General features: G+C 39.5%; 1 protein-coding gene, 1 long non-coding RNA gene and 2 pseudogenes across 7 annotated transcripts, besides 16 other annotated features; 3 read left to right on the plus strand and 1 right to left on the minus strand.

Moving 5' to 3' along the window:
- Nucleotides 992-1,517: an enhancer, noted in NCBI's record as "NANOG hESC enhancer chr5:33299775-33300300 (GRCh37/hg19 assembly coordinates)". NCBI's record gives its function as "activates a minimal SCP1, AML or CMV promoter by ChIP-STARR-seq in naive H9 embryonic stem cells {active_cell/tissue: H9 hESC(naive)}" and the evidence as "EXISTENCE:reporter gene assay evidence [ECO:0000049][PMID:30033119]".
- Nucleotides 13,197-14,396: an enhancer, noted in NCBI's record as "MED14-independent group 3 enhancer chr5:33311980-33313179 (GRCh37/hg19 assembly coordinates)". NCBI's record gives its function as "activates an origin of replication core promoter dependent on BRD2, BRD4, P300/CBP and CDK7 cofactors, and independent of MED14, by STARR-seq in HCT116 cells {active_cell/tissue: HCT116}" and the evidence as "EXISTENCE:reporter gene assay evidence [ECO:0000049][PMID:35650434]".
- Nucleotides 64,076-64,739: an enhancer, noted in NCBI's record as "NANOG hESC enhancer chr5:33362859-33363522 (GRCh37/hg19 assembly coordinates)". NCBI's record gives its function as "activates a minimal SCP1, AML or CMV promoter by ChIP-STARR-seq in primed H9 embryonic stem cells {active_cell/tissue: H9 hESC(primed)}" and the evidence as "EXISTENCE:reporter gene assay evidence [ECO:0000049][PMID:30033119]".
- LOC112267948 (translation machinery-associated protein 7-like) lies at nucleotides 82,568-83,085 on the plus strand (annotated as a pseudogene).
- Nucleotides 102,766-103,060: a silencer, noted in NCBI's record as "tiled region #14601; K562 Repressive non-DNase unmatched - State 24:Quies". NCBI's record gives its function as "represses a minimal TATA promoter and a strong SV40 promoter by Sharpr-MPRA in K562 cells {active_cell/tissue: K562}" and the evidence as "EXISTENCE:reporter gene assay evidence [ECO:0000049][PMID:27701403]".
- TARS1-DT (TARS1 divergent transcript) lies at nucleotides 109,245-141,957 on the minus strand. The gene is made up of 3 exons (XR_001742630.2): nucleotides 141,528-141,957; nucleotides 125,301-125,469; nucleotides 109,245-112,368 (listed from the first exon to the last, which is right to left on the minus strand). It is a non-coding gene; the product is annotated as a TARS1 divergent transcript (long non-coding RNA).
- Nucleotides 137,300-137,349: a silencer, noted in NCBI's record as "silent region_15962". NCBI's record gives its function as "represses an Ori minimal core promoter by ATAC-STARR-seq in GM12878 lymphoblastoid cells {active_cell/tissue: GM12878}" and the evidence as "EXISTENCE:reporter gene assay evidence [ECO:0000049][PMID:35858748]".
- Nucleotides 141,634-142,221: an enhancer, noted in NCBI's record as "H3K27ac hESC enhancer chr5:33440417-33441004 (GRCh37/hg19 assembly coordinates)". NCBI's record gives its function as "activates a minimal SCP1, AML or CMV promoter by ChIP-STARR-seq in naive H9 embryonic stem cells {active_cell/tissue: H9 hESC(naive)}" and the evidence as "EXISTENCE:reporter gene assay evidence [ECO:0000049][PMID:30033119]".
- Nucleotides 141,876-142,185: an enhancer, noted in NCBI's record as "active region_22453". NCBI's record gives its function as "activates an Ori minimal core promoter by ATAC-STARR-seq in GM12878 lymphoblastoid cells {active_cell/tissue: GM12878}" and the evidence as "EXISTENCE:reporter gene assay evidence [ECO:0000049][PMID:35858748]".
- Nucleotides 142,019-169,414, plus strand: TARS1 (threonyl-tRNA synthetase 1). 6 transcript variants are annotated; one of them, NM_001258437.1, is made up of 20 exons: nucleotides 142,019-142,114; nucleotides 142,369-142,466; nucleotides 146,647-146,727; nucleotides 149,864-150,054; nucleotides 154,612-154,735; nucleotides 156,268-156,389; nucleotides 156,910-157,027; nucleotides 157,325-157,389; nucleotides 157,472-157,550; nucleotides 158,580-158,726; nucleotides 159,889-159,987; nucleotides 161,018-161,184; nucleotides 162,225-162,387; nucleotides 162,481-162,618; nucleotides 162,990-163,067; nucleotides 163,229-163,329; nucleotides 163,422-163,526; nucleotides 165,076-165,148; nucleotides 168,194-168,308; nucleotides 168,883-169,414. In NM_001258437.1, the coding sequence occupies exons 2-20, from the start codon at nucleotides 142,410-142,412 to the stop codon at nucleotides 169,029-169,031; spliced, it is 2,172 nt and encodes a 723-aa protein (NP_001245366.1). In that variant the 5' UTR covers nucleotides 142,019-142,114; nucleotides 142,369-142,409; the 3' UTR covers nucleotides 169,032-169,414. The 6 variants fall into 6 exon arrangements, 3 of the variants coding, with proteins under 3 accessions (NP_001245366.1, NP_001245367.1, NP_689508.3); NR_047676.2 differs by lacking the exon at nucleotides 142,019-142,114 and adding an exon at nucleotides 147,967-148,087 and having other exon boundaries at nucleotides 142,288-142,466; nucleotides 168,883-169,409; NM_001258438.2 differs by lacking the exon at nucleotides 142,019-142,114 and adding an exon at nucleotides 153,664-153,762 and having other exon boundaries at nucleotides 142,288-142,466; nucleotides 168,883-169,409.
- Nucleotides 142,286-142,475: an enhancer, noted in NCBI's record as "active region_22454". NCBI's record gives its function as "activates an Ori minimal core promoter by ATAC-STARR-seq in GM12878 lymphoblastoid cells {active_cell/tissue: GM12878}" and the evidence as "EXISTENCE:reporter gene assay evidence [ECO:0000049][PMID:35858748]".
- Nucleotides 142,736-142,795: an enhancer, noted in NCBI's record as "active region_22455". NCBI's record gives its function as "activates an Ori minimal core promoter by ATAC-STARR-seq in GM12878 lymphoblastoid cells {active_cell/tissue: GM12878}" and the evidence as "EXISTENCE:reporter gene assay evidence [ECO:0000049][PMID:35858748]".
- Nucleotides 142,810-143,396: an enhancer, noted in NCBI's record as "NANOG-H3K27ac-H3K4me1 hESC enhancer chr5:33441593-33442179 (GRCh37/hg19 assembly coordinates)". NCBI's record gives its function as "activates a minimal SCP1, AML or CMV promoter by ChIP-STARR-seq in naive H9 embryonic stem cells {active_cell/tissue: H9 hESC(naive)}" and the evidence as "EXISTENCE:reporter gene assay evidence [ECO:0000049][PMID:30033119]".
- Nucleotides 149,094-149,607: an enhancer, noted in NCBI's record as "OCT4-NANOG hESC enhancer chr5:33447877-33448390 (GRCh37/hg19 assembly coordinates)". NCBI's record gives its function as "activates a minimal SCP1, AML or CMV promoter by ChIP-STARR-seq in naive H9 embryonic stem cells {active_cell/tissue: H9 hESC(naive)}" and the evidence as "EXISTENCE:reporter gene assay evidence [ECO:0000049][PMID:30033119]".
- Nucleotides 149,608-150,121: an enhancer, noted in NCBI's record as "OCT4-NANOG hESC enhancer chr5:33448391-33448904 (GRCh37/hg19 assembly coordinates)". NCBI's record gives its function as "activates a minimal SCP1, AML or CMV promoter by ChIP-STARR-seq in naive and primed H9 embryonic stem cells {active_cell/tissue: H9 hESC(naive and primed)}" and the evidence as "EXISTENCE:reporter gene assay evidence [ECO:0000049][PMID:30033119]".
- Nucleotides 161,744-162,943: an enhancer, noted in NCBI's record as "BRD4-independent group 4 enhancer chr5:33460526-33461725 (GRCh37/hg19 assembly coordinates)". NCBI's record gives its function as "activates an origin of replication core promoter dependent on BRD2, P300/CBP, MED14 and CDK7 cofactors, and independent of BRD4, by STARR-seq in HCT116 cells {active_cell/tissue: HCT116}" and the evidence as "EXISTENCE:reporter gene assay evidence [ECO:0000049][PMID:35650434]".
- Nucleotides 183,552-184,242: an enhancer, noted in NCBI's record as "NANOG hESC enhancer chr5:33482334-33483024 (GRCh37/hg19 assembly coordinates)". NCBI's record gives its function as "activates a minimal SCP1, AML or CMV promoter by ChIP-STARR-seq in naive and primed H9 embryonic stem cells {active_cell/tissue: H9 hESC(naive and primed)}" and the evidence as "EXISTENCE:reporter gene assay evidence [ECO:0000049][PMID:30033119]".
- Nucleotides 189,709-190,210: an enhancer, noted in NCBI's record as "H3K4me1 hESC enhancer chr5:33488491-33488992 (GRCh37/hg19 assembly coordinates)". NCBI's record gives its function as "activates a minimal SCP1, AML or CMV promoter by ChIP-STARR-seq in naive H9 embryonic stem cells {active_cell/tissue: H9 hESC(naive)}" and the evidence as "EXISTENCE:reporter gene assay evidence [ECO:0000049][PMID:30033119]".
- Nucleotides 190,211-190,710: an enhancer, noted in NCBI's record as "H3K4me1 hESC enhancer chr5:33488993-33489492 (GRCh37/hg19 assembly coordinates)". NCBI's record gives its function as "activates a minimal SCP1, AML or CMV promoter by ChIP-STARR-seq in naive H9 embryonic stem cells {active_cell/tissue: H9 hESC(naive)}" and the evidence as "EXISTENCE:reporter gene assay evidence [ECO:0000049][PMID:30033119]".
- Nucleotides 203,267-204,650, plus strand: TOMM40P3 (TOMM40 pseudogene 3; annotated as a pseudogene).
- Nucleotides 204,651-206,890: the final 2,240 nt, after the last annotated feature.

Below are 206,890 nucleotides of genomic sequence, written 5' to 3' on the forward strand. Positions count from 1 at the left end.
GTTCACCATGCTCATCTCAGAGTTCTGGGTAAAGTGATTTCTAGTTGCAACACAGTACATATGGACTTAAAAAGTTTGTAAATAAAACCATAAAAGAAAAAATATAAACTAATGATTATTTTTTAGTGAAAGGAATAGACTTGATGAATGTAAAGGAAAAAATATGACTATGCTACCCAGTAAAATGCCAATAGTCTTTCAAGCAGGTTTCTAAAATCCTAGCAACTCCCTGGAATTCACAATTCAGTAACCCAATATTTGAAGAAAGAAAAAACAAGAAAATGAACAACATGCTAGCATATCACTCCTTCCATAATTGTTGCTCATGCACACCAGAGCATGGATGAAGCTGAATGCACAACTTTTATGTTTAAATTGATAAAGGTAAAACTAAAGAGGGAAAGGGCTAATTAAGCATGTTCTTCAGCATCTTGCAAACTGAAAAAAAAAAATTACAAATAAGAAGTAAATTTTGAAAAATGAAAACTAACTTCTTTGGCAGAGAAATAATTAAATATTGAGCTGTTCCTAAAGGATTATTTTAGAAAACTCCAAATTTTTACTCTTAATTTTTACTCTCAATTCTCACATAATTTTTCGGTACAATATTGTAAGACACGCAAAATATTACTTAAACGTGTTTATAAGAAATAGAAAACTTTCATCGCAGAGGGTTTGATCACATGATTCCCCAGTTGCCCAAATCATCCTTTCTTTGAAGCGCATTGGTGATAAGGGAGATAAAAATAGTTTAAAATTCCACCCTGCTTATGGGATTTTTTTTAATATTAAGCGATCCCTCAAATTCCCATTTAGCTGTAACCCCCAAGGCAGTCTATTTAAGTTAAAAACACACACATACACAAAAAACAGGCAGAAGCAGTCAAGTGGAAAAACAAGAAATAAGAGTATTGAGACTAGTATATACTATTTTTTTAGCAAATCACTTCAACTCTCTGGGTCTCATGTACCTAGTTGTAAAATGCAGAAGTAGGATTGCTAAAAATCTATGATTCTACAGTCAACAAAGCATAGGAGGTCTCTTTCCTTGTAGCTAGAGATGTGGTAAGGACAGAGTCTCCCTAACCGCAACACTGCCCAGCTCACATAATTTCACTCCCTCAGGCTAAGCCTGTCAGCATGTCTTCTGGGGAACAAAGAGAGAACTCTGATGAAATTAGGGCAACTAATACCCAAGGGACAATTACAATACAGTGATTATCTTCTACAATTACTGGCTTTTAGTTTTCTCAAAGACTTCAGGTTTATCTATGCTGAATCTCCTTTGGAGAGATCCATGATGTCTCGAAGCAACATAGCTAAATTCCTTTTCATCTAAAAGTCATAGCTTTTGACAGATGCTATCATGGAAGGAAAGAAAGCACATTCTGTACCAGCTGCAATTACAGTTGAAGCATTAAAAAAGAAATGTTAGAGGTGGTGGTGCCATCTAGCTGCTGTAACGGTGAGACGTAACCTATTTTTATAAACTCCTGTAGGAAAGCACATATTCTGATCGTTTTCTATAGGCAATGAAAGGCATAATCTTTCTTTCTGTGTAATATCTCCTTGTAGAAAAGTAAACAGAGGCTCAGAGAGGTCAGTCAGCTAGTCAGCTAGTCAGTAGTAGAACCAGGATCAGAGCCTGGTTCTTTTGATTCCTCTTTCCACTTCCTCACCACTAATGAAAGACAGGTCCCTAATCTTCAAAGCAAGTTCTGCTTTCACATCGCCTCTCCACACAGCAAATAAATCACTACATTACAGAAGTATTCTCCCCTTCTTCCACGTGAAGGAAAATGATTTACTAGTCACCCTCTGAAAACCTATTTCTAAGAAGATCCCCTAAAAAGGAGTCAAAGGTATCTGAAAACTTCCAAAATTAGTAACTAGACAGTTTTGTTTTCCACTTGGAAATCCCTATAACCAGGTTCCAAAACCACCACAAAGCTTGGCCCTGTCATACCAGTATTGAAGATTTCCTCCCTGCTAACACGTAGGAGGACTGACTACACTAAAGCAGAAACATAATCTTTCTCTTTTTCTTCTAGTCACACTTGTATTGCTGTTCCCCAACAAAGGCATTGTCAGAAATGGAAGAAAACGGATTCAATGTCACTAGCCCCTGAGGCCCTCTCCCCAACCTTGCGCCCACAAAGAAACCACTCTCCTTGAACAGAGCAGCACTTCTAAGAAAGTTCCCCAATAAATATATACCTGCATTCATACACGCATATCACCACCACTTTGCTTGAAACCCAGGATATTTTTTTAGTTACAAAAGTAATTTTTTTGTGACTTTTTTGTAATAGTTTAATGAATATAGAAGAGTTTAAAGAAAAAAACAGTTTCTAGCTTCCCTACTCAATCCCATTTTCTTGACAAAATCACCATTAATAATTTGGTGTATAGATTCTTTATATTTTTTATGTTTTATGTTTGTGTAAATATATGTAAAGTATACATATTTATACTGTTTTCTTTCTTCTTCTTCTTTTTTTTTTTTTTTTTTTTTGAGATGGAATCTTGGGTCTGTTTCCCAGGCTGGAATACAGTGGCATGGTCTCAGCTCACTGCAACCTCTGCCTCCTGGGTTCAAGTCATTCTCCTGCCTCCGCCTCCAGAGTAGCTGGAACTATAGGTCCACGCCACCATCCCCAGCTAATTTTTATATTTTTGTAGAGATGAGGTTTCACCATGTTGGCCAGGCTGGTCTCAAACTCCTGACATCAAGTGATCCACCCACCTTGGCCTCCCAAAGCCCTGGGATTACAGGCATGAGCCACTGCGCCCAGCCTATAGAGGTTGTTTGTTTGTTTGTTTGTTTTCCGTGAAATTAGACTAAGCATTTTACTCCAAAATTTGCTTTTTATTCCGTTTATCTTTCTGGATATCCTTCCATGTTGATATGTATAGCCTTAACTCATATGGTTTAATAGCCAAATATGGCCAGGCACGGTGGCTTGCCCTTGTAATCCCAACACTTTGGGAGGCCAACGCGGGAAGATTGCTTGAGCCTAGGAGTTTGCAACCTGCCTGGGCAACATGGGGAGAACCCGTCTCTATAAAAAAAAGAAAATTTAATTATCTGAGCATAGTGGCATGTGCCTGTGGTCCCAGCTGCTGGGGAGGCTGAGGTGGGCTTGAGCCCAGGAGGTTGAAGCTACAGTGAGCCTTATTCATGCCACTGCACTTCAGTCTGGGCAACAGAGTGAGATCCTGTCTCAAAAATAAACAAAAAAATAGCCAAATATAGTCCACAATGGAGCTATGCAATACTTTTTAACCATAATGTACAGAATGGACATTCAAGTTGTTTCTAGTTTATTTTTTCTTTCTTTTTTTTAAATCATGAAGGACATTGTTATAAACATTCCCATATACGTCCATTCTTGTTTTCTGGAGTTCTTATTTCTATAAGATAGAGTCATAAAAAGTGGCATTCCAGTTATTAATTGTTAGATAACAAACCACACCAAAAAAAGCTTATGAATTTAAAATTGGGGCAATGCTTAGCACAACAACTCATGCAGCTTTGGCTGGGGTAGCTCAAATGCGGATAGAGGATTCATTTCCAAGAGCAACCACAAGTTGTTGCTGGCTATTGGTGGGAGCTGTTAACAAAGGACTTCAATTCCTTTCCACCTAGGCCTCTCCATGGACTGCTTAGGCTTCCTCACAGCATGGCAGCTGGTTCTAGAAGCAAATGTTCAAGAGAGAGAAAATGGAAACTGCTAATCTCCTAAGGCCTGGTCCTGGAAACTGGCAGTGTCCTTTCAACCATATTTTATTGGTCAGTCAGTCATAGAGCCCACCTAGATTCAAGAGGATTGGACATAAACCTATCCATAGGAGGAGTAGCAAATTCATATGCAGCCAACTTTAATCTATAAGTAAGATTGCTGAGTAAAATTATCGTGCACATTTTTAGTATGAATAAATATCGCCAGATCCTTTTCCAAAAAGGGTTAATTTATACATTCAGCAAATATTTGAGGGATATTAATTGTTTGGCAATGTTCCAGATATAGAATAGAGCAATGATCAAAACAAACAAAAACTTTTGCTCTGATATAGCTTAAATTTAGAGTTTGTAGATAGATAATCAATCAATCAATCATATGTCAGGTGGTGATAAATGCCATGAGAGAAACAGAGCAGAGAGGGGATGAGGGAGTATCTGGGAGGAGAGGGTGAAATTTTAAATAGAATAGGTAGGGAAGGTTTCACTTTCAATGTAACAAAAAAAAAGTAAGTGCAAGCCCTGAAGGGGTGCATGCTTGAGATGTTGAAAGCAAGGTGACAGGAGGAGAGTGAGCATGGGAGAGCAAGATTGAGAGGTAAAAACGTGTGGGCCAGATTGTGTTGGGGTAATTCATCCTCCCATAACCCTGTCTACTAGTGATATATCCTACACGCATATATTTATTGGACATCTGTATATTCTCTTCTGTGAATTACCCTCAGGATAAAGTAAAATAATAAGACATATGCCCTCAAGGTGAACCCTTTATTGGAAACTAATGAAATGGTTTGTATGAGGATGCCGAAAGAAAAAGATTCAATGCAGGCTACAAAGAAGAGAGCCTGAAGGATGCTGTCCAAAGGCTTAGGTTTGACATGTTAATTGTAGTGCTGTAGAGGGTGGGAGGACAGCCCTGGTCGCAGTATGTAAGGGCATGAGACATTCTGGGGTAAGGCATATCAGAAGGCAAAAGGGACCAAAAAAACAGAACAGTGACAGCCAGACCAGAAAAGAAACTTCATCTTCTTTAGCACTTTTTTTATTAGGAACAGCCTAATAAAAACTTCAACTATCAAAATTAAAGATGACTATTTTAATTGGTTTTCTAATTCTGCAATAGTTTTATAATTGTTTTCCAAAGAAGCCTTCAGCATTGCCGCATGCCTTCTTTACTCATAGTAAAAATCCTGTTCAACTTGCTATGATTAAAAATGTCTATTATTTCTTAGCATTCAGAAAATGCTTTAAAAAAATGTCTTTGGGTTTTTCACAACAATCCTCTTTTGCTAAAGTCTGTAACTCAGAAAAGATTCATTTTGGGAGGAAAGTCTACAGTAAATGCCCTTGGGTCAAAGGCCTCTGTCTAGTAGAGTTCTTCTAAATGAAATCCAGTGAAAGCATATTAGCAAGTTTCACAGTTTATCTATGGCTTTCCATCAATTGTTAGAAAATGGCATTTACATTCCTTAGTCAGTTTAACAAGTGCTTTATTGTTTAGTGATATTTGGACTTCTGACATCTTTAGACCCTTGAGGTTAAAGTCAAAATACTTTAAACAAAACAGCATTTATTCAAGTCATTCAGGGCTTAAAAAGCATTTTTCTCCAAAGAAAGGGATATTAGTGGTCATTTCCCAACCTTTATCCTTAGCATATTATAAATTATAGCTTGTAGAAAACCTCTTGACCAAATATCTTTCAATGGACTATCAGGCCCTTATCAGGAGACTTCTTTGAGAATTTTTGTAAATCAGGAGCTTAAGAATTCTCATACTATTTCTAGTGGTGATAAGGTGGTGAGAAATACATAAGATTTTTCTGGAGTAAAGGACACTTCCTGAGAATATTACAGGAGCTCACAGAAGCAGAATTCACCCAACTAGACCTCCCAGGAACTTTTAATAAAATATTTCATCTGAGCTCTAAATGTGAGCCTACAAGCTTTAAAGCTGGGAAAGTAGGTTTTGTAACCCCCAACCCTGAAGCTTGTGTGAACCCATACCCATAAACACCCATACACACCCACACACATAAACGACTAGCAGAGTATTCTGTACTCTATTAAAACTCAAAAATTATTGTCCTTGTCCTATTTAATATATTTTATTAATTACCTGTTTGAGGACTTAGAAGGCATGTCTATATCTATGATAACAAGGATAAGAGAGTTTAAATAAAGAATCAAGATTTAGTGAACCATGCGCTAAACCTGATATGATAACATTAAACATGGTTGAATGTAAAAGCCTGTAATTAGGTCTGAAATATCAACTGCAAATGTGGGGACTAGAGGAGACCTTGTTTAACATAATTCCTATGACAGAGGCATGTAGGTTAGTTAATTATAAACTTACTGTATGAAACAATGTGATATGACTGCCAAAATAGGAAACAAATTCCAAGTTAGGCTTCATTAATAAAGAAGAATAGTGTCTTGATCCAAGAAGGTAATTTTCCTACTTAATGAGAACACATCTAGAGCATTTTGTCTACTTCTTGGTGACATATAAATAGGATATTGAAAACTAGTACCTATTCAGTTCCTGAAATGTACAGATCAGTTGTTTTCAAACTTTGCTGTACAATTAAAATCTCTTCGGGAGCCTTTCAAAATCCTGATGCGGAGGCTTCACCCTATACCAATTAACCAGAATCTCACAGGGCAGGCCCCAGGCAACAGTTTTGTTTTTTTTTTTAACTTCCAGCAAAGTTTGAAAATCAGGACATTAGATACAAATCTCCATTTTTTTTTTTTTTTTTTTTTTTTGGAGACAGAGTATCGCTCTTGTTGTCCAGGCTGGAGTGCAGTGGCGCGATCTCGGCTCACCGCAACATCCACCTCCTGGCTTCAAGAGATTCTCCTGCTTCAGCCTCCCGAGTAGCTGGGATTACAGGCATGTGCCACCATGCCTCGCTAATTTTGTATTTTTAGTGGAGACAGGGTTTCTCCATGTTGATCAGGCTGGTCTTGAACTCCCGACTTCAGGTGATCAACCCACCTCAGCCTCCTAAAGTGCTGGGGTTACAGGCATGAGCCACCATGCCCGGCCATAAACCTCTATTATCTATCTCCTCTGGCCATTGTCTTTGTCTCTCCTTCTTCCCCACTGCCTCAAATTCCCTCAAATTCGCAACCCTCAAAGTTTTTCCAGAACAACCTCAGTAGCCTACTTAGGCTCCCAGATTCCAGATTGCTTTACTTTAACCCACTTTCCCTTTACCTGCTGCCAAGGTGATCAGACTAGCATGCAAATATTATCAAGTCACTCCCATACTCATAATACTTCGATGGCTACCCACAGTACTCAGCATAAAGCTCAAATTCCATGAAGTGTGTAAGACTCTTTATGATCTGGGCCTTATCTATAACCTATAAATCCTTCTCAAGCCTTCTCTTCTATCACTGCACCGTACACTGTTTTCACTCTTGCCATGCTTCACATGAATATGACGCACTATTTCATATTTTGGTGCCTTTGTTATTACTCAGTCCATATATCTCTTTTCCTTCAAGTCTCAATTTAGTTAACTCTTTAAGAAAACAAAATGTCTTTGATGCCTCTACTATGTGTTCTATAGAATTTAGTATATACTTCTAATTAGCGTCAATCACATTAAATTCTTATGTTTCATTTATCTTTCTCATTATACTCTAAACTTTCTCATTTAGTGTCTAATTCTTATCAGTCTCTGTAATCTCAGTGGGTAGCACAATGCCCAGCCCAATATGACTCTCAAAAAAATTCTTGTAGATGGAAAAAAATAAATGAACAATGATAGACCTGAAAGCCATGTTGTATGAACTGACCATGGACATCTGGTCTATGAGAAAAAGGATGTTACCATTTTAAACATGTAAAACAATGAGACATTCCAGTTGATTACAGAAAATCATCTAGAAGAAACAAGTAGATACTATGGGAGACATATTTTTGCTCACTGTATAATTAGAACTTTTACAAATGAGATGATTCCCGTGAGGTAGGATACTGAATTCAATAGAGCTGTTCAAGCAGTCTGAATGCATTTCTTCACTGAATGGGGAATAGAGGGATGGATAAAGAATTTCTAAAATTCCTTCCAACTCTAAGACTCTTCTTCCATTTTAAAATGAACATTTAGTAAACAAATCAACTGACTTTCAGAAAACATTGGTCTTAGTTAGAGAAACTAGTGTCCAAGAAGAATGAAGACCAGAGCACAAAGAAGTTGGCTGTTTTTAAAAAGGCACCCTTATCATCTATCTGGAATTAAAATAAGGGCATAAACATACTTAGAAAAAGATACACTGCTATTTCAAGCTGTCACTAAATTTCCATAAATCAGGTAAAATTCTTAGAGGAAGTGGATCAGAGAAAACAAATAACTGCTATTTATACCAACCTCCTACCCTAAGCCCTAAAAACTCATGCAAAGATAATGACTAAGAGAATGAAAATAACAAATCAGATCAATTATATTACAACTCTTTTACTGTCCAAGAATAGCCCTCTCTTCCAGTGAAGGAAAACTCAATAAATTACATGTAGAAAGAGCAACTCAATCACCCATGTAGCTTCTGGCTGCCACCAGAAAGATCAGAGGAAGTTATTATTAGAAACTTGGGAAACACACATTAGAAACCACAGCAAAGGCCTTGGATATTTAAAAACTCAAATAGTTTCCATCTGTGTGTCAAGCCATAACCAAATTTGCCCAAACATTGGATATACTGGGGAAAAAGATAAATCAACATGCAAGATTAGTAAATAAGAGATACATGGAAATGGAGACCCCTAGCAAATGTAGTGGTAGATACTGAGGAATTAAAAGTGGGAGGTAAGAAGAATATTTTTACTAGAAAAAAATTGCACAGTTCATCTCTTTCTAAGCTAAAATGTCTGCATTTTACACAGAAATTGAAGAATTTTCCTGGCAAATAAAGCAAAGGAGGAGCTAAAATTAAAGAAGGACATTTCAAATAAAATTGTGGAAACATCCCAAAAGACCCATGGAACATTTGTCAGAGGCCTCCAGATGAGCCTGTATCTCTCCGCATGAGAACTTCATCTTACCCTCACTTACATGGGCTTGTTACCAAGACCTAGAAGCTCTCTTTCAGGAAAGTTTCTTCCCTAAATGTCAAAACCCCCACCTTCTTCTGAGAAGTGTTGCATTCTTACAATTCACCAAACAGTGCTTATTGCAAAGCCTATCACATAGTCTATTCTCAGGTAAGGTTTATAGAATGAATGAATGAACAAACTCATCTAAGGTAAATGGATGTCACCAGATCCCAGTGGCCTTTCTTCTTAAACAAATTTAAAATTATTTAGGTACAAATATTTTGGAGTTAAAATTAGTGTCCTTTAGCACACTACAGTTATGATACAGACCCTGGAATTATCTCTGTTGGCACATCTTTGTAAGTTACTTTCTGGGCAGGGCACAGCGGCTGACGAATATAATCCCAGCACTTTGGGAGGTCAAGGGTGGATCACTTGAGATCAGGAGTTCAAGACCAACCTGGCCAACATGGGAAAACCTCCTCTCTACCCAAAGAAAACCACAAAAATTAGCCAGGTGTGGTGGTGCGCACCTGTAATCCCAGCTACTCAGGAGGCTGAGGTGGGAGAATCACTTGAACCAGTGAGGTGGAGGTTGCAGTGACCCGAGATCACACCACTGCACTCCAGCCTGGGTGATACAGTGAGACTCTATCTCAAAAAAAAAGAAATTACCTTCTGATATAATTCAAAATAGAAGTCTTCCAAATAAAAAATTCTACTCTGTCTTCAAAATTGTTCCTGAATTTTGTTAAAAATGCTCGTCTCAGCCTCCAAGCAAATTCCCTTTAACTTGAGATCATGCTAGTGAACCTGTGCATGCATGTTTTGTCAAATTATTTTTCCCTTGTTGAGATGATGAGTTTTCCTAATCCTTCCAAATGTGTTCACCTGGGCTCTTCCTAGGCTTAGTAACAAGCCCTTTTAATTTATCTGGCCTTAAATTCAGGTCATAGTCTATGGCCATAAATGTACCTTTCCTCTAACGAATAAAACTAACCTTTACAGGGTGTCTAATATTTTTATTAAATGAACAAATAGATTCTCAAAACCCAAGCCCCACCACCCACCCCTCATAGTAGCAGCGTATCACTAGACAGAATGCTACCTTTTCATATACTAACTCTCCTTTTTCTGCAATCACAACCAAAGCTAGATCAAGGACGTGGAATTCTTTTTAGGCTTACCAGCCTGGTTTCCATTATCTTCACATGTATTTCCTTTAGGGCCTGACTGTTTTAAAATCTTTTGTTATGGGGTTTGGAGTGCATCTTGAAATATAAATATTTATGGTGAATAAAAGCAAAGGCAAGTCATACAATTTTACAGCCAAAACTCCTCCCTGGACATTATAAGCTCATTTACTGCAAAGGAAGTTCTCCTTATTGGGGAGAAAGAAGCAAGGGGATGAAGCATATCACTAAAATATTTAAGGATAAGCAGCCCAGCTCTGTATTATTCACAGCCAACTTGTGTTGCTGCTCAGAGACACCTAACTCCCCACAGGTAGTTTGCTAATGCCCTTCTTATCTTACCTTTTTCAGAGCTCTATAAGCCCCCAAACTACAAGAGGATCCTAAGTTCATTGAAAATAAAATGGAAATTGTGAGCAACTGAACTTCAGAGCAGCAGCCCCTTTACTCTGTCCCACTCTAAGACATGCTTTAACCTCCACCTTCAGCCACTGCCAAAGCCATTAAGTTAAACTTACACCATCCAGACAACCTTGCTCCCCAAGCAACTAGTCTGGACAACTGTTCTGCCTCAGCAACCTCAGCTCCCAACATAACTCGTTAACCATTAAACTGTTCCTCTAATATCTCTTCAGGGGCCAAGTCCAGGCTGCAAGCAATGTAAATCCGTTCTACTGGAAAGAGTTGTATACAACAGAATGAAAACTGGCTCAAGGTCAAGAAAAAAAGAACAGAAAACAAGGCTACAAAAGACAGAGTGATTACATTCATACATCATTTTTGCAGTTCTTTTCTGACTTTCCTCTCAAAATTACAAAGAAGCATACTTTAAAACCATCCAAGTCCATGGTTTCCTTTATTCTTTCATTTAGAATCCTAGCTCTACACATTCAGAAACTATGACATGATTTTAAAATGCTACATGAATATATATATATGCATATATATGAGTATGTGTATATTTATATATTTTTTTTAATTCCAAACACATTTTAAGAGATCCCAGAGGCAAAAGACACACTGTATCATGTTTATTAAGACAGAAAGAAAAGTCTTCACGATTGCATATGTCAAATAAGTAAGTATTGACTTATGCTTAGCCAAAGCTAAAGACAAGCCAAGATACACTGGGAAACTGCAGAGGATTTTCCTCTTATCAAGCAGATACAGATACAATCCTATCCAGATACAGAATGAAACTTCAAATATGTAATTATGTTTGAAGAACTGAGAGAACAAAATGCCCCAGATACCTAAAAGAACCATCTATGCTTATTATCTGAGTTTCCCATCTGATTCTTCCCTCTAATTCGATCCATTTTTGCCCATCACCATTAAACTGTGACTCTGACCAGACAGGAGATAGGGTATAAAGACCATGCCCTCTCTCATTTTCCACCCTCTGATCTCCAGCTTATGCTTCCCGTTGGCAAAGGAATCTGGCTAATGAGATGCAGAAAGGTTAGCCTCCCAGAGCAAAGAAGGTGAAGCAGTGTGCAGAGTAGACTTTGTGGGCAAATAGAGAAGAGCTAACACATATCCCTGCCAATGCTTCATAGAATTGTGGAGCTGATAAAATAAGATGATACACATGAAGGTGTCCAGCATAATGCCTGCTACACAGAAAGCACTCAGTATACATGAGTTTCCATTCCCCCTAGCCTTGCAGGGCTTTCATGCCACCAAGCGTAAATTGAGGGAGTGGAATTCACAGGGAGCTATATGGTTCCTTCAAACTCTGATTTCTACAACTATGTCCCAACTCCTCTTTTATAAAATAAAACCCTCATCTTGAGAAACTTTATCCGGTAGCTCATCAAGAGTCTTCATTTTGCTGTTTAAGAGCATTGAGAAACCATCCTCCAAATACGGTTTTTCTCCAGACTTAACAGAAAGCATATCTTTAGAAACCAAGAGGGAAAAATTAGGATTGTGGTAGATATACAGATAATTCAGCAAAAATATCCAGATGAAAAGTATTGCTCAAAAAATCTTTCCCCATTCCACCTAAGCCTCCCTTGCCCTTAGCAATGTGTCTTAACTTTAATGCACTAACATAAGCTAAATAACACAATGACTGAATCACAATGATTCATCCTAAGTGCATGGACATGTATCTAGAATAGCATGATTACATTTATTCTAGTCAAATAATTTGAGATCAGAAAACTAAAAGGGAGAGCAAGTTCAAATGCTGATGAGTAGGATGAAAAGCAGAAGACACAAAAAGAAAAGGTTTTTTTTTTTTTTGAGACTGAGTCTTGCTCTGTTGCCCAGGCTGGAGTGCAGTGGCGCCATCTTGGCTCACTGCAAGCTCCGCCTCCCGGGTTCACGACATTCTCCTGCCTCAGCCTCCCTAGTAGCTGGGACTATAGGCGCCCGCCACGACACCTGGCTAATTTTTTGTATTTTTAGTAGAGACGGAGTTTCACCGTGTTAGCCAGGATGGTCTCGATCTCCTGACCTCATGATCCACCGGCCTCGGCCTCTCAAAGTGCTGGGATTACAGGTGTGAGTCATCGCACCCGGCCGAGAAAAGTTTTTATCCTGAGCTTTGATTGAGAGATATTTTTTCCCAAATCAGATTTTTCCTCCTCTGTATATTTGTGCTTCATTCTTAAACTGTCCTGAATGGTCTTTTGAGACATGTTTGTTCTCATAGTTCACAATGTTAACCAAGCATACTTCTTTGCAAATGCTGTTCCTTCTGGAAAATGCTCACTCTCTTCAACACCCCACTCCTGCCACTCCCCCAAATACCCACAAATCTAGCTGTCTTACTTGTTCAAAGCTCTGCTGAAACATCGTCTTATCAGATAGGTCTTTCCTGACCAGTTTATCCAAATAATAGTTCCACCCCATCACTCTCTTTCTCTCTGACCTTAATTTTTCCCAGAAGCATTTATTACCCATGACATATTATGTATTTTTATTTGTCTGTTTCTAACTAATTAAGTCCCCATGAAATCAGAGACTATGGCTATTTAGTTCCTAATAGCCTATACCAGTTTCGATAAATGACGAATATGCAAAAAGCATTCGTTCTTGGCTGAAGATAGGCAACGGATACAATGGACAAAGGATTCTGTACTTTGGGTTGCAAAGTAACTACAAGACATGTGATTTATTTTATCTTTAACACATTCACACCTAAATCTACATATCCAAATTTGTATTGTCCTGTTGAAGGTCTTCCTCTTTGGTATCTATTCACTTACTCTCGTTAAGCTGCCATTACTTACAATTTCTTGGAGTTCCATTTCATTATTGACATCAGCTCAAATTATTTTGAGTAGCCTCAGCTGTAGCAAATATAGATGAATCTAATTTTCTTAAATAACCCCAAATCACTCAGAATAAGGAATGGCAAGTGGAGTGAATAAGCAGGCTGAGTGATACCAGTTGTGGTCAAATATTAAGGATGACTATAAGGTAGTAAGAGCTCAGTTATTCAGAAACTGGACTAAAGAGAATCACCCACACAAAATGAGTCACCAGTGTTTTTGCACAGGGGCCAAATCATCACAATAAATGCACCATCTTCAAGTCAGCACTCTGAGAGAAAACTGCCATTTTGATGCAAAAATTCTAATCATAGCTTTAAAACTCAGGTCATTACCTCCAGTTCATATAGGAGTCTCAGATTTTTTTCTCTAAAGAGTTCAATGGGAGTTTAAAATAAATAGTTTACACAAATTTCAAATCCTTGAACTCTTAGAGGACATATTTTTAAATGTACATCCTCACATTGTGTTTTCAATTTATAAGACATTATTTTCCTTTTCCTAGAAGCCTAAAGCCATGTCAGGAGACTCATGATTAGGTACTGCAGTGAGAACTATCAGAGGAGAACATGTCCAACAAAATGATCTCTCGTGTTTATAGAAATTCACAGTTTACACAGGAACTAATAAAATGAACAAAAAGGAAGGTTTCCTGACCCAATAAGGTTTCTGGGAAATATCAGCACTTTGTATGAACCAAGCCAAAATGAGGCATTTCAGCCAGTCACAAATGCACACCATGTTTACCACAAATCTGAGACAAAGCTTAGAATAGCTTGAAACTTGAAAAGTACATTAGGTAATATATATAAAATTCTTGGCTGGGTTGTTAAATACATCATGGAAACATGAAGATCCAGTAATGTTTCTAGGAAGTAGACTCATGGGATTAAGAGATCACCTGGTCTTTCTTCCTCAAATTTACCACCAAACATAAACATGCCCCTTGCGGGTAGACAGGCCCCCTTGAAGTTAACTCCCATCAAAGAGATACTTTATAAAACAGGCCTTTTGGAGCTTGAGGTAGGCCAGATAATGCCCCAACAAAGATATCAAATTGTAATTTCTAGAACCTGTAAATGTTATCTGTTAAGTGTTAAATTAAATAAGCAGGAGGCCATTAGCCAGAGGCTCTCTCCATACTTTGAGTTCCTACATAACAAACTATAACCTAACTCAGTAGTAAACAAACCAGAACCTAATTCAGAGTATATTTTGTAACAAATAGCCATTTTATCCAATCACAAACAGCGAAGCTTCAGCCAATCACAGGTAGCCAACAAATTAGACCATATCCGTTAACGCAAATGCCTCATCACACCATGCCCAAATAAGGCAAACATCTAGCTAAAGCCAATCAGGTGATTTCTTCACTTTGGTCCCATGTTAAGCCTATAAAAGCTTCCTGCTCACACAGATGGGTGGAGCTCTTTGAACCTCTGCCAATTCTGAGAAGTGCCCAATTCATGAATCACTATTTGCTCAAATAAACTGCATTACATTTGTCTGAAGATTTTCTTTTAACATGAAGCAAAAGGGATTTTGCAGGTGTGGTTATGTTGAGGATCTTCAGATGGTAAGATTATCTAGGTGGGCCTTAAATGCAATCACATGTATCCTTACAAGAGTGAGCAGAAGGAGATTTAACAAAGAGACACACAGAAGGGAACATATGTTTTCATTCCTCTTCAGTACATACATAGGAGGAGATTCCTGATTGTTTAACATTTTTTGGAACTGCCAAACTGTATTCCAAAGTGACTGTACTATTTTACATTCCCATCAACAGTATATGAAAGTTCTAATTTCTCTAAATTCTCACCAACACTTATTATGATGTGTCATTTTTTCATTATAACCATCTACTGAGTATGTATTATGGTTTTTATTTGCATTTCCCTGCTGGCTAATCATGTTGACCATCTTTTCATGAGCTCATTGGCATTTCTCTATCTTTGGAGAAATGTCTATTCAGATCCTTTGCCCATTTTTATTTGAATTATTTGTCTTTTTATTATTGAGTTGTAAGAATCCTTTATATATTCTACATTCAAGTCCCTTAGCAGATACATAGTTTGCAAATATCTCCTTCCTTTCTGTGTGTCATCATTTCACTTTTTTAAAGAACAAAAGCTTTTAATTACGATGAAGTTGAATTTATTTTCTTCTAAGAGTTTTATAGCTCTTATATTTAGGTTTATTATCTACTTTGAGTTAATTTTTGTGTGTGGTATAAGGTATTAAGAGTATGAAAAGACAAGCAACAGATGGGGAAACAATATTTCTGAATAAAATTTCTAAAAAAAAAAAAACTTGTATCTAGAATATACAAAAAACTCACAAAACTCAGGTATAAGAAAATAATCTAAGTTTTAAAAATAGCAAAAAAAAAATTTGAACAGACACTTCACCAAAAAAGTAATAGGGATGGCAAATATGAATATGAAAAAAAGTTCACCATCAATGATCATTGAGGAAATGTAAAAAAAAGGCTGCAATAAGTGTCATTATTTACTTATTATAATAACTACAATTTAAAAAATCTGGCAATACCAACTGTTGGCAAGAATAAGAAACAAAAACAATATTCCCATTGGTAATGCAAGATGGTAGAGTCACTCTGGAGAAGAGTTTGACGGGTTCTTACAAACTGAAATGCACATTTACCATGTGACCAAGCAGTCTCACTCCTAAATATTTATCCTGAAATGAAAACCCATGTTCACATACATGAATTTTTGTACATTCACATACATGAATTGCTATAATTGCCAAAACTTGGAAACAACCCAAATGTCTCTCAATTGGAGACAAATTATTGATACACACAGTAGCATGGATGAATCTCAAATGCATTTTGCTAAGTGAAATAAGCCAGCCTGAAAAGGTTATATACTGCACGATTCTATTTATATGATATTCAGGAAAAGGCACAATGAGAGGGATGGAGAACAGATAAGTGGTTGTCAAGAGTTAAGGTTGAGGGGATCACCATGAGGGAACTTCAGGGGAGGATGATCAAACTGTTTTGTATCCTTTGGTTACACAATTTTATGCATTTGTCAAAACTCACAGAACTGTACACATACCCAAAAGTGAATTTTGCTGTATATAAATAAAAAACAAATCTTAAAAAGTGTGGGGGGCACAGAAGATTTGTGAAAATGTTTAAGAACACAAAGGAATCAGCAGCAGCTCTGAATGTTTTTTTGTGAATCCAGTAGTAACCTATGGATCTCTTCAGTTTAGCTCCTTATAATTTTTATGTTGCTTTAAAAGAACTAGTTAATAACAATGTTATAGCTCTAGTTTTCATTTTATCCATGAATATAAACAGGCATTGTGAAAAAAGCATGTGTTCTTTTGCTTTATCTCAAACAAAGCCTGATGCAACAAAGCAATTTCCATGGTAATGACACTTTTTATTCAACATAAAGACAAATAACTGGATAAAAGTACATAGTTAGATGATGCAGAATGTGTGTATGCCTGGACTAAACCAGGCCTCTAGCCAGATGATTAGCCACATCGAAAAATTTCTTTATTTTTCTAAGAGCAAACTCAGTCTCTCCCTTTTGTGCTCATCTTCCCCAGTGAAAAATGGCAACCTAAAGGCCTTTCTCTGGCTGTCATTTGTTACTGAAAATACAATGAAGAGAGAAATAGTCATCCAAAATGTCTAGTGTTGAGGAAGTCCCACCACTACCCCCTGTCTGAGCACTGAATGTGTATATGTGGGTGGTTTTTTAGGGTGGAGGATAATTAAAGATGAATAGCTAATGAATTAAGTACCACTCCGTTTATCTCTAAGAAATTGCAAATGACCTTATCATTGAACAGAATCTCAGAAACTATTTAATTCAGCTCCTTGTTTAAGAGATGAAAAAGAAATGGGTTAGTAAGTGATCAGACAACTGGATTGCGGCAAAACCAGAACTGGAACTGCAATATTCTGACTCCTGATACTCTACTCAGGGCCAGCTTCAGGGGCATGTGACTTGTGAAATCTCACAGGGCCTGGTTTTCAGAAGGGCCCCTCTCTTGGTTTAATGCTCGGCTGTACCTGTCTTGAAATTCTTGGTAATATTTGAAAAAAGGACCCCGTATTTTCATTTTGCACTGGTCCCGCAAATTACACAGCTGATTCTGACTCTACCCTCTCAAAGATTGTTTCATAGAAAGAAAACTTCATACTCCAGCCAATGGCATGAAGACAAATTCAAGAGATAAGGAAATTAAAAACAAACAAACAAACAAAACAGGAAAAAATTATAGAAGAAAAAAATACTTCTTGTGCATCCTATAGAACATCAGTCACCATGTGACTGAAAAATGGCTTCATGGGAAATAATACAGATAGAACCCCAACAAATTTCACCAGAGGCCAGCCCAAGCTCCCAAGAAACCACTAGTAAGCAGTGATTGAGTGGGAAGAGGATGGGGTACATCCAATCTAGCTGTACAATTTACCTGAACATCCTCTGACCAAAAAGGCCTTAATAGATCTGATTGGTCTTCTCATGCAGGAATCACACTAAACATCTCATCATATGGAAAAAAATAATCTCCAGATAAGAGGCCCTCAAAAGGTGTTTATATGCTGAAGTATACACAGATTTGCCAGTGGGGAATTTGGAGGTGTCTAATTGTAAGAAATGTTACACCAGGCAATAATACCAATGAGGACATTAGGGAAACCTAATCCTTTTGTCCATTAGTGGTGCATTTGACAGGAGGTGGAGAGTCCCTGATCATGAATTACTTTCTTTCAACAAAAATTATATTTTTAGTGAAGCAATATTGAGAAAGATTAAAAACACCAATCCAAGTCTAAGTTTTACCACTCACAGTGCTATGACTGCCAAGTTATATAAGCCTTCTCAGTCTCTATTACTTTATCTGTAAAATAAGGACCATAAATTGACCCTAATTTGTTAGCTTGCAAGGACCTATTTTCCCCAAAGTTTGTTCCACAGAAGACAAGGTCTGGAGAATAGCAAAAGTAATCTGTGAGTCAAACAAGTTTTGAAAACAATTGGTAATACGGTTTGGCTGTGTCCCCATCTGAATCATATCACATACCACAAAGGAAAAGATTATTAATTTGATTGTATTGAAAAGAGCATAAAACAGGTACAAGGTGGGAGAATGTATTAGCAACATAGGACTTTTTATATTTAGGAACTCCAAATCAATTAAAAAAAAGAAACACTAATAGAATAGAAAAAAGGGCAAGAGGCTTGAACAGGAAAATCATGAAAGGGGAAATCCAAGTGATCAATAAATCTATGTGGATGTATTCAATCTCATTTCTAATCAGACAAATACTGTCTTTAACTTAAGACAGAATGAGATTCCTACTTTACTCCAAACTAATTAAGAAAATTAGAAAGTCTGAAAATACAATGTGTTGGGTAAGGAAATTGAGCAAATGGAAACTCTGGTACTGTGCTGCAAGTAGTACAGATTGGTAGAAACACAATGGAAAAAGGAAGTGGGCATTATTTACTATAATTGAGTGTTTGCATATTCTATGATTCATCAAGTCTACTCCAGGGTACATTCCCTTGAGAAATTCTTACGTATTTGCATCAAGATACATACACAAGAACGGTCCTAAAACTCTTGTCCCTAGCTATCCCAAACTGGAATTTTGGAAACAACAAAGTGTCCATCAACAGTAGGATGAATACATTTTGGTATGTATCTCCAAAGTAATACTACACAGCAATAAAAATAATTAAACTACATAGAACAAGATGGTCAGCTCTTAAACTACATAGAACAAGACGGTCAGCTCTTAAAAACAAACTATTCAGTGAAATAAGAAAAGATGACAAAATAAATATAAATCCATTTCATATGGTTCAAAAATGAGCCCTATGCACTAGAATACAGAGTTTAGTAATGCTTACCATTAAAGTAAACTTCTCAGACTATTTACTTATAAGCAGGTAGCAAATATTAAAAAAAATTTTGAACACAAGGGAAAGGTAGAGATCTATTCAAACACTTATTCCTCATATGTACATTTTATAGGAAAGGAGACAGATGAGGTAGTTATTTTTAGTCTAGATATATAAAGAATGAAAGTTTAGTTAAAGATATTAATAGTAGATTTTTGACTGATAGTCAACTGAGAGCAAAACTGATGAGTGAGTAGTTTCCAAAACAAATCTATATCTCATTAAAGTTTACTGGAAAATTGTTCAGGCACTGTATGAGGGATGCTAATCTTCTCCCCAAAAGTGTTTGTAAATTAAATCACAGAGACGAGCTCTATTCCAGACCAGGCTCGGGCAACTCTTACAGTATGTAGTGCACAAAACTAAAAAGCAAGCTGAGGAAATCATTGCCATAAAGCTCAGGACAGTGGTTATCTGGCCAAGACAGAGAGAGGAGATGGGGATTGGGAAGAGACACACAGGGTTTCTAGAGCCCCATCCATGTTTTCTCATGTAGTTACAGTTATACATGTGGCTTTATTTTCTTTATTCATTAAACTGTACATTTATTTCTGAGGTGCTTTTCTGTGTATGTGTTATATTTCTTGACTTGAAAGTTAATAAAGGGCAGATGAAAATCTGAGGCACAGAGTGATTAAGTGATTTATATTTTTCACACTTGCATGACATATGTTACATGAGTGTAAAATTTATAGGGTGGAACCCTAGGATATAGTGAGCTTCTCTGGTACTTCAGAAAGCCTCACATTCTTCCCCCACCTCACAGTGACTGCTTCCTCCTCTATTCTCACAGAGCTCATTGTTTAGACCTCTTACTGGCAATTGACGATGGACTGCCTCACAACCATTCATGTACTATTATTGAACCTTTCTCATTCATATGCTTTGTCTTCCAGCTCACGGCTTGGCTCACAGTATCCTTCTGATACGCATTTATTACTAAAAAGCAATACAAAGTCTAAGTGTGAATCCCACATCAGAGCAGGTCATGTTAAGGCAATCTTCCAGTATTTACCATCATTTCTAAAACACGTTTCTCTAGTCCAGGTCTGAGGGTTAGACATGAAGGCTCATGTCTCTCGCATTGGTCAGAAAACTCTCCTACTCTCTCTACAAACCAGTACACTCTTGGTGACATGAAAGCATTTGTTATCTAATTAGGTGTCAGCTTCTTTAGAGACTCATAAGGACCTTGAGGCTTAGAGCTTGCTGACCAACTCCTGTGCTGAAAAAAAAAAAAAAAAGCAATAGCATGGGCAGTAATCTGATATAGAATGAGAACACAATTACCTTATTTGCTCTATCTTTGTGAGGGATGGACTTAATTCTGATCGTGAACTGCTTTCCTAATATGAATTCACTTTGCAGTTTCCATTCAAACCACAAAATTCAATCATTCTTTCAACAAATATTGTTAAGTATCTACTACATGCATATTGCCATGCCAAGACACAATGATATAAGACATCCTGAATTTTCTTTTTAGAAACTCTCTGCCAAACACATTCTCATTTATTGATAGCTATTATCAAGTCAGAAATACATAAGTCATTAATTAGCAAAGAACCCTTCCCTTTGTAATAGGATGTTGTAACCAAGGTACCAAAATATAATAGCTATGACATTACAAGATAGAATGCTAGACCAAGATGCAAATTTCAAAAGGGGTAGTTGGAAGAAATAATTGCAAAACTCTCTAATCCGTTACATTCATCCAGAGGATAAAAAATGGGAGAATAATACAGCTTGAGAAGAAAGATTTCCTCAGAGAATGTTATGCTATCTTTTTTCCTCCAAGAAAACGGCACAGAAGTAGTACTAGCTCCTAAAATAAAGTCTAATGAAAGAGACTTTGAGGACATTACTTAGAGAATCTCTAACGGGTATTTCAGTGGAGAAAATTATTGGTGTTTTATGAGTCTTTTCCTTCCCAAAGGGGAATAGAGGGCTTCCTTCTTGACCCCAGCCAAGAGAAATTAGGCTACAAAGAGAGCACTCAGATAGCTTTTCATTAATCTTCTTCTGTTAGAGGGGAACTCACTGAAATGGTGTCTGATCCTGCCTGAAAACTCTGAAAAGCAAGAGATAGGTTGGCTTGTGGCTTTGGCAGCCAGAAAGAAGTTGCTGCATTTCCTGTATTTTGCTGAGGCGAAGATGAAGAAGGGATTCCCATGAGATGGGTATGGAACAGTACACACAAGAGCCAGTAATTTAGGTCTTGTCAAAAGAGCTCCCTGGAAGAAACTGAAGACAAGGCCTCAGATTCCCAGGTAGCTTACCTATTTGTCTCCCTTTTTCTGCCCTTGTGTGTTTCACTACAGAAGTCAAATATTTCTGCTAAAATGTAAGTCAAGCTCAGATTCTGCTTAAAACCCTCCAATGGCTTTCTGTGTCACAGGAGTAGAAAGCCAAGTCCCTACTATAACCCACGATGCTACCATGCCCTCATCTCGTCTTCTCTCTTCTGTGCACTGCAGCTATGCTGGCCTGCTGCTGTTTCTCACACTTCTCAGAGCTACTGCACCTGAGATTCCCTCCATCTGGAAAGATTCAATGCCTTGGAGGCTTTAGTCACCTTCTTCATGAGGCCTTCCCTCTGAACCCCATTTGAAATTTCAACCCTTCTCCTTCCCCCAAACTCTCCATTTCACCTTTCCTGGTTTTTGTTCTCTTTAGCTCTCATCACTGTTTAATTTGCTATATATACACATGTATATTTGTATATGTATGTATGTATTTATATTATATATGTACATGTATTATATATGTGTATATATTATGTACATATAATAAATATCTATAGTATAACTGTATGTATGTGTGTATGTAAAATCTTCCCACTAGAAACACAATTTCCATAAAAGAATTTTTGTCTGTTTTGTTGACTGCTGCGTGTACTCAGGGCCTAAACCAGTGCCTGAAACAGAGTAGTTGCTCAACAAATATATGTTGACTGAATAAATGCACTTTAATAAAATGTTTGTGAATGACAATATTTCCTAGGTTGTTGTTCCAAAGAGGAAGCCAAAGGGGAAGAAACAGAAAACCCCAGGGGAAGAAACCAGTAAATCCACACACAAGTTTGCTCGACATGGTAAGATTTGAGCCTCTCGTTGCTTTGTTTTTCACATGCCCAGTGCAAAGATTTCAGGCAGTAATAGTTATGATCTATGTTTTTCCCTTTTGTTTCCCTTCTGTTCTTGGTATTTAATAAAAAAAATCTGCAACTCCATCATTAGTGCATCATAAATCACCCATGTTACGCAGTCTGTTCAGGCAGCTCTGATAGGAACCTCCTGGGCTGGATGAGAACTCAAGCAAGCCAGGAAATGTTTCAGTGGACATGAAAGCCAAGGGAAAAATCCTAGGGCATGAATCATGTGGGATTTCAATTTCCCTGATGCCAAGTATGATAACTATCATGGATTCCAAACAGTGTTGACAATACATGTTTTCTTTGACTGCAAAATTTCATAGAAATGTGTTCCTACCCTTAAAAATCCTGGGTCCAGAATTCAATTGTTATAGGAAGTAAAAGTTGCCAGGTGGCAGAGGAATGAAGAGCAGGAACACTGCAATGTTAGAGATGCCTTCTTACCTCCCCTTCTGTGTGACTTCTACAGTTTCTTTCAAGATAGCCAAGAAACTCCAACAATTTAAGAAAAAAAGAAGAAAAAATATTAAAATTAGGTGAAAAATGTGTAAAAAACATCTCAGATCCAAATAAACTGGTTAAAACACAAACACTTGTGCATACACATGAACATGCATGCACACACATGACCACATGTGGCATACATGTTCACATGCACATTCATAGGCACCTTCTGAGGACCTCTCATTCCAATAGGTCACAAGAGAATCACAGCCCTAAACCTCTTAGGCTTTTTCAAATGTCATAGTCTATTATACATAAGAGTTCATTCATTCTACCATACATGCCTCTCAACCCACTTCTGCATGATGAGGAAGGTTGAAGTTACAAATGAAGATGGTGGAGGCTTTCTCAAAGCCTTCTGTTCATGTTTTTATCCAGATTAACCGTTTAATCCAAAAATCTCTCCACTCATCATCAGCTATGAAAACTCTATCCATTCTGCAGATTCTAGTTTTTTTTATTGTTTTGATTTTTTGTTGTTGTTGTTTTGTTTTGTTTTTTGAGACAGAGTCTCGCTCTGTCACCCAGGCTGGAGTGCAGTGGCACAAACTCAGCTCACTGCAACCTCCGCCTCCCAGGCTCAAGTGATCCTCCTGCCTCAGCCTCTCAAGTAGCTGGGACCACAAGTGCGCACCATCATACCCAGCTAATTTTTTGTATTTTTGGTAGAGACAGGGTTTCACTATATTGCCCAGGTTGGTCTCAAACTCCTGAGCTCAAGCAGTCCACCTGCCTCGGCCTCCCAAAATGCTGGGATTACAGGAGTGAGTCACCATGCCCAGCCCCAGGTTCTAGTTTTGATTTTCCTCCTTCAATATAATTGGAGATATACCTCCACCCAGTTATTTTCACAGAAAGCCTCTGAAATCAAAGAACACATCCCTTTTGCACAACTGCAGAGTCAAATGTTAACCAGCTCAATGTTTCACACTGTGCTCCAAAGAAAAATGTTTTGTGATACTTTAAAAAACCGAAACCAAACCAAACAAACAAAAACAAAATAGACTTCCTGGCCAAACAGTGTTAGAAAACCCTATATACTCTGTCCTTTTCTTGGAGATTCACAATCTATATTAGCATAGTAAAGGCCCCGAAAATCCTGCAATGAAGAAATGTGATTAACTTGGTTTAACCCAGTATTTTCCAAAGTTGTTTGACCAAATTTTCCAGTTTTCGTATATCAATAAACCTTTCTCGGAAAGCTAGTTTTACATGGAACACAGTGTAGGAAACACTGATCTAATATAACTCCCTCAAGGGAAGAGATGATGAAATTGAGGTCTGGAGAAGTAAAATAACTGAATAAAGACCACAAGCTACTTTGTCAAGGAGCCAGTAGTACACCTCAGGTCTCTTGTCTTCCAATCCAATGCTCCTTCATGATACCACCATGATAAAATTATATTATGGTATGAAATTATAGGCTTATAACTTTTATTTTACGTCTCACCAAACTTCTTGGACATTGAAATCTTTTTGGTGGTATTTTCCTTTGGGAGAAAATGTCTTATAAGCACAAAATAGAGAAAGCCATTTTTTAGTTCAATAAAACATTTTGATATATACCAAAAAAAGTAGTTAGCAAATCTAATCTGTATAGTCCTAAGAATCAGAATTCATATTAACAAGCTGAATTTACAGAAATCCAGAATTCTTGAATACCCTGTAAACAAGGTGGTTAAAAAAAAAACGCAAGTTTAGCCTCATACTACACAGCAGGCACAAGCATTAAAAATAAATAAATAAATCCCTTCCGGAACTTGCTCTATAGTATTTGTTCCTTTATCAAAATCCTTTGAATAAAAACCAAAAAAAAAAGAGGATATATTTGTTGAATGAGATCGCGGAGTTATTTATGGCAGATATTGTTGACTGCCTATCAACAGCTTCCCCTCCCATTTTCCCTTCGTGATTTGGGTCAGAGCAGGCAGCCAAGTGCTCAGGAAAGGTGAGCCTCTCTCCTATTTCGAAAATATAAGCCATGATTGGTGCATGCCATGATTATTCTAGCTGCATTTGGCAGTGGACTTAAATGTGGAAATATAACTAATATATAAGGAAAGTATATCAGGGTTTCTGGAGAAGACTTTTACCCCCAAAGTCTTCTTGGAGGTAGTAGGTTAGGCCCACTTTGTATACCTTCCTATATTTATATAAAACTGTAGTGAAATAGTGATGTCTGGAACCACTGAAACCATCTTGACACTGTAAGCATTTCATCTGAGAACAAAAGCTAATATGTTGAGGCTGGCAAAACAGAGGGGTGGAAAGGGCTGACCTGGGCCCTTGATCACATCACTGAGGCACTGAATTATCTGTAGTACCTCTAACTCCAAGCTAATGTAGGATAATAAAAAGCCCATTTTGAGTGCTGACATTTATGATCATCCTCCCTTATTCCTTCCTTCTAGTTCAAGACTGAGCTTCATCTTCCTTTCAGTTATGGAACAGCCAAGTTTGTCCTGCTAGGCCACAGATCTGTCCAATTTCTTTATCTTTTGATTGAAACCTCTGTGCTAGAGCTCGCTGCCTTGCAGACTCCCTGGGCTATGCCAAGTGTGTCTTTTAATCTTCCCTTAGTTGCAAACACCCCCTTAGTTCCTCTATGCTTAGTTACTAACCTGCATCAGCTATTCGCAGGGTGCTATCCTCTCACTCACTTCTCCCTATTTTCTCCCTTCTTTTCCCTTCGCTCTTCCAGACTACAGCTTCTCTTGTTTCTGCCTTCACTTCCAGAAAGCAAGAGTTCTCTGCAAGTCCACACTGTCACCTCAGTGCAAATATTTAAAAACTGAAGATCACACATTTTCTACATACACCAAAATCAACCACTCTTTTCCAATCTCCCAGGCTTTAGTTCCCTCTTCTTCCAGCAAATGAACACCTTTTGTAAAGAATATTTTAATGAAAACAACAATGACAAATTCAGTTTTGCCCAAGGCCACCCTGCCTTCATAAGAGAGACTCCGTGGTGACAGTGTCCAAGATTTCCTTGTATCCACTGAAGTGCTTAACAGTACATTTATCAGTGCTCAATAACCATTTCCTGAGTGATTTGTGAAAATGTAGCCCCAATTAATTTATTTCAATAAAAGAAAAAATGACCATGAAAAAAACATTTGGTTAGTTGGAAGATATTTGGTTATTTTGCCTAAATAAAATTATGGATCCAAGGGTATTTCAACAATGATTTCAAACTGACATGTTGAAACTATGAGGACCTTAATTACAACATCTCATACTTGTACAGTGTTTAATGACTTACAAACAGGCTTTGCTTTGATTACCTCATCCAACCATCCATTATGTGATACGTTACTTTTAGATATATCGTTTGTACAATGATATTAGTAAACAATTTGAGAGACAGCATATGATCAGAGGTCTCCCATAAGCACATATTTCAAGTAGAAGTTGATCTGAAGCTTAAAAAAAGAAAATAAAAATGTAAAATAAACTCTCCAGGACAGAATCCAATGTGTTAGTAAAGCCAGATCTAGGACACTGTGTTTATTTCTCAATGCTATGTTGTAAAAGAAACACTGTCAAAACAATGTATCCAGACAAAGGCAACCAAGATACTGTCTGGAAATTATCTCAAATGATGAAGGAGAGAACTGAGAACATTTAACCTATAAGAGGACAAATTGCAGGGATGACACAGACATCTTTACCTCCAAAGGTTGTCAAGTGCAAAGGCAGCAGGATTCTTTCCACCATGCTTTTGAGGGCCAATAAGTGGAAGTTAAAGAGGAAAGGAATCAACGTAAGAATATCAAGAATTTTCTAATACCCATCTCTACCACTGCTCGCCAACCTTCTAGGGCAGAGGTCCCTAATCCCCGAGCCATAGACTAGTACCAGTCCATGGACTATTAGGAACCAGGCCGTACAGCAGGAGGCAAGTGGCAGGCCAGCAAACATTGAGACCAGAGCTCCGCTTCCTGCCAGATCAGCAGAGGCATTAGAGCCTCATAGGAGTATGAACCCTGTCATGAACTGAGCATGCAGGGATCTAGGTTGTGTGCTCCTTATGAGAATCAAATGATAAATGTAACGGACTTGAATCATCCCAAAACCAACCCCACCACCACCACTCGTGCGTGGAAAAATTGTCTTCCAAAAAGCAAGTCACTGGTGCCAAAAAGGTTGTGGACCACTGTTCTAGGCTGTTCAATGTAAAGAAATTTTCTAAAAACTAAACTAATGATATGCTGGCTTGCATGGGGATTAAAAATCTCTGAAGAGTTTCCAGTGCTCTGCCTCTGGAATTCTGTGAGAGGGAGTCCTATATTGGCAAGATGAACCAGATAACCTCTAGAAATCCTTCCAGCGTGCTCTGAGAGCAATCCAGGAATCATTGATGAATCCCACTCAATTTATTTTTGTGACTAATCTTTTCTTTCCAAGTAGCAAGATAACTAAATGTATAGATTGCTAAAAATAAAGGTAAACAAATGAAATCTAACCTAGAATGATTGGCATTGAGCATTCCCAGCACCTAGAACACTACCAGGCACAGAGTAGGAGCCCCATAAATATGTGTGGTCTAATAAATGATATAACGATCTAAAAGTTAGGTGATTCCTACAGGTTTTCAAACAGTTTCACACACATTAGTTCTTTAGAGCTTTCAGCAACAACCTTGTAAAGCAGGCTAGACAAATTGGTAGACCCATTTTATATACCCTGTTTTGTTTCCCTCCCTCAGGAATGCTTTTTAATGCTTTAGGTTTCGTCACAGGTTGTTATAAGAAAATTCCATCATAAGGATATCTTATGTAAAACCAGAGTTAAAACCATAACTGTCCATCATGCCCCTCATATAAGAAATATGATAAATTCCTCCTCAATTAATCCCAGGAGAAAGTCGGCCTTGCCATACTGATTTGCTTGTTCTGTCCTTGCTCTGCCTGCTCTCTCTTCTTTCTATCCTTCCTTCCTTCCTCCCTTTCATTTTGCTTTTTAATTTAAATTCTTTTATTTTATATTTTAAGTTCCAGAATACATGTGCAGGATGTGCACATTTGTTACATAGGTAAACATGTGCCATGGTGGTTTGCTGCACCTGTCAACCCATCACCTAGGTATTAAGCCCAGCATGCATTAGCTATTTGTCATGATGCTCTCCCCCCAGTCTCCCACCACCACAGGCCCCATTGTGTGTTGTTCCCCTCCCTAGATCCATGTGTTCTCACTGTTCATCTCCCACTTGTAAGTGAGAACATGTGGTGTTTGGTTTTCTGCTCCTGCATTAGTTTGCTGAGGATAATGGCTTCCAGCTCCCTCCATGTCCCTGCAAAGGACATTCTCTCATTCCTTTTTATGGCTGCATAGTATTCCATGGTGTATATGTACCACATTGTCTTTATTCAGTCTATCATTGACGGGGATTTGTGATGATTCCATGTCTTTGCTATTGTGAATAGTGCTTCAGTGAATATATGTGTGCATGTATCTTTATAATAGAATGATTTGTATTCCTTTTGGTGTATATCCGGTAATGGGATTGCTGGGTCAAATGGTATTTCTGGTTCTAGATCTTTGAGGAATCGCCATACTGTCTTCCACAGTGGTTGAACTAATTTACATTTCTCACCAACGGTGTAAAAGCGTTCCTATTTCTCTGCAACCTCGCCAGCATCTGTTGTTTCTTGACATTTTAGTAATTGCCATTCTGACTGGCATGACTTCCTCCCTTTCTTTGTTCTTCCCTTCATTTCTTTCTTCTTTCCTTCCTTCTGTTTCTTTTCTACAGAAGGTAATAGGGGCTGTATAAACAAACATAGTTCCTTCTTTGCCCTAGAAGTTGCTAAGAAATTCAATCAACCTTTTGCTTCTAACTTTGACATCCCAAGTTCCTTACACAAACCTCTGCAACTCTGTAACTAATCAAGACTTAAAAATTTGTTTTTGATAAGCAATGTACCTTTGGCTTGATACATGAAACAGTTAAAAGTACAGCTGTTGAGAGCAGAGCTACAAGCACTCCCAACAAATCTCCCTAAAAAATCCCCCACTGCAAGCTTAAAAAGTTGATATAATAAAGGTAGAGAGTAGAATAATAAATACTAGAGACTGGAAAGGGAGAGGGGCTGAAGAGAGGTAAGTTAATCAATACAAACACAGTCAGATAAAAGGTATAAGTTCTATGGTTTGACAACAAAGTGTTGTCTGTGACTATAGTAAACAGTAGAGTAGCTATAGTAAACAACAGTGTATTATAGATATACAATGTATTATGTATTTCAAAGTATCTAGAAGAGAGGACTAGAACTGTTCCCAACATGTAGAAATAATACTCAAAGTGATGGATACCTCAGATACTCTGACTATTCTACACATGTAGCAAGATATCACCTGTACCCCATAAATATGGAAAACATCATGTATCATTTAAAAAATGAAAAGAAAAGAAAATTAAGCAAAGAAAAAAAACCAATCCCCTACCCCCCGATGGCGCTAGATCCCCTATTATTCCAGTGATTGTCATTTGAAAACCACTGCTCTATAACATTTTTTAAAATTTTAGCTGCCTCATTTTGTGTTTTTATTATAAACCATATGAAAATGTTTTTGATATTAGGCACATGAAAAGTGTATCCATTTCCATACATTTTACACATAAGAAAATGGAAACAGTGAGACAGTAACAGTAGGTAGCAAGTAGGTAGAGTCAAGATTAGAACCCAAAATCGATTTTAGACTCAAGTAGTATCTAGGTTAACCTTTCTGAGCTACGATTTACACACATATGAAAATGATTACCATAATTATCTATCTTGCCACAGTGCTTTGAGGATTAAATGAAATAAAGTGTGTAAATAATGCTACATAGTACTTGACACATAATAGGTACTTACTCTTATCTCCATTACTTTTTTTTGACTCCTACCACTCTGGTCTGGTCAACATGTTACGTTAACAAAAAATTTTAGAAAAAAAAAAGAAGGAGATGCTAAGTCTGGACCCCAGGAAACTTGGGGACAGCTGACAGTACTGACAAGCAACTGCAGGATGAGACTGGCCGAAAAGAGTTGGTTAGCCTGAGACTCATCAGTGATGTTGAAACAAAGGTAAGATTGTCAAACTTTGCTAGCAAAAGAAAATGGGTCCTCATAAAAGGCTGAAAATGAGACACAGACTCAGACCAAAACAAGGATTTAAAGATTTTGTCACTAACCCCATCACCATCAAATCCAATAGATGGGGCAGGTTTTGACTTTCCGAGCCCGTCCCAGACATTTCACTTTCAAGGAAACACATTAAATTGCATGAATGTGAAGAATTACAACTTCAACAAAGCCACTGGAAAATAATGTTAAAGAGCATTTATTAGCCCAGCCCAGCAAATCTGTCCTCCAGCTCCTCTGTCAGACCCCTCCAACAGGAAAGCTTTTAAAGTAATATTTTAGCTCTACCACTGACATCTCCCTATAAACTAATGTGATGTTTGGCACAGAAGGGTGTTTATTTAGGTGTGTGATGGTTCTGGCTGTTAGCGTGGAGAAAAAAGTTATTTCTCTCCTTCCCTTCAGAGACCATCCAAGTACTTGTTTGACAAAGTGAACACCCATTACACACAAAAGAGGGGCTGGGCCAGACTTCTGCAAAACTAAGTAGGTGAATTTGTTCCTGACTCTTCCCTCCCACCCCTTCTGGCTGTGAGTCCCATCCCCTACCCCCAGTTGTCCCCCTGTAAAATCCAGGTTACCTACCCCGGACTCTTTTTGCCAAGATTTTACTGTTATCTAATTATCAGTGGATGCCCTTTCTTTCTTTCTCCCATCCTTTCGAACAAGTTTTAGCTGATAAGTATTCTCAAGAAAATTTAAATTTTAATTGATGCTTAGTTAAGAATGTTGAAAGGTCTTCAGAACTTAAAGGAATGAAACCCAACTGACAGAATTTGAGGTTCTATGATGGCTGCGAGGGAGATGTTTTTGAGCTCACACAAGTTAATCCGTCGTCCCATAAAAGTGACTATCTACTATCCCTATATTCAAGGCTAACCTGGGAGGAGATGGCCATTTCCCTAGAGGCACCTAGGAGAAGGAAATTATATAACAAATTAATATATATTATCTATCGAACTATCTCTCTATAGTAGTATATAGTATAAATAGATTGATGATAGACTGTGTGTATGTGTATATATATATATATATATATATACACACACACATTCATATATATATAATATATATATAATATATATATAATATATATAATATATATATTATATATATAATATATATATATAATATATAATATATATATAATATATAATATATATATATATATAAAGTTTCATGCATATCCAGGCCTGATAAGTTTTCTTTAAAAATTCAGGGGATTTCTTTTGAAGTCATACAACCTTTGCAAATGTTTCCATAATTATATTTTGGCTGACTGCAGAATTATTCTGCACTAGCAGGCTGCTCTCTGCACTAACAGCTCATTTCTAACAGGAATCTTCTAGGGTAGTATAGTTGGACAGCCAAGTGACCTCCAGAGAGCAGCTACTTAAATTGCCATAAATCCAATTCACACAGATGAGTTTCTAGAAATAGCAAGTCACTGACTCCATGCTGGCCACCCTTCTCTTTATCATGAAAAGTGTAGGATACCCTAGAAGTCACAGACACAGGCAAAATACATCAGGGATAATTTCAACATTTAATATAAGTTCGTATTTTTTAAGTCCAGCAAAGTATATGCCTTGGTGTAGAAAGACAGTGAGATAATAGGGAGAATTGGAAGGAATGAAAGCAAAGACAGAATATGAAGAGGAAAGTATATCAGGCCCTTAGATGAATAACAAAAAATAAAAAAGAAAGAAAGATGGAATCCGAACTCTTCATCTGTAACTATCAGAAGTTTGTGGTGGAATATTTTCTTTAAGCCTTAAAGTGAAGGCTCTCAGGCCAGAACATCTGTGGAATTGGACAAAAGGCTAATAATTCAGAGCCTTATGATTGCCAACTTCTCCCCTCCCCTCCCTTCCGTCCTCAGCACCAGCAAAGAGCAATACATTAAGAAAGTGTTTAGACTGTCAGGAAATATGATTAATTTTTTTTTTACTCTGCTGTAAAAGCCTACTACACACTGGAACATAAGCAAATGCTTTCCTTGCAACCGAGTCTGGGTGGAACCTTTGCATTAGTTTAACGCCCATCAAGGGATAGCCTTGTCTCTCCATGGATACAGGGAACACAATCCATGTTACAAGAAAGATTTTGACCTTTCTATATTCCCCTTTCCCTTCAGAACCCCTTGGAATCTCACTCAAAACTAGAAAGCCTCACAATGGAAAATTAACACAAATAAATAGTCCATGTACTTACAGGACCAAAATGGGATAAAGAAATATGAAATCCTGGAGGTATATATACACCCATGAAGTTGTATATATACATCCATGAAGTTGTATACATTGAATACACACAGCTTTTTGTATGCCAGTCATACCACAATAAAGTGATTTAATAAAAAAGAAAAGAAACCTGAAAGCCTGGATTATCTAAGAACTGAGCTTTGTGGGATGGAAACAAAGCTGGATGTAGTAATCAGCTCAGAATAAATGAGGCTACATTTCATGCTCTGTTTTTCCATCCATCAAACTGATTGAGTCCAACAGTCACCAGGATACAAATGATCATTAATGAACTAAGAAAAGAAAGGTAGGGCTTGGAGCTACATGCCAGAAATGAGAATCAGATGTCTGTTAATTTAGTGTGAAGTGTAGACAGTAAAGTGATTATTACTAAGTAGTGATATAATTGTTTACTTAAGGTGAAAGGTCACACCTCAGTTTGTAATTTTACCAGGAATAGAACTGTCAAGAAAATGCTATTTTTCTTATGAAGGACAAAAGACAGAGAGTAGTATAAATCATTGCATAATGTAAATTCTGAACTGATATTCCACATTATATTATTTGGATCTTCTGAATTCACCAAACAACTGATAATGTTTGAAAAACTGAAATACAATATAAATGGATTGGTAATTAAATCTAAGCAGCATCTCCCAACGGCTTTTGCAAACCTTAAAGTTCTTATTTCCAGTTCATATGGTAGAGTTTGCAGTTAGTTCAATGATAATTTTCTTATTGTTTTCCTGTGAGGTCAAATTGCATGGGATACAAATGATGTAGGAGTTGTGTTTTCTTGCTGTGATTTGGTTTATTACTTTATTCTTGGAATGGAAATTGGATATAGGAGGCTCTTACCTGAAGGTTTTCTAAGGCAGGCAAAATTTATGGTAGTGTTACCTTTGTAGTGGCTGTTTTGTAATTTTTGAGAACAAGGAACATCTGGAAGAAATGTGAGTCCTTGGGGGTGAGGACCCTTCACTGTCAACTGCAGTGCCCTGAACACAGGAAATGGATGGATATGTGTGCCCTGTGATCTGAGTGATTATTAGGATGTAGGTTTGTTTCTAAAATACAATGGCTGGAACTTGTTCTATTAGGGGCTATTGTTGCTCTTCTGTAATGCCTATTAGATGGATGGCAATTGATCAAGACTCCTGACACCTCAGTTACTTTTGGAGGAAGAAAAAAAGAAAATTACTAACCATCAGATCTGAAGTAGTTTAATAACCGAAAGAAGAAAATAGCACCCCAAGGGTCAAGAAAAAAAGTGTGTTTGCTCCATCCATTCTCTAGTCAACAATAAGGAGATATTTTATCATATATTTGGGCAAAAAAAAGAAACCAAGACTATTACTGATCAGATTCTGGGGATAATAAACATCTTATTCATCCTAACTGGCTAATATAATATCCTGTTACCCATACTGAAGTTATTAAGATAGGAAAATACTTAATTTTTCTCCAACAAACCCAGGCCACAATAACAGTTCTTTCTTCTTAACTTCTGTAATATCTACCATACTGCAAGAGTCATTTGGCATATATACAGGACACCATCTGTGTGTGTGTGTGTGTATGTGTGTGTGTGTGTGTGTGTGTGTATATATATATACACAGTCATATATATATATATACACACACACATATATATATGTATATATATGGTCCTCTCACCTGTTAAAAGATAGCACAAGACACCTATGTAAACCTACTACTTTCAAAGTTTCCAAAAGTGAAGATACAGCAGAAGTCTCCCCTACTCTTGAAATCCTGAGAACCTCAAGGGGAATTTTCTTGTGTCCTCTGCCCAACCCCAACCCCACTGGGAGGCTAAAAGCCATGCACGTGACTATGTCTAATTCTACTCGTCCTCTTCAAATGCTCCTTTCTTGTGCCAGTTCAAAGAGTCTTTTACCTAGTCTGGAAACAGGATAAGAAACTTGCTCAGTCTGCTGGCATTCTCTTCTCAAATCATCTGTCTTAGTCTTTGAAGCTAGAAGTTGCAAATTTGGCATGTGGGGTTTGCAACACAAAAGCAACAGGTGTCCAAGGTATAACTGCCAAATGGGCAGTTAACTCACTTGGGTTACTAAACTCGGAGGATGAAAAGAACCCATTAATTAAACTTCACATTTCATCACACCACAGATATTTGTGTATTCACTGTCAACTGCAGTGCCCTGAACACAGTGAATGCCCAAGAAAAGTCTGTGATTCATGATTAATGGAAATATTTTAGACATATTTTATATTAAACTTGATAATGGAGAGTTCTGATTATCAATCTTTCCCACTAAAATACTGCTACCTGAAGAGGGGCATGAATGGTTTTCACAGCAAGGGAGACAGTCCTTTAAAGCCTTCTGTTTTATGTTTTAAATATCCAGTTTGACCTTTATGATAACCAGAAATATGAGTGGCCCACGGTAGCTTTTCTATCAACTATTCTAGCAGAGATTTGACTACATTTCCAAATTGAACCTCCATGTATCTATCTCCACACGCAAAAACAAACAGGCCTCCTAGGGTCTGAAAGGGGAATTCTGTCCCTCTATTAGCACCAAATCAAGACAAGCAATCTCCTGGTACCTTTGGTATACCAATTTCTGATTCTTTAACCCCAACCTCATCACTATCCCCAACAATCTAACAAAAACATTGAACCACATGTATAATCGTTCAGTTCTTCATACATGGGCAGAAAAAAATTTACCAGCTCCAAAAATATACAAATCAACTTTTCCTTCACAAATATAAAAAATGAATGAAAACAACAGTGCCTTTATAGCTATCCAATAAAATATCTATCAAAGACGAATCTATTTTTATAAAACCTGGGTCAATTTTCTAAACTGAAATACAGCTCACCAATATAAAAATTCCTTTCTGCATCCATAGAAACAGACATTCAGTACTCATCTATGGCCAACAGATAACATGTGGTAAATGCATGAGAGAAACCACTAATTTCTTGCCAGCTGCCTGGTAGACCCTCATAAATACTTTTTTGTTGTTGTTAAAAGATTGTTTTATTCTGAGGTAATCTCCATAGAGCGATATATGCCATAGAGGGCAATTTTTTAAATGTTAAATTAAAGAAGACTCATGAATCAGGAAATTTTGGTACTCTATATAGAGAAAAGTATGTATATACACAAGTTTGTGTAGAGATAACTTTTTGAGATTATAGACCCTTTGCTGTTATTTACATACATTATTTGATTTAACCATAGGCAACATGGGCTGAGGCTCAGAACTTCGCATGAAGCACCCACAGGGATTATGCTTCATCATCAAGGTGATTGCTGTGTTCTTGCAGAACCCTTCCTATGGGCTATAGCTATGTAGAGTGAACAAAATTAAATGTATATCAATCTTTGTTATTTTTGTTTTTAATTAGCTCCAAAAATATGCACAATGTTTTAAGGATTTTTATAGGTAAAACACCCCAATTTTCTCACTAAATGACTTGGAATGAGAACTTGTACAAATACAGTACCTTCATTTTCTAGATAAAAAACTTTGACCTATCACTACTACTTTTTAGATGTATGAAGATGTTATATTTAATAAAATACACTTCTACTATAAAGCTTTACTACACTCATAACAGTTGTTTTCCACAATAAATATTCTTAGATACTAAAAGTAAAACTAGTATTGTGTATATGTGTGAAAGGAGGTCAGGTGATCGGGGCTGGGGTGATGGCATGACATTTTGTCATTTAACAATGGTCCTCATACTCAAAGAGATTTCAGATCATTGCTGTGTGATTCATGGACACTCAGCATTTTTGGTGGCCCATCTTCTATAGTATACAATAGCATCAGATATAATATCAGCAATCTGCATCATGAGTAACAACTGGTGCACGAATAAGACAGCCAGCAGAATATGAAAAGGATTCAACCTGAGCAATAACAAAATAAACATTTACACTTAAACAATGCTTACTTCTCTTTTTAAGCATCATATGAATTGTAAGACACTGAAATAGACTAGTGAAGGAGACTCTGACACAATCTCTTCCACTGGAGATTTAATAAGAGATGTAATAAGAGAACAAATGAGAGGCTAGGTTGGGTGGGGCACTGGGCAGTCATGCCTGGTGAATTTGAATGTGTTAGATGGTATTTTAAGGTTGCTTACAGCTGACGGTTAATAAAAAATACAAGCCAATCATTCCTTATTCTTAATGGACTATTGGTTTCATATTAACTCAGAAACTTTATTAAATTGTGAATTTCAAGTAAAGATTTTAATGAGAAATCTTTGATTTCTGAAAAAATGATGTGCTGTGTTCACTCAAGTACTTCCAAAGTGGAGAAAATATTGGCACAGAAATATAAGGGCTTCTTTCCACTGGATATTCGAAGCAAGAAGAGCCAGCAAAGACCTTCTGAAGAGAAGGTTCAATTTCTGTGGAGTAAAATTTATTTCACTAACACAATAGCTTCACAGGGAATAGTCTTTAGTAGTTAAAAATCAATAACAAAACAAAACAAAATAGATTCTTCTTTTTCATACCACTTGTATAAAGGTCTACAAATGCTGAGGCTTGGAGAAGGTACTAGAATTAGAAAATTCCCCAGCTTTTCCTGTTTGAATCTATGTATTTCACGTGATCAATCCCTTCTTGTTTACAAAGCCCCTCAACAAGAGCCCATTCTGTAATAGACACTATAGTTAATGTTACCCTCTAAATTTTCACTGTCTCTTATCCTCTTTATGGTGAGGCATGAGTCCAGCCCTCCTTGGTTAAAGACAGAAGCCATGTTAAAAAAGAGATCAGTACCCACTGGTCAACTTTCTCTCCTAACACAACTAGGAACAATCTTTTTCTATAAACTGGGCAGGAATAACACATGGCTATAATCAAAAGACGTACATGGAGCTCTTAAAAGACTTAAGTGGACTTTTTTTTTTTTTTTTTGGAGATGGAGTCTCACTCTGTTGCTTAGGCTGAAGTGCAGTGGTGCGATAGCTCACTGCAACCTCCACCTCCTGAATTCAAGCAATTCTCCTGCCTCAGCCTCCCAAGTAGCTGGGATTATAGGTGCACGCCACCATGCCCAGCTAATTTTTGTATTTTTAGTAGAGACGGGGTTTCACCATGGTTGCCAAGCTGGTCTTGAACTCCTGACCTCAGGTGATCCACCCGCTTCGGCCTCCCAAAGTGCTGGGATTACAGGCATGAGCCACCATGCCCGGCCCCTTAAATGGACTTTAAATGTGAAACACAGATCATTATGTTTCTCTAGCAGTGTCTAGAGAAGAGGTTACTCAAACTAGCCAGATAGTTGACATCTTTGTCAGTGCAAAATCGAAGTAATGGTTAACAACACTCTATAGCTGTTCCTAGGTATCTGTCGGGGTTGGCTGCAGGACTCCCTGGAGATATCAAAATCTGCAAATGCTCAAGTCCCTTATACAAAATGGCACAGTATTTGCATATAACCTGTGCACATCCTCCTGTGTACTTTAAATAATTTCTAGACTACTTATAACACCTAACACAATGTAAATGCTATGTAAATGTTGTTATGCTGTATTGGTTTTTAAAATTTGTATTATTTGTATTGTTGTATTTTTTTTTATTGTTTTGAAAAAATATTTTCTATCCATGACTGGTTGAATCAATGGATGCTATACTGAATAGCTCCGCTACTTCCAAAGCCAGTGCATTTAAGCATTACTCAGAACTGCTTTTACAGGATAGGTGGCTTGTTGAAACTTCTGCTGGCCACATTACACTGGCTTAAACAGCATTTTCAGGCACAGTTCATGACTATGATCAGTTTTAAGGACACAGAATATAAAATGCATAGCCAAATAATGAGAATGAGAAAATGAGTCTATGAGAAAAAATTAAGTACACAATCAGCAATCTTCCCTTAGTTTTCCTTATCTCTACATGAAGGTCAAGGAAACATTAGTTTTTGCATTTCTTTGCCGTGTATTTTTTTTGTAGGAAAGACTCTGTCATCTATAATCCCTGCTATCATTATTCTGATTTCATCACTTAGAGGGGCATGTTGAATGAGTGACTGTTCATCCATCTGCTTGAACTGAATCCAAGCCCTGTCCTACATACACTTGGAAGCTTTTTGAATGATATCCACCATGTATTACTATATGTTCTTAGTGCAAAGCCAGTCATTATCAAAGTAACCCTTGCACAATACTGCCTCTTTCCCACATTTGCCATCTAATACATGTTTTAACAGGACAGGGTTCACATCTTGAGAGAACAGGAATAATTCCTCTTTTCAACTATCCAGTTTCCTTCTTAAGTAAAACAGGGAAAAACCCACGGATGAGTTGCCTCTCTAACTCTCATTTTTACATTTCTCTGATGTGAAGTTGATATTTAATATCTCAAACACCTGGGAAGTAAATATTGTTTGCCATTGAACTAAAGAGTGTTCCACGATTTTGTTATGCCTATGACAAGGCTCTGATACTAATGCTAATGTACATTAAGCAATGGTTTAACTTTCTGGTTACTTGCATCATAACCCAGGTTTATTATTTTTGGCCCTAGTTAAAAAGAAGGGGGAAAAATCCTTAGAACACATAATCTGGGAAGTTTCATGTCATTTGAAGACTGGAGGCCAGGATACAAGAGTGACTTGATTGTGAAAAATAAAGTTTAAACAAACGAATTCATCCACATGTGACCAAAAAAAAAAAACCACAGGGGAAATGCAGAGTACCCATGCACCTATTATGAACTGCCCATGCCTGTGAGGGTGAGCAGGAGTGAGAAGGAGTGGTAGAAATACTAAAAGTACGTGTTCCTACTAATGTAAATAGTGTTTATGACCCTATTCATAATCCTTTAAAGACAGTTGTTAGCACTAGGCACCAAGTCAGGTTCTAGCCAGGGCCTGGCAGTAGAATAACTCTAACAGTTAATAAAATACATAGTGAGAACAGGATGTGAATTTATGCCTCCTGAGAATTACTGTATTCACAAATGACCATTTCAGCACAGCCGTTTTTGGCCACCTCTTGGGAAAGAAAGCACTTTGAGACTAGTTGGAAACACGAAGAAGGGCAATATGCCACCTTCCAGGTAACTGGCAAACTGTCTCGGGAAAGCAGAAAAACTTTGAAAAAACAGATTTCCTAGGGCCAGAAGGTAATGTGAAATGGAAGGCAAAAAAGAAGAGAAAAAAAAAACCAACTGGGAGTTTTAGGTTGTAACATAAAGTATATAAACTAAGCAGACCCAAAAGAACAATATGGATGAGAAAATGTTATTCATGAATGAGCAAAATCATAAACTCTTTCCTGTCTCCTTTAAAGGCCCTGGAGGTGAAAGAAAGGGAAGAACCATGAGTCTTTACATTTCCTTGCAGTGTATATACTTCTGGGTGGATTCTTTCAGGTATAATTCCTAAGAACTCATACAGTCCAGAGCTGTTTAGTAAAAAGGTAAAAACAGCAAATGTTTCTGATAAAAATTAAGGCTACAAAAAAACAGAACTGCTCCTACCCTCTATCTTGGAAGGTAAAATGCAGATCTCCTCACAAACATCTCCTAACTTCCAAAGTGATCTATTGCCCAATCAACTGATAAGCACAGATTGAATGCCAGCTGGAACTCAATGTTATTCTGGGCACCCTGATAACTAGAGAAGCAATTACATGCAGTCTATGTGGTCTCTGTCCTCAGAGTTTACAATAGATGGAGACACAAAACTACTGCACACAAAATAATTTGGTAGCAAAACAAGGAAGTGAATAATTAAGTCCCAAAATAAGCAGTGCAGAATAAGGACTGAAATTTCAGAGGAAGTTGATTAAGGCCTGGGACCAGGGAAAATAGGTGGAACTTATCAAACATTTATTAGATGTCAGGCCCTATTGTAAGCACATTTGTATTAATTCCCTTAATCGTCACACCACCACCATAGGGATACAGTTGTTCCTATTCTGCATTTGAGGAAACTGAGACACACAGAGGTTAAGGACTGAACTGCAGTATCACTCTTATCATAAGTCAGTCTGTTTTGGAGTCTATTCTGTTCTGTTGGTGCATTCGTCTATGCTTGCACCAGTATCACGCTGTCACAGTTATTATGATGGTGTTCGAGTTTATATACCTAAAAATCATCAAAGCTGGGCTTCAAAAAAAGTCTAGCTCTAGAACTTCCTCTCCGAACCACTTTTTTATCTGAAATTTGAGGAAAGGGAGAATCTGAAAAGATAAAAGAACAAAGAGAAGGTCCATGAGCAGAGCATATTTCTCCCAAAGAAATTTAGGATGAATCGGGTCTACCTCCTTTCACTTCTAAAGCCATCACATAACTTTTGACCAATTTCTTCCTACTCTGGCCCCACGAACAATAAAATATTATCTGACAAGTTTACCACTAATCTTAGTTTTCAGTTTTTTTTAAATTGCTAGTAAGCACAAAAGTAGGTGGAAAAAAAGAAAAAACTCCCTCCTGTATCTTCTTTCCTTTCTTTTTACTTAGGTCCTAAGGGAAAAACCAAGACAGTCTAAGGTCCCTCTGGGTTTATAAAAGGAAGACATCCACTTAAAAAAGGTCCTTAAGGTTTTCAAACAGGACTGAGCTTTTGGGATTGAGGTGTGATTGTTGGACAGGGCAGGAATGTGGCTGACAGCCCTAGGACTGGTGGGGTATGTTTGGGGCTTCTCACTTTGTTCTTTGCAATCACAATCCCTGTTGCTGGCAACAGGTCAGCAGAAGAGTAAAGACATCAGTAGATGAAGGAAGATCCTGGGAGGCAGATTAGAATGAGAAAGAAAAAAAGGGAAAAAAAGAAGAAAGCTCCATGCCCTTCCCTCTTGCAGCCATCACATCCTCACATTTCCAGTTGTAACCCAGACTGCAATTGCCATGAACAAAAGAACAAATATCTAAATAGGGACAGAAGAGCCTAGCAAGCAGCATGTTCACTACAATAGCAGTAAAGAGATGGAGAAGAAGACAAAAGATGCCCGTAGGGAGATGATGGACAGGATAAAGCCACAAAGGATAACATATACCTAACAACAGTTACAAATATGCAGAAGTTAAGTGCTACAAAAGGCAGACTAAAAGGATATCACATCCGAAGAGATAGAGTTAGTAGAGTTACCTGAAAATAAATATATGTTAAGTTCTTCAAAATAACAAATAAAATGGTAGGGTTAAACGTGGTGGATTGAACACATGATTTTAGATTTCCTCCATCTCCAAAAAAAAACCCTGTAAAAACAGTAAAATTATTTAATTTTCAAAAACTCATAAACCCACAAGGATCAAAAAACAAGAGAAACAAGAGAAAAGATAACAAATGATCCGCGTCAAAATTTTTGGAACCTGGAAAGTAAATAAAGAGTAGAAACTGAAACATCCTTTAAGACAGAAAGCTAACTACCTACAAGTGGCAGGCTGGAGGTGGAGGGGCAGTGGTAACAAAGAAGCAGATTCACAGTGGGAAACACCAGAAAGAACAGGAAACTGGAGGCACCAAGTGGCTTTGAATATGGTAAGGGACTGGAAAAGGACCCGTAGAAAGAGCACTTCCTCTCCTACCAGGCAAAGCCAGGAGACTGTCTCTCCCCAACCCCAGCAGAAGACTGGACATATTGATTTTTGTGAAGATACTGAAACTAAAGTTCTATGGACTCAGAAACATCAGGCACAGTTGAAGGCAGCAATACTATACTAAAAACAGCAGATTAAGTAAAAGTCTCCTGCGCCAGGGCTTTTGCTCATAATGCTAAAACTGAGTTATATCTCTGGGGCAGGAGAGTAACAGATTTTTCTTTGGGGCAATATACTACCCCAAGAGAAAGGACCTACTAAGGTACTCTTAATACTAAGAGTCAAAGAAAAAGTACTTAAAAAAATGGGATTAAGTTCGAGCAATCTACCTGATTAATTCCCCCTGGAACTTCTTATAGTGAAAAAGCACTGAGCTATAAGTTAGAGATCTCAGACTAAAATCACTCTCATGAGCAAGTCCCTGTTAATCCTCTGGAGCTTTAGTTTTCTCACCTGTAAAGTGCAGATAACAATATACCTCCTATGTCACGGGCTTACAAGGATCAGATCCTCACTCACAATGCCATAGACACTGGGTTAGCTGCTATGCACAATCTCCTTGGAATTTCATAACAACGTTATGAGATAGTACTATTAGCAGTCCTGTTTTATAAATGAAGAACTAGAGGCCTAATGCCTTCCCAACAACTTTTATATGAAAGCTACTCATATTAATTTACCTGAATCTCTCTCTCTAGTAACTCATTCCTGCTTATGAGAATGCCTATACATAGCGAGCAATTCAAATATTTTAAATTTTCCCCCATTATAAAAATTAGAGTAATCCAGTTACGAATACTAGCCCAGTAATCTAAAGTTTGTTAAGAAAAGTTAAGATTAGCCTACAGAAATCCATCTGCAAAAAAACCATGAATTCCTCCTTTAAAAAACTCGAAAACATGCCCCCATCATCACTTTAACACCAATTAGTCAAGGGAGTGCTGCTGAATGTGTGAGTAAGTGGGGAGGCCATGAGCAATAAAAAGCAGAAAAACTTTGAAAAAACAGTCCCCTTTCGGGACTGTTCTAAAGAAAAAAACCATGAACATTTATGGGAATGTTTTGCTTAGTTTGGTAATAAATGTCTGTAACACTGAAGTGTTTGCCAGCATAACTCTCCTCATAGAATGGCTGCGTGAACAGTTTTTTTAAAATTTTTATTTATTTATTTTTATTGCTTTTTATTATTGTACTTTAAGTTCTGGGATACATGTGCAGAACGTGCAGGTTTGTTACACAGGTATACATGTGCCATGGTGGTTTGCTGCACCCATCAACCCTCATCTACATTAGGTATTTCTCCTAATGCTATCCCTCTCCTAACCCCCCAGCCCCTGACAGGCCCCGGTGTGTGTTGTTCCCCTCCCTGTGTCCATGTGTTCTCATTGTTCAGCTCCCACTTATGAGTGAGAACATTTGGTGTTTGGTTTTCTGTTCCTGTGTTAGTTTGCTGAGAATGATGTTTTCCAGCTTCATCCATGTCCCTGCAAAGGACATGAACTCATCCTTTTTTATGCCTGCATAGTATTCCATAGTGTATATGTGCCACATTTTCTTTATCCAGTCTATCATTGATGGGCATTTGGGTTGGTTCCAAGTCTTTGCTACTGTGATTAGTGCTGCAATAGACATACATGTGCATCTGTCTTTTTAGTAGAATGATTTATAATCTTTTGGGTATATACCCAGTAATGGGATTGCTGGGTCAAATGGTATTTCTCGTTCTAGATCCTTGAGGAACTGCCACACTGTCTTCCACAATGGTTGAACTAACCCTTCAAAAAAATAAATGAATCCAGGAGCTAGTTTTTTTTAAAAGATTAACAATATAGATAGACCGCTAGCCAGACTAACAAAGAAAAAAAGAGAGAAGAATCAAATAGACACAATAAAAAATGATAAAGAAGATATTACCACTGATCCCACAGAAATACAAACTACCATCAGAGAATACTATAAACACCTTTATGCAAATAAACTAGGAAATCTAGAAGAAATGGATAAATTCCTGGACACATACACACTCCCAAGACTAAACCAGGATGAAGTTGAATCCCCGAATAGACCAGTAACAAGTTCTGAAATTGAGGCAGTAATTAATAGCCTACCAACCAAAAAAAGCCCAGGACCAGATGGATTCGCAGCCTAATTCTACCAGAGTTACAAAAAGGGGCTGGTACCATTCCTTATAAAACTATCCCATACAATAGAAAAAAAAGGGACCCCTCCCTAACTCATTTTATGAGGCCGGTGTCATCCTGATACCAAAACCTGGCAGAGACACAACAAAAAAAGAAAATTTCAGGCCAATATCCCTGATGAACATCGATGTGAAAATCCTCAGTAAAATACTGACAAACCGAATCCAGCAGCACATGAAAAAGCTTGTCCACCACGATCAAGTTGGCTTCATCCCTGGGATGCAAGGCTGGTTCAACATACACAAATCAATAAACATAATCCATCACATAAACAGAACCAATGACAAAAACCACGTGATTATCTTAATAGATGCAGAAAAGGCCTTCGATAGAATTAAACACCACTTCATGCTAAAAACTCTCAATAAACTAGGTATTAATGGAACATATCTCAAAATAATAAGAGCTATTTATGACAAAGCCACAGCCAATATCATACTGAATGGGCAAAAGCTGGAAGCATTCCCTTTGAAAACCGGCACAAGACAAGGATGCCATCTCTCACCACTCCTATTCAACATAGGGTTGGAAGTTCTGGCTAGGGCAATCAGGCAAGAGAAAGAAATAAAGGGTATTCAAATAGGAAGAGAGGAAGTCAAATTGTTTCTGTTTGCAGATGACATGATTGTATATTTAGAAAACCCCATCATCCCAGCCCAAAATCTCCTTAAGCTGATAAACAACTTCAGCAAAATCTCAGGATACAAAATCAATGTGCAAAAATCATAAGCATTCCTATACATCAATAATAGACAAACAGAGAGCCAAATCATGAGTGAACTCCCACTCACAATTGCTACAAAGAGAACAAAATACCTAGGAATCCAACTTACAAGGGATGCAAAGGACCTCTTTAAGGAGAACTACAAACCACTGCTCAAGGAAATAAAAGAGGACACAAACAAATGGAAAAACATTCCAAGCTCATAGATTGGAAGAATCAATATCGTGAAAACAGACATATTGCCCAAAGTAATTTATAGGTTTAATCCTATCTCCATTAAGCTACCATTGACTTTCTTCACAGAATTAGAACAGTTTTTAAACTAACTTACAAACTGGCACTAGGGAAAAGCTATAACCGTGAATGGAATGCTCAATAATATGCTTCCAGGCAAAGGGCTACATGACTAGTTCCAGATTTTAGTGCTATGATTCATAAATTCCAAAGGCCTCATGCTTCTCCATATCACAACATAGTTAGGTTTCACTGGTCCCTATGGAGAGGTAAAGAATTAATTCCTTACAAACCTTAGGAATAAAGCCAACAGGTTGGACACTCAAAAGGAAATAAAGACAAGTTGGCATCTGAGCAGAACAGGTGAGAAAGAGCTAGAAGGAATCATCCCATCCACGGGCAAAAACGTCCTTTTTAGTGATTTTTCAGTAAAGTATTGCAAAACAGGACCTACATACAATGTGATTATTCACATTCTCATCTAATATGAGATTTTAAAAGTCTGCTGCTTCCAACAGATTTTGAGATATCAATTATTTTGGTCAACTCCAAGGAAAAAATGAGGCAATAAAAAATAAAAAATTTCAATGCTTGCAAATGTTATTGTTTCTAAAGCTTATTTTCCCTAAAAGAGATTTAGATGAGATTTCTTTGAATTTTCTCTGGTTTAATGGAAAGGTCAAGTTAATGATACTATCTAAGTCTCACACTCTAGATAATTGTCAAAGAAAAACTAAAAAGCCTTTGACTGTGAGGAAAAAATTAAGGAAGATAATATACACATGAGTTGGCCTATGGCCCCAAAATCTAAACTGTGCATGGAGCCAGAGAAGACTGGTTCAAAGACAAGTGAGACAGTTGGATGCTGTAGTACGATGTGTTTTACTACTTAAATAATCAGTGATTGCAGCTGCAGAGGTTATCAAAAAACCCTGATTCTAGAGCATTTGAGTGTAAAGAAAGTAAATGAATAGAAGAGTCATTAAAATTCATGATATTCTTGACTTAACCCTGAAACCTAAGTAACTCAAGGACAATAGTGAAAAGAAGCTGGGACTAAGATCTAAAAGCCTTTACTAAGCACCATGTTAGCTTTAGCAAAACAAAGGTCAAGGAAAGGATTAATAACAGTGGTAGCCTCATGTTCTGGGTGTCTACTCTGTGCCAAGCACCATAAAAGCTTTTTATGTGCATTAGCTCATTTGATTTAACCCTCTCAGCAATACTAGTAGTAGTAGTAGTAGTAATAGTAGTAGTAGTAGTGGTAGCAGTAGTAGTAGTAGTTAGGCTCAGAGACTAAGTAACTAAACTGCCAAGGTGAGAAAGCTTGTAAGGGATGAGCTAACATATGAACACAAGTCAGTCTGACTCCAACATATGTGATTTAATAATTCCTAAAAGGGAGTTTCAAAATTTCATTATTTTATTTATCAAAAAGTTTTTAAAGACCTTTGACAGTTTCAAAAATCCCAAATAAGATTAAAATAGCCTCCTAACTGCACAAAACAAAAATGTAGCTAACTAAATAAGAATCAAAGTCTATCAGAGACAACAATGGAATCACATCGTGTAACAAACCTTGTTCAATTAGAACCTCTCACAGAGACAGACCTTTCACCCTATAGTCCATGCTACTGTTGGACAGTTCTAATTACTACTAAGTTCTCTATACTGAGTTGAAGTCCTCCTTCCTTTAACTTCCATGCATGGGTCCCCTCCTACCATCTGTATACATAGATATAGAGTGAATTTCCATCTCCATATATTAGAGGCAGCCAAGATACCCCATCTCTATCTTTTTTTTTTTTTTTTTTTTGAAATGGAGTCTTGCTCTGTCGCCCAGCTGGAGTGCAGTGGCGCAGTCTCGGCTCACTGCAGCTTCCTCCTCCCGAGCTCAAGCAGTTCTCCTGCCTTAGCCTCCTGAGTAGCTGGGTTACAAGCACGCGCCACCACACCTGGCTAATTTTTGTAGTTTTAGTAGAGATGGGGTTTCACCATGTTGGTCAGGCTGGTCTCAAACTACTGACCTCGTGATCCACCTGCCTCGGCCTCCCAAAGTGCTGGGATTACAGGCGTGAGCCACCATGCCCAGTCTATCTTCTTTTAAGTGAAATAGCTGTTTCTTCAACCATTCCTCACATTAGAGTTTCCTGACTCTTCGACCTCCTGTTTATTTGCATCTAAACTCATTTTTACCTTATGAATCTCTCTCTTCACATATAATATCTAATCTGAGTAGATCCTTCTAGAATCTAGATCCTTCTAGAATCTAGAATGTTAGGGAGTATAGCAGGACTGTTATAGACCATTATCTCTTTTGCTTTGGATGTTATTATTGTAACCTGAAATCAATTAACTTCCTTTTTTTGTCTTCATATAACACTGTTGACCTACTCATATTGAGCCCTCAGTCTTTTTTGTACACATGCTCATCCCTGGCATGTGAATTAGAGGTCTCAAATGTAAGACTTTGTATTTACCTCAGTGGAGTTTTATCTTATGAAACTTGAATAAATCCTAAACTGTCAAGATTGACTTGTCCAATGGCTCCTAAGGAAAGAGTGAGTGAAGTAATTGTGAAGGAGCCCACTCTTGTCACGGACCTCTGGGATCTTAACAGCAGGAGCTCCTATGACCCCATTCCCATTCACAATAACCACAAGTAGAATAAAATAACTAGGAAAACAGCTAACCAGGGAGGTGAAAGATCTCTATAATGAGAATTACAAAACACTGCTGAAAGAAATGAGATGACACAAACAAATGGAAAAACATTCCACGCTCAGGGATAGGAAGAATGAATATTGCTAAAATGGCCATAATGCCCAAAACAGTTTACAGATTCAATGTTATTCCTACAAAACTACCAACATCATTTTTCAAAGAATTAGAAAAATCTATGCTAAAATTCATGGAACCAAAAAAAGAGCCTGAATAGCAAAAGTATTGTAAGTAAAAAGAACAAAGCCAAAAGCATCACACTGCCCAGCTATAAGGCTACAGTAACCACAAAAGCACAGTACTGGTACAAAAACAGATTTATACACCAATGTAACAGGATCAAGAACCCAGAAACAAACCCACACACCTGCAACCATCTGGTCTTCAACAAAGTTGACCTAACAAGCAACGGGGAAAGTACTCTCTATTCAATATGAAACTGGACCCCTTACTTTCACAATATACAAAAATTAACTCTAGATGGATTAAAGACTTACATGTGAAACTTAAAATTGAAAACATCCTAGGAGAAAACCTAGGAAATACTATTCTGGATATTAGCCTTGGCACAGAATTTCTTCTCCAAGAGCAATTGCAACAAAAACAAAAATTAGCAAGCAGGACCTAATTAAACTAAAGAGTTTCTGCACAACAAAATAAACTATCAATGGAATGAACAGACAGCCTACAGAATGGGAGAAAATATTTGCAAACTAAGCATCTGACAAAGGTCTAATACCCAGAATCTTTAAGAACTGACATATTTCAACAAGAATAAACAACTTAATTTAAAAATGGGCAAAGTACATGAACAGATACTTCTCAAAACAAGAAATGCATGTGGTCAATAAATATATGAAAAAATGCTTAACATCACTAATCATTAGAGAAATGTAAATTAAAACCTTAATAAGATACCATCTCACACCAGTCAGAATGGCTATTATTAAAAAGTCCCCCCCCACAAAAAAAAAGTTGTTGGCAAGGTTATGGAGAAAAGGGAATGCTTACCTACTGTTGGTGCAAATGTACATTTGTTCAGTCATTGTGGAAAGCAGTTTGGATATTTCTCAAAGAACTTAAAACAGAATTATCATTCAACCCAGCAATCTCATTACTGAGTGTATACTCAAAGGAAAATAAATCATTCTACCAAAAAGACACACACACTCATATATGTTCATTGCAGTGTCATTCACAATAGCAAAGACATGAAATCCAATTAGATGCCCATCAATGGTGGACTGGATCATAAAAATATGGCATATATACACCATGGAATACTACCCAACCATCAAACACAACAAAATAATGTCATTTGAGGCAACATGGATGCAGCTAGAGCCCATCAACCTAAGCGATTAACACAGAAACAGAAATCCAAATGCCACATATTCTTACTTATAAGTGAGAGCCAAACAGCGAGTGCACATGGACACAAAGATGGGAACAACAGCCACTGAAAAATACTGGCGGGGGGAGTGCGGGAGGGAGGTAAGGATTAAAAAACTATGCAATTCTATGCTCACTACCTGGGTGACAGAAGCATTCATACACCAAATCCCAGCAAAACGCAATTTACCCGTGTAACAAACCTGCATGCGTACCCCCTGAACCTAAAACAAAAACTACAATAAATTATAAAATATCACTGAGATAGGTTTTTATAATTTTTCCTTATTTGTAATGATTTATTAAAGTGAAAATGTATTTAATAAAAACAAACATACATTAAAAATGTAAAAAGATTGATTTGTGTTATTTTCTATTTTATTTTATTTTTTAAATTATACTTTAAGTTCTAGTGTACATGTGCACAACATGCAGGTTTGTTATATATGCATACATGGGCCATGTTGGTGTGCTGCACCCATTAACTCGTCATTTACATTAGGTATTTCTCCTACTGTTATCCCTTCCCCTTCCCCCCACCCTACAACAGGTCCCGGTGTGTGATGTTCCCCACCCTCTGTCCAAGTGTTCTCATTGTTCAGTTCCCACCTATGAGTGAGAACATGCGTGTTTGGTTTTCTGTCCTTGCAATAGTTTGCTCAGAATGATGTTTCCAGCTTCATCCATGTCCCTACAAAGGACATGAACTCATCATTTGTATGGCTGCACAGTATTCCATGGTGTATATGTGCTACAGTTTCTTAATCCAGTCTATCATTGATGGACATTTGGGTTGGTTCCAAGTCTTTGCTATTGTGAATAGTGCCGCAATAAACATACATGTGCATGTGTCTTTATAGTAGCATGATTTATAATTCTTTGGGAATATACTCAGTAATGGGATTGCTGGGTCAAATGGTATTTCTAGTTCTAGATCCTTGAGGACTCACCACACTGTCTTCCACAATGGTTGAACTAATTTACACTCCCACCAACAGTGTAAAAGCATTCCTATTTCTCCACATGGTCTCCAGCATCTGTTGTTTCTTGACTTTTTAATGATCACCATTTTAACTGGCATGAGATGGTATCTCATTGTGGTTTCGATTTGCATTTCTCTGATGACCAGTGATGATGAGCATTTTTTCATGTGTCTGTTGGCTGCATAAATGTCTTCTTTTGAAAAGTGTCTGTTCATATTCTTTGCCCAGTTTTTGATGGGGTTGTTTGTTTGTTTTCTTGGAAATGTCTTTAAGTTCTTTGCAGATTCTGGATATTAGCCCTTTGTCAGATGGGTAGATTGCAAAAATTTTCGCCCAATCTGCAGGTTGCCTGTTCACTCTGATGGTAGTTTCTTTTGCTGTGCAGAAGCTCTTTAGTTTAATTAGATCCCATTTGTCAATTTTGGCTTTTGCTGCCATTGCTTTTGGTGTTTTAGACATGAAGTCCTTGCCCATGCCTATGTCCTGAATGGAATTGCCTAGGTTTTCTTCTAGGGTTTTTATGGTTTTAGGTCTAACATTTAAGTCTTTAACCCATCTTGAATTAATTTTTGTGTGAGGTGTACGGAAGGGATCCAGTTTCAGCTTTCTACATATGGCTAGCCAGTTTTCCCAGCACCATTTATTAAATAGGGAATCCTTTCCCCATTTCTTGCTTTTGTCAGTTTTGTCAAAGATCAGATGTTTGTAGATGTGTGGTATTAATTCTGAGGGCTCTGTTCTGTTCCATTGGTCTATATCTCTGTTTTGGTACTAGTACCATGCTGTTTTGGTTACTGTAGCCTTGTAGTATAGTTTGAAGTCAGGTAGCAGGATGCCTCCAGCTTTGTTCTTTTTGCTTAGGATTGTCTTGGCAATGCCAGCTCTTTTTTGGTTCCATATGAACTTTAAAGTAGTTTTTTCCAATTCTGTGAAGAAAGTCATTGGTAGCTTGATGGGGATGGCATTGAATCTATAAATTACCTTGGGCAGTATGGCCATTTTCACAATATTGATTCTTCCTATCCATTAGCATGCAATGTTCTTCCATTTGTTTGTGTCTCTTTTATTTCATTGAGCAGTGGTTTGTAGCTCTCCTTGAAGAGGTCCTTCACATCCTTTGTAAGTTGGATTCCTAGGTATTTTATTCTCTTTAAAGCAATTGTGAATGGGAGTTCACTCATGATTTGGTTCTCTGTTTGTTATTGGTGTATAGGAATGCTTGTGAGTTTTGCACATTGATTTTGCATCCTGAGACTTTGCTGAAGTTGTTTATCAGCTTAAGGAGATTTTGGGCTGGGATGATGGGGTTTTCTAAATATACAATCATGTCATCTGCAAACAGAGACAATTTGACTTCCTCTTTTCCTAATTGAATACATTTTATTTCTTTCTCCTGCCTGATTGCCCTGGCTAGAACTTCCAACCCTATGTTGAATAGGAGTGGTGAGAGAGGGCATCCCTGTCTTGTGCCAGTTTTCAAAAGGAATTCTTCCAATTTTTGCCCATTCAGTATGATATTGGCTGTGGCTTTGTCATAAATAGCTCTTATTATTTTGAGATACATCCCATCAATATCTAGTTTCTTGAGAGTTTGTAGCATGAAGCACTGTTGAATTTTGTCCAAGGCCTTTTCTGCATCTATTGAGATAATCATGTGGTTTTTGTCTTTGGTTCTGTTTATATGATGGATTACATTTATTGATTTGCCTATGTTGAACCAGCCTTGCATCCCAGGGATGAAGCCAACTTGATCGTGGTGGATAAGCTTTTTGATGTGCAGCTGGATTCGGTTTGCCAGTATTTTATTGAGGATATTTGCATCAATGTTCATCAGGGATATTGGTCTAAAATTCTCTTTTTTTGTTGTGTCTCTGCCAGGCTTTGGTATCAAGATGATGCTGGCCTCATAAAATGAGTTAGGGAGGTTTCCCTCTTTTTCTATTGATTGGAATAGTTTCAGAAGGAATGGTATCAACTCCTCTTTGTACCTCTGGTAGAATTCAGCTGTGAATCTGTCTGGTCCTGAACTTTTTTTGGTTGGTAGGCTATTAATTATTGCCTCAATTTCAGAACCTGTTATTGGTCTATTCAGAGATTAAACTTCTCCCTGGTTTAGTCTTGGAAGGGTGGATGTGTTGAGTAATTTATGCATTTCTTCTAGATTTTCTAGTTTATATCCGTAGAGTTGTTTATAGTATTCTCTGATGGTAATTTGTATTTTTGTGGGATCGGTGGTGATATCCCCTTTATCATTTTTATTGCATCTATTTGATTGTTCTCTCTTTTCTTCTTTATTAGTCTTACTAGCAGTCTATCAATTTTGTTGATCTTTTCAAAAAACCAGCTCCTGGATTCATTGATTTTTTTAAGGGTTTTTTGTCTCTATTTCCTTCAGTTCTGCTCTGATCTTAGTTATTTCTTGCCTTCTGCTAGCTTTTGAATGTGTTTGCTCTTGCTTCTGTAGTTCTTTTAATTGTGATGTTAGGGTGTCAATTTTTTATCTTTCCTGCTTTCTCTTGTGGCCATTTAGTGCTATAAATTTCCCTCTACACACTGCTTTAAATGTGTCCCAGAGATTCTGGTATGTTGTGTCTTTGTTCTCATTGGTTTCAAAGAACATCTTTATTTCTGCCTTCATTTCATTATGTACCCAGTAGTCATTCAGAAGCAAGTTGTTCAGTTTCCATGTAGTTGTGCAGTTTTGAGTGAGTTTCTTAATCCTGAGTTCTAATTTGATTGCACTGTGGTCTGAGAGACAGTTTGTTATAATTTCTGTTTTTTTACATTTGCTGAGGAGAGCTTTACTTCCAACTATGTGGTCAATTTTGGAATAAGTGCAATGTGGTGCTGAGAAGAATGTATCCTCTGTTGATTTGGGGTGGAGAGTTCTGTAGATGTCTATTAGCTCTGCTTGGTGCAGAGCTGAGTTCAAGTCCTGGATATGCTTTTTAACTTTCTATCTCATTGATCCATCTAATGTTGACAGTGGGGTGTTAAATTCTCCCATTATTATTGTGTGGGAGTCTGAGTCTCTTTGTAGGTCTTTAAGGACTTGCTTTATGAATCTGGGTGCTCCTGTATTGGGTGCATATATATTTAGGATAGTTAGCTCTTCTTGTTGAATTGATCCCTTTACCATTATGTAATGGCCTTCTTTGTCTCTTTTGATCTTTGTTGGTTTAAAGTCTGTTTTATCAGAGACTAGGATTGCAACCCTTGCTTTTTTTATTTTTCCATTCGCTTAGTAGATCTTCCTCCATCCCTTTATTTTGAGCCTATGTGTGTCCCTGCTCATGGGATGGGTCTCCTGAATACAGCACACTGATGAGTCTTGACTCTTTAGCCAATTTGCCAGTCTGTGTCTTTTAATTGGAGCATTTAGCCCATTTACATTGAAGGTTAGTATTGTTATGTGTGAATTTGATCCTGTCATTAAGATGTTAGCACGTTATTTTGCTCGTTAGTTTGTGCAGTTTCTTCCTAGCATCAATGGTCTTTACAATTCGGCATGTTTTTGCAATGGCTGGTACCAGTTGTTTCTTTCCATGTTTAGTGCTTCCTTCAGAGCTCTTGTAAGGCAGGCCTGGTGGTGACAAAATCTCTCTGCATTTGCTTGTCTGTAAAGTATTTTATTTCTCCTTCACTTATGAAGCTTAGTTTGGCTAGATATGAGATCCTGGGTTGAAAATTCTTTTCCTTAAGAATGTCGAATATTGGCCCCCACTCTCTTCTGGCTTGTAGAGTTTCTGCTGAGAGATTCGCTGTTAGTCTGATGGGCTTCCTTTTGTGGGTAACTCGGCCTTTGTCTCTGGCTGCCCTTAACACTTTTTCCTTCATTTCAACCTTGGTCAATCTGATAATTACGTGTCTTGAGGCTGCTCTTCTTGAGGAGTATCTTTGTGGTGTTCTCTGTATTTCCTGAATTTGAATGTTGGCCTGCCTTGCGAGGTTGGGGAAGTTCTCCCGGATAATATCCTGAAGAGTGGTTTCCAACTTGATTCCATTCTCCCCATCACTTTCAGGTACACCAGTCAGATGTAGATTTGGTCTTTTCACATAGTCCCATAATTCTTGGAGGATTTGTTCATTTCTTTCTACTCCTTTTTCTCTAAACTTCTCCTCTCGCTTCATTTCATTCATTTGATCTTCAATCACTGATACCCTTTCTTCCACTTGATCAAATCAGCTACTGAAGCTTGTGCAGGCGTCACGTAGTTCTCGTGCCATGGTTTTCAGCTCCATCAGGTCATTTAAGGTCTTCTCTATGCTGTTTATTCTAGTTAGCCATTCGTCTCATCTTTTTTCAAGGTTTTAACTTCTGTGGGATGGGTTCGAACATCCTCCTTTAGCTCGGAGAACTTTGTTATTACTGATCTTCTGAGGCCTACTTCTGTCAACGTGTCAAAGTCACTCTCTGTCCAGCTTTGTTCCATTGCTATCAAGGAGCTGCATTCCTTTGGAGGAGAAGAGGGGCTCTGATTTTTGAAATTTTCAGCTTTTCTGCTCTGGTTTCTCCCCACCTTTGTGGTTTTATCTACCTTTGGTCTTTGATAATGGTGACCTAGAGATGGGGTTTTGGTGTGGATGTCCTTCAAGTTTGTTAATTTTCCTTCTAATAGTCAGGACCCTCAGCTGCAGGTCTGTTGGAGCTTGCTGGAGGTGCACTCCAGACCCTGTTTGCCTGGGTATCACCAGTGGACGCAGCAAAACAGCAAATATTGCAGAACAGCAAATGTTGCCGCCTGATCCTCTGGAAGCTTCATCTCAGAGGGGCACCTGGCTGTATGAGGTGTCAGTTGGCCCCTACAGGGAGGTGTCTCCCAGTTAGGCTACTCGGGGGTCAGGGACACACTTGAGGTGGCAGTCTGTCCATTCTCTTATCTCAAACTCCATGCTGGGAGAACCGCTACTCTCTTCAAAGCTGTCAGACAGGGATGTTTAAGTCTGCAGAAGTTTCTGCTGCCTTTTGTTCAGCTATGCCCTGCCCCCAGAGGTGGAGTCTACAGAGGCAGGCAGGCCTCCTTGAGCTGTGGTGGGCTACACCCAGTTTGAGCTTCTCAGCCACTTTGTTTACCCACTCAAACCTCAGCAATGGCAGACGCCCCTCTCCTAGCCTTGCTGCCCCCTTGCAGTTTGACCTCTTACTGCTATGCTAGCAGTGAGCAAGGCTCCATGGGCATTGAACCCTCTGAGCCAGGTGCGGGATATAATCTCCTGGTGTGCCATTTGCTAAGACCATTGGAAAATCGCAGTATGAGGGTGGGCGTGCCCTGATTTTCCAGGTACCATCTGCCACGGCTTCCCTTGGCTAGGAAAGGGAATTTGCTGACCCCTTGCACTTCCCAGGTGAGGTGATGCCCTGCCCTGCTTTGGCTCACATTCCATGGGCTGCACCCACTGTCCAACAAGCCCCAGTGAGATGAACCCAGTACCTCAGTTGGAAATGCAGAAATCACCCGTCTTCTGCATTGCTCACGCTGGGATCTGTAGACTGGAGCTCTTCCTATTTGGCTGTCTTTGTACCCTCCCCCATGATTTGTGTTATATTCAAGTTAGAGACTGATGCAGATACAAGACCCTAGAGAGGTTTTTTTGTTTTGTTTTCCCTTCTGCCACTTTGACTGGTAATGTTCCAGATGGTGGCTGCTTTGTCAACCTTGGTCCCAGAGTAGGGACAATAGTGTAGTGCAACAAAATCCTCTGCTGGGTCACAGTGGACATGAGTGGGATCAAGGAACATGGCTTTGTTGTTTCAAGCCATTCAGATTTTGGTATGGCTTGTTACTACAGCCTGACCTAGCATGGTGAATAGAAGCACTTAAGTTTGTACATAGCAGCTGACTCACCTGGTACCAGATGCTAGTTTCAGCAGTTCATCCCTCTTACATAATTTGAAAGCTGAAAGACAGAGCTCCTCCCTCACTCAATATTGTTAGGAAATAATTCAGAACTGTTGCTATTTCCTTATCTGTGAAATTTGCCATTATTGCCACTATACATACACACACACACACACACACACACACACACACACACACACCATTCTCGGTTATTTTTTCCCTTCAAAAACAGAATTCTGCCCAGGGGCTGGTTTTAAAGTCCAAGGTTTCTTCACTTCTGCCCTGGTACAGTGACTCCCAAGATAGATGCATGTAATTCTTGTCCAAAGGACTACATTACAGCATCATGCAGACATCCAGATACTCAGTTGAATCACATGTGTCATGTTCTTTTGTTCACAAAATGCCATCACCACACAAAAGAATCCTGTGTTGTTTTCTCTGGTGGGTGGTTAGGGTGGGAATACATTATTGAAAAAGGTAGGGAAATGTTCAAATAAAAATTACAGACGGAATTTCTGATATGTAGCAGAAGGAATTTGACCTTTAACCAAATGGTTAGGTCCAAGAAGATACTGGAATAGTAATTTAATTTTAGAAACTCTATCAGGAACCACAAGACAAACTACCTCAGCTCATACCAATCAATTATTTATCCAAGTAGTGATTGTAAGACACAGTATGTCACTTAATCGCCACTGACTCTTTTTTCATAATTTCATGTGTTTTCTCTCGTTTACCTAAGAAGGCTATAAATAACTAAAGGCAAAAATATCTTATATTTCAGTTAAACCAAATACATCTCCTGGCAACACTGAGACTACAGAGTGCTCAATCAATAATATCTTTTTAACACATTTTTTTTCTTTTTCTTTTTTTTTTTTTTTTTTTTGAGACGGAGTCTCGCTCTGTCGCCCAGGCCGGACTGCGGACTGCAGTGGCGCAATCTCGGCTCACTGCAAGCTCCGCCTCCCGGGTTCACGCCATTCTCCTGCCTCAGCCTCCCGAGTAGCTGGGACTACAGGCGCCCGCCACCGCGCCCGGCTAATTTTTTGTATTTTTAGTAGAGACGGGGTTTCACCTTGTTAGCCAGGATGGTCTCGATCTCCTGACCTCATGATCCACCCGCCTCGGCCTCCCAAAGTGCTGGGATTACAGGCGTGAGCCACCGCGCCCGGCCTTAACACATTTTAATGATACTTTTGACACCACCAATTAATTTAAAACATAATTTGCTAATAACAAAACCTAAATTAAGGATAAAGTTTACATTTAGACAGCAAAAACTAATTTTAATAAGAAAGCCCTAAAGATGATTTTATTGTTTTCTTTGTAATTTTTTCATAGTAGCTGTAAATACCCTTGCTTTGTATTTTTTATTAGCTATAATTCAGTTTAAAATCCCTTTATGAAGTCATCCATGACTGTCATATATTTAATTGCATGGTTAATTTTCCATTATTAGGAAAAATGAAAGTTGTGATATATTCAAAATGTTTACATATGTCCAGAGAATATTCAAGAATACATCCACTGAACCTTTTGATGTCATCAGAATTATAGTATGTGGCATCTCTTACAGCTATAATAGTAGAATGAATACAACAGAGATGTTATTTTCTCTTTGTAGACCAAGTAACATCAGTGCTCCTATTTTCATTTTCTCAAATATCTAGCTAGAACTCATTTCAAGAAATGTCAAAATATAAAAGCCAAAACTTATAAAACAAGTAATTAAAAGGTTATAATTTACTTGAGGAAAAAAGGAATATTTCTTTGCATGGTGAGCCCCTCTAAAGAATTTTAAATAATTTGATATATTAAAAATCAAATTACTAAAGTAACAGAGGAGTCACTATCTAGGAATCAAACTGGCTGTGTTCTTTCCTAGTTTACACCAATTATTATTATCATTATTATTATTGTTGCTGTTGTTGTTATTTATTTCTTTTTAAAAGAAAGGATCTCAGTCTGGTCAACGTGGTGAAACCCCATCTCTACTAAAAATAACAAAAATTAACTGGGTGTGGTGGCGGGCACCTGTAATTCCAGCTACTTGGGAGGCTGAGGCAGTAAAATTGCTTGAACCCAGGAGGTGGAGGTTGCAGTGAGCTGGGATCACGCCATTGCACTCCAGCCTGGGCAACAAGAGCAAAACTCCATCTCAAAAAAGTTAAAAAATGAAAATAAAAGAAAGGATCTCACCCTGACCCCCAGGCCAGAGTGCAGTGGCACAATCATGACTCACTACAACCTTGACATCCCAGGTTCAAGTGATCCTCCCACCTCAGCCTCCTGAGTAACTGGGACCACATGCGTGCACCACCACACCGGCCTAATTTTTTGAAAACACTTTTGTAGGGACAGGGTTTCCTTATGTTGCCCAGGGTGATCTCAAACTCCTGAGCTCAGGCAATCCTCTTGCCTCAGCTTCCCATAGTGCTAGGATTACAGGAATGCGCCATCATGCCCAGCCAAAACTGCCCTTTTAATCTCTGGTGATGGCTCTATCTACAAAATTAAAGATTTTTTTTAATAATAATATAACAAATCTCAGACCTAGGATTGAACACCCTTTCTACTTTGAGTCTGGATAAAACATAATCTTCACAGCCACCAAAGCTAAATATCTCTCTAAATCAGCCTTCTTCTTAACTTAGATCTATAGGATCCTGTCTCTCTCAGGGTTTTGGTCTCTGACTGTTTCAATGATTCCCTCTCCACTGATCTCATGTTCTCCCCTCCTTCCAACCGCAAGAGAGGTAAAATGCTTTCCTCATCCCCTCTGTTGTCCAGTCTCATGGGGAAGACAAAGTCATTGGGGTTGAGAATAGCCAATGAATAGGTCAAAGGCAAAGACTGAGACCTGGAGAACAGGAAAGCCTCACCAGACAGCATCAGTGATAACTGGTGGGGTTGGAGAGAGGGAGTGCAGACATAAAAGGACTCTTCCTGCTGAGAAAAATACTTAATATTAGGTATTTAAATGTAAGAACTGTCTTGCTATAATAAACGTCAGTTGGCCCCAACTTTACATTTTAGGAGTAAACTTCCCAAACTATTTTTATTTTAAAAAGACAAATGGAAATAAGCCTTGAAATAAAGATGCATAAGTTAACTAAAATGTCAAATTTCTTTGCTTTATGCTGAACTGATGAGAAATCAGCATGTTAATTTTAGTTATCTCATGATTAAGAGTTATAGACATCTCATTTAATACATAAGAAAGTGACTTCTTTATGATAAATGCAGTCTGAATTGTTTTTCTGTCTAAATTTTGAGTTTTTAGAAAACTCTTTTAAAAAGTTAGGAAAGAGAAACTGTAATTAATTAAAAGAGATTTATGAGATATAGCAACCAAATAAAATGTGTAGGCTTTGTTTGAATCCAGATTCAAACAAACTGTTAAAAAATATTTTTGAGGGGCCAGGACCAGTGGCTCATGCCTGCAGTCTCAGCTGCTTGGGAGGCCAAGACAAGAGGATTGCTTGAGCCTAGCAGTTTGAGGTTACAGTGAGCTGTGATCATGCCACCATATTCCAGCCTGGGCAACAGAGTGAGGCCCCATCTCTAAAAATATATATACATATTTTTGAGGCAATAAGAGAAATTTCAATATTAATTGCGTGTTAAATGATAAAAAGGAATTATCACTAATTTTGTTAAAAATGATGATGGCCTTGCAGTTATAAGAAAAAAAATCCTTATCAATTGGACATACATACTGAACTATTAACATATAAAATTGCGGGATGTCTGGGGATTTGCTTTTAAAATACTCTGGGCAAAATAAAAGGAGAGCAGAGAATTTAAAAGAAACAAGATTGACAAAAAGTTGATAACTGTTGAAGTTGGGCAATAGATACATGGAGACAATTACACTTTTTTAATGATTTTTATGTATAAGATTTCCATAATAAAAAAATTAGCTTTCAAAATATGTTTGCAACAACGGCATTCACAGGGAAAATAATACAAGGAAAAATGTTAGAAACTGCTCTTCATCATTTGGCACAGGGAATGTGTAAATCGAGAGATTAAAGGAGAAAGAGATCAATGACATAGAATGGTGAAAGAAGATTTCAACAAGGAGGAGCAAATGGAATTAGAACTTAAGGAATCATAATGGGAAACAATTTAAAATCAGATAAATAGATTTTGATTAGGAGAGAGATTTTCTTTAATGAAAGACAGGAATAATGACCCAAACCCCAGATCATGGTATAAGAGATCTAAATTAAGTTTATGGGAAAAATAATAATAAAGAAGTCAATAATAATAACACAACTGGCAGCAACTGAGTGCTTATCACGTGCCAGGCACTATGCAAAACACTTTACATTAGTTCATTTTCATGTTGCTGATAAAGACATAACCAAGACTGGGCAATTTACAAAAGAAAGAGGTTTAATCATCTACAGTTCCACATGGCTGGGGAGGCCTCACAATCATGGCAGGAGGCAAGGAGGAGCAAGTCACATCTTACGTGGATGACGGCAGGCAAAGAGAGAGATTGGGCAGGGAAACGCCCCCTTGTAATGCCATCAGATCTCATGAGACGTATTCACTATCATGAGAACAACACAGTAAATACTTGCCCCTATGATTCAATTACCTCCCACTGGGTCCCTCCCACAACATGCGGGAATTTAAGATGAGATCTGGTTGGGGACACAGCCAAACAGTATCATTCCACCCCTGGCCCCTCCCAAAGCTCATATCCTTACATTTCAAAGCCAATCATGCCTTCCCAACAATCCTCCAAAGTCTTAACTCATTTCAGCAGGCCAGGTGAAATGGGATTCAGGCCTGTAATCCCAACACTTTGGGAGGCCAAGGCAGGCAGATCACCTGAAGTCAGGAGTTCAAGACCAGCCTGACCAACATGGTGAAACCCTGTCTCTATTAAAAATACAAAAATTAGCCACGCATGGTGGCACATGCCTATAATCCCAGCTACTCAGGAGGCTGAGGCAGGAGAATTGCTTGGACCCAGGAGGCAGAGGATGCAGTGAGCTGAGATTGTGCCACTGCACTCCAGCCCAGGTGACAGAGTGAGACTCTGTCTCAAAAAAAAAAAAAAAAAAAATCTTAACGCATTTCAGCATTAACTCAAAAGTCCACAGTCAATCCAACATCTCATCTGAGACAAGGTAAGTCCCTTCCACCTATAAGCCTGTAAAATCAAAAGCAAGTTAGTTACTTCCTAGATACAATGAGCTACAGGCATTGGGTAAATACAGTCATTCCAAATGAAAGAAATTGGCCAAAACAAAGGGGATACAGGCCCCATGCAAGTCCAAAATCCAGCAGGGCAGTCAAACCTTAATGCTCCAAAATAATCTCCTTTGATTCCATGTCTCACATCAAGGTTACACTGAAGCAAAGGGTGGGTTCCCATGTTCTTGGGCAGCTCCACCCCTGTGGCTTTGCAGGGTACAGCCTCCCTCCCAGCTGTTTTCACAGGCTGGTGTTGAGTGTCTGCAGCTTTTCCAGGTTCATGGTGCAAGCTGTCAGTGGATCTACCATTCTGGGGTCTGGAGGATGATGGCCCTTTTCTCACAGCTCCACTAGGCAGTGCCTCAGTAGGGACTCTGTGTGGGGGCTCTCCGACCCCACATTTCCCTTCTGCACTGCCCTAGTAGAGATTCTCCATGAGAGCCCCACCCCTGCAGCAAACTTCTGCCTGGACATCCAGGAGTTTCCATATATCTTCTGAAATCTAGGCAGAAGTTCCCAAACCTCAATTCTTGACTTCTGTGCACCTGTAGGCTCGACACCACGTGGAAGTTGCCACGGCTTGGGGCTTGCACACTCTGAAGCCACAGCTCAAGCTCTATGTTGGCCTCTTTCAGCCATGGCTGGAGCAGCTGGGACACAGGACACCAAGTCTCTGCCACACACAGCACAGGAACCCTGGGCCTGGCCCACTAAACCATTTTCTCCTAGAATTGAGAATTCTGACATGTCCTGGAGACATTTTCTCCATTGTCTTGGCGATTAACGTTCAGTTCCTCGTTACTTATGCAAATTTCTGTAGCTGCTTGAATTTCTCCTCAGAAAATGGGTTTTTCTTTTCTATCACATTGTCAGGCTGCAAACTTTCCAAATTTTTATGCTCTGCTTCCTTTATAAAACTGAATGACTTTAACAGCAGCCAAGTCACCTCTTGAATGCTTTGCTGCTTAGAAATTTCTTCTGCCAGATATCCTAAATCATCTCTCTCAAGTTCAAAGTTCCACAAGGCAAGAGCAAAAATGCCACCAGTCTCTTTGCTAAAACATAACAAGAGTCACCTTTGCTCCAGTTCCCAATAAGTTCGTCATCTCCACCTGGGACCACCTCAGCCTGGACCTTATTGCTGATATTGCTATCAGGCTTTTGGTCAAAGCCATCCAACAAGTCTCTAGGAGGTTCCAAACTTTCCCACATTTTCCTGTCTTCTTCTGAGCCCTCCAAACTGTTCCAACGTCTGCCTGTTACCCAGTTCCAAAGTCACTTCCACATTTTCAGGTATCTTTCCAGCAGCGCCCTACTCTACACTCTACTGGTACCAATTTACTGTATTAGTCCATTTTCACACTGTTGATAAAGACATACCCAGGACTGGGCAATTTACAAAAGAAAGAAGTTTAATGACTTACAGTTCCACATGGCTGGGAAGGCCTCACAATCATGGCAGAAGGCAAAGAGAAGCAACTCACATCTTATGTGGATGATGGCAGGCAAAGAGAGAGATTGGGTGAGGAAACTCCCTTTATAATACTGTCAGGTCTGGTGAGACTTATTTGCTATCATAAGAACAGCATGGAAAAGACTTGCCTCCACGATTACCTCCCACCGGGTCCCTCCCACAAGATGTGGGAATTCAAGATGAGATTTGGGTCAGGACACAGCCAAGCCATATCACACTTCATACACATTTCTCATTTAAGCCTCACAACAATCCTATGAAGAATGGGCTATTACTAGCTCCCAATCCACCTCTTTCATATTTGAAGAAACTGAGCTCAGAGAGATAAAAATAACTTACTGAAAGTCACATGTTAAGAAAAGTCAAAGCTAGACTTAAATCCAGGTCTGTTTGAATCCAAACCCCGAGTCCTTAAACATCTCATTATTCTGTTCCTTGTGACATGGCACATTTTTCTACATACAAGGAAAGCATAAGGGACATTTGGGGCTATAGTTCCTAGCATTTGTGATTCCCTATTGTTGCCTGAAGTGTTTGAGGAACAATATAATAAAGAACTATGGAGAATCCCTCAGGGAAAGGTTTACAAATAATACAAGTACATGACACAAGAGAGAAAGTGAAGTACCTAGTCTCACATTTCAGCAAAGAAGCAGGAAAGAGAAAAGAGAATTCCACATTTGTCTCACACCCAGAGGTGATGAAATACCATAAAAAGGACTAGCTTAAGAAAAACTGAGAAGTATGTATGCCATGGTCACATTCCCCTGCTCTTGGAATCCATTTCTACCCTAAAGACAATCCACCTAAGTGTTCCAACTGTAGAGTCCAAGATTGTTCTACGCTCTCCTCCATGAAACATTTTTCTCAGGCAACAAATTCATATCTATTTACTTATTCTATGAGTGTGGAATAGAATGGTTGTCTAGCTTCTCCCAGGTATTTACATTTTATGCCTTAACACATTCCTACTCCGCACTTCTCTCCCAGTAGCAATCAAAACAATCCCCAACCCTCCTTGATCACGAATAAAGGGCGTGTGAACTGGAGAGCCAAGGAGTTCTTGCCTGAGCCTTGAAACGTGCATAATCCGACTAGTAAATTCCTCATGTAATGGTGTTAAGGACTTGGGACATTATCTCTCATAGTCTTGAATAAAAATTACCATGTGGAAGTTGGAGGAACTGGGCTTTTATTTTCCCACTTTTTGCTGCTAATCTGCTGTACTATCTTTGGCAAGTCGCTTAGCCTCTCTGGGCTTCAGATTCCTTATTTGTAATGGGCCAGGGCCATAATTAAGAATTGGTTTTATAGCTTATTTCTAGCTGCAGAATCCTTTCATCAAATGATCATCTTTCAGGAGAACCTACAGTGTATAACAGACAAAAAGTGAAACTACTAAGGGAGGAGGGGTGAGGGGACCCCTTCCCATGCTCCTTTATCACGTTAAGGTGCTTCACAGCTTAAACATCCCATGATTATTAGTTAACTCCCTGCAGTCTGAGAAGGAGGCAGGGTCCCAAGTGGGCCACTGCACCAGAGGACTCCCTGGCCCCCAGATGGCTGCCTTCTTTTATCAATGAGCCTCTTCCTAAAGCAAATAAGCAAAGAGAAATCCCACAGAAACCAAGTCTGACGTGAGGACTCAGGGAGTCGATGGAATACTCAACTCCATCCAGGCAAACTAAAACACACTCCAAGGAAGAGATAAGGTTTACGAAAAGGAAACTAACACAATCACTTAAAAGAATTTCAACACTAAACCACTTGAGCCAGGCCACCGGGAGGCTGCAAAACATCAAGGTCAGCCCTGAAAGAAAAGATTTCACAGGGACCCATGACTTGATTTTCCTCTTTTGTTTCTCATTGCCCTGGGGTCAACCTCTTTGAGGTCACTAAGTGCAGGAAGTGTCAGTGGCAGAGTACATAGGAATTTCTCCTGGCTCTGAGTCTTGCAGGACCTCAGCACACTGGAAAGACAGTTACAGGAGGAATGACTATAAATGAATAAATCTGGAATTCTGAATATACCAGACAAAAGCAGCTAACTCAAGAGGGTCACCAGATGAAAAACAAAACAACTTATTTTTGAATTTCAGAAAAACAACAAGTTTCAGCTATATTTGAATTTCAGATAAACGACAAATGTTTTTAGCATATGTCCCAAATATGATGTACTTTTAAAAAATCATTTATTTGTCTGAAATTCAAATTTAATTGAGCATCCCATATTTTAATTTACTAAACTTGGCAACTTTATCCTCATTTTTTTTTAAGAGACAGGGTCTCACCCTGTCACCCAGGCTGGAGCGCAGTGGTGAAATCATAGCTCACTGAACCTCAAACTCCTGGCCTCAAACCTCCCAGATTGCTGGGATTAGAGGCGTAAGCCACAGTTCCTGGCCCAAATTATTTCTTTTAAACTGTTCCTTGGAAATGGTTTTTACAAGATGAGGAACATTCCTTCCACTAGCCTCTATGGAGTTAAAGCTTCAGCCTTGATTTAATGACTTACTGCACACACACACACACGCACACACTCCAAAAACAAAAACCAAAACCCTAACTTGCACAACTCCTATTCTGTGAAGACATTGTCTCACTCCAGAATGGGTCTTCCCAGGCTTCAAGATCCACCAAAGAGAATGGACTTCCAAAAAATTATTTTACTAAGGTACATAAGAAGAAAGCACCTTTTCAAAAATTCATTTTGGCATCAAGAATGTATGCTTTTTCCATGGTGGTTTGGGAATCATTACTTTAGAGATTTCATGACAAAGAGATGAGGCTAATTTATTATTAGTGTTGGTAAAGTTTAGTGAAAACTGAATTCTAAGAGAAAGATTGGAAAAGAAAACCAAAATAAGGACTAGTACTAAAATAAAGAATTGACCACATTTTTTAAGGAAGTTCAAAGAAAATATTTGCAGAATACTTAAAGTGCCTCCATGGATGGAGCCTTGTGGGAACAGCATTTGAAAACACTTGCTGGCTATTCTTTAGGCCTTTGCTAGCAGTGCATTTCTGCGATTCTAGTTACTCTTTAGTAGAATGTCTCCATATTTAACCCAGGCTATGGAGAGAAAGGACATGGTTCTCTGGATGCCTACTCAATCTCAGAAAGCACAGGCCAGTAAGCCTCAACCAGGCTGAGTTCACTAGAGCCCCTTCTGACCTTGAAGAGTTCCTCCCTACAATGTAAATAACCCCATGTTTTCTCTTCTTGCATAAAAAAAAAGTATACACAGACAAATCTTCAAGCACCAATTTCCTCACTGAGATCATGCCCCTATTACAACGGAAGTGTTTTGCTGAGAGCTATTCATAGTAATTTCCGTTGGTAGTGATATACCCTCTGTTTCTGGTAAGTGCAAGGAAATCCACCAGCCTCTTCCTAGCAACCCCTTACTACTCACATAAGAAAGTGACCTACAGAAATAGGGATGGCCACCCATAAGGTAAGAAGGTGGGTCAAGAGTCCAAGAAATAGGAAGAAGCTGGGGTGATTTTGCTTTATTCTCCTGTAACCTCATCACCACATTTTTGTGTATGAGAAGCGAAGTAGAAAGGCACCCCATGGTCTCCTTCTGCCTTCACAACAATCTAAATCCTCCCTCTTCAGGCAGAGGGGATTTTAAATTAAAAGAGGCTTAAGGGTCACAACAACCAAATAAAACGAGTAGACCATTTTTGGCTCTAATTTAGCATAACACCAAAAAAGAAACGTTAAGACAGTCAGAGAAATATGAACTTGGTATTAAATAAGTAATATTCAAGAATTATTATTAGTTTTGTTAGGTGTGACTGTTATAAAATTGTCCTTTTTTTAGATGCATGCTAGAGTATTTAAGGGTGAGAAACGCCATTCGTCTACTTCAAAGAGTATGTTAGAAATTTTTTGTAGTTTTTATTTTATAAAAAAGAAGAGAGGTAGAAAATGAGTATGGCAAAATGTTGAAAGTCACTGAAGCTCATCTCTAAAATGGAAATACAGTTCACTCTTGAACAACGTGGGTTTGAACTGCACAGGTCCACTTACACACGGAGTTTCTTCTGCCTCTGCCATTCCCGATATGGCAAGACCAACCCCTACTCTTCTTCCTCCTCAGCCTACTCAACATGAAGACAACAAGGGTGAAGACCTGTATGATGATCCACTTCCACTTAATAAATAGTAGATATATTTCCTCTTCCTTGTGATTTTCTTAATAACATTTTCTTTTCTCTGGCTTACTATATTGTAATATTACAGTATATAATACATATAATATACAAAATATGTGTTAATCAACTGTTTATGTTAAATCGGTAAGGCTTCCAGTCAATAGTAGGCTATTAGTAGTTAAGTTTTTGAGGTGTCAAAATTTATATATGGATTTCAACCACACAGGTCAGCGGCCCCAACCCCTGTGTTGTTCAGCGGTCAACTGTAGTAAGATTTACCTTGTTGGACCGTTATTAAGATTAATGAGTTCATAAATGTATTTAGAGTAGTGCCTGACATATAGTAATCATTCAATAAATGTTAGCCATTATCATCGTTAAATAATTTCTGAAAGCATGAAGGTACTCTACAACATCATCTAGTCCAACTCCTTTATTTAGTAGAAGAAACACTTAAGGTAAAAAATGTTTTGTTTTGTTTTAAATGTCACAATGTTAGGTAAGTCAGAGCAGGTTCGAATTCAGCTTTCCCAGAACCCAGGCCAAAGGCCCTTTCCCTACACTTTACTCACTTTAAGATATATTCAATATTGAATTGAGTCAGTGTCTACCATGCTTTCTGCTCAGTACTAAGTAAAATACTAGGTCTTTTAAATAATGTAACATCTAGTTGAGATATAGTAATAATACTGGATTTTGTATAGTGGCTTTCACTTTTCAAAGTGCTTCTAACAAGTTCAAGGACAGGAAAAACATCTGTGGTGATGGAATAGTTGTTGCCTCAGGGTGGGAAGGATTGATTGAAAGGGGATATGAAATGGACATGTGGGAAGTTTCTGGGATGATATCTTAATTGGAGTGTTGGTTACATAGATGTACAGGCATACCTTGGAGATACTGCAAGTTCAGTTCCAGATCAGTGGAATAAAATGAATGTTGTAGTAAAGTGAGTCACATAAATTTTTTTGTTTCCTAGTATATATAAAAGTTATCTGTCGGGTGCAGTGGCTCACATCTGTAATCCCAGCACTTGGGGAGGCCAAGGTGAGCAGACCACCTGAGGTCGGGAGCTCGAGACCAGCCTGACCAACATGGAGAAACCCCATCTCAACTAAAAATACAAAAATTAGCTGGGCGTGGTGGCATATACCTGTAATCCCAGCTACTCAGGAGGCTGAGGCAGGAGAATCGCTTGAACCCAGAAGGCGGAGGTTGTGGTGAGCCAAGATCGTGCCACTGCACTCCAGCCTGGGCAACAAGAGTGAAATTCCATCTCAAAAAAAAAAAAAAAAAGTTATGTTTACACTACACTGTAGTCCATTAAGTGTGCAATGGCATTATGTCTAAAAAACAATCTGCATGCCTTAATCTTAAAATGCTGAATTGGTCAGGCACGGTGGCTCACGCCTGTAATCCCAGCACTTTGGGAGGCCAAGGCGGGCAGATCATCTGAGGTCAGGAGTTTAAGAACAGCCTGGTCAACATGGTGAAACTCCATCTCTACTAAAAATATAAAAATTAGCCAGGCTTGGTGGTGCATACCTGTAGTCCCAGCTATTTGGGAGGCTGTGGCAGGAGACTCGCTTGAACACGGGAGGCAGAGGTTGCACTGAGCCGAGATTGTGCCATTGCACTCCAGCCTGGGCGACAAGAGCAGACTCCATCTCAAAAAAAAAAAAAAATGCTGTATTGCTTAAAAAATGCTAATGATCATCTGAGTTGTACTCTTTTGGCTGTTAGAAGGTCTTGCCTTGATGTTGGTGACTGCTAACTGATCAGGTTGCTGATCAGCTGGGTGGCTTTGGCAATTTTTTAAAATAGGATGACAATGAAGTGTGCCATATGAGTTGACTCTTGAGAGAATCTCTGGAGCATGTGATGCTGTTTGATAGCATTTTACTCACAGTAGAATTTCTTTCAAAATTGGAGACGGTCCTCTCAAACCCTGCCACTCTTTCACTAAGTTTATGTAACACCCTAAATCCTATGTTGTCATTTCAACAATGTTCATAGCGTCTTCACCAGGAGTAGTTTCCATCTCAGAAACCACTTCCTTTGCTCATCCATAACAAGCAACTTCCTCCCCTGAAGTTGTAAATCCCTCAAGTCATCTACAAGGGTTGGAACCAACTTCTTCCAAATGCCTATTAACGTTGTTATTTAGGCCTTCTCCCATGAGTCACTAATGTTCTTGATGGCAGCTAGAACGGTGACTCCCTTCCAGAAGGTTTTCAATTTACCTTGTCTAGATCCATCAGATAAATCACTATCTATGACAGCTATAGCCTTATGAAATGTGTTTCTTAAATAATGAGTCTTGAGAATCAAAACTACTCCTTGATCCATGGTTGCAGAATGAATGTTGAGTTACCAAGTATGAAGACAACATTAATCTCCTTGTGTATCTTCATCAGAGCTCTTGGGTGACCAGGTGCATTGTCAATGAGAAGTAATATTTTGAAAGAAATGTTTTCTTCTGAGCAGTAACTTTCAGCAGTGGGCTTAAAATATTCAGTAACCATGCTGTAAACAGATGTGCTGTCATCTAGGCTTTGTTGTTCTATTCATAGAGCACAGGCAAAATAGATTTAGCCTTAGGATTTTCAGAATGGTAAATGAGCATTGGCTTCAACTTCAAGTCACCAGCTGTATTAGCCCCTAACAAGAGAGTTAGCCTGTCCTTTGAAACTTTGCAGCCAGGCGGTGACTTCTCTCTAGCTATGAAAGTCCTAGATGGCACCTTCTTCCAATATGAGGCTGTTTCACCTACATTGAAAATGTAGTTTAGCCACCCTCAACAATGATCTTAGCTAGATCTTCTGGATAACTTGCTGAAGCACGTACATTAGCACTTGCTGCTTCAACTTGCATTTCTATTTTATAAAAAATGGCTTCTTAAACCTCTGAATCAACCTCTGCTACCTTCCAACTTTCCTTCTGAAGCTTCTTTACTTCTCTCAAATTTCATAGACTTGAAGAGAGTTAGGGATTTGCTCTGGATTAGGCTTTGGCTTAAGGAAATGTGTGGCTGGTTTCATCTTCTATCCAGACCACTCAACCTTTCTCCATATCAGCAAGAAGGTTATTTTGCTTTCTTATCATTCATGCGTTCACCGGAGTAGCACTTTAAATTTCCTTCAAGAACTTTTCCTTTGCATTCACAACTTGGCTAACTGTTTGGTGCAAGAAGCCTGGCTTTTAACCTGTTTCAGCTTTCAATATGCCTTCCTCACAAAGCTTAGTAATTTCTAGTTTTTTATTTAAAGTTAGAGACATGCAATTCTTCCTTTCATGTGAACACTTAGAGGCCATTGTAGGGTTATTAATTGGCCTAATTTCAACATTGCTGTCTCTCAAGGAATAGGGAGGCCTGAGGAGAGGGAGAGAGAAAGGAAACAGTCAGTCAGTGGGGCAGTCAGAACCCACACATTTATTAAGTTTGCTATTTTATAGGGGCATGGTTTGTGGCACCCCAAAACAATTACAATAATAATATCAATGATCACTGATTATGGATCGCCATGACAGACATAATAATCATTAAAAAGTTTAAAATATTGCAAGAATTACCAAAATGTGATACAGAGACATGAAGTGAGCACATGCTATTGGAAAAGTGGCACCACAGACTTCCTTGATGCAGGGTTGTCACAAACCCTCAATTTGTAAAAAACACAGTATCTTCAATGCACAATAAAATGAGGTATTCCTATGTACATTCTCTAAAATTCATCAAATTGTACACTTAAGATCTATGCATTCAATCGTTTGTAAATATTACCTCAAATTTAAAAAAAGCTACTTCTACATACATATATTTCTCTGGTTTCTCAACACTGTTAACTACAGCACATAGATATTTCTTAAGAGTTGAGAAAATTGAAAGTTCTAAGAGGGCATGTTCACTGATACATGGCAAAGCTAATGCTAGAAGTAGGTCTCTTGATTTCTCGTCCAACATGACTTCAAATACAAGAGTAAACTGAGACAACATAAAGCACAAATATTACTGAAAAAAGAGAGGAGGCAACAGAAGAATTGCTAGCCTTGTTTGAAGAAAATATGGAGGAGATAGAGAGCATCACAGGACAGAAGGCTATGTGGGTGAAGTGGGAGTTATCCAAGTCCATTGCTAATATGCTCTGACTTACTTAATGCAGGTGGCATCTGCTCCTCTCTGCCAAAATGTCTCAAGCTATTGAGAGCAAGAACCATATTGTTCTGACTCTTTAATCAGGTCCCATAGCAACGGCATGCAGTAAACTCCAGGCATAAATACTGTCACTTCAGCTTTTCCTCTGGGTCATCAAATTCTGCTTCTTTATCACTTCTCTCAACCCCTTCCCAATGAGGAAGGGACACTGTTAAGTCTCCCTTGGATAAAATCTGAGCCACTTGACTCTACTTTTCCTAATGGCAGATGCCTTGAAACCAGGAGAAGCATAAAAAACTTTGGGCTTTCTGTGGGATAGGGTGAGTGTTTAGTGATTAAAATAAAAGTCCATTGTGCTTTATTCTTCCCTCCAGATCTTATCAACATGGAAAATAATGCCCTTTACACAATGGCAAGGAAAAGTACAATGTGGTCTTTAATCTGTCCTTCATGTAAACACATGAGCCATTCGGCACCAAGTAAGCAAAGAGCAGTTTTATTAAGTGGGCAAGGGGGTGGGGGGTGCGGGGGGGATCCTGTCACTTTCACACAATGCATCAGAGCTGGGCTGTGTAATGTCACTATAGTCTTAAGGTAGAACTACCCACTAAGGAGTTCTAAACTGCTCCTGTTTTTATTGGCTTGGATAGCCTGTGGTTTAACTGCACGTAGCTGAGTGACTCAGTAGAGTTCATTGACGTACACTACCCTCATTATCTACAATGCACTAGCTTTTAGGACTGGAAGGTTCCTTAAAGATCCAGGGTGTGGGGAGTGGCAGATGGAGTGGGGAAGGGTCAAAGGTGAGGAGTGGTCCAGTTTCACTACAGATCTGTCAGAGCTTGTGACCTGCATCTTTCCTGTGGATCTTAATATACCATTGAGTCTTTGATTATTTCCTGTTCTGTTAGTCTCTAATTGCTCCATCCGTGGTGGCTTTGCTTGCCTAACTACATCAAAAGCTCCCAGGAGGAGATCTTATTATAGTGCTAGGCCACAGCAGACAGTAACTACATGCCTTTCTCACAATTCTCATGTCTGGCACCTACTATGTGCCAGACAATGGATTCTTACAATTACCCTATGAGAGAGGCACTATAATCCTCACCTTACAAATAAGAAAGCCAAGGCTAACAAACTAGGACATGGCAGAGCTAAGATTCTATCTCACGTCTAACTTAAAATCCCATGGACTTTTCATTAATCCATTTCATTAATCATGACATTTCCATTATAAGAAAACTTTTTGTAGCTACCATTACCTATGTAACTCTCAAACTTTAGTAACTGCTTCCTATTACATTAAATTAAAACTTTCCAAGCTACCTTTTTGCATTATTTATCTTAGCCATTCTTTAAAAATTAGGAATTGTCGGCCGAGTGTGGTGGTTCATGCTTGTAATCCCAGCACTTTGGGAGGCCGAGGCTGGTGGATCACCAAGTCAGGAGTTTGAGACCAGCCTGGCCAACACAGTGAAATCCCGTCTCTACTAAAAATACAAAAATTAGCTGGGCGTGGTGGCAGGCACCTATAATCCCAGCTACTTAGGAGGCTGAGGAAGGAGAATTATTTGAACCCAGGAGGTGGAGGTTGCAGTGAGCCGAGATGGCGCCACTGCACTCCAGCCTGGGTGACAGAGCTAGACTCCATTTCAAAAAAAAAAAAAAAAAGGGAATTGTCCCAATGACCAATGGTTGGGATTTTTTACTTGTCCTGCTGGATCCATTTTCTCCATTTTTCACCCAGCTCTGTCCCCTGAAAGTCCAGGCCTTTATGAACATCATTCAGTTCTCTTCCCTCTGGATTTCACTTGGGTTTAGCCAATGGGAGGCACTGGATGGAGGTCAAGGAAGGGAAGAGAGTGATGATGATGACAATGTTTTTTCTTGATTTTATAATTCTGACATGACTAGACACTGCAGAGCTTCATTGGCTTGGCTGGGATCCTCTACAATGGCCACAGCACCTATCCTGTGGTTGTCTTCTAGAACCATGGCTATTCTCTTTAAGGCCAAACTTCTCCCTTCAGTTGCCCATTCAGTTTTAGGGGTACCAACTTCTAACTCACTGTTGCAAACCCCAGGGTGCTTCACCATTCCTTGTTACTTTCCCTTATAACCAAGTTACAACTATGTAAATAGTCCCTAGGTTGAACTTTCCTTGTTCAAAGTGGAAATTGTTCCATTTGATGATCTCACTTATTTCCCGCAGGGACTCAGATTGCTACAACCTGAGCTCTGAAATCTGTTTTAAATCACTGATGAAATGTAAAATGTCTTTTCTGTATACATTTACACATTAATTCCACAAATATGTATTGAGCAACTATTGTGTGCCACATACTGGGGAGCAGATGTGGCCACTGCTCTCCTAGAGCACATAATATAGTAGGGTAGATAGATATAAATGGGTAATCATACACACTAATGAAAAACTACAATTGTGCCATGCGCTTTGAAGGAAATGCACATGGCCCATTGAGAGCTTATGATGGGAGTCAATCTAGTCAGGGAGATCAGAAAAGGCTGGTATGAAAAAGAAAAACTTGAACAGATATCAAAAGGACAAACAGTTGTTTATTGGGCATAGAAGGAAAGAAAGATCATTCCAGGCAGAAACGAATGGTTGATAAAAGCCAGTACACAGGAACAGAGAAAGCAGGAGGGCACTTGAGGAAAAATGAAGCTGAAGAGGCTTTGTAGACCATATTAAAAATCTGTCTTTTTTTTTTTAGATGGACTTCCGCTCTTTTGCCCAGGCTGGAGTGAAGAGGCACAATCTTGGCTCACTGCAACCTCTGCCTCCCAGGTTCAAGCAATTCTCCTGCCTCAGCCTCCCAAGTAGCTGAGATTACAGGCACCCGCCACCATGCCTGACTAATTTTGTATTTTTAGTAGAAACGGGGTTTTGCCGTGTTGGCCAGGTTGGTCTAGAACTCTTGACCTCAGGTAATACACCCTCCTCGGCCTCCCAAAGTTTTATGATTACAGGCGTGAGCCACCACGCCTGGCCTAAAAATCTGTCTTTATCTTCTAGTTGCAATGTGAAGATTGAATTGGAAGGCCAGAGTGAATAAACATAGACCAGATGGGAATTTATTACTGGAGTAGACAAAGTGAAAAGTGATCAGATGATTGTGGAGAAGATGGAAAGAAACTGACAGTTTTGTCCCTCCCTGGGCGATGTGCCTCTCCCTTATTCTTTATGTGTATTATACAATTGTCTTAGGACAATGAATGCCCAACAAATGGGAAAATGCTGTCTTCTCATAGTGGGATGGGAGTCAAGAAACACTACTCGGCCAAGTGTGGTGATTCATGTCTGTAGTCCCAGCACTTCGGGAGGCCAAGGCCAGCGGATCACTTGAGGTCACAAGTTCAAGACCAGCCTGGCCAACATGGTGAAACTCCATCTCTACTAAAAATACAAAAATTAGCCATGGCACATACCTGTAATCTGAGCTACTCAGGAGGCTGACACAGGAGAACTGCTTGAGCCCAGGAGGTGGAGGTTGCTGTGCCACTGCACTCCAGCCTAGGCAACAGAGCAAGACTGTGTCTCAAAAAAAAAAAAATAAAAATGAAAGAAAGAAACATTACTCTAGATCTAAAAAAGAGGAAGAAACTCAATGACACAGTCATATACACAGGCTCAGGACATGAAAAACTGTCTCCGTATTGGCTTTCTGCCTTTCCCTCTAACAATTCTCACTGCTTAGAAATTCTGTAAGAGGGAGATATTGAACTCGAGTCAGAGAGACCTGAGTTCTCATCTTGGTTATGTTACATAATATGTTGACTGTGTAAATAATTAATTTCTCTGATCTTAAGATTCTTCCTCTGCAAAATGGAATAATAAATATTTCATAGGGTTGTCATAAGGATTAAATTAGGCAACACATGCGTATACATTACCTTTAGTTAATTTCGGTAACAGAAAAGTGATTTAAAAGGACTTAAACAATAAAGAAAATTATTATCTAATATACTGGAAAGTCCTAAGATACGGCAGAATTCAAGGTTGATTGACTCAGTAGCTTAATTAATTCATTCTCAACTTTCTTCTCTGTCACCCTTAATGGGCAGGGTCTTTCTTGAGCTGGTTCCCCTTACAATTATAAGTTAGAACTACCACATTTAAAGAGAGAAATATCTAAACATAAAAAGGAAATATCCTTTGCAATATTGCATACTTAAGTGTGAGAAGCTTTAAGCAAACAGTAACAGATTTATATCTTATTAAGTAGAATGAATTAGAATGTAAGATACACAAGAATACGATTTTGTGTCTGTTTTGTTTACTGCTGTGCCCCTAACATTCAAATAGTGGTTATGACTCAATGACTATTTGTTTGAATGGACCACATGTCTAAACCTATTCCAGCCATTAGAAAACAAGGTGGGATTATCATGTATTGACACTTTTTCTATAAATGGCAAAATGATAACATAGGTTTTGTGGGCCACATACAGTCTCTGTAACACACCAGTCTTCTTCTTGGAACCTTGTAAAAACATTTTTAAAAATTGTTATCTCATGGATCTTACGATCACAGGCCTAGGATTGAATATCCCACGGGCCATAGTCTACTACCCCTTGGCTTACACTGATCATTTGAAATGCAACAGAGTTAAGCACCATAACCAGCATAATATGTACAGCACTCAGCTGAGTCCTCAATATATCAAAAGCACTCAATCAATACTAGCTGCCACTGTTGTTGATAATGCTATTGTTTTTTCTTGTTCCTGTCATTCTAGGATAGCTGAACTCTAGAATAACCTGCAATAAACCTACCGTAAGAAGTTGACTGTCTCTACCCTGGACTAAACAGCATCTGGGTTACAAACTATGTGAACCACCACATAAAAAGATGTACTGTAAGAGAATAAGTAGACATAGAAAATAATAAGCTCAAGGTCAAAAGCTAAGATTCACAAAATTAGCAGAGAATATGATAGGTGATAATGGGGAAAAATGAATTATATTCTCAAATATTAGAAAAAATCAAAGTTAAAAATGTAAAATAAGTTCCTTTATAACAGGCCATCTCAGAGTCTTGAATAGGCTAATGTACAGTAAGTCTTTCCTAGGTAAAATTCTATGTAGGTTTTCTACACAACAGAATTATTTTTCCAGAGGGCATTTCCATGACATTTTAGAAAATAGTGCTTTAAGGTTTATGGCTGACCCTCTCATGTTTGTAGCTATTATTCCTAATCATTGAAGTAAAGTGGGTCCTTAATGTCCCCTGCTAAGCCATAGCCCTGGAGTGAAGTGGGTCCTTAATATTCCTGCTAAGCCTATCAACCCTTTTGTTGCTAAAGTGTGAGGAGGTGGGAGGGGACCTCAAATGAGGGGATCAGTTGGAATGGGTATTCACTAAATAGTATGGAAGGATTTCAGTATTTTAATAAGCAATATGACCGTACCATTATATACCACATGACTATCAGCCCTGTCTACATTTGCCAAACAGAAAAAGAAAGATGAAGTGGCTTTTAAAGGACTACAAACGAGTATTTGGAAAAGCTGGAATGCAAATCTGGTCTTCAAGGATCCAAATCCTCTACTGCTTTCTCTCTGCCTCCCGCTTTCTTTACTTGTGCATTCCTTTTCACATCCTATGGACCACCCTAGTTAAAGACTCAGACAAGGGAAAGAATACCAGATTTGGAGACAGGGACTTATATTCAAGTCCTACTTCTGTTATTTATTAATTGTGAGACTTTAGGCAACTGACCTAATCCTACAAGACTTAGTTTCTTCAATGGGGAAATCATGGTGATCACGCCTACATAGCAGGGCAGTTGAAAAACTTCTTAAAGCCTGGGCGTGGTGGCTCACGCCTATAATCCCAGCATTTTGGGAGGCCGAGGCGGGTGGATCACGAGGACAGGAGATCGAGACCATCCTGGCTAACACGGTGAAACCCCATCTCTACTAAAAATACAAAAAAAATTAGCTGGGCGTGGTGGCGGGTGCCTGTAGTCCCAGCTACTCGGGAGGCTGAGGCAGGAGAATGGTGTGAACCCGGGAGTTGGAACTTGCCATGAGCAGAGATCACGCCACTGCACTCCAGCCTGGGCAACAGAGGGAGACTCCGTCTCAAAAAAAAAAAAAAAAAAAAAAACTGTGTAAAGTATTAAGCACTATTTAGATGTTAGCCTTTCACATTATTTGCAGATTGGCATTTTCATTTAAAAAATGTGAATGTTGGAACGGTCATTCTTTTTTCAGATAAGTAAACTCACACTTCACAGAGATTAAATTATTTACCCCAGGTCACACAGCTAATGATGACACAGCCAGGACTGATTTCAAACCTCTTGACTTCTGATTCAGGGCTATTTTCTGGGCAGCCTCCTCTAAACTCCTAACATGGGCTTCCTATAAAGAGAGAAATGTGAATGACCCTAAACTACAGTCACGGCGCTGTTGACAGGCCACTGTCATCAGCTCCATTCAAGTTTCCAAGAAAAAGTCCTGCTTTTGGCCCAGCACATATCTTCTATAGTTCAGGATGTACCTAGCCAATTGCTAGGTCACTCCAGCTGCTCTGGTACTAGAAGTCACTCTAGTGCCTCTGGGACTGGAAGAGCAGAAAGTGGTTTGATCCTGCTTCTGCATAGATATAGAGGCAGAAGATAGCAGGAACAGGGACAAGTACCATACCCCATCAGGGTCTAATTTTCAAGCCCTCATCTGCCTTAGGCCAAAGGGGTCAGGCTTTCTGGTATGACAATTGAGAGGGAAGGGTTATTCTCAGCCTATAAAGATTTAGGGTTGAGACAATCCTGACTGAAAAGCAACAGGAAGTCAAAAGGTATGGATCTACCCCAGACCCAGAACTCTAGGCAAGTTGAGTAAAGCCATGTGGTTTTGTGAAATAAACCTGGCTTTGGAGTCAAATACTTTTGGATTCAGAAACCAAGTCTCTGACTTACTTGCCCTGGTAGTCATTTGCATCACCTCCAAAATGTCTGGCTTTATCCTCCAGACACATGGCAGAGCTATACTTCCTGGCCCACCTGTAAATAGGTGGTGTCATACGACTAATCCTAGTCAAAGTATGATGAAAAGAAGGGATGGATGTCACTTCTAAGTAAAGCATTTGTTGCTGATATGACACTCTCCAGAGATGCCTTTCCCTCTGGTGTAGGGATATTTGTGATGGTTGCTGCTCTGCAGCCTGTATCCCTAAGTATAATAAGCAGAGCCTTCCTGCTGGCTCCCAGTGAATATGTATTACAAGCAAAAAATAAACCATTATATTTTAAGTTACTGAGTGTATTAGGGTTCTCTTAGAGGGACAGAACTAATAGCATAGATATATTTAGAAAAGGTGGTTTATTAAGTGTTAACTCACATGATTACAAGGTCCCACAATAGGCCTTCTACAAGATGAGGGGCAAGGAGACTCAGTCTGCGTCCCAAAACTAAAGAGCTTGGAGTCCGATATTCTAGGGCAGGAAGCATCCAGCATGGGAGAAAGATGTAGGCTGGGAGGCTAGGCCAGTCTCGTCTTTTTACATTTTTCTGCCCGCTTTATATTCTAGCCATGCTGGCAGATGATTAGATTGTGCCCACCCAGATTAATGGTGGGTCTGCCTTTCCCAGCCCACTGACTCAAATGTTAATCTCTTTTGACAACACCCTCACAGACACACCCAAGATCAATACTTTGCATCCTTCAATCCAATCAAGTTGACACTCAGTATTAACCACCACACTGAGATTTAGAGATTGTTTGTTATTACAGCATAATCTAACATATCCAAACTGATACATTAGCTATACCATTTTTAGTAAGTTATTTAGCCTCTCTGAGCATAAGTTCCTGATATTTAAAATAGGAATAAACACTTTTTCAGGGTTGTGGGGATTACCAATGGTTTATGTAAAGAAGTAGCACATATTTGGTCCTCAAGCAATGTTAACTATTACTGCTATCAAAACAAGGAGAAAAGCAGGTGGAAGCAAGATATCCTTAAAATATACACAGTTTGGAGACTTCACTCAGCCAGTCACCTAGATAGAGAGCTTTGGCAGCCAGGTAAGCCAGCTAGCAGAAGGCTCCTAAATGCCTCCAGTCAATCATTCATCCCTTCACTTTACCAACATATAGCGAGTATGTGAACAGTGTCAGTATACTTGCACTGTTCACATACTCACTATATGTTGGTAAAGTGAACTGAACATATAATGCAAAACAAAGTCCTGACTCTCCTGAACTTCACCTGTACCATCTAACACATTTGCATACCTATATTTTTCATTTTTCTTAATTGTACCTTCACAGAGAACTAAAGGGTCGGAATTTGATCCTTTGCATTTTAAGGTGTTTTTATTTCTTGGAAAAATGTTTGCCTATATTAACATGTAATTTCCACTGTACACCTAAAAATAAGAAAAATTATTACTATATAAATTCACAGGTGGGAAAACCAGGGTGGAGAAGCTTTTGTTTTTGTTGTTCTTATTAGCATCAAGTGGCACTGCTAGGTCTAGGATCTGTACTCTCAGATTCTTGATTAAGGATTTTTTTTCCGAATCCCAGGTTGACAATAAAGATACGAATCACCACTTTAGGAGGCTGTGGCAGGCGAATCACTTGAGGCCACGAGTTTGAGACCAGCCTGGCCAACATGGTGAAACCCCGTCTCCACTAAAAATACAAAAATTAGCCAGGCGTGCTGGTGCATGCCTGTAATCCCAGTTACTGGGGTGACTGAGGCACTAGAATAGCTTGAATTTGGGAGGCAGAGTTTGCAGTGAGCCAAGATCACGCCACTGCACTCCAGTCTGGGCAACAGAGTGAGACTCCGTCTCAAAAAAAGAAAGATCTCAATCACCATTTTGCCTAAGAGCTGTCTGGATAACTCCTATGTGAAAATGCTCTAGGTGAAAGATATAGGAATGTAGTCACTCTTTGATTATAATACAACATGAACAGTATACTAGACAGAAGTGCCCCTGTATCAAATTCTGCCTACTAGTGGATCAAATTTCAGGAAGTTCCTACTTCAGAACTCTATGTGTTGAAAGACACCTAAGTACACATCTAATGGAGACACTTTCACCAGACTGGCATAGAATATAATAAGAAAAGACCAAAACGAATAGTCCCTGGCTTCCTGGTGACTTTTATTGGAATAAATTTCCTAGAAGGCTGGGCCACATCTAAGTTCTCACCAATAGCTCGATATTTCACTCTAAACCCATACCTTGAAATCCAACAAATCAGGAACCAGTTCAAATGTCATCTCCTTCCGAAAACCTCCTTGATTGCCCTATTAAAAGTGATCACCAATCATCTTTTGTGTCTCAGTCTGGCACATGCTATATCCTGAAGTCATATTCAGATGGCAGAGAAGCAGATGGACCGTGCTGAGACTCCACATAAGGACATCATAAAAAAATAAAATAAGAAATATAGATTGAGGTAAATTGTGAAGGTCCCTAAATGCCAGATTTAAAAAATCAGATTTTCCTCTACAGGCAAGAGTACCTGCTGGGAAAACTGGAGTATTTACAAAATAGAAATATAGTGATGTGATCATTTGTGCTTCTGAAGGAAAGGAAGAAGCTGGAGTAGAAATCAGGGTTTAAATAATGTGAATGATTGAGAATCTAAACAGTTATTTTTGTCTTGGAGATGTTTTTAGATTTACATTTCACTAGCCAGATTTGCTTCTAATCCAATAAACAAGCTGGTAGTATACAATTGCAACTGAACACCTGAATGGTCAAGGCGGAAAATCGTCTCTGCAGCACCATCATCTGTGAAATCCTGGAGGAATTCTCCTAAATCGCTACTTTCATGGACGATAGCTCCTACTTTCCAACAACCCAGGAGACTCTGAAATACAAAGTACTCTTTCTAAAAAGTTCAGTAGTTGATTTAACCAAATACTGATTGCCTTTGGAAAGTAAATTTTTGCTTACACAGGTATCATTACAGTCACCAAGAGAGTCTGGGTGTCTTCAGTAAGCAAACCCATTATTCATTTACAACCAACACTGCATTCCTCTTCCTAAGTGGCATGGGAAATCCTGAGGTGCTCTCACTTCTATGTGTAAGACACACAGACTGCTTTGCATGAGTCGAACCATGAGTGGTCAGGATGGACTTATAGCATCCCCCAGGTGAAATCTTCATGGTTCCTCTCCATCCGCACTGACTCCAACTCACCAACTGTGCTTGGAACAGCTTCGCGTTCCAACTCCCTGGAAATCTGTTGTCCCAAGCCAACTTGCGGTCACGAATCCAATCATATCCTTGTGCAGCTGAACATCTTTGACGAATCTTCGCCATTTTGTTTCACCCTTGCTTGCCCCAAGAGCCACTTCCCTTCCAGCTGGGTCAGCCAAAGACCTCTCTGTCCCTCAGTCTTCTAGCGCCCCTCTATGGTACTTCTGTTGTACTGCAAATAACGTATGCTAATCCTCCTTTCATTGTTCCTCATTTCTTCCCAACTACTCTTTGCTACCCGCAGTAAGTAAAGCACCAACTTTACCTAAATTGCACTTTTCATTTTCTCTGTAACAATGATCTTCCCACTTTTGGTTTGCTTACTTACCAAAACATGGAAAGCTAAGTACCCATTCACATATTTTGTAAATGTTCTCTCAAATTTTTCATCATAAATTTAAATAATTGCAAAAGGTGATGTTTCCGGTGTATTGTAAATAACAACATTTAAAAACAAAACTGCTGCATGTTTTTATAAATTCGTCCAATGAAAGTTAAATACCCTAGCAACTTGGTTTGCAACTATTTAAAAACACATAAATGAACATTTAACATACATGCTACATCGTTGCTTTTTTTAGGCATCAAAAAGAATGCCCCTCACATAATTTACCATAATAAAATATATCTTTATGCTATTTTAATCACCCTGTAATACTCTCCGCAACTGACATATGTATGTTATTTGAAATATGAATTTACTTTTAATTGCTTGTATCCATAATCCTCTCATCCATATAATTTCTTCTAGATTGAAGTAGCCATTGAAATTATTGGTAGTATACAATTGTTCCAAACAACATATATATTACAAAGTTCAATAAATAACTAAATTGAACATAAAAAGTAAAATTTTATTGGACATATGTCTTTTAATAAAATGAGAATTTTTTCAATTAGTTCACTAAATAATAATAATTATTTTAATGAGACACAGCTCAGTATCAATTTTACTCATGTTTTTTATTTTTTATAAATGTAAGTACTGAAAAAACCTAGTCCTATAAATATGTATAGAAGGAATTTTATTATAGCAATATAATTTAATGATTTGAACTCTTTTTAAGTTACATAGCAAAAATTCCACAAGGAACCATCTTCAAGAGTCATTTTTAGTAATTTGCCAACTGGCTACTTTTATTGGAAACAAGGAATTGGAAGCCACTTGAGTTGCAAAAGGTCTATAATCTGACAAAATCGTCCACTTTCTGAAATCTGGAAAATACAACAAAAAGGCTTTATCCAAAGTTGTCAAGTGATTGATATGTCTTGTTCACTTTCAGGAAACTTGTTTAACCCAATATATACAGAAAGGTTTGAAAAACTCGAAATAATATTGACTTGAAATGTGGAAGGGATAGCAGGCACCATGTCCAGCCATGAAGGTGGCAAGAAGCCCCTGAAACAGCCCAGAAAGCAGACCAAGGAGATAGAAAAGGAAAATAAAGGTTTTTCAAGCAGAAGCCAAAAGTGGAGCAAAAGAAACTCAAGAAGCTAAAAGCAAAGGCTACGAGGAAGGGCCCCAGGCCACAGGTGGAATTAAGAAATCTGGGAAACCATGAACTGTTCCTTATGCCTGAGGCAATGGTGCCCCTTGATTCCATTCATATTTAAAGATCTGCCATAACATGTCTTGCCACCTGGCTAGAATGAAATGTTGTCTTGGAGCCTGCTGTACATTTAAGAATAAACTATTGTAAAAAAATTACACTGTCATACATTTTTCAATAAAATTATTTTATCTTCATTTGTGTTTTAAATGCACTTGCAGGTTTTACTCATTCAACAAGTGGAGAATCCTTGTCAAATTAAGTCAGACAGCCAAGTCAAGTATTGTTGAAGAAAAAGTCTGAAATTAAATAAGTATTGAATTAAATTTAAGATTATTACATGTGAATTCTAAATACAAAATAGGAAAGAGAAGAAAGGAAGGACATATAGGGATTTTTTTCTTTTAAGAGAGAGAGTCTCTGTTGCCCAGGGTGGAGTGCAGTGGGTGCTATCCACTAGTGGTTCTAGTAATCTTCTTGTTTCAGCCTCCCAAGTAGCTGAGACTACAGGTGTGCACCACCACACCCAGCTGACTTTTCTTTTGTACAGATGTGGTCTGACCTTGAAATTTTAGCCTCAAGCAATCCTCCCACCTTGGTATCCCAAAATCCTAGGATTACAAGCATGAGCCACCACACCTGGCCTCAGAAATAGAACTTTGTTATGAGTGTGTTACCTGGATGCAATAAAGTGCTATAGTCGTGTGTATGTGTGTGTGTGTGTGTGTGTGTCCAGGTCTTATTCTGTTGCCCAGGCTGAGGGCAGTGACACAATCACATGTAACTGCAGCCTTGACCTCCTAGGCTCAAGCGATCCTCTTACCTCAGCCTCTCAAGTAGCTAGGACTACAGGCATGCACCACTACACCTGGCTAATTTTTGATTTATAGAGACAAGGTCATGCTATGTTGCCTAGGCCAGTCTAAAACTCCTGGACACAAGCAGTCCTCCCACTTTGGCTTTCCAAAGTGCTGGGATTACAGGTGTTAGCCATTGCACCTAGTCCAGTGCTATAATCATTAATATTCATTCAGCAAGTATGTGTTGAATGAATGTACCAGAGCCTAGTTCCTAGGGATATAGCAGTAATCAAAAATAGATGAAAGTCTTTGATATAATAGCATTACCATGAAAAGAGATGGAGATTACAGGTGAAGTAGGTATTAGGGAAAAGATAGTTCTCTTTTAAATATTTTGTTTGAGATGATTATTAGACATTCAAGTGGAGCAATCAAATATGCAATTTGAGTCTGGAGTTCAAAGAAAAATTCAAGGTAGCATCATAGATTTGGGAATTTTCTTCATACAGATGAAACTGGATGACATTATGGAATGAGTGTAGATAGAAAGGACTAGAGACCCAATGTTAAGATAAATAGGAGAAGAGGATAAAAAGGAGACTAAAAAACTGTAGCCAATTAGGTAAAGAAAAACATGAAAAAAGTGTTATCCTGGAAGCCAAGGGATGAAATGACTTCCAGGAAAGTAGTGGTGATCAACAATGTCATATGGCATTTAAGTTCAAGTAAGACAATGACTTTAGGCTTTGGACTTGGCAAAATGAAGGTCATTGGTGACCTTGACAAGAAAGGTTTTAGAAGATGATGCAGTAGATGGAGTTTAGGACACAACACCCCAAAATATGGTACCTTGACACTTGAAGAAACAGCAGAAACAAGAAGGTCATTGTCTTCTTGACAGTTGAAGAAACAGCAGAAAAAAGGTCATTGTCTTCTTACATTTTGTGCTGCTACAGCAGAATACTACAGACTGGATAATTTATAAAAAGTAGAAGTTTACTTGGCTCATGGTTCTGGAGGCTGGGAAGTCCAAGATTGAGAAGCTGCGTCTTGTAAGGGCCTTCTCACTCCATCATAACATGGTGGAAGACATCACATGGTGAGAGAGAGCAAGAAATGTCCTAACTAGATTCTATACAAACCTACTCTTGGAATAATGAGCCAATTTCTGTGAAAATGACATAAATTCATTCATGAGGGCAGAGCCTCAAGACTTAGTTATCTCTTAAAGGTTTCACTTCTCAACACTGTTGCACGTGGGATTAAATTTCCAATACATGTTTTTTGGAGGACACATTCAAACCATAGCAGTCAGGCTCACTTTTCCCTCCCTCTTCTCCCTTGAAGTAGGTAAAAAAAGAATTCTCTGACTTTCTAATGTAAGTTTAGGTCATAAAAACTTTATCCTGAGGTGTCCACCCTGTACCTTGAGGAAAGAAATAACTTTATCCTTGAAGATACAGAGATGCCAAGAAGAATCTGAATAAACAGGTCTTGCTAAGTTCCCATCAGTTTTTTACCATTAGATCATGTCTTTTTGTCCTCCAATCATATTTCTGCATGACTTTTCACAAAAAAACACAGGTTTCCTGCTTTCTTTTAGTCTTCATTTCAAAGGCTCTCAGCTAATGTAAAATGTATATTAAACAAATTTGTATGGTTTTCTTTTGACAATCTTTCCTTTGTTATAGGGGCCTCAGCCATGAATCTTGGGATGGGTGAGAGGTAATATTACTTTTCTCCCCCATGCAGGAAAAGATTCAGTTGAGTGAGTTTAAGACAGAATGCAAGGAAAAGAACTGGAGACAGTGAGTTGAGACACTCTCCTGAGGAGTTTTGCTGTAAAGGGGAGCAGAGAAATGGGACAATACACACCCAGTAGGAGAAGTGATATTGAGAGGTTTGTTTTGTTTTTATGATAACAGAAATAGCAGTTTGTTTATATATTAATTAGGAATGGCCTAATAGATGGCAGAAAATTAATAATCTGGGAAAGAGGGGAGAATGCTTGGAATATTATCTATGCATAAGCTAGGGAATGGAGTCTATCATGCAAGTGGAAGCATTGGTCTTTTGCCTGTACCTGAAGAGTTTAACAGAAAGAAGGTAGAGTATGCAGATATAAATTGTCAGTAGATACATTGACAATAATGATGGTGAGAGCCTGTGAAAATTCTCTTGTGATTGCCTCAGTATTTTCATTGAGACTAGGAATCCAAAGGGAGATGTTGGTGACTTGAGGACTAGGAAAATTTATAAAACAGTCATCTACAAGAATGGCTGTATTAATCCATTCTCATATCGCTACAAAGAAATATCTGATACTGGAAGCATGATGCTGGCATCTGCTTGGCTTCTAGGGAGACCTCAGGAAACTTAAACACAGCAGAAGGCAAAGGGGAAGCAGGCATGTCTTACATGGCTGGAGAAGAAGCAAGGCGGGGGAAGGTGCCACACACTTTTAAATGGCCAGAACTCCCAAGAACTCACTCACTATACAGTGCCAAGGAGGGATGGTGATAAACCATTCATGAAGGATCACCTCCATGATCCAGTCACCTCCCACTAGGCTCCACTTCCAGCACTGGGGATTACAATTTGACATAAGATTTGTTGGGAACACAGAACCAAACCATATCATTCCACTCCTAGCCCTCCAAATTTCATGTCTTTCTCACATTGCAAAATACAATCATGCCTTCTTAACAGTACCCCAAAGTCTTAACTTCTTCCAGCATTAACTCAAAATTCCACATTCTTATCTGAAACAAGGCAAGTTCCTTCCACCTATGAGCCTGTAAAATCAAACACAAGTTGGTACCTCCAAGATACAATGAGTGTACAGGCACTGGGTAAATACTCCCATTCCAAAAGTGAGAAATCAGCCAAAAGATTTCATGCAAGTCTGACCAAAAACCAGCAAGGCAGTCATTAAACCTTAAACCTCCAAAATACTATCCTTTGACTTCATGTTTCCCATCCAGGGCACACTGGTGCAAAGGATGGGCTTCCAAAGTGTTGGGCAGCTCTGACCCATGGCTTTGTAGGGTTCAGCCCCTGCAGCTGCTCTCATGGGCTGGAGTTGAGTGCTTGTGGCTTTTCCAGGCACACAGTGCAGGCTGTTGGTGGCTGTACTGTTCCAAGGTTTGGAGTATGGTGGCCCCCTTCTCACAGCTCCACTAGGTAGTGTCCCAGTGGGGACTTTGTGTGTGGGCTTCAACCCCATGTTTTCCCTCTTAATTGCCTTAGTAGAAGTTCTCTATGAGGGCTCCATCCTTGCAGCAGACTTCTTCCTGGACAGCCAGGCTTTTCCATACATCCTCTGCCATCTAGTTGAAGTCTTCCAAGCCTTCATTCCTTTCTTCACACATATGAGCATAGGCTGGTTGAAGCAGCAAGGCCAGATCTTGACTGCTTTGCAGTTTAGAAGTTTCTTTCACTAGATACCCTAAATCATCACTCTCAAGTTCAAAGTTCCACAGATCCTTAGGGAAAGGGCACAATCCAATCAAGTTATTTATTAAAGCATAGCAAAAGTGACCTTTACTCCAGTTCCTAATACATTCCTCATTTCCATCTGAGACCTCTCAGCCTGGACTTCATTGTCCCTATCACGATCAGCATGTTGGTCACAACAATTTAACAAGTCTCTAGGAAGTTCAAAATTTCCCCTTATCTTCCTGTCTTCTTCTGAGCCCTCACCCTTCCAAACTCTGCCTATTACCCAGTTCCAAAGTTGCTTCCACATTTTCAGGTATCTTTATAGCAATGTTCCACTCCTTGGTACCAATTTTCTATATTAGTCCAGTCTCACATTGCTATAAAGAAATACCTGAGACTAGGTAATTTTTAAAGAGGTTTAATTGGCTTACAGTTCCACAGGCTGTATAGGAAGCATGATGCTGGCATCTTCTTGGCTTCTAGGGAGGCCTAAGGAAACTTACAAACATGGCAGAAGGCAAAGGGCAGCAGGGATATCTTACACGGCTAGAGAAGGAGCAAGGGAGCAGGGAGGTGCCACACACTTTAAACAACCAGATCTCATGAGAACTCACTCACTATAGAGTACCAAGTGGGGATGGTGCTAAACCATTCATGAAGAACCACCTCCATGGTCCAGTCACCTCCCACCAGGCCCCACCTTCAACACTGGGGCTTACAATTTGACATGAGATATGGTGGGGACATAGAACAAAACCATATTAATGGGACATTAAACTCAGACTAGGAAAATGTAAACTATTTGTCAGGAAGCCTTAAGAGAACACTTAGGATTTGTGAACTTTAAAGTGGTGCTAATCAGCAGTGCTGGCACAGAATCCTTCTGCTGTGTTAAGCCACATTGACATAGGCATAGAGTAGAGGAGAAGTTGGATTTAACAATTGTTAAATAGACAGTAAAGGATAGGAGAGTCAATGGATTAGGGTCAATATTTTCTTATGGATTCTCTATTTGCTTTGCTCTCATATGATAGTAATTCAAGAACGATGCAAAAATTATTTTATTCCCACTCACTCTGTACTATGTTTGAACCCACAGCATCCAAAAGTGGGTCAAAATCTTTAGTTCCAAAGTCATACTTTGTTGGTCTATTGGATATAAGACACAGAAAGAAATAAGATACAAACTGTAGATATATAAATCAGATCCATGATTGACAGGGTCTGGGAGAGAAAGAGGTCAGGCTGCAAAGGAGAAAGAGAGAACTTTTTGATATATTGGATGTGTTAGTCTGTTCTTGCATTGCTAGAAAGAAATACCTGAGACTAGAAAATTCATGAAGAAAAGAGGTTTATTTCAGCTCATGGTTCTTCAGGCTGTACGGGAAGCATAGTGCCAGCATCTGCTTCTGGTGAAGGCCTCAGGAAGCTTCTACTCATGATGGAAGGCAAAGAGGGAGTAGGCACATCACATAGTGAGAGAAAGAACAAGACAAAGGGAGGAGGCAAATGCCATACTCTTTTAAAAAAAAAACATATTTCCCCAGAACTCACTCATTACTGTGAGAAGGGCATGAAGACATTCATGAGGGATCTGTCCCCATGAACAAACACTTCCCATTAGGCCCCCCACTTCAACAATGTGGATTACATTTCAACATGAGATTTAGAGGGGACAAATATCCAAACCATATGAGTGGAAATGTTCTATAACTTGATAAGGGTTATTATTGTTTGACAACATGGATTTGTTAATATTCATTGAACTGTACATAAAATGTAGTAATATTTGCTGTATATATGTTAGAACTCAATAACCCTGAAATGAAACTAACCCTGCATGAAAATAAACATATAAGTATCACATATGTGAGTATGTATATATACATGTGTGTATATATATATATATATATATATATATATATATATATATATATATATATACACTCAATAATAAAATAAGAAAGAAGACATAAGACAGGCCTGGCAGCTCACGCCTGTAATCCCAGCACTTTGGGAGGCCAAGGTGGGTAGATCATGAGGTCAGGAGTTCGATACCAGCCTGGCCAATATGGTGAAACCCTGTCTCTACTAAAAATACAAAAATTAGCCGGGCATGGTGGTGCACACCTGTAGTCCAAGCTACTCAGGAGGCTGAGGCAGAAGAATCTCTTGAACCCAGGAGGCAGAGGTTGCAGTGAGCCAAGATGGCACCACTGCACTCCAGCCTGGGCAACAAGAGTGAGACTCTGTCTCAAAAAAAAGAAAGAAAAGGAAAGGAAAGGAAGGAAGGAAGGAAGGAAAGAAAGAAAGAAAGAAAGAAAGAAAGAAAGAAAGAAAGAAAGAAAGAAAGAAAGACAAACATAAAAACATGTGAAGACCTCCCATGATTCTTTGTTTAAAGAAGGCTGTACAGACTCCAATATTTCAAACTGTCTCTTTGATCACCAAACAAACTTAGTTTTACAGCCTGAGGCAATGAAATATAGTAAGATCAGGAATGAATGGGAGATATGCCTTTCTTTCTTTTTTTCTTAATCATTATTTTTAGTTGACAAATAATAATGGTATCTATTTATGGTATACGGTGTGATATTTTGATACTGTTAATTAGCATGTCCATCACCTCAAACATTTATCATTTCTTTGTGTTAAGAATATTCAAAATCTTCTCTTCTAACTATTTGAAAAATATACAATAAATTGGCCAAGCGCAGTGGTTCCCACCTGTAATCCCAGCCTTCAGGAGGCTCAGTTGGGTGGATCACTTGAGGTCAGGAGTTTGAGACCAGCCTGGCCAACATGGTGAAACCCTGTCTCTACGAAAAATACAACAAATTATCTGGATATGGTGGCAGGCACCTGTAATCCCAGCTACTCGGGGAGCTGAAGCAGAAGAATCACTTAAAGCTGGAAGGCAGAAGTTGCAGTGAGCCGAGGTCACATCATTGCACTCCAACCTCAGCAACAAGAGTGAAACTCTGTCTCAAAAAAAATAAATAAATAAAATAAATAAAAAAGGAGTTCCAAGATGGCCAAATAAGAACAGCTCTGGTCTGCAGCTCCCAGCATGATCGACGCAGAAGACGGGTGATTTCTGCATTTCCAACTGAGGTACCTGGTTCATCTCATTGGGACTGGTTGGACAGTGGGTGCAGCCCACAGAGGGTGAGATAAAGCAGGGTGAGGCATTGCCTCACCTGGGAAGCACAAGAGGTCTGGGGATTTCCCTTTCCTAGTCAAGGGAAGCCATGACAGACTACCTGCAAAACGGGACACTCCTGTGCAAATACTGCACTTTTCTCAAGGTCTTAGCAACCAGCAGAAAAGGTGACTCTCTCCCATGCCTGGCTCAGCAGCTCCCATGCCCACAGAGCCTTGCTCACTGCTAGCACAGCAGTCTGAGATCAAACTGCGAGATGGCAGCCTGGCTGGGGGAGGGGCGTCCACCATTGCTGAGGCATGAGTAGGTAAACAAAGCAGCTGGGAAGCTCAAACTGGGCAGAGCCCACCCCATATCAACAAGGCCTACTGCCTCTAGACTCCATCTCTGTAGGCAGGGCTTAGCTGAACAAAAGGCAGTAGACAAATTTTGCAGACTTAAACGTCCTTGTCTGACAGCTCTGAAGAGAACAGTGGTTCTCCCAGCACAGTGTTTGACCTCTGAGAACAGAGAGACTGCCTCTTCAAGTGGGTCCCTGACCCCCAGGTAGCCTAAATGGGAGACACCTCCCTGTAGGGGCTGACAGACACCTCATATAGGCAGCTGACTCTCTGGGACAAAGCTTCCAGAGGAAGGATCAGGCAGCAATATTTGCGGTTCAGCAATATTTGCTGTTCTGCAGCCTCTGCTGGTGATACCCAGGCAAACAGCATCTGGAGTGGAACTCCAGCAAACTCCAAAGACCTGCAGCTGAGGGATCTGACTGTTAGAAGGAAAACTAACAAACAGAAAGGAATAGCATTGACGTCAACAAAAAGGTCATCTACACCATAACCCCATCTGTAGGTCACCAACATCAAAGACCAAAGGTAGATAAAACCACAAAGATGGGGAGAAACCAGAGCAGAAAAGCTGAAAATTCTAAATATCAGAGCACCTCTTCTCCTCCAAAGGATCGCAGCTCCTTGCCAACAACAAAACAAAGCTGGACAGACAATGACTTTGATGAGTTGACAGAAGTAGGCCTCAGAAGGTCAGTAATAACAGACTTCTCCAACTAAAGGAAGATGTTCAAACCCATCGCAAGAAAGATAAAAACCTTGAAAAAAGATTAGACGAATGGCTAACTAGAATAAAGAGTGTAGAGAAGACATTAAACGACCTGATGGAGCTGAAAACCATGGCACGAGGATTTCGTGATGCATGCACAAGCTTCAGTAGCTGATTCAATCAAGTAGAAGAAAGGGTATAAGTGATTGAAGATCAAATTAATGAAATAAAGCAAGAAGACAAGGATAGAGAAAAAGAGTAAAAAGAAATGAACAAAGCCTCCAAGAAATATGGGACTATGGGAAAAGACCAAATCTACATTTGATTGGTGTACCTGAAAGTGATGGGGAGAATGGAACCAAGTTGGAAAACACTCTTCAAGATATTATCCAGGAGAATTTCCCCAACCTAGCAAGGCAGGCCAACATTCAAATTCAAGAAATACAGAGGACACCACAAAGATACTCCTTGAGAAGAGCAACCCCAAGACACATAATTGTCAGATTTGCCAAGGTTGAAATGAAGAAAAAAGTTTTAAGGGCAGCCAGAGAGAAAGGTCAAGTTACCCACAAAGGGAAGCCCATCAGACTAACAGCAGATCTCTCGGCAGAAAACCTACAAGACAGAAGAGAGTGGGGGCCAATATTCAACATTCTTAAAGAAAAGAATTTTCAACCCAGAATTTCATATCCAGTCAAACTGAGCTTCATAAGTGAAGGAGAAATGAAATCCTTTACAGACAAGCTAATGCTGAGAGACTTTTGTCACCACCAGGCTTGCCTTACAAGAGCTCCTGAAGGAAGCACTAAACATGGAAAGAAATAACCAGTACCAGCCACTGCAAAACAGGCCAAATTGTAAAGATCTTCGATGCTATGAAGAAACTGCATCAATTAACGGGCAAAATAACCAACAAACATCATAATGACAGGATCAAATTCACACATAACAATATTAACCTTAAATGTAAATGGGCTAAATGCCCCAATTAAAAGACACAGACTGGCAAACTGGATAAAGAGTCAAGACCCATCAGTGTGCTGTACTCAGCAGACCCATCTCACGTGTAAAGATGCATATAGGCTCAAAATAAAGGCATGCAGGAAGATCTATCAAGCAAATGGAAAGCAAAAAATGGCAGGGGTTGCAATCTTAGTCTCTGATAAAACAGTCTTTAAACCAACAAAGATCAAAAGAGACAAAGAAAGCCATTACATAATGGTAAAGGGATCAATTCAACAAGAAGAGCTAACTATCCTAAATATATATGCACCCAATATATGAGGACCCAGATTCATAAAGCAAGTCCTTAGAGACCTACAAAGAGACTTAGACTTCCACAGAATAATAACGGGAGACTTTAACACCCCACTGTCAATATTAGACAGATCAAGGAGACAGAAGGTTAACAAGTATATCCAGGTACTGAACTGAGCTCTGCAACAAGCAGACCTATTAGACATCTACAGAACTCTCCACCCCAAATCAACAGAATATACATTTTTCTCAGCACCACATTGCACTTATTCCAAAATTGACCACATAATTGGAAGTAAAGCACTCCTCAGCAAATGTAAAAGAGCAGAAATCACAACAAACTGTCTCTCAGACAACAGTGCAATAAAATTAGAACTCAGGATTAAGAAACTCACTTAAAACCGCACAACTACATGGAAACTGAACAACTTGCTCCTGAATGACTACTGGATAAATAACAAAATGAAGGCAGAAATAAAGATGTTCTTTGAAACCAGTGAGAACAAAGACACAACGTATCAGAATCTCTGGGACACATTTAAAGCAGTGTGTAGAGGGAAATTTATAGCACTAAATGCCAAGAAGAGAAAGCAGGAAAGATCTAAAATTGACATCCTAACATCACAATTAAAAGAACTAGAGAAGCAAGAGCAAACAAATTCAAAAGCTAGCAGAAGGCAAGAAATAACTAAGATCAGAGCAGAACTGAAAGAAATAGAGACACAAAAAAACCCTTCAAAATATCAATGAATCCAGGAGTGGGTATTTTGAAAAGATCAACAAAATTGATAGACTGCTAGCAAGACTAATAAAGAAGAAAAGAGAGAAGTATTAAATCGATGCAATAAAAAATGATAAAGGGGATATCACCACCAATCCCACATAAATACAAACTACCATCAGAGAATACTGTAAACACCTCTATGCAAACAGACTAGAAAATCTAGAAGAAATGGATAAATTCCTGGATGCGTACACCCTCCCAAGACTAAACCAGGAAGAAGTTGAATCTCTGAATAGACCAATGACAGGCTCTGCAATTGAGGCAACAATTAATAGCCTACCAACCAAAGAAAGTCCAGGACCAGATGGATTCATGGCCGAATTCTACCAGAGGTACAAAGAGGAGCTGGTACCATTCCTTCTGAAACTATTTCAATCAGTAGAAAAAGAGGGAATCCTCTGTAACTCATTTTATGAGGCCAACATCATCCTGATACCAAAGCCTGGCAGAGACACACACACACACACACACACACACACACAAAAGAGAGAATTTTAGACCAATATCCCTGGTGAATATCAATGCGAAAATCCTCAATAAAATACTGGCAAACTGAATCCAGCAGCACACCAAAAAGCTTATCCACCATGATCAAGTTGGCTTCATTCCTGGGATGCAAGGCTGGTTCAACATAGGCAAATCAATAAATGTAATCCATCACACAAACAGCACCAACAACAAAAACCACATGATTATCTCAATAGATGCAGAAAAGGTCTTCAACAAAATTCAACAGCCCTTCATGCTTAAAACTCTTAATAAACTAGGTATTGATGGAATGTATCTCAAAATAGTAAGAGCTATTTATGACAAACCCACAGCCAATATCACACTGAATGGGCAAAAACTGGAAGCACTCCCTTTGAAAACCAGCACAAGACAAGGATGCCCTCTCTCACCACTCCTATTGAAACTAGTGTTGGAAGTTCTTGCCAGGGCAATCAGGAAAGAGAAAGAAATAAAGGGTATCCAATTAGGAAATGAGGAAGCCAAATTGTCCCTGTTTGCAGATGACATGATTGTATATTTAGAAAATCCATTTTCTCAGCCCAAAATCTCCTAAAGCTGATAACCAACTTCAGCAAAGTCTCAGGATACAAAATCAATGTGCAAAAATCACAAGCATTCCTATACACCATTAATAGGCAAACAGAAAGCCAAATCATGGGTGAACTCCCATTCACACTTGCTTCGAAGAGAATAAAATACCTAGGAATCTGACTTAGGGATGTGAAAGCCATCTTCAAGGAGAGCTACAAACCACTGCTCAATGAAATAAAAGAGGATACAAACAAATGGAAGAACATTCCATGCTCCTGGATAGGAAGAATCAATATCGTGAAAATGGCCATACTGCCCAAGGTAATTTATAGATTCAATGCCATCCCCATCAAGCTACCAATGACTTTCTTCACAGAATTGGAAAAAACTACTTTAAAGTTCATATGGAACCAAAAAAGAGCCTGCATTGCCAAGACAGTCTTAAGCAAAAAGAACAAAGTTGGAGGCATCATTCTACCTGACTTCAAACTATACTACAAGGCTACAGTAACCAAAACGGCATGGTACTGGTACCAAAACAGATATACAGACCAATGGAACAGAAGAGAGGCCTCAGATAAAACACCACACATCTACGACCACCTGATCTTTGACAAATCTGACAAAAATAAGAAATGGGGAAAGGATTCCCTATTTAAAAAATGGTGCTGGGAAAACTGGCTAGCCACATGTAGAAAGCTGAAACTGGATCCCTTCCTTACACCTGATACAAAAATTAATTCAAGATGGATTAAAGACTTAAATGTTAAACCTAAAACCATAAAAATCCTGGAAGAAAACCTAGGCAATACTATTTAGGACATAGTCAAGGGCAAGGACTTCATGACTAAAACACCAAAAGCAATGGCAACAAAAGCCAAAATAGACAAATGGGATCAAACTAAACTAAAGAGCTTCTGCACGGCAAAAGAAACTACCATCAGAGTGAACAGGCGACCTCCAGAATGGGAGAAAATTTTTGCAATCTACCCATCTGACAAAGGGCTAATATCCAGAATCTACAAAGAACTCAAACAAATTTACAAGAAACAAACAACGCCATCAAAAAGTGGGCAAAGGATATGAACAGACAGTTCTCTAAAGAAGACATCTATGCAGGGAACAGACACATGAAAAAATGCTCATCATCACTGGTTATCAGAGAAATGCAAATCAAAACCACAATGAGATACCATCTCAGGCTAGTTAGAATGGCAATCATTAAAAAGTCGGGAAACAATAGATGCTGGAGAGGATGTGGAGAAGATGTGGAGAAATAGGGACACTTTTACACTGTTGGGGGAGTGTAAATTAGTTCAACCATTGTGGAAGACAGTGTGGCAATCCCTCAAGGATCTAGAACTAGAATTACCATTTGACGCAGCAATTCCATTACTGGGTATAAACCCAAAGGATTATAAGTCATGCTACTATAAAGACACATGCACATGTATGTTTATTGTGGCACTATTCATAATAGCAAAGACTTGGAACCAACCCAACTGTCCATCAGTGATAGACTGGATTAAGAAAATGTGGCACATATACACCATGGAATACTGTGCAGCCATAAAAAAGGATGAGTTAATGTCCTCTGCAGGGACATGGATGAAGCTGGAAACCATCATTCTCAGCAAACTATCACAAGGACAGAAAACGAAACACCGCATGTTCTCACTCATAGATGAGAATTGAACAATGAGATCACTTGGACACAGGGAGGTGAACATCACACACCAGAGCCTGTTGAGGGCTGTGGGCTGGGGGAGGGATAGCATTAGGAGAAATACCTAATGTAAATGATGAGTTGATGGATGCAGCAAACCAACATGGTGCATGTATACCTATGTGTCAAACCTGCACATTGTGCACATGTACCCTAGAACTTAGAGTATAATTAAAAAAGGAAGAAAAAGAATATATACAGTAAATTATTGTTAACTATAGTCACCCTATAGCCCTTAGAACACTAGAAATTATTTCTCCTATCCAGCTGTAATTTGTAACCATTAACTAACCTCTCCCTATCCCTCCCGCTTTCCCAGCCTCTAATAACCACTATTCTACTCTCTGCTTCTATGAGATCAACTTTTCTGGCTTCCATATATTAATAAGAACATGTGTTATTGGCCTTTCCATTCTCAGCTTATTTCACTTAACAAAATATCAAATGGCAAAAAGCTGATTGTAAAAGGGAAGTTGAGAAAAGACAGCTAGAATGACTTTCACCTTGGACAGATCAATTTTAGAAAAAGTAATGAAGATAGACCTTTATAATCTAAAAAAAAATCCCCTAAGTCTCTCTTACCCACTTAACCCCATTGAAGAGTTTTTGTGCACACTAGTGGTAAAAGTTAACCAGTTTGTTGATAGCTAATCTAAAGAAGGTAGACACTGGAGTTTCAAATGGCTCAACCATTTCCTAGTTATAAAGTACAAACAAGTAGGCAGAAAAGAGAAATGTAATAAGTATTTATTGACCCCACTTCGTGTGAGGCATTTGGGCTAGATGCTTTCACATATGCTCCATGATTTCAGTCCTGACATTCACTCCAAAAGAGAGGAAGCATGTATGAGCCTCCACCACAATGCTGACATGCAAAAATTATCTCAAGTACTTTTTTTACTGCTACTTATGCAGTAGTGCTAACCCATAGGCAGTGCACCCAGAGTAGCCATGTACTTTTTAAATTCAAGTAGAATTTGGCTTAACCCCACCTGAGATGGCTAAAAATCAGCCCTCGCTTAATTTTCTTCTTCCTTTCCACAGTAACCCCATATTTCCAAACAAAGCTCTGGGCAGTGGTGGTCTTGAGGAAGGGGGATGTCTAATACACAAAGAAACATAATTCCCTTAGGATCCAGAAAGCACAGAACACAAGGGATGGATAAAGGGAGTGGGGATCTGGTTAGAGAAAGGGAAAATTACCTTCAAATCTTCCCATTTTCTATAGTATTGAAAACAAAACATGACAGCAATTAGCATCTCAGTAGATTTTTCAATGACAATAGGTTCTCATTCACAATTTTGAAAAAACGGAAATCCAACGAATTTAAGCAATTTTCCTAAGGATACACAGCTAATTAATAAACAGTACAGAAATAAGGCCAGAATATGGATCTTGTTAAAAAAAATTATTCAGTGACACTCATTAAAGCATCTTAAGGAAGACATGATTCAGCACCATCACGATAGGTATAGCGACTATGGCAACAAGGTCATGCAGTAGGGGAGAGAGATTAGACCCAACTCCAAATTCAGCACGAGCAAGGTGGAATTTACAGCCAAGGAGCAGGGTGGGGTCAGTGGATGGAAAATTACTAAGAGGAAACATTAGTGGTAAGAGGGATTCTGGCTCAACTGACCTAACAGTATTCTTGCTGAAGACAGGCCAGGTAGTCAGACATTGCCTGGGAGATAGCGGAAGTTGAGGAACCCAATCAGATATTGAGGGTGATCAGATATCAAGGGTGGGGGTTCTTTCTGAAACTGGATACTGCAATGAAGTATATGAATGGGCCTAGGAGAAGGTTCAGGAGCCTGACTAATGTTTGGCCAAGCAAAGAATCTTTGTCAGTCTTTCTTCCTAACAGTCCTATTCCACCATCCCAAAGGACCAAAAAGCAGCTAGTGAAGCAAAGTACCACATGAGTGGCTGAAGTCAGAATTATGTGCAAACTTGACTGCTAGTCAGTTATGTGATTTGTGCTGTACTGCAAAGAAATAAGTTGGCCATTGTTTTGTACATGAAACATTATGAATGTTTTATACAATCACATATTGTTGATTTTCACAGGAAGAAGAGAAAGCTCTTGAACACCATAGTGACAGATAGCCAGGAAAGGCTATGATTGATCCGGTTTTAATAACTATTCCACTAATTAAACATGGAAACATCAGCATTATTTTTTTCCTGGTTCCTTAGCAGCTGTTACATATGAATTTATAAAGGCAAGGGAGGCCATCTTAGTGGGTATTTGTGGGCACACCCAGAAGTGGAACACTGCAGTCTTGATGGAAGTTGTTGCTCAAAGATGTGATACAAATGAGATGCCTGTTTGCCAAATTCCATTTTTTTTTTCTTTTTCCTTCCTCCACTGACATCTCTGCTTTTGATTGGCAGGGAAATTACTTGATTCCACCAAGGTCATTACAGTGGAAATCTTAAAGCCAACTGGCATATTTATTGGGCATCTCTCATGGCAGTCTCTCCTGCTAGCCCAGAGGGAGATTACCGGGAGATTCTGGTCTGTCCTGCTTCTACCCAACAGAGGTCATGGAAAAGGGGCAGTCTAAAATTTGACATACAGGCAATGGAGCCAAGAATTAACTGAGGCATCCATTTCTTTCAATCCCAAATCTAGTAATTTCCTTTCTGACTTTGTCAACATTCATCCACATGGTATAAGCAACAAGGAACCACTGCCAAGTGCCCAGAGAGAGCCTCCAGGCTCTTGTTCTGAAGTAACTTTTGATCAGCCCCTCCCTTTCCAAACCCTTAATAAAAGAATTCTTGCTCTTCCACTTTTTGTCTAAGCTCAGGGTGGACCCCTTAGATAATAGTCCAGATTCAATGTTGAGGCAACACTGGGCTTGGCTGTCTTACAATTACCCTCCTCACCATGGTCAGAGGAAAATCTTCTGAAGCCACAGAAGTTCATCTTTTCAGATTTAAGACCTTCAATACATATTCCCCAAGGGAAAATATCATCAGTGATTTTCTTTTTAGTAATTCAAGGTGTACTTTTAAACCATTTTCTATTTACTTGGTATTTTAGGGTATATAAAATTAAAGTACATGCAATGGAGTTGGGAATCTGTATTGTAGAGAAAATAGCTGGGTTTTTTCACAGCAGAGAGAGTTTTCACTCTAAAACCCTGGGATCTGGCCTGCTGTATGGTGCCTGTAAGTGCTTAATAAATGTGAATTGAAGTAAATTGAATATAAGAAGCCAATTAAGTAACAAGATGAACAGAATAAGGAAGTAAAAGACAGGCTGGAGACCAAGTTAAGGAAGGATTCAGGGAACCAGAAACCTGGCCTTCAGGCACAGGTGATTGGTTACCCATCACTGACTGAGAAGATAATTAATGCAAAGCAAAAAGTAGAAATAAGCAAAATGTGCTGGATAGAGGAGCATTTTATAAAGGCAGTGTGAAAAAGAAAGCTGGAAAGGGAAGTTTAAGCTCAATATGGAAGATTTTTGAATCCCTGGCTTAGGAGAGAGGCCTTTCTCCTGTATGCAATGAAGATTCTCTGTAGAGAGTCAGGAGGTTGCCACTTCCTGCACCTTGTGAAAGGCAGCTCCAGTGGGCTCCATTTGCAATGTCAGCCCTACATTTACTATGACGTATGTTGTAAAATATGTAATAAGAAAGCCTCTGTCACTAAGGCTAAGAGGCAGATAGGTATGTATTTGTCTGTGTGTCTTTACTTGGGAAGGAAGCCTCAGAGATATGGCAAGGAAACAAAGAATTCATATACTCAAACTGCACTCTCTCTTAAATACATAAATAATATCTCACATATATAAATACCACTATTTTCAAAATGTATAGAGATATTGTGGGGATTATTAAAATGTAAATTAGTCTAAACACCTGGACTGAACTTAAAATAACCCTTTGCTGTTATGTATTTCTTCAGTCTGACACAGCTAATATCATGTAAGGCTCTGTGAGTGCTTTGTTGTTGAAAAAGAGTCTTCATCCTCTGGAATCTTGATAACCACTGCACCAAAGAAAATTCTTTCACTTGGAGTCTGATGAGTTATCACAATTCCAGGATATGAATACACACATTACAAAGAAGAAAACTGCTTTTCTGAAATTGTCAGTGTGGGGAGAATCTCCACGAGAAAGGGGAGGTGGATAGACCTTTCAGCCACAAATTTTCTAGTCAATAATTAATCTTCTCTTGGAAGAAGGTAAGTAAAGAATAATTGGAAAAAATATTAGATAATTTTCACTAATTAGTGGGAGACAGAGAAGTGAGAAGGGGTATGAACTCCACCATTATGGTAGGTTGATTGGATTAATGGCTCAATTTTTCACCTCTCCAAGCCCTTTGCCATGTAACCTTGTCATTCCCTCTTAACCTGGCCATGTGATTTGCTTTGTCCAAGAGAATATGAGCAGACATGATACTATAAGCATGGCTCTGCTTATTGCTCTTTCCCTCTGCCATGCCATAAGATGGACCTGCCTAGACTAGCAAGGATGGACAAGAACTGAAGAGAAGAAAAACTCCTAGTGATCCCAGTTGAGGTCATCCTCAATCAGTCAGTAACCAGTCAAACCCTAGGAGCAAGTCCAGCCAAGATCAGCAAAGCCACTGAGCCATCCCAGAGCTGGACACAAGAGGGGGACGGGCTGAGATAAACCAAGTCCAGATTACATTAGCTGAACCCCCACAAACTCATGCACAAAAACAAACATTCACTATTGTATGTCACTGATGTTTTGTAGCCATTTATTTTGCAGCATTATTATGGCAATAGATGACTGAAACTACCACTTACCAGTTCTGTGGCCCTCAAAAATAAAGTAGAGGTGATAATGGCACCTATTTCAAGTGTTGGCGTGAACATTAATTAAGATATTATGCATGAAGTTCTTAACACTGTGTGTGACACATAGCCTGCCCTCCAAAAGTATGTATGTGGGTAGCAGTATATGGATACCAAGAAAGTAAGAGTGGTAGTGTGTGTGTGTGTGTGTGTTTGTGTGTGTGTGTGTGTGAGAGAGAGAGAGAGAGAGAGAATGGAGATGGGGAAAGTGAAGGAATTATAGCTGCCTCACTATCCTGACCTCAGGGGGCATTACAGTTTTTTTTGGTTCAAAGAGCATAACAGCCAAGATCAAGTTTAAGCATTTAAATAAAACTACTGAAGATTCTCAGATCACAAAAGAAAAATAAAGTAATATGAAGCAAGATCATCTATTTTATGGAGTATCTTCAGTTATGTCATCTAAAATATCTCCTCCTATGGGGATGTCTCTTAATGTGCCTCCCTGCCTCCATACAGAAGTAGGGATATTTCCCACAATGTACAGTAGGGCCCTCAAATCTATCTCTAATTTTAGACTCACAAAGAGGCAGACTTAAAAGCAGCAGGTGTTCTCCTCCTGTCTAAGAAGTTTCTCCCAAAAATTAGGAGAATCAATGTGCTGTCAGAAGAATGATCCTTTCCAAAAGTGATATACTGAGAGACCCACATCCTTTAGAGGGACCCCTTACCTAGTCATAATGAAGTGGCCTTAACAAAAAAAAAAATCATGTCAGAACACACAACCCAATAGTATATACAGCTGAACAAGATGTACAGATAGGCACGGGGCATTGGAGAGATGAGGCAACAGATAAAAGAGAAAATAATGCTCATAAAGCCTTTGTCCATTATTTCTTCCACCTTTAACGCCCGGCTTCTTCTCTCACTACTATTTCCACTGTTCTATTTCTAACTTGTGCTTTAAGACCATCTTATATGAATTTCACTTCTCTGAAGCTTTCTCCAATCATCATCCTAGTTCAAACTTCTGTAGACATTTATGTGTAGAATAATCATAGATAAGAGAGAGAAAAATATAATCCAACAATCAGAATCCTAGTTATGCCACCCATCAGTAATGGAACCTTGGGCTAGTCATTTACTCTATCTGGGCCTCAGTTTTCTCCTCTGACAATGAAGATAGTATTAGTACCTACCTTGAACAATGATTAAACAGTCTATTAAAGTACTTGATACAGCCTGACATATGATAGGTGATACGGTTTGGCTCTGTGCCCCCACTCAAATCTCATCTCGAATTGTATTAATAATTCCCATGTGTCAGGGGAGGGACCAGGTGGGAGGTGATTGAATCAGGGGGGCAGTTTCCCTCATGCTGTTCTCATGAGAGTGAGTGAGTTCTCACAAAGGCTGATGATTTTAAAGTGTGGCACTTCCTCATTCTCACACGCACTCCCTCCTGTCACCTTGTGAAGAAGGTGCCTGCTTCCCTCTTGCCTTCTGCCATGATCGTAAGTTTCCTGAATCCTCCTAGCCATGCTTCCTGTTAAGCCTGCAGAACTGTGAGTCAATTAAACCTCTTTCCTTTATATTTACCCAGTCTCAGGTAGTATACTTTATAGCGGTGTGAGAATGGACTAATACATTAGGTGTTCAAGAAATATTAGTGATTATCATTATATTATTTTGTTATGTATTATTATCATTTATATATATATATATAACTGTTCACCTAAGGATTCTTAATTCACACTGAGAACCTCTTTTGTAGTTAGTTATTTACTCATCTTATATTTTCATTGGGATTTAAGTTCTTGAAGGTACATTGTTCCAAAATATCTTGTCTGTGGAAGTCAGAGAAATTTAAGGTATTCACAGCTTTAGTGTTAGTTGCTCTCTGGTCACAGAATTGCTAACCTCCCTAATAATGAAAGAACCCCTCTGAATGCAAGCCCAGCCATGCTGCTCTGCAGGGCTAGCTGAACCAGGCAGGACTCATGGTCTCTGTTTCCCTCAGCAATTAAGAAGGATCTAAATGAACATATCAATTCCCCAGCTTAGGAGATGGGGCCTAGGCAGGCCAGCCAGACAGACAACCTGGAGAGGAAGTATAGTTAAACAGGTGGTGACTAATATAACAAAACCTCCTTCCTGTAGCCTTAATAAAAACAGCAAACCCCAGACAGCCTGGATGCCTAGGTCCTGGGCAGCATTCAATTTAGGATGTTCTTTTCCCAGTGAGTCATAATTGCCCTGGTCCTGACACTTGTCACTAGAACAAGGCAAAATCGGTGTAATCACCAGAGCAATTGCTTCAGGAATACATTCTTTTAGTGATTTGGCTGGAGGAAGTTCAAAAATGCAAGTGATGGTTTTCAAATGTGGAGTGACCGGAGTTGCCTTAAGTACTGGGATTTCTAAATTTAAGGAAGAAAAGGGAGTAGAGAGGAGTTATAATTATCAACAAAAGGAAACCAAGTAATGAGAGACTCATCCCACTGTGGATAAAATCAGCTCTGATACTAACCATTGTTGGTCTGCATGAAAATATGAAAAAAATCATCAGATTCCCCAATCAAACAATTAATCATGGAGTTGGTCTGATAAAAAAACAAGAATTGGTGACCTATAAAACAATTGTCTAGGATAACACTCACCTTTTAAGATAAAGCCAGATGAAAAGATGACTAAGCAGGGGAATGAATCTTTGAGTGGTAGGATAGAGCTTAGAGCTCACGGCTGGTGATTTTATTTTCTTGCTGTTAATGTCATTACATTCCTTAAAGGTCCTATAGCCATCTGGATGAAATTAAAATGACAAACCAATATCATCGTCTTATTCCTGGACCACCAAATTTGTAGTTCCTGCTGCTAACGGTCCAATTTCCTTGTAGAGACCATCTAGTTAATTTCTTTGCTTTCTCTTGTTTTTTTTTTTTTTTTTTTTTGAGACAGAGTCTCGTTCTGTTGCCCAGGCTGGAGTGCAGTGGTGCGATCTCGGCTCACTGCAAGCTCTGCCTCCCAGGTTCATGCCACTCTCCTGCCTCAGCCCCCCAAGTAGCTGGGACTACAGGTGCCCGCCATCATGCCTGGCTAATTTTTTTTTTTGTATTTTTTTTAGTAGAGACGGGGCTTCACCGTGTTGGCCAGGATGGTCTCGATCTCCTGACCTTGTGATCCACCCGCCTCAGCCTCCCAAAGTGCTGGGATTGAAGGCATGAGCCACCGTGCCCAGCCTCTTTACTTTCTAAGAATTCCAAAATTATGTATCTTATACTAATTGGTTGACCACTATTCTAAAAAAAATAGGAGTAACTGCCTCTCCTCCCAAATACCAATGTCTTCCCAGAAGTGTGATTAGTACTTAAGAGAGGGAATAGGATAATAATTCATGTAAAACATTTATTATACTGTAATTAAAACCTAATAAATGCTAGCCATTGTTATTATACACGTATATGTTTCAGATATAATTACTTTATTAGCTTTATTACAGCTGATGTTCACACAAAAACAAGTATGCAAAACTTATCATATTGCATTATCTTTACAAAGTAAAACTAAACCTGACCCCAGGCTATCTCTGAACTAGAATGTTGCCTAATATATTGCAGGTGCTCCAAAAGAAGGTGCTAAATAAATAATTGAATGAATGATAGCTGGACAACAAGCACAAAGAAAGCTATAAATCCCAATCCTAGCAGAATTGAAAGCAGATGCTGTAGAGGCAGATTAGAGAAAACAAGAGAATCTCAAAGACTTGATAGTTTCTTTGAGACATTTGACAAAGTTAAGAATGGGATAAGGTGAATGCTAAAGAAAATAGAAAGGCAACTAGAGTTTCCTACACTCAGGGTGGGCAAATTATGACCTGCTGACTCAATCCAGCCGACTGCCTACTTTTGTAAATAAAGTTTTATTGGAGCACAGCCATGTTCATTCATTCATATATTGTCTCTGGCTGCTTTCACACCACAGTAGCAATGTTGAAAAGGAACTGCAACAGAGACCATATTGTCTACGAAACCTAAAATATTCACTATCTGACTATTATAGAAACATTCTGCCAAACCCTGTCCTATGTAAACAGAAGGCTGTACAAGAAATAAGCCATTATCATAACAGATTGCATGGATCTCTTGTGTAGCAAGGTAAACAATATTTACATTGCTATAATATAGACACTGTTTTCTAATTTTATATATTTAGAACCAGTTTATAGCTAAAACACAAAGTTCTTAATAATGATTAGGAAACAGGATACAAATACCAATACTATCAACCTTAAGAACATAAAAGTATAGATCTGAAAAGTTGGAAGCTGAAAGTGGGAGAGGAAAACTGTTAAGAAAGGACATGATTTTCCTCATTGTACAAAATGTGGAGTCAAGTGTAATTATCAATCAACATTTACAAGTGTAATCAATGAAATAATAAAAATGGTCATATGTTTGTATTAGGAATGGGTAAGGAGATCAAAGGCAATATTTATGAGCTAAAACCTAATATGGTAGGATGACAGTAGATAATGCCTAAAATATATAATTCATAATTTAGCAGTAAACACGAAGATAACCATCAGAAGAATAAGAAAGAAACAAACAAACAGGTTCAGTGCTATGGTTTGAATGTATGTGTCCTTCCAAATTTCTTATGTTGGAACCTAAGACTCAAAGTGATAGTATTAAAAGGTGGACCATAAAAACCGTAGAAGAAAATCTAGGCAATATCATTCAGGACATAGGCATAAGCAAAGACTTCGTGACAAAAATGCCAAAAGCAATTGCAACAAAAGCCAAAATTGACAAATGGGATCTAATTAAACTAAAGAGCTTCTGCACAGCAAAAGAAACTATCATCAGAGTGAACAGGCAACCTATAGAATGGGAGAAAATGTTTGCAATCTACCCATCTGACAAAGATCTAATATCCAGAATTCACAAGGAACTTAAACAAATTTACAAGGAAAAAAAAAAAAACCATTAAAAAGGGGGCAAAGGATAAGAACAGATACTTCTCAAAAGAAGACATTTATGTGGCCAAGAAACATATGAAAAAAAGCTCATTATCACTGATCATCAGAGAAATGCAAATCAAAACCACAATGAGACATCCCACACCAGTCAGAATGGCAATTATTAAAAAGTCAAGAAACAGTATGCTGGTGAGGCTGTGGAGAAATAGGAACACTTTTACACTGTTGGTGGGAGTGTAAATAAGTTCAACCATTGTGGAAGACAGTATGGAGATTCCTCAAGGATCTAGAACCAGAAATACCATTTGATGCAGCAATCCCATTACTGGGTACATACTCAAAAGAATATAAATCATTCTAATATAAAGACACATGTACACGTATGTTTATTGCAACACTATTTACAATACCAAAGACATAGAATCAACCCAAATGCCCATCAGTGATAGACGGGATAAAGAAAATGTGGGACATATACACCATGGAATACTATGCAGCCATAAAAAGGAATGAGATCATGTCCTTTGCAGGGACATGGATGAAGCTGGAAGCCATCATCTTCAGCAAACTAGCACAGGAACAGAAAACCAAACACTGCATGTTCTCACTCATAAGTGGGGGTTGAACAATGAGAACACATGGACACAGAGAGGGGAACAACACACACCAGGGCCTGGTGGGGGATGAGGAGTGAGGGGAGGGAATTTAGAGGATGGATAAATAGGTGCAGCAAACCACCATGGCACATGAATACCTATGTAACAAACCTGTACGTTCTGCACATGTATCCCATTTTTTTTAGAAGGAAGGAAGACAGACGAAAGTAAGAAAGAAAGAAAGAAAGAAAGAAAGAAAGAAAGAAAGAAAGAAAGAGAAAGAAAAAGAAAGAAACCTTTGGGAGGTGATTAGGTCATGAGGGCAGAGCACTTATGGATGGGATGATACCCTTGTCAAAGGACTTGAGGGAACTAGCTAGGCCCTTTTGTCTTCTGTCCCTTCTACTATCTGAGGACACAGTGTTTGTCCCTTCCAGAGGAAACAGTGTTTAAGGCACCATCTTGGAAGCAGAGAACAGGCCCTCACTGGACACTGAACCTGCCAGCACTTTGATCTTGGACTATCGAGCCTCCATAACTATGAGCAATAAACTTACAATGTGTATACATTACCCAGTCTAAGGTACTTCGTTATAGCAGCATGAATGGACTAAGACACTTGGTTAAAAGTATTAAAAATGGTGGCCTCAAGGGAAACACCTGGGAGAAGGACTGAAGATGGGGTGCAGCAGAAACTCCAGGTGAACCTGACTCCATTGGTCCATGGACCAATATTTGAGAACCACTGCTAGAGACAAGGCCAATTTTTTAGACATTTAGTTTTTTGAAGTTGTTTTCTGGTTCTTAGTGTGAACTAGGGTTATTGAAAGTGGGCAGCTCCATGTGACAGACAACAGAATGTAGCAAAAGGAATCATGGGTTCAAACCATGTTTCTACTCCCTTTCAGGCTAGGTGAAACCCCCTTAGGTGTCAGTTTTTCCATCTGTATAATAGGACTCAAAATTCTAGACTGTCTGTTACTCAGGAAAATTATCAAGGTGAAATGAGATAATTTTTACAAGAATGCTTTTTAAACTATGCAAAAATTATTTAAATTATAATTTGTTATTGTTATTCTTGATATGGTCAAAGGGGAGTCAATAAACCTGATAGCCACTCTGCTGCAAGAAGTCATTGCTGTTATTGTATTAGGTCCTCCTTTCCATTAAAGTTTTGAATGCACTTATTAAAATATGTTATCAGGAGGAAGGTTAAATTATTATTCAATTACATTATTCTGGTTTGGATCAGCACAAGAAGTAAACATTCTTTCTGCTTGAGGAGTTGGGCTCATACCCAACTACAGAAGCTGGAGTTAGGGGACAAATTATTCTCTTCCTCAACTTTCTGGTAAAGGGGACACAGGTGTAAAACCTAAGCCTGGATAATTGGATGCTTCTTCCTTGGATTTTTGAATAGAGAAAGAATGACGTAAAGGACAGAGACAATGGCTCAAAGGTAGGGGGCCAGCAGCTGTAGCTCAGTGTGCTCAGAGGCAGTCAGGTCAGTGGCCATACTCCAACCAGCTGTTCCTGTGACATGTTCTAAATTATGTACCTGTTGCCTGGCTGATATAGTTTGGCTCTGTGGCCCGAACAAAATCTCATCTCAAGCTGTGATCCCCATGTGTCGAGGGAGGGACCTGGTGGGAGGTGACGGGATCATGGGGGAAGTTTCCCCCATGCTGTTCTCATAGTGAGTGAGTTTTCATGTGGTCTGGTAGTTTAAAAGTGTTTGGCAGTTCCCACCTCACTCTCTCTCTCTCTCTCCTGCTGCCTTTTGAAGCAGGTGCTCACTTCTCCTTCACCTTCTATCATGATTGTAAGTTTCCTGAGGCTTCCCCAGCCACGTGGAACTGTGAGTCTATTAAAGCTCTTTTCTTTACAAATGACACAGTCTCAGGTAGCTCTTTATATCAGTGTTCAGGTAGCTCTTTATATCAGGGTGAAAATGGACTAATTCACTGGCCTTCCTTAGTTTATGTCATTTCTGAGCTTAGAAACCTTCTCCTTCTGTATTTTGTGAGTTACTCAGTATATTTTCAGTGGATTCCTTTCTTGCTTGAGATAGATTCAATACTTGGGTCTGATAGAACATTTGGACTAGAGTTTGTTAATCTCATTACAGTAGTTACAGTTGCCATTCATCTGAACCCTATAGAACCAGGCATTTTGGAGAGGGGTAAAAGAAAGGAAAATTTTAAATAAATCTAACAGAGCAATCTGAAATGAGCTTCTTTATAGCACAGAGAGGAGCAAAGGCACAGAGGGGATAGTCAGGGATGGGGTTCTGAAAATAAGGGAGGGGCTCCTCAAACAAGGTATCAAATAGCACCAAAATCAGGTGCTGCTTCCTACTTTATTATTTCTTATTAGCAATAGCATTCACCAAGACACTCAAAACCTGCCCCTGATCCACGAGACCCTGAACTGTGCAGACCCAGGGGTCAGCAGCACCAAAGTAAGAACTAGAAGCTAGTAACAGAGCTTCTTCAACTACATGAAGCAAAAACTAAAAGAACTGAAAACAAAATAGACAAAGCCACAGCTTGGGTTGTATATTTCAATACCTCTCTCTCATTAATTGATGAAACAAGTAAACAGAGAATCGGTAAGGGAATATGAGACCTGAGCAACACTATGAACCAATCTGGCCTGATTGACACTTATAAAACATCCCACCCAACAACAGCAGAATACACAGTCTTTATAACTACGCATACACTAGTTAGCAAGACAGACTGTATTTTTGTCCTTAAAATAATCTCAATAAATTTGAAAATATTAAATTCATACAAATTACGTTCTCTAGCTGCAATGTAATTTACTTAGAAATCAGTAACAGAAAGGTGTATGGAAATTTTCCAAACATTGTATTGCTTCATTTTGCTTATCTTTATTTTCTAAGTGTCTGATAATAAATGTGCATTTCCTTTCAAGTAAGAGAAAAAACAACAAAAGTTACTATTATTTAAAATATATACCTTGCCTTTAAGAGGCTTACAGTCTAGTTGGAGAAAGAGATGTCTAAATAACATAATACCTGGTGGAAAGGACTAAGCACTCTTGAGGAATGAGGGAGAATTGGTTGGGTCAAGTGTAGTTTCACACCAAAACTGAAACCACTACTCTCTCCAACATCCGGACCATCATCACATTGTTCTATCTGAACAACTGGGCCTACTGTCTTCGCTCATGATGATGTTCTCTCAGGGGATCCTTTATCTCTGACTTCCAACTCCTGCCCCTGGCACCCCAGTGCACCAGACCAGAGTATTGACGTTTGAACCTCAGTTGTGAGCTGAGTTCAAGATCCCTTCCACAAGTGAAGGATGCACCTGAACATTTGCTGCAGTGTCCTTGAACTGCAGGTCAAGGACGATTTCTAGAAGTCCCCTGGAAGTTCCTCTTTTTTTTTTTTTTTTTTTTTTGAGACAGGGTCTTACTGTTACCCAGGCAGGAATGCAGTGGCACTATCACAGTTTACCACAGCCTCAACCTCCCAGACTGAAACTATCCTCCCACCTCAGCCTCCTGAGTAGTTGGGACTATAGGCCTATGCCACCATGCTCAGCTAATTTTATATTATTTGTAGAGATAGGGTCTTACTATGTTACCCAACCTACTCTTGAACTCCTGGGCTCAAGCAATCCTCCCCGTTCAACCTCCTGAAGTGCTGGGATTACAGGCACAAACCACCATGCCAGGCCCCTGGAAATTCCATGCTAGAAGACAACCTGCTAGGAGAGAGAGCATCTCTAAAGCTATTGTATCCCCACTGCCTAGCACACAGTAGTTGCTTAGTAAACATTTGCTAATTGTGTCATGGATATATTGAGAATAAAAGCATGAGCCCAAGATTGTTTTGGTCGACTGGTTATTGCTGGGATATTTATAGACAAAGCCTCTTTCCAGTGTTTTCCACCAAACTTTCCTGTAGTGCTGAGCAGGGCTGAGCAAGCCAAGCAATGAGGAGATTGGTCCAAATTCTTCAACTCTTTCTCAGCATTCTGGATTCACTAAAACCCCAAACACATTTCTATCTGGCAATTTCGTCTTTCATTTTTCAACCCCAGTGAGTTTCCAACAAAATTGAATCTCTGTTGCAAATCTGTTTGTGTTCCACTCCATCCAAATGCCAGAACCATCTATTTCAAGTTAGAAGCCTCCAAAGGCTCATGCCTGAGTAAAGGATAGCTGGGAATCCCAATTTACTCTCAAACAAACTAAAAGTAAAAAAGCTAAGAGTAGATAGAGAATGTATTGCATAATGAAATCCAAACTGTGAGTACTAATTTGTGATGCAGAAAAATGGACACTGATTTAGGACTGAGATGCTGAGCCCAGAATCTGATTTTATTTCTTGATTAATTAAGGTATGTCACTTGGCCTTCTTGGCCTCAGTTTCCCCCCATCTTGTCTAGGGAAGCTGATTCTTTTATGGGAATCAATAAGTTCCCTTCAGCTTTAGTGTTCTGTGATTTTGCAATGCTGCTTTACAGATGCTCAGGGCCCTATCCCTTGGCAAGCTGCCTCCTCTGTCCCTGTCTTGTCTCATTGCTTGTCAGTGTGTGCTAAAACAATAAACGACTGGTTGGTTGCAAGAAAAGTATGCGTTGGATCAAGCAGATGTATCTGCTCTCTGCCCTCTGGAGAGAACATAGAAGGCTTTGATGTTGTCTGAATGGGTTCCACATTTTGACCTAGGGACCCTTCAATTCTAAGTAGGCCCCATTGACAAAATATGAAACAATTATTTACAATTAAAGAAGCATTCCATACCAAACCTGCCACCATCGTTTTATTTTAAAAAGAAAAAAAGCGTAATTCCAAAGATCAAATTTCTAATCCTGAAAATGGAAAAAAAGGAGGGGTGTTGGGGGGATGCCTGGAACCTGGTTTTCATGTACTGTTCAAGTTTAATATGAGGAAATGAGTCGGCTAAGTGAGGCAGCCAGTCTCCATGTTACCATGGAGCTAAATGGATTCTTGGTGTGTATCTGTGACATGAAACACATAGCCCCCATGGCACCCAACAGTCTGCTCATCCTTGGTCTCAAACCCAACCCTTTCTTTGGGCTGGAAGTTTTTGGTGGCCCATGCAAGTGGTTACGTACAGGACGCAGCACAATTTCAGTCACATGAAAATTGTTACCTCCCTTCCTCTTCCCTGAATGTGATTTTAAAATTATCCAGAGGCCTGTCTTCCACATTCACCCAACTTCTATAGAGTAAAACAGCATTTTCTGAAATGTGGTCTGTGGAACTTACATCCTGACAAATAAATAAAGTGATACATTTACTAACACGTTTGAGATGTGCTGCATAATATCTCCTTCTCTTGAAGTTTACTTAGCATATCAAAGGCTCTGAGAAGTTCCATGCACAGTAAATAGTGGTTTTGACACTGGTCAGGAAGAGCAAAGACTACTGGGCCAAAGGAACATTTCATGTCTCTGTATATAGTGTTCATATTTTCTGATCCCAAAGTTCCTCCCCAACATATCTTCCCCCACCAAAATCACCAGTTGGAAATTACCTTTCCTCCTCTGAACTACAAGAACACTTATTTGCATCTTATTTGCATAAACTTTTTAAAAATTATTTTTTGTATTAGATATATACACAGATATGTCTTATCTGTCCCATTTGCCTGTATGCTCCTAGAGAACAGAATCCTTGTTCCTTAGTCTTTATCTATCATAGAAGATTGTACATGAGAGGCTGGGTGCGGTGGCTCACACCTGTAATCCCAATGCTTTCAGAGGCCGAGGTGGGTAGATCACTTGAGGTCAGGAGTTCGAGATCAGCCTGGGCAACATGGCAAAACCCTGTCTCTACAAAAAATACAAAACTTAGCCGAGTATGGTGGTGCGTACCTGTAATCCCAGCTATTTGGGAGGCTGAGGCAGGAAAACTGCTTGAACTTGGGAGGTGGAGGTTGTGGTAAGTCTAGATTCCGCCACTGCACTCTGGCCTCAGTGACACAGTGAGTCTCTGCTAAAAAATAAATAAATAAATAAATAAAAAAGATTGTACATGAGAGCAATCTATACATGTTTAGTTCCTTGACTGAATGATAGACGGATTGAATGGATCAATCAATCTAGGAACTGGCAGCTTTTAAATATCTATACCATCTTTGGCAAATAACAATGAAATCTTCGGCTGGGTGCAGTGGCTCATGCTTGTAATCCTAGCACTTTGGGAGGCCGAGATGGGTGGATCACTTGAGGTCAGGAGTTTAAGACCAGCCTGGCCAATGTGGTGAAACCTCCTCTCTACTAAAAATACAAAAATTAGCTGGGCATAGTGGCATGCGCCTGTAATTTTACCTACTTGGGAGGCTGACACAGGAGAATTGCTTGAACCCAGGCGGTGGAGGTTGCAGTGAGCAGAGATTGTGTCATTGCACTCCAGCATGGGCAACAGAGCAAGACTGTCTCAAAAAAAGAAAAGAAAAAGAAAAAAAATTAAATCTTTAAATAAATTTTAAAAACCCATGCTATACTCAAAGCTGAAGTTTGGAAAGTTAAAATATTAACAGTGACTGTGTAAGCATCATATGTCTCCCCTTTCCTTCTCTCTTCACTCACTAATTCAGTTTCTGAGAAACAGTATATCATCACTCTTTCATCTTCGCATCTGGAAATGTGCTTCAGGTATTCATACAACTTATTTATCATAATTAAACTTGACTTCAGAAGAAAATGTCAATTTCAGAGAGTCCATTAGGGTGGGATTATATTACTGTTTATGAATAACATTTTGTAGGCTCAATGTACAGAAAACTATATAGTGTTATAGGCTCTAATTCTGAAACTTATTGGTTAGAATGGTGATTGTTCTGGTTAATTGAATATTCTAATTATTAAAAAATTACAAAATAAAAGCTCTACATACATTATCAATTTTCAAATAATTTTAGTTCCATAAAATGTACCTAACAGTAATGTTAAGCTGAAAGGATTAGATCAGTTTTGGAGAACATGAGAAACAAGCATTGATCTCTAGAAAACAAATACAAATAAGACAAAAATCTCCACCATCAATAGGCTTATTATATAGTAGAATTTCTCAAGCCTGGTACTATTAATATTTTAAACTACATAATTCTTTGTTGTAGGGTGCAGTCCCATACATTGCAGGATGTTAAACAACATCCCTGGCCCCTACCTTCTAGATGCCAGTGATACTTCCCCAGTAGTGACAATCAAAACAATGTCTGGTCATTGCCACATATGTCTCCTGTGGAATAAAATTGCCCCAGTTGAGAACCTCTGTAATGAAGAAAAAGATACTTAAAATTTTAACAGGAGTTCAGAGTCATCTTCTGACCACGAATTCTAATTTTACAGTTTGATATGATTTGGCTCTGTGTCCCCACCGAAATCTCACCTTGAAATGTAATAATCCTCATGTGCCAAGGGTGGGGCCAGGTGGAGATAATTGATCATAAGGGAGGTTTCCCCCATACTGTTCTCATGATAGTGAGTGAGTTCTCACAAGATCTGATTGTTTTATAATCATCTGTCATTTCCCCTGCTGGTATATTCTCTTTGCCTATTGCCATCCATGTAAGACATGACTTGTTCCTCCTTGTCTTCTGCCATGATTGTGAGGCCTCCCCAGCCTCCCAATTGTGGAACTGTAAGTCCATTAAACCTCTTTTTCTTCCCAGTCTCAGGTATGCTTCTGTCTGCAGTGTAAAAACAGACTAATACACAGTTCCATTGGATGTAGGAAATATAGGAAACCTTGGGCTAATTTTAGAATGAGTCTAAAACATAGCAATAAATGTTTGACGTTATATTTCCTATTCATAGGAGAATAAAAAACTAAAATATTTGCACTTTCTGTGGATCTGAATCAGCCACTAGGTATTCACTTTTTGTGCTCTTCTTTGCACCCAGCTTTCAGTTAGGAATGAAGAAGGTAGAAATCTCAGTTACAGTCCTATGTGCAATTCAAATCTACTTGAGCAGCAGAGGTAATGGAATTAAACTAAAAGCCATCTTAGAGATAACTTACCTACTCCTATATTTTTATATGAAAAAATAAGATCCCCCAAATCGAAAAGGCGATATAACCTAAAAACATTTAGTAAATGGACTTTGAACTAAAACAAAAATATCTTGACTCCCAGGCAATGGCTTTGACCAATAATAAATATTTGCTATCTGCCAAATAATGTGAGACAGACTGTGAGTGCTGGAGGTGTTCAGAGTGAAAGGAAACTTGAGGTGGGTGGGAATAGTTAGAGACAGAAACAAAGAAGAGGAGGGACTGAAGCCAGGCTCTGAAGAGCACAGGCAGCTTCAGGAAAAGGGTCTGGAGGGCCATTCTGGTATCTTTCCCATGGCCCTAATGCCAACTTGGGAATAATATGAGAGGACACAGAGCAGCAGAAAAGTGGCTGATATGAACCAGGAACTAAGTTCATGTTGGGAAAGAAGGAAAAGACGATTTGGGATAGCTTTCAAAATCATTCTGAGGAATCCCAGATGACTTTCTTTTCTGAGTACTGTCCTCACTTTTGCTCTATTCAAAGTGCCCCACTGGCCCAGAGAGGACCCATGGGAGCAGCTTTGCTGAAGGTGAAAGGCATCCCCAAGTCTTCAGTCCATGAAACACATCGACTTTATGGTTCAGATTATGAAACCACACTTCAAAGTCCTAGGAACAGAAAAAATTGTTGTGCTTCTAAAACGGAAACTTTTATCACTTTTCTCCCTTTAGTATTAACCTTGAAAATCAAAATGGACTTGATTCCTTTTGTCTTGCATAAGTTAAATTTTCCTTCTGTATCAAGGGATAAATCTAGCATCAGTAAATAGATTACATAAATCACAAAAAAATGAACGTGACTATATGAGCCAAGAAATTGAATTAATCCAATACCAAAACAAACAAACAAAAATACATTTAAAAACCTAAAACAAAAAAATGTCATCAAAACCTAGAAAAGATCTTGAAACATCTGGTATTATTACTACAACTATTATTTCCAAGGTAAATGAGATAGGGTTATCCTTCTCCCACTTTCTCAGACATTTCTCAAGCAAAACACCTCACTGAGTCATTGGAATGTTTTATCCACTGTTCGCACCTTTTAAAAATATTCAGTGAGCACCAACTATGTAATTTGTTTTTCCTCTTGTAATCAAATTTCACTTGTATGAAAACATTTGGAGAGGAGGAAATACAGACACAAAACTGGAGGAGACAGCATAATGTCTGTTTCAGATATGATTCCCAACCCTATAGACTCAGATCTGAGTCCAGTGCAGAGGGGACTGCAGGCAGAAGCCAAAGAAAATGTTTTCAAAGGAACTCTGTGAGGTGTGGGGGCCTACACAGTGCATTGCTATTTTGAGAGACAAAGCACAGAGCTGGGAAGTGGGGCCTTCACACCTCTTTGTGAAGCATTGGTCCATCCCAGTGAGAACTTTAGGAAGAGCATGAGGACGCTGCACCCTTTGTGGGACAAAAGCATCCCCTGAAAGAGCACGAGCACTTGGGACACTGTGGAAGTATTTTTTAAATTTTTATTTGTTAAGAACCTCAATGTTTGTTTGTTTATTTATTTATTTATTAGAGACAGGGTCTTGCTCTGTCACCCAGGCTGGAGTGCAATGGTACAATCATAGCTCACTGCGGCCTTATAGTCCTGGGCTCAAGCGATCTTTCCGCCTCCACCTCCTGAATAGCTGATATGCAAGGTGCGCGCCACCATGCCCAGCTAATTTTTAAAATATTTTCGGAGAGATGGGATCTCACTCTGTTGTCCAGGCTGGCCTTGAATTCCTGGCCTCAAGTGATCCTCTTGCTTTGGCCTTCCAAAGTGCTGGGATTATAGGCATGGGCAAATGCACCCAGCAGTTAATATGTATCAGTTGCTTTCTGTGCCAGCCATTCTTCTAGATGCTAAGGGATACAGCAATGAACAACAAACAAGGGCAGAAGAAGGCAATAAGGGAAATAAAGAAGTACATGAAAAACTGTTTATGAACTCATCTGGGACATCCCAGGAACTCCCAGAAATAACTAGGGAGTGGAGCTGGCAGGCTGCAATTGGAGGTTGAAGCTGTACAGATAAGAATATAAACCTGTTGGCTGGGTGCGGTGGCTCACGCCTGTAATCCCAGCACTTTGGGAGGCTGAGGCGGGCAGATCACAAGGTCAGGAGTTTGAGACCAGCCTGACCAACATGGTGAAACCCCGTCTCTACTAAAAATACAAAAATTGGCCGGGCGTGGTGCCATGCACCTGTAATCCCAGCTACTCAGGAGGCTGAGGCAGGAGAATTGCTTGAACCTGGGAAGCAGAGGTTGTAGTAAGCCAAGATCATTCCATTGCACTCCAGCCTGGGCAACAGAACAAGACTCTGTCTCAAAAAAAAAAAAAAAAAAAAAAAAAAAAAAAAAAAAAACAGAAAAGAAGAAAAAAAGAATATAAACCAGTTAAATTCTGCTTAAAATTCTTACTATGACCCCATTGATATATGCACACTGATTTATGCCTGCATGGATAAGGGCTGGAAGGAAATATATTAAATGGTAACAGTGATTATTTATGGACAGTTGAATTATGAATGATATGTTAAAATAATTTCATATAAAATCTATTTCCAAATGTCCTAGAGTGAATAGTCTTCCTTTATCCTCACAAGATACATTCCAAGATCCCCAGTGGATGCCTGAACCAAAACCTATATATACTATGTTTTTTTCTATGTATACTTACCCATGATAAAGTTTAATTTATAAATTAGGCACAGTAAGAGATTAAGAACAATAACTATTAGTAAAATAAAACAAGTATAACTTTACACTCTAATAAAGTTATGTGAATGTGGATTTGATAACCAAGATGGCTACTAATTGACTCATGAGCAAGTAGTGTCTACAGCATGGATCCACTGGACAAAGGGAGAATTCATTTCCAGGGCAGAATGATGAAAGATTTCATTATGCCGCTTAGTATGCTGAAAAACTTAAAACTTATGAATTGTTTATTTCTGAAATTTTCCATCGAATATTTTCGAACCACAGTTGACGGAGGGTAGTTGAAACTATGGAAAGCAAGACTGTAAATAAGGGAGAAGTACTGCATATGTTACTTTCATAAACATAAAAATTTTTTTTGGTCTAGGAGGCAGAGGTTGTGTTACTAAGTCATTAATTTTCCCTGGATAGTATGATGTCCTAGGGAAAACTCTGACCCTGCTGTATATTTAGAAGAAATGTATTTGATGATAAACATACCAAAACATTAGATTAAAATAAAATGTGTTTCTAAAGAACAGTACAGATAGTTGAAATGACAAATTTTTATGCTGCTGGATCGTAATTAAATGTTCACTCTTATTGCATCCTTTTCCAGCAAAGTAAACTTTACCAGAAATGAAAAACAAGAGTATAATTATCTCTCTCTAGGAATACTTCTAAAAATAAGCTATGTAGTTTCTTAGAAGATCAATTCTACATCAATAAGTAGATAATTAAGAGAACTCTCCAGACAATTCAAGAATTCAAATATCACATCTTTGCCTTGGTGTCTCTAAATATCCTGTTATCATAAACATGTACTTTCTAGTTCATTTGTAAGGAATTCCTCTTGAAACATCAAGGGTTCAAAAGTTTACTGTTATCCCTTTTGTAACCATGTACTTTAATATTATACATATATTAATTGATTGTGCTGGAGAACTATAATTCAACCTAGTGTCTCATACAGTTGGTATTTCTTAGTTAGAAAAAAAAAAAACAAGAAAACAAGAAGAAACATAATCTTGTTTTGCCTCTTTCACACCTAATTGTGATTTAAAAAGTAAGGTTAATTTTCCTAAAACAACCTGATGAGACTTTATTCCAACACAAGCAACATGTGCATACCTGGGTTAGATAAACGAATAAGATACAGAGACCTGTAACACACCTGGAGGGGCCAGGTTTAGGTAGAGAATAAAAATGAGAGACTAGCTTGGGGACCCCAGAATGTGGAGATTCCTGAAAGTGAGAGACTCTGGAAAGACAGCTGGATAGCACTGATGCCTAGCATCAGTGCTATCCCCAATGGGTCACTAATTACCACTTGATGATGATAATGTTAGTGGCAACTATACACCTGCATCACTGCATTGCTCCTCCCAGAAAAGGAACTGCAAATGCTGATTTGGCTTAATCAGACCTTCAACAGAGTTAATAATCCAAGAAGACCTCCAGAGAATTGTCAAGGAGGTTTATTGTCCATAAAACATTCATGACTCCAATCCAAAAACAAGGGCAAGCTCACCAAGCTTCAGAAGCCAGAATGGCTCCATCCTACAAAAAGATAGCCCAGGAGTTCTAGCCATGGCACTGCACATACATGGGTGGATAGTTTTGTTCTGGAAGCTCAAATCTTGGGGACTGTTTTGCATCCTTCCAGATCTGATTGATTAAGAGGTAACCTTTGAATTGAGAAAGTTCACACTGCTTAGGTCAGGTTCACTGGGAATATTTGCTGCACTACAAGACTTTCTCTGGAGCCCCTGTTCCCTTTCAGAGACCCTATGCTAAGATCTTCTTGAAAATCTAAGAGAAGGGTTGAGAAGAACATCATAAACCACAGCCAGCCTATAGAAAAGTGTGATATTTGGTTCTACTACACTGAAAATGTGGGAGTTTTACATTTTACATTTATGTTTTATATACATTAGGCATACTAATGTATATAAAGCTGCTAAATGGTATGTGTCACATAATAAGAATGCACACATTCCAACCAAAGTTGCCAAACTTTGGATTGTGAGCCATCAGGTTTTTGGTAAAGTTTTACTGGAGTACAGCCACATCCACCATTTACATATTGTCTATGGCAGCTTCCATGCTATGTCAGCAGAGTTGAGTATTTGTGATGGAGACCATGTAGCATTCAAAATAAAAAATATTTGCTATCTGCCCCTTCCCAGAAAATGTTTGTCAGTCAATACTCCACTATTTTTTCATTCAGTCTTAGCTTGCCCTGGGAGCCGGATAGAAAACACGAGGTATCGGGGGAGCTCTCCTCTCCCTGATGGAGATAAACCAACTTGGAATCTCAGTATACTGCTAAGTCTCATCAAATGAACTGTTCTGTCTGAGTAACAATCCAACAGTCTTATTGTAAAAATGCATACACTTTTATTATCACAAAGGCCATACAACCAAAGATGGAAGCCCTTAAGTAACTGTCAAATCACACAAGAGGATGGGAATGACTTTCATGTTGAATTACAATTCATCATCTCAATGGTGCTTGCCAAGGTTTTCTCATTGTTTCCATTTATGAAACACTGCTTTTTAATTTTACCTCTTGAAAGGGTAAAAGAAAAAAATATGCTTTGAGTTTTTTCACTTAAAAAAGAGAAGTTCAAGTAAGTAGTGCATCTTAATAGTACTATTCTTGCTTTTAAGGGAGGGGGAAAAGGTGGGAAAGCTAGTAAATATATTTGGAGAGAAGAGGAATCCCCCTTTAAGCTAAAATATGGGTGGAACAAGTATAGTCAAACATCAGAAAAAGCAAATTATCCGTATTACCAAGCTAAATTCCAAGATTCATCTGGAAAGTATGTTCTGTGACAAACTACTCTGAATGCTCTTCTATATCACTCACCAGTTGGAGTTATTAAGGTTTATATCAAATTTCCTAGTGTTTACTCCTGGGTCTTTTTTTATTTTTATTTTTACTTATTTATTTATTTTTGAGACAGAGTTTCGCTCTTGTTGCCCAGGCTGGAGTGCAGTGGCGCGATCTCGGCTCACCGCAACCTCCGCCTCCCGACTTCTAGCGATTCTCCTGCCTCAGTTTCCTGAGTAGCTGGGACTACAGGCATGCACCACCACACTCAGCTAATACTCCTGGGTCGTTGCAAATCCCTTACGGAAGCTTTTAGCTTTTAGGTGGGAAGGCAAGTCTGTCTAAAAAAAGAGAAAAAAAGAAAAATGTAAGAGACTGACGGAGGTAGACTTCATGCTCAAACTCAGCTCTGCCATTTACTAGCTATGTGTCCTTGGGCAAGTAGATCAATTTCTCTGAGCTTTGGCTTCCTCATTCATAAACTGATGACAATAATAGTTTCCACCTCTTTAGGCATATTCATGTATGTAAAGCAGTGAAGTGGTACCTGTCAAATAATAAGAATGCAAACATTCCAACCAAAATCACCAAACTTTGGTTTGTGAGCCATCAGTTCTTTTTGTATATAAAGTTTTATTGGAACACAGCCACATCCATTCATTCACGTATTGTCTATGGCAGCTTTCACTCTACATCGGCAGAGTTGAGTAGTTGTGACAGAGACCACGCAGCCTGCAAAGCCAAAAATATTTCCTATCTGCCCCTTTCAAGAAAATGTTTGCCAGTCCTTGCATTAAACAATTTTTTAAAACTATCATTATGATAACTTCCTTTTCTTATTTTATGTAGAGAGAAACTTTCACAAACTGACTTTCAGAGAAGTATAGCAACTTAATAAGAATGATCCAACAAAGTGAAGACAGGGCTTCTCTTCTGCTCTTCCCACTGCGTATTCCTTACTACATTTATAGAACCTTGAATGAGAGCATTTTTTCAGGAAGCACATTTAGCTTAGAGGTCCCATAACACATCTGCTATTTTTCCAACTGACTGGCATTCAATTCAGATTGAACTTACTAAAATGAAACATTCTCATTTAGGGTTGTGAAAGTGATTAGAAGTTGTGCATAGTTTGGTTCTTCCCAAGAACCCTACCCCAAAATATTCTTTTTTTTTTTTTTTTTTCGAGAAGGAGTCTTGCTCTGTCGCCCAGGCTGGAGTGCAGTGGCGAAATCTTGGCTCACTGCAAGCTCCGCCTACCGGGTTCGCACCATTCTCCTGCCTCAGCCTCCCAAGTAGCTGGGACTACAGGCGCCCACCACCATGCCCGGCTAATTTTTTTTTGTATTTTTAGTAGAGATGGGGTTTCACCCTGTTAGCCAGGATGGTCTCCATTTCCTGACCTCGTGATTCGCCCGCCTTCACCTCCCAAAGTGCTGGGATTACAGGCACGAGCCACTGCGCCCGGACATTTTTTAAAAAAATTCAACTTCTATTTTAGATTCAGGGGGGTACATGTGCAGGTGTGTTACCTGGGTATATTGCATGATATTCTTGATTTTTAAAAAATTGGCTCAGATGACCCCAGTGTGCTATCTTTCTCTGGGCTCCGTTTTCTTTGAAGTCCGTGAGAGTAGGAAACATCCCCAGCAGGGCTGAGTCCCTGACTGGAGCCTTGATCTCTGAATGTAAGTTTAACAAAAGCCTCAGGGTCACCCAAGTTATCATCAAGTGGGTAAGTTAAAAATGGAGGCGTGCAGACAAATTGGCCGTTTAAAAATTAAACTTATCCAGAAAGACAGTTCAACTCAGAAAGCATTTCACTTCTACAGCACCTTGGCTCACTTACTGATAATCTCTGAAGAGACATTTTTACAAAGTGAATTTGATGTGTAGCTATGTTCTATTCACTTTTATCACCAGAACTCCCTTTCTATCAAAATAACAAGAATTTGAACTCAAACTTTAGAAAGGAAAAAAAAAACAACTCAAGAGAGAAAAGGCGAGTGAAGCAGGATTTCTGTGGCTTTATTTCTTAAATTGAAAAAAGACAGCATCAGAACAAATGGTGCCTCCAGGGCTCTTGGCTGCCCTTTCTGTCCTTCCATTGTGTAACCTTTAGGAAACGACTTAGTTAAAAATAAGAAACTTTTAAAAAATAGAATTTTCTCACCCAGATATTTAATTGGTTTATTTGCAGAGATAAAATGTCCTTCTCTGATCTAAAGATGAACTTCCAAATTACATGAAAATTCATACAGAATGAGAAAATTTACTAAATTCAAAAAATGATGTTTTCGGGATTGGAGTTGTTGAAAAATAGCATCAAGATTTGAGCAATGGGAGGAGGTTTTCACTGTTAATTATTTTATCGCTAACATTTTGTCCAATTTAAGATAAATTTATTTTCTTTCCTAGATGGCTCTGGGATTAAAGCAAGTCTCAAACTCGAGGTAGAGTTTTGTAGCCAAGTTACAAGAGCTTGACAAAGTTTATCATGGGAACGCTGACGCCACCTTACAACAATGTGACTAGCACCACTATAATGTTATCAAAATATGTGGGAAATAATTTGTTTCAGTAATAGAGAAGAGAATATAAAATTGCCACACTGAAATAAAGTACATTTTCTAATTGTTTGCTGATTCTAACACAACAATTTTGCAAAACATGAAGTAATTTGAGGGAATGTAGAAATCCAGTTAGCACATACATGAGAGATATGGGCACGTGATATCCAACTTGTCTTGCTCCCTCTCTGAAACCAACTGGAATATTCCTGCAACATGCAACTTTTGTTTTTTAAGTATAAGTTCATCAAGAGGATTTAAAAAGAGGTAGAAAAATACTGAAGCCTGACCACAGAAAACAGGAAAAACAGCCGAAGGCCTCAATTTTCCAACCCAGGAATAGATAAAAAATACAACTGAAAATAGCTCAAGAAAGATATTACACAGGTCCTGGCTTTCCTTCATTTTGGAAGTGAGCAGGGAAAGCAGAACAAAGATGGGGAGAACGAATGCAAGAGCTGGTCTCTTACGGTCGCAAAGCTCCATCCTATTTGGATAGCCATGGTTTTACCTGCATTCATGACACATCACATCTCAGTATTGATTCAGAGAGTGGTCCCATTTTCTCATCTCTGGAAGAATCTCTGTGATCACTTCTTAACTTTTGGAAAGTAGATTAGTCCAGCTACTTCATCATCCACAGAGAAGTTAACCTCTGGGCTTCCCATATGTTCTAGCTCTTTAATGTTGAGCTCTTCCAGTTTCCGTAGCTCATCTCCACAGGGAGAGCTCTTCTTGGGAGAATGTGTCCATTCACGTTTTCTAACTATCATCATCTTGATAGCTTACAACTATATAGAACTTTCCATTTTCCACAACTCCTTCAAATATCCAACAGCACCTCTGTGCAGTAGTATTATTCTTCTCAGTTTACTGAGGCAACAGAGCCAGTATTAACAGGCTCACTATTTATATACATAATCCAACCTTACACTCACTCTGGAAAAAGGATTTATTGTAACTTCACAGTTATAAGAATTACATAAATGACTTCCCTATATAAGCAATATTTAACTGCTTTTGGACACCAAGACTTCATTTTGAACATTTTGTAGAAAATCCTTCTCAAAAGGCTTGTATGTCACAAAGCACTGTCAATATAATTTAACCTGTTCTCGAAGACACAAGGTTGTAATCAGAAACATCTGTTATTTTGTAATGATGTAAGATAGATTTGTTTCTTTGAGTCTAGCAATCCTCCCCTCTCCTCTTATCAGGCTATCTGCTGCAATTCTGCCTCTTACAGCCCTGTTTCTCTCTCAAATCCTCTCGCACAACTAAGTATTGGGAATCATAAATAAGAGAACCACAATTATTAAGAACTGCATGTTAGACAAAGTTCAAAGGATTACATAAAAATTAATGTTAATTAGTTTGGTTCAGAAACCTAAAAGTTATTTCACTTCTCAAAGAAAGCTGTTTTAAAAAACTTATTTTCTATCCAGAGCCATTTTAAGAAAAGAAAACCTGAAATTCCCAAAGTCCGAAATTCAGATAAGCTAGGTGTGTGTGAACTTTAATTTCCACTTTTATTCACATCTACCCAATTTCTTACATCATCCTGTAAATTATCTTCAAATAGGGTTTTAAGGCAGTCTAGTAATCTATGAGTAATAACTACTTTTTATCTATTGTTATTGATATTATATTGAATCATAGAATTTTTTAACAATTGGTTCCCCAAATTACTTTGAGTGATAGTTCAAGAAGAAAAAGAAAAAATTATCATTACCAAAGTTGACAGCTGATGTAAAAACATCATTTCAAACATCATTCATTTTAAAGAGAGATGGCTCCACTGGAATAGAAATCAGGAGGTCTGGTATTAATGCTAGCTAGCAGTGTGAATTTAGCTAAGTAATTTGATCTATCCAGTCCAAATAGTCTTTTTTTTTAATTAACAGATATGATTGAACAAATACAGTTTTTAAGGTCCTGCTCAACTCCCAGATCTTGATATTTACAAAAAAAAAAATTAGAATAGCAAAAATCTGTGACAAGCGTGACATCTAGTGGCTTTTCAGTTTATATACATCCTGACCTATCAAGAATTCCAACGAAGTCACCATTGATTACTATAGTCTCATGCATGCAAATATTTAGAATTTTTAACTTAGAGGAATCTAGGGGATCATATACTTCAACCTTCTCATTTTCCACTAGTGAAAACGGAGAACCAAAGTGGTAATTTTTGTCCATGCTTAAGGTCACAGAGGTAGAGGTTGCCCAAAGCCTACTGACTCCCAATCCAGCATGTTTGTCATTACATTTGTACCCTCAAAAGCCAAAGAAGGAAAGAAATAATACTTTAAAAAATTGTATTCCTTTGTACAAAATTATTTTCTAATATCAAACCTGTTAGTGATAATTACACTGTTTTGTAATGTTTGTTTACTTATTTAAGTTTTTCTATAAGTTTCATGAGGTTAGAAACCCCAGGCCTCACTCATCTTTGTAGCTCCAGCACCCAGGCCTATACTGACCCTATCACTGATGCCCTAATCTATCTATCTAGCTAGCTAGCTAGCTATCATCTATCTAATCTATCTCTATCATCTATCTAATCTATTATCTATCACCTATCTATCATCTCTATAAAGCAAGAATAGTACATTGTCAATATATCCTTTTTAAAATGTAGTGGGGAGTGTGTAATTTTATAAAATGAGCACATATTGTATATGATTTGTGTGACCAAAAGGAAAACACATTTATTGGGCTGGGTTTTCCCACCTTTCCTTTGAAAAACCAAGTATTTACCTTCTGCATTATTTTGGTGGGGCTGACCCAGTCTCCTGCAGTCCCAGTGAGTTCATGACCAAAGCTTGGCAAGTCTCCATTTGTCTTCCAGTGGGCACAGTGACTGGCTCAGGGACTTTTCCGGTAAAGCCACTGGGAAAGATGGCTCCTCTTCCTCTGGGATCTTGAGCTACAAAGATGTAAAGATAAAATAGAAAAATTAGTGGCCCTTTTCTCCTGGCACATGGAAATAGCTTTCGTAAAACTGAAGTTAGCACGTGAAGGGAAGCAGAGATAGAGACTGGATTCATCATTAAAGCCTCTGAATCTGGCCATGCCATTTTTTGTTTGTTTAAACTTGCTTGAGCGGGTTTCTGTCTCTTGAAATCAAGTGCTGATAATATTAAAATATATCACTCAAAGGCTGAGTGCAGTGGCTCATGCCTGTAATCCCAGCACTTTGGGAGGCCAAGATAGGTGGATACTTGACGTCAGGAGTTCGAGACCAGCCTGACCAATATGGTGAAACTCCATCTCTACTTAGAAAAAAAAAAAAAAAAATTAGCCAGGCATGGTGTCACGTGCCTGTAATCCCAGCTACTTGGAAGGCTGAGGAAGGAGAAGTGCTTACCTGGGAGGTGGAGGTTGCAGTGAGCTGAGATCATACCACTGCACTCCAGCCTGGGTTACAGAGCAAGACTCTTGTCTCCAAAAAAATAATAATAATTAAAATATATGACTCAAAAAAGCAATTTTTTGAGGACAAGCCTTTCAGTTCCCAACTGTTTCCATGCAAAACAAGGCAGTTTTATCAACTCAGCTTGAAAATAGGAAATCATATCCTAGATATGAGATACCAATTATCTCTTCCTCCTTCTCTTAATGCTTATATTGCAGCATCTGATTCAGCTATTGAAAATGTATTGCGAATCTTTTTTCAATCCTTTTTTTATCTTTAATTTTAGGTTTAGGGGTACATGTGCAGGTTTATTATATAGGCAAACTGTGTGTTTTGGAGGTTTAGCACACAGGTAATGTTGTCACCTGAGTAATAAGCATAGTACCTGATGGGTACTTTTCTGACCCTCTCCCTCCTCTTACCCTCTACCCTCAAGTAGGCCCCAGGGTCTGTTGTTCCTCTCCTAGTGGATCCATGTGTTCTCATTGTTTAGGCCCCATTTATAAGTGAGAACGTGAATATTCATTTTTCTGTTTCCTGCATTAGTTTGCTTAGGATAATGGCCTCCAGCTCCATCCATGTTGTCACAAAAGATGTGATCTTATTCTTTTTTGTGACTGCATAGTACTCCAGGGTGTATAGGCACCACATTTTCTTTATCTAGTCTACTGTTGATGGGCATTTAGGTTAATTCTGTCTTTGCTGTTGTGGATAGTGCTGCAATGAACATACCATGCATGTGTCTTTATAGTAGAATGATTTATATTCCTTTGGGTATATACCCAATAATGGAATTCCTGGGTCAAATAGTATTTCTGTTTAAAGAGCTTTGAGAAATCACCACACTGCTTTCCACAATGGCTGAACTAATTTACATTCCCACCAGCAGTGTATAAGCATTCCGTTTTATCCACAACCTTGCCAGCATCTGTTTTTTTTAAAATTTTTTTAATATTAGCCATTCTTACTGGTATGAGATGGTGTCTCATTTTGGTTTTGATTTACATTCCTCTAATTATTAGTGATGTTGAGCGTTTTTCATATGCTTATTGATTGCATGTATCTCTTCTTTGGAAAAGTGTTCATGTCCTTACCCCACTTTTTAATGGGGTTGTTGGTTTTTTGCTTGCAAATTTGTTTAAGTTCTTTATTGATTCTGGACATGAAACCTTTGTCAGATGCATAGTTTGCAAATATTTTCTCCAATTCCATAAGTTGCCTGTTTACTCTGTTGATAGTTTATTTTGCTGTGCAGAATCCCTTTAATTTAATTAGATCCCATTTGTCAATTTTTTTTGTTGCAATTGTTTTTGGCATCTTTGTTGTGAAACCTTCGACAAGTCCTATGTCCAGAATAGTATTTCCTAAGTTATCTTCCAAGGATTTTATACTTTCAGGTTTTACATTTAAGTATTTAATCTACCTTGAGTTGATTTTTTTAATATGTGTTATAAGATAGCAGTCCAGTCTCAATCTTCTGCATATGACTAGCCAGTTATCCCAGCACCATTTTATGAATGTGGAGTCCTTTTCCCATTATTTATTTCTGTCAGCTTTGTCAAAAATCAGATGATTATAGGTGTGTGGCATTATTTCTCAGGTCTCTATTCTGTTCTATTGGTCTGTGTGTCTGTTTTTGTATCAGTACTATGCCGTTTTGGTTACTGTAGCCCTGTAGTATAGTTTGTGCCTTGTAATTGGGGCATTAAACCTGTTTACATTGAAGGTTAATATTAGTATGTGTGGATTTGATCCTATTATCATGTTGTTAGCTGGTCATTATGCATACTATAAACATTGCTATATAGTATCACTGGTCTGTGTATCTAAGTGTGTTTTTGTAGTGGCTGGTAATGGTCTTTTCTTTCCATAATTAGTGCCCCTTTCAGGACCTCTTGTAGCACAGGTTTGATAGTAATGAATTCCCTTAGCATTTGCTTATCTAAAAAGGATCTTATTTATCCTTCACTTAGTTTGGTGGGATATGAAATTATTGGCTAGAAATTTTTTTCTTTAAGAATGTTGAATATAGGCCCCCAATCTTTTCTGGCTTGTAGAGTTTCTGCTGAAAGGTCAACTGTTAGCCTGGTGGTTCCCTTTGTAGGTGACCTGCCCTTATTTCTTGCTGCCTTTAACATTTTTCCTTTCATTTTGACCTTGAAAAAACTGATAATTATGTGTCTTGGAATGATCTTCTTGGGTAATAGCTCACGAGGGTTCTTTGTATTTCCCAGATTTGCATGTTGGCCTCTCTAGCAAGGTTGGAGAAGATTTAATGGACAATATCCTAGAATATATTTTCCAAATTGCTTGGTTTCTCTCCTTCTTCCTCAGGCACACCAATGAGTCATATATTGGGTCTCTTTCCACAATCCCATATTTCTTGGAGGTTTTATTCATTCTCCTTTATTGTTTTTTCTTATTTTTGTCTGACAGTTATTTCAGAGGATCAGTGTCAAGCTCTGAGATTTTTTTCCTCAGCTTGGCCTATTCGGTTGTTAATACTTGCCATTGCATTATGCAATTCTTGTAGTGTGTTTTTCAGCTCTATCAGATCAGTTTGGTTCCTTTGTATAATGACTATTTTGTCTATCAGTTCCTGTATTTTTTTATTGTGATTCTTAGCTTCTGTGGAGTGGGTTTCAATGTTCTCCTGAATCTCAATGACCTTTATTCCTATGTATATTCTGAATTCTATTTCTATCATTTCAGCCATTTCAGCCTGGTTAAGAATGCTTGCTGGGGAACTAGTGTGATCACTTGGAAGAAAGAAGGCACTCTGGCCTTTTGAGTTGCCAGAGTTCTTGTGCTGGCTCTTTCTTATTGTGTGGGCTGATGTTCCTTCAGTCTTTGAAGTTGCTGTCCTTTGTTTTTGTTTTTGTTGTTGTTTTTGTTGTCCTTTGATGCCCTTGGAAATTTGATTATGTATGATATAAGGTGAGTTCAGTTGATTGGATTCAATTCTTGTTCACTACTGGGTCTTGGAGAAGCCTCCTCTGATTACTGTTTCCATGCCCACGTTTCTTTTGTTGAGTGTTCTGGTCCACTGGGCTCCCTTCGGTAGGGGCTGCAGTTAGTAGACAAGCTGTATCCTTGCCAAGTCAGCCCTAATCTGCTGTCTGGGTACTTCCTGGAAAACATGGGTTGTGCCTGTCTGCAGAATTCAGGCAGAAGTAGGACCTCTGGGTTGTAAACTCTAGTGGATGTGGCCTGTCTGGCTATGGGAGGGGAGGATGGATGGAGTTGCCTGCCCTGCTGTAGGGGTTTTCAGGGCAACAGGAGGCTGAACTCTTTGGTAAATTCAGGCAGAAGTAGAACCACTGGGCGAGAAGCTCTAGCAGATGTGGCTCCCCTGGCTACCAGTGGTGGGAGTGGGTGAGGATAACTGCCTTGTTGTCCAGATGCTTCCTGGAACAACAGGAGGCTGCACCCACTAGCTGAATTTCCACAGAAGCAGGATCGCTGGGCCCAAAGCTCTACAGGTGTTGCCCACCTAGCTATCAGTATCAGAAATGTATGGGATCATGCACCCTACTGTCTGGGTGTTTCCCAGGACAATAGGAGACTGCACTCTCTGGCTGAGTTCACACAGAAGTGGGACCACTGGGCTAGAAGCTCTAGCAAGCATTGGCCACCTGGCTAGCACTGGGGTGGTGTGGGTGGGTGGAGTGGCTGGCCGAGTTTAGGGGAAAGAGAGACTGCTGGACTGGAAGCTCCGAGCCACGTTCAGCAAGAGGGGGTGGAGCAATCTTACTGTTCCCAGGCACCACAACTGTGGCCTCTATTGGGGCTGATGTGCTGGTGCTAGTCTGCTTCACAGCCCAAGGCTTGTAGAGGTCCCCTTGAATCCAAGAGTTGCTCCCACATCTGTGTGGCTCTCTGCCTCAGTCTAGAAGCATAGTGCAGGGGGAGGGGTCATGGGAAGGCTGAGGGGATTGTCCTATTCCCAGTCTTTAAAGCATGAATCCACCTGGGGGCTCTCTCTCACTCTTTGCCATGTTGGAGAGGTTCTCCTGACTCTACGCTGAGCCCACACAGGCTGGTGCCCACCTTTGCTCCTCTCTGCTCCCTGTGTTCTCCTGCTGCCTTGATGGATCCCAACATGGCTTCTCAGATGATTGACCTGCAGGGTCAGTGTTCACTAGCCCTTTTGTTTCCTTTTTGTGAGAATGGCGCATATGAGCTCCTTCTAGTCCTCTATCTTGGCTTCATCCCCTGTATTGCTTATCTTTATGTTGAGATATTTTATTTCTTCAAGCAGACTGTAAACTCTCTAAAGGCACAAATCACAGAACAGCCTAAAACAAAATAGGCATTAGTAGATATATTCTTGAGGAACATAAGGTCTAAGTTGTATATACTATCCAGATTATGCATTACATTCTGAGAAAATAGTTTATGAGAGTTATTTCCTAAGGAAAAAAAAAAAACTCCTAACTAAATAAAATTTGCAGTAAGAGAGAGAATCTTTGCTTTTGTTGCAATTTCTTTTGATGTTTTTGTCATGAAATCTTTGCCTGTGCCTATGTCCTGAATGGTATTGCCTAGATTTTCTTCTAGGGTTTTTATAGTTTTGGGTTTTACATTTAAGTCTTTCATCCATCTTGAGTTAATTTTTGTATAGGAGTAAGGAAGGGGTCCAGTTTCTGTTTTCTACATATGGCTAGCCAGTTTTTCCAGCACCATTTATTAAACTGAGAATTCTTTCCTCATTGCTTGTTTTTTCAGGTTTGTTGAAGATCAGATGGTTGTAGATGTGTGGTCTTATTTCTGAGCTCTCTATTCTGTTCTGTTGGTCTTTGTGTCTGTTTTTGTACCAGGGCCATGCTGTTTTGATTATTGTAGCTTTTTAGTATAGTTTGAAGTCAGGTAGCATGATGCCTCTTGCTTTGTTCTTTTTGCTTAAGATTAAGGAACTTAAACAAATTTACAAAAAAAAAAAAAAAGAAGAAGAAGAAGAAGAGAAGAAAACCATTAAAAGGCCAGGCATGGTGGCTCATGCCTGTAATCCCAGCACCTTGGGAGGCCGAGGCAGGTGGATCACAAGGTCAGGAGATCAAGACCATCCTGGCTAACATAGTGAAACCCCGTCTCTATTAAAAATACAAAAAATTAGCAGGGCGTGGTGGTGGGTGCCTGTAGTCCCAGCTACTCGGGAGGCTGAGGCAGGAGAATGGCATGAACCCAGGAGGCAGAGCTTGCAGTGAGCGGAGATCGTGCCACTACACTCCAGCCTGGGTGACAGAGTGAGTCTCTGTCTCAAAAACAAAACAAAAAAACCCAACAACCCATTAAAATTGGGCAAAGGACATGAACAGATACTTCTCATTTATGTGGCCAACAAACATGACATTTATGTGGCCAACAAACATGAAAAAAAAAAATCCCGACATCCCTGACCATTGGAGAAATGTAAATCAAAACCAAAATGAGATATCATCTCACACCAGTCAGAATGACAATTATTAAAAAGTCAAGAAACAACAGATGCTGACGAGGCTGTAGAGAAATAGGAATGCTTTTACACTGTTGGTGGGTGGGAATGTAAATTAGTTCAACCATCGTGGAAGACAGTGTGACGATTCCTCAAAGACTTAGAACCGGAAATACCATTTGACCCAGCAATCCCATTACCAGGTATATACCAAAAGGAATATAAATAATTCCATTATAAAGATAGATGCATGCATATGTTCATTGCAGCACTATTCACAATAGCAGAGACATTGAATCAACCCAAATGCCCATCAATGATAGACTGGATAAAGAAAATGTGGTGCATATACACCATGGAGTACTATGCAGCCATAAAAAGGAATGAAATCACATCCTCTGCAGGGACATGGATGAAGCTGGAAGCCATTATTCTCAGCAAACTAATGCAAGGACAGAAAACCAAACACCACATGTTCTCGCTTATAAGTGTGAGTCAAACAATGAGAACACATGGACACAGGGAGGGGAACAACACACACTGGGGTCTGTCGGGGCGGGGGGTATGGAGGGAGAGCATCAAGATAAATAGCTAATGCATGTGGGGCTTAATACCTAAGTGATGGGTTGATAGGTTCAGCAAACCACCATGGCACGTGTTTACCTATGTAACAAACCTGCACTCCTGCACATGTATCCCAGAACTTAAAATAAAATTACATTTAAAAAAAAGATAGAGAGAGAGAATCATGTAATTTGCAGAATTACCCCCAAGTGGTGGTGTCATGTGGCAGTAGTTACTAATTTTCCACCAAAATATTTTCTTCCCCTCAATAACAGAAATTAAGTGAGGTACATGACTCTTTAGCTAGAGACCAGATTCCTCAGCCTCCCTAGAAGCTATGCAACTCAGTTTGGACCAGTGAGATATGAGTAGAAGTAACTATGTGCCACTTCTGGGTCTGGGCCTTAAAACACTTGGAATAAGCAATTCCACTCTTTTTTTTGCAAATTGAAATGCAGAAATGCCAGCAACCCAAGTACAACCATGCAGATGAGAACCCTCTAGAGAAAGGGTTAACAAGCTATCACCCATAGAGCAGCCACTTGGTTTTGTAAATAAAGTTTTATTGGAACACAGCTATGTCCATTTGTTTACAAAGTATATATAGCTGCCTCTGCACCACAATGACAGAGAACTTAAGTAATTGCAACAAAGACCGTGTTGGGCTGCAAGCCTTAAATATTTGCTATCTAGTGTTTTCAGAAAAAGTTTACCAACCACTGCACTAGAGCAAAAAGATAAAAGGAACTTGGGGCCCTACATAGCTGTAACAGAAAAATAAGTAATCATCTAGTTTACTGTCATTGTATTTTGGAGCCTCTCTTCTACCTCTGTTTAGCATTTACTGTAACTATTGTATCTTATGAATTGGATTTCTGTTTTCTTCTATCTGATTGCTAGAAATAGGGGCTTATGATGGCTAGGGGAAAGCATGAATGTGGCACCATGGTCTTGTTGGCTCCCAAGTAGGTTGTACCAGCAGAGGACTCCAATTTTATTAAGCTTCCAAGCTGCTTCTCACTGAAAAATTCAGCTGGCTATGTATATCCTTGAACTAGCATAGTGTCTCAGATTGAAATATTGGTATCAACATTCCCAAACTCAGTTCTTGAGAGATAATTTAAAATAGTCCAACAGGTCAATGGGAAGATATGATGATTAATTTACATGTCAACTTGACTGGACCAGGGATGCCCAGACATTTGGTTAAGCATTATTCTGCTTGTATCTGTGAGATTTTCTGGATGAGATGAACATTTGAATGGGTGGACTGAGTAAAGAGTGCCTTCCTTAATGCAGGTGGGCCTCATCCAACAATTAAAGACCTGGGTAGAACAAAAAGGCTGAGTAATAGGGAACTCCTCCTGCCTGATTGCTTGAGCTGGAACATTGTGCCTTCAAACTTGACTGAAAAATGGGCACTTCTTGGATCTTGAGCCTGCTGGCTTTTGGACTGGAACTTTTACCATGGGCTCTCCTGGGTCTCCAGCTTTCCAATTGCAGAACTTGGGACTTCTTAGCCTCTATAATCTTGTGAGCCAATTCCTTCTAAGAAATCTCTCTCTGTCTCTTTCTCTGTCTCTGTGTCTGTCTCTCTCTCTCTCTCCTCCCCTCTTTCTCTCTCTTCAGATAGGTAGGTAGGTAGGTAGATAAATAGATGGCAGATAGATAGATAGTAGATAGATGATTTTGTTTCTCTGAAGAACTTTGGCTAATATTCAGAATATTTTTTATGTATACACAAATTACTCATATATTGCTATAAGAAACAGGACTTGAAAAAATGTTTTTATTCATAATCACATCACCATAATTGAATCATTGGGTGGGAAGTACTCAGAAACAACATGGATATGTGCAGATTTGTTTGGAGGAAAAACTATCAGACTATACAACTCAGAGAACCAAGTGATTCTTTACCAGCAAGCACTCAAGTTCCGTATTTTTAGAAAGACCTTCCAGTTACTGCCCTTATATGCATTTTTTTTTTATTTGATGAGGCCCAAAAGATTGTACAGAAGAATTTTCATTTTTTTAGACCAGTATTCCTAACTGTAAGTAATTTTGCCCCCATAGGACATTTGGCAATGTCTGAAAGCAGTTTTGGTCATGACAACTGGGAGAAGAGTGCTATTGATATTCAGTGGGTAGAGGTCAAGGATCCTGCTAAGCACCTATAGTACACAGAACAGTGGCTTCCCTCAACAAATAATTATTTAGCCCCAAAATGTCAATAGTGCTGAGTTTGTGAAAAATCCTGCTTCAGACAATGCTTTTGATATCCGGGTAAGGCCACATATCAAAGTCCAGCAGCCATTTATTTAGTAAAAATGAACTCACAGCCTTTCCTGGAAACTGTTTTTAATAGAGGTAGGAAGGATGAAGAAAAGTGTGAGGTGCTCAGATACCTTCAGGGAATGGCACAGATACTCTGCAAAGAAATGAGAAGGGAGGGACGCCAAAGGCAAATGCACAATTCTACACATTTACAACTTACTTTGGAGGAAAGCATGCCCTTTGGAGATGAGGTTCAGAACCTCCTAAAAGCTATCCAGAATGTATTCCTCATACGCTAGGCCTCTCAAAGCTATTTTAAATCTGTCTTAGTCCATTTTGTATTGCTATAACAGAATACCACAGCTAGGAGATTTACAAAGAGAATGAACTTATTTCTTAAATTCTGGAGGCTGGCAAATCCAAGGTCAAGGGGCCTATACCCAGGGAAAGCTTTCTTGCTGCATCATCCTATGGTGGAAAGCAGAAGGGCAAGAGAGCTCAAGAGAGCAAAAGAGCAAGAGGGGGCCAAACTCACTTTTATAGCATGCCCACTCTCACAATAACTAACCCACTCCCAAGATAATGACATCACTCCAATCATGATGGCAGAGCTGTCACGACATAATCACCTCTTACTAGGCTCCACACCCCAACAGTTGTATTGGGGATTCAGTTTTCAACACATGAACTTTAGGGGACACAGTTAAATCATAGCAAAAGCTCTCAGCAAAGAAGAGATATGACAAAAATGAAAACAAATTGAGGAATATTATCCATAATGGTTCCAAATAAATCTAGAGTAAACCAGAGAGGGTAACCGGCTAGAGCATTCATTTCCCCAAACATAATTAACTTTTATAGCCCTTTAGAATTTGCAAAGTACTTTGTATACTTGTACTTTCATTTTATCCTCCCAACAAGTTCTGGAATCAGGTTTATTACTTCTATCACCATTTTATAGCTGAGGAACATGATTATATCACACGGGGCTCCAACAGAGAACAGAGGGCACACTCGGGTTAGAGTAATTTAAAGAGGGTTTATTTAAAACAGATGAGAAGTATAGGGAGTCAGGATCCTACAAATAGTAATTGTGGGAAATCTGTAACCACATGTAGGCCAGGCAGGGTGAGGGTAGCCAGCATTTGCTGGAACCTAGAAGGGAAGTGTTCTGTAGTTATTGCTATGAGATCAGCAGTGACCTTTGGTTGTGAAACATCAGCAGCACAAGGCAACCTCCTCCTGGGAAGAGCCAGGGGTATACATGTCCTGATTTTGTTTTCTTCCCTCCCAACTCCTGCTGAGGGTCTCACTGGCTGGAAGCAACTGGAGGCCAATGGCCCAGCAGTCCATTGGTACAGGCCACACCTTTTCCCCTTCAACATCCTCTATAGCTTTTCATCCACATGAAAAGTGTGTGCCTCCAACACAAGGGACACATGAAGTCCCTTCAGAATGTGTATCATCATGGAGTGATCTTGATTCAATCATATTCCCTCACGAGAAGTAAAAAGTTAGCCACTCCTAGTATTCTTTATATATGATACATATATAAGGAAAAGTTGGGGGAGTGGAAAAAAAAGTAACAAAAAACATAACTTCTACAGGCCATACTTCTTTCTGGTCATGAGGGCTAATTTAGCAATCATAGCACTAGCACCAGCTCCATGGATGCACAACCTGGGGAGTCACACAGGACTCAATACTTAGAAGCGCGCTCTACACTTAGTTGCTGCTCCACTGTGCCTATTAAATAGATTGAAATTAACAAGGAGCCCTACATTTTTATTTTGCATTGGGTTCTGCAAATTATGTAGCTAATATTGTATAACTCTGTTCTTCTAGCACCTATTCAAGTTACCCTTAGCCTTTGTCAGGACCTCGCTAGACTGGGTTCTTTACCTAGAAGGATAGCCCAAACCTTCCTTCCTTCCTTGTCTTTGTTGGGTTCCCAGAGTTTTCCAACAGCAGAATATTAGACAAGGAAGTACTAAAAAATGTCTCAACGAATCTCCTGGGTTCTTGACAAAACTCTCCTTTATGTAGAAGAAACCCATTTGTCCTCTTGTAATCAGGATCAATCACTCTGGCCAGAAAAACAATCCCAATTCTGCCTGTGAGTGTAGCAGTACGTGAAGCCCCACATAGGGTGTACTCTTAGGCCAGTTGATCAGAACCATGACTATGCCCCTGATAGAAGCATTCTTCCCTCAGGGATTAGTTTCTTCAAAATCATCCAGCCCAAGGTTGTAGGAACCAGAAGCAAAAATTATTCAAATGAGTAATTAAGGATTGATAATGAAGAAGACTCTTTTGCCCCAAACCCATAGAGAGATGGTTATGTACAAACTTCTATTATTTGTAACATTATTTGTAGCATATCACATAATTTTGCTTCACTTCTCAAGGCAGAGCTATTGACAGCCACTTTCCTAAAAAGTATGTAGGAGGCCAGTGTGGTGGTTCACACCTATAATCCCAGCATGAGAGGCCAAGGTGAGAGGATCATTTGAGGCCAGGAGTTTGAGACTAGCTGGGCAACAAAGCAAGACCTTGTCTCTAAAAAATAAAATAAAATAAAAAAAATAAAATAATGTAAAAAATTTTTAAAGCATGTAGGGTAGTTGGTGATATGGTTTGGCTGTGTCCCCACCCAAAATCTCATCTTGAATTGTAATCACCATAATCCCCATGTGTCAAGGGTGGGACCAGGTGTAGGTAATTGCATCACGGGGCAGTTTCCCCCATGCTGTTCTCCTGATAACGAGTGAGTCTCATGAGATCGGATGGTTTTATAAGTGTCTGACATTTCCCCTGCTGGCACTCATTTTCTCTCCTGCTGCTCTGTGAAGAGGTACCTTCTGCCATGATTGGAAATTTCCTAATGCTTCCCCAGCCATGCAGAACTGTGAGTCAATTCAACTTCTTTCCTTTATAAATTACCCAGTCTCAGGTATTTCTTCATAGCAGAGAACGGGTTAATACAGTGGGCATAAATTATAACACTGGGAGTAAATCAGAAGTTTTTTTTTGTTGGCAAATACACAAAAGTTGTATAACAGTGTTTTGTGCTTTAGGTCTGAGATGTGTTGGACGCTCCCGTGATCTTTGCTTAGCTCTAAACACATAGTGAAAGAACACCTTCCTAACACCAGAGGGCACTGTGCCACAGGGATACCTCTGCGAGGTTCCCACACTAGCAACTCATTACATTCTTCCCCTATGTTCCTGCACCACAGTCAACCTGTTAGAAATGCCTTCTGCACCTGTTGTTTCCTGACTTTTTAATGATCACCATTCTAACTGGTGTCAGATGGTATCTCATTGTGGTTTCGATTTGCATTTCTCTGATGGCAAGTGATGATGAGCATTTTTTCATGTGTCTGTTGGCTGCAAAAATGTCTTCTTTTAAGAAGTGTCTGTTCATATCCTTCGCCCATTTGTTGATGGGGTTGTTTTCTTCTTGTAAATTTGTTTGAGTTCTTTGTAGATTCTGGATATTAGCCCTTTGCCAGATGAGTAGATTGCAAAAATTTTCTCCCATTCTGTAGGTTGCCTGTTCACTCTGATGGTAGTTTCTTTTGCTGTGCAGAAGCTCTTTAGTTTAATGAGATCCCATTTGTCAATTTTGGCTTTTGTTGCCATTGCTTTTGGTGTTTTTAGACATGAAGTCCTTGCCCATGCCTATGTCCTAAATGGTATTGCCTAGGTTTTCTTCTAGGGTTTTTATGGTTTTAGGTCTAATATTTAAGTCTTTAATCCATCTTGAATTAATTGTTGTATAAGGTGTAAGGAAGGGATCCAGTTTCAGCTTTCTACATATGGCTAGCCAGTTTTCCCAGCACCATTTGTTAAATAGGAAATCCTTTCCCCATTTCTTGTTTTTGTCAGGTTTGTCAAAGATCAGGTGCTGGAGAGGACGTGGAGAAACAGGAACACTTTTATACTGCTGGTGGGACTGTAAACTAGTTCAACCATTGTGGAAGACAGTGTGGCGATTCCTCAGGGATCTAGAACTAGAAATACCATTTGACCCAGCCATCCCATTACTGGGTATATACTCAAAGGATTATAAATCATGCTGCTATAAAGACACATGCACACGTATGTTTATTGCAGCACTATTCACAATAGCAAAGACTTGGAACCAACCCAAATGTCCAACAATGATAGACTGGATTAAGAAAATATGGCACATATACACCATGGAATACTATGCAGCCATAAAAAATGATGAGTTCATGTCCTTTGTAGGGACATGGATGAAGCTGGAAACCATCATTCTCAGCAAACTATCATAAGGACAAAAAACCAAACACCGCATGTCCTCACTCATAGGTGGGAATTGAACAATGGGAACACCTGGACACTGGAAGGGGAACATCACACACCGGGGCCTGTTGTGGGGTTGGGGGACGGGGGAGGGATAGCATTAGGAGATATAACTAATGTAAATGACGAGTTAATGGGTGCAGCACACCAACATGGCACATGTATACATATGTAACAAACCTGCACGTTGTGCACATGTACCCTAGAACTTAAAGTATAATAAAAATATATTTAAAAAAAGAAACGCCTTCTGCTTTTTCTTTTTGCCATACTTAAATGAGGACTGTTTTTAAAGTTGAAAGAGAACAAAGAGTTAAGAGAAGCTGCTAGAAACAATGTTATATAGCAGTTAAATATAATTGTTAGCCTATCATTTTCTGCATCCAGCAAATTCAGGAATCTTGATCTCTCTGGTTTTCATTATACTTAGTTAAAATTAAGATACAATTCAGGCAAATGTGTCTAATGAGCATAATTAAATTGTTTTACATTAAAAGGTAAGATTAGATCCTATTGATTCTCATTCTAATTTAAATGTGGGGAGTTAGTTTGGTCTATTTAAGCCTATTAAAATTGTACATAACTCCTGGAATATCAAGCACTACTAATAATCTACTCTCATCATAAACTTTCTTCTAGATCTAGTTAGTAAAGGGGTTTTGACTTCTTTTATAATACAAATAAAGAGGTAATTTTCCAAACCTTGCTTGAAAAATTAAGCAAGTTTTGTCTCAACACTCAACATTTATTGAACATCTGCTGTGCGATAGGTTTACATCTTCCAGATGCTGGCAAAAATACACAAAGTGTGCTTTCGTGAAGTTTTCAATCAAGGAGATAAAATATATTTTAAAAAAACTATAAACTTGCAAGGTAGGAGAAGAGCTTAAGCTCAGGAGTTTGAGACAAGTCTGGGTAACATAGTGAGACCTCATGTCTACTAAAAATTAAAAAATATATATATTAGCCGAGCGTGGTGGTGTGCACCTGTAGTCCCAGCTGTTCAGGAGACTGTGGCGAGGGGATCAATTGAGCCTGGGAGATCAAGGCTGCAGTGAGCTGTGATCACACCACTGCACTCCAGCCTGGGCAACAGAGCAAGACTCTGTCTCAAAAATAAATAAATGGATAGATAGATAGAATAAAAAATAAGAAAAAATTAACTGGGTGTGGTGGTGTGTGCCTGCAGTCCTACCTACTTGGGAAGCTGAGGCAGAAGGACTGCTTGAGTACAGCAGTTTGAGTCTGTAGTGAGCTATGATTGTGCCACTGCACTCCAGCCTGGGTAATGGAGCAAGACCTCATCTCAAAGAAAAAAGAAAAGAAAAGGACTATTATTAAAATCAAGGTGTCAGCTAAAGAGCAGTTATATATATATACACACACACACACACACACACACATATGTATATGTGTATACATATATATGTAATCTGCAAATTAGGTAGCTAATATTGCATAACTCTGTTCTCCTAGCACCTTTTCAAGTTACCCTTAGCCTTTGTCAGGACCTCGCTAGACTAGATTCTTTACCTAGAAGGATAGCCCAAACCTTCCTTCCTTCCTTGTCTTTGTTGGGTTCCCAGAGTTTTCCAACAGCGAAACATTAGACAAGGAAGTACTAAAAAAGGTCTCAGTGAATCTCCTGGGTTCTTGACAAAATTCTCCTTTATGTAGAAGAAACCCGCTTGTCCCCTTGTAATCAGGATCAATCACTCTGGACAGAAAAACAACCCCCAATTCTGCCTGTGAGTGTAGCAGTACGTGAAGCCCCACATAGGGTGTACTCTTAGGCCAACTGATCAGAACCATTACTGTGCATATATATATATATAATATATGTATATACATATACGTATGTGTATATGTGTGTGTGTGTGTATATATATATATATATACACATATATAGTAAACTTGCTTAGCTCTAAATACACACATAGTGAAAGAACAAGTTGAACCGGTAAGTTCTACCAAGAACCACATGAAACTACCAGCAGACACTATTGTAAGCGCCAAGGGGACCTTTCTCCTTGGCCCTCTGAGGTTTGGCTGAAAATCACTAACATGAGGAACATTAATAGAAAAAACATACAAATTTACTTAACGTGTATACACAGGAAGAATCACAGCGTGATTACCCACCCCTCAGAGGGCTTCAGAAGCTTGTGGATACAATCCCAGCGACACAGGTTATGATAGGGAGAAGAGGAATTCTGTTGAGGGATTACAAAGGAGAATGAATGTATCAGGAACACATTAATTTGTACAACATCTTGTGAAAGGGTCTGCTCAGGTGTGATTACTACATTCTTGGTCTTACAGGGAGGCAACAAAAACAATTATGTTCCTTGTGATGTGTCTAAACTTTATCCTTTGCTTTGGCAGAGATGGCGTGGGGATTTAGGGGAGTGGGACCTTGAGGCTTCTTCAGTTCAGATGTCAAAACGCCATTATTTGGGGGTATGTTTCTGCGCCTCCAACACTGTTTAACAGGGAGGCTTGTTTCATCCAGTAAGGGAGTCAAGAAATGGTTCCCCGAAGAAAACGATTCTTGAAATCTGACAATAAATGAGGTGTCAAACAGGCAAAAAGTGTGTCGGAATGAGCACGGATGAGGGTAGGGTGGAAAAATCTTGGTACTTAGTCTGTGGGAAGACCTGAGGAAAAAAAGCCACTACAGTTTATAGTTCAGTGTATGGTGGGCGAACGAGATGAAGCCGAAAACTTGGACAATCAGGGATTGTCCAAGAGCAAGGGAAAGCCACCAAAGATTTTTCAGCAGATTGCCGTGATCATATTTGTATTTGAAGACTACAACGATGCTGTATGAAAAATGGATGCACAAAGCCGAATTGGGAAGCTATTGTTCCTGGAAAGTATAACCCTGAAGGCGGAGAGTTGTAGAGAACAGAACTGATGTTTAAAAAGAAAAATCCACAAAACGTGGTGGTGGAGCACGTACCTGAAGTTATGCCTATTGCGCTTCTGATTTCAAATAAGTAATTGTTTTAAATTGCCTACTAACATAAAAAAGCCCAGTCGATTCCAAACACTGGCACCCAGGCGTGAGAATCCATGGTTATTTCCTTGGGTGAGCTTTATTGTATTTTTGCGGGCGCTATGGAAATGCTCCTCCAGGCAGTACAGATCAGCAGCGGCTCGTAGTGAAGAACGTTCAAGGAAGAGTTTGTCCCGGATCAACAGGACATGGGGCTTGGGAAGCCTGGACTGCCATGAGGAAGGTCGATTCACCACTACAGACAGGGAGCCTGAGGCCTGGGTGGTGCCGACAAGTCGGCAGTCACGCCAGGTCAGGAAGCGCCGAAGCCGCGGGAAACCCTGGACTCCATCCCGGGATTTGTCCCCGTGTCGAAGATGGTATCCAGGTCGCCGAAAACTTCCCGGAAGTTTAGACCAAGACCTACTTATTATCTACGGTGTCCGGGAAGGTCCATGATTGTTCCACATAAAGTCAGAAGGGAGGAAAGGCGCACGCGCATTGGGGACTTGACTCTGGAAAGCGTCCAGACCAAGGTCAGCGGAGAGTAGGCATGTAGCTTCTGCAGTTGCTCCTCCTCACCCTCCGCGACCTGATTTCCTAGAAGGGCTCTGTCACCCGAAAAGATTTTCCACTGGCTTAGAGGAGGGAGGGCCCGCCTTCCCCCGTTATCCATTGGCTGCTCGTTCCGCCGCAAGTTGGGGGCGGGGTTAGGGCGCCTTTCGATTGCATCAGCTGGTCCAGCCGAGGCCAAGTCCCGGGCGCTAGCCCACCTCCCACCCGCCTCTTGGCTCCTCTCCTCTAGGCCGTCGCTTTCGGGTTCTCTCATCGCTTCGTCGTTCGCCAATGTTTGAGGAGAAGGCCAGCAGTCCTTCAGGGAAGATGGGAGGCGAGGAGAAGCCGGTGAGCAAACTTGGTGGGACCCAGAGACCAGCCTGGGACTCTAGTGGGTGCAGACGCTACGCTCGCGGCGGGAGCGGGGGGCAGGAAGCAGGAAGCGGCCGGGACCGCGTGGGTCGGAGAAGTGGGGGATGGTGGGACTCCTGGAAAGTCGGAACCCCCTTTGGGAACCATCCATTCATAAATTAGGGTGGGGCCTTGCAGTTCATCTGTGGGTCCATTCTCTTTACAGATGAGGAAACAGACCTTGAGTGAGCGACTTGTTCAGAGCCTCACATCTACAGTAGTTAGACGCGGAGACAGAATCAGAATCTTAGGCTTGAGGCTTCCAAACTTGCGTTTATGGCTTACTGTAAGCGGGAAACACATTGCAGAGCCTTATTTAATCAATCTCCTAAGATCCTGCGGGGGTAAAGAGCTCCATTTTAAGGAAAGGAAAACCGAGTGCCCGAGATCTGACCCAGCTTGTCCAAGTTTGGGTGGTTAAGTATACATTTTGCCCGGCACTGATCTGGGCGGTGCATGTGGGAAGATGAATAGGGCCCAGTTCCCCGACTTTGAGGGCCTCACAGGCTGATGTGTAAGAGACAGGAAAACAGCCCTAGTGCTTTGTGATCAACCTTGTGGTATTACAGAAGAGGAAGTTTAGGAAGGCACTTTAGAATTTAGTTTGGAAGAATGATTTCACCAGGTAAACAGGCAGGACGGGGCTTCCCACGTAAAGGTAGGGAAGGCAGTGAAAAGGGGCACGCAGGTGAATTGTCTTTCGGGTTGTTTGCAAGAGATATGCCAGAAGGGTTAAAGGAACAGTAATCAGAAGGATCTTAGGCAACAAGGATGTTTGAAACTTGTATTCTATACATGAAGGATCTTAAGCAGGAAGATTGTATTTGTAAAAGTCACGCTGGCATTGGGATAGAAGGTTAGGCCACATGCAGAAGGCTGTTGTAATAGTCCAAGTGAGAAGTGGTGACGTCTTCAGCTAAGGGATCCTCTATCCCAAGTCTGTGACAGGACAGTTCACTTAAAAGCCAAATTTTTTTCTTGATTGTCCACTCGAGATTGAATGGAGAAACTGCATACGGGCACATTCTAACTATGTAAATTTAATTCTAGATGATAAATGGTGACTATACGTAGATTTTTTTCACATAAAATGATATTTTTACTGTTTTGTAACTTTTTTTTTTTTTTTTTTTTTTGCTTAATAGAATGTGGTCAACAACTTTCCATGTCCATAAATATTCTCCTGTGCTATTCTTAATTGGACGTGATATGTATGGTTAACACATATGTAATTTTTCCTTCCTGTAATAATTATACAATAGTTAATATTTATTTTGAGTACTAAATACGAGTTTGGCACTGTATTAATGCATTCCATGAATTAACTCATTCAGTCTTCTTTTTTTTGAGACGGAGTCTCGCTCTGTCACTCAGGCTGGAGTGCCGTGGTGCGATCTCGGCTCACTGCAAGCTCCACCTCCCGGGTTCATGCCATTCTCCTGCCTCAGCCACCAGGCCTGGCTAATTTTTTGTATTTTTAGTAGAGACGGGGTTTCACCGTGTTAGCCAGGATGGTCTCGATCTCCTGACCTCGTGATCCGCCCGTCTCGGCCTCCCAAAGTTCTTGGATTACAGGCGTGATCCACCGCGCCCGGCCTCATTCAGTCTTCTTAATAACGCTGTGAAGTGGGTTCTGTTATTATCTCCATTATACAGATGAGAAAGCAGGCGTAGGAACAGTAACTTGCTCAAACCCAGTATCCCCGTTTTTTTCCTTCCTCAAACCCAGTATCCTATAGCCAATACTAATAACCCCTGTGCTGTTCTGAGTGAGTCAGGGACAGATCATTCCTGAGAAAGGTAATTCTGTAGCTTCTCTTCACAATCCGGTTCTGTTTCCCAACTTTTGGGTTGAGATTTTAGATTACTTGTATGTAGATGTACATACCATATATACTCAGGGAAATAGAGAACAGTTGCCTACTCTCTTCCCAGTGTTGTAGAAAAGGGGTCATAGGCCTCAGGGTTCCAGAGAGACCTGTTGTAATTTCCCAGCTCTATTACTTAATGATACAAATGGGCAAGTTACTTCTTTGAGCCAGTGTTCTTGTTTGTAAAATGGAGCCGTATTTAGAACCAGAAAACCTTTGTGGTGATTCCCTCTCTCTCTCTCCCTCTCTCTCTCTCTCTCTCTCTCTCTCTCTCTCTCTCTCTCACTACCCCTGTTCATTTGGCAAATGGTCAAAACCAAAATAATCTTATCAGAAATATAAAACTTATTTTATCATCTTTCCATTTTAAACCTGCACAGACCTGCAATTTTTCTTTCTTTTTTTTTTTTTTTTTGTTGTCGTTGTTGTTGTTGAAATGGAGTCTTGCTCTGTCTCCCAGGCTGGAGTGCAGTGGCGCGATCTCTGCTCACTGCAAGCTCCGCCTCCCGGGTTCCAGCCATTCTCCTGCCTCAGCCTCCCGAGTAGCTGGGACTACAGGCACCCGCCACCACGCCCGGCTAATTTTTTTTGTATTTTTTAGTAGAGACGGGGTTTCACCGTGTTAGCCAGGATGGTCTCGATCTCCTGACCTCGTGATCTGCCCGCCTCGGCCTCCCAAAGTGCTGGGATTACAGGCATGAGCCACCGCGCCCAGCCGCAATTTTTCTTTTTACCCAGTATACTTGATCAGTTACATCACTTCTGCAGTATAACAAAGGCTCTATTGAATCTAAATGAACCTTTAAAGTTTATTAAATCCAGACTTCTGGAGTAGGGGGGATTTTAGCTCAGCATGAAATTAGGAGTCATATTTTAAAATTAGTTTTTTTTTTAATTATACAAGTAACGCATTTTATAGGATTTAAAAGACAATGGCCAAAATGTCCATCAACTGATAAATGGATAAGTAAGCAATGGAATATTATTTGATAATAAAAAGGTACAATGACAAGTATTGATGCATGTTACAACCTGATGATCTTGAAATTATTATGCTAACTAAAAGAAGCCTGTCACAAAAGACCACATAATGTGTGATTCTATTTATATGAAATTCCCAGAATAGGCAAATCTATAGAAACAGAAACTAGGTTAATGGTTGCCAGGGTCTGGAGATGAAGGCAACAGGGAGTAAACTGCTAATGGGTACAAGGTTTCTTTTTGAGGGTGATGAAAATACTCTAAAATTGATGGTAGTGATAGTTGCAAAACAGTGAATACCTAAAAACCATTGAATTGTGTACTTTACATGGGTAACTTGTATGGTATATGAATTGTATCTTAAAACTTAAGAAAACTAAAGGTCACAAACATGCAAACTAATTAAAATCCCTGTTTACATTCCTGGCACAGGATTTATTACTTTAAAACTTTCTATGACTTCACTTGCTTCTAATTGAAGTCTGTATTCCTTATGGTAACTTTTAGTTCTTGCTTCTGTGAGCCTTAGTCTGTCTTACCTTGTATTACTTTCTAAAACAATCCTTCATTAATCAGCCTGGTTTAGTCATTTTTTCTCTCTTTAAATTTTAACATTTCTGACAACAAGCTTATGTGTACACATAGGACACATTTCCTGTATTCTCAGAATCCACCTGTTGAAATGCATTCCATCCTTTAAAACGCTAGTCCTAGCTTATTTGACATCTAATCGTAGCGTTACTACTGTGTTTTCTCCTCCGGGAGTTTCTCACACATGTATGCCTTACTTTCCCTGGAGAGACTAGGTTTACACATGGTAGGGATTGGGCCTTATGTTTGCTTCTTCCATGGCTTTTGTTAGCACTGGTGGAATTCATGGGCACACTTTGCATTCAGTTTTTTTTTTTTTCCCCTGGAAATATGCTTACTGAATCAACTGCGTGCTTCCTTGTGGCCATATGTTTGGTATGTGGTCCAAGTAAACCTGAAGCGAGAGTCACAAGAATAGTTAAAATAAAATAAATGAAATTTGAGGAGTTAAACATCGTTAGTAACTCCTTCCTACTTTTTAAAGACTTGCCTTTATTGTAAGTTGTTAACCTGTCTTTGCCAGTGATGAAATTGTTCAGTCTTTCAATATCAGATTTCCATTTTTTTTAAATTAAATAACAAATACTAAAATAACATTCTCAACACTTCCTGGGGCATCACAGGATGGAGGTGTCACATTAGATTAAAATATAAAACGTTTTTTGCTTATTTAGATTGGTGCTGGTGAAGAGAAGCAAAAGGAAGGAGGCAAAAAGAAGAACAAAGAAGGATCTGGAGATGGAGGTCGAGCTGAGGTAAAAGTTATCATCACAGAGGGCTCTGTTATCAGAGGTTGGCAAATCGCAGGGAACTTTCTGAGACTTTCCTAATGTGTAAGGGTTCTAATGGTTTACATGGTAGTGTAAGATGGTACTGGTTGGAAAAATCAGGAAGAAGAATTAGGAAAGGGTAATCTGAGAGGGGAAAAAAGACTTTCAGTTGTTACTGTAAAAGGAAGCAACTGGCGTATGATTGTATAAGATGATCTGATTGTAGGGTTGAATATAAAAATCAGAGAACAAAAGTTGAAGAGGAGACTGGTAATTATTCAGTTGCCAGATGTGATGCCAGCTCTGACATTTCATTAAATGAGATGTTAGGGAATAGAGACTTGGTGTTTGGGCTTACACTGAATACAATGAAAACCAAAGAAAGCCAGTTTTTTGACCCCCTCCTTGCCCTTTCCATCTGGACCTGCCCTAGGGTTGGCTTCTAAGCCAGGACAGATCCCCTTAAGGCCTCTCAAGTCTGCAGAAAATGCTTTCACTTCTCCAGGCTCACACTGAAAGGAACTGGCATATCAAAAGCCAGCCCTAAATCAACCTGGTTCCTGAGTATTTTGCTTTTACAGGCAGTTAAGCTTGCCTTTCTACTTTATTTTTACTGCTGTGAACTGTGCTTCACTTTTTGCTTTAGTCATTACAGCTGTTTTATTGGAGACTCTTTAGAAAGCTACCAGAAGGAAGAAGCACAAAGGAACAGCCTTTTTAGAAGTAGCACAGTAAGCTGGCTTTTAAGAGCCACTTTTACAAATGCTGCAATTGCTAAATTTATAGTGCCGTCATTTACTTTAGGGTAAGTTTATAGATGATCAAGTGTAGTGTTGCTTAGAACCCTACCTAACCATTTATCTTACGGCTGATCAGTTGATCAGTCTCCCGACCATTATACCCCCACTGTAATTGTGAAGAAAATTGTTGATTGTGAATTTTAAAATTTGCAAGCCAATGGAAAAATGCATATGTTCCCTAATTTCTTTTTTATACTTTCAATACAAACATACGTGCTGTTCCATCACAGCTTGAGAAATGACCTGGAAATAAGACAAAGAGTATAATTAGAAGACTCTTCTGAACAGAGAATTTTAAGTGGGACATGTGATTATTTATGTTTAACGATTGGTCTGGAAAAAAGAGTGTACAGTGAACTGTCCAAGACCTTGGTCTTCCCCTCCAAGGGCAACTTGCAGGTTTTATTCATCTCTGCAATCACAGAGACTGACACAGAGGGTATCTGCTGAATGAATGTTGAAGAGATTTTGACACGAAATTCTAATTGGGACATTGCAAGTGGCTATGATGATAAACTGCAGTTAAGATACAGAGGGTGGTGCAGGTGGGTAGGATTATAATGATGCTTTAGAGTGGATGGAACTGGGTACTGTGCATTAGTCTGAGGGGTTCAGATTATGGTTGTAGAATGACAGGCTCTGTCTGAGCTTTTAGTTAATTCATGGGTTCTTCACCATTGAAGGTTATGGACCGTTGTGATAATTTGATGAAAAGCTCTCAACAACTGAACGACTAAAGAAAGGGAGGGACTGCTGTGGGTGGGAATTACAAAGATATTAGGGCCTGATACGGTGGTAGGAACCAATCACTTGAGACTGAGTGGGAGAATCACTGGAGCCCAGGAGTTTGGGGCCAAAATGCGCTGTGACTGTGCCTGTGAATAGTCACTGCGCTCCAGCCAGCCTAGGCAACATAGTGAAACCCTGTCGTTAAAGAATGGAAAGAAGGAGGGAGGGAAGGAATTACTGGGCAGACAATTAATCTTTTTCATTTGATATTATTTTCTATTATCTCCAGTCAATTTTGTTTTGTTTTGTTTTGTTTGAGACAAGGTCTCACTCTGTTGCCCAGGTTGGAGTGCAGTGGCCCAATCTTGGCTCACTGCAACCTCCACCTCCCAGGTTCAAGCAATTCTTATGCCTCAGCCCCACAAGTAGCTGGGACTACAGGTGTGCGCCACCACACCTGGCTAATTTTTGTATTTTTAGTAGAGATAGGATTTTGCCATGTTGGCCAGGGTGGTATCGAACTCCTGGCCTCAAGTGATCCATCTGCCTTGGCCTCCCTAAGTGCTGGGATTACAGGAATGAACCACCATGCCCTGCCCCAGTCAGTTTCTTAAGGATTAGATATTCCCTTGTACTCCTTTCAAATTGTGGTATGTTGATATATATGGAGACATATGTATGGAGACGTTGGTAGCATTATCAACATTGAATAAATGTTAAAATCTGTATTGCAGTAAGTCATTTTATATCTGATAGATTGAAATTCATTTGAAGATAGAAAGTCATGGCAAAATTAAGCAATCTCCTCTTCACTTTTGTATGAAGTGTTAATGTTCATGTAATTTGAAGATGATGAATGCTGTAGATGTTAGTTTGACTGTTTTGTTACCACAGATTCACTGCCTTTTTGAAATGTTCCATAGATTATAGAGTGACAGTAGAAGAAGTCAGCTCTCTGATTGCTGTCTCTTTTTCTTTCTTTGCCAAACCTCTAGAAACCTAAGTGGGTGTTTTATATAGAATATTTTTGTTAATTTTATCTGCTATAGAAAGTAGTAGTGTGTTGTTTTATATAGTTGCTAATTACATACTCCAAGCTGATCATGGCATCTTTGAATTCAGTAAATACTTTCCTTGAAGGGGAGACCTTAAGTCAAAGAAATTTGTGATTGGTTGTGAGTGGACATATAGGCTGACCCGCTGCACAGACCATCACCTGGACATGAATGAAACAAAATAGAAAAGCCAGTTTATTGTTTTTATTTCCAGTATTGTTTATAGCTCTATTTGTAAAATAATTTAGTTAGAAAAGATCCTAAGAAGACATCTTAAAAGAGAAAAGACCACTTGCTGTAAATAGTAGCAAAATGGTAATTGTCGATTCAGCATAAGAATAGGGCATTTAATTCCTTCTTTTACCTTCATTTAGAACCAAATTGAGGTAATGCCGGGTGATTTTGGCAGTGTTTATTTACCACATTGAATCAATAGTCCTGGGTTTCTGTATTGTTTTTATTATTTCTTTCCCATTTCTAAATAGGAAAGCAATATTTACTGATCATTTATTTCCTGATTTGTTTGTTGTCTTGCAGTTGAATCCTTGGCCTGAATATATTTACACACGTCTTGAGATGTATAATATACTAAAAGCAGAACATGATTCCATTCTGGCAGAAAAGGCAGAAAAAGATAGCAAGCCAATTAAAGTCACTTTGCCTGATGGTAAACAGGTTGATGCGGAATCTTGGAAAACTACACCATATCAAATTGCCTGTGGAATTAGGTATAAGCTACACCCATCATGACCTTCCATAGTTTGTGGTCTAACTAAACTTCCTTTTATTATCTTGCCATGTTTTATTCTTATAATATTTTTATGTTACCATTCAGTGTTTTTAATCTGTTTAATTTTGCCTACTTGAGATTTTTTAAAAATCAAAATGATACAGAGCTTTGTAGTCAAAATTCAAAGTTAATTTCTGAAAGAGTTTACTTTGGTCTTATCTTTTGGGGCATTGTATATTTTTAGTCTTACTATGATTATAAATGTTACAAAACCGACTAGACAGTGTTTACCTATTTCGACTTAAATGTCTTGGTTTTGAAGTTAAAAATGAAGCTACATAATCTCACATGGAAAGGTTAAGAAACTTCATATAACACATGAAAAAAATGTACTATTTTTATAAATTCAATGAAAGACTATTCCTAGTCTTAAAACTTTTATTGGGGTGGGAAGAAGTTATTTCAATTAACTGAGAATTAGATGCATATTTTGTAATAGGGGAGAGGCTTTCTTAATCTGATATGATTGGGATCAATAATTGGTCAGTTTATCAAAATAAGAGTTGGTAAAACATATATATGTGTATATATATACGCGTATATATACACGTGTATATATATATATCTTAAACTGGGTATTGGGAAACTCTAGTCATAATCTGTTTGTGTATGTCCTGAAAGCGAAAAATAAAAATGATTCTTTTTTTCTTTCTTTTTTTTTTTTTTTTTTTTTTTTTGAGACAGAGTCTTGCTCTGTTGCCCAGGAGGCTAGAGTGCAGTGGCGCGATCTTGGCTCACTGCAAGCTCCACCTCCCAGGTTCACGCCATTCTCCTGCCTCAGCCTCCCGAGTAGCTGGGACTACAGGTGCCCGCCACCACGCCCGGCTAATTTTTTGTATTTTTAGTAGAGACGGGGTTTCACCGTGCTAGCCAGGATGGTCTCGATCTCCTGACCTTGTGATCCGTCCGCCTCGGCCTCCCAAAGTGCTGGGATTACAGGCGTGACCCACCGCGCCCAGCCAAAAATGATTCTTAAATTTTTAAATAGTTGGAAAAAATAAAACAACTAAGAATATACAACAGAGACCATGTTTGGCCTGCAAAGTGTAAAATATTTGTGTGGCCTTTTACAGAAAAAGCTTGCCAATCTTGGTCTTAAACACTTCAACTTAAAATATGTGAATATGTATGTATTCACTAACTTTATATACATACATAAAACAGTGAATATATATATGTATGGCAAGGTTTGGGGGATAGCGAGTGCTAATTAGAGTTCTTACATTATCTTAACACATACGAGAAGTAGTCTGAGCACAGAATCCTTGCAGATTTTCATGTAGTTGTAGAGTTACACCTAACTTGACAGTGTTTTTGTGTGTGTGACTTGGATTTATCAAGCCTTCTCAAACATTCAACTTGGTTTTCATAGAATCCATAATTCCCTTATTGTGTTATTTTATAATTATATATTTTTGAAGTTTATTTATAAGTGTTATGTATTGAATTGAACCATTTGGAATCACCATATGAATTGTCATGTGGTTGATTATCATCAATTTTGTATTGTTGAACCAAACACGTAAAAGAACAAGCACAAAAACAGTTTGGGGAACCAACGTGGCTGATTCTTGGTAAGCGTATTATACAACTAGTAGAAGCAGAACCAGTTAGGCCTATGAGCCATGAGCATCTACTGTACCACAGACATTAGTTAGTACTTTTTACAAAGTGAATGGAGTGTTTCCATTCATTTGACAAGTGCTTCTACCTACAAGTTCTTCTACCTTACTCCAAAGGAAGTAAAAAGTTGTAATACCATGCAAGTTTCTATGTGAGAGCATAGAGAACTGGATAGACCTTTACGTATCAGTTCAACCTTTCATTTTAGAGATAATTTTGAAGGTCAGGTTGATTAATAGATTCCTCTGTTGTCACACAATGAGATTGTAGCCGTGTCATTAAAATTTAGGCTTCTGTTAGTTTGGGAACTTTTTCCTCTACCTTCTACAATGTTGATCTAGATTACATTGTAATTTATCAAGTCTTCAGTTGAAAAATATTCTTCAAGAACTATAAAATTCTAAGTTGAATTACATAGCTGGGCGTGTTGGCTCACAGCTGTAATCCCAGCACTTTGAGAGGCCAAGGCAGGCAGATCACCTGAGGTCAGGAGTTCAAGACCAGCCTGGCCAACATGGCGAAACCCTGTCTCTACTAAAAATACAAAAATTAGCCAGTCATGGTGGCGCACACCTGTAGTCCCAACTACTTGGAGGCTGAGGTGGGAGGATAGCTTGAACTCGGGAGGTGGAGGTTGCAGTGAGCCAAGATTGAGCCACTGCACTCCAGCCTTGGTGACAGAGCGAGAGTCCGTCTCCAGGGAAAAAAATAAAAGGTTGAATTACATAAAACATTGATGGGCTTTAGCTCTGGAGTTAAGTCACTGATCTGCACTGAGAATACTTTATGAAATTTTTACAAAAGTCCAGAATAACTTTTTGTTCTGTGAAAAATTATAACATTGATAACAGGCTATTTAAAGATTCACATAATTAGTGGTGAATATGAAAGGGAAGGACAAAAAAGACATGTTCCATTTGCGTCAAAAGGTTTTTCTTTGAAGTTTTGTTATAAATCTTTTTTTTTTTTTTTTGAGACGGAGGAGTCTCGCTCTGTCGCCCAGGCTGGAGTGCATTGGCGCCATCTTGGCTCACTGCAAGCTCCGCTTCCTGGGTTGACGCCATTCTCCTGCCTCGGCCTCCTGAGTAGCTGGGATTACAGGCGCCCGCCACCACGCCTGCCTAATTTTTGTATTTTTAGTAGAGACGGGGTTTCACTGTGTTAGCCAGGATGGTCTTGATCTCCTGACCTCGTGATCCACCCGCCTCGGCCTCCCAAAGTGCTGGGATTACAGGCGTGAGCCACTGCGCCTGGCCGTTTTGTTACAAATCTTAAAGATTATTTTACCCTTCTTTGAAAAATTGAAATGATCCAGTATGGCCCATGTGTAATCTACATTTTCAGAGTAACTCTATTCTTAGAATCTTGGGGCTCCATATTGGATCATAAGATAAAAGTCATGTTCTTCCCAAAGAATATAGAGAATATGATTATCCTTTTTATCAGTTCTTTAATCTCCTGAAAACTGTTTTACACCAATATGATGAAATACATTTCTCTCTGCCAAATTCATGTTATGTTTTGTGAAATGCATGTATTTATTTTATTGACTCCATCTGATCTCAGGAGGAAAGAAAACATTGTTTATAACCTATGGTAAAGTTAGTAGGAGCATTGAAAATAGAAAGGAGTTTGTTGTTTACTTTCTGTTTGGTTCTTTTCTCTTGATCCTCAGATAGGAGTTGTATACATTTTGTTGTAAACCCTTAGACATAGAGAGCCACCAACACAGCAAGCCTGGCTAGCTTAAAGCCTTCTAGTGGTAGGTTTCTTTGAGATTTACAGTGTAAAGGGTGTATACTTTTTCTTCACAGTGTAGAATGTTGCCTACCTTCGTTGAGATGTCCAGGCTGTTATAGACTATTATTTCTCTAGCTGTGCATTTAGATGTATAATCTGGCTCACCTACTCAACTCTGCTCTAGTCACACAGCTTCCTGCAAAAACCTCTCTTCACTTGCATCTCTGCTTGCATCTGTGGCCATTCCCTCATCTGGAATGCCATGGCCTCCTCTTTTCTTCCTGTGAGTGCTTTATCCTCAAAGCCTTTCCAGATGACTCTGACCTGTACTGCTTTCCCTCCTCAGAACTCCTGTAGCTTTTACACTCTGTGTGCTCTGATATTTCATCACTTGATGATACTTTATGTTCGATGTTGTATATTGGGTGTGTAATGTTTTTACTCACATTATATGGAAAGTTTTATTAAATAGTCTTTCATTTTACCTCTATATTTGTTATAAATATTATCATAGGCATTTGCAGAATTTATTCTGAGGTTAGCATTGTCTGTCAAAGAAAGGATCTGGTGTACATTTTAAGCAGGAAGAGGAACAGAGAAGTTATTTAGTAGGCCTTTTTTTTTTCCTTTGGAGTCTACATAGCTTAGCTTTGTAGAAAGAGAAAGGTGGGTGTATTAAGAGAAAACTCGGTGTGGTGACTTGTGCCAGTTGTCCCAGCTACTCTAGAGGCTGATGTTGGAGGATTGCTTCAGGCCAGGAGGCCAGCCTGCGCAACATAGCAAGACCCTGTCGCTAAAAAATTAAAAAAAAAAAAACTTATTTGTTGGAGAAATTAAGATTATTCAAACCATTGGAAATTGATAGTGCTTATTTATCAGAGTTGCCATATCTGCTTAAACAGGAGGCATTCAATGTCAAATGATAATGTTCTGCATTTTCAGGATCTTCCAGTTAGGTTCTTAGGTACATTTTTGGAATTTGTTGTTTTTATCATTATATTTCAGAAAAATAGAGATACATCAATATAAAAAAACAATATATAATAAAAATAGTGTTTATTTTCCTGTTTTCAAATTAGATTCGTGTGTACTTATATATGTGTGGACTTTTTTTTTTTTTTTTTTTTTTAAGTCAAGGCCTGGCCGACAACACCGTTATTGCTAAAGTAAATAATGTTGTGTGGGACCTGGACCGCCCTCTGGAAGAAGATTGTACCTTGGAGCTTCTCAAGTTTGAGGATGAGGAAGCTCAGGCAGTAAGTTGCTGATTAGTATTCATTGAATTTTAGGATGCAGATTCACATTTGAAGTCTTTTCCAGCTCAGTCCTGCTGCGATTGGGTGGCTAACATTTATTGTTGTCTCACTGTCATATTTGAAATCTTCATTTTGTCCTTCATTTAGGGAACATAATAAAAGTGCTTGCCTTAGAAAATAAAGGGGTGAAGCTGAATAAGTCTTTTCATTACTAGACACTTCAATAGGGAAAATGTTTTGGGAATTGTATTAAACATTGATTAAGCAAGTAAAAATTGTTTTCTAAACTGTGAACACTATTTTATTTTAATTTTTTTTTTTTTTAATGATGGAGTCTTGCTTTGTCACTCAGACTGTAGTGCAGTGGTGCGCTCTTGCCTCAGTACAACCTCCACCTCCCAGGTTCAAGCTATTCTCCTGCCTCAGCCTCCCAAGTAGCTGGGATTATAGGAGCGCACTACCACACTTGGCTAATTTTTGTATTTTTAGTAGAGATGGGGTTTCACCATGTTGGCCAGGCTGGTCTTGAACTCCTGACCTCAAGTGATCTGCCCACCTCGGCCCCCCAAAGTGCTGGGATTATAGGTGTGAGCCACTGTGCCTGGCCTCTAAGCTATGAACACTCTAGCAAGATATGTACATTTGACAAATAAATTTGAACCTTACTTCAAAGCACTGCCTTTATTGGATAATTTCTGTATTTTTTTCTCATCTTAAGATGCAAATCTGCTGGATAACACTATAAAAGTCAACCTGCATGTGATGACAAGATTTTCTTTTTAATTCTCCATGGCTGTGTATCATATAAGGGGAGACAAAGTATTTTGTTTTAGTGATGATTGTTCACTTATGTATGTGGATTAGTGGTTTTCAAATGTATTTTGGAGCCCTCAAGTTTCTTACGAGAATTTTTTAATGTCACTTTGGTACCTTAATACTAAATCTTGAAAACATTGCTTTGGGTGTATTCTGACTCATCCCAGTGATTACTTTAAAACCAAGTACTGCCATTTGATTTCAGTGTACAGATGTTTGTCCTCGTGTTTTGTCATTGTGTTGTGGGGTCGGGTTGTACCACCTTTGTTTTGGGCCAGTAACAACATGTAATTTCTAAGTGATGTTCCATAGCCAGCTAAAGGCCAGATCACAGTGTCTGAGACATGGTGCTGTGGGCACATTGACTCAAAAGAACCTGGGCCATTGCAATCAATGAGTTAGTCACATTGTGAGTAGCAGTTGTTTTCAGAGAACAAAGTCTATGTCATTTAATTAGTGATGCCAAGTTTAGTTTAATTTGTTTGAAAACAGCTAAACCAGATGATTTCCAAAATAAAAATACACTAGTAATTGGAAGCCTTTTGAATTACTTTGGCTATGGATAGAAACAGTAGTTTATAGATTTAGAAATTTAGGATTTTATATATTGGGTTTACTTGTAGTAAATATTATCATCTGTCTCTTTCAGACAACCACATTAATTGGCAACTTGTATGCCAAGACTCAGACCATGCCATTTTTCTTTAAATTTTCAGGTGTATTGGCACTCTAGTGCTCACATAATGGGTGAAGCCATGGAAAGAGTCTATGGTGGATGTTTATGCTACGGTCCGCCAATAGAAAATGGATTCTATTATGACATGTACCTCGAAGAAGGGTAAGCCATCAACTAGATAAAGAAAACTGAAGTCAATGACTATGGATCCATAAGTTATTCTTAAGAGTTCTCAGTAAGGGAGGAATGATATAGATCTCACTGCTTCTTCATCAGGTATGCCCATTATCAGTACTTGAAGTGTTGCAATTTACCTGAAGTAATAGAGGATTTGATGAGACCTCTGTTCTAGATTGATGGAGGTAGAGTCCTAAGGTATTTTGGGAAATTCAGGGAGACTGGTCCTCCCCTCTCCTTTAAAACCTGGTGATAGAGTTGCGGGAAGGGGTCACTAGTGAGAAAGGTCTCCATGGATGACCAAGGTAGAAGCTACTGAAAATATAAAATGTAAAAATTACTTATGAAAAATGTTTTGTTTAGAATTCTAAGATACGATGCAATAGTCTAATTTTTTAATATTAAAACCCTTGAAGTATTCCAAATACTATTTCCAAATGAACATTTTTCGAAGCCATGGTGTGATTCGAATGGAATGAAAAGATTATACTTTCTTCTCCTTCAGGGGTGTGTCTAGCAATGATTTCTCTTCTCTGGAGGCTTTGTGTAAGAAAATCATTAAAGAAAAACAAGCTTTTGAAAGACTGGAAGTTAAGAAAGAAACTTTACTGGCAATGTTTAAGGTAAATTGAACCATAGTGCGTGGCCCCCACTGTTAATATCATTTATTCATGTTAGTTGAAGTGACACCACTGGCGTTCCGTGTACTAAGCTGAAGTCTAATTGGTTCTTTAGCAAAAATTAAGTGTTTTTATTATTTTTTTAATTTCATTTTTTTCCTAGCAAACCATTCCTTCAACATGTTTTTAAAACATGAAGTATCAACATTTATATTCATACAGTGCTACGTTTTAGCTATAGTACTTAGAAGTAAAAATTAAAGGACAGTTTTTTAAAATAATAATTTTTCCTGTTTTCAGTACAACAAGTTCAAATGCCGGATATTGAATGAAAAGGTGAATACTCCAACTACCACAGTCTATAGGTAAGAATATTAGATGTCATTAAATGTATCTGGTATGTATGTCATTTTGTCTTTGTTAAAATTCCTTTCATTTTATCTTTAGATGTGGCCCTTTGATAGATCTCTGCCGGGGTCCTCATGTTAGACACACGGGCAAAATTAAGGCTTTAAAAATACACAAAGTAAGTAATGTAACTTTAAAGACTGTGAATGTATCTGTCTAGAATAGATATATGTTTAAACTTTCACTGATTTCTCTTTACCATTTTCTGTTGCACATGAAAGGATGGTATTTTCTCATGCTCTCTATTAACTGGGAGCTGTATGCCATCAGGATTTTATAATTGAAATCCCTCAAGGGGTGACTGACTTGCTGTCATTGCCAGAGCAATCACAGGGGATGGAGATTTTACAAAATCATACAGCATGGGCCATCCTGGCTCTATAAAAGCTTTGAGACTCACTGGGAGTATGTGCTTTTGCCCTTTATATGTCTAAATTAATAATTTCCCAAGTTGTTGTTTTTAACAGAACCCAGTTTTATACTAGTTCATAAACATTTTATGGAGGTTTTTAAAATGCACTTTAAATCAAGAGAATAATTGAGTCATTTCAAGATTTTTTTTTTATTGGCTCATTTCTATTTTTGCTCATTTTGTGAGAAATGCCTTTGCAGGCAAAGTAATGTTTGTGGAATTGTGGTTGAGTATTGAGGGGTGGGCAGTTTTGGGGGTATTGGGGTGTAGAATGGGTCTCACTCTGTTGCCCCAAAAAGACAGAGTGGAGGACCACTTGAGCCTGGGAAATGAGGTTGCAGTGAATGGAGATCGTGCCACTGCACTCCAGGCTCAAGCAGTCCTCCTGCCTTAGCCTCCTGAGTAGCTGCGACCATAAGCGCACACCACCATGCCTGGGTAATTTTCTTTTTTTTAAATAAAGAATGGGGTCTCCCTGTGTTTCCCAGGCTGGTCTCGAACTCCCAGGCTCAAGCAATCCTCTTGCCTCGGCTTCACAGAGTGCTGGGATTACAGGCATGAGCCACTGCACCCACCTGCAGATTGAGGGAGGGGCATTTTTGAGGATAGAAAACAGCCAACTTTGTGCTGCAGAATGAGTAACTACTCTAACAAGGCCTCAAAGCAATTGGGAGTTAAAATAAGTGAGATGTTTACAAATTTGAATGTTGTTTCATGGTTAATCCTTGTTTTCAGAATTCCTCCACGTACTGGGAAGGCAAAGCAGATATGGAGACTCTCCAGAGAATTTATGGCATTTCATTCCCAGATCCTAAAATGTTGAAAGAGTGGGAGAAGTTCCAAGAGGAAGCTAAAAACCGAGATCATAGGAAAATTGGCAGGGTATGTTCAAGAACAATGATGTGTCTTGACTGAGTTTTCTTCAACTTCATTTGAAGTTTGAAATTCAGCTGCATGAAGTACTAGGAATTTTGTTTTGAAGAGATGTTGTGGCTTTTTAGTAACTGGTGCTATGTCCTGTACAAACTATAAACACTTACTGATTGTCCACATTATCTGCCTGGAGTATGCTCAGTACCGCACAAAAATGCATTTGAACTACTTTTATTGAGAGCAAACACTGATGATCTACGGTTTTCTGTAAAAGAAGTATAACAGCTTCTCATAGAGCTGGGAGAACTATGGAAACCCTCTAGTTTCACTGACTCATTTAAAATGTGGAAACAGAGTCCCACAAAGATTAACCTACTTGTTGCCCAAGGTTTAGCAGCATGTCGCACATGGATCCTGTGCTATCATTTCCTCTACCCATTATCTCTGTTACTGCTGAATGTCCTCTAAACTGGAAGTTAGGCTAGATAAAACATTCCCCCTTAAAATAGGCACTCTGTGCCAGGGGTCCTTGGCTATTAGGTTATGAAGCTTGAGCTGGAGGTAGCAGCCACTGCCTTGCACCCCTGACTACCTGACATTCCAGCTATGAGGCAGCCAGCAATGATTGATGGGCCCTTCCCTGAGGGCTTTTGGGCACTTGGGGAGGCGGATGTTGGCAAGGAGGTAGGAGGGTGTGTTTCTTTCACCATGACCCAAAGTCAGCCAACTTTACCATCATCTATTTCATTATCAGTGTCTTTTTCCCAGTCTCCTTCCTGATACTCTTACTAAGAAAATAAATACATACATAAATAAAATGAAAAAAGATCCAGATCTTGGAGCTTTAAGGAATTTAAGAACCATGAGAGGTACTGCAGTGGATAGTTAAAGAACTGAAGGGACCCTTATTCCCTGCCACTGTTGGGGAAACTTGACTGGATTGAGGAATATAACAGGCAGGGCATGTGTTACACGTCTGCCAAATTGTAAATCAGCTGCAATTCTATAACATCAGAAACACTGACATGGTTTCTTTGATTCAGGAGTGGCACTGATTGAAATATGGGACATCATGACCATATTCTGAGCTCAAGAACACTGAAATTTATGTATATATACACACACGTATACGTGACGTACATAAACATTCTTTTGCTTTTCTTTTACCCAGGACCAAGAACTATATTTCTTTCATGAACTCAGCCCTGGAAGTTGCTTTTTTCTGCCAAAAGGAGCCTACATTTATAATGCACTTATTGAATTCATTAGGGTAAGTCATATTTATTGCTTTCTTCTTTAGATTTAGGATATGTGATCATTTTATTAAATAAGGTCTACTAAAAGGAAAGATAATCTGTATTTGAGAAGAAATATATAAGACGATAAGTAAAAGTAGAAGTCTGTGGCCTCATAAATCATCCCTAATAGTTGATTTTGCCCATATACACATAGAAACTGGTGAGCTTGAAGGGGGACCTGTGGTCCTTGACATAGGAGCTCTGTGCCCTCTTTGACTTTGATCATTTATTTGTATTTTCTTTGAAAAAACGGTTTTTACATTGCTTTTTTCCTTTGTAAATTATGAAATGTTTCAAGTATAAGTTTATAGAGAATAGTATATCCAATATCTTGTACTTAACTACCCACATTTAACAAATATTCACATTGGGCTATATTTGCTTGAGATTTTTTCATTCATGATATTAAAAAAAAAATTAGTTGTTTAAAAAGCCTCTCTTTAGGACCCAGTTTTGATCCATATACCTCCATATACTGGTATATATATCCATATACTGGTATATCATATACCAGTTTTCTAGAAGAAACTACTGTTTTGAAGTTGGCATGGATTCTTTTTGTCCATGTTACTTATATCTAGCCCATGTATTTGTACCCTTAAATTATTTATGTATTTGTGTGTTACATATAGGAAGCCTCATTGTGTATCAGACTGCCTTGTGATTTATTTTTAGAGACATGCAAATCAAGTTTATTTTCACTTGCTACATATTATTTTGTTATATAACTACCACAATGCACTCATCCCTGTATTGATGGACACTGATGTATAATTGTCCCTTATTATCAGCCATGCTGCAGTAGCATCACTTTTATAAGCCTCCTTAGGTACATGTGCCAAGAGTTTTCTCTCTGGTATATACTTAGAAGTGGGATTTCTGAATCATGGCATGTGTCCATCTTTTTCATGAGAGAGTATAAAATCACTCTTTAAGTTTTTACTCCCACTTGAAGTATGAGCATTTATTTGCCTACACATGTTTCTGTTTATTTTCTATCAGAGCGAATATAGGAAAAGAGGATTCCAGGAGGTAGTCACCCCAAACATCTTCAACAGCCGACTCTGGATGACCTCGGGCCACTGGCAGCACTACAGCGAGAACATGTTCTCCTTTGAGGTGGAGAAGGAGCTGTTTGCCCTGAAACCCATGAACTGCCCAGGACACTGGTATTCGGCAGCTTTGAATTTCTACTGAAGATTTTCACATGCTACAATTCATCCTGGGTTCTTCCCTCCTTTAACAACATTTTCATTAAAAACAAATTATGTGATCAGAAGAGCATTTAAACGCAACATCTTTGTATTATATCTTCTGCACCTGATTAGATCCCCACTTTTTTTTTTTTTTTTTTTAAAGAGGTCTTCCAACTGGAGTGCAGGTATGCGATTATAGCTCACTGCAGCTGGGACTGCAGGTATATGCCACCATGCCCAGCTAATTTTTAAAATTTTATTTCTGTAGAGATGAGGTCTTGCCACGTTGCTCAGCCTGGTCTCAAACTCCTGGCCTCAAGCGGTCCTTCAACCTTGGCTTCCCAAAGCGCTGGGATTACAGGCATGAGCCACTGTGCCCAGCCAGATCTCCAGATCTGTGGGCATTCAGTAATGGTACTGGGATCATAGCAATGACCAAGGCAGACTATAAAACAGGAAGATGAAATATGGGGGTGTAACAAATTACCTAGTGTGTTGTTGTTTTAAAGAAACCTGTTCTGTCAAAACCTGCTAATGACTCAGCATTCTTGGAAAATGTTCCTTGTCATGAGGCCGCTCTGCTTTCTATCTTTGAAAGTTGGGTGAAGAACAGCTTAAGGGAAGACACAGGAGAGCTGTGGATACAGGTAGCTTAGTGTCTGCAGCTCCTACTAGCCAGGCCTGGAGGGCAGAGGAGGTGAGAGAAGAATCTTTGTGAAGAAGCTGTATTATAGGCTAGGGGACCAACCAAGTTCATTCTTAATTTTCCCAGATTCTTCAGTTGTTGGAATACGTTTTTTAATTCTTCACTGTGGTTCATTGAGTTATAACTTATTTGCTGTTTTATTCATGCAAGTGCTTTTACTGCTGTATGTAGCCCAGAATTTGAGAAATGTTGCTTGGATGGACAGCTAGAATCAGTGGCTTTTTGACAACCTTTCGTGTAATTAAATATAGCATTACAGAAGCAGTTTTATTCTTAAGTGTCCGTGGACTTTTCTTTTTCTCTTCAGCCTTATGTTTGATCATCGGCCAAGGTCCTGGCGAGAACTGCCTCTGCGGCTAGCTGATTTTGGGGTACTTCATAGGAACGAGCTGTCTGGAGCACTCACAGGACTCACCCGGGTACGAAGATTCCAACAGGATGATGCTCACATATTCTGTGCCATGGAGCAGGTATGAGACCCTGGGAATAAAATACTTAGAAAGAAGAGTCAAGAAAGTCAAGGAAAATAACTACTGTTTCTTTTTTTGTTTTTTAATTTGAAGATTGAAGATGAAATAAAAGGTTGTTTGGATTTTCTACGTACGGTATATAGCGTATTTGGATTTTCTTTTAAACTAAACCTTTCTACTCGCCCGGAAAAATTCCTTGGAGATATCGAAGTATGGGATCAAGCTGAGAAAGTAAGTGGTGTTTTTCAGCGTGCTTTTGAATACTGTTTGAAATTGGCTTGTTCTGAGATGTAAGAAAGCCAAGCCTCTTTAAATGGATAAAAGCAAAATGAAATTGGAAATGGTTCCTAGGTTTGTGTAAGCTAGTTTTTTTCTTTATGATTGTGTATTTTTGAAATGGTTGAATGTTTTCATGACTTTTTTCAGTTATCAAGCTATAAGCTTTAAAAAGGGGTTGGTATGAGCATATGTTCAGGTGGACAAAATTCTAAAGCAGAGAATATTGATCTATGAAAGTAATTACTGTATTTTTAGTCTCAAATTAGGCTAAAAGAAGGGAAATTGCGATGAAAAAAATAAAAATCATTTTGCTTTATCCTCAGCAACTTGAAAACAGTCTGAATGAATTTGGTGAAAAGTGGGAGTTAAACTCTGGAGATGGAGCTTTCTATGGCCCAAAGGTGAGCACTAAAGTACATTTGGGTAATATGATTTTCACTTGTGGATGAAGAAGATACGACTTCGAAAAAAGTTGGAAAAAAGAAAATCAGCCCTAATCCAACTATTGAGCTCCACTTTAGTATCACTGGCATTTTATAATAACCCAGTCTTTGCTTCTTAGATTGACATACAGATTAAAGATGCGATTGGGCGGTACCACCAGTGTGCAACCATCCAGCTGGATTTCCAGTTGCCCATCAGATTTAATCTTACTTATGTAAGGTGAGTTTCTGGTGTCTGCTCTGAATATTCTCCAGGGATATATAAGAGAAAATATATATAATAAGACAAAACAATTTTTTTTTTCTTTATAGCCATGATGGTGATGATAAGAAAAGGCCAGTGATTGTTCATCGAGCCATCTTGGGATCAGTGGAAAGAATGATTGCTATCCTCACAGAAAACTATGGGGGCAAATGGTAATTTTTGTCACTGTCTTTTTTTTCTGATTAGTATAAATTGGCTACAAGAAATGTCTACTTTTCGATTTAATTATCAGATGGAAAGGGAGAATGATTCCAATCGGTTGCTTCTAACTAACGACAAGTGTTCATTAAAAAATAAGGAATCACAATCTAAACACAAACTTTTTAGCATTAAGAACAATTGCTAATAGTAATTACTTTAATTCCAGAACTTGATTTGTTTGGATGTTGTGTAATACTTTCTAATTAGGAATTAGTATTCTGTAAGAAGTATACTTACTGTTTTGGATGCTTTTCTAGTAACTTTGTTTTGGGATTTAGATGGCTTTGCTGGTTTTACATAGATAAATGAGGAGGCTTATGGCTTTCTTCGTTCAGCCTTGCTAATCATAACAAGCAGGTATTTGGACATGTTTTAAAAGCCAAGCATTTTTTAAAACAGATGCCAAACCGATCAACATTTGTGATTCATTTCTGTGAGGTTAAGTAAGTTTTTGTTTCCAAGATACATGGCCACATAACTTTCATCTTAATTCTTAAGCAGTTTTTTCTGGACCCACAGTGCATTTGAAAGCAGCACAGGGTTATAAAAGCACCCGTGTGTAGAGCCTTCCATATTAATCATATTGATTTAAAACTTTTGTAAAATGACGTACATTGGTTTAATCTTACACATTACTGTCATTTCAGTTTTATTTGAACTTGGTTACTTCAGAAATTAGGACAGTTTCTCATTCTGATCAATGATACAAGATAATCTCTAGATTTCTCAAAGTCAGATAAAATGTGAGACACATTCTCTGCAAGGTATTTCAAGAATTAAGGGAGTCCTCAGCTAATTGCTCTGCTAAACCTGTTTTAGGTGGGGAAAAGTCCATGATTAGGGTAGAATTTAGTGCCTACTTTAGCCTTTTGCCTGATACAACAGAACAACTGAAAATAGAGGAATGATGGAGAAAAACATTAGCCTGATGTTTGCAGCATCAGAAGCATTTGACACTTGTATTGCTTCAAAGGGAGAATTGGATGGGCTTATTTTTTAATAAGTAGTGAAAACTCTGATTTTTACCAAGTGCCATAACCAGTTATTATCAATTACAATTTGCTGAATGATACAAAATGGATGTTGAGTAAACTGAGGGCACTGTGTCCCCGTGAAGAATAAGTAATAAAATGAACAATTAATCACTACATGCAGTTATTAAATCATTTGTTACCTCCTCTCACAGCCAATACACAGTGTTTTGTGATGTATTAAAGTGTGAGGCCTAGTCCTATCCTCAATTTGCTTTGCTATCTACTTAGCAAGACAAATTGTAGTTACAGGCTTTCCTTACGTAGGGTTAGTTTTCTTCTCCTGCATCTCCTCGCCTTAATCTTTATTGGATAGGTCTTTTCATTTTGGGGTTTTTTAAAGCCAAGTTTTAAAAGTAGTCGTTACATGTTCCAGGAAAAGATACTGAAGAGTAGAGTAAGAAATATGCTGTCCCTGTTTAGTGAATATGCCCACATCTACACTGAATATTTTTATTCTCTTCCAAAGGCCCTTTTGGCTGTCCCCTCGCCAGGTAATGGTAGTTCCAGTGGGACCAACCTGTGATGAATATGCCCAAAAGGTAAGCCTTAGATATGAATTTTCTTTCAATTTAACATCTGTTGTTCAGCTTTTCAAATCACATAAGCCCTGTATTCTTGGTGAATCGAGCTGTTGTGATAAAGAGAAATGTTACTATTTTTAATCTTTGTTAAGCCTGAATAGATTATATTACTTCTTTAATGCTTTTCTCCATGATTCCATAATCAGAAGACATATTTGGATAGTGTTTTATGTACACTTGTATATTTTATTGTATTTGTTTTAAGAGATGGGATCTTTCTCTTGCCCCAACTGGAGTGCAGTAGTACAGTCATGGCTCACTGTAACCTCAAACTCCTGGGCTCACGCAGTCCTCCCACCTTGGCCTCCCGAGTAGCAGTGACTACAGGCAGGAGCCACCATACCCAGTTACACTTGTATATTTTAGTATTTAGTATTTTAAAAAACCAGATTAGCAGATATCAGGTACTTCAGTATGGTAGGTAAATTCCCGTTCAAAATACAGTTTAGGCTGCTCTTTGACTCAGTGAGTAATTTTGCTTCATTTTAATGTAAATTTCTTCAGGTAGTTGAAATTTTTTCAGGTTAATAGTATAGCAGACCAATGTCTTGCCTCTCTACCAAAAAAACTAACTTACCAACAAATGTATAGCCATTCATAACTTCACTTTAAAGCATTGTTCTGCCATAGTGAAAATTCCATACTAAGGAATTTCAAATTATTAAAAGTTGATGAGTGAACAATACTGTAACATCAAAACCATCATGTCTTCAGACCATCAGAATAAACCACACTCAGTTCTTAATTACCCTTAAGAAATAAATGAACTTGAGCATGGAGATGCATACCTGTAGTCCCAGCTACTTAGGAGCTTGAGGCAGGAGGATCTTTGAGGGTTCAGGGTGTGATGATTGTGCTTGTGAGTAGCCACTGCATTCCAGCCTGAGCAACATAGTGAGACCCCATCTCTTAAAAAAAAACTGAAGTGGGCCAGGCGTGGTGGCTCACGCCTGTAATCCCAGCACTTTGGGAGGCCGAGGCGGGTGGATCACGAGGTCAGGAGATCAAGACCATGGTGAAACCCCGTCTCTACTAAAAAATACAAAAAATTAGCTGGGCGCAGTGGCGGGCACCTGTAGTCCCAGCTACTCAGGAGGCTGAGGCAGGAGAATGGAATGAACCCAGGAGGCGGAGCTTGCAGTGAGCCAAGATCATGCCACTGCACTCCAGCCTGGGTGACAGAGCAAGACTCCATCTCAAAAAAATAAATAAATAAAAACAAATAAATAAATAAAAAAAATGAAGTGAACACTAAACCATCTAATAGATAAACCATTCAGACTATTCCTGTTACTGCACTCAGTAGTTTTAGTTACAAATGATGACAATCAAAGTTATGTTCCATGGTTGAGTGCACTTTGTCTTATTTGTATGTGAAAACTCACACAGTAGGAAGAAGTTCTGTATTGGTTAACTGAGTTCTCAACTGGAGACAGCACTGACTTCCCCATTTCCCTTTGCGGGTAGGTGGCATTCCAGATTATGTGGTGGTAAGCTTTTCTTTTGCGGGGAGAGAAGACAGGGCAGTACTCCTGATACCTAATAACTATAGAGCAGACATGTTAAACACCCTGTAATTATCAGGCCACTTCCCCAACTGCAGAATTGCCCATCTCACGTGCACACACAGGACCCATGTTGAGAAAAATGAAGAAACTGATGCCTTATTCTTTAAAGTAGTTATAAGTTGAAGATGTAGACCTATCTTGGCATTCTAAAATTCTGTAACAACCCTTCTGAAATGGGTGTAATAAAATGTCAACAGGTTAATTGGTTCGTGATCACTGTGGCTTAAAAATCTAGTTAAAATGCTAAGACTTGTGCACAGTATAGGCAAAGTCACTTAGATTGTTTCAAAAAGTATGCCTTATAGAAATAAACATTTGACATACATAAATAACCCTTGGTTTACACATAACTCGCATTTGAGAAATGAATGTGTTGTAGATCATTTAGAATCTTTTTCAATCAAAAATTGAAAGAAATATTTCGTCACCCAGGTCAACCAGAGATTGCTGGTTTTACTCATGATACTTAAGTAGAGTATGATAGTTACTATTTCACCTTCAGCTGTACTTAAGATGTTTTCCTGGAAAAATTCATTCTGCTTTCTGACCAGGATTTCCAGAAACTCTGACCCTTCTAAGAGGTCTGGGTGGAATTGTGATGGTGATTCTGCTAGTAGACAGTGTAACTTCTGCGTCTACAAAAAGAGGATAGGCCGTCACTGCTCACATGGCTTTGCGTGAAAGCCCAATGGTACTGTCTCTATGGCAGAGATGAGGAAGGAACACCAGCGTCCTCCAACTTTCCTGTTCTTCCTTTGGGTTAATGGCCACTGTAAGGAAACAGTTTTCTGCCACGTGTGGGGTGATTTGAATGTAAAATGCCCAACTCTCATAGCAGGCTGAACAGAAACATTTTTTATACTCATTGTTAATTTGTTCTAATCTAAATTACTTTTAGACTATTAAATATTATTCTATTTTAAAGTTAAGGGACTAATGCCTCTGATAACCTGATTAAAAAAAAAAACTTTCTGATACTCAGAAGTTAAGATTTATTCAGTTGAAGATCATTTCTTTCAGGTGTTGATCGTGTGATATTTTTCACATCTGTAATCTGAGGTTCATATGAAATGATAGTGAAATAAAATTGTTCATTTAGGTCTTTTTGTCATGTTAATATGTTATCAGGTTAATGGGAAGTTTAATCTAGTTAATGTAAAATTAATAAATTGTAATCTAGTTTATTGCTTTTTTGGAAAAGAATACTGAAAACATTGTTTACTTAATACACATGACCTGAGGTAATAAAGAGGAGCTGGCCTTTTTGAGGGGGGAATAATGGCAGTGAATAATATTATCTAAGACAGTTTTGCCAGCTTTAAATTCCTGGAAGTTCATCCAAGAAGTCCTGATCCCTGTGTTCAGTAAAATCATGTGAGATCAAAATATAATTCTGATTTTAGATCTGACAAATTCTGTATCTCTGTTACAATAGGTACGACAACAATTCCACGATGCCAAATTCATGGCAGACATTGATCTGGATCCAGGCTGTACATTGAATAAAAAGATTCGAAATGCACAGTTAGCACAGTATAACTTCATTTTAGGTAAGAATGGAAACTTACCAAAGAAAATTTGCCACACCTCAGGAAAATCTACTGAAACCTTGAGACAGGTTTAAGTGAATTGTAATCAAGAATTTATTTAGTTCCTTCCAGTCCTGATTTTTTTTCTATTATATATTTTAATATATAATAACTATAAAAATAGGCTCATGCATACATACTGGGTTTTTTTTTTTTTCACTTAAATCATGGATGTCTGTGAGAAAATATTTTGCTATTATAACAAGAATGAAGACGCATTGCTTTTAAACACATCTATTGGATTACTTTCTCAAGATAATGCCTTATGTGGGATTACTTGAAAAAAGATATTCATGATGTTTGGGGTTTTATTATTTGGTTGTTACGTTGTCTAGATTGACTCCATAAGCACAGTAGTTTTAGATATTGCAAAGAGTTTCTTTTAAATATCAACACATGGTCACTTGTACCTTTTAATGTATCAGAAGCTATGGGGTAGGTTTTGGGTCCTAGGATCATTTCTTTTCAGATGTTCAGTGTGAATTCTTCCATATCTTTAGATTAAGTCTGACAAAGCTTTGTGTGTTTGTTTTAGTTGTTGGTGAAAAAGAGAAAATCAGTGGCACTGTTAATATCCGCACAAGAGACAATAAGGTCCACGGGGAACGCACCATTTCTGAAACTATCGAGCGGCTACAGCAGCTCAAAGAGTTCCGCAGCAAACAGGCAGAAGAAGAATTTTAATGAAAAAATTACCCAGATTGGCTCCATGGAAAAGGAGGAACAGCGTTTCCGTAAAATTGACTTTGTACTCTGAAAACGTCAATTTATATTGAACTTGGAGGAGTTTGGCAAAGTCTGAATAGGTCAACCTGCAGGCGTAACTATTTTTGACCTAGTCAGTTTTTAAACAATGTGCATTTGAAGGAGTTAATTAAAAGAGAGCCAATAAAATGATTTTACTCATTCAGTATCTGAGTACTGGAAGTGAAACATGAGGAATGCTTTAGTGTAATGTGGGAGAACTTTTTTGTAAATTTAATGCAATTGAAAAAGTTTTCAAATTCAATTAAGATAACTAGAATTGGATTATGGTGTAAAAATAAAAAAAAAATTTATTCACATAAGTTTCAAGACTGCTCTGTCCCTCACATGTACACATACATGCCTGAGACAGATAATGTGGTTCAGTATTTATCTTTACAGTTTTACAGCAAATATAATGCAGGGTGGATGGAGACGGGGTAGGTCTGCAGCATCATAATGCTATTCATAAACTGGGTGTGAGCTGGGTGCTGGCTTCTCAGAGGATAAACACTTTTGGGAGTGTCATTTTTACTTAATGTTGGATGGACACCTTTTCAAACAAAAACTACCATGGATCTATTACAGAGTAGATTTGCACAAATGTTTAAGATAAAACGTGAATCTTCAGAGAAATATCTGTTTATGGCAGACTGTTCTGGACCATAGAATCACTTGGTTTACAAATTCCCTATTTTCTCATAAGGGATCATTTTCAAAATCTTCTACCAATAAATGGTGATTGAAAGGACAGCACAAAGTAAATAATTTCTTATGTGGATAAATACTAATTCCTCCTTGTTAGAATGATATTTTAAAAGTAACATCTTTTTTTTAATTTTTTTTGAGACAAGATCCTTTGTCCCCCAGGCTGGAGTGTGGTGCCATGATCTCGGCTCACTGCAACCTCAGCCTCCCAAGTAGGTGGGACTAAAGACATGTGCCACCATGCCTGGCTGATGTTTGTATTTTCTATAGAGATGGTTTCATCATGTTGCCCAGGCTGGTATCAAACTCCTGGATAAAAGAGACCCACCTGCCTCAGTCTCCCAAAGTGCTGGGATTACAGGTGTGAGCCACCACGCCCAGCCTAAAAAGCAACATCTTGTCAGTGCTATAATCTCAAATAGCTTGTTTGCAAGGTGTGATGGTTAATACTAAGTGTCAACTTGATTGGATTAAAGGATGCCTTTATTGTTTCTGGGTGTGTCTGTGAGGGTGTTGCCAGAGAGATTGACATTTGAGTCAGTGGCCTGGGAGAGGCAGACACACCCTCTGTGTGCGTGGGCACCATCCAGTCGGCTGCCAGTGCAGCTAGAACAAAGCGGGTGGAAGAAAGTGGGATTAAGTTGGCTTGCTGAGTCTTCTGGCTTTCATCTTTCTCCTGTGCTGGATGATTCCTGCCCTTGGACATCAGACTCCAGGTTCTTCAGCTTTTGGACTCTTGGACTTATACCCGTGGTTTGCCAGGGGCCTTCTGGCCTTTGGCCATTGACTGGAGATGGCACTGTCGGCTTCCCTGCTTTTGAGGCTTGGACTCGGACTGAACCACTACTGGCTTCCTTGCTCCTTAGCTTGCAGACAGCCTATCGTGGGACTTCACCGTGTGCTTGTGTGAGTCAATTCTTACTAAATTTCCTTTCATATATACATATATCCTATTCTGTCTCTCTGGAGAACCCTGACTAATACACAAGGGTCACTTCAAAGAGAAGCTAATTTGCATAGATTAATTTTCACTTTAATAAAGGAGCTAAGATCTTTAATCATAGAGGGCTTTTCTTTTGAAACTTTATAATTAAGCCTTGCTTCTGAACAGCTTTAAAATTAACTTTTGTGATAGAGTTGTAATTTTTATGTGTCTGAAAGAAACTTAATTTTATACTTAAACCAGACTCAACATTTAGAGAAGCTTTATAAATCTTTCAAAACTTGGGATAAAAAAGTGTAATAAAGACATAGTTTAGTGGGACTGGAAATCAAAGGTTTCTCTTGATCTAACTAACACCTACTTAGCTTAGTCCTCACTTCTAGTGGAATCATTAGAGGGCCACTGTCTTGATGGGAGGGTTCTTGTGTGGGGTTTTTTTTTTTTTTTTTTTTGAGACAGGGTCTTGCTCTGTCACCAAAGCTGGAGAGCAGTGGCACAGTCAGGGCGCACTGCTGCTTTAAACTCCCGGATTCAAGTGGTCCTCCCACGGCAGCCTCCCGTGTAGCTGGGACTACAGGTGCATGCCACCACACTTGGCTAATTTTTTTTTTGTTTTATTTTTTGTAGAGATGAGGTTCCTACTATGTTGCCCAGGCTGGTCTCAAACTCGTGGGTTCAAGCAGTCTTGCTGCCTCAGCCCCACAAAGTGCTGTGATTACAGGTGAGAGCTACCACACCCAGGACCACTCTCTAAGAGCTACTATAATTGTGGGTTTACGCCATCTAAGTTCTTATCTGTAATTTTGTTTTCCTCCCTTTCCTGGACAGTGGAGACTGATCTGCTTACAGTTCTTCATGCATCAGTTCTGGCATATAACTTGAAGATTTGAAAGAACCCAATTGCTAAGCTTTCTTGAGCATCTAGTCTATTGTGAGTTATATGGTCTTGATAATTAAATAAACAGGAACAATTTGAGAACAATAATACCTGCAACTGCCACGTGACAAAATCTGTAAAGATAGATTTTGCGAAGTAGAGAGGTAAAACTCAAACCAGATGGTGAAAAAAGTGATGACCAGGGCAGGAAATTTGAGAAACAAGATTAAGGCTTGCCAGAAATACAGCAGTGATGTTAAGAAGGTATAAGGGTAAAGGGTGAAGTTACCTCAAATGATGGGCTGAGTTCAGAATCTTGTGTACTTCATGAATCTTGCTTCAGTTCCTCACCTTTACTACAGCGATAGACACCTGCACCTTATCTCAGGCCCCCTGCACTGTGACTACTAGACAAATGCTTCTCAAATTACAATGGCCATATGAATCACCAGGAGATGGCGTTAAAATGCAGGCTGATTCTGTAGGTCTGGGCTGGATTGGAGACACTGTATTAACAAGCTCCCAGTTGATGTTGAGAAACACACTTTGAATAGAAGGCCGTCATTCCCACTCTGACTGTCCTTATTCTGTTCTGCCTAAAAAAAAAATAAAAAATAAAAAATAGGGAAAAAAGGCTTATAAGGAAACCAACTTTTTGTCCTTTTGACCTCCATCTCTCTTCCTCTTGCTGAGGCAACCACTTTCAGACACACCAGTGTATATCTCTTTTCCTATTTCTAAATACTATTGCAATCTCATTATTTTTAATAGCGATGCCCAGGCCACAGTGTGGTGGCTCATAGCTCACTGCAGCGTCAAACTCCTTAGCTCAAGCAGTCCTCCTGCCTCAGCCTCCCAAGTAGCTGGGACTACAGGTATATACCACCATGCCTGGCTAATTTTTTTGACTTTTTATTTATAGAGATGGGATCTCACTGCGTTGCCCAGGCTAGTCTTGAACTCCTGGCCTCAAATGATCTTCCCACTTCAGCCCCCAACATAGTTGAGATTGCAGGAGTGAGCCACTATGCCTGATTGTTGCTGTCTCTTTTTTCATTACTCTTAGAACCCCTCTCTTGACTTCCTGTTTCAGAAAATGAGGAATTTATTTCACAATCTATTTCTTCCCTCCATCCTTATGATGTCATATCTCAATTTTTTGTGAAATCCATATTAGGTGCCTTTGTTATTATGACCATAAATATTATGCTCTAATAAGCCACGTAGTATTGTATTCTATGATTACTTTTTTTTAAAGTACTTTTCTGTATGAGTTATTGGAGTTAATAATCATTCTTTTCTTTTAAAATGTTTTCTTTAGGCCAGGCATGGTGGCTCGTGTCTGTAATCCCAGCACTTTGGGAGACCAAAGTGGGTGGATCACTTGAGGCCAGGAGTTCAAGACCAGCCTGGCCAACGTGGTGATTCCTCGTCTCTACGCAAAATATAAAAATTAGCCAGGCCATGGTGGCGCATGTCTGTAACCCCAGCTACTTGGGAGGCTGAGGCAGGAGAATCGCTTGGACCTAGGAGGCAGAAGTTGCAGTGAGCCGAGATTGTGCCACTTCACTCCAGCCTGGGTGACAGAGTGAGACCCTGTCTCAAAAATAAAAAATAAAAAATGTTTTCTTTGGCTGGGTGTAATGGTTCACTTCTGTAATCCCAGCACCTTGGGAGGCCACGGTGGGCAAATTGCATGAGCTCAGGAGTTCGAGACCAGCCTGGGCAACATGGCAAAACCCCGTCTCTACCAAAAATATAAAAAATTAGCCGGGCATGGTAGCATGCACCTGTAGTCCCAGCTATTCAGGAGACTGAGGTGAGAGGATTGCTTGGAACCAGGAGGTGGAGGTGGCAATGAGCTGAGATCATGCCTCTGTACTCCAGCCTGGGCGCAAGACCCTGTTTGAAAAATAAATAAATAATACAGTAAAATGTTTTCTTTGTGGCTGGGTACAGTGGCTCATGCCTATAATCCCAGAACTTTGGGAGGCTGAAGGAGGAGGATTGCTTGAGGCTAGGAGTTCAAGACCAGCCTTGGCAACACAATGACTTTTTTTCTTAACATTTGGAAGAAATTGCCCCCATTTTCCTCTGCCTTCCTGTGTTTTTATGAGGAAGCCGTTTTTATTTTCATACCTTTGTATGCCACCAGTCATTTTTTTTCTCTGAAAGATTTAGATGTCTTTTCTTGGGCCTAATATTCTAAAATTTCATGACTGTGTCAGTCTTTTGCCTTCCGTCGTGGTGAGCAGTCTTCATTCTGGAGACCTGGATCTTTCAGTTCTAAATACTTTTGTATTTAGTCTTTGGTGGTTTCCTTCCCTACCTTGTTCTCTCCTTAATGGGCCTTCTATTATTTAGGTGTTCTATTTTAAGGGATATTTTCTTAACTTTCTCTTCCCATTTATTCTTCTATTGTGTTTTTAAATTTTTTCACCTGTATTTCTTTTTTAAGTTTTCAGTGTTTCTGTTTATATATCAATGTATCCTGTTTTGGTTACTTGGATTGGATTTATTTCCTTAGAGCATTCATTTTAATCACATTGAAGTTTTATTCAGCATGCTGCATTTTTATTTCTTTTAAGTTTGTTTATTGATATTTTGGTCTCTTTCATATTGTAAGCATGCCTTGAGGGCAAATAGCCTTGCTAGTTGTTGTTACCCCTCCTGCCATTTGCAGGTGCTTAAATTTGACCTTCACTCTGTCTATTGCATCATTTTCTGATACCCCATTCACTTTCCATCTTATAAACCAAAAATAAAATTCTAAGCCCCCCAATCAACTGAATGGACCCCTCCTCTCAGCCAAGGGCCTTCCAAAGTTAACCTAAAAAACGAGTTCAGGCCATAATGGGAAGGCAGTTCAGACATGCCTGATTGTACCCACCTCCCTTTGGAATTCAGGCACAACTGACCTGCATTAACATTAAAACAGAGACCTTAACGACTGACAAAACAGTTTTTCTAGCAATAAGATACCAACATGACAGCAGGCCCTGAAAGAGATTATTTTACCCTAAAAATATATATTTCTTTGACATATTTTCAGATGGCCCTGCAGAACTGTCTGATAAGGGAAAATCTACATTCTACAGAGAATCCCCTTCCCTTTCCAAGTCTTTAATCCCAGAGAGAATTAATTAAGAGTCTGGCACCTTTTTAAATCTTAAAAGAAAATTTTGCCATCTATTCTCTCTGAAGCCTGCTACCTGGAGGCTTTGTCTATTATACATAAGAAGGACCTTGGTCTCCACAACCCCTTATCGTAATCCAGACACTCATTTCTATTGATTCCAGGTTTTTAGATAATAACTCTTTCAACCAATTGCCAATCAGAAAATCTTTAAATCATATATAGCCTGCAAGCCCTCATCTGGCATTGTCCTCTCTTTCCATACTGAACCAATGTACATCTTACATGTATTGATTGATGTCTTATGTCTCCCTAAGATGTATAAAATCAAGCTGTAGCCTGACTACCTTGGGTACATGTTCTTAAGATCTCTGGGGGCTGTGTTTTGGGCCAGGGTCACTCATATTTGGCTCAGAATAAGTCTCTTCAAATATTTTACAGAGTTTGACTCTTTTTGTTGGCAATCTTCAGAGATTGTGGTTTGGGGTTACAAATGTCTCCTGGCATGTCAGACTGCTTATTGCTCCACTAACTTCTTCTTGCACTCAGATTTAGTTGAGGAAGACAGTGTGCCCTAGGAGCACCCGTGAGATAGATTTGGCCAGTGAGATAGGAGTGGAAGTCCCTGGGTAGTGTTTCTTGGAAAGCTTACTAAATGGAATAAATTTTTGCCCTTTATTTGCCCTTCTTTGCCTTTCTTCCTCTTTTTGCTTAGAAGGCAATCCGGCAGCCATCTTGCAACTACAAGGTGACCATGAAAATGAAAACCACAGGTTAGTGGAGAACAGGATGATAGAAAGAGTTTGGATTATTGATAATGTGGTGGATGCACTGAATCTACCTGGACTGCCTAATTCTGCATTTTTGTATGACAGAAATAAAAGCCAACTTCACTGAATTACTGTGGTCAGATTTCTGGTCCAAAGATGGACAACTTCTTCTGTCTTTGTTTCAAGATTAATTTTGAGCAAACAGGGTTGAAACTCCTCTGCCACAGCTGGGCCTGGTGGCTCCCGCCTGTAGTCCCAGCTTCTCAGGCCACTGAGGTGGGGGGATTGGTTGAGCCTAGGAGTTCCAGGGTATAGTGAGCTATGATTGCACCTCTGCACTCCAGCCTGGGCAACAGAGATCCTGTCTCTAAAAAAAATTGGAAATTAAAATTTTAAAAAGTTGTATTAGTCCATTCTCATGCTGCTATGAATAAACATCGGAGACTGAGTAATTTATAAAGCAAAGAGGTTTAATTGACTCACAGTTCCGCAGGGCTGGGGAAGCCTCAAGACACTTAAGAATCATGGTGGAAGGGGAAGCAAACACGTCCTTCTTCACATGGCAGCAGGAAGAAGAAAAATGAGCAAAAGATGGAAAAGCCTCTTATAAAACCATTAGATCTTGTGAAAACTCACTCACTATCATGAGAACAGCATAAAGGTAACCACCCCCATGATTCAATTACCTCCCACAGGGTTCCTCCCATGATGTGGGGATTATAGGAGCTACAATTCAAGATGAAATTTGGGTGGGGACACAGCCAAACCATATCAAAAGTCCTCTGCCATGTCTGGTCTTTTAATTCCTTTGTTCCCCAACCTTCCACCCCTGATTGTCTCCTGCCCTGTCCCCCTTTTGTTTCTCTTCCTCAATAAGCCTTAATTTCCATGGCCAATCACTTATAAACCTCTTTTTCCAGTAATCCCAATTTCCATGCATCCATGTCCTGCTTGATTCATTGAACAAATGCTGAATGTTTCTCCAAATTCTACAGTTAAGAGACTGAGCACTGTTAGAGAAAACAGTCTAGAATTTTAAGAACTGGAGCTACTTCCAATTTGTTATCTCCAGCTTCAGCTGCACCATAATTTATCTCTATATGTAGTTTCCTTATCTAGTCCCTCAAGTCCCTCAGTAACTGTCACTACGTTCTTCAGATACCTACGTCTCCCCAAGATTGAATTTCCCTAAGAGCCTATAGAAAGCACATAACTTTATATTTTCAAATGTCACTTCACTTTTCGTCTACTCCCTGCACTATCAGCTGACTGTTTGCTTTCCTCCTACTTCATTAAATCTAGAAACTTGTATTAGTGTTTCCCTCCTTCCCTCCAGTAAATGAGGTCTTCTCCCTCCTTTTAAGTCCAACCATTCTACTGGACCTCTCGATCCTCTGATATAGAACCAAGGTAATGAGCTTTGGAGCCAGTTGAGTTGCTATTCTGTCTCTTCTTAGTTGGATAACCCACCATTTAATTTCTCTGAACCTCTTTACTTACCCATAAAATGTGAATAAAACCTTGATATGGTTTTGCTCTGTGTCCCTACCCAAATCTCAGGTGGAATTGTAATTCCTAGTGTTGGAGGAAGGGCCAGGTGGGAGGCGATTGGATCATGCGGGTGGATTTCTCCCTTGCTGTTCTTGTTATAGTGAGTTAGTTCTCACGAGAGATGGTTGTTTGAAAGTGTAGAGTACTTCCTCTTTGTTCTCTCTTCCTCCTGCCACCACGTAAGATGTGCCTTGCTTCCCCTTTGCCTTCCACCATGATTGTAAGTTTCCTGAGGCCTCCCCAGCCATGCGTAACTGTGAGTCAATCAAACCTCTTTTCTATATAAATTAACCAGTCTTGAGCAGTTCTTTATAGCAATGTGAGAATGGACAAATACATACCTCTTTCATTGAATCAGTAATAGCAATCAGTGGGCCTTATATAAAGTATACAAAAAGTAATGCTATTATTTTCATCTGCTCCCATACCTGATTCAACAGTTATCCCCTATATATCATCAACTTCTTCCCTAATTGCTTTCTACCTATAAACCTAAAAGTACCAACATCTTTTCTATTCCAGTGTATTCTGTGTCCCTGATATTCTGACTTCAGCTCTCACCACACAATTCAAATGGTGCTTGCCAAAGACCAAAGATACTCTGTGTTGCATTTGGCAACTCTCTCTGCCTTCACGTCTTTGCCAATGCTGCCTATGAAAGCTGGCATCTCCATCATGATCCAGCCGCATCTCTCTGCTGACTGGACTCGCCCAGTACCTTCTTCTTCCCAGTGAAAATAATGCTCCTTGTGCACTAGTTTTAAGGGAAGTTGGTGGAAGGCTTCCATCTTGAAGAGAAGATGAATAATGGGGGAAATTCCCCAAATGTAGTTTAGGGGATCCCTTTTAGGTCTTAGTGGGCTTTTTAGCTGGGTCTAGAAATCAAATTAATACCAGGCAGATTAACAAGAGAAAAGCACGTAAATTTTATTAGCTTTACATGTATGTGGAAACCACCTTTGCAAAAATTATGACAGCGAGAGAAGTCTAGCAAAGTTGACTCTGTTTTGTTTCTAGGCTCACAGGCTGACTGTTCTAACTCATTCCCGGGTGTAGGCCAAGCTAGCCATGGGAGGAATTTAGTTTATAGCTTAACTTTGAGGCAAGGATGATAATAGTCCCTCCCTAAAACTAACTCCCTACTTGCTTAGGAACCAAAGCCACCTTTGTAAACTAATGAAAGGCCATGAAATTAGGATTATGGGAGGAGCCTGAATTCTGCTAGGATTCTGGTAGGAACAGTTTCTGTAATCCATTACTGCTTGAGAGTCAAGTGGCCAGAGGTCACAAGATTCAAGACTTCCCCAATTGCTCCTATAGATAACATCACTATTGTAGAACCTAAGATTGATCTTTTGAGATTTTTTTCAGACTTTCGCATTCTGGTAGCCAACTGACCCCAGCCGGACCTGGGACTCATGACTCAGCCAGTCCTGTGGCCCTCACCCAAAGGCTGACTCCACACAGGAGAATCATTTTCCACACCCCTATGATTTCATTTCCAGCCAATCAGTGGCACTGGTTCCCTAGCCCGCTGCCCACCAAATTAGCCCTAAAAACCCTATCCTCTGAGTTCTCAAGGAGACTGATTTGAGTAATATTAATAACTCTAGTCATTCTTGGCTAGCTCTGCAATGATAAAACTCTTTCTCTACAGCAATATTATGGTCTTCGTGAATTGGTTTTGTCTGTGCAGTGGGCAGGAAGAACCTGTCAGGCAATTATAGATGGAGATTTTCACAAGAGAGTGAAGTCTGAAGAAGTGGTCAAAGAAAAATGCTTTTATACTTTTTAGACGAAGAATGATAAATTTGAGAAGCAATGACAGAACAAAGGGGGTCTGGCTAGGAGCAGCAAATTTCTTTTTTTTTTTTTTTTCTTGAGACAGAGTCTCGCTCTGTCACCCAGGCTGGTGTGCAGTGACACGACCTCGGCTCACTGCAACCTCCGCCTCCTGGGTTCAAGTGATTCTCCTGCCTCAGCCTCCCGAGTAGCTGTGATTACAGGCACGCACCACCATGCCCTGCTAATTTTGTATTTTCAGTAGGGACGGGGTTTCACCATGTTGATCAGACTGGTCTTGAACTCCTGACCTTGTGATCCACCCACCTCAGCCTCCCAGAGTGCTGGGATTACAGGCATGAGCCACTGCGCCTGGCCTGGAGCAGCAAATTTCCAGGGAAGTCACTACAAAATATGTGAGTGTGGGTGTGTGTGAAACTAGTGGAAGATAAGGATTATTTCTATAAGTATATTTATTCAGGTCTATTGCAGTGCCCAGTTCCCAGTCTGGTGATAAGAGCTATTTTCTCACCCTGGTATAAGAAGTGTACCCCTTCATGGCTTGCTGCCTGCAGGAAGACACAGTCAGCTAGCTCTCTCTGAAACTACAATTTCTTTAATGTTTTCAACTTGAAATAATCAATATACCAATTTTGCATATTTTGGGATGGTACGTTCTTTACCTTTACAGTAGGAACAGAGCTCAAAAACTATTGAGTAACCAAAAAGCATGACCAACATCTATTCCCCTTACATTATCCCATACGCAGAAATCCAGGAGACTGAAATTTAATATATTAATGCATTTGATTTACATGCGTGTACTCAGACATCACAGAACCAGAGTACCACCCTAAGCTAATTTACTATTAAGCTTCTTGTAATAAATAATTACTTTCAAAAAAATTCAACTCTGGGAAGTTACAATTGTTACTGTGTTCATGGCTCTGGAAATGGGTATGTGATATTAAATTAGTCACTGAGTATTAATTCAATGTGCAGCTAACTGGGAAGTTTGCTTGAATAAGTTGTCTTGAGGGTTTTTTTTTTTTTTTTTTTTTTTGGTGGGGGAAGAGAGAGTGATTGGGCAGAGGTCAGACTCTTCTTCATAAGTGTTTGTTTTTCAAAGATTAGCCTTTATAACACCATTTCTAAATCACCTGGAATTCTCATTAAAATCCTAGGCTGATCTCTGACCTAAAAAAATCAATGGAGGAGAGGGAGTCTAGAATATATATGTTTTAACAAGCTTCTTAAGTAATTTCTTCCACTCTTTGAAGTTAGAGAGCTACTGTTTTATGTGAGAAATGCAGATACCTTGATGGAATATTAATTTAAAATTTTAAAGTTAATTATTTAATATATAAGGTGGTGTTCACATTGGTATATTTAATCTGTTGATTTGGAATAAAGTCTGCTACATACATTCTAGTCCACAAATTCTAAAGGGAACACATTTTACTTTTGTTAGCACATTTGAATTTCATATGCCTAACGTTTCCTAGCACTTATCAGTGCTCATTTCTCTAAGCTGGTGGCTACAATCAGGGCACAGCTTCTTACCTAAGCCACTAAAAAATTATCTTTGCTAGAACTGGAAATAGGGCTTATTTTCCCTCCTCCTGGGCTTTAGCCTCTAATTGTCACTTATTTCTTGAAATTTAAAAGTCATTCTCTTTCCAAGAAAATACTCCACAACTTTTCCTATTAGGTAATGTTTTGAAACCAGTGTTTCTCAAACTTCAGTGTGCGTCGGAAAAATCTAGGCTTGTGGAGTCTGCAGGTTTTCTGATTCAGTCATCATGGGCTGGGATAGGTGACCTGCACTTTGGGCATTTGCCCCAGTGGATTGCTGGTGCAAGGACCGCGCTTCAAACTCCACTTGGGCAGTCCTAGCTCCTCATGTTGTGGTTATTCTGCCATAATCATGATGAAGATAATTCAGTTGCCTAAGAAAGATTGTAACAAATTTGTCTCAGACTCATGAAGAATGCAGACAAGTTGAAGTCATCAAAGTGTTGTATTCAGATGGACAGAAACTCCAGGGCTGTGCAGCTGTGTGGGCTGAGCCTGTAGAGATGCTTCAGTGAGCTGTGGAGGGGGAGATGAATTCTAGGTATGCGCTGGATGATTTAGTAAGACCATAAAAACCCATATATCAACATTTGGGTAAGACTTTTTCTTCCTTCCTTTTTTCCCTCCTTTCCTTTCATCCATCCTTCCTTTTTGTGGTAGGCAATGTTAAAATAAGAACCTTCACCACATTAAATTTAATAGAGTTTAATGGAGTAAAAAGTGACTTATGAATAGGGCAGCCTCCTGAGCCAGAATAGGTTCAGGAAGATTCCAGGGTAGAAGATTTATAGACAGTAAAAGGAAAGTGGCATGCAGAAAACGGAGGGACAGAAACAGCTGGATAGATTACAGCTTGGTGTCTACCTTATCTGAACATGATTTGATCAGTTAGCCCCCTTAGATTGGCCAAAACTTGGTGATTGGCACAAGAGTAGGTTACAGTCTGTTTGCACTTCCATTTAGGTTGTAGTTCATTGTAGTTCACTATGTACAGCGAAACGTTTAGGCTGAACTTAAAATAAGGAAGAAGGCAACTTTAGGCTAAACAGCAGAATAGTTGCCCAGGCGCCGTGGCTGATTTAACAGCAGAATGGTGGGCCAGACACGGTGGCTCACACCGGTAATTCTAGCACTTTGGGAGGCCCAGGAGTTTGAGACCAGCCTGGGCAACATGGTGAAACCCCATCTCTACCTGCAAACCAAAAATAAAATTAGCTGAGCATGGTGAGAATACTCAAGAGGCTGAGGTGGGAGGATTGCTTGAACCTGGGAGGCAGAGGTGGCAATGAACCGAGATCGCGCCACTGCACTCCAGCCTGGGGGACAGAGTCAGATAGTTGCAAAAAAACACAAAAACCAAACAAAACACCAGCAGAATAATGAGTCCCTAAAAATGTTCAGATCCTAATTCCTGGAATTCATGAATATATTACTTTACATGGAAATAGGAACTTTGCAGATGTGATTAAGCTAAAAATCTTGAAATGGGGACATTATCTTGGATTACCTGTGGAAGAGGAAGGCACAAAAGGACATAAGAGTGATGTGACGTGAGAAGGACTGGACCCATTATTGCTGGCTTTGAAAATGGAAGAAAGAGTCACAAGCTAAGGAATGCAAATCGCCTCTAGAAGCCAGAAAAGGCAAGAAAATGGACTCTCTTAGAGCCTCCAGGAAGAAACCAGCCCTGACACCCACCCCTCCTTTTCCTCCCCTCCCCTTCATCCCCTCTCCATCCCCTCCCCTTCATCTCCTCTCCATCCCCTCCCCTTCATCCCCTCTCCATCCCCTCCCCTTCATCTCCTCCCCTTCCCTCCCCTTCATCCCATCCCCTTCATCCCCTCCCCCCATCCCCTCCCCTCCATCCTCACCCCCCCTCTTCCCCTCCCCTTCATCCCTCTTCTCCTTCATCCCCTCCATCCCCTCCCCTCCCCTTCATTCCCTCTCCATCCCCTCCCCTTCATCCTCTCCCCTCCATCTCCTCCCCTCCCCTCCCCTTCATTCCTCTTCCTCTTCATCTCCTTCCGTTTCATCCCCTCCAGCTCCTCCCCTCCCCTTCATTCCCCCTCCCCTTCATTCCCCCTCCCCTCATCCCCTCCCCTCCATCCCCTCCTTCATTCCCCTTCCCCTTCATCCCCTCGCCTCCATCCCCTCCCCTTCATTCTCCTTCCTCTTCATTACCCCTCCTCTTCATTCCCTCCCTTCCATCCCCTCCCCTTCATCCCCTCCTTTTCATCCCCTCCCCTGCCTCCCCTCTCCTCCCCTCCCCTTCATCCCCTTCCCTTCTCTTCCTTTCTTTCTGAATAACACGAGGTGAGATTGAGCAAAATAGGCATTTTACTCTCAAATAAGTTTAGGAAAAAAATAAGGTTTTTTCTACTATTCTTGGAACTTTTCTATAAGTTTGAAGTTATTTCCAAAAAGTCTATTATAATATTCACATGTTTCCTTAAAACTTCTTTTGGGATTTAAGAAATTATTTTTTCAAATTGAAGAATAATTAACATGCTGAGAATTTAGGCCTTTTGAACATATATATAGTTCAATGAGGTGTTTTTTTTGTTGTTGTTTTGTTTTGTTTTTTGGTTTTTGGTGTTTTTTTTTTTTTTGACATTCTAATAGGTGTGTAGTGATATCTTTATTTATTTATTTTTTTTGAGACAGAGTCTCACTCTGTTGCCCAGGCTGGAGTACAGTGACATGGTGAGATCTTGCCTCACTGCAACCTCCGCCTCCCGGGTTCAAGTGATTCTCATGCCTCAGCCTCCAGAGTAGCTGAGATTACAGGCACCCACCACCACACCCAGCTAATTTTTGTGTTTTTAGTAGAGACGGGGTTTCACCGTGTTGACCAGGCTGGTCTCAAACTCCTGACCTCAGGTGATCTGCCCTCCTTGGCCTCCCAAAGTGCTGGGATTACAGGCGTGAGCCACCACCCCCGGCCTAGTTCAATGAGTTTTGATGAACATATGCAGTCATGTAACCACTACAAACAACGCAGGGAAACTTTACAAAAGCCTCTTACTTTTAAAACTGTTAAGGAATTCATTGGGTTTTTCGAAATGTTTTCATTTATTTTATAGGTATAAACATTAAAGCTGTTATTACATTTCTCTTTCAAATATACAGGTATATATAACATGTAATACTAAAATTTGTTTAACTTATAAAAAAGGTTAAAAACCTTACAATAAAACAAGGAAACAAAAAGACATAACACAAGATCTGTCCTCCACAGAAGAAAATGCTCGCATTTCCTCTCCTTTCTCCATTAATGCTGCATTAGTGCGGTGTAGGCAGAGACGTGCTTCCGCCAGGAAAAACCTCATTAGTCTCTGGAAGAATCACTGCCCGCCTGTCTCATTGTCTCCCCAGCCATTGCAAGCACAGTCCTTAAGGTGTTATGCTCCCTGGGGAATCTGAATCCACTTACATGCTCCCCTGTGGGCTGCGGCACTTAACTTCCCTTGTCCTCAAGTTTGGTTAATGGGCTGGGAAGCGTTGACTGACACTGCTCCAAGGCCAGCAGACATGAGGCACTGCAAGTTCTGCTCTCAAAGGGGCTTGGAGGGAAGGAGTTGGAAAAAAGGAATCATGAAGCATGAGATTCACAGGTTCCTTAATTCATTCTCTAGTTTTCTCCCAATGTGCTTGTAGTGACAGAAAAACTCAACTCGTCTCACAACTCAGAGGTACAATGAAAAGGAGTTTTTTCCTCTGTGATTGGAACTTTCTCTTGAGCCCTTTCCCTTAGGGGATACTAGGAGACAATTACATCTCTAATTCAACCTAAGTTTATTCCCTTTTAGTGGGGTTCAATTTCTGTTAGCCAAAAGTGCTCAGTCCCTCAAACAGCTTATCTTTTGTTGTTTCTCTAAGATTGTGTAGAATTTGGAAAGGGTATAGCTTATTTGACCTTATGGCTTTGTGCGGAAGCCGGGGTCCCCAGTAGATCTCCTGGCTTCTGGATAATGTTTCTTTGCTGCTGGGTTGCTAGGTGCCTCATTGGCCTCCACTGCCAACTTCTGGGTGGTTATTACTTAGGGTTGTGACTATTGCTTGGGCAATGCACCTGCAGGTGCTTTCTGGGCAATTCCATTTCATCCGGCTCTTGATGGCAACATCAGCACCTTGGGGACACTCTGCGATATGTGTTTTGCTTCTGTTTTTTGTCCCGGATTTTCTGCAGGGTCCCCTGTCTCAATAAGGAAAACTCCTTCTATCAGTTTATCCAGGGTAGGCAGGCAGGTACTTCTAGGTCCGACGCAGTGTGCCTCAGTGGACCAGGATCATGGACACAGGACATGGGTAAGTTCCTGAACTCCTCTCTGCCTAAGGTTCTTCATCTATCAAATGAAAGTAGTAATAGTGAGTATTCACTGAACACTTCCTATTTGGCTGCACTTTTTAATGTGTTTCATATTATGATGTGCCAGGCAGAGCTCTGTAATAAGTCAGTGCTTCTCAAACTCTCTGTGGTAAATGATTACCTTTTTTCTTGAATTTCCAATTTGCCACAGATCAATATTTCTGCAAAGTACTTTAAAAGTTACTTCCTATGAGCTTTTACAGTGACAAATGAAAATTTTAAAAAAAACCTTAAAATTGAAATCACTGTACAAATTAGTTATTGGTTATAAATTACTACAAACACTTCAATAAATATTTAACAAATAAAAAAATAAAAAACTTAATTCCTAGAAAATGACATAAAAAAAAGAAAAACAACTACAAAACTTGTATTTGTTGTCCATTGAAAGTGGATGTGGATATAAAGTGTTTAACATAGAAAATTATACTAATAACTTCTACATATTATTTAACAATCATAACTTCTCAAAAAGTTGTGAGTGAAATAATGATTCCCCGCTTTAAGGGCCTTTATGTATATTTTGTTTTTTTGTTTTTGTTTTTTTGTTTTGAGACAGAGTCTCACTCTGTCGCCCAGGCTGGAGTACAGTGGCACAATCTCAGCTCACTGCAACCTCCGCCTCCTAGGTTCAAGCAATTCTCCTGCCTCAGCCTCCTGAGTAGCTGGGACTACAGGCATGTGCCAGCATGTCCAGCTAATTTTTTGTATTTTTAGTAGAGACAGGGTTTCACCATGTTGGCCAGCCTGGTCTCGAACTCCTGACCTCAAGTAATCCTCCCACCTCGGCTTCTCAAAATGCTGGAATTACAGGTGTGAGCCACGATGCCTAGCCCTTTATGTACACTTTGAATAAATGCTGTATATATCAACATTTAAAGATTTTAATACACCCAATGAACTTTTTTCTTGATTTATAAATTTATCGATCCAGTGAAGATTGGATTAGTTCATTTGTAAATGTTCTGTACTTTTATACCTATCTAGTTGCAGGCTAGTAGCAAGCAATTTTTGGACTGTGTAGGTTCAAAGAATATCCTTTGAATAGCACTATTTTACATGCTTTAGATGTATTAACTAATTTAACCCTCACAATAACTCTACAAGGACAGTATTATTATTATACTAGTGAAGTAACTAATAAGTGTTAAAATTTTGCACTCAGGTTTTGGGACTCCAAGGCCCCTGTTCATAGCATGTTGTAGAGGGAAAGAGGGAAAGAGGTAAGATCAGGTAGATTTCTTTCGTCTCCTAGAGACCCAGGGTGGAATGAACAAATGAACAGGAAGCTGTGAAAACTAGTCTGGGGCAAAAGAGATGAAGTAGATTAGGGCATGGGATAGAATTGAGGTGGGCTGTAGTGGTTTATGTCATTCAGGACTAATGGAAGTTACCAGCAAATTCAAAGAATCAGAAGTGGGGTCCCAGGCCTAGCTCAGGGGTTGAGAGGAGGCCTGAATTTACAAAGGTCGTTGTTGCTTAGAATTGATTATAGTCTTCAAATAGAACATAAGGAAAAGAATATATGAAAGAGTGCCATTTGTTCTGTAAAGACATTCTAACCAAATGGCTAGTATGGACAATTACTTGCAGCTAGCAGAACAAAGAAAGTAATTGATCAAATGCAATTGAAAGAGATCCTTGACCTAGCTCTCCAGCCTCCTGCATATGTCATTTAGAAGGGCGACTTGACTCTTAATAAGTCTTTATTTCTAGAAAGTTTTTTCTTTTAAGTAACATGTTTAATGGGAAGATAATAAAATATTTTCAATGCTATTTTATTCTCATGACTTAAATAAAAACTTCAGGACTTGGGAAATATCCCCCTTATGATAAAGCAGACAAAGAGGTAAATGTATGGATTTCCTGAATTGTCTCATCAAAAGCAGTGTGGGTTAAAAACAGGAGGTGTGGCTGGGCCCAGTGGCTCACTCCTGTAATTGCCAGCACTTTGGGAGGCCAAGGTGGGTGGATCACTTGAGGCCAGGAGTTCGAGACCAGCCTGGCCAACATGGCAAAACTCTGTCTCTACTAAAAATGCAAAAAAAAAATTAGCTGGGCGTGGTGGCGCGTGCCTGTAATCCCAGCTACTCAGGTGGCTGAGACATGAGAATTGTTTGAACCCAGGAGATGGAGGTTGCAGTGAGGCCAAGATCATGCCGCTGCACTCCAGCCTGAGGACAGAACGAGACTCTGTCTCAAAAAAAAAAAAAAAAAAAAAAAAAAAAAAACCAACAACAACAAAACAGGAGGTGTTATTGAAGCTTTTCCTGCCAAAGGCAGAGAGGTAAAAGAAAACCAAGATGAGCGTGAAGGGCTGTGTGTGTCTGCGGGGGTGTGTGTGTGTGTGCTCTCCGATTTCCTTCTAGTAAAACTCTCCTAATCTAACTTGGCTCCATAGTGAGGCAGACATTACTGAGAGCAGTAAGTAATGTGACTATCTCAATTCACGGTAGACTCTCAACTTACTTATATGTAGACTTTGAAGAGGATGAGGTTTGGGAGTTGGGTTACAGGTGTCCATTTAAAATACTGAACCTACAATTTCTCCACCTCTGTTCCCTGCAGAGGCATTTCTGCAGGACATAGTATCAGGCCTGGTCCTGAAGTTCTATTAGAACTCTGCTCTGTCATCCAGGCTGGAGTGCAGTGGCACAATCTTGGTGCATGGCAGCCTTGAACTCCTTGAACTGCCTCAGCCTCCTGAGTAGCTGGGATAACAGGCATGAGAGCCACTGAACCCAGCAATACTTTATTTAATATTATTTTTATATTTATTTTTGTACTCTGCGATTCTAATAAATGAATAACACTTTATTTTAAAATAGGCTTTGCGTTAGGTTATTTTGCCTGACCATAGGCTAATATAAGTGTTTAGGGGAGGCTAGGGTAAGCTATGATGTTGAAAGGGCTGTGCATTAAATGCATTTTTGATTTCGGGTGGGTTTATTGGGACTCATTCCTATCATATGGTGAGAAGTGTCTGTATTTTCCCTATCAATTTCTATGTGCTGTGTGTGTGTGTGTGTGTGTGTGTGTGTGTGTGTGTGTGTCTTAGCCATTGGAGATTAAGTTGTAGACATTGTGAAACTTCATGCTTAAATACTTCAACATGTATCATTCTAAAAGAAGGACCTTTGTGTATTTGACCATATACCAGTTAAGAAAGACCGAGGCAGTGGAAATGGTCTGCTCTTGGTGCAGGCAATAATTAGGTACATTTTCCATAAAGAATTTTAAAACCATAATAAAACCCAACCATACACTGGCAATTCTGAAAATGTTAGTGATAAAATACCTCTCCCTAAAAAAGATTTTGTTGTTGTTTAGGCTGTAAAAAATTGCTGCTTACTCTTGAATGACACGTAAGCTTTGTTGGGGCTCAGAAAGCAATACCTGAAAGACTGGCACTCTGACATGCTAAGAAGCCTTAGGAGCTGCCTTATAATCAAAGCCTTTCTAAACTTGCCTTGTCCCCCTCTCAAGTGGAGATTCTCTCTGGAATTTCCTTATCTGACTAAGAAAGCTTCTTTCCAAATGACATGCAGTTGTCTTAAGACCCCTCCCTAAAAATCTCATCAAATAACCAGGCAAGATCAACCACCCAGAGAAGAGAAGAGACTAGGAGTCCTCATTACTCCCAGACAGACTTTTCATCTATTCTTCTTAGAGAAGTCCTAGAGATTGCCTGGGGAACCTTATCTGGATAATAAGACAATCTTTGTTTCTGTGCAGTTCCACCCTTCACATTCCCAAACAGTCATTTACTAACCGTTTTCTGAGCACTGGGCCTATTAATTCCCCAATTTTCCTCTTCACTGTGTCACACAGACTTCCTATCACACTGTTTAGGATGGAATGTCAAATACACTCTTTTAATTGGAAAGAAAATGTAAACAAGCTGTAAAGAAAAGAAAACAGGCTGTACAGAAAACACATTGTAACTCATTAAATTGGTATAGTTCATAAGCCAGCCTTATTTAGAGAATGTTATAATCCCACTAAATTTCTTTGTGTTCTGCCTATATAAGCAAGATCGTAACTTGAGAGCATTGACCCCATTTCTCTGGAGTCTGTGTTTCCTGGATGGTAACTTCCAGCGTTTTACTCAAATAAACTCATTAAAACTGAATTCTGATCCTTTTGGTTATTTCAGGTCGATGGAAATAAGAATGTTTTCTTACTCTGACTTCCTCAAGAATCTTTATGTTTTGAGAAAAATAAAAAAAGTGATTTGGGCTTGGTGTGGTGGTTCATGCCTGTAATCCCAACACTGGGAAGCCAAGGCAGGTGAATTGCTTCAGCTCAGGAGTTTGAGACCAGCCTGGGCAACATGGCAAATCCCCATTTCTACCAAAAATACAAAAATTGGCTGGGTGTGGTGGCACATGTCTGTGGTATCACCTACTCAGGAGGCTGAGGTGGGAGGACTGCTTGAGCCTGGGAGGCAGAGGTTGTAGTGAGCCCAGATCAGGACATTGCACTTCAGTCTGGGCGACAGAGCCAGACCCTGTATTAAAAAAAAAAAAAAAAAGATTCGTTTTTTTTTTTTGTATGCAGTAACTCTGGAAAACCTATCAAGTCTTTGTCTAACATTTCTTCCACTTTATCTGCCCACTTTTATGGTTAATAGATGGGGTCTCACTATATTGCTCAGGCTGGCCTCAAACTCTTGCACTCAAGAGTCTCCCACCTCAGCCTCCTGAGTAGCTGGAATTACAGGTGCAAGCCACCATGCCTAGCTTCGATTTATCCATTAATTTCTCCCTGCTTGGGAAGTGCAGGAGGGAAGACTGTAGATAAAAGCCTATAATCTGGGTGAGTTTTAATCTTTACTTGGGTAAATTATTTGCCCTCCTTGTGCCTCAGGAACTTCGTTTGTAAATTGGGAAAAATAAGATTCTCTTCCTGGGATCATTTATTGAATACTTAGTACATCCCAGGTCTGTTTTAAGCACTTTGTGCGTATGAAGTTTTCGAGCTCTCACAACAATCCTGAGGCCAGAACTATTATTAATCCCCTTTTACTAGAGGAAAATATCATTAAATAACCTGCCCACGTTTGTCTTGTTAGCACTCCCTTGATCACTGTACTTACACAAGTAGATATGGTGAAAGAATTAAATAAGATCGATGCAGGAATTTTTGGTGCTGCTTCGCCAGCCAGGGACCTCCACAGCCAGCGACACCCTTGCCTGGGCCTTGCTGGGCTCTGGGCTTGCTGCTGGAGGTACCCCGCCTACTCGACTCAGTGGGCTGTGCTTGGCTTGTGCTCCAGCCCGGATCCCGCACTCACCATGGGTTCCGTTCTCAGCCTGCAGCTGGACGGGTCATGCCGCAACCTGCTTCTGCTTTGGGTGCCGGCGTCTGGATGAGGGGAATGTGGTGGTGGCCAAAAATCTTGGAGATGCCAGCAACCCTGAAGCCCCAAAGTGGGTGTTACAGCATGCTGCAGTTTTGGCTCAGGGAGCCCCAAAGTCTAGGCCCCCAGAAGGGTTGTAGCTCTTCTTTCCTTCCTGCTGCTCACAGCACGGTGAATGGGGAGCAAGGCAGTATTTCAGCCTATTTGTGCTATAGCTCTTTCAGTCCTGCTGCCCCACTCTGGCTTGCGGCACTGGGGCTGGCCTGGCCCTGCCACTGCTTCCCGTTGCATGGGGCTGCTGGACACCAGCGGAGGGTGGAGAGTTACAGTGTTACAGTAGCTCCTTTGTCACTGCTGTTTGGCAGGTCTCGAGTTTTTGTCCTGCATCCAAGAAGAATGAGGTTACGCAGACAACCAGAGGATGAGAAGGGAGGAGAAGAGTTTTACTGAGCCATGGAACAAGCTCTCAGTGGAGAGCTGACTCAAGGCGGGTGGTCCCCCACCAGGAGGCAGGTAGTTTGCCAGTGTGGCTCAGAATGGGAGAGTGCATGCTGATTGGGTTGTGAGTATGCAAAAAAGGATTTAAAAAAAGGCACCACTCAAAGATGGGCAAGACCATGCAAAAAAACAATTAGGGAAGAGTAGGTATATGTAAAATAGGTGAAGGGTGGGGATCAATCAGAGGAAAGTGCCCCAAATGGGAAGAGAGGTTCTCAATCCAGTCCATGGGTTTATCTCTGACCTATAGCTTGGTTTTCAGACTTTAAACCGTCTTCAGCTTGAAGGTCGGGTTTCACCAGGGTCCCACCCCCATCTGCCTCGGCATTTGACTGCCTCCTGCCGCTATCAAGATCACCATTGAAAACTCTTAGATTGTCTGGGTGTGGTGGCCACACCTGTAATCCCAGCACTTGGGAAGCCAAGGCGGGTCACTTGAGTCTAGGAGTTTGAGAGCAGCCTGGGTAACATGGTGAGGCCCCCATCTCTAAACTAAAAGGTAATTAAAAATAAATAAATAAATAAATAAATAAATAAATAAATAAAACTCTAAGGTAAGTGCTGACAATGTTGAATTTTACCTGGGCCCTGTGATCCTGGAAAATAGCCATGGTTAAAGATATCCCCCCACTCTCTGTGTTCCCAATATCACTTTATTGCCAAGAAATACACTTTTCCATATGACTTAGATAAGATGCACAGATGCGTCTCCTTTTTACCTTTGTTAGGGCCAAGGGAAAACTGACCAAAGTCAGATTAAGAAAAAAGGCATACAAATTTATTAACGTGTACAGAGATGAGGGGGAGAGAATCACAGAGTGATTACCCCAACTCCCCAGTGGGGTGCAGAAGCTTACATACCCTTATTTCAGAGGGGAGGGGGAACTGAGGATTATGGGTAATTCTGGGAGAAGGAATAAAGGATTACCAGGGAGAGTGAATGGATGAGGAAACAGAGATTAACTTGTAAATGTTTCTGTTTGGGAATTCAGTGAGCCTGAAAGAAGATACTATCTTGTGAAAGGGTTCATTCAGGGTGGTTACATTCATAAGGTCTTAATTGATGCTTTTTTTTTCTCTCTCTTTCTCTCTCTCTCTCTTTTTTTTTCCTTTTTACTCTGCATCTTCATGATTTTTTCCCCCTAGTGGATAATGAGGTAACAGGGAGAGAAAAGAAAAATAATTGTGCTCCTTAGCAGATCTGTGGGGTCTTTATGTACATAGGGGAAAAGACTTTTCTAGCTCTCTGTTGATCTTTAAGGGCCTTTAATTTAAAATATTCATCATACCCAGGAGAAATATTTTCAGGGGAGATATTTGGTTTCTTTCACCTTTGACAAGGCCAGACAAAGATCCTCTAAATTCCTATTCTCTGCCTCGTAAATGACTAGCTGAACTGCTTGTGACCATGGAATCTAAATCTGAACAAAGTTCTTGTTAATCAAACTTTGGTTAAGATTATCTCCTTCTCCTAGATCCCAGAATTTGACCCATCCTTAGCCTGAGCTAGCATACAACTCCTTCTTAACAGCACCTTCTGAAAATAGGCTGGCTCCAGGGTCAAGCAATCTCTGATCTACTATCAGATTAGCCACCTCACTCTTTCATTCCTCTGTCCCACCCCAGATTCTTTCTAGCCAAGGGTCTGACTCTGTCACTCAGACTGGAGTTCAGTGGTACAATCATACCTTACTGCAGCCTTGACCTCCCAGGCTCAAGCAATCCTTCCCAACTCAGCCCCCCAATCAGCTCAGTTAGCTGGGACTACAGCACGCGCCATCACACCCAGCTAATTATTATTATTTTTTTTGTATAGATAGGATCTCACTATATTGCCCAGGTTGGTCTTGAACTCCTCAAGCAATCTTCCTATCTTGGCCTCCCAAAGTGCTGGGATTACAGGCATGAGCCACCATGCCTGACCTACCATTTTGCCTAACTCTTGAATTTGCAGATCTTGTCGAAGACTTCTCCCTGTTGCAGTAGTCTCCCTCCTCCTATTGCAAAATCCCTTCTTTCCTCTCAGCTCTACTTCTTGAAGTAATCTTTAAAAATAAAATTTCTCCTTATCTAAGTGCAGATTTAGTTTTTATTTGACAATGCCTGGCTAGTATCAGTAGATATTATTGTTAGTATTTCCTTACATCCCCTTTCTTCGTCCTGGCTAAAACTTGTTCAGTATAGACAGGAAGCGATGGGAGAATTCATCTTGCCTTCTATGCAATCACCCAATGGGTTCTTCTGCTCTCTGCATAGACAAAAAACGATACACTGAGACTGTGGTATTGAAGTAGAGAAAGAGCTTAATTAATGCAGAGCTAGCCAAGCAGAAGTACTAGAATTATTACTCAAATTAGTCTCCCTGAGAACTAGAGATTTTATGGATAATTTGGTGATCAAGGGTCTAGGAAATGGGTGCTGCTGATTGGTTGGAGATAAAATCATAAGGGTATGGAAAACAGTTCTTGCACATTGAGTCCACCTCTAGGCAGGGGCCACAATTCTGGTTGAGTCATGAGTCCTGGGTCCAGGTAGAGTCAATCAGCTGACAGAATGCAAAAGTCTGAAAAACATCTCAAAAGACCAATCTTAAGTTCTACAATAGTGATATTATCTATAGGAGCAACTGGGGAATTCACAAATCTTGTGACCTCTGACCACATGACTCTTGAACTGTAAGGGATTATAGGAACTATGCTTACATTTTAGCAGAATTCAGGCCCCTTCCATTGTCCTAATCTTGTGACCTTTCATTTGTTTTACAAAGGCAGCTTTGGTCCTTGAGCAAGGAGGGAGGTTAGTTTAAGGGAGGGACTATAATTATCCTTGCTTCAAAGTTAAACTATAAACTGAATTCTTCCCATGGTTAGCTTGGCCTATGCCCAGAAATGAGTGAGATCAGCCAGCATGTGAAGCTGGAAGCAAGATGGAGTTTGCCATGCTAGATTTCTCTTACTGTCATAACCTTTACAAAGGTGGTTTCACTTGTACCTAATGAGTGTACATTAATTAGTCTTGGTCCCAAAAAGAAAGAGATGGCATAATTAGACCCTGCATGATTTGAGGGGGATTTATTTACAAGAAGGACTAGTTAAAAAGGTATGGCTGGTGCAAGAGAACCACAAGTGATAGTAGCAACAGAATTTTCACCATCTCTAGGTTTAAGGGGACAGAAGAAGAAAGATACTACCAGTATATGGAAGGATAGAGTCATATTGAACAGGCCAGTTGGAGAGCAGCATTGACCTTCAAACAATGAAATAACCCATCCAACCTGGACCAGTGGAGCAACTGTTGTGAAAGCTGACTAAAGCCATCTTTATCAGGTTAACAAGAATTCTGTACAGAAATATAGTTATGATTAAGCATCAATTGGGCTGCACTTTGGCCCATTTCTTTGTAACCAAAAGTCACATAGCATTAGATACTGACCATTTGCATTCCCATTGTTCCTATAGATAGGATTTCTGATGTTAGAATCATAAAACTTTTGTGTAAGGATTATTTAAGATGTTTTTCAAATCCTGAATTACAGCAAAACAGCTGACACCAACCAGAGAAATGAAATCAGCGTGAGAATACAGTTTCTCCACCTCTCTGTCCTGTGACTCTATACTGCACTCTTCAACCAGTCGGTGATCTCCATATTTTGTCCCACTCTAAAACCTTTAAAAACCGTAACCCCAAGCCAGGCACAGTGGCTCATACCTGTAATCCCAGCACTTTGGGGGGCTGAGGTGGGTGGATCATTTGGGATCAGGAGTTCGAGACAAGCCTGGCAAACACGGTGAAACCCTGTCTCTACTAAAAATACAAAAAAATTAGCTTGGCATGGTGGCACATGACTGTAATTCCAGTTACTTGGGAGGCTGAGGCAGGAGAATTGCTTGAACCCAAGAGACAGAGGTTGCAGTGAGCCAAGGTCATGACATTGCACTAGAGGCTGGGTGACAGAATGAGACTCTGTCTCAAACACAAAAAACAAAAAACCCTAGCCCCAAACTCCACAGGGAGATGGATTTGAGATTTCCTCCTGTCTCCTGGTTCACCAGCCTTGTGATTCAATCTCTTTCTCTGCTGCATCTCAGTGTCTGGCTATTGACCTGCCATGTGCATTGAAAAAATGGACGTATTATGGTTATATGATTATATGAATTGAGTTACTCTTGTAGTACCAAACTAAAACAGGGTAGGGAAGCTTGTGGGGAAAGCACTCAAGACACACAATATTACTCCAAGAATGTAATTCTCTGCAAGTCCAGCTGCTGAAACTACCTGTTGTAACCTGAAACAAGTTTTATCTATAGTTGCTGAGATAACTTATGCAACTCTAGGACTAATTTTGCACATCGATGTTGCTCACAAATCAGAGTTTGCCAGCTCTCCAGAACCTTACTAGTGCCAATGAACTTTCTCAATGGTCAATGTTTAACATTTCTCCTTTTTATAAAACTTCCAACCTTCTCTTTGTTCTTCAGATATTCTGAAGACCACCTGGTCTGCATGTATGCTCTGAATTGCAATTCTCTCTTCCTGAAATAAATGTTGAATTTCAGAGATTTGTTTGCATATTTTAATTTTGACTTCAACACTACCCAGCCTTGTTTTCCTCCCTCCCTTGAATCCTTTGTGGTGGCACTCTTGACTAAACCCAACAGAAAGCCAAATGGCACATACTAACCCCAACAGAAAGCCAAAGGGCACATAACTTCTGTGCCTGTTGGCTTTCTGTTGGGTTTAGTCAAAAGAGTGCCACCACAAAAGATCCAAGGGAGGGAGGAACAGCAGTTCATGTAATTCACACAATTGAGCCTCCTGAGGCAGAAAGTCAGGAGGGAGAGTGGAGGCCTGGACAAAACAAATGGAAAATACCTATCAAATAATGGTTCACAGGCTTGTGTCTTAGACTGTGTTCCCTAGAAACAGTCTCTGAGACTCGCAAAATATCTGTAGCTCAACCCAAGAGCTACTTAATGGGAAATATCAAACTTCTTCATTTTAAAGTTAGGGACAAGACAAGAAAATCCATGCTTACAGTAATTATTCGACATTGTTCTGGAGGTAGTAGCTAATACAACACAGAGAGAAATTATATAAAAGGTACAAAAATAGGAAAGAAGGAGTTAATTTTTCATTAGAACTATAAAGATAAAATATGTTTTACCAATCAGATTCACACAGATTAAAATGATTATCAAAGTGTTTGATAATACACTTTGTTGGTAATTGTTTAGAGAAACAGGAAATGGGACAGGAAATTACTACAGCCCTCTCCAGGGGACAATCTGGCAACAGCTATTAAAATTAGCTATTAAAATGAAATACATGCATACTCTTTCACTAGTGGAGGCAAAAACAAATGTTTGAGGATGTTAACGTTAGCTTGATTTATATAGTTGTAAAGGAAACAAACTAAATATCCACCAATGTGGAGTGATGAAATAAATAGTACAATCATGGAATGAAATGTTATGCAACTTTAAAAATGAAGGAAGTAGGTTTGTACTAATAAGAAATAATTGCCAAAATATATTGTTGAATAAAAGGAATCAAGATGCAGAAATATGTCTATGCTATGCTATTTTTGTTTGTTTAAAAAATCAACTTATATGCATAGAACATCTTAGGAAGATTACACTAGAAATCTCGTAATGATGGCTAACTCTGAAGATCAGAACAGGGTACTTATTGGGGAGAATAGAATAAGAAAGAAGGTTTTAAAATTACTTTGTTTTGTACCTTTTGAATTTTATGCCCATTTAAAAATCAGTATAAATAAATGGATAAAAGAGATGGATCCAAATCAAGCAAGTATTTAAGACAATGCAACTAACCAAAGTTTTATAAACAGCAACTACAAGAGCTACAAAATAATCAACTCCCGTTCCCCAAAAAGGGAGATGGGGAGACTGAATAACGAAAGAAGTGAATTAATAGCAATCTATAGGAGAATGTATTAGAGACTATGAAGATTTATCTATCCCCAGCCAATAGCTATGGAGCAGAGGGCTGTTTTGTGTTCTGTGTTTAATGACCAGTTAATCGGGCAAGAACAATGACTGTTAAAACATTGCCTGACATCTAATCCACTTTTGATTTTATGGACTAAATTCAGATGTGAGCCAGGCTTGTAAGGCCTTATCCCACAATGGGCTTGGGCCAGACCCAAGGATGCACCACTTTTGAGCAGGTTAGCAGGTGTCTCTCAGTCTGTCCGTACAGTCTCTCAGTTTCCGGAATTTGTAGAGAGTCTGGCTTGGGCTGGGATGTGCCTGGATACACTGGACTGTTTACCAGCAGAGGGACAATAACCTCTGTTGCTCTCTTGTTTTATGCAATAAGTGTAAGAGTATCTTGCGTGGCTAAGGGACAAATGTGCCTTAACACTAAGCAATGTGAGCACAGGTGACAGTGGTCCAGAACTTGAAAATGTTGGGAGTCACCAGTATGAAATTGAGTTTGAGGGTAGCCCCTCCCACTGAAAAAAGGAAAAATGCCATTGCCCTGTGTTTTGGAAAAACTCTTCCAAATCATGTTTTTCCTCTGCTCTTTATACCACCATAACAATCAACACAGAAGACTTCTGTGACCAAATGCATAGGAGTTTTCCCCACACACCAGGCAGCAGACACCAGCTGGTTGTCTTCTAATTCAATTCGGACACATCTACCTAGAGACAACATCAGATCCCACAGGTTGAGAGCTCTGTCCCACAAGACTGCCCCCTCTTTTCCACCAGTCACAAATCTGGGCCTCTGGAACTTCTGATCAATCAGTGTCAAATTGGGGCTCCCATGATCCCCTCTTTGAGTTCAATTCATTTGCTGGAGCAGCACACAGAACTCAGGGAAACACTGAGGTTTACTGGCTTATTATAAAGGATACTATAAAAAATCCAAGCAAAGAGATGTGTAGGGCAAGGTATGGGGGAAGGGTGCTGAGCTTCTCTGTCCTCCCTGGGTGCACCACCCTCCCTGTGTTCAGCTATTGGGAAGCTCACCAACCCAGTTCTCTTGGGTTTTTATGGAAGCTTCTTGAGTCAGCATTCATTCCCCCAGTTACAGAGTGGGACCCTCTCTGGGGATGGTCTTGAGACCCACAGTCAGAAAGTCAGGAGCAAGGGAAGGTCAGAGAGATTCTGTTTCCTGAGAACTAACATACCCAACATGATAATAAAAGACTGTACAAAGGATTGTGGGAGTTATGAGCTGGGGACGAAAAACCAATGTATATACACGTGTGTATACATATGCGTATATGCAAATATATGTGTGTGTGTATACATAGGTATGTGTGTATTTATACGTATGTGTGCATTTATACGTATGTGTGCATATAGATGATAGATATCATAACACTACACCCTGCTAACCAGGTTGAACCTGGTCACTCATTGGACAATCCTTACTTTAACTTTTACAGGGCTTAGTAGAGACCCCTAACTCTTAAAGTACCCTTTTTCTGATGCCCTTTCACAATTCAAGGGAGCCAAGAAAAGGTGGTGAGATCAAACGTCAGTCTCTAGGGTTATAAAACAGAAAAATATGTTTTATCGAACCTATTCTTTAACTTACGCTTCTTTAATGGGAGACCACTTTTTGATAACTGGAATCCAAACCTTTTTGCCAAAGTAAGTCACAAGTGTGTCTTTATATGCTTATGATAGGGTTTTATTTATTTAATTTGTTTTATTTTTTGAGATGGGGGCCTCGAAATATTGCCCAGGCTAGACTCAAACTCTGGGCTCCAGTGATTCTCTCATCTCAGGTTCCCAAATAGCTGGGATTATAGATGTGTGCCACTGCACCTGGCTATGATAAAGTTTAGTATGTATTAATGTCTCTATAAGCAATTGTTCCTACTATTTAACTTCTACCAGAAAGAATGGCTCAAGTGTCAATTACTGCCCTCCCTAGGTATTTGTAGGTGAGAAAACATAATTTCTTTTCTTTCTTTTCTTAGGTTTTTAGCTGAAACACTCTCCTGAAAACAAAACAGGATTAACAGGAGAAAAACAAGCACAAGTTTGTTAACCCATGCTGTACTCAACATGCAGGAGAGGCCTCAGTTCAACAGTACCTCTCTCTCAAGGCAGTGGCTTAGAGGCTTTGCTTAAATGGTATTTTATCAAAGAGCCATAAATCCCTCATAGTGACAAAACAAAGGAGAGAGCAGTTCTGGCCTTTTTCTTTTCTTTTTCGTTTCTTTTTTTTTTTTTTTTTTGAGACAGAGTCTTGTTCTGTTGTCAGGCTGGAGTGCAGTGGTGTGATCTCGGCTCACTGCAACCTCTGCCTCCCACATTCAAGTGATTCTTCTGCCTCAGCCTCCCGAGTAGCTGGGACTACAGGTGCATGCCACCTTGCCCAGCTAAATTTTTGTAATTTTAGTAGAGATGGAGATTCACCGTGTTGGCCAGGATGGTCTCCATCTCTTGATCTCATGATCTGCCTGCCTTGGCCTCTCAAAGTGCTGGGATTATAGGCGTGAGCCAGCGCACCCGGCCTAGCCTTTTTTTTTCTTTTTTCTTTTTTTCTTTTTCCTTTTCTTTTTTTTTTTTTTTTTTGTTGTTGTTGTGAGAGAGAGGGCCTCATTATATTACCTAGCCTAGACTGCAGTGGCAATCATGGCTCACTGAAGTTTCCATCACCCAGGCCCAAGCAATCCTCCCACCTCAGCCTCCTGAGTAACTAGGACTACAGGTGTGCACCACCACATCTGGTTAATTTTTAAATTTTTGTAGAGACAGGGTCTTTTTATGTTGCCCAGGTGGTTCTCCAACTCATGGCCTCAAGGGATCTCCCGGCCTCAGCCTCCTAAAGTGCTGGGATTACAGGCATGAGCCACTGTGCTTGGCTCAGTTCTAGTCTTTTAAAGGGTGGGGGCTGGGCAGCAGTGGCTCATGTCTGTAATCCCAGCACTTTGGGAGGCCGAGTTGGGTGGATCACCTGAGGTCAGGAGTTTGAGACCAGCCTGGCCATCATAGTGAAACCCCATCTCTACTAAAAATACAAAAAATTAGCTGGATGTGGTGGTGCATGCCTGTAGTCTCAGCTACTTGGGAGGCTGAGGCAGGAGAATCGCTTGAACCTGGGAGGCAGAGGTTGCAGTGAGCCGAGATTGTGCCACCACACTCCAGCTTGGGTGACAGAGTGAGACTCTGTCTCAAATAAATAAATAAATAAATGGTGGGGAAATGTGGGAAGATAGTAAAATCTGTTCCCAGATTCCTCTGGTGCCTGCTGGTACCTGCTCTGGGCTGATGAGCCAGAGCTGTCTCCAGTAAGGAAGAGTTGATGTCCTGCCATTGGGCAAACAGAGGCTGGGGCAGAGCATTTCCCTAAGTTCATTCAGTGTGTTTAACTTAACAATCCTCAGTATTTTGGGGGAAATAATTTGGCTTCCTTCACATTCACCAGAATTTAAATAGCTCCATGCAACAGATCATGGCGTGCAGGTGCCTGGCTGTGCAATAGGTAGCTAATTCATTCTGGCAGGTGTGTCAGGAAATTACCCCGTTCAGAATCCACTGTTCCACAGGAACATTGCTGGACTTTTTCTACAGCTGAGTGGCAAAATGGATGATAACTGCTCCGAAAATATTCCAGTTGGAAAATAACCTTGAATTATCGATTATTTCATTACTTTCAACAGCTAAGCAGAGGAAAATGACATTTAGTCCAGATTGTCTTAGGGATATGTTATTCATTTACTTTTTGTTGAATTGTAAGATCTGTATATTACATTAATTATAATAAAGCTATATATTTATGTGACATTAATTTAGTCCCCTCCTACTCATTATTAATTTATTTTTTAGACAGTGTGAGGATCAGATTTGCTGTAAAACCATTAAGTTTATTGATTAAAATGACCTACAGCGTGTCCTATATAAGGCACCACATGATGAGTTTATTTTAAACTCATTCTAAAAAATTGATTTCCTTATTTCCCATTCCAAGGGTTATGCAACACATTGTATTACTCTTTTCTAGATTGGCACAGATAGAATTGACATCACTCACATTTACTATATTAGCCTTTTGGGGTAGAGTATACACTTCCTCCTCCTTTTTATGACTTTAGTATTCCATTTCTATCCCAATAAAGGTATTATATATGTATCTTTTGTTGGTATCTATTATTTTGAGAGAATAAGTGTTTAAAAGTGAAACTACTGAGTCAAAGGGCATACACATTTTGAACATTCTTTGATATATAGGGCCCCACTGCTTTTCTGAAATACGGTACTAATTGATAATTCTATCATCACTGTTTGTGAATTCTTATTCTTTGGTATTTTGGCCATTCTAACACAACGTTCCTGTGTTAGAATTTTATAAACATTAGCAAATTTTGTCGATAAAACAGTGTATTGTTTTTAATTTGGATTTTTTAATGTTTATAGGCTAGTTTGAGGCCATAACTACTAGTTCCTGTCCTTTTCTCACGTTAAGAAAAGCATTTTGTCTCATTACTTTATATAAGCTTTTTATATTGTAAAATATTCATTCTTTGTTATGCAACAAAATGACAGATAAAGCCCTAGCCCAAATTTCTAGCCCTAGTCCAATTACACATTGTATTCTCAGATAACAATGCAATTTAGATAGAAAATCAAACAAACAAACAAAAAGCCATATATTTGCAAGTTTGAAACACATTTTTAGGGGCCAGTCATGGTGGCTCACAGCACCCCCTCTCTATAAAAATAAAATATTAGCTGTGCAAGTGCACACTTGTAGTCCCAGCTATTCTGGAGGCTGAAGCAGGAGGATCACTTGAGCCCTAGAGTTTGAGGTAACAGTGAGCTACGGTTGCACCATCGCATTTCAGCCTAGGCAACAGATATCCTGTCTCTAAAAAAAAAAAAAAAAAAAAAAAATTAAAAAACCCATTTTTTATTTTAAAAAAGTTTGATTTTTAATTGACAAATAATAATTGTGTGTATTTATGGTGTACAATCTGATATACATCATAAATATATACTTCTTGGAAGGAAGTATCCACAGTAGGTACCTAAGTAAGGCAAGACAGAGGTCAGGTCCAGGAAGGCCAGTTCTGAGAGTGCAGAGCAGGGAGTCCATGTGGGATGGAGGTTCTGTGGGTCAAGGCAGCAAGTCCACATCAGTGAGGTCAAATCCTGGCACCAGAAATCCAGGACAGTTGAAAGACAAAAAGCTGGGGCCCCAGGCCAACAGGAAACAAGAAACTGGAAACCAGTGCCAGAATGATCAAATCAAGGTAATTAGCACATCCATCACTTCAAGTATTTATCATTTCTTTGTGATGAGTCCTTAAAATCCTCTTTTTGCTATTTGAAATACATAATATATTATAATTAACCATTGGCCTTTCAGCTGCAGGCTTATTTTTATTCTTCATAGTCCCCTATAAACCCCAGCAGTATTTCAGAATGCTATTCTGGATCCACCCCAGATTATTTAAGTCAGGATCTTAAAGCATGGGACCCAGAAATCTGCACTTTTGAAAGGGCCCCAGATGATTCTGGTTTATTGGTAGGATTGAAAACCACTGGGTTACTCTAATTTCTGGAATGATTATTCTCTATCTACCTGTTTCCAATTTTCACTAATCACTTTCTTATTAATTTCCTGTAAGCTGGATGCTGAGTCCTCTGCTTTTCTAAAACCAATAACTTTCTTTGGATCCAATTAAACATGATTCACTCCTGAGAGTAGACGGTAGATCCAGAAGTTGGGTTTTATTCCCCGGACATATTTTTTGTGTTAATTGACAAGTTTCGTATTTGTTTCTTTCAAAGTTTCATGTTTTAAATGTATGCTATTTATTGCTACATTGCAAACTACCCCAAAACTTGGTGGTTGAAAACAGCGAAACCCAGATCCTTGTTAGTGGGATGCTGCCACGTGGGCAGGACTGGGTAGGGCATGCTGGTCTCTGTTCCACATGGTGTTGGCTGGAACGCCTTGGCTGGGGCTAGATATGTCTGACTCACATGTCTGCTGCCTTAGTTGCTTTCTTTTCTCCAACCGTATACTGCATTATTTTTAATACAATAGCTCATGGCCATGGAGGGCAAACTGGAAGCTGCCAGGTTTCTTAAGCCCCGGCCTGCAATCAGCAGGGTGCCACTTTTCCCACATTCTGTAGGTCAGCGCAACCATAGACCAGCCCTGATTCAAAGAGAGAGGAAATAGACTCCACTGTCAATGGAGAGGAGTGACAGGTGTCAATAGGGATGGAAGCTTTCAAGTTGGGGAAATATCACAGGTATGTGGAAGGTGTATAAGCTTGAATCATTAAGTGAATAGATGAATGAATAAAATAAAAGGATGTAAAATATTTATTTTGCCTAAGATTTGATTTCTGATAAAAAATAAGAAAAAAATAGAAAATATTAAAAAAATATACAGACAGGAGACATAGACAATAACGATGTTTCAATCTTTTATATAAGGAAATGTATGTGATGGTATTCAATTTTGCACCAGAAAAGAGGCTAAGGAAAGCAATGGACATGTCACATTAAGACAGACTGTGTCAGGCCGGATTGTGCGAATCTAGGGCCACGTCAGCCAGCCCAGAAGGAAGTAACCACAGCAGGTGCCTAAATGAGGCAGGACAGGCCCGGAGCAGGCGCCGCCGCCAGTGAGAACCCGGGCCCTGAGCCGGGCGGTAGTTTGCTGGGGCTGAGTCTGGGGCGCGCAGGCCCTGACCTCCGCCCTCTGAGCTCTCCCATCGCAGGTGACCATGGGGAAAGTGTTGGCAGTCAGCTCCCTGCCTGCAGGGCCGCCGCCACCACCTGTGCCGGCCCTCGTGGGACTGCCGCCACCTCCGCCCTAGCATCCAGGCTTCAGGCTGCCGCCGCTGGGAGGCGGCCTGGGCGCCAGGACCAGTGTGGGTCGAGGTTTGGAGCGGACCCCCGGAGCTGCAACCGCCAGTGCTGCAGGGGGTGCCGAGGATGGGGCCTGCCGCTGCCTGCCCAACCCCTGCACATTCGAGGAGTGCCACCGGAAGTGCAAGGAGCTGTAGATGGAAGGTGTCAAGTTCACAGAGAACAAAGCGTTGTGTAAGCATTTTCAGGTGAACCACACAGTAACCCTCAGCACAATCAGGGAGTCCAACCACCATTTTGGTGTCAAGTATATGGGGACAAAGCAGCTGAGTCCCACAGAGGCATTCCCTGTACTGGTGGGTGACATGGACAACAGTGGCAGCCTCAATGCTCAGGTCATTCACCAGCTGAGCCCCGGCCTCAGGTCCAAGATGGCCATCCAGACCCAGCAGTCAAAGTTTGTGAAGTGGCAGGTGGATGGGGAGTACCGGGGCTCTGACTTCACAGTGGACGTCACCCTGTGGAACCCAGACGTCTTGATGGGTTCAGGAATCCTCGTAGCCCATTACCTCAAGAGCATCACGCCTTGCTTGGCCCTGGGCAGTGAGCTGGTCTACCACCGACGGCCTGGGGAGGAGGGCACTGTCATGTCTGTAGCTGGGAAATACACATTGAACAACTGGTTGGCAACGGTAACGTTGGGTTGGACATAACACCACAAACCCAGTGACCAACTGCAGGTGGATGTGGAGTTTGAGGCCAGTACAAGGATGCAGGACACCAATGTCTCCTTTGGGTACCAGCTGGACCTGCCCAAGGCCAACCTCCTCTTCAAAGGCTCTGTGGACAGCAACTGGATTGTGGGTGCCACGCTGGAGAAGAAGCTCCCGCCCCTGCCTTTGACACTGGCCCTTGGGGCCTTCCTGAATCACCGCAAGAACAAGTTACGGAGTGGCTTTGGCCTCACCATCAGCTGAACCCTCCTGACCCTTCCACGCCCTTCCTACTTCAGATTCTATTTCCACCCTCCTCCTGCCACAGAGAGGAGACCTGGGGCCCCCTCCCCCTCCCTTCCCTTCCTCCTCTGGGGTCAGGCGGACAGCAGAAAGGAGGGACCCCACCACCCTAGCGGCTGAGAAGGGGATTATGGAACCAGCTGGCGCTTCGGGATTCTGAGTACCAGGGGCAGCGTGTCTAGTGGCCCTGGGGTCAGTCCCAGAAGGGATTCTGGAATTGAGTGGCACACAGGATTCTGAGCACCAGTGGTAGAGGCAGCCAGACAACCTCAGGGAGGAATGTCCTGGAGTCCCCATCCTCCAAAGGGCCTGGGCCTGCTCCAAGGGGGCAGCGAGAGGAGCTTCCCCATCCCCGGTCAGTCTGCCCTGCCCCTGTCCACTTTCCCATCTACCCCTCGGTATAAATCATGTTTATAAGTTATGGAAGAACTGGGAGATTTTACAGAAAAATAATATATATATATGTGGAAAAAGAAAACAAACAAAAAAAATGAGGCAGGACACAGGTCACGTCCAAGAAAGCCAGTTAGTTCAGAGAGTGTGGAACAGGGTTGACAGTCAGCATGGAATGGAGGTTTTGTGGGTCAAGGCAGCAAGTCCACATCAGTGAGGTCAGACCCTGGCACCAGAATTCCAGGACAGTTGAAAGACAGAGCTGAAGGCCCAGGCCAACAGGAAACAAGAAACTGGACACCAGCACCAAGCATAGAGCTTGACCCTGGGCACACTGTCTTCGGAGCTCCTCTTCCACTCCCAGCATGGGGCAGGACTGATCATGCATGATGCTGGGACTCAGTTTATAAAAGGAGACAACGTGGCTAGAGTACAGGAATGAGAAGGCCAGAGGCCAACAGTTCCTGCCAAGTTGGGCTCAGTGAAAGCCATTATCTTCCCTTTGATCAGTCACTCCAAAAAAATATCAGGATGTTCAGGCCATCTATTTCAGTGTTTGATCATGCTACCACAAAGAGTCTTTTGTGTGGATATATAGTCTTTGCCTAACAAAGCCACAAAATACAAAGAATATGCTGAATTTTTCTTTTTCTTCTTTTTTTTTTTGAGATGGAGTTTGTCTCTTGTCCCCCAGGCTGGAGTGCAATGGCGCGATCTCGGTTCACTGCAACCTCTGCCTCCCGGGTTCAAGCAATTCTCCTGCCTCAGCCTCCCGAGTAGCTGGGATTGCAGACACATGCCATGAGACCCAGCTAATTTTTGTCTTTTTAGTAAAGACGGGGTTTCACCATGTTGGCCAGGCTGGTCTTGAACTCCTGATCTCAAGTGATCCACCCGCCTTGGCCTCCCAAAGTGCTAGGATTACAAGTGTGAGCCACTTTGCATGGCCCTCTGCTGAATTTTTCTACCTGCTTGGCTCTGTCGTCCATACTGAAAACTATCAAACCTATTATGTAGCATGTGATATTTTGTATTACTTGCCAAAGATAGCAATTCAAGTTTTGGAATGGAATCTAGCAAAAGTATAAAGCAGGAAGAGTTTTAGTATGAGCTGATGATAATCATTTTTTTTGCCAGAATTATTCAAAATGTGATGTGGTAGCCAGCCTCCAAGAGGACTCCCTGCAATCCCCACCCGCTTGGTATTCATACCCTTTACTAGTCTCCTCCCACGTTGTATGAGGGTTGGCCTGTGTGACCAATAAAACACAGACATTGTCAGCATTCTGGTCCTTTTCTGGATTAGTGTTTCCTAAAGTGATGTTCTTCAAAATCAGATTGAGCAGAATGACAATTGTTGCTATGACAAAGAAAAAGAAAAAAAAATTGGAAAATAACGTGCTAAGCTAAATGAAAAAAGTTTCCATATTTTTAGGACTTCCCAGAGCCTTTAATATGGTAAGTGCAGTGTGAAACTGTAGGAAGAGTACTGAGAATTCAGGGTATTCTAATCCTATTTGACCCTGGGAATCTTGTTTTTGGGGGGGAAGGTTTGCAGTGTTATGTTCGCCAGTATTCACTTTGGTGAATGCTTCTCTAAAGTTTTCTTGGCTGGGCACGGTGGTTCATGCCTGTAATCTCAGCACTTTAGGAGGCTGAGGTGCTCACATCACCTGAGGTCAGGAGTTCGAGACCAGCCCGGCCAACATGGTGAGACCCCCATCTCTACTAAAAACACAAAAAATTAGCCGGGCGTGGTGGTACTTGCCTGTAATCCCAGCTACTTGGGAGGCTGAGGCATGATAATTGCTTGAACCCAGAAGGCAGAGGTTGCAGTGAGCTGAGATTGTGCCACTGCACTCCAGCCTGGGTGACAGAGTGAGACTCTGTCTCAAAAAAAAAAAAAAGTTTTCTTTATTAATATTGTTTTGAAAATGTAGTATACTAAACAGAACATGATACCTTTCATGTGACTGACCAGTAAAAAAGAAAAAAAACTCAT

This window comes from Homo sapiens, chromosome 5 (assembly GCF_000001405.40).
Source record: "Homo sapiens chromosome 5, GRCh38.p14 Primary Assembly".
Classification (NCBI taxonomy): domain Eukaryota; kingdom Metazoa; phylum Chordata; class Mammalia; order Primates; family Hominidae; genus Homo; species Homo sapiens.

What these genes read in the sequence shown, in the direction of transcription:
- TARS1 (NM_001258438.2), top strand. Translation starts at nt 142,410, where the DNA reads ATGTTTGAGGAGAAGGCCAGCAGTCCTTCAGGGAAGATGGGAGGCGAG. An exon ending in CTTTACTGGCAATGTTTAAG is followed by an intron (nt 157,028 to 157,324) that starts GTAAATTGAACC and finishes TCCTGTTTTCAG; the next exon opens with TACAACAAGTTCAAATGCCG. An exon ending in CCAACTACCACAGTCTATAG is followed by an intron (nt 157,390 to 157,471) that starts GTAAGAATATTA and finishes TTTTATCTTTAG; the next exon opens with ATGTGGCCCTTTGATAGATC.